This window comes from Phragmites australis, chromosome 19, assembly GCF_958298935.1.
Source record: "Phragmites australis chromosome 19, lpPhrAust1.1, whole genome shotgun sequence".
NCBI classification, from domain to species: Eukaryota; Viridiplantae; Streptophyta; class Magnoliopsida; order Poales; family Poaceae; genus Phragmites; species Phragmites australis.
Genome location: NC_084939.1, coordinates 2,366,651 through 2,648,617, shown reverse-complemented (window position 1 = coordinate 2,648,617; position 281,967 = coordinate 2,366,651). Strand labels below are relative to the sequence as shown.

At 44.6% G+C, this 281,967-nt stretch overlaps 20 protein-coding genes, 6 non-coding genes and 2 pseudogenes across 36 annotated transcripts; 17 read left to right on the top strand and 11 right to left on the bottom strand.

Moving 5' to 3' along the window:
* Positions 1-5,730: 5,730 nt before the first annotated feature.
* On the bottom strand, positions 5,731-6,921 carry LOC133900659 (probable calcium-binding protein CML46). The gene has a single exon (XM_062341862.1). The coding sequence runs from the start codon at positions 6,685-6,687 to the stop codon at positions 6,109-6,111; it is 579 nt and encodes a 192-aa protein (XP_062197846.1). The 5' UTR covers positions 6,688-6,921; the 3' UTR covers positions 5,731-6,108.
* Positions 6,922-25,618: 18,697 nt separating this feature from the next.
* On the top strand, positions 25,619-27,057 carry LOC133900677 (uncharacterized). 2 transcript variants are annotated; one of them, XM_062341886.1, is made up of 4 exons: positions 25,619-25,757; positions 26,076-26,419; positions 26,488-26,552; positions 26,757-27,057. In XM_062341886.1, exons 2-4 carry the CDS (start codon positions 26,320-26,322, stop codon positions 26,883-26,885), a joined length of 294 nt encoding a protein of 97 aa, XP_062197870.1. In that variant the 5' UTR covers positions 25,619-25,757; positions 26,076-26,319; the 3' UTR covers positions 26,886-27,057. The 2 variants fall into 2 exon arrangements, with proteins under 2 accessions (XP_062197870.1, XP_062197871.1); XM_062341887.1 differs by lacking the exon at positions 25,619-25,757 and having other exon boundaries at positions 26,099-26,419; positions 26,494-26,552.
* A 5,141-nt stretch (positions 27,058-32,198) lies between these two features.
* Positions 32,199-37,182, top strand: LOC133900586 (uncharacterized). The gene is made up of 8 exons (XM_062341774.1): positions 32,199-32,361; positions 33,031-33,345; positions 34,667-34,738; positions 35,630-35,694; positions 35,818-35,959; positions 36,262-36,345; positions 36,424-36,513; positions 36,727-37,182. The coding sequence occupies exons 2-8, from the start codon at positions 33,088-33,090 to the stop codon at positions 36,850-36,852; spliced, it is 837 nt and encodes a 278-aa protein (XP_062197758.1). The 5' UTR covers positions 32,199-32,361; positions 33,031-33,087; the 3' UTR covers positions 36,853-37,182.
* A 3,289-nt stretch (positions 37,183-40,471) lies between these two features.
* Positions 40,472-44,510, top strand: LOC133901063 (mannose-6-phosphate isomerase 1-like). Of its 2 annotated transcripts, XR_009906634.1 has the most exons (6): positions 40,472-41,083; positions 41,220-41,387; positions 42,509-42,721; positions 43,225-43,491; positions 43,849-44,269; positions 44,357-44,510. XR_009906634.1 is itself a non-coding variant. In XM_062342360.1 (5 exons), exons 1-5 carry the CDS (start codon positions 40,673-40,675, stop codon positions 44,167-44,169), a joined length of 1,380 nt encoding a protein of 459 aa, XP_062198344.1. In that variant the 5' UTR covers positions 40,472-40,672; the 3' UTR covers positions 44,170-44,510. The 2 variants fall into 2 exon arrangements, 1 of the variants encoding a protein (XP_062198344.1); XM_062342360.1 differs by having other exon boundaries at positions 43,849-44,510.
* Positions 44,511-53,881: 9,371 nt separating this feature from the next.
* Positions 53,882-54,382, top strand: LOC133901028 (putative pentatricopeptide repeat-containing protein At3g23330). The gene has a single exon (XM_062342321.1). It carries the CDS (start codon positions 53,882-53,884, stop codon positions 54,380-54,382), a length of 501 nt encoding a protein of 166 aa, XP_062198305.1.
* Positions 54,383-57,292: 2,910 nt separating this feature from the next.
* Positions 57,293-67,225, top strand: LOC133900104 (probable histone acetyltransferase HAC-like 3). Of its 2 annotated transcripts, none has more exons than XM_062341229.1 (17): positions 57,293-57,460; positions 58,125-58,294; positions 59,609-59,717; positions 60,065-60,308; positions 60,391-60,570; positions 60,682-61,706; positions 61,927-62,202; positions 62,279-62,554; positions 63,811-63,939; positions 64,038-64,238; positions 64,341-64,483; positions 64,566-64,851; positions 64,932-65,071; positions 65,352-65,430; positions 65,548-65,892; positions 66,282-66,502; positions 66,618-67,225. In XM_062341229.1, the coding sequence occupies exons 2-17, from the start codon at positions 58,140-58,142 to the stop codon at positions 66,670-66,672; spliced, it is 3,864 nt and encodes a 1,287-aa protein (XP_062197213.1). In that variant the 5' UTR covers positions 57,293-57,460; positions 58,125-58,139; the 3' UTR covers positions 66,673-67,225. The 2 variants fall into 2 exon arrangements, with proteins under 2 accessions (XP_062197213.1, XP_062197212.1); XM_062341228.1 differs by having other exon boundaries at positions 66,279-66,502.
* Positions 67,226-69,577: 2,352 nt separating this feature from the next.
* On the top strand, positions 69,578-73,956 carry LOC133901027 (cysteine-rich receptor-like protein kinase 10; annotated as a pseudogene).
* Positions 73,957-75,864: 1,908 nt separating this feature from the next.
* On the top strand, positions 75,865-78,423 carry LOC133900640 (cysteine-rich receptor-like protein kinase 10). 2 transcript variants are annotated; one of them, XM_062341836.1, is made up of 4 exons: positions 75,865-76,775; positions 77,719-77,820; positions 77,935-78,098; positions 78,303-78,423. In XM_062341836.1, the coding sequence occupies exons 1-4, from the start codon at positions 75,905-75,907 to the stop codon at positions 78,393-78,395; spliced, it is 1,230 nt and encodes a 409-aa protein (XP_062197820.1). In that variant the 5' UTR covers positions 75,865-75,904; the 3' UTR covers positions 78,396-78,423. The 2 variants fall into 2 exon arrangements, with proteins under 2 accessions (XP_062197820.1, XP_062197821.1); XM_062341837.1 differs by lacking the exon at positions 77,719-77,820.
* A 5,213-nt stretch (positions 78,424-83,636) lies between these two features.
* LOC133900480 (probable methyltransferase PMT2) lies at positions 83,637-86,662 on the top strand. Its single transcript, XM_062341640.1, has 6 exons — positions 83,637-84,296; positions 84,389-84,599; positions 84,691-84,979; positions 85,083-85,454; positions 85,950-86,027; positions 86,146-86,662. Exons 1-6 carry the CDS (start codon positions 83,643-83,645, stop codon positions 86,414-86,416), a joined length of 1,875 nt encoding a protein of 624 aa, XP_062197624.1. The 5' UTR covers positions 83,637-83,642; the 3' UTR covers positions 86,417-86,662.
* Positions 86,663-86,765: 103 nt separating this feature from the next.
* Positions 86,766-92,866, bottom strand: LOC133900481 (transcription factor BHLH062-like). The gene is made up of 5 exons (XM_062341641.1): positions 92,555-92,866; positions 90,743-90,832; positions 89,589-89,704; positions 88,064-88,191; positions 86,766-87,598 (listed from the first exon to the last, which is right to left on the bottom strand). Exons 2-5 carry the CDS (start codon positions 90,814-90,816, stop codon positions 87,092-87,094), a joined length of 825 nt encoding a protein of 274 aa, XP_062197625.1. The 5' UTR covers positions 90,817-90,832; positions 92,555-92,866; the 3' UTR covers positions 86,766-87,091.
* Positions 92,867-95,792: 2,926 nt separating this feature from the next.
* Positions 95,793-99,869, top strand: LOC133900820 (uncharacterized). The gene is made up of 6 exons (XM_062342072.1): positions 95,793-96,031; positions 97,498-97,524; positions 97,634-97,756; positions 98,305-98,548; positions 99,013-99,515; positions 99,596-99,869. Coding segments are annotated over exons 1-6 (954 nt in total). The 5' UTR covers positions 95,793-95,975; the 3' UTR covers positions 99,597-99,869.
* A 9,103-nt stretch (positions 99,870-108,972) lies between these two features.
* On the bottom strand, positions 108,973-109,077 carry LOC133901117 (U6 spliceosomal RNA). Its single transcript, XR_009906652.1, has one exon. It is a non-coding gene; the product is annotated as a U6 spliceosomal RNA (small nuclear RNA).
* Positions 109,078-109,681: 604 nt separating this feature from the next.
* LOC133901089 (peptidyl-prolyl cis-trans isomerase CYP23-like) lies at positions 109,682-113,503 on the top strand. Its single transcript, XM_062342381.1, has 9 exons — positions 109,682-109,870; positions 110,798-110,911; positions 111,034-111,182; positions 111,442-111,514; positions 111,590-111,679; positions 112,035-112,074; positions 112,757-112,839; positions 112,946-112,983; positions 113,289-113,503. The coding sequence occupies exons 1-8, from the start codon at positions 109,751-109,753 to the stop codon at positions 112,964-112,966; spliced, it is 690 nt and encodes a 229-aa protein (XP_062198365.1). The 5' UTR covers positions 109,682-109,750; the 3' UTR covers positions 112,967-112,983; positions 113,289-113,503.
* Positions 113,504-116,141: 2,638 nt separating this feature from the next.
* On the top strand, positions 116,142-116,245 carry LOC133901106 (U6 spliceosomal RNA). Its single transcript, XR_009906641.1, has one exon. It is a non-coding gene; the product is annotated as a U6 spliceosomal RNA (small nuclear RNA).
* A 556-nt stretch (positions 116,246-116,801) lies between these two features.
* Positions 116,802-117,501, bottom strand: LOC133901026 (uncharacterized; annotated as a pseudogene).
* Positions 117,502-120,039: 2,538 nt separating this feature from the next.
* Positions 120,040-124,121, top strand: LOC133900335 (ABC transporter F family member 5-like). Its single transcript, XM_062341425.1, has 9 exons — positions 120,040-121,032; positions 121,234-121,575; positions 121,709-121,849; positions 121,972-122,151; positions 122,305-122,460; positions 122,595-122,696; positions 122,812-122,940; positions 123,410-123,514; positions 123,613-124,121. Exons 1-9 carry the CDS (start codon positions 120,178-120,180, stop codon positions 123,706-123,708), a joined length of 2,106 nt encoding a protein of 701 aa, XP_062197409.1. The 5' UTR covers positions 120,040-120,177; the 3' UTR covers positions 123,709-124,121.
* Positions 124,122-124,807: 686 nt separating this feature from the next.
* Positions 124,808-126,689, bottom strand: LOC133900957 (RNA-binding protein P-like). Its single transcript, XM_062342254.1, has 2 exons — positions 125,318-126,689; positions 124,808-125,187 (listed from the first exon to the last, which is right to left on the bottom strand). Exon 1 carries the CDS (start codon positions 126,629-126,631, stop codon positions 125,339-125,341), a length of 1,293 nt encoding a protein of 430 aa, XP_062198238.1. The 5' UTR covers positions 126,632-126,689; the 3' UTR covers positions 124,808-125,187; positions 125,318-125,338.
* Positions 126,690-126,789: 100 nt separating this feature from the next.
* Positions 126,790-126,863, top strand: TRNAV-CAC (transfer RNA valine (anticodon CAC)). The gene has a single exon. It is a non-coding gene; the product is annotated as a tRNA-Val (tRNA).
* Positions 126,864-148,594: 21,731 nt separating this feature from the next.
* Positions 148,595-153,513, bottom strand: LOC133900806 (protein ALTERED PHOSPHATE STARVATION RESPONSE 1-like). Of its 5 annotated transcripts, none has more exons than XM_062342057.1 (6): positions 153,206-153,513; positions 151,184-152,197; positions 151,005-151,085; positions 150,703-150,920; positions 149,791-150,014; positions 148,595-149,441 (listed from the first exon to the last, which is right to left on the bottom strand). In XM_062342057.1, the coding sequence occupies exons 2-6, from the start codon at positions 152,148-152,150 to the stop codon at positions 148,784-148,786; spliced, it is 2,148 nt and encodes a 715-aa protein (XP_062198041.1). In that variant the 5' UTR covers positions 152,151-152,197; positions 153,206-153,513; the 3' UTR covers positions 148,595-148,783. The 5 variants fall into 5 exon arrangements, with proteins under 5 accessions (XP_062198041.1, XP_062198037.1, XP_062198039.1 ...); XM_062342053.1 differs by having other exon boundaries at positions 151,184-152,296; positions 153,206-153,511; XM_062342055.1 differs by lacking the exon at positions 153,206-153,513 and adding an exon at positions 152,880-153,163 and having other exon boundaries at positions 151,184-152,296.
* Positions 153,514-154,562: 1,049 nt separating this feature from the next.
* On the bottom strand, positions 154,563-157,523 carry LOC133901094 (thioredoxin domain-containing protein PLP3B-like). Its single transcript, XM_062342385.1, has 8 exons — positions 157,305-157,523; positions 155,937-156,011; positions 155,759-155,806; positions 155,540-155,682; positions 155,375-155,447; positions 155,229-155,290; positions 154,997-155,094; positions 154,563-154,914 (listed from the first exon to the last, which is right to left on the bottom strand). Exons 1-8 carry the CDS (start codon positions 157,386-157,388, stop codon positions 154,808-154,810), a joined length of 690 nt encoding a protein of 229 aa, XP_062198369.1. The 5' UTR covers positions 157,389-157,523; the 3' UTR covers positions 154,563-154,807.
* A 1,447-nt stretch (positions 157,524-158,970) lies between these two features.
* Positions 158,971-162,980, bottom strand: LOC133900569 (uncharacterized). Its single transcript, XM_062341748.1, has 7 exons — positions 162,716-162,980; positions 162,491-162,576; positions 160,723-160,869; positions 160,521-160,629; positions 159,994-160,117; positions 159,376-159,649; positions 158,971-159,301 (listed from the first exon to the last, which is right to left on the bottom strand). The coding sequence occupies exons 1-7, from the start codon at positions 162,825-162,827 to the stop codon at positions 159,200-159,202; spliced, it is 954 nt and encodes a 317-aa protein (XP_062197732.1). The 5' UTR covers positions 162,828-162,980; the 3' UTR covers positions 158,971-159,199.
* An 8,690-nt stretch (positions 162,981-171,670) lies between these two features.
* LOC133900654 (eukaryotic translation initiation factor 3 subunit I-like) lies at positions 171,671-176,031 on the top strand. The gene is made up of 8 exons (XM_062341850.1): positions 171,671-172,187; positions 172,284-172,411; positions 172,843-172,962; positions 173,051-173,140; positions 173,893-173,979; positions 174,101-174,180; positions 175,143-175,245; positions 175,805-176,031. The coding sequence occupies exons 1-7, from the start codon at positions 171,788-171,790 to the stop codon at positions 175,216-175,218; spliced, it is 981 nt and encodes a 326-aa protein (XP_062197834.1). The 5' UTR covers positions 171,671-171,787; the 3' UTR covers positions 175,219-175,245; positions 175,805-176,031.
* On the top strand, positions 174,297-174,379 carry LOC133901109 (small nucleolar RNA U54). The gene has a single exon (XR_009906644.1). It is a non-coding gene; the product is annotated as a small nucleolar RNA U54 (small nucleolar RNA).
* On the top strand, positions 174,717-174,797 carry LOC133901107 (small nucleolar RNA U54). Its single transcript, XR_009906642.1, has one exon. It is a non-coding gene; the product is annotated as a small nucleolar RNA U54 (small nucleolar RNA).
* On the top strand, positions 174,907-174,987 carry LOC133901108 (small nucleolar RNA U54). Its single transcript, XR_009906643.1, has one exon. It is a non-coding gene; the product is annotated as a small nucleolar RNA U54 (small nucleolar RNA).
* Positions 176,032-179,656: 3,625 nt separating the features above from the next.
* Positions 179,657-195,304, bottom strand: LOC133901032 (LRR receptor kinase SERK2-like). 3 transcript variants are annotated; one of them, XM_062342325.1, is made up of 12 exons: positions 195,138-195,304; positions 184,019-184,219; positions 183,092-183,224; positions 182,721-182,792; positions 182,440-182,583; positions 182,301-182,372; positions 182,130-182,195; positions 181,976-182,043; positions 181,726-181,863; positions 181,225-181,572; positions 180,517-180,911; positions 179,657-180,223 (listed from the first exon to the last, which is right to left on the bottom strand). In XM_062342325.1, exons 2-12 carry the CDS (start codon positions 184,086-184,088, stop codon positions 179,900-179,902), a joined length of 1,830 nt encoding a protein of 609 aa, XP_062198309.1. In that variant the 5' UTR covers positions 184,089-184,219; positions 195,138-195,304; the 3' UTR covers positions 179,657-179,899. The 3 variants fall into 3 exon arrangements, with proteins under 3 accessions (XP_062198309.1, XP_062198310.1, XP_062198311.1); XM_062342326.1 differs by having other exon boundaries at positions 184,019-184,211; XM_062342327.1 differs by lacking the exon at positions 184,019-184,219.
* Positions 195,305-220,802: 25,498 nt separating this feature from the next.
* On the bottom strand, positions 220,803-248,878 carry LOC133901023 (receptor like protein kinase S.2-like). The gene is made up of 14 exons (XM_062342317.1): positions 248,686-248,878; positions 238,069-238,269; positions 237,134-237,266; positions 236,763-236,834; positions 236,547-236,628; positions 227,016-227,205; positions 226,660-226,918; positions 226,331-226,562; positions 226,102-226,252; positions 225,802-225,999; positions 223,636-224,032; positions 221,807-221,898; positions 221,564-221,682; positions 220,803-221,441 (listed from the first exon to the last, which is right to left on the bottom strand). Exons 6-14 carry the CDS (start codon positions 227,142-227,144, stop codon positions 221,033-221,035), a joined length of 1,986 nt encoding a protein of 661 aa, XP_062198301.1. The 5' UTR covers positions 227,145-227,205; positions 236,547-236,628; positions 236,763-236,834; positions 237,134-237,266; positions 238,069-238,269; positions 248,686-248,878; the 3' UTR covers positions 220,803-221,032.
* On the bottom strand, positions 244,852-246,190 carry LOC133901033 (uncharacterized). The gene has a single exon (XM_062342328.1). The coding sequence runs from the start codon at positions 246,115-246,117 to the stop codon at positions 245,785-245,787; it is 333 nt and encodes a 110-aa protein (XP_062198312.1). The 5' UTR covers positions 246,118-246,190; the 3' UTR covers positions 244,852-245,784.
* Positions 248,879-281,967: the final 33,089 nt, after the last annotated feature.

The window sequence follows — 281,967 nt, the reverse complement described above, 5'->3', positions numbered from 1 at the left end:
ATTGAACATTGCATTTATGTGCAAATGGTGGTGAAAAATTGAAACTAATGATGACATGTGGCAATCTATTATTCATAAAAAATATCCGCAACATGCTTCAGTAGCCACTGTCAAGCACAAATATAATGACTCTCCTTGCTAGACTGACCTGCTTAATATCAGAAGCTTTTATCTTCAAGAGAGAAATTTTTTTATTGGTAATAGCAAGATTGCCAGGTTTTGAGAAGATGTGTGGATCTCTTCTAGTCCTCTTTCCTTGATGTTCCCAACTCTTTACTCTGTTTGTAATCAAAAGAATATATTTGTATATGACTGTCATCATTTGCATTGGGATCTTAACTTTAGGAGATGGTTAAATAATGATCTACAGATGCAATGGTGCTTGATCCAGAGCTGGCTTGTGAATGTTCAACTAGGAGAAACTAATGATGTAATATCTTAGTCCTTTGATAAAAAAAGATGCTTTTAGTGTAAAATCCATGTACAATTTGGCTGGTGAGAGATGCTCCCTACAAGCCATATAAGCACATCCGGAAAGCCAAATTTTCTTTGAAGGTTAAAATCTATTTTGCATCCAAAATGAGACATGTCAGCATCTCTTCTTCATCTGCCCTATTGCTAAGGTTGTCTGAGGTGTTATAGCTACATTCATTAGGGTTGATACTATTTCTAACTCTCTACAACAATATTATCAGTGGACTGATGATAATTTTGCAACTGGGAAGCCTTTTGCCACTCTTGGATTAGCTGATATCTGCTGGCCCATATGGAAAGCTCGTAACAAGTCATACTTTGACAAGAAACTTTCAAAAGATCCAACTGACATTATTTTTCATGCTTATTCCTTTTTAAAAATATGGGTAGATCTGCTAAATGAGATAAGTAAGGAAGATCTCCTGCGTGAAGCCCATAGCCTGCTAGAGACGGTGAGCCAACTCTTGGCTAGGCGTCAGGCTCATCCTCGTACAGATGGCCAGCTGCAGGTGCTCCCTAGCCTACCTCAGTAAGATGACGATCAGCAAAAAACAGAGGAAAACCGTGAAGGGTGACTGATCGTGTTGCTTGCTCAAAACTGAAGACTGCATACTTTGTTAAGTGGAGTCGACCTACTAGACTTTTGCCTGGATGTCTCAGAGACGAACTCTGTGCCCCCCCCCCACCTATTTCTCTAGTTAAACTTGGATGATGACCTGAGATCTACTAGGTTTCCTACTGCATTTCTACTATGCGTTGGTTGTATCCTACTCTTATTCTCCCCCTGTTGCTTGTTGGATATGCAGATTCTAGTTTATGGTTGTAAGCCACATTTATTCCATTATCAAAGTAATGGAAATGGGGTCTCCCCATTGTCCAAAAAAATGGTCTTGAACATGTAAGTACAGCAAGACTGCCATATGCTTACCTGCACACCACGTGGAGGTAGTCTTCTCCAGAGATATAGACAGTAATGACTTCCTGATTGTTGTCCCATCATCTAACTTCCTGATGCCTTCCAATCCCATATCCCAGCATCTATCTCTTGTTTTCTTACCAATACAAGATAGTAATGACTCGATTGATAGATCTTACTATATGCTAGCACACGAGAAGAGTGTAGACAGTTCAGGAGCAAGATCATTCTGTGACCAAGAACTCTCTTCATGTAGAGACAGTAGGTGATGTATATATCCAGATGTCCGGTGGTCGATGGCGCAGCACTGATGTCGCGCTGTGATCGCTTCTGAGTCCAACTGTATTCAGTGTTCAGTATCCGCAACTTTATAAGCCAGCCTCGGCCATTGTTCCATCATATGAATATCCAATTACTCTTTGTACCACCAGCATATGGATGAATCTTGGCCATAACTACATAAGTAATTCTTCCACTCATCATTTTGTAGTATACTAGTTGAAACCTGAAACTCTGTTGGACTGTATTATTGGTGCAGTAAATTGAATGTCCATCATTAAAGAAAAAATGCACCTAGTTAATTAACTAGTCCTTCCACTCGAAAAAAAAAGCAAGTCTTTTCTTGGTTCTTGGTCACATGGATGAGTAAATGATGGAACATAAACTGCATGACCACATGGAACCATCTAACAACTGAAGTTCGGATTTAATTTACTTTGTTCACTTTTAGTTCAAGATGGGATGATTTAGATATTGTTTGATCTAGTATATTTTCTGCACAAAGTTTGGATTTTGATTTGCTTTATGGGTGCTGTGACGGTTCAGACTTGGTGTGCATGTCCCCAACGCAAGTTGATCCATAATGTGAGCAGGAGGTTTCGCTTTCGCTTGAGTTGTTTTTTCTTGGGGAGGGACGTGCCATGCTCCATATGGATGGAACATCTTCCAGGGCATTTTTCAGCAAGAAGGGTTCTTTTTGCTTGTGATTTTGCATGTTTCTCCGCTGCTTGATTTCCACAAGTACATGTGTGGATCACCCAAAACTAAACCTGCTGCTCCTTATATTTATGTCACCCACAATTCGGTAGGCTGAAATATAGCTAGGCGGTAGGTGGAATATATATATAGCAGATATCCGTATTATTCGATATTCGTATTCCACTAAATATTAATGTGGTAAGAAAATTCCATATCTGATTGATAGATGGATACAAATACGGATATATCCGATTTTGTTTCTCAAATAAGGATATATCCGTATCCGTTTCCCTATAAATAAATATGGATAATATCCCATTACTACAGAAATAGGTTTATATGTCGGCTCATCACTGCCGGTTTCTTATGAGCCGATAATAATGTATTATCACTGTCGGTTCGTATCATAGATTGACACTAAAAGATCATTCGAAAAAAACCGGCAGTGAAAATCCACTATCACTTCCAGTTTGTGTTACGAGCCGGCAGTGATAGTGGATGATAACTTATTTTAAAAAATTCATATCAAAACTGTAGCCCTCGACGACTTTGTAGCTAAAAACTTTTTCATTTGATGTCATTTAGATATCCAAATAATCGTTTGAAGTTTCAGATAGAAAATGTCAAAAGGATTGCATATGCTAATGGTATCACTAGTACTTCTGTGATGGGATGGTAATGACATATCGCGCGAGCTAAGAGGTTCTAAGTTCGAGTGTCACGAACCGTACGCGCGTGTATTTCGCGCGAAAAATCACGACTTACGACGGGTGTAATATATATATACACACACTGTATGTATATTCTGCAGGTATGCTCACTGTAGTTCATGTCTGCGCACATCCTACAAGTTGTAACTCACAGTGTTTCAGGTTGTAACTCACAGTGTTTCGGGTTGTAATCGGGGGATGTGAGCAGTGCGAATAACAAGTTATAACTCATAATATTAGCTTCTCGTATTGCAATTATGTATTTATGGACGTGAAGTTGTAACTGATCTACCTAACAAGTTGTAACTCACAGTGTTTCGAGTTGTAACTGGGGGATATGCGCAGTGCGAATAACAAGTTGTAACTCACAATGTTAGCTTATCGTGTTGCAATTATACATTTCTGGACGTGAAGTTGTAACTGGTCTACCTAACATGTTGTAACTTATAGTGTATCGGGTTGTAACTGGAGGATATGCGCAGTGCGAATAACAAGTTGTAACTCACAATGTTAGCTTCTCGTGTTGCAATTATGCATTTTTGGACGTGAAGTCCTAACTGGTCTACCTAACAAGTTGTAACTCACAGTGTTTCGGGTTGTAATTGGGGATGTGCGCAGTGCGAATAGCAACTACGCATAGGCGCAGAATAGCCTTGCCGTATATATATATATATTTCAGCCCCAAAAAGATAGATTCGACGCCCGACTATCACTGCCGGCTAAAGTCTTCAGTCGGCAGTGATAACCCCTTCACTGCCGATCCCCGGACCAACCTTGTTGCTCACTGCCGGCTCCAAAACCGGTAATAAAACCCATTTATGGGCCGATAGTGAAGGAATTTTTTTATTAGTGTCCGTATCTGAATATGCACATACTTCTATAGAATATAAATATAAGTAACATAAAGTTTTATTTTTTATCTTGTTCCCTTACTTAATTTTTTCTACCCTACCTATTATTTTATTATTTGATAATATATTATGTATACTATAGCAATAAATCTAGTCCTTTCATCTCTCATCTAACAGTTTAAAATCATCTAAAATTATATTATTGTATTAAAAGTAGCTCTTTATCTTAACGGAGAGGATAAATCCACTAAAAATGAAGTTCCTTATGTTGAATTGATATCGTGCACATGTCAAATAAATTTATTATTTTAAAATTTATCGTTAAAGCTATAGGATATTCACAACAACTAAGCGTGTCCTATTCCTGGTTCAGCTTAATCGTTTTTAACGTTAACAGATCACTGTCGCGCTGCAATGCAAGAATCATGCGCAGCGAGGTGAATATTCAGAGGAAAAGCATGCATGGGACGTGTAGATCTGAATCAGATTAAGTACCAGCTACTTGGAGACGATAGCGAGCTCGACTTGCTTGGTGAACTCCCTTTCGCGCCGCGTTATCCCTGCATATATATAGTGGAGACCCATGCTCCACCGAGTCAGTTGCCACCTAAAAATAAAGACCAGGACAGGCTTTAAGCGCGTAACCTGTTCTTGTTCAACTAAATCAGGTGCAAATGGATACTAAACAATATAATAAATCAAGATGAGCTCCTCCTACTTGGTGATGATGGCCGTCGGGCTCGATCCTCACCCTAGGCTTTTCCCGCACGAGAAGGGTAGATGGCTCATTTTAATTCTCTTGTGTTTGTACACAACTCTTTATACAGTGAATATCACCGATTGATATATGCGGTTTTTTTCATAAATTTTTTTTACGTAAAAATCGTGTCTCGTGTTCGATCCGTCATGCAATATTTATAACAAAGTTCTTGGCCGTTAGCCAACATGACAACATATCCTGACGTCTAAATTTGGCGGTGCCTGATAGGGAAAATGGCATAGCGTCAGGTTTTCAGAGCACCATTGTTGGTTGCTCCCAGTTGAGAAAAACTGGTAGCAATATCATTTTAGAGGTATTAAATCCATAGGAAAATATGTTCATTTTACAGACGGTTACCCTTGGCCACCAAGAATGATTCAGATCCTATGCTTTGAGATCCGTTTCTTCAATAGTCGCAACAGGAGATACATGTGTACCTCCGATTGCGATTCACCATATACCGCTTTATGGACGACCTTAACAACATGCACGACAATGACGCCTCATGTCAATTGCTCTGATACGATGAGTTGGAGGTTAAGATTGTCAGCAATGCACAGCTTATGCCACTTGCCATCGAAACATCGACGATATAATATATATGAAATTATGGAAATTTCATATGGGAAGAGTTAATTTGCTTGAGTAATGTCTTACTAACCAGTCAAATTTCCCGATACCTCCTATCCCAAGGCCACTGCTAAGCGCAGATAGGTAACAGCTTCACCGTTGCCAATCCATGATATCTGATAGCCAGGGATTTTGGACACTGTCCTGTTGCAGCCTCAGACTAACAAGAAACTGAACTCTATTGGTACAAGGGAAGCAACAACTCTGGTATATGTAGTCACTTGGCCCTCTAAAATGTGCTATTCAGTTTGTTTTAGGTTCTCGATTCGGACTGTAATTTTCAATTACTAATGTAAAGATTGTGTGCTTCCTTCAATGCACCACATGGCTCTCTGAAACTCTGCTACCCGGAAATGCAGGTCCAAGTTTCACTCAAGTTTCCGAGCTACTCTTGTGTACTTTTGTCTACTCAAGTGCAAAAGAGCAACAAATTTTAGGATCAGATGTCGAATCTAAAACAAATATCTTGGCTAAACATATTTTGTTCTATTCTTCAGAGATAAGGTCATGTGCTGAAGTTTTTTTGTTGCCATTATACATGTGCCAAGTGCCCAAGCATGATGGAGCTTCACATTCATGGTGCTGAACTTATTTTTTTCTAGTCTAACGTGAATAAACATAAAAATGTGATTGCAGAAAATAAATTCTTCCCTAGAGGCAGGGGAACCACCTAATCTAGAGAAATATCATTTTTCTCTACTGTTCAAAACCAAATCAATATCATTTTTCTGCAAATCTATCCCTTTGCTGAACATGGAAAATCAAGCACATACATAAAAAAAAGTTCGTTTAGCAAATGTCAACCTCCAAAACCTTGGTGAACTCTGCCAAATCTATCCTCATGTCCTTGTTCATGTCATATTTTGCAATCATCTGCTCACACTCATACACCCCTACACCTTCTCCTAACCCTAGGCTCCGGAGCACTCGCTGCAAATCCGACGCGTCGATGTACCCGTCTTTGTTGTCATCAAACACCAAGAACGCCTGCCTCACCTCATGCAAGCTCGGTTCATCGTCGTCGAAAAGCCGAGAAATACATTCAGAGCCAATGGAGTTGCAGGCCAAGCTGTTTTCTTGATCAAAACCAAGGCCAATATTTCTCATCACGGCGTTGATATCTTCATGTGTCAGCTCCATCTCGTCGTCTTCGTTCTTATTCCGTGTCTTGATTATTCTTTTGTCGGCGACAACCGGTGTCGGCGGCGCCTTGTCGGCCGGACTACTGCAGGACTGACATGAACCGGGCAGGAGCCTCTGGATCTTTGAGATGGACCAGGTGAGGAAGGCGAGGAAGATGATGATACCACATGGTTCTTGGAGAACTGGTTCCAAATGGCTTGTTGCAGTGGCTGGTGACTTCTCCATTGTTGTCGCCTCGATGGCTTCCGAGCTTTGAAAAATCTTGTTGTTTTGGTGAGACTAAATTGTTGTCAGCAACGGAGGTTAGCAAGTTCTATGGGTGAAGGTCCATGTAGCAATGGAGGTTATATAGGAAAACTAAGCTCTTGTTGTTTGTAGTTTATTGTTTCAGCAGAATTAATCTGAAACATCTACGCAGACCACAAGATGTTTCGTCTATGAAGATCCGTGTGGAAGAGAAGCAGACAGCAAGATGGTCTTGTCCGACAGATTCAGAGTCTATGGTCTTGGTTTGGTCTAAAAAAAAATTATGGTCTTGGCACTTGTTGCTTCTTGTAAACTTCTTCACACTATAAGTAGAAGCTTCCTGGAAAGTGAGGAGTGAAGAACTTTATTCTCTCCCGCTTTCTCTATGTCTCTTTCTCACACACAAATAGTAGTCCAATGCATGACTTTTAAAAAAAAAAAAAATTGAGCTGTTAGATGTAGGGCTCCTGAAGTGTGTAGATGTTGTGGAACACACGGCAATAAATCTTCAGATCATGTGTATACTGATGAACTGGCCATTTCTTGGCCAGGCCGGACCGAAATGGTACAGAGAAAATGTGCAAATTTATCGGGTCAGCTGCAAATATGTTTTTCTGTGTCATGAAAAAACAGATCGCCATCTTTTGGGCTGGGATGGACTTTGAAAGGACAAAAAATGGATTGACCCCAGATCAGGCCAGGCAAAACCCAGCCCAAACCAGGCAAGCTGGCCTGGCAGTACAATTATTTCAGGCCCTTGATGGTGTTCTGAAAGTGTTTTGCTCTGTACTTTTCGGATAATTTGTAAACACTAGCGTCAATAAAATAGTCTTTGATATCTTTTTCAGTAGAATCCTTGTGGTGGTCAATGTGAATTATTACTTTCTGTTGTAGATTTGGCCAGACCTCGTCTATCGAAGTTCTTTCCCAGATTACCTTCTTAAAGTAAGAAGACTTTTGTAGCTCTGATTATTAAACAGATGAGGAGATTCGGGGAAAGAAAAAAATCCTTGTGGTGATTATCCAGAATTTTTTATATTTTTAAGAACCCGCGGGAGATTTGTGCCCGTTTGAATTGAGAAGAAAATAAGCACAACGAATGAGATGCAATGACGACCACCCTGGGAACTTGTCCAGAAATTTCAGGGAAGCCAGTATTTCTTCGGAAAGACCAAGCGTCAAGAGTCAAGACCTGAGAGGCTGCGATAATATATTTTGCAAAAAGACTCGAGACTTCAGAAGAAGTGTAGAGCAAGGCAAAAAAAAAAAAAAACCTGGTTATTAAATTATTCCAATTTCTTTCCGTTTTTCTTCTCATATTATTCCAAGTCCTATCTGTTTAACTTGATTCTGATTCTGAGTCCACAATGACGACCTAGACTTGTTCTTCCCTGCAGCTTAAGAATCAGGACCGTAAATATGTCATTTTTTATTTGATTATCCAAGAAATAAATTGTTTCACTTTCTTGAGCAACTTGACAAAGTAACTATAAGTACCAGCCTTCGACATGACTGAAGAAGCTATCAGTTGACAAAATAATTTTCAGAGTTGTACAGTAATACCTTTACAACATTTGATGGAGTCTGCTTCTCCCCTCCCCCCTCCGCCGATGCTCACCCCAAGCTCGGCGTCCAACCATCACCCGTTGCCGGTCTCCCCTCGCCCTATGGCCGACAACCTAGCCCTCTCCCTGGCGACCTCCTCCCCACTTTCCCCTTTCACTGCACCCTTCCGCCCTGCCACCGCCTCCACGGGTAGATTGAGAGTGCAACGTTGGCTCCATGACACCTCGCTTTTCGCTTCCTTGGCCGCGTTGTTGCCTTTGACACCACCATCATCCATCGCGTTGGTTCTTGTCGCCGCGAAGCTGACGGCCAAGCGTAATGGGAAATCCATCCTCCGGGACGCAGAACTTTGCCCCGCTCACCGCCATCCTCCTTCCTCCGCCTGCCGTGGTGGCCCATGTTGGCCGCTCTTCTCCTCGGTTGCCGCCCGCGCTGCCCCCCGCTACCCTAGACCGACGACAGTGGCTAGACCTTGGTCACCGGTCGTTGCCGTTCTTGGACGCCAAAGGGCGGCAATGGACGTCAACGCCCTGCACCTCGTAAGCGCAGTCTACGTGCAACTCTCGACGGCCGCTGCCATAACTGCCTGTCCTAGACACATCGACGGGTGGACTACCGTCTCCCCCCCCCTCCCCAGATGCTTCTGTTGCAGAGGTTTTTGGCATCACGCCAAAGATTGCAAGCGGCCGCGGAGTTCCTCCTCATGCTCGGAGGGGTCCGGCCAACGTTGCCATATCTGCCGTGTATCCTATGCTACCCCCACCCCGGTCGGTTCGGCGACTGGTAGTGCCACACCGCCTATCTCCAATAGGCCTGAGCAGCATCGCTCTCGGGACGGTTCCACCCCCTCAGGGTATGTGGCTCTGGGGCCCACCCCTCCAGGTTCTCCCCTGGCGCCTGCGGTCCTTTCCTTGCCTCAGACCTCCGCCCAGGATGTTGTTGTCCTTCACCCCGCCCTAGCACCTTAACGTTGCATTGTACCATGGTCGGATACCTTCGTCGTGGAAGAACATCGTCTTCGTTGGGCGCTCCTCGCCTATGCTGATCATGCTCGTCATGGCTTTCAGGCTTATGAGTTGTCCAACATCATCACTAGAGCTATTAGTGTCCCCACGGAGGAGTTCAACGTTGTGTCTTTCTTCCCTGACAACTTTCTGATCGTTTGTCGGTCGTACGCCACGCGTGATGTCATTCTCGCCGCCAGTGGCAGACCTACAGCAGCCGATGTCATGTGGTTCTTTCAACCTTGGACGAGGCTGGCCTATGCGGTTGGCGGTGTCTTGGCCCGCCGCATCGTCACATCCTTCCGAGGCGTTCCTCCTCACACCTGGTCAACTTCAACGGCTCAACATATTCTTGACCATCACTATTGGGTCGAGCAGCTGAAAGGATCGAATGGCCCAAGAGAGGGAGGGGGTGAATTGGGCAATTAAAAATAACTTCTTCCGATTTCTAGAATAAGAAGCAACCTTATCCTAGATGCAAGGAAATGCGACTACAGGATCAAGCTAAGGAAAGGGAACCAAAATAAACAAGCAAAAACACAAAGAGAAATACGGAAACAAAAGCTTGCACGAAAGTAAATGCTCAAAGTAAATACGGGAATGTAAAGAGATGGATAAGAGAACACCGAATTTTTTCTCGAGGTATCGAGGAGTTGGCACTCCCCCTAGTCCTCGTTGAAGCATCCACTAAGGATATCGCTCCCCCTTGAGTCACCAAGACTCAAGTGTTCCATCATGATTGCCACTTCTCCATCTCCGGATTGGCGGGCATCAAACCAAGTACAAGATCTTCTCGGGTCTCCCACAAGAACTCCAAGAGCTCACTGAGAACACCTCCAATCACAAAGATCGGCTAGGTGTTGCCAACCACCAAGAGTAACAAGCTAATAGCTTCACTTGACCAAGATCAAGCCTAGACTACAGCTATATGCACACTTGCTACTCTCCAAGCACTAATGATGTCCTTAATCTTCAATTTGTAACTTGGAAATCAACTCAAGTGCTCTCTCTTGTTTCTCGATGACACACACAGTGTATGAACTCCTCTGTGTCGCAAGAGCATAGAATGAAACCAAGTGGAGGGGTATTAATAGACTAGAGATCCACATTGTAGCCGTTGCCTAACCACCAACTTTTTCTGTTATCACCGGATGGTCCGGTGAGTATATCCTTACTCACACCGGACAATCCGATGAGTACAATTTTAATACCCAAGTGCCAGCTGTCATTAGTCGTTACTGCTAAGAATTAGTCCGGTGATAAGCATCTTGTGTTCAATACACTGACACCAGACCATCCTATCAGTTGAACCAAGCCAAATTTCACTTTGCAAGCCTCTCTGCTGAAAATACTCTGGTGCTCATACATATCTATCACCGGACAATCCGGTGAGTAGACTACTTCAAACTGCCTGAAGAAACCTCTCTGCAGAAATTAGTCCAGTGATCTCAACCTTTAATCACCGGATAATCCGGTGAGTACAAATCTCTTTGGTCATGTAGCGAAAATAGCTCTATTAGGCTATTATTGTGATTTTGGTGATTAATGACAACATAGTCATTGGGACTAACATATTTGTCAAGTATATGCTTTAGTAGGTCTCATGGATGCAACAAAAGAGAAGTCACCGAAGCCGGAACAAAAAGAGGAATGAATTAGACTTGTTCCACAAATTTTGATGTAGAGCTCTTCACAAGCTTTTCATGGAGCCCAAGATCATCAAAGTAGGAATATATTTCTGTATAATCTTGTAGAGCTCTTCAAAAGCTTTCCATAGAGCCCAAGATCATCAAAGTAGGAGTTCGGAGCGAAAAGTTATGCCCAAAATACATAACGTTGTTCTGCTGAAAATTTACCTAACTGGATAGTCCGGTGCTCACATAAAAATTAATCCGGTTCTACATAGGATAATCCGGTGAGAACAATAAAAAATAGTCTGATGTTCACAGAAAGTTTGAAGCGGAGTCTTTTGCCTCACCGTATGATCTGGTGTTCATAAAATGAACACACTGAAATATTATTTCCAGAGAGCTCCAAAATGAAGATATGCACATAGGATAGTTCGGTGCATTTGTCTGTTGTTCAGTAAGTTATCATAGGATAATCTGATGTTCACAGATGAGTCTGAGTGGGTTCCGACGGCTAGTTTCTTCTGCTACACTCACCGGATGATCCGGTGTTCACAAAATGAACACACCGGACTATTATTTCTGGAAATCACCAAAATGAACATATACACATAGGATAATTTGGTGCATTTATCCGGTGTTCAGTGAGTCGTCACAGGATAATCTGGTGTTCACAGAGGCTTCAGTGGGGTTCCAACGGCTAGTTTGTGAGAGTGTACCCACCGGATGATCCGGTGTTAGTACTACTATTCTTACCGGATCATCCGGTGTTAGCAGCTCTTTATAGCCGTTGGGTTAACGGCTAGTGCGCGAGTTTGAGGCTATAAATACCCCTCCACTCAAACCTTTGAGTGTGCTGGAGTACAGAGAACTTCATATATACCTGAGAAGACATCCAAGCCACCAAAGTGCTTAAAGTGATCATCCAAGACGATTAAGCACAAGATTAGTGAGTGATTAGTGCTTATAGGTCTAGAGAGTGAGTTGTTAGGTGATTGTTATCTAGAGAGTGGATCAAGGAGTGATCCAATAGTGTATCTCTTACTACAATGGCACCTTGGAGTCTTGATGACTCGCTGGCAAGCTTTTTGACCCTCCGACTTGGTGTGGAGCGGCGATAAGGTGATTGTGCGAGGACGCGGAGACCCTTGCCTTTGTGGCTCAAGCTCTAAAGTGATCACGACGGCGAGAAACCGGAAGAGAGGCTAGTGGTGAGACCTTGCCTTGGTGGCTTGGTGGCTCATCCGGGTGGAGGCCTTGTCTTTATGGCTCGGTAGCTCATAGGCTATGACCGGGTGCCGATCGGGAGTATATCCTTTGTACAGATCCAATGTGGACTAGGGGTGGCATTCATACCATCGACACCACGGGAAAAAAAAATCCTTGTGCCGAGTTTGCTCTCTCTACCTTATTTACTGTAGGAACGAGAATGACGACTAGAGGGGGGTGAATAGGCGCCTCAACAAATTTCTTTCAAAATATATGGTCTTTTCCTATTTCTCACCCATCGCACCTCAAAACGCTCAAGCAGAAGAAAAAGAATTAAAGAGACAAAGCAAGAAGACTACTTCCATGGCAACATGACTCCACAGATGGAATATGAAACATAGGTTCCATTCAGGACCATTCCATGTGTCTTTGTGCACAAAAACTCGCAACTTCCAAAGAAACTAGATAAGATGGACACCGGACAAGGTTATCCTCCAAGATGATAGTCTAGTGGCAAGGGGACTTAAGAACCACTCAAATACATGAGTATGTGAGTATTTAAGCCACTAGCATCAAGAAAAACAACCCTGCAAAGGTGAAATATTGCAGCTCAATGAAAAAGATCACCGGGCAAGAAACCTCTCCATGTTGATGATCTAGAGGCAAGGGTACTCAAGACCCATGAGCATACACTCGTATGTGAGTTTTTATGCCTTTAGCAACAAGAAGAATGATCTCACAAGGTGCTGAAATTTCAGCCCAAAAACCAAAACAAAAATCAAAATCAAAAATCGAAAAACTTGCAAACTTGCAAGGGAATCAATAGAGGGAAACTAGAAGGAGGGGAATTCAAGCATATGCAAAGATATAAACTTAATTACTCAAAGAGATTAGCCCTATTTTAGGTGGATTACAAAGATTTATCTCTCAAAATTCTCACCTATTACATAGGCTAAGCACTCATCCTTCTCTCCTCTAAAAACCTAGCTCTAAGGCTCTCAAATGAGTGGCACAAGAGGCTCAAGTGGCTGGTTCTGGAGTGTTGAACTGAGTTATTGGCTAAGCTTATAGCACTAATGTTGTCACACAAAAGTGGCACACTCTTGAAATCTAACCCAAAATCCCTCAAGGTAGCAACCATCCATAAAATCTGTGAGCAACAGCTAGCAGCAGCTACATATTTAGTTTCAGCAGTAGACTGCGCAACGCTAGACTGCTTGCGAGAAAACCAACACACAAGAGAAGTACCCAAGAAATGACAAGTACCAGAGGTACTATTCCTGTCAATTCTACAGCCAGCAAAATCCGCATCCAAAAAACCTCGAAGAGAAAGCGTAGTGGAAGCAGAAAACCAAAGCCCAAACTCGAGAGTGTGCTTGAGATACCTCAGAATGCGCTTCACTGCTTGGCGGTGAGACGTCCTCGGTGAAGCCTGGAAGCGAGCACACAAGCAGACGACGAAATGGATGTCGGGTCTTGTCGCCGTCAAGTACAGAAGGGAGCCGATCATGCTCCTGTACTCCCGCTGGTCCACCTCCTCATCATCTTCATCCGGATCAAGCACGATCGAGGTAGCCATCGGTGACGCCAATGGCTTTGCATCGCTCATGTCGAACTTCTTCAGCAAATCCTTGGTGTACTTCGTCTGATGGACGAATGTACCTTACTTGCATTACTTGATTTGCATTGCAGCCCAAGAAAGAAGTTGAGCTCGCCCATCATCGACATCTCGAATTCCCTGCTCATAGTTTCTGCAAACTTGGCCACAAGTGCATGAGAAGAGCCACCAAAAATGATATCATCCACGTAAATCTGAATAAGTAAGAAATCATTGCCATGCCTAAGAGTGAACAAAGTTTTATTAGCTGACCCCATCACATACCCATGCCCTAGCAAGAAAGACCTAAACCTGTCATACCAAGCCCTAGGTGCATGCTTAAGTCTATACAAAGCTTTCTGAAGCTTGTATACTCTATGTGGGTATTTGGGGTGCTCAAAGCCTGGGGTTGCTTGACATAGACATCTTCCTCTATAAAGCCATTTAGAAAAAGCACTCTTAACATCCATTTAATACAACTTAAAACCTCGGGATGCCGCAAATGCAAGAAGGATTCTAATGGCTTCTAATCTAGCTACTGGTGCAATGGTTTCTCCAAAGTCTATCCCCTCTACCTGAGTGAAACCCTGAGCCACTAGTCTAGCCTTGTTTCTTACTACAGACCCATCCTCCCCCTGTTTGTTTTTGAAAACCCATTTGGTGCCTATGGTGTGAACATTAGGGGGTGGCTCTACAAGGACCCAGACTTAGTTTCTCTCAAAGTTTTCAAGCTCTTCATGCATGGTATTGACCCAACTCGAATTAGATAAAGCATGTCCAACATCATGGGGCTCAAAAGAAGCAACGAATGCAGAATCAGTAAAATGAGCATGAGAAGCAGACTTGGACCTTGTTACCCTCTTCTCAAGATCTCCGATCATCATCTGTGGAGGGTGTCGCCGCTGAATGTGTTGAGGGGCCTCACGCCTAGAGGTGAACTCCCTCTCAACCTGTGCGGGTGCAGGCTCGAGAGCAGCCGAAGTGGAAGTAGAGGCTGCAGGACCCTCTGCTGGAGTAGAAGAAGCAGGAGCAAGCCTTAGAGTAGGTGTGGTCAAGGGAAGTAGTGGATCATACTCGTCATCACCGAAAACTGGAAGATCGTTATCTACAAAGATGCTCTCGCTCATCTCCTGATCACCTGCATACTCAAAGACAGAACTAGCATAGGGGGTTGATTCATCAAAAGTCACATCACAGGATTCCATGATGGTGTTAATATCAAGATTATAAACCCTGTAAGAATGACCATGAAGAGAATACCCCAAGAAAATACCATCGAAAGAATACGACTCGAACTTGTCAAGATTGCCACGCTTTAGGATAAAGCAACGACAACCGAAAACTCTCAAATGTGAAACCTTCGGCTTCCTCCCAAAGCGCAACTCATAAGAAGTCAAATTTAAGATCGAGCGCAAGAAAATCCGATTAGAGATGTAGCACGCTGTGCTAATGGCCTCAGTCCAAAACTTCCTAGGAGTCCTATGCTCATCGAGCATCGTCCTAGCCATCTCCACCAAAGTCCTGTTCTTTCTCTCAACCACGCCATTCTGCCGAGGAACGCCTGGGGCAGAAAATTGATGTTCAATACCATGTTCAAGGCAAAAAGCATCAAAGAGATAGTTCTTGAACTCGGTGCCATTATCACTGCGAATTACTTTCAATACACCAGAAAGTTCTGTGAACAATCTCAAAGCTAAGCTCCGAAAGTGTGAAAACATTTCATCTTTGCTCACAAGAAAGAAGACCCAAGAGTAGCGAGAGAAATCATCAACAATGATAAGAACATACCACTTCCCACCCGCCGAACGAACCCGAGAAGGACCAACAATGTCCATATGGAGAAGTTCTCCCGGTCGTTCAGTCATCACCAGATTGACTGGTGGGTGAGGAGCGGCAACTATCTTGCCATGCCGACAAGGAGCACACATAAGGTTTTTCTCAAACTTGAGCTTGGGCAATCCTCGGATCAAGCCTAGGGCACTCAAACGAGTAAGCAAATCAAAGCTCATATACCCTAGTCTCCTATGCCACATCCAAAACTCAGAAGAAGGTTGAGCAAGTAAACACCAAGAAGAACTAGAAGACTCAGAAAAATCAGCTCCAAACACTCTCTCAACTCGAGAAATCTTGCAAATCAAAGCGCCAGAAGAATCAAGAACTCGAGAAGTATTGCGTTTGAAATGCACTTCCAAGTCCTCATCTAGCAACTGAAATACAGAGAGAAGATTGTATCCCAGATGCTCCACCAAAGCCACATCTTTGAGAGTGAAACTCTCATTCACCCTTAGCATACATTTGGCTTTCACCCTTCCTTTCCGATCATCCCCGAATGTGATGTATTCGTGTCGCTTCACGGGGATGAGGCTGGAGAACCATGATGAATCTCCGGTCATGTGGCACGAACAACCGGAGTTGATGAGCCACTTGTTCTCTAGGCCTCTGCCTGCCACCTCAGAGGGATCCAGCTCAGGTTCGCTGTCGTCATTGTGGTCGTCCGCCATGAAGCAGAGGCCAGTGAAGTCCTTGGCCTTCTTCTTGTTCTTTACTTGCGGTTCATCCTCCTCTGAGCTATCCTCCTCGCTAGAAGAAGTGTCGATGTCGCTAAGAGCCACCACGAACACCCTAGAAGCCGCCTTGGCCGCCTTCTTGGCCATCTTGTTGCGGTTCTTCTTGAAGAATGGCTTCTTGTTCTTCTTCTTGTGCTTGTTGTAGTCGTGGTCGCCGTCCTCCCTCTTCTTGAGCTTGGGGCAGTCCGCCTTGAAGTGGGTAGTGTCACCACACTCAAAGCAGGCACGAGAACCACCCCTCCTTCGGTCTCGGCGGTTGTTGTAGAAGCGGGTGAACTTCTTCACAATCAGCGCAAGGTCCTCATCATCCAGCGCGTCCACCTGCTCCTCTGTAACAGAAACCAAGGAAGACAAAGCAAATCCACTCGATGAAGTGTTAGCATAAGAAAAGCCAGCTGCAGACTGATTGCCACCACCAGATCCAGAAACCAACCCCATGTTCTGAGACAGGGGGTTTTCGAGACCAATTCGAGCCGCCTTGGCTATCTCGGTGGACTTGAGCTTGCTAAAGAGCTCATTACAAGTCAACGTGTCGTAACTTGGAGACTCTTCAATGCTCGAGATCTTCACTTCCCATATGCTACGGTCAAGAGCATAGAGAAGCTTGATTGCTCTCTCGTGGTCAGAATAGGGCAAAACACCAGTTGATCGAAGATTACTAACAATCTCATCAAAGCAAGCAAACATTGCATCCAAAGACTCTCCAGTGCCTTACACAAACATTTGGTATTCTTGGTTGTATGTGCTTTGGCGTCTGGCCTTAATCTGATTAGTGCCTTCATGAAAGACACTCAGAGTAGACCAGATCTCCCGGGCTGTACGGAGGTGCTGAACCCTATCAAACTCATTCCGACTCAAGCTTGTGAACAAAATATTTCTGGCCTTATTGTTGGCCTCATACTGTTCGATTTGAACCTGAGTCGTGCAAGCAGCAGGGATCTCATAGTTGGAATCAACTATTTCCCATATTGCACTTCCTTGGCTTAGAAGATAAGCCTTCATGCGCACCTTCCAGTACGAAAAATCACGGCCATCAAACAGGAGAATCTTCCCACTTCTCTCCATGTCACCTACGGATCACAAAACCGGTTACGGTAAACAAGTGATCAAACCGGCTCTGATACCAATTGGTACATAATCATTATGCTCAAATGAAATCTCAAATCAATTCAAATCACATCAAAGCTCACGCAAAACCGAAGATCATCAAACCGAATAACTGACAATGTCAATCACTCATCACAAAAAAACCAAGGCATATTTCAACTTGGTTTCTCATTTACGTTTCCGCATTTACTTACTTGCAATTTACCTTCTTAGATAGGTTGCAAGCGCTCTGATCGGTAGAGTAGACACACTAGATAAATCTAAAGCATATTTAGATAGAAATTGATATAGGTTTATCCTGTGTTGTTTTTTTGAGCCGAAATAGTTTTAAGTGTCCTAATTCACCCCCTCTTAGGATGTCGCCGATCCCTACAGGTCACCAGAAAAGCTTCTCTGCAAGAATTAGTCCGGTGAGTACATCTTCCCATCACCGGTTAATCCGGTGAGTTCAACTTCATTTTTCCCGAAAAAATTCTCTTCTGCTAAAATTAGTCTGGTGCTTTAAACACACTAACAACAGACCATTTGGTGTAACACTTCTAAAAATTTTGTACACGTGTCAACTAAAAAAATATCCGGTGATACCCTGGCCTTGATCATCAGAGCATCCGATGAAGATAAAAGTGCTTTTCTGACTTGTGCAAATAATGCTCTGGTGAGACCAACAACACAACCACTGGATCATCCGGTGAGACAAGTTTTTCTGAGCTCCTCCAATTCAAACTTTCCTTGATCTCTAACTTGTCAACATCTCAACCACGGACTTCTATAAGCTACCTAGTACTAGAATTTCCCAAGTGTGCATCAAATCAAATCTAGACTCAACTAGCTCAAGCTACTACTCTTACCCCTCTTTATAGTACGGACAAAAGACTAAGAAAGGAAACCTACACTACTCTAAGTGTCCTTCATCTCCTTTGTGACACTTAGAACTAGAAGATTCTTAATCTTGATGCATATGTCCTTTGATCGACCAGATTATCGCTTTAGAGACCAAGAGTACCCAAAAATCATTGTATACTAAATTTTGATTCCCTTCAAAACAAATTGTTAGTCACAATGATATGATTGTCATTAATCACCGAAACACTTACCAATTACCTAGGGGCCTAGATGCTACAACGGCTCGAGAATGAGTCCGTCCTAGCGGATCGGGAAGACCTCGGCCTCACTGATCTACGCATTGTTGCTTGGTGCGATCTTCCGGAGAGCACCCTCAGCTATGTTGTCATGGAGGTGACAGAACCAACTTGTGCCATTCGCTACGATGACCTCGTCATGTAATAGCTCTTCGGCAACATCTTGCCGCTCATCATGGAGACGAGAACCTTGAGATACAACGTCTCCATCTGTCTTTCCTCACTGGCGGAGTTTTGTGTTCCTTCCTCATATAGCAGCGACGGTGCTGCTTCTTCTGGTGATGGGGGCGGCAGTCTCGATAGAATCCTAGCTAGCGGCATGGGTCTCTTTGCCCTTCCACTAGAGAGGCGACTGGCGTTCTTGCCACTGCCGGCTATAGTGGCTGTGACTGTAGCCTCGCCGATCCTCGGGCGTGCACATGGTGTCCGTTGGGCAGCCGGAGTCCTGCCTCCTTCCTTGGCTTCCATGCGCATCCCCTTCGGTTCCCTCCTTGTTACGTTACCCGAGGAGATGCCCATTCACATGTCTCCGCTGTGGACACAAGTGGTGTGCTGTCACCTTTCAGCGTGTCTCAGACATGGGCGCAGGACCCTGTCGTTGTCTTCTTCCCCACCCGTGACAATGACAATCTGAGAACCTACGACCCCATGGCCGAAGAGCTATGTCCCTGCGACAGATTAGACACCCAAGCCCCTATCAAGCCTACGGTGTCTCGATGTGTCACCTTGGTGTATTCAAGGTGCCAGCATCATACCAAAACTATTGAATACCCTTTGGGGCTTGATGCTTCTGCTCCCCCCATCAACACTCTCTCCTCCACTAGTCAAAGCTCGGATATCGTTTCTCATGACGTCTCTGGCTGCTCTCCTATTGACCCCCCCCCCCTTTCATCGACCGCTCTCCTATTGGGGCACCTTCTTTGGGCCGTGGATGCCGGTCTAATGCAGTCTCAGGTATGCGCACCTCAGCTTTGCGGATGGGCTCTCGGCTTTGTCACCGGGCCTATTGTCGTACATCCTGTAGTACCTCCGTGCGGCAGCGCCAAGATGACAACAATGATGCTGAGAATGATAGTGATGCTCCGACCACTGTAGCCGCTCTAATAGGCAACGCGCATGGTACATCGATGGGAGCATTTCTCCAAGGGCTTACCAGAGAGATCCCCACCCCTCTGGCAACACCTACCTATAGAAATACCCCATTGCCACGCTCGATTCATGCCCCCCGGAGAAGCGATCGGTTGGCTGCACAATCTAGCCTTTTTGTAGTCCGTCCTTCCAAGAGAGGGGAAACCCTGCTTATGCACCTCCTAGGCCTTCTCAAGGATGAAGAGGCTATCCTGCCACAGCTTCATCAAGCTTTCATTCAACTTTTTGAGCGACCTCTGTCTGAGCAACACCTACAGGCAATACAGGACCTCTTCGCCAGCCAAGTATTACCGGTCATGCCTTCTGCGCTAGCTGTAGAGCCCCCGACTAGCTAGGTGCCTGGCCTAGTCCATCGCTACTATTCATGGATAATTTCAACATTCTTAGTTGGAATGTCCCCAGGCTTAATTTCAAGGCCCGTCGGGACACTGTTCGTACCATGATTTCTGACCACAACACTTTGGTTGTGTGCCAGCTTGAGTCAAAGCTTGAGGTTCTCAACCCACTTTTAATTAATGAGATCTGCGAACCAGTAATTTCTAATTATTCTTTCTTGCCTACCATCGGCACTAGGGGTGACGTGATCGTGGCCTGCAGACATCCATTTACTCTAACCGCAATCCAAGTTTTGTGTTTCTCTGTCAACGTTCATGTTTCTTCACCGATGGAGGCTAACTTCCACATGTTAGTTGTGTATGATCCTAACAATGAGAGCCTAAAGGACTCCTTTCTCACCGAGCTCACTAACGTCTGAGCATTGTTACCAGGACCTTGGCTCGTTATAGGTGATTTCAACATGATCTGTTCAGCTGCTGATAAAAATTACATCAACCTCAACAGGTGATCTATAGCGAGGTTTTGGTGCTTCATCACAGAGCTGGAGCTGAAGGACCTCCACTCGGTCGACGCTACATTTGGTCCAACAAGAGAGCTTCTCCCACCCTTGTGAGATTTGATAGAGCATTTGTGTCCTCGAAATGGGATGCAGCGTTCCCCGACTGCTTCCTTCAAGCTTTGTCCTCCGATTGCTTGGATCACTACCCCCTTTTGCTCTCATCTTCGTTTTGTTCTGGAGGATGATGTCGCTTTCACTTCGAGATGTTCTGGATTAAAATGCATGGCTTTCTTGATGCATTCCAGAAAGGCTAGGTGCTATCGATTGACGAGATGTCCAAGCCACCCCTGATTAGGCTTGACATTTTACCGAGAAGGACCGCCAAAGCCCTTTAGTGTTGGAGTAGTTTACAAATCGGCAACATCAAGGAGCAGTTGCTCATTGAATGGGAGGTCATCGCTCAGTTTGACACTGCATAAGAAGGTAGGGCACTCACAACTGTTGAAGCCGAGCTAAGAAAGCATCTCAAAATCCTTTGTTTGGGTCTGGCCTCCTTTGAGCGTACTATCGTCCGATGTCGTTCCAAGTTGGCTTGGATCTGGGAGGACGATGCAAACACCAGGCTCTTTAACTCCTTCACAAACTTTTGAGTGCGAAGGAACACCATCGCATCCTCAACTACGACAGTCAGCTTGGTCTCCTCACACTCGGAAATGGAGGAGACGTTGTTTAACCATTTCTTCATTACCCTCGGTGTCGCCCCTTCCAGAAATCACTCTATTGATCTGGTTGGTCTCGACATCTCCTCTTGGCTTGCAGTCACTGGAGTCTCCTTTCAGCGAAGAGGAAATTCTCGGGTCAGTCAAGCACTTGCCGCTCAATAAGGCTCCAGGACCCGATGACTTCACGATGGAGTTTTATCGTGCTGCTTGGCCTGTCATCAAGAAATATGTGGCTATTGCCATTTACAAGTTCGGCCACGGCGACCGTAGAGGGCTCCATCGGCTCAACAACACCTTCATCACGCTGCTACCAAAGAAGGAAGAGGCTGCCTCGGTGTACGATTTTCCACCCAATAAGCATGATCCATAACATTGGCAAAATTATCACAAAAGCCATGGCTTTACGGCTCACGACTCAGCTAAGTCCTTTAATCACAAGCAGCCAAAGTGCTTTCATCGCCGGTCGCTCAATACATGATAACATCAAATTGGTTCACTCCATTATGTGGCTTCTCAAGAAGTCAAAGAGGCCTAAGATTCTGTTCAAAATGGACATCTCAAAGGCTTTCGATTCTATCAACTAGGCATTTCTCATGGAGGCCCTACGTGCTTGGGGTTTTGGCCCCCATTGGTGCAGCTGGATTGAGGCCATCCTGGGTTCTTCTTCTACTTGGATACTTCTCAATTCCATACCAGGGCCAACTCTATGCCATGCCTGTGGGTTACAACAAGGGGACTCCCTCTCCCCTTTCCTTTTTGTGATGGTAATGGACATCCTCATTTGCATCCTAACCAAGGCGGGTAAGGCAGGCATCATCGACATTATAGGTCATGGTTCTATCTTGCATGCTGCTCCTTGTACATTGATGACGCAGTAATTTTCCTATCGCCAACACTGCAAGACATTCGAGCACACTTAAACATCCTCTAATTCTTTGGGGCAGCCTCAAGGCTCAGAACGAACCTGGACAAATGCGCGGTTGTTCCCATTTGCTGTGCTGAAGATGACATCAGAGCAATCAATGATAATCTTCCATGTGGTCTGTCAGCCTTCATCATCCAATACTTGGGAGTACCTCTTACGATTAGTCGACTCCGCAGACATCATCTTCAGCATATGGTGGACAAGGTCGATGCCAAACTACAAGCATGGTAGGCCAAGCTTATCTCCAAACCTGGGCGTGCCACCCTGGTGAAAGCTTTCCTATCCTTGACTCCTTTGCATATGCTCATCTCTATTGTTGTCCTGCCATGGGTGATCAAGGAAATTGACAAGATTCAGAAGGCTTTTCTTTGGTCCGGTGACAAAGAAACATCTGGGGGGCACTGCGCTCTCACTTGACAACGGATGTACCAGTCTATGACTTATGGTGGCCTGGGGATTCAAGACCTTCAGATGGTTGGCATCGCTCTACGTCTTAGATGGCTTTGGTGGCAGCGGTGTGACCCCTTGAATGTACGTGATGTCGCTAGAGGGGGGGGGGGGATGAATAGGCATTTTCTAAAATTTAAAACTTTGCAGTGGATTAAATAGTCCAGATATTCCAGGTCAAACTGGATACTCCGGGGTCTGAAGATTCCGGGCTCAACCCGGATAGTCCAGGTAAAAACAAGAAATCAAAAGCTATGAACTCCTAAGCAATTCTAATTGATTCCAAGTGTTACCATAAGTTCCTAAGGTTGTATGTAAGCCTTTTGACACTTCACTTGTAGCTAGAAACACACAATCACGTAGATCGGGGCAAATTACACAAAATAAACTAAAATAACAACGAAAGCAAAGGAGATACGAATTTGTTTTCCAAAATTTGGATCCAATGATCCTCACCGAGCGACCACGAAGATCAAGCTTAGGGCATACTCAACTTTCCTCTTTCCTTGTGGAGGCGAGGATGACCTTTATAAACTTCTCGGGACTCTCCACAAGCTTAGATGATCTCCAGGTGACGCCTAGCTGTCTAGGAGCTCGAAGCTCCAAGATTAAAGGATATGAATTGACAGCTTGATGACGAACTCGAATGCTCAAAGATGGATTTGTGCTCACAAGCACTCGATCTCACTTTCCTAACCCAACTCTCAAATCCTTGCAAGATTTAATATATTAGAGGAATGAGATGGCTCTAAAGAGGCTTTGAATTCTTTTATCTTGAGTTGGTTCAACATCAAATGAAGGAGGAAGTATTTAAATCCATCCCCTGAAAACTAGCCATTACAATACTTTTGTATTGACTCAGAGTATCTGGATCAACCCAGCGACTCCAGGTTGGTACTAAAACGCTCAGCCGAGAGTCCTGTCTGGAACCCAACTCGGAGGGTCCAGATAGACAATAGAATCCGAAGTATCCAGGTCAAACCGGAGACTCCAGGTGAAATACTTTGACTCAAACCGAGCACCTCTGTCGGAGCATCATCCGGTGACTTCGACCACCCGGAGTATCCGGACCAACCCAGAGACTCTGGGTTCAGACAAAGACTAAAAACTATTCGGTGTTCGTGGGGTGATTTGTGACTCTCATCTTTGGTCTAACATAGTCATTTGTGCATTGAGACATCTTCAAGTCAATCTAAACACATCCCTCTTGATAGAACAACACACCTATACCCAAATTCAAAAATAAAATAAAATCAAATCTATTGAGTGACTACGTGCTGCTTCTCTTTTCTTTTTGAGGGACGCCGACGTCATTTAACTTTTTTAATGGGACTAAAACATGTTCATAACTTCAATAAACTCATTAGTACCTTAATTATTTGTCATCAATTATCCAAAACCCACATTAAGGACCTAGATGCACTTTCACCCCTCTAGGCCATGGGCCATCCTCCCTTTGCACCATGAGCGGGAAGTTATCGCTCTCTTTGATGCTTCCACCATATTCGAAGTTGAATAGGTACTCCACGTTCTTTTGGACCGACGCTTGGATTGAGGGCCGCTCTGTCTGTTTGTTGGCACCTGACCTCTTTGGCTGCATCGCCCCCTCGAGCCTGAAGAGCAGGGCGGTCAAGGAGGCCTTGCTCAATTGTAGATGGGTACGGGACATCAAGGGCCCTCTCTCCGTTTTCACGATCACCCAATACTTGTAGCTCTGGTCACAGCTTGAAACCATCAACCTGAGCGCCGAGAAAGATCGTGTGATATGGAAATGGAATCCTTCTGGCGAATACTCAGCTAGGTCAGTATATCACCTCTTGTTACAAGGGTTCGTCTGATTTGTAGGTGCTAGACTACTTTGGAAAGCGTGGGCGCCATCGGAAGTTAAGCTCTTCGGTTGGTTGGTGCTCCACGATCGTCTATGGACTGCGGCTCGGAGGAAAAGACATGGGCTACAACATGAGGATTCATGTACGCACTGCTCACAACTACCGGAGACCACCGATCACCTATCCCTGCATTGCATTTTGCCGCACGAGATCTGGTGGCGCGTCCTGGGCGTACACGCCCCGCAAGAGGAGGTCTCTTTTATTGACTGGTGGATTGACCTTCGGGGGCGTGTGGCCAGAGACCTCCTCAAAGGTCTGGACTCCCTAATCCTCCTCACCTCATGGCGTATCTGGTTATCGCGCAATAATATCATCTTTAACAGTCAACGCGTCTCTCCTGACTCCTTGGTGGCCCTAATCAGGGAGGATGTTTAACGTTGGTGTGACGCCAGGGCTAAGAAGCTGTCCGTCCTCATGCGCGGTTGCGTACCTTCGGTTTAGTTCTCTAATTAGCGACCATGTTACGACTTCTCCAATTGTATGCTTTCCTATGTAATCTCGCTCTAGCTTATCGCTAAGCCTGACCTGACAAAAGGTCGTTGTACAAGATTGTTGTCTTTTCGTCCTTAATACATATATGCGCAGCTCTCCTATGTATTCGAGAAAAAAAGTTGTACAGTCGTCTTCTCATTACTTTTTATCTTTCTCTTAAGAGTCTGTAACCTCAGGTTAAAAAAAACGTGTCTATTTGGTCAAGTCTGTCAACTCCTCCTTTTCAGAGAAATGACAAGCTCATTGTATGGACATTGTCTGAAGTCCGAACAAAGAAAAATATAATAATTCATTGGTGCCTGTGACTCACCAAAGTTGTGAAATTCAGTGGTAACCTTGTACCATTGACATATATTGCACTTATTGAGTTATTTCATTCAAGCTTTCAGATCTCCCACAAAGTTCTACCTACATGTTTCTTTTCGCTGCATACAAAATTTGATGTCAGAATGTCCTTTGCATAGCTGTCAAGCTCCAATTGAGGAGAACTAACTTGATGAGTTGTTAATTATTGTTTTTACTTGATCAGATAAGGTAAAGCAGGTCAGTGGAGGCTCACAAACTATCTGTCCAAGTGCTGAATCCACTACGTGATTAAAGGAAATGAAACAACTTTAGTTTACCTGAAGTCTGCTGCCCACACTGCCTGCATGAAAATATAGGAAAAGCAGGTGTGGATTGGTGGCCAGCTGAGCTGAGGCACAGTCCTCAAGCAGCAAAAATTCCAGCATCATCTGCACCATGTCACCATCCAATATGCAGGCAATATCATGGTACGATCTCCTCCTGATCTTTAATTTTCCCTTGAATTCCTTTCAAGATCTTCCTAACCTTACCATTTCTTGCCAATCATGTACGTCTTAAGTCCTCTTTTTCTCATCCTTTACATGATACGAACCTTCTCACATCTTCTTTTTGCGTGCCGATTGAGGAACTTGATTCTCTCGCGTTCGATCGGTGTCCCTGCCACTGCAATTGCACATACACCTTTTAAGAAACAACACATGCCAATCGATTGGTCATTACTGAAATCATTTCAATTTTCAAGAGCTTTGCAAAGCTTATGCATGAATTGGTCACCAACTTTCTAGGTATAAAAAAGCTCATCCAGTGAGCTAACGAAGCACTTCCCTCTCCGGAAAGGCACTTACACAGCAAGATGGGCTACAGCTACACACCATTGTGGATGATGCTTCAGAAGCCTCTATCTACCTATCTCCTTCCATAACAAAGTTGCTATAAAATAGCTTAGAGTCCAGAGCTCCATATGAGTCTCATGGATGTAGCAGAACAGTAGGTAGCAGTGAAACTGTTTCAAGAAAGACTGGAGGGGAGATGGAGAGGCTACCTGCCATGCACCTGGCAGTGGTTGCCCTGGCCTTGTGCTGCTGCCTCATCCATGCATCAAGTGCTGGCGATACTTCATTTACTCCTGGTAATCTTCTGAATCCCATATCCTCTGTGTCCTCAGCTCTGAAGCATTTTTGTGCGTTGTGCGCCTAGGAACAGGCTTGAGGGTGATGCAGGATGCAAGAGCCGCTCCGGCTTCCGCCGGCGCAGACGATCAGGTGATTTGATCTAGCTAAATGTTGTCTCGATTTGGATTAATTACGCTTCTTTAGGATCTGTGCAGGTAATTAGATGACTTAGGTGTTCGAGTAGTTTCATCAGAAATCTGTCAGGTTTTACTCTTTCAGTGTGCTCGAGAAGAAGTTTCAGAACTTGGTTTGCCAGGTGCAATTCTGACACGATTCTTTGATTGATCAACTCAGGTGGTCGTCGCCGGAGAAGCGGAGGCTGTCGACGTCGTCAGCGAGAGGATGGAGCTGGAACTGCAGGACTACCCGGGCTCCGGCGCCAACGACAGGCACTCGCCGTGGGGGCAGGAGCGGAGGAACTGAGCTTGCAGCGCGAGCTCCATTGCTGCTTCTTCAGAGATTCAGACTCGCCACAACTACCAGTGCCGCACAACTGTACTATCTTTACTATAATATTTGATGTTATGAACGAGAGGGCTTGCTAATTTTGAAGGAGAATAAATTAGTAAATGAGCATCGCCTGGTTAGTTGTTTCGACCGCTTCTTTCCTTATTTTGTTTATAAATAAAGATTTATGAACTCTTATTGTTAGATTAAGATGATACAAATATATAATAAGAGTTTACAATTAACTTTTACATATCTCAAATACATTTAGCCAAAAATGGAAAAAAAATTTAAAAAAAGCCAAAACATGTGGCGAAAAAGAAAGAATAGGGTAAAGCAACTGATCCAACTCGGAATCTATGATGGTGCGTCAATCTGGAGTCGAGACTGTCATCTAAATCAGGTGAAGATGACTCCAACCGCCAACTCCAAAATAGTATATACGGATACCACCATATGTTGATCCTCCCACCGCTACAACATAACCCATATACAGAGCCACCACGTATATGTAAATAACCCATCAAAGAGAATTAATTTTATCTTGTTAAAGACAATGTTATTTTTACATAACTATAATGATCAACAAAAAGTTGTTACCGATACCATTACTTTGGGTTTCAGTTGTTTATTACAATCACGAAAACAGTTGCTAAACATATTTGGAACACTACTTGATGAGTAAAAATTTGAAGTCACTTGAATGATTAACCATGAAGATACTCCAGTAAAAAAAATGCTTAATCATCTCATTTTTATGACAAACACATTACTTGTTACCGCTTCTTTCCTTATACAACCACGCACAACTCTCCTGCTTGTTGTATAGAATTATTTTTTTTTCGAAAGAACGACAAGAGTATTACCGAAATTATATTAGAAGGAGTAAAAGAGAAAAACAAAAAAGACGGTTTAGGAGGTCAAGTACAAACAACAGCGTGTTTCAACAACCGAAACTCGCGCAAAACATTTGCTAGAAGAAACTAAAGCTTATTAATCCGCCAACTAGACAAAAGGTAAACTCAGTGACCACACGCATCAGGCTTGTCTAAAGGCCATCTCCGTTGATCAACATCTTCTTTTGTCCTTACAGCAACCTGCAGAGCTTGAAGGACTTGTTTTTGAAAAATTCTTCGGTTTCTTTCTTTCCAAATGTTCCACCAAAAGTAAAATACCAAACCATCAAAAGCTCTTTGCTGTTGATTGTCAGCCTTCTTCCTTGCCTTGAGCCACCATTGCTTAATTGTGGAAAAATCTGTTAGTTCTGGGAGGTTTTGAAGGCCGAACCAAGTGGTAATTTCCCTCCACACCTCCTTTGTGAAGGTGCATTCTTTAGCTAGATGTTTTGGCATTTCATCTGTTGTCCGGCAAAGCTGGTAAGTCCGATCATGCGGCCACCCCCTTTTGACCAGGTTGTCTGATGTTAGGATCTTGTTTTGCAATAAAAGCCATGCAAAGAATCTGCACTTTGGTTTAGTTGCTGCTTTCTAGATTGGCATCAAGCTCAGTCGCCTAACACTCCCTTGAAACTGTATGATGTATGCACTCTTTGTGGTATACTCATCATCCCCTGTCCATCTCCATACAATTGTGTCAGGACTTTCCAGGTTACGTGAGACGCTTTGAATTTCCTCCCAAAGCCAACCAAACTGTACCGGTTCATCATGGGTAGTGAGCTGTCCCAAGTTTCGGATCCATCATTGGTCAGTAAGGGCTCTTTGTGCTTTGTAATTTTTCCCTCGGGACTTCTCATATAGGTCCGGCGCCAAGTTTTTTGGTGCTCATCCTCCAAGCCAACTCGAGTGCCAGAAAGATGCTGTCAATCCATTGCCTAGTGTCACAATTGTGGAGGCATGGAATACTTCTTTGTCTGTCTAATCACATGGGATTTTCATGTCCAACCATGGTCTTTCTTGTTGTTTGTAGCTGAACCACATCCACCGTAATCGAAGTGCGCTTTTAAATTTTTGCAGGTCTGATATTCCTAGCCCACCCAATTCTTTTGGTCTGCAAACTGTTGTCCAGTTTACAAGGCAATAGGGGCTTGAGGATGTTCCGTTGGGTTGCTAGCTCAATTATTTTCTAGAGGGGGGTCAATGCTAAGATAAAAAGGCATCGGTGACAGTGAGTCCTCCTGTCTTAGCCCCCGTGCATGTCTTATAGACCTCTCTGGAATACCATTAAGGAGCATCTTAGACAAAGACGTTGCGAGGATGGCCGAGATCTAGTTGCTCCACCTTTGTCCAAACCCGAGAACTTTCATAAGCTCTAGGAAATGGGCCCAAGTTACCGAGTCAAACGCCTTTGAGATGTCGAGTTTGATGAAAAGAGCCGGTTGTTTTCCTCTATACAACTCTCTAATCACATTTTGCACATAAAGAAAATTATCATGTATACATCTCTTTTTTAAAAACGCGCTTTGGCTAGTGGACACTAGGTCTCTTAATCTTGGGGCCAGCCTGTTCGCTAGTAACTTGGTGATGATCTTTGATAGGCTGTTAATAAGGCTGATGGGTCTATAGTCTCCCACTATCAGTGCTTCTGTTTTCTTTGGGAGGAGCAGGATGTTTGCATTGTTGACTAGGTCCATCTTCGCTGATTCCAGATTGTAAAAATCTTGTAAGGCTGCTATAAGGTCGTCTTTTATTATGTGCCAGGACCTCTCATAAAAAAGTCAATAAAACCATTCGGTCCCGGAGATTTTTCCGCTGGCATGGATTTGATCAATCTCATGTTGTTGTATAGAATATTGAGCGGTGGCTGCAACCACCTATGGATTCAATCGCCCATGCGTGTTGAATAGAGAGTTTCTTTCTTGTTCTGCCTGGCCTTGTTGATTGATGGGAGGAAGGAGTTTACGGCAGCCACGCCGCGTCCGTGCGTGCGTAGACCGACGGCGGAGTCCTGCTTTGATCAATTATATGCGGCGATGGATCATGGATGTGTGTCGTCTGTCATGTCGGTTCGTTGCTGTCCTTGCGTGCAAGAAGTGGTAAAGATAAGAAAAATACTCCGTCTAGAATCTGTGCCAAAGTCTTGGTTGTCATGTGCAGCTTATATTATTGGGAAAGAAAAGAAAAAAGGCCTCTTGGACACCTACAACTATCTTGTATGTATTATCTTAGTATTTGCCAACAAAACATTCTCCTCCGCTCTCAAGGTCTACAAATTACTATATTAATTAAAAAAAGAAAAATGTCATTATACATATTTATAAGTTACCTGACATTGCCAATTATTATCTATTATTACTTATTAGTAATTGGCTAATAAAACAAGCCTCCTCATTTGCTCTCAAGGTCTAGAAATTAACACGTTAATCAGAGAAAAAAGAAAGTAAGATGTCACTATATATGTTTATAAATTAAAAATAGTTGATCGAATTTCAAATAGTTTGCACATAATCATTCTTAAAGTACGCTTCCCTTATTACATTTATAATAAGTGCATTTTGAGACTTATGCTCATTTCAAATAAGTGCAAAAGAATTACCATCAAAACTAGAGAACTTTATGTTTGCGATCAAATGAGAAAGGTATGACAAAATAAAATGTAATAATCTAGCTGTGCAAATGCGCCGGCCACCTTACTAGTTTTCTTCTCACTCATGATCCCATAGTTCAGATCTGAATGAGAGTTCATGAACGAACCGGGCTGCTATTTTCTATGCAGAATAACAGGAAGCCTAACTTAACCTTTCAATGACCTTGAGCTAAAGCTTCTTCCAAGAGGTGTAAATGATACTCTAAAAGCTTATCCTAGCTCCATCGAATTGAACCTGCTTCTTAGAAACTCAAGGCCATGTGTTAGAAGAAATATGACTTGGTTGTTAAAAAAAAACCGAGTAGATTTTGTGCAGTTCAAAGACAGGCGCCATATAGAGGTGGAAAATGTACCGGGTGCACATTAGCTACTGCAAGTGATCGCCAGTTTGTTACTTTGATAGTGGAGGCGCACTGACACGGTGCGAAGCGTTAAAGTCTGACTGCAGTGAACAAAATGAAATAATCTGATCCTTCGATATTCCAGACACGCAAGAGCTCTGTCCATGAAAGCAAAATCTGAATCCCATTCAAGCCTGGGCTTGGATGGTCTGAAGTTAGTTGTATCTCTGCCCGTTAGAGGTCAAACCACATATTTGTTTCTAATGCGTTTTATCAAGAGAAAAAAAATTATTTCAATGATAGGCGGAGTACTCGTTGGCAGCGAGCACATACCGCGACTTCCTGGGATTGAAATTTCAACGAAATTTCATGAATTTTGGGAAAAAATGAAATATCTAGTTTTAAAATTTTCTTTCAATGGTATATGGTACTCACAAAGCAAAGGTCTAAAAATAACCAAAATTTCGGTCTTTTCTCCGATGAAAAAAAAATTGTAAAAAAAAATTAAAATCCCTCTGACTTTGTTAATCTCCAAACCTCGTATCTTCAGTACGCTCTGTGTGAGTGTGTGATGATATGAGTGTTTGTGCATCTATGTTGCACTAGTGTTTTAAAAAAATTATTCAAAAAAGTAAGATATGAATAAAGGCAAATTTAGATTATCCTCAACCATACTCCATTTATTTCGTTCCTTTTTAATTCCCCTTTACGTTCTCATTCTTTTTATTTTCTCTCATCTTTAATAGTTTTTTCGAAGATATTCATGAATGAAAAGGAGAGAGAATCCCGTCCTAAAGAAAATGACCTTAAGAATCTCTTCGTAACGAGAACCGTAAAGTGAAGCCGCTAGAACATTGAAGGAAAATAAAATTCCTTTATAAAAAGATTCTTGTTCGTAAAGGAAATCCCTTTTATGCCCTTAGACCATCTGTAAGGGATTTCTGTCAGGGATCAAATTCCCTTCAACGCTCTAACGGTTTCCCTTCACGGTTTCCGTTACGAAGGGATTCTTAAGTTCATTCCCTTCAGGACGGATTCTCCCTCCTTTTCTTTTACGAATCTCTTCAAAAGAAAATTGTTGGAGATAAGAGAAAATAAAAGAAATAATAATAGAAAGATGAATCATTATTAAAAAAAATAGAAAGATGAATAATAAAGGAATAAAATAAAAAGAATATGGTTGTAGATGATGTTAGGAGGAAGAGACCCGGAGGCCGAGGATTGTGTGCACGGCCGGCGAGAGAGAGCGTGCGTGTGTGCTGACGAACGCCGACGGAGCCGTCGGATCGGCATCGGACGCGCCGACCTGATCTGCCGGCCTCGACGAGGAGGAGAGAGCGCCCTTTTTGACCGTTGCGAGCGCGAGCGCCGTACATCAACCTCTGATTTTCTAACAGCAAGGAAATATTTTTTTTTAGGAAATCGCGTGGTATTTAGACCAAACGAGAAGCGAACGGAAATTCGAGGAGGAAGAGAAAAAGGAAAAAAAAGCTCGGAATTTTCAGTCTCCCAGGCGTGCGACGACCGGAAGGAGAGCGGAGAGGAAAGCGCGTGCCGCCGCCGGTGAGGTGCGTCTCCGACCCCCGTCCCCTCCCCTTCCTCCGGTCCGTCGCGAGATCCGCAGCCGTCCGCGCGCGGCTAGCTGCGGGGTTCCGGCGTGCGCCCCCCCCCCTCTCCCCCCAACCCAACCACCCTTTCGCTTGCGGTCGCGGGGGTGATCCTCCCGGCGGGGGGGCGTCGGTTTCGCGGTCGCTTCCGTCGTTCCTCTCAGGTGGTTCCTCTCGTTCTGGACGGCCGCCCGCCCGCCCGCTCGCTCGAGGTTTGGTTGCTTTCGTGCGCTCCGCCGCCGCGCCGTGCTCCTTGGGGGTGGAAATTGCGTTGCGTCTCTGGCTCGGGACGGGATGGTTCGCTGCGAGTCGGGCGGGGCGCCACGTAGGATTCGCTCGTAGAGGTCGGATTTCCCTTCCGATTGGGGCCTCCGAAGTTGGGGGCAGGTAGTACATAGGGTTTCGAGGATCGGCTCCCGACTCCAGTAGTCCAATTCAGTTATCGGGGAGGTTCTACTGGAGGGGCTCTGAGGCCTCAGCTACCGCTGTCCTCAGAATATCGCCATTTTTAGGCAATGGTCACCAGCACTGTGGTCTACAGTATCTTTGCCGATACACACAATCCGTCACATTTCGCTGATTGTGAGAGTATCTGATCGTTCTGGCAACTTCTGTGCTTATTTCTTGCAGGAGTTTGATTTGTGAGAAGGGTCGATTAGTGGGGTGACGGAAAAGGAGTGATTTGCGATGGCCAGCAACGACCATGTGGTGGTCAATGTGGATGGTTTGGCAAATGCCAAGGATGGCGGGGTTGCCGAGAGGCCGTCGGAGGCTGTGAATGGTTCAGCAGTGGTGGCTGTGTCACCATCCGCAGTTGTTGATTTGGCTGAGGAGGGCGGTGGGGAGGATGAGCCGCTCATCCAGGCAGCAGAGTGCCGCATATGCCAGGAAGAAGACAGCGTCAAGAATCTCGAGAAGCCGTGTGCTTGCAACGGCAGCCTCAAGGTCTCGATCCTCCCCTGGTCTAATTTCCAAATCTTGCGTATGATTTATTATTAGTCTGTCGGTTGTTCATGATGTATACCAACAATGAGTTTTTTACTTCCTGGTTTCCATTTTGGCTTTAACATGTCTTTCTCATTTACACTGGCATGTGGTTTGCTGGTCTGGCATAGAATTAATTCAGCATGTCAGATAAATTGATTCATCATATTAGGTTCCATGATATGTGTTGAGTGATGATGTAGCCTGTGTATATATCTTTAGAATAGTATCTTGTGATGGGCGTTAAGTTTTTTTTTTCATTCCTATGGCAACAATGATTTACCGCAAGGACAACTGTCCACTTTTGTAGGGTAGTAACTGGAAATGTGCAAAAGTTTATTATCACAATGTCCTTTAGACACATTAGAAACTGATTTTCATTTGGCATTGTGGGACTTTAACAAATAAATTGGCACTTTACAACCTTATAGGATAAGCTATGTGCTCTATGCCTGTATGATAAATGGTGAACTTAGGCTAGTCAGATCACCAATATGCTACTTTTACACTCCCTGGGCCTAAATTTCAACAGAAGCGTGCTCAGATGGGTACCATAGTCTCACCTCTTGGTTGTAATTATGCAAGCCCATATTCACGCGAATCAACACCAAGACTGAAACATATCGGTCTTAAGTCTACCTCTATTGACAATTATTTGAATTCTTAATACTACAAAGCTCCAACAAGCTTAGCTCTGATCCAAATATGACCCAACAAACGTTAATGCATTTTATCATGTAATACTCTGGTGGGAATATCCAAGGTTGGTCAAATCATCTGTCCCCAACCGTTACTACATCCTGTTTTTTGGATAGAGTATAGTAAGGGATGGCTTCTGAACCGATTATCCTACACTGGTGCTAGCTTTCAGGTTATTTGCATTTTGGTCATTCAGTTCTTGTACATTAATGGTTTATTCATGGATTTGTCATGTTGGACTTGCACAGGATATGTATTTAACTTTCAGTGTCAATATATTTTTAGTTGGGTCATTATTGTTTTCTCACCATCTTTTTAGTTGGATCTTGTGGGTTTCATCTTTAGCCTACCCCAACTTGCTTGGGACAAAGGCTTTGTTGTTGTTTCAGTGTCAATATAGATGTTAAAACTGAAGTTTTCATACTGTAGAAGTTTGTACTTTTTAAAAAAAAATTACCAGGCAAAACTTCTCTTGACATCTATTTTCCACCTTTTGTAATTATGTTCAGTGAAATAGTTTATATATTTTGTCCACCAGACTCTGATGTGATCCAGAATTTATAGCTTTTTCTTTCATGTGCAGTATGCTCATAGAGCTTGTGTGCAACGCTGGTGCAATGAGAAAGGAGACACTACATGTGAAATTTGCCATGAGGTCGGTTAAGTTTTTCCTCAAGTTCATTCTACTGATGCAAGTTTCATTTTGGTTCTAGTTTTTGTGTTGGTACAACATTGACATAGTTCATACGTTGATATATGTATCGCTTAAATCTCATTCCTCCTACTGAAGATTTATTTTGTTCAAACATTGCAACTCCAATGGTCATCACTTGGCTAACTTGTCCTCATGACAACCTCACCACTATTATGCGTTGCTGCTGTGACAGCTCAGGGCCCCAGTATCCACGCTTATTTTTCCTTGCTCTGTGCTTTCTCTTCTGCTTGCACAAAGGCCTCACTCCATGTAGCATCATGCCTTGTGCCTCACGCCCTCACCACATAGAAGCATCATGCCTTGGGCCTCACCACATAGAAGGTAGAGCCATTGAACCGCTGCTTCAGCCTGTCATGCTCCATGACCCATGACCATGTGCTCTCACATCATGTGCAGTTGCTATGCTGTCAACTTGGGGTTAACTAGAAGAGTTGCTACCATGTGTGATTATTGGTGGGATATTAAACTAGTCATTTAATTTGGATGATGTTATAACAAAATGAGTAGATAGTTAGAAAAGTTTGTGTTTCTAAACTGGTGGTTAGCTAGTTCTCCAATCTTGGTCAAATGGAGTTGTATGTGTACTATTCTTATTGAAATATAGATATCTTCTATTATCGATTCTATCCAAATACTGTCTTCAAAAGAACCTACGTTTTGCCAGTAACTACCACAAAATAATAAAATATTTCAAAGAATTACTTATTGTTATGATAGTTTCTTAATTTTCCAGATTTTTTATGTTACTTCTTGGGTCTCCCCCCTGTAGATTTATGGAGTGAGTTCATTCTAGTATACTGATTCTTTCCAGGCTTTGATGATAACCTGCAGGAATACAAGCCTGGTTACACCGCTCCACCTCGCATTCAACCAGATGAGACCACCATAGACATCAGGTAAGTTATTTATTGATATTTCTTTTGGTATAACTGTGGCAGACATTTTGGGCATTTTATTGTATATTTGCTTGTGTGTGTTGGAAGTTAGAACATGTCTAAGCCAAGAATATTACTTTGCAGTGGCGATTTAATTATGGATTTGCGTGACCCAAGAATTCTCGCTGTAGCAGCTGCCCAGCGTCGTCTTCTTGAGGCAGAGTACGATGGTTATGCTGGTACTGATGCTAGTGGTGCTGCATTCTGCCGATCTGCTGCACTTATTGTAAGTACTCTCTGCAATTCCTGGTCTTATTGCCCTTCATAAGCCGAACTGATGTATGACTAGCTATTTCAGGACAGTTTTTTTTTTTGGGTGGAAGAACAGTGCTTCTAGATATTTGAAAGTTCTTTTACAACTCTGTTTATGGATTGAAGAACAGTGCTTTTAGTTGCTTAACAAGTAGGGAAACTGTTGGTACTTTTCGTTGTCAAGTTGCCGTATCTCTTGTACCTGTCCGCCGAATGGCCCATGTCAGATTTCTAGCATTCTCAAGGTAGAATGCATAAAGATCCTTACTTTTGCAGTTAATGGCACTGTTGCTGCTGAGGCATGCATTGTCTATCTCAGACAGCGAAGGAAACGATGATGATGCTTCTACCATGTTCTCAGTGAGTCTTGCGGTTCTTTGTTTCCTTTTGATGTTAGTGGCTCAGTTAGTGCCTTGTGTTGACTTAGAACCTTTGCAGCTTTTTCTGCTGCGAGCTGCTGGGTTTCTTCTGCCGTGCTATATCATGGCATGGATGTTTAGTATTTTGCATCGCCGGCGTCAAAGACAGGTACTCTGATCCAATCTTGAAGGCATCATCTATTGGTCCTGAAGCTTTTTACCTCAAATAATCATAATTAACCATTCACAAGCAAATATTCTTCGTCAAGGAAATATCACTATAGCATCTCATGTTGAAATAAATCTAGAGCTCCTGTTTGTAAACTTTTGTCATCGATGCTGTAAACTAGCATCTAACTTTTTATGCTTCCTTTACTGGCAGGAAGAGGCTGCAATGGCAGCTGCAGAGGTTGCTTTCATCCTACAGTCAGCCCGGGGACGCGCCCTTCAATTCGCCATCGCTCCAGACTCCCCCGCCACCCCGCAGCACGAGCCATCGCAGCAATAGCAAACATAACAACCCCAGTAGTTCCTCACGACTACTGACCATACGTTACTGGCTCGTTTTGTTGTTGATGCCCACTTTGTACTGACTCGCCAAGGTTAAAGCCGGCTTGGCTTTTGCTTCCTGTGGCCAAGTAAAATCATGCAGGATGTCATGTCACAATCCAATGCAGCCGAAACTCTACCTTCTATTCGTCTGTGTGTATTCCAAGCATTGAATTTGATGTAAATTTATTGTTCACATCTTTTTGTAGCCTGACTACAACCGGTTGTTTAAGCGTGTACTGTAATGTAGTCTTTTCCATGGAACTAAATATTCGATGGACGAACGACATATCCGGTAATAGGAAATGTTTATTCTGGAGTGGTAGCCGATGGTGAAGATGTTCAATATATTTTTCTATAACAAAAACAATCAACTCCCAACGGGATGAACCGGGGCCCATCAAGCTGGCATTTGACCAAAAAAATTGATCATTCGATTGCATTTTTTTAATTTTTCACGAAATTTCATTGGATTTACATAGCATACTCTTTGTGAGGAATCAGATGTACCTAGCATATCACATGCTCTAGTACGTATATTGTCGGTGGATGAATACCGCGAGCAGAGATCCTGAGGGATCCCCTTCGAGATTCGGCCGGAGGGTTGGTTCTGGAACTACTTCATACGTGAGGTTAATGCGTATGGGACTTAGGCAGGATGGATCGTCGTCAGCTGGTAGAAATAAATGCACCAAGAATTTAGACAGGTTCAGGCCGCATGGAGGCGTAATACCCTACTCCTGTGTGTTTAGTCTATTATCAATGCTCTTCGAATGTCTTTCTTTGGATCTCTATCTTTATGTCATGTGTTACAAGGTGCTCCCTCCCCCCTTTTATCTACCGGGGGAGGCCCTTCAGAAAGTGCTCAGAACGAGGGCACAAGTTTCCGTAAATAATAAATGAAAAGTGATCATCATTGGTCTACAGTTGATGTTACAGAGGTTTGAAAAAATATCCCTTGGACGGTTCTATTGGTCTTCGCGTTCCAGCTTTAGCAGGCGCAGGGGCGCCCACCGGCCAGCCTCTGAGTACTCTCTCATGCTCGTTTGGACAGAGAAGGTCTGTTGCGGTCTGATGTGACCGTCCACACTCCCCATTAAATGCGACATCGAGTCTCCCACCGACCGACACCTCATTGTGGAGTCCCTGCGGGGTCCACCGGCATGGGGCTTGACGGGTGCTCGGGGCTCTCTGGGTGCTCGAGGACCAACTGTTCTTGACCCCGAGCGTCCTCTCCCGGACCTTGCTTTCCTCGGGTCCTCGGGGCTCTCCGAATACTCGGGGACCAACTGTTCTTAGCCCCGAGCACCCACTCCCGAACTTGGCTTCCCTCGGGTCCTCGGGGCTTTCGGGGTACTCAGGGACCAACTGTTCTTGACCCCAAGCACCCACTCCTGGACCTAGCTTCCCTCGGGTCCTCGGGGCTTTCGGGGTACTCAGAGACCAACTGTTCTCGGTCCCGAGCACCCACTCTCGGATCTGGCTTCCCTTAGGTCCTCGGGGCTTTCGGGGTACTCGGGGACCAACTGTTTTCGTCCCCGAGCACCCAGTCCCGGATCTTGCTTCCCTCGGGCCCTCGGGGAGGTAGTCCCCGAGGGAAGGCGCCACGTGGCACTGCGCTGTCCTGATCTCGGGACTTGAGAACCCCTGGATCCCATATCACCGATACATACCACTGCAAGTCATATTATACTTATCAAAAGTCTGCGCACACTAATACACGTACAACTATTTCCTTACAACTTGAATACAATTTAGGAATCGAACAGTTAAAATCGTTTAGATGGAAACTCGGGATGTTTTCGATGGCATAAATACATAGTTGTTCTCGAGATCTATTGAAATGATTGTACGCAAAGCATTTCTCCCCCATAAATCAACCAGACCTATTGAAATTGGAATGTGTTGATCCGATCGATTAAAAACTGAAGTGCCAGCTTTGGTCGGAGCTAACTTTGTTTGTTGGGTCATATGGTTTAGTCGCAATAATGTTAATTTTAAAAGAACATAACTTTTTTACTTTTATACATGTTTTATATAATGGGATGTATTAGATTTGGTTCTAGATTTTACTATAGAAGTTGGAGGAACGATAATACATAAGAGATACTTGCAGAGTGCTCAAAACTATATTGATGGAAGTCTTCGTTAAAAATAAATAGTGGTTTAGTCGTAGAATTTGTGATTAAATAATGTCTCTTTTAGATTAACTTTAAATTTTTTTATCTTTCTACCTGGTTTGTTGGATTCTACGGATCAGTGTAATAATAGATAGCGATATGCATCTTGCTATGCAACTATTGAAATACTTTTATTCCTCGTCTAAAAAAGGACGGAGGAGAAAGAATCGCCTCGCGCAGGGCGGCAGGGCTTCAAACGGTGCGTGCGCGCGTGTCGTGTCGCGCTCTCTCCGTCGTTACGTCTCGCTGGACTCAGGTCCGGCCACGTCGCTGCAGCATCCTGCGCCGCCCCGTCGCCGTCGGTGGAGCGCAGTCACGGCTGGACTCGTGGAGAGAAATTAACAAGTTCTCTGCTTGTCTGTATACGTGCGTGCACACGATCGTTGATCCCACGATTGTCTCCATCACAAGATTTAGATCTTAGGAATGGTCCGAGGCGTCCATGCGTGTCTCCTCAAAAGCCCATACGACATACTTAGCTTCTTTTCTTCCTTTGTCTATCTACTTGGCATCCCCGGTCCTGGTGTAAACACCGATGTTTAGTTTGATTACTTACTGTATTTGTTGATGGTAGTTACATGTGCCAGCATGGATATCCTACTCATCCTACCCTACAAGAGAAACAGTCATATTTTGGCGAGCACTTCTCACAACATTTCCATTGAAAATTTCCTGACGACATCTGTAATGGCTTCGTCTCCTCTAACTGACTATCTTCAATACATAAATGTGTAACTCTGCACACATCCGATGGACTACGTCCTCTCGAATTAGCATTAGACTTTTTTTTATCATCATCTGACTCACTTCCTCTCTTGATAGGCAGACTACCCCACAACACTACCATTGGTAGCCAAATAATTGGTCGAATCCCCTTCCATCAAGTAATTTTACGATAGCGGTGTGCCTATAGCGGTAGATGGAGCAGATCTATCACCACTCTAGGCTACATGAACTCAGACAATTTTGGTTCGACTCAAGGAATGATCCGTTTCAGCACTGACAACTCATGTGGTGTTATTTCGCTCAATGTCCCTCCTCTCCTCTTCCTCGCCTAACTTAGGTTTTCGATTACACACTGTGTCCACCAAAACCTTCAGCCAGAATTTAACCATTCACATAACTCATGTGTTTTGACCCCAACCCTTTGAAGTACATCGATTCCTTTGGTGTCATCATGCTCGGTGTTGTGAATTGTGATCTTATCACGAAGGTGCGTTTATACGGGCACCGCTGCATGTTCATGCAACTGACTGAATATATCAGTCTGAGTCCAAAATATATATCTTGTTACCACCTCTTGCTTCCAGAACTCCAGTGCAATTACCGAACCATGCGGGGTGTTACGTGCAAAACAGCCTGGTCCGACTCGCTCGCGCCAAAACTGACCACCCCACCCGACCCAACCGCTCCTCCGCGGTAAGCGAACCCCTCCCTCCTCCCTCCTCCCTCCTCTGCTCTACTCTCACCGCGCCTCCTCCTCCTCCTCCATCCCCGGCGGTTCCGCTTCGTTTCCCACCATAAAACCCAACCGCTCCCAACCCCCGCACAACTGCCAGCGCGCCGCGAGCCCTCCTCTCCTCGCCATTCCCCTCCGCAATGGCGTCGTCCACCACGGCCTCGTCCTCCCCTCTCGGCCTCGGGATAGGGCTCGTCGGCGCCATGGGCCGCGGCCTCCTCGCCGCCTCCGCCGAAGACCCCGCCCTGCCGAGCCCGCCGGCGATGCCGGGGCTCCTGCGCCTGTGCTGCGCCGTGCAGCACTACGAGTGGGGCCGCCGCGGGGCGGACTCCCTCGTCGCGCGCCTCTCCGGTGAAGGGGGAGGGGACGCTGGCGACGACCCAGACGCCGCCGGCCGGCCGTTCGCGGAGCTATGGATGGGCACGCACCCGTCCGCGCCGTCCTCGCTGGCGCCCGACGTGTCGCTGCGCGACTGGATCGCGCGCAACCCCGCCGCGCTCGGCCGCGCCGTCGCCGCGCGGTGGGGCGGCGACCTCCCGTTCCTCTTCAAGGTTGGTCGCTCTTCTGGCCTCTCGCCATTCGCGCCTCCCACGAACCATTTAAAAAAACTAGTTTTTTTAGAGTTTTGCTGCCTCGGCGTGTCGCCGACGCCGTTGCGTGGCTGATTGCGGTGACGCGCTCGTGCAGGTGCTCTCGGTGGCCAAGGCGCTGTCAATCCAGGCGCACCCGGACCGGGAGCTCGCCAAGGCGCTGCACGCGCTGCGCCCCGCCACGTACCGCGACGCCAACCACAAGCCCGAAATGGCCGTCGCCGTCACCGAGTTCCACGCACTCTGCGGCTTCTCCGACATCCAGGTACGCCTTGCGCCCGTGCATTCGTGCGTGCGACGTGCGAGATTGATTAACGATTGATTTCTCCAAGCTGTGATGGGGTTGGCTTGGGGGAATTCGGATGGCATCCAGCTGAGGGATGCCGCCCCGTAAGTTGGTTGTTGATTTGGCAAGTCCGATGGGTTAGTTGGGTTATTTATTCAAAGTGGCAGGCGGATTCCATGGACGATTCCGTCCTGAAAGGTTGGTAGGGGGAGTTGACTAACGACTAATGTCAAGTGGGGATCCGGCTGCTGATGGATTTGGTAACAGTTGCAATCGTTAATCGCATTCGTAACCATAAACAAAAAAGGTATTTGCTCACTAACAACCCCATGGAGATAAGTTGTTTGATAAACAATACAGTGGATTCTCTTTAGCATTCTTTTTATTGAACTGTCAGAACTCAGAAGAAGAGGTTAAAGAAAAGATGCACATGCTGGTAAATCGCACGCCTTTCGCGAGGTAATGCGGTGTTTTGCTCCACGAGGAGAAATGCTGTCCAGCAAGCTGTTCTGGATGCCCATGGCCAACGGTATCTTAGCTGATGGGCCTTAATATACCGATTCTGTCCAAATCACATCCAGAAGTGCACTTGAAAGTGCTTGCTGGTTAGGTAGGTGACAGGTATTTGCTAGATAGTGAAAGGGAGCATGTGATGGGCATATTCAGATGTTTATTATGACTGAACTCACTATTGCACAATAGATACATGAACTGCGTATGCTTATAATATTGGATGGAGGAATATGAGATTGGGATAATTAGCCGATTTCCCTGCAATGTTTAGTAAATTTAAGACTATTGTTGGCTACCATGGAGCTTGAGTCTTGAAGTATTTGTATATGTGGCCCTGCTTTCTTGATTGATGGTTAAGTTGATGCATCTGGTCACTGTTTTGGAGTAGGAAGTAAGGAACAATGAAATCTTTACCGCATACATTCTGGGAGATTGTTAACAAATTCTGTCTCTTTTTTTGAAAACTTTGAATTATGTTGTTTGAATCCATTCATTCCTTCCAAAAAGGAAAGCGAAGTGTTCTAGACACTCAATTGTCAGCAGTGCAGATTATTTATTATGTACTAATTTATTTATACTCTGGCCAGGAGCTCAAGGAAGTTTTGAGGACTGTACCCGAGGTTCGAGGGTTAGTTGGACAAGAAGAAGCTGGAAAGCTTATGACTGTCAAAGAGCAAGATGGTGGAATTGGAGTAAGGTCATATCTGCAATCAGCTTTCACCAAGTTAATGATAGCTAGTGAAGAAGCAGTTTCTGAAGCAATTTCAAAACTTAAGAATCGCCTGAATGTTGAGAGTAAGGTAAACATATTTTCAGAAGAATTCTTGATATAGACATTTATGTTGTCTGAATTACCTCTAATTTGTGTCAGCTCAGAGTTTGATGGCGGTGCCTTCCAGTCCCCTATGCTCTATTATTTCAAAAAAAAAAATGTCTGTGTTAGTGTCTTTCTAAATTATAAGTAATGATGGGGGTGAGCGGATTTTTAGGAAAAGAAAAATTGAGTGTTGCTCAGTCTTTCGTGTAGGTTAATTCTGTAATAGGTGATCCTGTAAATCATGAAGAGTTCCAAAGAGATGCATACTGTAAATCATGTGATTAGCTCTTACTAGGTTGGGTAAGTAACACAAAATATGACAGATGTCAAGACTCAACAAAAGATGAGACAATTGGTCTGACTGAAAAGAACAGTGTAGTGCGACTATCACTTCTATGTTTGAAGGAATAATTCATGAATACGTTCTGGCTAGCATAGTACACTTTAATTTAGCTGTTTGTGCTGATAATATTTTCGTGTATTCAGATTAGAACCTTAACGAAGAAGGAGCAACTGGTTTTATCACTGGAGAAACAGTACTCAGGAGATGTTGGTGTTCTGGCAGCGTTTTTCTTTAACTATGTTAAGCTCAGTCCTGGTGAAGCACTTTATGTTGGTGCCAATGAACCTCATGCATATCTCTCAGGGGAGTGTGTTGAATGTATGGCCACTTCAGACAATGTTGTTCGTGCTGGCCTGACTCCTAAATACAGAGATGTGCAAACTCTTTGCTCAATGCTGACGTATAAGCAGGTTGGTTTTACTCATACAGTGTGTTTTACTCATTTGCCATGTTTGCACTACCTGTTATAATCTCGCATTCTTGTGGTATGCAACCTGTCGTCATCATTTTTTGACTAGTTTTTCTGCTATTTTTTATCCCGATAGGTTAATCTTCATTGGTTATTTTGCCTAGTTTTGCTTTCTCACTTGATAGTTTAACAATGGCAAGTGATTGCTCAAAGTATGTTGAACTTGATTGATTACATTGATAAAACTTAGTTAAGATAAACTTGAAGAACCATTGTGCTTTAACAAGTAGCTTAAATATACTCTAGAATATCACGCTACGTGCAATTGAGTAATAAGCCTTTGATCTTATACATGCAGATCTTCCCTGAAATTCTGCGAGGAGTTACTGTGCATCCGTTCGTGACTCGTTACACACCTCCAACCGATGAGTTCGAAGTCGACCGCTACCTGCTGCCCCCTGGAGAATCAGTCGCCATGTCTCCGGTACCCGGCCCATCCATCTTCCTCGTCATGACAGGTGAAGGTGAGGTGAAGGCAGGCTCCATGCCTGACGAAGCAAAGGCCAAGGAAGGCGACATTTTCTTCGTGCCGGCATACACCGAGGTCAAGCTCTGCACTTCCGGCCCCGGGTGCATGCAGCTGTACAGGGCTGGGGTGAACAGAAGATTCCTCGGTTGATGGGTAACTTGTTTCTGGGGCTGTAATAAGAGTAATCTACTCTTGCTGTAGGATAGGTACAAACTACACATGAATTCGCAAGCGCCATACTTGTTTTAAGGTTAGTTAGGTGAATTATCATAGTGTATAGGAAAGGTGGAGAATAAGTTCATATCTTTGTATCTTAATCTTGTTTATTTTTTTAAAGCTATGTAGATGTTGGAGGAAGCTGAGGAGTCATTGGAGTGTACTTTTGTTAAGATATTGAATTGGAGTTTTGTATGAACTGTTGACTTCCATTATGTTGGAGGTTTATACTTGTTGTCTGCTAATAATATCAGGAGCGAAAACTATGTTTCTCATTTCTTTTTGGCACCGGCTATTTCTTATTTCACATCTGTCTGCATCGTTGTGATTTTTTTTTTCCAATCCACTTTACATATATAATCAACTTTAGTGTGCAGTGTACGAACTGCATTAAATCACAGTCGTTTAGCTGCACCAAGTGCCAAACTCCCAACGAAATTAAATCACAACCGTTTGATTCACTTGTTGAATTCTGTGTTCTTAACTCTTTCTTTTTGTTTGTCTTCCTTTCTTCCGAAGTTGATGAAAACTTTGTATTTGAAAAACATGGCATTTACGTGCAGAGCCTTGGTTTAAGTCGATTATTTTTAATTAAATTAAGAAAAAGATGAATTTAATATTCAGTACCTAAATACGTAAAAGGTGTGAAAGGAACCATTTATTTGCTGAAATTAGTGTTTTTTACACTCCAATGTAAGTGTAATGCATAAACCGACCCTCTTTACAAAATAGTTAAGCACAAAGTCGAGACGAGAAACTAACCCTTTTCTTGGATGGTTAGTGGAAGTATTTGTACATCTGCCCATCAGCGATCAAATCTCATGTATGTTTCACTAAGGTGAAATTTTCTTTTGGTCGACATACCTGTTGACAGCGAGGCACCTACGGTGATTTTGTTAATCTACAAGCTCTACATCTCCAGTTTTTATTAGATATTATGTGAGTATGTGTACGTGTCTATTAGTTGTATTGTGTTTCTAAAAAATGTTAGTTTAAACTTAGTATCTCTAAAAATTATTATTCTCCATAATGTTAGTTTGAACTTATTATCTCTAAAAATTGTGAAGTGCAAAAAAGGACTGCAAATGTGAGCGTGTAGTAATGCAAACATACATTAATTTGATGAGATTTTGATTAATCGGATGGTCGGGTCAGGTTAAAGCTGGGAGCGAAGTCTCGACAGGCCTGCGTGGAGGTCATGGTCTCACATGGAGCAGCAGTTGGGAGTCGGGTCTGTTCATGGACGCAGCACGGGCCCAACATTGTGTCGGCAACATGGTCCGTCTCCATAGCTTCGGAATTCTGAAAAACTGTGCTGCAACAGTGCGATTGCACACTACAGTGCGACGTGAGTGACGTGATTTCAGATGATCAAGGGCTGGGAGAACTTTGCATGATAGAAAAACAACCGAACAAACCGATGCATAATCACATTTTCTCCTCACGAGTAACAGCTGACAAGGAACTAACGACGAGAAGTCACAGATTCCAACTCCTTGTAAAAAAACTCGTTTTCCCTTGCAGAAATAGTGCTGGTCATCTGTGCGGTAATGGGATCCTCTAATGTTAATGGAGCAAATTTAGAGAGTTACAGTGTCTCTGATTTTGCTCTATCTTAGTCGTGCGATTGAAAAGCGATGGATCAAATTTAGAGCTATATTAGATGAATGAATAATATTTTTGACAATATTTTGTGAACAGTAACTACGCATAGCATTCTTATAAACAGTAACGTCAGAAATACTATTGTAGTAGACTTATCTACTGTTTGACTCTGACGTTGAGACACAAAGTCAGACAATCCCATTCTATAAATGAGCGTTGGCAGCTAGCCATGTATCCAGCCAGAAATCTGCCACCAAAATCGCATGGAAAGCAGCACAATTTTTGGTAGAATAAGATGGTGGTGGAAACTGAAGAGCGCTGGTCGTTTTATGTGCTTCATGCCAACAATGCGACGAGCTTGCAAATGTTCCTGGTTTCTGCATCCTCGACCCCAGAAGGGTGTTGAAGCGACCACTCCTAATGGTTGATGCAGTCATTCAAGCCGCGTTGGCTAGCGATCGAACGGGAAGCGCGACGATCCCTATGTGGTGAATAATGCATGGCAGAATGGTAGCGAACTTGCACATCTATTTGTGAGCTGGAAGATGATCTCCTGTCGGCTTTCAAAGAAGATGATCTCCTGTGCACTGTGGATTTGGAATTGATGAGCTCCCTTAGGTAGATGTAACAGCCCAAAATCTTAAAACCAAGAAGATAAAAAAATTTAAAAGAAATTAAAAAGAGTTTTGCAAAATTAAATAAATCCCTAAGTGTGTATGTGTGATTTATACATATATGCATATATGTGTTATGTGTATAAACACATGTATACATTGAGGGTTATTTTCCTATAAAAAGTATTTATAGACATATATATGTGTGTATATATTTAATTGATTGCTTATCTATGTGAGCTAATATAGTATATAGGTGGTATAAATGTTGTATAAGTATAAAAATACATGTGTATGCACATGAGAGAAAAAGAATGGTAATAGAAAAGCTTTTAGATTGGAAAAGGCCGAAGCCCACCTTTTCTCTTCCCTCTCTTCTCTCTGCTCTAGCCCGACCCAACCAAACTCAGCCCAACCGAGCCCATCGTATCAACTCTCCCTCTCTTCTCTCTTCTCCATCTCAACCCGCAGCAGCGGCGGCTCAGCTAGTCGCCCGCCGCCCGTGCCGTCATCGCCGTGTTCGAGTCGGAGAGTGATCGCCCAACCGCCCAATCAGATCGCCCAAGCATCTAGAAGCTAGAGCCCGTGCCAATTTTGCTAGAGCCCGAGCCAATCACAAGATGTGCATGTGAGTTCATCCGCCGATCGTATGGAAACTCAATCAAATTCGTGAGTATGCGTTAGAGATAAGCTGTGGTTCAAAGGAGAAAAGAATCTAGGAGGTATACATGAGCTTTTGCTCAAGAGATAGAGTCCCGAGCGCGTTCGAGTCGCTAGAATCGAGTTCGGATAGCTGTTGCCGTCCCTTTTCAAATCCGACTCGAATTGGAGATGAGAGAGTCATCTGCCTATATATATGTACCACTTGACCTCCCCTCACGAGTTTTTTCCCTAGCTTTTCGCCGAGAAATCAACCCCCAGAGCCCCTTGCTGACGAGAGCCAAAGCTCTAAGACGCTGCTCGCCGTCGTTAGCTTCAACTGCGTGCCGCCACCGACTATACATAGCCTAGTAGAGTTTGCAAAGTGCCAGAGTCCGAGTTCCACCGTTCGCCGGAGTAGCAGGAGACCAATGACGTGATTTCGGCCATTTTTCGACGAGTCGCCGCCGCCACCGTGATCTTCGCTCGGGAGAAGAAGAAGCAAGGTGAGTCGTCCGAGCTTTAGTCGATGGTCGAGATTAGAAGGCCCCGTACCCCTTCGCCAGCCAATCCGAGTGCGCCATGTGGCATCCATAATCATAGTCATCCATGCTTGCCACATCACCTAGCCACGTCAATGCTTTTGCTTGTGTGTCATGCCATCTTAGCAAATGATGCCTAATCAGCGTTTTGTTTTAATTGTGTGCTGACATCACAAAGCTTAAATATTACACAATAAATAGTTTTCCAGTGAAAAAATAATACTAAAATTAATAGTTATTATGTAATTAATTTCTAAAAATGTTTAATAATGTTATATAGTTTTATCTAATTCTATTTAATAGTTTTAAATATTTTTATAATTCAAATAAGTACTAGAAAATTCCAGAAGAATTCCAGAAAATCATAGATGATTTTGGAAAAATCCTAGAAAATTCCTAACAACATAATTTTGTCTGTAGATAATCTTTTTAGTCCTGTTCTAATCTTTAGAAAATCATAACTTGTAAACCGTAGCTTCGTTCTGATCCGTTCTTTCGCTGAATTGTCTAGAATAATGTAATCTTGTGATAATAATATTTGTTGTGTGATGTTTGGTTCTTTTTGATCTTGGTGTTTATGTTTTATTGTTCTTACGCGTATATTGTGAGTAGACGCCAATGTTCAGGAGGAGCTAGAAGGTCTGCAGGATTAGGATTTTGAAGACCCAACTGAGTTCAGTGAAGGCAAGTTGTGTTCTTGATCATTTTTATCTTAGTTTTACAAATGTTTTGTTTTATAAATATGCATGCTAATAAATTATTGCAAATACCAAGTGTTAGGTTTTACCCTAATTTTTCCCTTATCATCCTTGTCGTCATAGCATGATTTTGGGTTATAAATGGGTAGATGATGCTTAGCTTTGCTTTGGATGGTAATCATGATCATTGTTCAACGAACTGGATAATGGTCCTATACAACAATGATAAAATATGATGAAATAATTTTTGTAGCAACATGGTATAGAGATTTGAACATGTGGTATGATGAGATGTATGGTCGGAAAAGTGGTAGCCTTGCTCAAATCTAAGTACCGGTTCGTAGGGTGATCTTTCTGTATTTATAGTACAAACACAAGCCTAGAATGAGATAGGCATAGCTAATTACTTTGCTTACTCCCAGCATAGTATAGATCAGGCAGAAGAGCAGTGAATGGACGATGTCTTGGGATCCGAAAGGCGCAAGAAGGGGCTTCTGTTGTTGAGGTGGAATCATGCGATAGTGAAATCTTAGCGGGTACACATGTGCTGAGAGGGGGCTTTGTAGTGGATTCCTAGCGCACACCACGATAGTGTATAAGAGTTATTTGTCAGCCAATTGATGCTTGGAAAAATGGGATGAAATGTCTTGTGGATAAAGTACAACCTTTGCAGAGTTAAAACTAAATATTTAGCCATACTCACGGTCATGAGCAGGACTGAAAATCTACCATGATTATAACTTGATGTTTTGATTAGTCAGGTCAGCTGTGATTGTGGAAATCATGGTTGAGGATGGTCAACCATAGTGGTAGGAACTATAATTAAGGGTTCAACCCTAGTGAAAATGGAACTTCGGTTTAGGTGTTGGTTAGTTGATTAAGTCAAGATGGATAGAATCTTGAGGTAATTTGTTATTCACTTAATTATTATTATTTTTCAAATATTTTTACTTATGCTAATTTATGCAAGAGAGCCATATTATCCTTATTCTTGTCAAGCCTTGATATGCATACTATTTCCTTCATAACTTGCTGAGTACGACAAGTGATCACTCTTGCTATCACCAAACACTAAGTTGGAGAGGATATCGAGGAGTACACTGAATGTTGATCATTCTAAGATTCTTTCTACATCGATGATGCAGGTGGAAAAGTCGTAAAAGATTAGAGTTTTCATAGTTCGTTTAGCTCCGCTACAGTTTATTTGGTTCTTCAACCTTTAAAGATCACTTTTTGTAAGATGGTTAATTCAATTAAGTATAGATATTGTAATGATTATCATCATTGAAGTCACTATGTGTTGGAATTTATTCCTAGGCTCAGCACATAGATGAGATTGGTTTGTTTCTTGAACCGGTCTCGACGGTATAGATGAAACTAGAACTTAAATGATGATGATACCAAATACAAAATTTAAAAATAAATATTGGTCCTAGAACTCAATTTATCCTGATGCACATATGGTCAAAATAAGACTATTACTATAATATTTCTAGAATTTATCCTGATGCACATATGGTAAAATAAGACAATTATTTTGATGCACAATATAACAAACCTAGGTTTTATTTTTACAGATAGTTCATATGATAAACTGCCTGAATAGTAGGCTACGGGCCTGTGTTGTTATGGACCACCTATGAAAATTATTTTTCACAGGTGGTTCCTTATGTGAACTGTATGTGGAAATAGTTCTATTTCTATATGTGGTTTACACAAGGAACCGCTTACGGAAATGTCGCATTTCTACAGGTGGATTCTTATGTTAACCTCCTGTGATAATGGATATAAGGAACCACCAGGCGGTCCACAACCTCACAAGGTCGCAACCTACTACTCTGCCTTTGGAAATTTGTTTCCACATACAGTTCCTTATGTGAACTGTCTATGATAATATCTCCATAAACAGTAGCTGTTCACGGGGGAAGCTTCATTCAGACAGAGCTCGTTGTCCGAACAGAGCAGTTCGGAGGCAGCAATGAGATTTGAAAACAGAGGGGGAGAAGGTCTTGTTTTTGAATTTTTTAGATGAGGCATCTAAGGTAATGATATCTCATCCCTAGCTAGCATCTTTTTAAAGTCTAGATTTAGATTTAAGGTTTAATTAGGGTTTGGATGTGATCTAGAGATGCTCATGATTCTAGCCACTTAGATCCTCAAATTAGCTAAAATTTGTGGCCAATGTTGATTAAATTGTGTAGATTCACATGATTATAGCATTATATTACAAAAATGTAGCTTCAATTGATGTTTTATATCCTCTAGGAGGTTTTACCATGAATGGAGATTTTTGGATAGATGTAGACCTAGATCTAGATGTAGATGGAGAGAGAGAGTAATGAATTTATATTGTTTTGAGCCAATTTTTCTCATTGTAGATTCAATTACGTAGACACATTACAATCATAACAAGCACAATTTTTCCCATTTTTTTAAAAAATCTTTTTTATTATGATTTTCTTATTAATTAATTTATGTATATAATTTTGTGGTTGATGTTAAAGATGGAAAGAGTATGGATGTACGATGCGCCAAGACATTGAGAAATATATATCAATGGACTCTTTGCTTTTATTGAAGCCGCCGAGAAGGTCGCTTTGACTAAGAAGACAAAGAAAATATATTGTCCATGTTTTGACTACAAGAACAAAAAATTATAAGACAAATCAAACATAATCAAATCACACTTTATCTTAAGAGGTTTTTATCGAGGATTACACATGTTGTTCCAAACACGACGAACAACGTAATGCGAACCAAACGATGATATCGCTGTTGATCAAGTGGATGGTGATGATGAGGGTGTCAAAGGTGACATTATGTTATGATGGATGATGATGCTGATTTCGATCTGGAGGAAATGTTGTGCCACGCAGAACCGCATGTTTTAAGGGATAGGAGGGGTTTACATAATTTTGAGGCGTTACAGAAGGCATTGAATGGATTTTTGTATGAGGAATCGAAGGGCTGTGATAAGGAGTTCACGGTGTTGCATTCGGTACTTGAACTTCTAAGGTTGAAGCCTAGCAATGGATGGTCCGACAAGAGTTTTTCGGATCTGTTGAGTCTCTTGGCAAACATGCTTTCAAAGTCTAACTCCTTGCCCACCACCACTTATCAGGTGAAGAAGCTTATCTGCCTATTGTCATTGGATGTGCAAAAAATACACGCATATCTGAACCATTGTATCATCTACTGTAAAGAGTACGAAGTCTTGGATGATTGTGAGGATAAAGATGCTTCCGCCAACACGAAGAAGAAGAGTAATGTTGGTCATAATGAAGAAGACACTTCTTCCAACGGTCCATACACACTTTCCGGCAATAACACATTTCTAATGCTTGTATCTCACTATTTACGACGAAGAGTCTTATTGAACTAACGAATACGTTGTGTTTTTATTTGAAGTGCCACAAGCAAGGTTTAGATACCGTTCTTTGTGGATACTATGTTTGCCAGTTTCTTAGGGTAAACCTAAGGTACACAACGAACCTGAGGATGTAAGTCATCATTGCGCTTACATATTATTATTTGGTTCCGTTTTCGTTATTAGTAGTGAAAACTTTTTTAGTTGTGTTTTTATTTCAGGCATAGATGATTGAATGTACTCACACCTCTCTTAAAGATGAAGATATCTAAAACGTCCAACATGATATGTGCCGATTTATCATGCACGAAGTCATCCACAAAAGTGACATATTCTTCGATCTCGGAGGTGAATTGTCTAGCCATCCAAGGCTTTGTGAGTGCGAGAGGAAATGCTCTTAGTAATGTTGGCTTGTGATGTAAATTATGATAATATGTATACTTGTGAATATTATTGTACTTGTGTTGAATCAAATACTGTTAAAATTTATCTTGAAAATATGTTAAAATCTGGAAAGAATAAAATATATGCTTATTATTTTTTGAATAAAATAGTTTTTCAAAGACGATTTTTTAAGTGAACCACTTGTGAAAATCTATCTATCTATAGGCGGACGCTAAAGTGAACCGTCTGTAAAAATCTATTTTCATAGTCGGTTCTTGTAAGGAACTGTCTGTGAAAAACTATTTTCACAGATGATCTATTTCATGTATGTGAAAATTATTCATTTTCACAGGCATTCGATCAGAAATAGTTACATTAAATATCTATAAAAATTAGTTACGAACCGTCTCTGTAAATAGTTTCCATATAGTTGCATGGGCTTCACTGTATCAGCAATGCAGACCAGCCCGCCTCAATAGTTTCAGAACCCAGAAAATTTCTGCTGCAGCTGCAGACTGCAGAACGTGAGTGGTATGATGGATTGGTTTGGATAAATCCTACTGATTATGACAAAGGGTTCGGAGCCAACTTCGCATGATATAAAAGGAACCGATGCGTGATTTTCTCGTCATGATCATGACAAGGAGTGAGGCAGGTCAAGTATGAGAAGTCACAGGTTCCTGCTCCTGAAGTTCGAACTCAAGTCAATTTCGCATTTCTTTTCTTGTAACGAACTCCTTTTCGTTCGCAGAAATAGCGCTGACCATCTGGCTATAAAAGAGCGTTGGAAGCTGTGTATCCATCCTGAAATCTGCCAGCAAAATCGCTTGAAAAATACCAAATTTGTTGGTTCAATTAGGCTAGCCAACAGAGACAATTAAGATGGTGGTGGAAACAGAAGAGCGCATCCTATTCTATTAGGAAAACTTAATAAGGTCACTGGAAAGTTCCTAGATCCCTGCAAAGCCGACACTCCCTCGGTTGCGAACCTTATTTGAACATCTTGGAATCAGGGACGGTGAAAGCAAAAGAAGAGTTATAATATATATATATATATATATATATATATATATATATACTACTTAAAAAATACGTAATGGTTCTCCCATCAGGAGGCAGAACATCTTGCCACCTCTCCCCGAGCTCTGAAAGTGGGCCCTCTTTCCCGTCCGCGACTCCGCATTCTGCCTCCTCCGCGTACCTATGCTCTCGTCTCGGCACGTCCTGCCCTCCCCAAAACACGCTCCTCCGCACAATCAACGTCCGGATCGGTCTCCTTCACCATGCTTCTCGTCCAGATCAAGCGGATCCACCCCTAGCCACGCACCACACGCTTCTCCTCGGCCACTCGGTTCATCTACCGCTCGGTGGCCATCTGCATCTAGTGGATCCACATCGATCGTCGCCGTCGCCGTTCGCGCCTATCGGATCTGCCTCGGCCACCATCACTGACCGCTTCTCCCGTGGCCGCCATCGCTGCTCCGCTGCTCGCCTCTCCGTTCGCTATCTCATCTGCCCGCCCCTCGGTCGACGATGGCTTCTTCGGCTAAATATGCGCTGCTCTTCCGCGCCGCCGTTGCAACATACTACAATCACCATAGCATGTAATCAAAACAACTGACGTCCCAGCCTCCTTCCCCACAGCGCTCAAGTCTTGCACTGTCGTCGGCACATTCGCCGATCGCTTCACCGCCAACGCCCGGATTCGTATCATCGGCCCTCGGGACAGGCTCGCATTCCAACGGTGGAGGCGTCAGATCAACCTCATTGGTGAGCGTGCGGAAGGTGTTCAACAAAATGCCCAAGAGGGACGTGGTGTCCTGGAACACTTTGGTGCTAGGGTGCGTGGAGGACGGGAGGCACCAGGAAGTTGTGGGCTTGGTCAGGAAGATGTGGAGGGATGGGTTTAGGCCTGACTCGTTTACCTTATCGAGTGTGCTACCAAGCTTTGTGGAGTTTGTTGATGTCAGGAGAGGCATGGAAGCGCATGGAATTGCTATCAGGAATGGGTTTGATAGTGATGTTTTTATTGGCAATAGCCTAGTTGATATGTATGCTAGGACAAATTACTCGGTCAATGGTATGAAGAAGGAGCCAGCTTGCAATTGGGTTGAAGTGAAGAACGAATTGCATGTGTTTATAGCTCATGATAGGTCGCATCCTTGGTATGACAGGATTATTGGTGCACTGAATGTTTTCTCAGAGCAGATGGCACTCCATGGATATGTACCCAATATAGAGGATGTTTTTCAGGATAGTGAAGAAGAGCAAAAGAGATGTGGTATGTGGTCACAATGAGAAACTTGCGATAGTGTTTGGTATTATAAGGACACCTGCTGGAACAACAATTCATGTGATGAAGAATCTCCGAATTTGTGTTGACTGCCACACAATAACTTAATTTATTTCAAAGATGGCTTAAAGGGAGATTGTTGTGCATGATGCAAATCGTTTCCACCATTTTAAGGATGTAAATTGTCCCTGTGAGGACTTTTGGTGATTGAATAGCAATTTGAGATTATCTTATGTTCATGAAATGAGTTCCTACTGTATGTGCTCTGTATTGGGTGTGAGCAATTGATGAAAAGGAGCCTTGAAAATTTTGTGATCTTCAGAAGTTTTTGCTCTCTCTTTTACATGTATTAAGATCTTAGCTAATGTATTGGGACTCCAAGATGACTAGATGGGATTATTCACATTCCTTTTCACAAGTGCTAAATGATATTATGCTTGCTGATTCACCATAAAAATTGTTCACTTCTCTGGGTTGCAGAGTTGGCTTACCATTTTGAGTCACTGCCTTTTGGCATTCTCGACAGCTGGTTGCATTTGGTGATTAAAAATATTAGTTCTGCTTCTGTACGGTGTTCTTTATGATGTGACATGTAAGATTTTATGGAGGCATGTTACTGTCATCTGTTGTTAAGTTAATATTTTAGATTTAGAAGAAATATTATTGAGAGTTATTGCATGGTTCTACAAAATATTTGTGCATCAATTTGTTTGATGGCATTGCATAGTCATGTTTGAATAGTACACCTTCGTAGTTTAATATAAAGCTTATGTTACAAAAATCATAAATTTTTATTGTGCTACTTACGTAAATTGTTTTTGCTTTCTAGGTCATGTTTTATCCAGTCAATAATATTATCTTATGTAAATTTTAGTCTCCCAATCTACTTGGTTGTTGCGCCTTATTTTTACGAAGGTTATTTGTTCGCTGCAGGTATGAATTCCAAATGCAGTATGGTTCAATTGCATGGTTAGTGGATGCATTGCTCGGCTACGCTCAGAGGGTGAAAGACAAGCGTGCGATTGCCTCTATTGATATAAGCAATAACTTTTGCATATTCTTGATATCGTTGTATGCAATTTTTGTTTCCATTGCAATACACGGACACTCAACAATATATATATATACACACACAGATGCATCTTATCACTGTGATTAAGTAGCATAGATTGCCATCAACTCCGAAAGAACAATAAGAAAAGAGAAAACAAATCTATGTCTATGTAAGGTTTTATTTCTCGAACCCGCAGGAGGGCTACACGTTATTGTATTAAAAAGAAAATGACTCAATTTATAAGAGAAACCGATCTAAAAATCTTAATAAGCACTGCATTACAACTCACGGAGCCCAACTCACATGAAAGACAAAGAAAGAAAGAAGGAAACCCCATGCCCCCTAAACAATTGGATGACAAAGGTTCAGTGAAGCAGCATACAATCTGACAAACATACAACAAATAGAAGACCGACATAGAGACACCATCGGCACACCTGATCAACCAAACGACACTCACACCAAGCAACGCTACCTCGCAAGCAACTATGCCCAGTTAGCACCTCGACCAGAACAACCCGACAACTCAACAGGCGGAGCCCTGCTCCCACGCTTGACTACCCAACTCGGTCGGTGGCTCCCACGCCAAACCACAAGCTCAACAGACGGGTTCTTGGGACGTCAGAACATAGCCTCTGACGCGAAGCGTCGAAAAGTGATGGGAAGTTCAACCGAACAGGAGAACGAATAGATCAGACAAAAGGGCAAACAACAACGGAGGATGGTGCACACTGTAAGGAGTGCCATCAGTTGTAACAACAAAAAACAGAGGGATTCTCTGAAACGACGCCTTCGGAAAGGAAACAGCAATGAAACCATCGTTGCTCGTTTGGGAAGCGGAACATGGTTTTCACCCAAAGAGATCATAGGGCGAAGCTTCGTCACGGCAGGAAGGTAATGATGCTCGCAAGCATCAACGTTGTCGGCAATGGCATGGAGCTTGCCGGGGCTTTCGTCCATAATTTTCCTACCACGGCACCTGCAAGAGAACAACCAATAGCACACATCACCAAACCACGAGGCCCAAGCGACACATCCACCATCAAGAAACGACTGGGCATGATCGCTAGGGTTGCACCAACACCATCGTCAACAATGGTCGGCCACCGCATGGCGCATTAGGGGCCACTAACGGCCTGTCCGGGGACGTTAGGCAGCAACATCTGGGACCGCCAGGCAGCAACAACCCGACCGCAGGCAGAGCTAGCTAAGATGGCGACCAACCGGACAGTAGACCCCACACCCGTAACCCATCGGCAGCAACCAAAGAGCCGTGCATGAACCCACATGCCTCCATCCCTCTGTCGGAGCTGAAGAGCAAACATGCCTCAAGAGGCGAGCATTCGCGCAGATCCAACTAGGGAATGATAGATCCGACAATCTATAGTGCGGATCCGACTGGAGCAAGCAACCACGTAGGCGGATCCGGTTGGAGCAAGCACAACGCACGACAGGGTCGGAGGAGGGAAGGGAAAGGGAGGGGGTAAGAGGAGGAAACAGAGGGAGGTGGGGGTGGGGTGGCTGCCACCACCATCGCCGGCGGGCCATGGTAGCAGCGGCCTTACCGGATCCGGGTAGGGGGACTAGAGGCGGCGATGGGATCCCCTGAGTCGCCTCATGAGCGAGACGACTCGGGGTCAGGTCTCCTATCTAATCATCAACGTTTGAGAAATTTTTGAATCAAATGTTCGAAATTGTTGAGTGCATATGAAATGGTGAATTAATGAGGGATATTTGGATAAAAAAGGAAAAAAGAAAAAGAAAAAAAAAGGAACAAAACTGTTTGTGGGCCGACCGACTCGGCTTCTCCCCGCACCGGAAGCCTCTAGACTAGATTGGAGCCAGGAGCAGCGTCGGATCGAGCCAACGGTGGATTGCAAGCCGACTGCGCGCACGTGACGTAGTTGTAGGCGATCCGCGGCCGCCCCCTTCTCCTCCAGCCGCCGTCGTCCTCCCCTGCCCCTCCGCCGTCCCTCTAGGAGACTAGGGCAACGCCCCCCGCGGCCGTACTGCCGCCGGGGATACCTAGGTAACACCCTCCCTCCCCACGCTCGACCCGATCCGATCTGATATCTCCGGCCGGAGGAGTCGTAGCGCGGTAAAGCTCGTTTAGGGTTAGGGTTTTCTTGCGTTCGTTCTTGTGCGAATATTTCTCTTTTACAGGTCGAGGGTTAGTGATGGATGCTTCGTGCCTCGGGGCGCGTTCTCGTTTAACCATGTAGTGCGGTTTTATCTAGTTTTATTTTTTAAAATATTTGTTTGATCAGAAATAAAATAAAACATAATGTCTGTTGTTGTAGAACTGGCTTGTGTTGGTGCATGCTGAATTGTTATGTTGTTGCCGTTATGCTTGAGGCTTCCTGATTGGCCAATTGGTAACAATGTGTAGTAGGTTTGGCGTAGGAGGGTCAATGTGGGGTCAGTAAATGCTGTCCTTCATGTTTGATGCCAATATTTGTGATATCGCAGGATGAGTATATGCTCAGAGCATGTTTTTTATGCGCTTATATATACTAGTTCTTCGTCTTTTACCCGTCTTAAGCAATGCACTCTGGAAGCAATGACTGCACAATATGTTTGTAGTATGACTTCTAGCGTGCCGTGTTGCATTAGTGATATGTCGTTTTTCATTGTTATGTGGGTGGTTGCAGCTTTTCTATTCCTGGATGTAATAATAAATTCCTGCGTTTCAGGTGAGAACTACAAGCATGATGGTTCAGACCCTGCAAGGGGAAGTTTTACGCTATGCACCCAGCAGCTTTTCCATTCAGCAACAGTATTCACAGACAGAACTTGATATGCTTCAGCTAAACAATATTGATCAGCCTACCTCTCTAGTTCGCCGTCTTATCACTCAAAGAATGTAAGTTTGGAAACCACCGTTTTGACTTGCAAATCGCTAGATGCTGTTAACATGGATACTTGTTGTGTACTAACACATAATGTCACCATGGGTATGTTCGAGTCATTTTTACAGCTATTTTGCCACTTCTAGTGTTCAAAAGATTTGATTTTTCATGTTAGTTAATCTATTGCTGTTCATATATGTCTATGTCAGCATGCATTGTTCCGTGGTTCTATGAACGTCAATACAATGAGTTCATTTCTTCACATCTAAAGTAGGTTGGCCATACGCATGAATATGAAATTTGGTACTCCACATCAAAATCATCCAGATGGGCTGGTCATTTTTTTAATGCAGGCAGAACTGCTAATTTGGGCATTATGAGCTATCAATTGCCAGCGTAATTTTGCATACAAATATCTGATAGTAACAACAAAGACTACATTTGCATGTATTGTTCAGTGTTCCCCTAGGTGGCCGCTTAGCCCGCCTAGGCGCAGCTTACGTGCTAGGAGACACCATCTTGCCTAGCTGGTCTGCTAGTTTATCCCGCATAGGCGGCCAGCTAGCCCCACCTAGGCCTGCTTTAGGCTGATTAGGTGCTATGTGGTGGTCTGCGACCCCACTATAATCTATTCGCCTAGGGGAACACTGCTATTGTTAGTTTCGTACAATATACTCGTCCACCGCTCTTTTTATATTCAATAATTACAAGGCTGGATTCTACTTTTTGTTCATATTTTGCTGATATCGCGTAGGTAATCTAATACCTCACTACTTGAGTATATTACGATTAACACTGTGTTCATGATGTGAGAAGTACGTGTTTGTATCTAACCTACACTAGAAGCATATCATGATGCGACATCTTGATATTCTTCATTGCATGATTGTTGTGGTAAAAGCTTCACATCATCTCAGCTTTCCATTGAAGTGATACTATAGATGTCCGGCTGAACCTTCATGAATTCCACACTTACTTTTGACTATAACCTGTTTCAGAATATGTGCACTGGTTGGGTTTGACACAATCCTTGTTCTTGTGCAATTGCAATTGTACTTGATTCCCAACACAGTTCAATATTTTTTTAGTTTAAGATTCCCGTTAGGACTACCAGACGGTGGTTGAAAAACGAGATGCTTGGTTCATTTTTTTTATCTATGTAAGTGTTTATCTCTCTTTTCCCACATAATTCAATAGTTTAAAATGTTCTTCAGGAATACAAGAGAATGGTTAATAAAGAGATAGTTGGTTCCTTTTTTTTGTTTTTTTTTTGTCTATATCTCTTTTCTCACACAGTATATTCTGATGTTTTTTTTTCTTCTATCCAGTGAAGTGTACCTGAAGGAGAGGGAGGAATTCTGTAACTTCAATCCAGATTATCTCCTGAAAATTTCAAGAAACATTGATGAAAAACTCTACAGAGATGCTCAAACAACGGTTTGTGTTCTTTCATGCTTCAATGCAACTAAAATATATGATAAACCACTTTATTTTTTATTTAAGTCTAGTTTTTTACTTTCCTATCGCATACTCTTAAGAACTCAGCTACACGTTCAACTGAAGTTAATTCATAATAAAAATTTGTTATTCTTGTACTCTGTTTTGCTTCTGTTGCTTCTTGCATGTTACTGTTGCTGCTGAATAATTCGATATGCTTATGGAAATTATTGTTCGAATTAAATTACTAAATGTCTTATCAGGCCAAAGTTACACTTCCATTATCTAAAAAAGAGATCTTATTAATTTTTTAATATCTTCCTAACATGTAGTCCTTTTTCTATCAGCTCCATTACATGGATCTCAACACTGTAGAAGTTAGAGTGAATGCTATGCTCAGTTCTATATCATTTGACAGCCACAGAGATTCTTGGTTACCTTCAGCAACTTCATCCACACAAAACTTAGAGCAGCTGACTAGGATACAGGTGCCAGATTCCACTATCTATCATGGTACAGTTGGTCCTGGTTTTACTAATGCACCCTCATGTGCAAGAGATGTATCTACACATACTGTGTTCACTTCTCAGAGTATGTTGGGCGATCTGTTCTCTACTTTTATATCACAATACACCTTCAAAATTATAATTCTTTATTGGTTTGATTTTGGCAGGATATGCACCAAATGATCACAATATGACTGCTGCTAATTTTGCTCTAGCTGGAAGGCCTAAAACCTGTACAAACACCTTAGTTGCTCCATGTGTCCCGGCATTTCCAAAATGTAATTCTGGCCTTGGTGGGATTGTCAGTTCTGGATTGCACAATGTCCACATAAAGGACCATTTTCCAGGTAATTATTTTCCTTTCCTGGCCTTACAAATTTGATTTGATCATAAAGGACCATTTGCGCATCCTATTGATTTGGTCATTGCATCATAAATTTATGAGTGAATATTGCCAGGTGATGCTCATCAAATTGATAGTCCACAACCGTCGATGTCTGGGAGTTCCAGTCCTTTCTCAGCAGCGTTTGATCCAGCCACAAGTTCCAGTACAGTGATCAGATCTTCGATGGACTCTATCTCTAAAACAAATGGACAAAAACTTTCTACAGGCTGCAATGTAAATTCTGGTGGTCAAGAACTATCATTTGAACTATACAGAGAATATGAGAAAGATATAGATTGTGCATGGAATCAGCCAGTTGAGCAATCGAATCAATCAATTGTCACAACTGAAAGCCATGAAATGTTGTACTTCAGTGACAACACTAAAAAGTGTCTATATCCGAAAGGAGAATGTGGAGTTGACAGATATATGGACATGAAAGAAAAACATTGTCACATTTCGGACTGCAAAGGTTTGTGCAGGGAGAAATACTCGAATTTAAACACACCCTTTTCCCACTACCAGTACTGCTTCATAACTGATTGTGGTATTTGTGACCCTGTGAGCGAGAGAGTGGAGAGATCTGAACAGACATCAAATAGCACAGTGTCAAAGCCAACCTCACCTATTTCAGATGAGTCTTCTGGCAAGCATCGTCCGGCAAAACGCCTTAAGGCTGATATTCCCAATCTTGTCCATGTCAATCAAGTAGAGAGTCCAAAGGAGCAAAAGCCCGTTGTCAATGAGACTCGTGTATCTGGAGAAACAGTACAATCAGAAAACACAGAATTACCTACAAAGTCATCATGTTGCAGTTCCTTGGGGGACAATAATGTTGACACCAATAAAATGCTTGAACCTGGCAGTGAAGATGTGCATAACATGGATACTGTTAGATCACCTGCACAAACAGGAGAAGAATTGCACTGTGCAAATGGTGATATTGAGATGAAATACTCTGAAACTGCTGCATTGGATCAGACACCAAGAGGGGTCAGTTTAAATTCAAGGAAAAAACGAGGGGCTTCCATACTTTACGCATTAACTGCTGAGGAGCTTAGAGATCACATGAGAAGTCTAAACCAGCATACTTGTCCGGTGAGTGAATACACTTGATTTCTTGTTTGATCCTGTAGCATCAGCATACTATGTCACCGAGATATTACATAGTTATATAATCATGTTCCACATGATCTTATCCATGCTTAAGAACATAGGTTTTATTTCATTCAGATTGGATTGTGTTGTTTATGATTGTATCTAATTATTTAGAGCCATAGTTTGTATCCCTGATCATGATTCGCTTTACATTTTTCAGAGCAAGGTGGCATCTGAAGAATTTCAATTAATTGAAGGCTTGCCTGATCAGAATACATGCAGTTTATGTGGGAAGGAGAGGCTTCTTTTTGAACCCCCTCCACGATTTTGCGGTCTCTGTTTCAAAATAATAAATTCCACAGGCTGCTATTACGTTGCAGTTGAAAATGGGACTGATAAAACTTCTATATGTAGCAAATGCCACCATCTTCGTAGTTCAAAAGCTAAATACGATAAGAGATTCAATTACGCAGAAACAGATGCTGAGGCTGAATGGGTAATGGTGCCTTCCATCTCTAGTTATTCTTATGTATATATTAATTACTCATCTTTTGTTTGCTTGTGTCATTCAGTGGGTACAGTGCGACAAGTGCAAAGCTTGGCAACATCAGATCTGTGCTCTTTTTAACAAAAAAATTGTAGACGAAGAGGCAGAATATACTTGCGCAAAATGTTTCTTGAAGGAAAAGGATTGTGGGGATACTTATTCGCTGGAGTCATCCACTGTTCTTGGAGCATGGGAGTTGCCAAGAACTAAACTAAGTGATCATGTTGAGCGAAGGCTTTCTGAGAGGCTTGAGCAGGACCGACAGCAGAGAGCAAGTGCCTCAGGAAAAGGTGTTGAAGAGGTATGTCGCACATTTCGGAAAAAAATAAGACTCATGCTTATCCGCTACTGTTGAGTGTACACCTAGTGTTTGACTTTTAGTCCTATTAACCCCTGTTTAAATGTTATTTCTGTTTTCCATAAACTTCTCTGTGCTGCCGGGTCTTTCTTATCCTTGTTGATCTGATACAGTGTTAGTCCTTTTACTGTAATCTTCATTGTTGAATTCAGTAATTCCGTACCAAAAATGTATATGCAACAATAACAACAACAGCCTTTGTCCCAAGCCAGTTGGGTAGGCTAGAGATGAAACCCACAAGATCCGACTAAAAAGTTGATGAGAAAACAATAATGATAATAAATGTACTAGTAATAGTAAAAAAATAAAAGTAATAACGGTACAAGGAGACTGATATATAAGTTATGGTTCTGTCACGTGGATTGCTAACTTCCACGCGCTTCTATCCGTGGATACTGGATAGTTCTTTGAGGATATTCCATTTCCTTCAAGTCTCCTTCCATGTTAGGTTTGGTCGACTCCTACCTCTTTTCACATTACCAGCGTGTCTCAGTATCCCGCCATGCACAGGTGACTCTGGAGGCCTCCGTTGGATATGTCCAAATCATCTCAACCGATGTTGGACAAGTTTTTCTTCAATTGGCGCTACCCCTACCCTATCACATATACCATTATTTCGGATCCGATTCTTTCTTCTATGGCAACAAATCTATCGCAACATACGCATCTCTGCTACACTTTAATTGTTGAACCAAAAATGTATCTGCACTTGAAATGAATTTTGGTTCTTGTTTCCTTATAGTCATACTCTGTTCTGTTTGGTTGGAAATCCTTGTCTTGGTGTGGCATTTGCAATGCACATTTAATTGGCTTTCATGATGCATCAATACTGTGTTACATAATTTTTAATAGGCTACTGTTCATTGCTTTTCATAATCTTTTCTTTTTGACTTTTGGTGAGTTGTTGTGTTTGCATTTCATTGGACACCAATATAGGATGGTCTGCATGCATAGTGTTCCCAGCATCAGTGAGTCTTTGCCCAACCAAATTGATGTGGCTATCCTGGTCATATTTCAATCCTATCCAAAACTTGGGAAGATTAAGATTTTGGAAAAGGTTGTGATTGCTGATACTTACTCACATCAGACTACCTATGCTGGTCTATGTTATTTGCTTTTGCCTCCAGGAGTTGTATTTTAAACTGATGTTCACTCTGGGGTAAGCTTATTTACTTTTGTCCTTTGTGTTCCAATTTTAGGTACCAGGAGTTGAAGGTCTTACAGTTAGAGTGGTTTCTTCAGCTGACAGAGTATTCCAAGCCCAAGCGCGTTTTCAAGAATTCTTTAAACAAGAAAAGTACCCTTGTGAATTTCCTTACAGATCAAAGGTTGTTGGATGATCGATTACTTTTGACCATGATCGATAACTATTGCTATCTAGTTGGTAATTATAGTTATCTTGTACTGATTTCTGTCTTATATGCAGGCTATTCTGTTATTTCAAAAGATTGATGGTGTAGATGTTTGTCTGTTTGCCATGTATGTACAAGAGTACGGTTCAGATTGCCCATCACCAAATCAAAGGCATGTTTATCTTGCATATATCGATTCTGTCAAGTACTTCAGACCTGAAATCAAATCTGCAAGTGGGGAAGCTCTCCGTACCTTTGTGTATCACGAAATTTTGGTATGAGAAGTGCGAATAATCATCAAACACTTATTGGTCTTCGCTTGCATAATGAACTTATGTTTCTAGAGTCTGATATTTCTTCCAATGCTTTTTTTTTAGATTGGTTATCTGGATTACTGCAAGAAACGAGGATTTGTAAGCTGTTCCATATGGGCTTGCCCATCTACCAAGCGTGATGATTATGTTTTATATTGTCACCCAACAGCACAAAAGATGCCCAAGTCTGACAAGCTTCGGAGCTGGTTTGTCTTCCTAACATGATATTATGCTTAAACCTAATTAATTATTTATGGGCTTTCATTTGTCTCTTATTAATAATTTTAGGTACCAGAACTTGATAAAGAAGGCTGTTAAGGAGGGTGTAGTTGTGGAGCGCAATACACTCTATGACTTTTTCCTTCAGCCTACCAATGAATGCAAGGCCAATATCTCAGCAGCATGCTTGCCATACTGTGAGAACGATTTCTGGCCTGGGGAAGCAGAGAAACTCCTTGAGAAGAAAGATGATAACACCTCACAGAAGAAAGAGACGCAAGTAGGAAGGCTCTTACGTGTTGCCAAACGTGATGACAGAAAAGGAAACCTTGAGGATATTTTGCTTGTGCACAGGGTTGGTTTATTTGTTTTGTGATTTTCTCCCCCTTACAGCATTTTATAGGCACCTAACATCTGATTTTTCATTGTTGCCAGCTTGGAGAAAGGATGCGCACCATGAAAGATGACTTTATTATGCTTTGTCTGCAGCAGTTTTGCAAGCACTGTCACCAACCTATTATATCTGGTAAAAGTTGGGTTTGCACCAGCTGTAAAAACTTCCATCTTTGTGACAAGTAAGCATTTTTTCTGATCACAATTATCATGTTTGACACTACTCAGATCATCTACAATGAGATCATGATTGTTTATGACCGAGCTGCAGAGTAAATTCCTGTTATTGTGAAAAAAATGTCTGACTTCACGCATGTATTCTCCACTTATGCCTTAGGCCCATGCACCCATCAACTTCCAACTTTTTTAAGCTCGTTGTTTGTCAATCAATGGCAAATGTGAATGTACTTGCTCCCTATTTTTGGTGCTTACTCAAATTGATAACATTGTTGATTCCCGTAGTTGTCATGCCGAGGAGCAAAATACCGCACAGAAGGACAGGCATCCAGCTACAACGAAACAGAAGCATGCATTTCAAAGGGTATGTATGCAAGCATTTTTCGGGCTCAAATTCATCAATGAAACAAGACAACCAGTTCTTTTTAATATATGCATGATATAATTTATATACTAACGGCAGTAGCTAACTGTCCAACAGATAGAGGTAGGACCTCTTCCGGAGACTGATGATGGAGACCCAACAATGGAAAGCAAGTATTTTGACAGCAGAATAGATTTCTTGAAGCACTGTCAAGACAATCAGTACCAGTTTGATACCCTCCGGCGAGCAAAACACTCTACAATGATGATTCTTTATCTTCTACATGATTCAATTTGTTCTGCTTGCCACCATGCCATGGATCAATGCTTGGCGTGGCGTTGCCTAGTGTGCCTAGGCTGCAAGTTTTGTGATCCATGCTATAAACAAAGTGGTCAAAGTTTGCATATTCATGAATTGAGACAGACTGACAATCACAAAACAGTGCAGAAGAACACTCTAGAGGTATCCCTCTTAAAATAGCAACCGAAGCTTCTGCATATCTTATGTTGTGTTCCCTGGTAAATAAAGTTCTCTTTTTGACTTGGATTTTGTTACGAGATTATTTTGGGCATAGGTAGCAGGTTTTGGCGGATGTTTCTTACTACAACTTTTCTCGATTGATTTTTTTCTTTCAAAAGATATTTTATGGGAAATTTGCTGTTACATATGTAAGTGCTGAAGGTGTTATCTTCATCCATTAGTGCCATTGATTCCTTCTGTTGACATTAATCATCTCGAATATCATAATCAGTGTTGAAAATAGTTCTGGGCTTTGAGATTCTTAAGTAGTGATTTCATCTTGAATAAACTTCTTCTGTCTCTTGTGAATGTTGTGCATGTTTTCAAAGCAGGACTACTTTGAAGGCTTGGTGCATGCATCGAGATGCTTCGATCCTCGTAATTGCTCTTCGCAGATTTGTGTAACGTTGAAGAAATTGTTCTTCCATGGTGTACGATGTGATATCCGAGCTCACAGTTGGGGAGGTTGCAAGAAGTGCGTGTTCATGTGGAAACTTCTGCTCAGCCACTCAAGAGATTGCAATCACGTGGACTGTTTGGTTCCCAGATGCAGGTAAAACCATGCTTCATCTGCCTTATTCTGCTCTTCTCTCGAAGCACATCTGCATTGTTTGATAAACTCCCTTTCACGAATTTTGCTCACCCACAAATGTTTGTAACCCTTGCAGGGATATAAAATTATACATGACTGAAAAAAAGAAGCTTGCTGAGCCTATGTTGTAGAAGGCCAGCGGATCAGAATTCAGCTTCTTGTATAGACAAGTGAGCTATTACTGGATTTTTTTTCCTTAACCAGTAAATTTTGTTGGTGAAAATGCAATAAATTGTGGTCGTGGTGACGAACTTCGAGGTAAATAAATGGTGACGTGGTGCTGCTGCCGGTGGTGGTGGTGGTGGTGGTGGGGAGGTGGCTGTGGCCGAGTTATTTGTTTTGCTGGTTTTCCTGTCATTGGCAGATGAAAGGCAGGCCTGTCAAGTGGCTGCCCTGAACTGGTGTTTCTCTAATTTACCCAATTCATTGAGGGAATTACCAACGGAAGCTTACATACATAGGCAATCTGACGTTTGTTTTAGTGTCCGTACATATCATGTACATATAGTTCCCTTTCAGTTCATAGATGGATCAACAGAATAGATGGTTTCATTTCTTCTATATCTTTCTTTTCTGTTCCAGATTGTACTGAACAAGTCCACATTTTTGTTCAGTGTTGCTGTGCAGTGGCGATATCCAAATAAAATCAAATGAATAATGAATGTGTATATTTGCCCACCTTTTCCCCGGCTTGTCCCGAGTTTCTTCATATTATTTCATAGTCGTGGAACCGCGTCTATTGAAGTAAATTAGATGAATAATCATCACTGGAGTCTTGGTTCGTTGGATTTGGACTCGTGGTTGCGATTTGCAAAGGATTGCAGCTCCTTCGCCTCTACGTGCAAAGCTGTGTGATGAATCTGCGTCCGGAAGCGGAGGAAGTTCATCGAGAAGCGAAGCTGTTCCAAAGGGTTGGCATGGGCTGGTTGCGACTTGCGAGGAGGGCTGGCCCTCGTGATCTTATAACTTCTACCACTTTAAGGTTTGTAACCGTATCATGTATTTATATCCTTCACTACATTTTTCCAAAACTCACCCTACCGCTCCCTTTTTCTTATAGCATTTGGTGCCTATATTGTGTCTCATGCAAGATAAAAGTATCACCTCTTGCTTCATTCTCTATTACACCAGCAGAAAATGTCGCATTTTTTAAATATAGGTAAGGTACAAAGGGATAGCAATGGGTTATTCCCCAACACGGATCCTAAACACCCCGCCCTCGCTCCATATGAAAATACCCTCATTCCCCGCCTCGGGGACCATTTTTCCTCATCCCCGCCCTCTTATGGGGTATGGGTAAACGTTAAGTCTCCATCTCTACTATAGAGTGAACCTGGATAGCGATTAAAATTCCAACATCACAATACAATCTGGTGTGGCTTAATCACACATCATAAGACCATCTTCAAGAGAGTCCCTTCGCGGATGAGAATTCTTTCGCGAAGGAATTTTTCAACGGTTTTTCTTCACGGTTTCCGTCATGAAAAGATTCTTAAAGACATTCACTCCAGGATGAGATTCTCTCTCTTTTCTCTTCACGAATTTTTTCAAAGGGAAGCTGTTGGAGATGAGAGAAAATAAAAGGAACAGGAATGGGGAGGAGAATCAGAAAAAAACGAAATAAAAAAATTATGGTTAAGGATGATCTAACAATACAAGAATATAAGATAGTGGACGAATGGACCAACGGGCTTTAGGGTTCCTTCATCCTTTTATATGACATACATGTTAACTTCGCCCCCGCTGTACTCGTTTGGTGAGGGCAAAGGGAGCCCTATACTGGTCCCCTAATGGTTGAACTCCCTGCCGAGGAACAGGGACGATGCCACATTGACATCCCTAAGTCCAGCCACCTCACTAAGAAGGTGTTGCTTGATCGAATCATCTCTTGGGCCCTGTCATGTGCATTTGCAATCTGTTTAGCTCTAGTGCACCTTGCTGGCCGCCCTACATGGATTTTGAGGGCGAATGATTTCGGACCTAAGAGGTAATCTTGTGTGAATGACAAGGCTGAAGAATGATTTTTCTTAGTCGAACTGTCGGTCCAATCCAAGCTTGATCACACCGATTAATATTATTGACGATATGCATTCTAAATTCCTAATTGTATACATTCTTTTAGATAAAGGAATAAAACATATCCCGGCCTCATTGCGTACATTTGAAGTTGAAAATTGACTTGGGCCTGTACTTGTCTTGTGCACCTGATTTTTTCTTTTGATCTGTAGACGACTGTAGTGCACCTTATTGGCCCACATGGGTTTTGTCAGCCCCAAGCATATTATAGAAGTTTTTATATTTATTTTTCAATATTTATAAAAATATATTATCATTTCAAAATATTGCATATCTAGACTATTGTTGTCTGTTGGATGGCCGATAATAACGTGATGTTCACATCGGACGACACTATTACTGTTATCCATTAGAAAAATGGCACCATCCATTAGAAAAGGTGTTACCAGTTCAACGGATGACACCTTTTTATGCAGTCACCATACGCTTTTAGACTTTTAAGCCCATATGACTTTTAGACTTTTGAGCTCGCTGTGCATGCAGCTTTTGGACTTTTAAGCTTACTTGCATGCATGTAACACGCATGTGAAAAGGTGTCCCCTGTTGGGCGACACCTTTTCCAGTGGGTCCAGCAAAATTGTCACCCGTGGGCGATAATAAAGGTGTCACCTGTTAGTCGGACGTCCACGTTCACGCCGACTATTTTTTACCATTGTGCCATGAATGTGTTGCTCGTTGGATGAACAACAACAAGGTGCCACCTATATAACAGGCGACGATAGTCTAGATATGTAATATTTTGAAATAGTCATGTATTTTTGCAAATATTTAAAAATAAAAAAATTCCATATTATAACTCTATTGGGTATACGTATGAATGGTTGGACAGGACGGAGTTCATAGTTTACTAGACCTTGAAGCTGGAGAGAACGTAACCTTTCACTCTACACAGTATGCTAGCTGCTTCAGGCAGGGGTACCCACTGGTTCTTGTCAGTGCCGAGCCATTGGTTAGCCAGTCATGATCGCCGTCGTCCTGCTCCCTTTCAGCTTCACGCCGATCGTCGCCGCCGAACCCTGGGAGATCTGCGGCAACACGGCCCGGCAACATGCAGCAGGTACCATGCCAATCTTGAGCTCCGATCCTATCCACCACGCTCGCTAACAACGCCTCCACCAATCCGTACCTCTTCGCCACGGGCTCCGTCGGGGCTGCCCCGGTCACTCTCTGCGGCCTCGCGCTCTGCCGGGGGGACGCCAACGGCACCGCCTGCCGCGCCTGCGTCGCCGCCGCGTTCCGGGCCGCGCAGCGGCGATGCGCCAAGGACAAGGAGGATGCGACCATCTTCTTCTGTCCCACGAGGCCACGTACGCACGGCTCCACTTTTCCGACGAGGACTTCCTTCACCCCGACGGTTATTCCCAGATCGTTGACGGTGTACGTGATCAACACCATGAACACGACGGACACCACCAAAGACGCGGAGCCCATATTGCCCGGTTGGTATCCCGGCAACACCGCTAGCGTCGCCAACATCTATCACAGAGATAATCAGGAAGCTGCTGCACGAGACGGCCATGGAGGCGGCGTACAACTCGGGGGCCTGGACGTTTGCCACACAGGCCCCATGGATGTCGGCAGAAGCTTTACAACGCTATACTCCATGGCGCAGTGTGTGCCGGCTTTGACACACAGGGACTGCTCGTCCTGTCTCCAGGTTCTCAGCTTCATGGCGACGGACCACTTCGCCGGCAAACAAGGAGGACGGGCTCTTGCTCTACAGCGAAGGCTCTTGTGCCGGCAGCGCCACTTGTCATGTCTAGCCCGAAAAACCGAAAGTAAGATAACATATCCTTCTCAAGAACATTTATGAAAGAGAAAAAATTATCCTTATACTCTATTCGGTCATAAATACTTAAGTCAAAATTTTGAATTTTAATTATGAATAAATTTCTAATATTTTGATCACAAATGTGAAAATCATATGGGTACCATTCTCTCGGTAAGTATATTCATAATATTATGATTTTATTAGGTTTTCTAATTGAACATATTACAATTGAAATTTAACCATGTGACAAACAATTATATTTAACTAATGCACTTTGTCCAATTACAACATGTCCTCTAAACCTCATTTTACATACATGTTGTTAAAATGAGAACAATTTAATTTGCTCCCTCCAATCACAAAAGCATGATGGTTTGGACATGGTTTCGGTCAAATTTCTGAAACTTCGAACATCACTATCCTTGAAAAATATTATATTGATAACGTGAAAATTTTATTTGTAGATTTATCTTGAAAATAGTTTCATAATATCAGACCTTCATTGTATTTTATAAACAAAAATAGAAAAGGCAAATTCTTTAGCATGTAGAGAAAAATTGCTGGCTTACATGTTCTCTCGTATATGTGCCATTAGCAGATAGGCATCAAATCTCTTGATGAACGAATACACATTCCAAATACATTCTTCCTTTCATGTTAAATTTCCAAAACAATCCTAGGTGTGGCTAATTGGAGGGCGTGAAGTGTGTACGGTTTTTATCTCTTTCCAACTCTAGACCTAGAACCCGATTCTTCAACTAGATATAGATAAAACTTTATTCTTGATCTGAGGCTTCCAATATTAGCAAATCTTTTTTTGACGAAGAACATTGGCAACTCTCAAGTTTCAGTTGTTGAGATATTTCACGTGTAAAAAATACAAAATTAAAGTTTGACCTTAGTTTTGGGAATTCCATTCTTAATTGCAAATATTTCAAATTGGGGTTCAATCAGAGAACTTTCAAATTTATAGATTGAACTTTGAATTGCCGGAACTTCAAAATAGGATAGTAAACTTCAAAGCTTTGGGTCTCCCTTGCCTGCACTGGCGGCATGGTTTGGATGACAGTTGATGGTATAATTGTACACGAAATTTATGATCTAAGATTGTTCTGACACCTGACCTCGCAATTCCATTGTATTAGGATATCAATGATTTATTCATAGTACTCTCATTTTTGTTTTGTTACTCTCTTTTTACTCCTAATCTAATAAAACGGTAGACCTCCTGCCGCCTTTCTAATAAATAGTACTCTCATTTTCAATAACCTTGCATGTGACCATGGAATGCCACACCTTACATTGCTTAACTGTAGTCTTCGTTGAAATTGAGACATCCAAAGTTTTGTGAAATTCAACTGTCCATTAGTCTTTTTGAAAATTGATTGTCTTGTTTCATGTCAGGGCCCATGAGCAAAGTTTTGGTCATTGCCTTCGTTGTTCCACTACTTGCGTCATTTTTTTGCTTATCATTTCCTCTAGATTCATCAGAACCTACAAAATAGGTCATAAGTAGCGTCTCATCAGTGTCGGTTGTGCAAAACCCACTACTAAAAATATATTACTGCCGGTTCTTAGCCAAGTCATGCCCGAACAGTGATCGAGCGTTAATAACTGACACTGATACTCAGTATCAGTATCGATTCATGTTAAAAACCAGTACTAATATATCAGTACTGGTTCGAATTATCAACTGGTATTGATATCAACGTACCGGAAATTCTAATTCGTATGCACCGGCTCTGTCCTTATCTCTTCAGCTGGGTCGAGCGAGCGCCAAGTGCAGCACCTCCAACTCTCTCTCATCTGTCCCGAGCACCTCCAACTCTCTCTCATCTCTCTCTCAGTTATATCGATTGATTTGGAGTGGTTTCTTGCCTATTAATTGATTCAGGAGGAGGAAGCAACTGACGGGCTCTGATTGGATGGCGCAGCAGATTGGGGCAGTCGAGCTTGAGAGATTTTGAGTCCCTCGGGAAGGGATCAAATGTGGTGGTTGAGGCGGTCCAGCGGCAACATCGTGCTTGTGCCTGCTGATTTTGCTTTGATTTTTGAGGTTTTGTTTTGATTTTTGGGCTGCAATGTTGCTTGTGGATGTGGAGGGGAGCTCAACGGTGGCGGTAGTGGCGTCGGGGGAGCAACGGTGGCAGTGGTGGCGGCGGAGCAGTGGTGGGGGAACGGCATTCCAAGCCAGCTCAGATGCCGCTCCCATCGCCACCTTCTTTTTTTATTGTTTGAAAATACCAATAATGTCGAGTGGCAACAGGCACTGATTGTGAAGAGTGTCGGTTTTCAACTGGCACTGTTAGGTCTTTTTTAGTAGTCTATTCTACATAGAAAGCCTCTCTAAATTTGAGATTTCATTTGTCTCCATGGCTATGTGCATCAGTTTTAATCGAAAGGATCACATCAAACTCTAAATTTAGGTAAAGTGCCGCAGGATAAGTCTAAGTTGAATGTGAAGGAAGATGAATCACTAGTTTGGGAACTAGAAGGAACGAGTTCAATATTTATGATTTATGACTTCTCGCAAGTATTAGAGGCAACCACCAGTAACTTATCAGAAAAAAAAAAAACTTGGGCAAGAAAGCTTTGGTCCTGTATACAAGGTAAGAGGGGAAAGATACAAGCATGAGCGTACATAAAGAGACAGAAAATAAACCATGTTGCGAAATATTCTTTCCTACAAGTAACTGTGGTTTTAGTCAAGTGTCACCCAAAACATTTGAAATCCGAGAGAAAATCACTGATCAATTTTCTTTTCCACTTCTCTTTAGGGCCGGTTTCCTGATGGGTCAGAGATTGCAGTTAACGAGACTTGCTTCGCATTCAGGGCAAGGTTTCATAGAATTAAAAAATGAAGTGCAACTCATAGCCAAGCTCCAGCACAATAATCTGGTTAGGCTATTGGGATGCTGCCCTCAGGGAGAAGAGAAGTTACTAATCTACGAATATTTGCCAAATAAGAGCTTTGACTTCTTTATATTTGGTACTATTTCTTGCAACATCATGGTATCAATTCTGGGTTCTAAAGGTGTTTTCTCTAATATATCTATTCTTAACTGATTTGCAAATGAAACGAGAAGAGCTTTACTAGATTGGAATAAATGGCTAACAATAATAGAAGGGATAGCTCAATGTCTTTCGTATTTGCATAAGCACTCTAGGTTACGTGTCGTCCATAGAGATCTGAAAGCAAGCAACATTCTCTTGGACCATGAAATGAACTCAAAAAAATTAGATTTTGGGCTCGCAAAAATATTTAGCACAAATGATACTGAAGGAACACACAAAGGATCGTTGGGACATAGTAAGATTTTCTTACAAATTAATGAATCGTAATTATATTAAAAATCTACCAAATACATAACTTGACATCAAAGTTTGTTGTACACATCATGTCAGTGGTTATATGGCTCCTAAGTACGCATTAGAGGGTCTCTTCTCAATCAAATCCACTACAAGTGAAACACTCTTTTGCAACGGCTCAAATTGTTGCCATAGGACTGAAATCATTGCAAAAAGCAACTTTTGCAACAAAACAAATCGTGGTGAAAGTCCGGTCTGATTATTGCAATAAATGGCATGGTAATAAGTTATTACAACAATTTAGAAACCGTGGTAATACGACACAATATTGTAACATTTTTATGATGCTTCTTAAACATCTAATTCAGTCTCCACGATATATCTCTATTGTATTATGATACTATTACTACGGCTAAAATTCGGGGGACAACATACTAACGTCACAATTGGTGATTCATGTTGATAGAATCTTAATGCAATGATTATATATTTGTGATAATAGAATCTTAATGCAACTATTGTAGATCTGTAGCAATAGAATACTAACACAACGATTGATTATTTGTGGCGATAGAATACTAAAGCAACGGTTATTTAGGGCATGTTTGGCAGAGATCCAACTCTAAGAATTCTTGAAACTGGTCGTTGTTAGCTCTAGAAATTCTTGAAGCTAAAGTTGTGGGTAGTTTGATGATCTTTTGTTAAAATATTTTGTTCTTATTTTAGACTAAAAACATATATTTAATCTACTTTATTTTTTCCTACAAACTCCAAATCTTGCATAGATATCAGAGCTGGAGCTTTGCCAAATAAAATCTTATTCGTGACGATAGAGTACTAACGCAACGGTTGCACATCTGTGACGATAGAGGAGTAACGCAACGGTCACCTATCCGTGGCGATACAGCACTAACACAACAGTCGTCCATCGTACATTCGTTGCGATAGAGCACTAAAGCAACAACCACCCATTGTAGCGATAGAGTACTAACGCACAATGGTCGCCTATCCGTTGCGATAGAGCACTAACGCGACGGTCGTCCATCCATAGCGATAGAACACTAACGCAACGGTCGCCTATCTATAACGATGAAGCAACAACATAAGGTCATCTATCCGTGGCAATAGAGCACTAATGCAACGGTTGCCCATTTGTGACGATAACTATTGCCGCAACCACACCATTGTCACAATATTCTTTTGCAACAAAATATAACTATTTGTATTAAAATTGTATATTTGAATGTATACAGTTTTGGATTTACAATAACAAACACAAATAAATAAAACCTCACATAAGCAGCAAGCTCTATATTCCAAATGAGACAAATATTCATAATAAGTGCTACAAGATGCACATGTATAATGAGAAAGAATTAAGTCTTGATAAACATAACCGGAGAATAAAATGAAAACAAATATGAAACAAGAGAGCCCGCCGCTCGCTAGTCGTCGTCGATTGACCACGAAGAGTGTAAGAAAGACTAGCTAGGGGAAGGAAATTATGTAAAACCCTTCACAGAAAGATCAAAAAAAGACTCTTTCTCATACCGTTTCTTCCTAATCCATGTAACATAGATAAGAGCAAAGGAGGATATGTATTATATATAAGAGATGATTTTTCTATAAAATCGAATCTCGTAGAATTTCTTTCCCTACCTAAAGGCCATAACTAGCGTGGAATGGTTGGTGTCGTACGTTTACAGTGCACCTTTCCAAGGACGTGAAGACCGGGGAGGGGCAAGGACCCGGCATTTTCCTGGACACCTTTCGAACTGCAGCGTCCAACCGTGTGGCCACAGAGCTGCTCAGTGTTCATAGTCAGTGCTTGCATTCCGGACATGGTTGGTGTCGTACGTTTACAGTGCACCTTTCCAAGGACGTGAAGACCGGGGAGGGGCAAGGACCCGGCATTTTCCTGGACACCTTTCGAACTGCAGCGTCCAACCGTGTGGCCATAGAGCTGTTCAGTGTTCATAGTCAGTGCTTGCATTCCGGACATGGAGAGGCAATTTTGACCTTTTTTCCCCCGATGATTAGAACTAGATATCCACATGGGCCCACGCACTTACGTTCAGTCTGACCGACCGTGCCCAATGCAATGCTCCATGTCGACGCTGATAGCATTGACTTGTCCACACGGGCCGCTGCTGAAGGTGTCCAGTGCCCGTCCTTACTGTCGGTAGTGAGCCTTACGCTAGGCAGCCATGATCCTCATCGTCCTGCTTACCCTTGGCTTCGCGCCGATGGTCGCCGGCCAACCCTGGCAGATCTACGGCACCACCGGCAATTACACGGCCAACAGCACATACCAATCCAACATCGAGTCCCTACAGGACATCCTCGATCCTGGCGGCTCCATCAGCCTATTCGACAAAGGATCCCGGGGCGACGTCCCGGACGAAGTCTACACCCTCGTGTTCTGCCGCAGCGACGTGAACGACTCCGCCTGCCGCGCCTGCGTCGCCGACGCGTTCAAGGGCGCGCGGCAGCTGTGCGGGCTCAGCAGGGACGCGACCGTCTTCTACGACATGTGCCTCCTCAGCTACTCCAACGAGGACATCCTTGGCACGGACCTCAATAACCGTTTCAATGCTTCGGAAAATGCTTCGGCAGTAGTTGCTGGTCCGCTCATCCTGATGAACATCACCACGGAGCCCATGTTTCCCGGTTGGGACACCCACGATCGAGTCCAGGCGGCAATCATCGACGAAGTCAAGCAGCTGCTGAACGAAACAATACAGCAAATGTTCACCTCCACGAGGCAGTACTATGCCGCAACCCGCAAGGTCACAGATCATGGAAACGTCACCTTTCCGGCGCTCTACTCCATGGCGCAGTGCACGCCGGACTTGGTAGAGGATCTCTGCTATGCCTGCCTCAAGAATTTCATCGGCTTGGCGACGGCGAATTTCGCCGGGCGGCAAGGAGGACGGATTCTTGGCCTGCGGTGTAATTTGAGGTACGATACATATCAGTTCTACGGCGGTGAGCCCACGTCGACGACCTCTGGGTCGTTGAATTCTGTTGTTCCAAGTCCAGCACCGCCGATTGTTGTGCCCACGCAGAAATACAAGAGTAAGCAGAACATCCCCTTTCTTTCCATAGCATTCTCATTATCACCAAATCACCTTTTATGTTTTTTTTTTTTTGCTTTGCTTGTTAGACCGTGTGCATCCTACCTATGCAAAAACCGGAAGTATGCTCTTTTTATTTGTATCTTCTTAATAAAACTTGGAGACTCAATAAAGTTTCTTTTATCGAAAAAATTATCATCAAATCAACCATTGGTCTACCACTCTACCTCCTCCTTCGCCACCACCCGTATTCAGATCAATTAGCCGGCGTGAGGTGGGACGCGCCGGCGCCATCAAAGCGGCTAGCCTCGCCGCCTGGTGCAAAGCGTTCTTTCTTCTGCTTGTTGCCAAATTTTCAACTTCTTCACATTCAGAAAGATTTCAACTGTAGTAGCTCTGCTGTTTTCTCTCAAATATATAGTAGATGCGCGTTATTGTATTAAGAAGAGAAATAACCTAGTTTATAAGGAAGATTGGGCATCTTATAGTAGCTCTGCTGTTGATAATAAAATTTATATAGAAAAAAATTAGGGAATAAATGGTTGAATTAAAATATATCCAAAATTACTGGATTCAACTTTCAACTGCAAATTAAACTTTCACGTTTGTGGACTGAACTTTGAATTGCCAAAACTTTCAAAATAAGGGACCAAACTTTTATATTTTGGGTCACCCGACCCTGCGTGCGCCACGATGATGAGCGTCGGTGGCATAGTTGTACAGAAAATGTATGATCTAAGATTCTGCTAGGATAACATCAATTTTATCCAAAGTCTCATTCTTACAACCTTGAATATGTTGCCACCACTTATATTGCTTATTTGGAGTTTTTATAATCTGAAATAACAAAAGTTTTGAGAAATTATGTTGCTCATATGCGTCAAACATTGAAACAAATTAACCATTTGTATTTATGCGACATGATTGGCTTGTTATCATGATAGAGCCCATGAACAAAGTTTTGGTCATTGCCTTGGTTGCCCCACTACTTGCATTGTTTATCTGCGTCATCGTTTCCTTCAGATTCATGAGAAGGCACATAAAAGGTCAGCTATCTACATAGAAATGCTATTGAGCTTCTTTTTTTTTTTGTTCAAATGCTATGTGTATGAGTGTAAAAGCTTAATTAACTGAAAAGATCAAATCAACTCTGAATTTAGGTAAGGCTAAGATGAATGTGCATGAAGGTGAAGAACTAATTTGGGGACTAGAAGGAAGGAGTTCAGAATTCATGATTTATGACTTTTCACAAGTATTAGAGGCTACAGGTAATTTCTCGGAAGAAAACAAACTTGGGCAAGGAGGCTTTGGTCCTGTATACAAGGTAAGAGGGGGAAAGAAAACATAAGCACAAGCGTACATAAACAAACAAAATCCAACCATGTTGAGAAACAATTTTACATATTATTCAATTATCTACATATTATGCAATTACGATGTTGCGAAACCAGCAGATCAGTCAAGTGTCAAAAGACAATTGAAGTGCAAAATAGTATCACTGATCGATTTCTTTTGAACCTGTCTCTAGGGCCGATTTCCTGATGGTTTGGAGATAGCAGTTAAGAGACTTGCCTCACATTCAGGGCAAGGCTTCACAGAGTTTAATGACTTGCATTCCTGACTACAAGATTTAAGAACGGAGGGGTTTGATCGATTTCACCGTTCATCGTAATGAGCCAGCAGCTATTATTCATTATCTATCATCAATCGTGAACGAAGCCTCTACTTTCTCGCGCAGTAAGATTTGACAGTGTTGTCGAGGCGACGAAGTATACTTAGGGCAGGTGGTTCTTGGCCACCACGAACCATCACATTGACGTGCGCGGCCTCGCCGTGCTTGAACCGCGCCGCCTCGCTGGGCATGGCACGGAAGCCCCCGTCTGCGGCCCGACGGACGTGAACGAGATTGCGCAGAGCGACACCGACGTTTGCTGCTCCAGCATCACTACCCCACCAGCAAGTGGAACGAGCTCCTGCTCGGCTGCTCCAGCCTGTTCTTGAGTCCTTGACGATGGCGCGGCCGAGGAGTCCTGAGAACGCGAGCGATGATGCCGTGGACGCCGCGTACAAGAGGGTTGTCGGCGGTGCCGAAGAAGCTGAGGAGAACGCACCAGAAGCACACGGCCTCAGAGCCAACCCCTGCGCCCGCCTTCAACGCGTCGTCCGGAGGGGAACGTACGACAGTCGATCGAGAAAGAAGAAAAGGGGGGCAGCCCTCCGTTTACCGACCACCCCTGGAGGCGGTATCTCACCGAGCGCCGTCACGTTTCCGGCTTCTTCTTGCTTGCTGCCCCTCTCATTGCCGCTACTGGAGCTCCGCCTGCGTTCGTCGAACCGATGGCTTCCGAGCCGCTGCATGTTGTGCTTCGAGCCCATTGCAGGCGCCGGCGATGACCGCTCGCCGTACGTGGTGCGCATGTTCTTCCTTGTTCATGCCAAGCACTGCTCCTTGCTTTGACTGCGTCGCCTTCAACGGCTGCACGGAGGAGCTCACCACGATGTGGACTGAGTGCCGTGTCTCACATATATATACTTCCTCGCGGAGAGGAGATCGGCGTGATGCATGTTCTCGTCGCTGCAAGTGCGGAAGCCGACGAAGCTCGCATGGCTGCATCTACCAAAAAAAAAAAAAAAAAACCCACCAAACTACGTCCTCCAAACCTGTTTCTCTCTCTGCTACCACCCAATCCCTAATTCACCTGTGTCTACTTCGTCACGTCTTCTTCTTCTTCACAAAAAGCATCTCAACCATGGCCGACTCCTCCACATGCAATGCTTGCTGTCCACTTTTCCGACGACTTGATCTGACGCATGGTGTACTTAAAAAAAATGTGTCACTATCGGTTCAAAAATATCGTTATTACGGGTTTTTAAAACAACAGTCATAATCCTAAACCCCCAAATTTAACTATTGTCGACAACAACATATTCCAAAAATAACACATATACATACATAATTCATCACAGGTCTTTTAGCTCGACACATTTTATTCACAAATCACACACATATATATATGCACACAAAATTAACATATCATTCATAAATATTTCTTGATTGGTTGAGACATAGTTTAAACTCTCTAACTCACCATTTGTTTAAAAAATCTCAAGGTTCACTTGAAATATTCATGTAAGGTAAACAAATAAACAGTTCAACCTCTATTACTACTCGAAGTTGTCGAGCTCAGCAAGTCTCGAGTGCCCATTAAAGGATTCGCTTTATATGCTAACTCATAAAACTTGCCTTTTGGACGTATCACTTCATCATCGATGAACTCGATAAGTTGTTCTTGAATAACGTTGAGGTGATGTAACAGAAGTTTACTTGTGTTCAACTTGATTAGCTGTCATTAAAAGAATAAAAAAAAACCAATCCTACATAACACATGATATCGCAAGCCGTAGGAAGCCGCATTCTCCTGTTGTCCAGTTCTTCAGGATGTAGGTTCCTTCCTAAGTTTTATATCTTTCAGGTCCATCTGTGCTTTGAGTGTATCTTTTGTCTTACCTGATATATCTAGTAAGGTACCAATCAAGTTGTCAAATAAGTTCTTCTCGATGTGCATGACATCGAGTGCGTGTCGAACCTCCAGGTCCTTCCAATAAGATAGGTTTCAAAATATTGATCTCTTTTTTCCACATAGGAGTTGCTTTTACACTCAGGAATTTTGTATCGTTTTGCCCCTATCTAATGACAACTCTAATATTCTTTACCATCTCAAATATATATTTTCCTGTGCAACTCTTCGGAGTTTAATCAATCTCCTTTGTCCTGTCAAAAGCTCTTGCCTTGATACGGTACAGGTGATCCAGATGAAGGTATCTATAGCGACGCATGTAAATCATTTTCCGCAAGTTCTTTAGCCATCAACCCATTGTATTTTCTAAGCACAGGACACATCCATTGTATTCTTTAACCAACTATCCCGATAGGTTACCAACAATGGGCCAATCTTGTATTGTTACGAACAACATTGCCTATATGGTGAAGTTTTTGTGTTTGTACCTCATCCCATATCCGTACACCATTGTTTCATATTACAAGAAGATTTTCAACCAATGGTTTCAGTATACATTGATATCGTTTTCAGGTTGACTCAACCTTTCAATTAGCAACGACATTATAAGGTACTTTCGCTACATACACATATAAGGTGGAACGTTCTAGATATATATAGTCACAGGACAAATGCTATAACTACTGCTTATGTTACCGAAAGAATTCATTACATCTGTACTTAATTCGAAACTTATATTTCTTACATCATGTGAGAATGTCTTCTTGTATTTTCTATCGATGTTCCTCCATTGCAGCCATCAATGAGGTGTCAGAACATTCCGTCTCTCTTGCGCTCTTCGACGTGCCATTTCATCAGCTGGGTATGTCTTTTGTTCGTAAATATTTGCTTCAAACGGAGAATTATAGGGAAATACCACACCATATTAGTTGGAGGCCTTTTCTTCTTACAGTTCACCCCCACGTCATCATCATTGTTACGTCGCTTGTACAATGATGCTTCGCATACCGGACATGCATCCAATTCTACAAAAAAATTTGTGATACAATATGCAGTCAATTAGACATGCATGTATTTTCTCTACTTTCAAACATAACGGGCATACAACCTGCTTGACCTAGTACGTGATTTCAGGCAATATGTTTCCCTTTGGTAGCAAGTCACCCAAGAAGCGTAACAACTCGTTGAAGCTCTTATCCAACTAACCATTGCTAGCCTTCAATTATAGCACTGTCAGCACCATATGCAACTTTGTGTGCTCATCTTTACAGTTCAGAAACAAAATGGGGTCTTAGAGTCATGTATCATATGTTGAAACTTTTGATATTATCTCTCACTGGTGAAGTCCCCCTCCCTATCGCACAACATATGATATGTGCCATCTTCATCTTTGTGGACCAAAATATCTTCGAATATCGGCATATCGTTGTCTTCATCAGCCATTATATCGTTGCATCTGTCTTCTTCGATAGTGGTTTGTCCTTCATATTCAAACTCCTCATATTCACCGTGTTTGGTCCAATGTATATAGTCAAGCTTGAAACCCTTTCGAAGGAAGTATGCATAGATCTATTCTATATTTGAAAACTACTTCTCATTATTTCAATTATTGCAATTTTATCAATTATTATAAATCCATTGCATTAATATGAAACAACAATCAATTTAATTAATTATTATAAATAAAATAGAATATAATGCTAAATAATGATAAATAAATTCATACCTAGAATATGAAAACCTAAAATTGATTATCTTATATTCACTAAGTCGATTGAAACTCTAGCTTCTTCAAAATTCATCATCATAGAACAAGCATTTATTTTTAAAATCTAAAGCAATCTAACAAGTTAATCTACATACAAATAGAATATAGATGAACCTACTAATATATATCTAAAATCGATAGGCTTAAATTCACTAAGTTAATTGGAGCTCTAGCTCCTTCAAAATTTATCATTATATAACAAGCACCGATTTTCAAATGAAATGTAGATGAATTTACTAACCTTGGAGCACCTAGGTTATGTGGATTCTACCAAATTTTGAAACCTCACCGTGCAAGTTCACCACAAAGAGCCGCCGCACGCTAACTAGAGCCGGTTTTAGGAAAATGACTATATACTATGACACATCACTGCTGATTTTAAGAATCAAACGGTAGTGATACTTCTTTATCACTGATGGTCCATAATACCAATCGGTAGTGATTCATCACTGCCAGGTCTTATAACCAACTGGCAATAATAACACAAGTATCATTGTCTGTCTATTACACGAACTGGTAGTGTTGTATCACTGTCAATTTGTAATAAAAAAAACTATCAGTGATAGTATGTATCACTGCTAGTCTTTAACGACTCAATAATTAATTGGTCGTCGAATCTTATAAATTGATAATAATATTTTATCATCGTTGTTTATTTTTGAACCGATAATGAAAAGGGGACACGAATGACTCTTTCTACGTTAGTTGCTTCCACCCACCAGCCCGCTATGATTGCTTGCCTGCTTCTTTTGATCCATCCCTGCCATGGCCTCTGTCATCCTCGTTTGGCGACACTCTTCTCATCCCGTTCTCGCTACCATGGAAACTATTTCTTCATATATACTATTTATTTCCTAACCTGTTGCCTGTATACCATCTAACATCAACGTGGCGTCGCTCTTGTGCGTGTGCGTGAGGGCCTCGTCCCCGCTCGGCGACGCGCTCACGCTTGTTTCCATTTCGCATGACACATCGGCCCTCGGTTTGGCAGGATCCTCGTATAGGTGCATGTATCAACGGTTGTAGATAGTGAATCATAATACATGTCACCTTAATTAAGGGCCGGTTGTTTTACTTCATTGTGAGAATTTCTGGAGTATTTTTTTTCTAGCCACTGTGGTGGGAGAGTCGTGAGAAGATTATTTCCTTCGATTATTAATTAAGTAAAATAGATAGATGTCATATATCCTGGCCAATTTTGCCCAAAAAAAGTTTGTTTTTCATTTCTTTTATTTTTTAACTCACATTTTTCATGTTCCTGTTGTCTCACCAATCGAACCCTGCGTCCAAGATCCGTTTTTCTCTCCTTTACTGTGTATCTCGAAAACCGCATCTCATATAACCTTCCTCTTCTCCACATCTCCCTATCAGATGCCAGACCGGTGTTCAGATTTACATACCGTTAATTGATCCGATTCAAGCTGCAAACACGCAATCAAGGTTTGTATTACGTGCCATTCCGATTAATCGCGCATTAATCACATCTTCTAGATTAAAAAAAGTGTGATTTTTTTTTTCTTGTTCCATTGATTGTTCATGACAGTAGATAGGTTGATCGCATCGACAAGGAGGCGAGGGGGCCATGGCGATGAAGGGCGGCTCGGGGGCGCGGAGCCCGCTGAGCCTGGTGGTCGCCATGGCGCTGTGCTGCTTCTTCTACGTGCTCGGCGCGTGGCAGCGCAGCGGCTACGGCAAGGGCGACACCATCGCGGCGGCGGTCAACCGGGAGACGGCCTGCGGCTCCGACGGCGTCGCCGCAGGGCTCAGCTTCGAGACGCACCACGGCGACAGCGGAGGCAACGCGTCGGCGTCGTTCGGCGGGGACGATGCGCCGCCGGTGTTCGCGCCGTGCGCGGCGGCGCTGGCGGACCACACGCCGTGCCACGACCAGGAGCGCGCCATGACTTTCCCGCGCAAGAACATGGTGTACCGTGAGCGGCACTGCCCGCCGGACGGCGAGCGGCTGCGGTGCCTGGTCCCGGCCCCGCCGGGGTACGTGACGCCGTTCCCGTGGCCCAAGAGCCGCGACTACGTGCCCTTCGCCAACGCGCCGTACAAGAGCCTCACCGTCGAGAAGGCCGTCCAGAACTGGGTCCAGTACGAGGGCGCCGTCTTCCGCTTCCCCGGCGGCGGCACGCAGTTCCCCCAAGGCGCTGACAAGTACATCGACCAGCTCGCCTCCGTCGTCCCCTTCGCCGGCGGCCACGTCCGCACCGTCCTCGACACTGGCTGCGGCGTAGGCACCGGACCTCGTCGATCGACGGTTTCAAAGTTACAATCCATGAAATCTTGTCTTGCCCCTGACAACCTCGACGGCCGTGCATGCAGGTGGCGAGCCTGGGCGCGTACCTGGACTCCCGCGGCGTGATCGCCATGTCTTTCGCGCCGCGCGACTCGCACGAGGCGCAGGTGCAGTTCGCGCTGGAGCGCGGCGTGCCGGCCTTCATCGGCGTCCTCGGCTCCGTCAAGCTCCCCTTCCCGCCGCGCTCCTTCGACATGGCACACTGCTCCCGCTGCCTCATCCCCTGGGGCGGCAACGGTGAGAGTCTCCTCGTCGGCGGCGGCCACACCCACACGTGCGACTTCCGATGCACAAGAATTCTGACGCGTTGCTGCATGTGTGAATGCAGGCGGGATGTACATGATGGAGATCGACCGCGTTCTCCGGCCTGGCGGCTACTGGGTGCTCTCCGGCCCGCCGATCAACTGGAAGGTGAACCACAAGGCGTGGGAACGCACGGAGGCGGACCTCGCCGCCGAGCAGCAGCGGATCGAGGAGTATGCCGCCATGCTCTGCTGGGAGAAGATCACCGAGATCCACGAGATCGGCATCTGGCGGAAGCGGCTGGACCCCGCCGCGGCGTGTCCGTCCAGGCCGCCGGTCCGGACGTGCGACGCGGCTAACCCCGACGACGTCTGGTAAGATGTCACTATACCCCTCCTTACAGCCGTCTGAAAGAAAAATCAACGGCCATGATCGTCTGGAGATGAACCTTGACCACCGAGATTGCTCACTATTCAGGTACAAGAACATGGAGACGTGCATCACGCCGCACGACGGTGCCGGCGCGGGTGAGCTTCAACCGTTCCCGGCGCGGCTAACGGCCGTGCCTCCGCGGATATCCTCCGGCGCTGTGTCAGGTTTCACAGCAGAGTCCTACGCTGAGGAGAACCGGCGTTGGGAGAGGCACGTGAAGGCGTACAAGAAGGTGAACTACAAGCTCGATAGCGAGCGGTACCGGAACATCATGGACATGAACGCCGGCGTGGGCGGCTTCGCCGCGGCCATCTTCTCCCCCAAGTCGTGGGTCATGAACGTCGTGCCAACGGCCGCTGAGCTCTCCACCCTCGGCGTCATCTACGAGAGGGGCCTCATCGGCATGTACCATGACTGGTAAGCGACAGCAGCTACTGCTACAGCTCCATTAGGCTTGGTCATGGGCAGTCCAGCCCGGAAAATCCGACCCGACCCAGCCCGAAATAGCCTAAACCGACCAGTCCACGGGCTGAGCTCGGGCTTGACTATTCCAGTCTGCAGTGGGGTTCGGGCTGGGCTCGGGCTTCAAAAACAGACCTGAACCCAAAAAATCCAAGAAAACCCAAAAAACCGGAACCCGACCTGGCCCGTAGTGGGTTCTAGCCGGGCTCGAGCTTGCGGGTTTCCTGTCGGGCTTTTTAAAGCCTGGCCCGGCAGTTGAACAGATCTAAGCTCCATCTCTTGCCATCCGTGACCTGAATCATGGAGCAAACGTATCAGATCTTTGTTTCTTCATTTCTTTATTTATGAAACTCCATAGAATCCCATATGCACCATAATTTCTTTCCTTCAATGATCTGATGTTTGATGCAAAATTTTGTAATCTCTGTTTATTGATTTCTTCTTCTTCAGGTGTGAAGCATTCTCCACTTACCCAAGAACCTATGACCTCATCCATGCCAATGGCATCTTCACCCTCTACAGGGACAAGTGAGTTCATCATTGGCTCTCTCTTGCTCAGATCTCAGATCTCACCTAGCACTACTCTGCTAAATAGTGCACACTGTGGTGCCTCTGACTGACAAGTTGGTCTCTGAATTTGGAGCAGGTGCAAGATGGAGGACATCCTGCTGGAGATGGACCGGATTCTGCGCCCCGAGGGCACGGTGATCATCCGGGACGACGTCGAAATCCTGCTGAAGGTGCAGAGGACGGTGAAGGGAATGCGGTGGAAGACGTTGATGGCGAATCACGAGGACAGCCCGCACATCCCTGAGAAGGTGCTCTTCGCCGTAAAGCGGTACTGGACCGCCGGCGACAAGGGTTCGGAGGAGAAGAAAAAGGGCAGTTCTTCAGAAGGCAAGGGTTCAGAAGGGTGAGTGGGATGAGGCAACAAGGTTCGGGTTGGGGTGGACATGTGATATTTTCAGTTCTTGTGAGCTTTTCAGAAAGTAGCAGGAGATCAAGTGTTCTGTTGCTTTGATTTTTTTTTTCTCCCCTGTTGCCTAGGATTAAGAATTTTATATTTGATAGAGGAATTCAGCATGTCTGTTTGGAGTGTACAAGAAACAAGACTGAAGGATTCTGAAGCTCAGAGTCTGCATTTTGCAGTATAATGCCATTCATCAACTGTGGTAATTGCTCTTTGCATTGTAGAAAAAGGCGTAGACTGTGAAAACGATACAGATTTCTCAAGGGGGCAAGAAGATAACAGGACTCAATGCATCATAACCATCCAATTGCATTTCTTTTTATTTTCTCTTCCAACTAAGGAACACATTATTTGCAATATTAGATACTCTGGTGATCCATTACAGCTTACAACCTCAAGGAAAACATATCGCAAGGACCGGTGAATTCTAACTTACAAGTTTGTTTAACCTGCAGCAGAAATATCGCCAACATGACTGGAAGTGTTTAGTACAAGCGCTACAGAGTCACAGTTCAATACAGAGCAACTATAAGATCAGGTTTGATTCAGTAAAGGGAGTGGATTCGGCGTATTTACAGGACAACCGCTATCACCGAATACTGATTCAAGCGCTGTCAATTAGCTAACCGTTTTTCCGTTCTTTTCTTCTGCGTGATACACCGCTGCTGCTTTCTTCTTGAGATGATTGTGGAAGGCTTAAACGAAGGTGCCCTGGCAAAGAATCCGTCAGGCTTGAAGAAGTTGCCGGGGCCCTTCTAAGTCGGGAACATTCACGCTCTGGTGACGATGATGTCCCGGGAAAAAGCTGCAACTCCTGAGGCCGTGGTGCGTAAATTTGAGCAGCATCAGCAGAGTGATGCTGCTGATTGTGCAACGGTGATAGTGTTCTTGTTGAGTGTGTCATGGCCACGGTGCTTAAATTAGGAACGCTGCTCCATATCTGATGAGACATGGATTGAGTCGCTAAATCAGGACTAGTAGTAGCATTCGCCATAGGATGTGACATCACAACACTGCTTAGATTGACGGTGTTGTTTCCCATCCTTGCACGAAGCTCATTTTGTAGTTCTGATATTCGAGCTTCGAGTGTAGTGTTTTCATCTTGCAGCTCATTCTTCTCTGAGCTGACCTGTCATGTAATTTAGGCTTAACAGAAGCAATAAGGAAAGCAATCTGAAACAAATACCGAAGTGCTAAATCAAGAAAGCAATGCAATTAGTGTAGCAACCTCCAATGGGGAAGACGAAATGTTAACGATAGTCAATTGAATATATCAGTCAGTTTCACATATCCAGTTAGTATCAAATTTCAATGAAAGCACTGACTGCATGGACAACAAATTATGTCCGATTTTTAGAAGAACAACTCATGGTAGATGTTTATCCTTATACTGAACTAGGAAACTAATATTTTTTAGGGCTAGGAAAGTAACAATCGTAGAAGACTTTTGGTTTCTCACAAGCCTGCACTAAACCCCTTTGGCCTTTGGTCTATAATTGGTTCCCATAGTTTGAGAAACGCAAAAGTTCATGCAGCATATAAATGTTTAAAATTTTGATCAAGAATATACAAGCATTCGAATTTGGAAACTCACATATTGATGTTCATATAGAAGAGCAGACTGTTCCTTTCTAAGAGATTCCACTTGAGTAACCAGATCTCGCAGCACTCGCGCAGCATCACCTAATACTGAAGCTTTTCCGGTATTTTGTCGATCTAGATCTGTAATAGCAGAAATATGTTGATCAGAGGCTTAGATATATTTTTTGACGAGAAAGGCTTAGATATGTATTACAAAACAAATAACCATAACCGATAAATACACATTCAGCAGATGGCTTTGCCTACTTATTCATCAGTATGCACAGCTGCATGGTACATCAGCAAGATCTATCCAGTGGTGTTCGATTCAAAATGCAACATAATTGATACGTTTAACATATATTTACTTTGGAGCAGAAAAAAATATAGCAAATTAAAACTAGTACTTTGACAGCCAAATTACCAGTTCATTGCATGGCACCAACCACTAGCCATAGCTCAGTCAGTACTCAGTAGCAGATGGTGCTAGCATAGAATGGTTTATTCACTATAAACAGTAATATGATGGCCACAAAATGTTCGCACAGATGTTACTGTTCACGCAGATGAACAGTCCCGGCGGTGCTGTAGCAGGAGTTCAGTAGATATTATGGCAGGAGATTAATGTTTGCCTTTAATTAGAAGATAAGTTTGGTAGAAGTTGAATTTGATTTGGATTAGGAGACAGAGTTTGATTAGTTTCCAATTTAGCTAGAGATAAATTAGATAAGTTAGGATTTGGATTGTAATCTCCTCTATCTATATAAAAGGGCGACCACGTATCATTGTAATCAAGCAAAGAGGAATTAATCTAGTCTCCTCCAATATGTTATCTCCCCAATATGATCTAATCCCTTCCCTAGTAGCCGACGTCATCCGGCTATCCTCCCGGCAGATGAATATCCTAACGCAAAAAGAAAATGAAAATAACCGAAATAACAATTTCAGATAACAAATAATTAAAAATACTTTTTTGGTGGCTAAGCATGAAAGCCAGCAATTCATATGGGAATACAAAAAGCAATTTCAACAGAAGATGACCCTTTAGGCCTTTTACAGCTTGTTTGTATTTAGGGATAGGGGAGTGGGCTAATCCTATTCGTTCATCATTTCTTAATCCCTATATCTAAATCCAGGTACCAACATATGCTCACATAGGTGCCAAATCAATACTCCTAATGGTGCAGAACTGCAGACATACCGTATATTTGATTCATTGTGTTGTTTTTTTCGACAATAGGGCAGGAGCTTTGCCATTCATTAAAGAAGAATAGAGTGTTACGACAAAAGATACCGCCCCACCAAACCGGCAGCGAATGGCCACTAAATTACCACTGGATTCACTATGAACTGAAGATAACCTAATTTTAGTTATACCTTCACATAGGGAGTGTGCTTTGTGCTGGTTATCATTAACAGACAAATTCAAGTGGAGAACAGAATGATAGAATCTAAGTGCAGATACTGATATTTTTTCCTCAAAAGAGCAAATTAATTCTATTACAGACAGTAAATGATTGATGACACACTGTACTAACCTAGCATACTGCTGAGCTCAAGAAAAAGGTCATTCAAGTGGTCACGCTTAAGCTTCTCTCGTTCAGCTTTATGAGTTTTCTTTGGAGCCTTTTCCTGAGATCTTTGGTCAAGAGACCTGAATCCAAAAAACCATCAGAAAACAGAAGTGAAATGCAGCGGCAATAAAAATGGGTATACTGAGTGAGGAGGTGCACTACTAGAGGAAATAAACTTGAGAAAATAATGGACAACAAGAGGATTCAGAGTAATATGAAGGTGCAAATGTACAAATAGCTCAACTTAGAGTCACTGAAAAAGCCTAAGACTAGGAAACTCTGACAGATATCTGAATATCAAAATAGAACAGAACATATTCTGAGTGTCAATAGCATGTAAATTACTACATGACACTTATGTTTTTGAGTTGGTCAACTCAATTGAATTGAAGTCTAAAACAGTAGCAACATTAGCAACCTAGGGGTTATAGACATGATTTTTATGTGGCAACCATTAAACTTCATACAAAAGGTGCCTAACTGCAAACCTCTATGATGACTCTGGTCCTAAAGGTCATACCACAGGTCACAGGATAATGGAGTAGGGACCCATCTGCCCAACTCTTGCCCTAATTCCTAAATATTCTTTACTTTTGCCCTAAAGTTCTAGAAGGTTCTTCTAGTCTATTTCTAAATATAAATGTGAATTATGCTTTATTTATAACGGATATTTCTCTTTCAAATTTTTTGCAACATCTATTCACAGATGACAGTCTACTTTCTCTTCAGCATGAATGAACGATGCTCATTTTGATTGTGTGTTATTGCTGGTGGTGGATCAAATGAAGAGGATATTTGGATCATCTGGTAGACAGTAGAATTGTTATGGAGTTTTTTTTCTACAACAATCACCAAAGATAGGTAGTGACTAATGCCATATGTAGTAGTAAATGCATTCCAGTTCATCTGCATGGTTGTCCATGATCATTATTTTTGCCTTTATAGTTGGATAGTTAAGATATATGGACCTAAAATAGGGAGAAGATCTAAAATGGCAACAAATTTGATCGTGCACATTGTAGGCTAATTAGCCGTAGTGGAAAAAGGTCAAAAACTACTGCTTATGAAATTAAGTTGTATAAAACTGGATATAAGAAGATAAATAGTTAGAGACTAACCCATTAACGGGCTTCTCGGCAGCAGCATTTGAACTGCCAGGCAGTGAATCTGAGCTCTCCGACTCAGCCACCATGCCCAGATTACTGTTGCTGCATCACAAAAATTGTCTGTATTAAAACACCAAGAGAGTAAAAAGCCAAAACTCATAACTCAGGATCAACTTCATCAGTTTGTGATCCTGTGGGAGAGCCTTCTCAACATCACTCTTGATCACGAGGTCCAGGACGAGATAGTTTGGAGGTGGACAAACGATGGAGAATACAGCACACAAAGTGCCTACGCAATCCAGTTTGAAGGAAGTCGTAGGAAACCTGCTCTAATGCATATTTGGAAGGCACAAACGGAACCCAAATGCAAGTTTTTCGCTTGGCTCCTGCTACATCAGAAAATCCTAACGGCAAACAATCTTGCGAAAAGGGGCTGGCCCAATGATCCAATTTGCAAATTATGCCAAGCTGAAAACGAAACACCACATCACTTAGGCAAAGACTGCTCATTTACAAAAGAGGTGTGGATGGTGATCACCAGTTGGTTCAACCTTCAGAACCTATCAGACATGCGAGAACAGCAAAATTTTAAAAGATGGTGGTTGCTAACGCGTAGGAAGGTGGCTCGCAACCAACGACGATCTTTTGACGGCTTCGTCATTTTCTTTTGGTGGAATATCTGGAAAGAAAGAAACCGGAGAACTTTCGAAAATAAAATCCTCCCGGTCTCTGAAGTGGCGTTGCGGATAAAAGAGGATATCGACCAATACCGCCTAGCTACTGTGTTTTCCTCTTGATCTTCCGGTTGTCGACCCCTGCCTCTTTTCCTGGGTCCCCGGTCGGAGTCTGTATTTCAGGCGTGCACCCCTTCCTGTTGTTGGGGCGCCATCTTTTTGTGTTTGTAACCCTTTCCTTTTCCTTCTAATATAATTGCGGCATCCCTCTTGCCGTCCTTTTCGAAAAAAAAAAAAAAAAAGCCAAAACCTAGTTAACAACAAGGCCAACTAATATAGGACACAAGCTATCGGAACACCATCCAAAGCTTTATGGCAAGCGATACCATGGAAGTACCAATTGCTCGTCATACCACAAAGAACTACACTTTTACCCTCACATGACATATGAACAAAGAAGCACATATGTAGTAAATGGATCGAAATTTTCCTTTTCAAGAAGTAATAGTATAAGCTGCAACCGCACATAATCGCATCAAGAAACCTACTTTCCGTTTTGAGGAAGATCAAACGCAAAGGACAAAACTCTATCTGAATCCGCATCAAGAACTCAATAAGGCTAGCTTGTACAAAATGATACTGTCAATTGCTCCATAGGCACACCGAAAAAGGCCAACTTTACCACTGCAATAGCACAGAGAATACATAATCCAAATCAAGATCTCTCTCTTTCTTTCCATCTTACAACAAAAAGAAAACCCCTCTGAACTGCTCATGCAGTCCACCATGAATTTGAAGCCAATTCACTCCTATTAAATCTATCTGAATTCACACCAAGAATCCAATACACGTACTTCAAGGCACGATTAAGTACGGGCTACACTCCAACAATTAAGACAAAGAAAGCAGTGAACAATCCCGTGAATCCTCAAAAAAAAAACATTTTTTTTCTCGCTCTCCCACGGCCACTAAACCATGAACTGCTGCTTCTACCCAACTTTCCCACTGAGTTCATTATTCATCTAAACCCGCATCAAGGAGCCACCTTTGCCACCCAAGCACCTCAAGAAATTAACCATCCACCATCCCACGCAAAACCATCTGAATTCACATCAAGAAACGAACTTTTGCCTCCGTGCGAGTAGTTTACCTCACCCTCGACGGATCTTGGTTCTGATCGACCTCCGGTCAGGTGATCCGCTGGGCACCGGGTGGGGGCTGACGGGGGAGGGCGAGCTGGCGCAGGCAGTTCGCGGGAGAGAGATGGCCGCGGCTAGTGTGGGAGGAGGGAGGCGAGCACACGCAGCGAGCGTGTGGCGGCCACCCACCCACACACTTGGGTGACCCAGGCGGCAGCGCGGTGACACATGGCGTCGCCGTCGGCCCCATGGCCACGGGAATTCCCTGATCGACCGATTGAGATATGGATGAGGAAAACAGCTTTGTAGGAAGGATGAATGGGGACTTGATGATGAATCAGCTCCCGGTGGATTGGGATGCGAATTGTTCTCCCGACCCGCGCAGTCGCCTTCATGAGGATAGTTTGGGACAACTGTACTATATCACGATGTGTACTCTAGTGTGTAGTAATTTTTACTACTTCTGTTAAGGTTTCGTTTTAAATATATGTTTCCAGTCGCTTTCGTAAGTATCATGAATGAAGTTACAGTGGAATGGACTCAGAATTGTTCTTCATTATAGCATCATCTCGGCTCTCTAAATCTCACTCCTTATATCTTAAAAAATTATTTTTCTATTTCTCTGCTCTAATCAACTTGATAGATCTTACTCCTTCAATTTCAGTTTAAATGATGAGCTCCGATAAAAGTAACGAGCGATGAGAGAAAATGACGAGGACTAGTGGAAAGCCGACTGAAACTGGTTTTTAGGCTCAATCACTATCTCTGATGATTGGGAGCCAAATAGCAACTCAACAGGAGTTACTCTTATTGACCAACTAGATCGTCTTCATAATAATTGACTTGCGATATTTTACTAGTTCTATAAAGATTTCACTACTATAAATTTAAAATATACTTTTCAGTAATGTCAGAGAGAGAAGAGAGAGAGAGATCTGATAACCCACAAACCAAAAATCCAGCTAAGAGAAAATCTGGATTATCAGCATCCGAATAAACCGGTGGAGTATCCACCGGCGGCTGAGCTGTGTCCCTCCTCTGCATGGAGCCCATCAGCGGCGGCTGTGGACAAAGGAAACGCAAGACCAGTAGCCCAGCCGTGCAATCATCCGTTACTTCCCTTGTATATACCCTTTTCACTTCTCCCCACCTACTATCATGGAATTGGATTTTAGTGCTCCTTCCTCCTTCGGCAACATTTTTAAACTACTCCTGCAACATTTTTAAACTCCTCCCTCCCTTTCAGAATACTGGTTACTTTTGACTTTACCGTTTAAACTTTGATTAATAATATTTTTTTAAAATATCTAGTTAAGTAAAGTGCAAATAACATTATTAGATTTGTCACATAAAGTATTTTAAGCATGTTATACACTTATAATTGTTTTTCACATACATTTGCTAAGAATTAATGGTAAAATTTACAGTAGGAAAGTTAAGAGTGACGAGTATTTTAAAACATATGTAGTAAATGAGGAGGCTCTGTGTAAAATTAGAAAGTATTGCTCAAATAGATTTGGATTTTGATTAAACATCTCCTTGATGGAGTTTTTTTTTGGTTGATGGAGTTTTGGCAAGTAAACCCTATTCACGAGTAGCGATACACAACAAATTAGGTATCTACTCCTTTTATGTTTAGAGATCATAATAGTTATTACCATGCTGGTTGCCAGGCCCTAGTTTGCTAAATCCGTTTCTGAATAATTGGCATTTCGATCATAGTAAGCACACAAAGAAATCGAGAGCTAGATAGATAAAGCTCGACCAACATTTTCTCTAATAACACCACATGCAAATGAAAGTGAGTTGGATGGTAGAGTTATAGGTAGTTAAAGTACACACGAAGAACCGGAAAAAAAATGTGAACAAATGACGAATCACAGGTCACATTGTAGTAGCACGCGTAGAAATACTAGGAAAAGAAATGGTGCCTCTCATGTGTGCTCGTGCTCTGTTTGGCTCTATAGGATTAATTCAATGGACTAATAAAATAAAGGTCTGTATGTTTCGGTTGGAGATTATGAAAAGTAGTTTATAAATTGTGTATTGTAAGAAGCTGAATTGTAAAAGCTAGATTATGTATTGTTACAATCTGATGAAAGATAGATTGTTGAATTGTTACAATCTGGGGTGCTGTATTGTAACTATAAAATTAATTCAATGGACTAATAAAATAAGGGCATATTTGTTTCAGCTAGAGATTGTGAAAAGTAGCTTATAGATTGTGTATTGTAAGAAGCTGAATTGTAAAAGCTAGATTATGGATTGTTACAATCTGGTGTAAGACAGATTGCTGGATTGTTACGATCAGGGGTGCTGCATTGTAACAATCCAGCTTTTACAATCAGTTGTTTGTTTCTGCTTTTGGATTATGATAATAATTCAACTTTTACAATCTAGCTGTTTATTTTAGCTTTTAAATTTTGATCACAATCCAGTTTTTACGGTCCGAAACAAATGGGTCCTAAGTTGCAGGGGTTACATGGATAAACCCCTCCTCTGTTGTATGTGCGCTCTTGCTCTGTTAGTCACTAGCAGGTTCAAAAATTCATCAAAAATTGGTTGATAATTGTGAAAACTGATCGATATCCCAAAAAATTGGTCAATTCGGTCCTCATCAAATTCTGAATTCGATCAGTTTTTAAACTTGAATTCAAAAAATCTAAAAAATCACAAGAAAAAATCTAAAAAAATACTAGAGACAATTATAAGACCTTCTATGATTTTGTTTTTCAAAAATAATGTCCTTTGCATCATATTTCATGGAGAGGAAGTTTGGGGGAAAAAAAAGCATGCAGCTCATTTAGTAGGGTTCACGTTAAGAAAAATATTAACATGCAAACACATATATTTTTATATTTATGGTGTATCTTAATATGATCTATAAAATTAGTTTCACTTCATTTAGAGTTTTATTACTTTTTTCATAATTTTTACAAAGTTCACAAGAATAAATTGAACATGTTAAGAAACAACACTATAATTAACTTTTTATGTCTACCATTATTTTTTCTACATAAATCATAGTATAAGTAAACTAATAAAAATGGTTTCACTAATTTTGGAGGTGTGATGAGTTAGTTATGAATTAATCTTGTGCGTTTTACAGAGAATAGGTTAAAAAAAAGTAAATTACCACTAATAAATCCCATGGCACAGTAGATCAATAAAAATAAATTGCAGGGGTTACTTGCATAAACCCCTCCTCTGTATGCGTGCAGGTGCTCTGTTTGGTCTCGTAATTTCCAAGCCGGTCTCTTGTCGTCTCGTCTGCTCCCCTCCACACTTTCGTACCCCGTTTTTCCTCCCCTCGAGACCCCAAAAGCAGCGAAAGGGGAGCGAACAAAAGCAAGAACACCGAAAGCCTCCGGATTCTATCCCCATATCCTACGGATACAGCTCCGGCTCCACCGGATTCGAAGGCGGGGAGCGATGAGCTCCGGATCTTTGCTCAAGGTCGTTGCCAAGAACTTCGATGTTCTTGCAGGGTCGGTGCTTCCTGAGTCCCTGACCATTATCTCCGTTTCTTTCGTTTTTTTTCCCTTTGCTTTTGAGTTTATTCATTCGTCGCTGAAATGTTGCCTGAAGACAATGCCTTGCTGGTAGTCTTGTGATGCTGGAGTGGTTTACATGCTCTACTGTTCGGCATTGTTGAGTAGTTTTCGTTGTGCGTGAGATGTGTACCAGGGGTTTTGCATCGGTTGAGACTTGAAATCGGGCGCCGTTGGTAGGTGAAGAGCACAATGTTTTGGTTTTTGGACTTTGGTCGGTACCAGGTCTGCTGAAATTGTGTGTTTCAGAAGAAACCCCTCTTGGTATGGTTCTGTTTTCACCTGTAAAATCTTTCTTGTAAAATCATGTGCCCATGAATTGCCTGTGTATGCATTTCTCTGTTGGAGAAAAAAAAAGATTTTTCCTATTCAAATTCGTTTGGTAAAGGAAAAAAAAATCTTGCTTTGGGTGTTTATTGATGTCGCCAGTTTGACTTTGGATTTTATTTCCGAGTGTCATTTCTATGGGTCTGCATTTTTTGCCTATCTATTTAACTCCTGGAAAAAGCTCATTTCTTCTTTTCTTCTGATTCACAACTTTTCTGAATGCTAACCCTTGCCGGACCAAAAGTTGGCTGTGATGCACGAGTTGACCTCGATGTAGATCACCAAGTCTGGATTCTGAATGCGTAGATCAGCTGTTCAGTCCTGTCATTTACTACTTTTTTCTCACCACTTTCTATAAGTGGTTGCTTTTAGATTTGTAGTTTTGCTAGTGCGTGTAATTGTAGGTTTGTGAGTCAATTCCACTTTCCAGATTAGTTTTTTGTATTCCCTTGTCTCGTCTGATCTTTTTGGTTGTTTCACATCCCTTTCCATGCAGCAAGTTAGGCCATATGCTGAAGAATGGCTCAGCACAACATGGTGCTGTTTCTTATAATTTAGTAGATCGTGGTTTATGTCGCTTAGCCATCGTGATGCATTATTATAAAAAGGGTGTTCTTTTTTAGACCAGAATTTCTTTAATCTTGGTGTGGACTGACGTGTGTTGTAGTAGGGCACACTGACTTCCATTGATTCACAAAGCTAGTGTCACATTCAGAATTTATACTGTGATTCATGTTGCTATGTTGGAGTACTATAAAACTTAAACATTTCTTGGTGCTACTGTGCTGTAATCTGTAAAACCAGTTGAATGTAATAATTCTTCTCATTTGTTGGAAAGCGAACATGTGCAATCTAGGACGTGAATAGGTTTCTTGCAAGTGATTCGTTTGTTCCCCTGTTGGAGTGTACTGATGGTTTCCTATTACTTCATTAGATGTATTGCAGGCTAGTTCCTCTTGTTCATATATTAATTTACCATTCCTGTTTTCTTAATTTCTTGCTTCTGGCTCGTATGCTATTATTACTGAATCGATTATGTATGCTTTAACTTCAGTTTATCTCTTTTTTCTCTGCAGGCCTTTGATCACACTGGCTTATCCTTTGTAAGTTGCTCATAATTTGTACTCTATTGCTACAAGCTCAGCGTCCATGATAATTATTTGTTAATCGTAAAACACAAACGGAAAACTCAACTTTCGTTACAATGTACAGGTATGCCTCAGTTAAGGCAATAGAAACCAAATCTCCTGTGGATGATCAACAATGGCTCACATATTGGGTGTTGTACTCATTAATAACACTGTTTGAGCTCACGTTTGCATCAATTATTCAGTGGTAAGTACATTCTATATTGTGTTTAATGTCAATTCACTGTTCAGTGTGTAAGTCGTATATCCTTCTTTTAGTTAAGGCTTATTAGTTGTAGATATATCTCAGAACTTTGAACAAGTGGGACATATATATCAGCATTAAACCATTTACATATTACCCTGCTAATCCGTGAAGCTAGATTTTGGTGCTTTGTTTCTAAGATAAAAGTACAGACTACAGGCTGTTCCATTTCTGGGCTGATAGATTGTGAACGCTATAAATTAGGCTTCACATACTTATTTGTAATTGATTAAAAAGCTAAATTGTCGCAGTGAAGATTATAACTCAGAACCAAATTACAAAGAATTGGCTAGTGATATATCTTGTGATGGAAGGTTTACCACCCTTGGCTTAAGTTTCAGGATTTGATGATTTAGTGATAATATCTGTAGTTGCATGAATTTTTTCATCTGACCGCAGAACTTTTTTGTTTTAGCTTGTACAAATGTACTGCAGGTCTTAATGGTACATTACTCACTAAATTCCATGGTTTTTATGCTTGATTTTGACAGGCTTCCTTTCTGGCCCTCTATGAAATTGATATTTATTTGCTGGCTTGTCTTGCCATACTTTAATGGTGCAGCCTATGTATACCAAAATTACGTGAGACCTGCCTTTGTTAAGAACCAGATGGTCAACATTTGGTATGTCCCTCAGAAAAAGGGCCTTTTTGGCAAATCTGATGACTTCCTCACAGCACTTGATAAGTTCATTGAAGAAAATGGGACTGATGCTCTCAAGAAACTGGCGAACAAGGTACATGCACCTTAAATATATCCCCACTTCGTGTGATAAACAAATTTGCAAAATGCTTACTTTGAATTTGACACAGCTGTGTGCTAGTTTTTTTTCATCCAATTGGCTGTGATCATCAGGTGATGATTATATATGCTAATGATGACATCGCTTTGATATTTGATACTTACCTTTTTGTAAGTCTAAACCTTGATGGTTATATTACGTACTATCAGCTAACTCATTGATAACTGTGGTACTAATTCAGCTTGCTGTAAGTCTAAACCTTGATGGTTGTATTACGTACTCTCAGCTAACTCATTGATAACTGTGGTACTAATTCAGCTTTACCTGTAGTACTAGTTAAGCTATGTTTTTTTTCCTGAAATTTGAGTAGTTCCTTTGGACCATGCATTAATTAACAGAGAATCCTCCGAAGGACAAACTTGTTTTTGCCGTTCGAATTCACTTGTTCTGTATTGCAGGCTGGCAAGTCATTTAAACAGTCGGGGAAATCATCAAAAGAAACAAAATCGTCGAAGGAGTCGAAAGAATCAAAATCGTCGAAGGAGTCGAAAGAATCAAAATCATTAAAGGAGTTGAAAGAATCAAAGCCATCAAAAGATGCAAAACATCCCAAGTCACCGAAAGATTCAAAAGAGCCGAAGCCGTCAAAGGATTCAAAGTCACCTAAGGATTCCAAAGAACCGAAGAGGCTACTGAAAGATTCGAAAGGACTGAAGAAAGCACTGAAAGATTCGAAAGAACAGGAATCACAGAAAGATCAAAATGAGCCTAAACCAAAGAAGATCAACAAGCGCGTGACGTTTGCCGAGGTGGAGCCTGAAAAGGAACTCAAGGCCTCCAACAGTGACTGGCATACATCCTCTGATTATCACAGCACGTATCCTGAGCAAAATTCATGGACTAGCAGCTTCATGTTCTTCGAGGACGAAAATAGTTACTGGAACCGGGGCCCTCTAGACTGGTTAACCCTGAACTCATCTAAACCATTCTCAATTCTTACAATGTCAATGTTCTGATCATCGCATTTCTTGTGAGATACAGATCAGATGCATCCAGGAGGATATTTTTTGGTTCCTTAGGGGTGGCAAGGGTCCGGTTCATCTTCAGCCAAGGAAATGGAGCTCACCTGCATCAATTTCCATCTGCCATCCGCGGAGATTTGTGGTCATGTAACATATTTGTCCGACATATTCACATATACCAGTAGATGAGCAGTGTAGGAATCTGCAGTGTGGGTGGTGAACTGTGGTGCTGTTTGGCGGTGGTGAACCTTATTAGCTGGGAGAATTTAGATGGTAGCAGTGCATTCTGATCCTATCTGGTAGCTTGATGTGTCGCCTGCGTTGCTATTTGCTGCTGCATTCCCAGTATCTTGAGTATCCCATCGGCTATCGGTCTTGCCCTGCATCAAAGATCCCTAAATCGTGTGATCTGGCAGCAAGCAGTGCCATATTTGAACCACATCTGGTTGATAATCCAGCAGCAGAGATGAGGTTTGCGCTGATAGCGCTGCTACTTTCGGGCCATAAACCGTTTGGAACCTAGGAATTTTACGAAAATTTCATTGGAGACAGTTCGGTTCTTGTATGATTCGAGAAAATTCCTTGCATTCTGAACGAGGCCTATAGGAAAACCTCACAATTCAAACAATACCTCAAATAGGGCCAGAACATCATGGACAAAATGTTCGGATGATTTTCCTTTCACATAATTTTATCCTCCAAAGTAGTGTATTATATAGAACATGAGTTGGTTTTCACGTACATTTCACTTGCTCTTCTCGCATCTAATAATTTTTTAAAAATTTAAATAATTTATTTATTTTTATTATCAACCCTGGTCCTCTAGTGTTTTCATCTATTTAACGGTTACAGATATGAGACTCGTTTTACTAATAAAAATAAAAAAATAGGAGAAAAATTAGCGGATAATCTTTTTTTTTCAAATACCATCTAAAATCAAGTGACAATATCACTTTCGATGTATTCGTTCAGTGATGTTCTCGTAGCAAATCTATATCTCTTTACAATAGTTTTGTGCTTAGTGTTATTGCGTCTAATATTTGTGTTTTTGTTACAATACATGAGCACTTAGCTAGTACAAATAATTAGCATAATGGTGCGTTTCGTTGTGCCCATCTCGAACAAATGTAATGCTGGAAGACATGACGTGATCCATCAGCAGCTGTAGCTAATCCATTAGTTTGTTAAGTCTAGTTTAGGGTTGTTAGTCGATAATACGTGTTAATTTGGTTGTTGCTTTGATTTGTTAGGTGCCTTGTCTATAAATGGCAGACATGAGTCCTAGGGAGAGTAGGCAAAAAGAAGAAGGTTGGGGTCTCTTTTTATGCCGTGGGCCGAAGCTCATGGCGCTGAAAAATGCAAATGATAAAGAAAGAAAGGATCAAAAATTGCCTTAGCCTACACAGATAGCCACACCAGTTCACCCACCTTCCTCATCCATGATCTCATCTTACATCTCCGTTGCAAAGACCAAACCTAAAACAAACACAAAATAAGAAACAAAGCAATATAGTAATGCAATAAAATGTAGAAAAATTAGAGCTATATATGGGATTAGGTTGCCATATTCGATTAGACAATGACATTGCCAACTTTCTACGTAACGAAAGGTGGGATACATGATACGGTCAAGCCGGATGCGATGACGGTCCGTACACACTTTTCGGTAATAACGCACTTCTAATTGAAAGTGCATCTAGACTCTCTAAGTAGATTTTGGCTTATTGATGACAAAATAATTAAGGAACTAACATGCTTATCTAAGTTATGAACAGGTTAAGTATTAGTTGAAAAGATAAGTGATGTTTGAAGCCCGTTGAAACAAATGGAGAATCAATAAAGAGTACTCAATAGGATTTAAATTCTTTTATTTTTGAAATTGAGTCTAGGATAGCCGCTCTATTAAGAGGGTTGCATTTGATTGCTTGGTTAGTATCTCAATGCTCAAGATATCCCTTAGAACCAACTAGTTGAGAGACACAATCACCCACGGACACCGAGTTTATTCTGCAAAAATTCACTGAGTCCGGATACTCCGGTGTTCACCGGATACTCCGGTACTCAGTATTTAGCCCGGAGTCTCCGAGGTAGACTCCGGCAGAGAGTCTCGGTTACAGTTTATTTTTATTGGAAAAAGACCGGAGTCTCCGGTGTTCACCGGATACTCCGGTAATATATGGGTTATCAGACCGGAGTCTCCGAGGGAGACTCCGCCAGAGAGTCTCGGTTAGGTGTTTATTTTAATTAAAAAGGGGGACCGGAGTCTCCAGTGTTCACCGGATACTCTGGTAAGTGATTTAGTGTTAACCGCAGAGACTCTCGGTTAGATTTTAATCTTTTTGATAAAAAGAAAAGGACCGGAGTCTCCGGTGTGCACCGGATACTCCGGTACTTGGAGAGGCCGGAGGGTCCGGCTAGTCTCCGGACTTAATGTTTTTGGAAGCTCTGTCAGGACCGGAGACTCCGGTGTTCACCGGAGACTCCGGTAATTTAACAGAACTGTAACGGCTAGTTCTGACACGTTCTGTGACCGTTCTGACGCCGTTTTTGGATTTAGGGCCGGATACTCTGGTGTTCACCGGATACTCCGGTCAGCTCTGACAAAACAGTAACGGCTAGTTTTTTAGAGAGAGCTATAAATGCTCCCACACCCCATGGCATTTATAGCTTGCTGTTGCTGGTAAACTTAAGACCTCTTGAGCACTTTAAGAGCATTCAAATACCCTCCAACCACCTCTAGTGCAAAGTTTGCAAAAATTTAGAGAGTTTGTGTTTGGAGAGGGTTTAAGCCACTTGAGCATTGAGTTCTTCATCGAGCATTCACTGCGATCATTTCTCTTGAAGCTTTGTGCTTCTAGACGGCAAGGCGTCGCCCGTAGAGCACCCAAACTTGTGGAGTACCACGAGAAGTTTGTAAACATCTTCGAATTGAGTAAGAATTTCTAGCTTGATCTTGGTGGTCGCTAGAAGATGATAGGGTTGGAAAAGACCCGGCTCTTTGTGAGCTCCTCAATGGAGATGTAGGCACTTCTTTGTGAGGTGGCCGAACTCCGGGATAATCTCTCGTGTTCGTATTTGTGCAATTTGCTTTATTGTGCGAACTTTGTGATTTGTCATACAAATTGCTCTAGTGATCATCTTGCTAGTGTGAAGTGTTATTCTAACTCTGTGATATCCAGTAGACCTAGCTTCAATCTTAGATTCTAGCTATTAGCTTTAATTCGTAGTTGTTCTAAAATTCCTGTATAGACCGGAGACTTCGGACTAGACCGGATACTCCGGACCATACCGGAGTATCCGACTTTCACCGGAGTATCCGGCAGATTTAATCCGCTGTTTTAGTTTTAATTTTCAGAAAAGCCTATTCACCCCCCCTCTAGGCACTTTCACTAATGCTTATATCTCATTATTTATGACGAAGAGTCTTATTGAACTAACGAATACGTTGCGTTTTTATTTGAAGTGCCACAAGCAAGGTTTCGATAGCATCTGTCGGAGGGTTAACTCCTGTCGCAGGGATCCTGAGGGACCCCTTTTTAGAGATTCGGCCGGGAGGATGATTCTGAATATGTTTGCCGGAGAAATAAATGAGTATGAATGCGATGGCCGGTGGGGTGGAATGATCTAGTGCGGAATGAAGTAAATGCACTGGGGTTTAGACAGGTTCGGGCCGCACGGGGGCGTAACACCCTACTCCTGTATGAATGCTATAAATGCCCTGAGAATGTCCCTCAAGAATGTCGCTGGTTACAAGAATGTTTGTCTATCTTAGAGCCTGGGGCTCCTTGTTCTTCTCTTCTCTTCGCTACCTCGAAAGCTTCTCAGAGATTGCAATGCTTCACCAAAAGAACTTCGAAAAGAAGACTTCTTTCTGCCCGCGCTGCCAGCGGCTTTAAATACCCGCCGGCAGTAGTGTGCCTCGAATGGGAGGGGGGGCACGAGTTCCAAGATACCATAAATGGAAAGGGCGTCATCATCACCTCTGGGCGAAGTGACCGCGGGTGAAAAATGCGTCCTACGCCCTGTCATTCGTCACCATAAATGCACTGGCAACGGGCGCCATGGAGAGGGTCCATCGGGCAGCCGCAGAGCGGCCCGGTGTGTCCGCCCTGTCTTGTTCTCCTGCCGCAGCAGCGTGGCAGACGGAACGCCTCGGCCCTTACGACGTTATCCCGAGACGGGCCGGATGGCACGGGATGGGACCCGTGCATTTAATGACCCCACGCCCTTCTGCCAGAATGTGGCAAGAACTGACACCGAGCGTGGCGGAAGCAGTTGGAGGTGACAGGCCACGCGCGCTCTTCAAATGCGGCCTTGGGCCTTTGACTGGCTGACACCTCATCAGTGGGCCCCTCGGGGGCCACTGTCAGGGGGCTCTCTGAGTCGTCAGGGAACCGAGTGCCCGGGGGTCACTGTTCACCTCTCCGAACACTCTCTCCCGAGAATGCCCTTCCTTGGTCCTCAGGGAACCGAGTGCTCGGGGGCTACTGTTCGCCTCCCCGAGCACTCTCTCCCGGGCATACTTGTACGGATCCTCGGGGAAACCGAGTGCTCGGGGGCCGCTGCACGCAGCCCCGAGCACTCTCTCCCGGTACTTCCTTCAGTAGGCCCTCGGGGTACTCGGGTGCCCGGGGGGCTACTGACTGCAGCCCCGGGCACCCCCTTCCCGGTACTTGGTTTTTCTGGTCGTCGGGGGACTTGGGTGCTCGGGGGTCAATGCATATCTCCCCGAGCACTTTCTTCTCGGCACTTAGACTTCGCAGATCATCGGGGAACTTGGGTACTCAAGGGCCATTGACTGTGGCCCCGAGCGCCCTCTCCCGGGACTTAATCTCTTTTGCCTAGCGGAGGAGACTCCACAGGATGGCGTCACGTGGCGGATTGCTGGTCTGGCCTTGGGATTCGGGGACCCCCGGTTCCTGATTCACCGACAACGTCCTTTGTGGATACTATATTTGCCAATTTCTTAGGATAACGGGAGGTACACAATGAACCCTGAGGACGTAAGTTATCATTGTGCCTGCATATTCTTATTTGGTTATATTTTTGTTGTCAGTAGTGTTTTAACTCTTTTAGTTGTGTTTTCATTGTGCCGGTTTATTATGCACGAAGTCATCCACAGGAGTGGGAAATTCTTTTATCTCGAAGGCGAATTAGCTAGCCATCCGAGGCTTTGTGAGTGGGAGAAGAAAGACTCTTAGCAATATAGGCTTATGATGTAAAAATACTCGTGAATATTATTGTACTTGTGTTAAATATTGAAATGTGTGATGCTATTGAAATCTGTGATGTTGAAATCTGTATTGAAACCGTGTGAAATTTGGAGAGAATAAAATATATGCTCATTTTTTTAAAGAAATATATACCACAGGCGGATCCTTATGTCACCCGTCTGTGAAAATATTTATATCTATAGACGGAAGCTAAAGTGGGCCGCCTGTGGAAAAGGTTTTCACAGGTGGTTCCGTAAGAGGACTGCCTGTGAAAAACCATTTCCACATGCGGTTATCTTAAGAAACCGCCTGTGGATTGCAGTTCCTTAAGATAACCGCCTGTGGAATTACGGTTCCTTAAGATAACCGTCTGTGAAAATAGTTTTCCACAGACGGTCTATTTTACGTCTGTGAAAATCGTTCATTTCCACAGGCCTTCGATCACAACGGATTGGCTAAACACCTATGAAAATAGGTTACGATCCACCTCTAAAAATTGCTTTCGTAATAGTGATTTTCTCGATCAGTACTTTTTTTCCAATAACTATAAAGCCACCCCTATCCAAACAGCACCTATAAAGTAGCTCCAAACGTGTATACACATAATCTTTATGTGATACAATCATATGCAGACGTATACGACTATATATGTACAGATTTATCATCTGTCTCTCCACAAAATATAATGGAGTTATAAGTAAAGACGACCGGTCCCAAAATAAAAGACAAAAAAGTAGCCAAAACGTAGCTAGCTAGCATCAGTAGGATCAAACACCAATTTATTTCCAAAACTAGATAACTTGGCACGCCATGGGTCCTGATGCAACTAAATAGGTCGCCACGCTAGGGCCTCTGGCATGACAAACCATGCAATGGATCTTGGTGTGACAGCACATTTAGGCACACCCCATAGGCCGTGAAAACACGTTTAGCCACACCAAGGCTGATTGCGTTTCTCAAAATGTATATTTGAAAAAAAAAGAGTTTAGGAGCATGGTATTATAATTTGCACCGAAGAAATTACAATGCACTCCCTATTTTGTAGAATTTTTTTTTACGTAACTCAATCATATTTAGTACACATAGATACACGGAGATCCTTGCATGCGTTATACATGACGCATATAGTGTTGATCAGTGTGCACAGTGCATTTGAAGATTGATCAATGCTGTATAGCTTGCCATATATGGATCTGCATGTATTGTGTTTGTAGCCTAACCTAGTGTGCACAGTGCACTTGAAGTACATGCATGCATCACGTGTTATACATAGCGAATCCGTGTCAATCCAAGGCGATCCAGCCTAATGATACCAACAAACTTAGGAATATAATTAACTCCTCAATGTGAAGGGATAGGGCGGTGAGAGGGGATCAGCTCAATCCCCAATTGGTTTGTTTTTCCTGTGGGTAATTTTTCCCGCTAGCCAAACCAACCCTAAAGTCAGCCTGATCAATCACATCTTAATCAGCTGTCACTATTTTATAAATGATTTTTTCAGGACGTGGCTTACAGTCAATTTTTTTTAAACCAACTATAGTAGTATTATTGTAGTCGGTTCTATAGTTCCGGCCGACTGAATTGGATATCTAGCCAAGAACCAACTATAATAGTGTATTATTATAGTCAATTTTAATCACAAACTAGGTTGGTGACTAGAACCCATTGTAGTAAAGGTATTATTATGGTAGGATGCAAAAGAAAACTGACTCAAAAAGCATATCTCAACTATGTGCCACGCCATCAATCCGCACCTCTAGCTCTCGACTAACCACCGCCAAGGACACAAATGTGTGTTTTCTCCTTCTGCCACCCAACCTTATCCTTACACGAAGTAACAATGATTTTTACAGTCAGTTTTTTTTTAACCAACTGTAATAGCTATCTATTTTTACAGTAGATTCGGAAAGTGACTGTGAAAATGGTTACGAACCCATAGGAAAAGGCAGCAAATAAACGGCATACAAAAATGGTTTGCATCAATACCTTGACTAATTTTCTACGTTCAAAATAAGATTCTGCCTAAATTGTTCATTGCACTTGTGACAGCAAAACAAGTAAACATTAACGGAGCAGAGAAAAAATGGTGTGCATTAATACCTCGCCTAATTTGTTACATTGCTCCACCTCCCTACAAAGCATGGCCAAAGAGGCGACGCAACAACACATCGAAACATAAGAATAAGCGAATAACAGTCAGAAACAAAAGAAAATTAAGGACTAGCTCTTCCTCATGGCGCTTCTCAACAAGGATACTATGGCTCGATCTGTGTGCTTGGGAACCCTTGTTGTCATGGCTATGATGTTCTCATCCTGTCATGCACAAGGTGGTAATTTCTACAGCCACGCATACACACAGTATTTACTTGTTTCCTCATATTTACACATTTACATTTTACGTCGATTTGTGTACATGTGTATGTACCGATTCTATCACTCTTTATGAATTGCACTACAAGGTGTCCAGTGACTGCCACCAACTCCTGCATGTTATGTACCATCACCGAATATTATTATCCTCGTCCATCAGACCATCTCTTAACATTAAATACTACAAGACGGGACACTGCAACACCACTTCGCCCCACGACCTTGCTTCGCCGAAAGAGAGTGTATATAGAAGGAAAATATTCGAGTGTATAACATTAAATGAAATTTGACTAGTTAGATGAGTATCTTTCCTGCGACTAGCAAAGATTGATTGTAGGATTTTACCCTTCAACTAAGGGGTTGGTCACACGAGCCTCGTCATGTTCGCACGATAAGACCACATTCTTAAAAATACCTACTAACAACTGACATTTGACGATATATGACTCGTCTCAGGGAGTACCCCTTATCTATTACACCGATAATATATCAAGTCGTCTGTTAGCAAAGCGTCTTGAAGTAGCTTTACCTGTAAAAATAATGCTTGCCATTCAGCATACATGATTACTCTTTTGAATTTTGAGAAATTGAAAACTGTTTTGCAGTCGCCTTGCGCAGGATCGCGCGTCGCACAAAAGTTGAGACTTAAACCGAGATCAGCACAGGTAGAAATTTAAAAGGAGAAAATTATATAGCTGATGGACACGCACTCCGTTGCTGCCACTGTAAACTCCTCGCCGTCGGTTATTTACCTACTGCCACAACGTAGTAAGGTGCTACGGCTTTATTATGGCCACCTCATGGTTGATTGCTGGCACCATTAGTTCAGAGAAGAAAACTGAAACATGGATGGATGGGTCGACGATGAATCGCAAGCTGAAGGTGAAGAGGGCGTTAAAACAGCTAAGCATGATTAGAGGGGAGTAGTAGAAGAAACAAAGAAAAAAGGGGGAAAGCGAAGGATCTGACTGTGAAGAACAAGAAAATATGGGGAAAAAAAGACAGGGATCCAAGGGCTTAACTGGGAGGAGTAAGGATCAGGAAGGGACGTACAAGGAAAGAACACAAGATTTAAGCACCAAGGAACGATAACAAGTAGAACCAACAAATGGAGCATTTGAATCCATTGCTCAACGGAAGCTAAGGATAACAAGTCGAACCAGCCCCTGTTAAGCTGACCAGCTGGCTTGGCTGCGCGGTTCGCGCCACAGAGGAGGACGACGACTGGACGAGCGGTGTCGCCTCGAGACGCCGATGGGCGGACGGCTCAGTTTTGCTGACTCCGGGATGGCACGAGCGGCCGGCACCCTGGCATGGACTGCTGCCGATGAGCTCTGTTTCTTTGTTCTTTCGTCTCGGCTTTTTGGAGGGCCGCAGCCGCGTGTGTCTGGAGGAATAGGGGCCGCCATGGAGGTCGCCAGAAGAGGGGGGGGGGGGGGGGGCGGCGGGAGAAAGCGAGCAACGGCCGGAACGAGGCGGCGCTCCGACGAGCCGAGGCACGTGCCCTGGTCGCTGTTTCAAATACCGACCACCCTTGGTAGCTAGCACTCGGTCGATCAGATCCGTGCGGCTCCGATTGGATGGCTCGCATGCGGGCTTCGTCTTCGTTAGACTCGGCAGCGAGAGGGCGGAGGGCCAGAAGCACATGCATGGTGCCGCAGCAGAGCTTGGTGGTGAGCTGAGCTCGCATCGCTCGCACGGTTCTTCCAAGAACAGCTCGCTTCTGGTACGCGTCAGTGAGGACGGGGAGATGTCCGGGCGGTTTCAAGAGGGGCATGGATGAAAGGAACAGGACCAGCGGATAAAATATCAAAAAAGATTAGAACAATTCTCGATTTATGCGTGTCATCCTTGCGCAAGAGACCATGGTAATCTTCTATGTATAATTCCAATTTTCACGATTATTCACGATGTTATCCACGGTCCATCCATCCAAATTAATTCTCGTGTCCTCTAAAAACGAAAAGTTTTCTTAATTTTCTTAAGTGAGAATTGTTCAAGTTGAGAACTGTAAGTATACACGATGATGTATTGGGTTGGGTGGGCACATAAGTGTAGAGCTATCAAAAATAATTTTTAAAGTAATGTCGAAAAAAAGGTAATATTTTTTTCTTGAAAAAATAAGTAAGATAAGTCTTGAGGGAGAGATAGTTTTACCTGGACGAGAATAGAGCTCGGGTAAATAAGCTGTTCGATGGCAACTAATTCTCTAAGGCTCAAGCTTAGTTGAGCTTCAAGTTAAGTTGTCATAGGTGATGGTGTATGTTAAAATATGTGAGATCCATATTTATTTGTGTTGTGTCTTAAATTTTTTATAAGATGAGATAATTTTTACTAGACTTGTACAACTTTCTAAAAAATATGGTGAAGTTTCTACATTTGAAGACAGAATGATCCAAACTTTATTTTCAGCAAATGTTATCCATGAATCATTTCTTTCGTGTTTGCAAAAATCTTGCCGAAGGTAGTTTAGTTTAGTTGGGAAGAGACGTTGCGCCAGCAAGTCTACCACTGCTAATGCAGGACGACTACTAAACTAAACCACAAGACAAAAAGGTAAAAGAAAAAACAGGAGGAAAAAAACGGCAGTGATGCTCCGCTACGCCGTCGCCGCCGCGGCCCTCCTCGTCGTCGCGGCCGTCTCTGCCGACGGCGCCTCCACGTTCTACTCCTCGGATCCGAACCTCGGATCCGCCCGCGTCGTCTTCCAGGTCTCACAAGATCCGCCTTACCTAGCCCCTGTTCTTGTTCCTATCACTGCAAGATTCGCCTGGGATGTCTGGCCTAGAATTCGCGCTAAAGGAGCAATTTTTGCTAGAATTTGGGGAGTAAACACGCTCAAGAATCCCTTTGTTTTTCTTGAACGGTTAAATTCGCTGGCCTTGTTGAGGGATCGGGAGATGCGGGAGGATCTAGGCGAGAATTACGCGGGGCATTGTTCTTGTTCTTGCGAGATTCCGTCGAGATTTGGTTTAGCGCGTACAGTGTGGCTAGCGTTGTGTTTTGGCAGTGCTCGACTGGCTGTTCTTCCTATGACCTATGCGTGTTGAAAAAATTGTATGCTAGGAATCTAGGATTAGTTGATGGTTAGTGCTGAAACTGGCTAATTTGGTAGGAACTTGCAGGTAGATTGATCTCATGTTGCATATTTGTTCTTCAAGCATCTGATTTTCTTAGTTAACCACATTAGACCATGACTTATATTCCAAGTTCCAATCAAAGTTCGCCTGTACGTGTCATGAAGGGTCCCGAGTAGTTTACTTAAGCTGCAAGCATAGTTTAAATTTCTTTACATTACTTTTATTAGCTCCTTTTACATCACTCCTCCAAGTACACCAGTAAAACTTATCGTGATAAAACTATAGCTTTGCTACTACAGATGCTTATTAGCAGTGTGCAACTGATTCAGTCATTTTAAGGGGGGAGAATGTGGACAATTCGATTACTCAGAATTCAGAATGCTTGAATTTTTGTAAACTTATGATTTATCGTTCCATTTCGGTATCTAAATCCTAGATGCTTAAATGAAAAATCAGGCCCTTCATTACTAAATTTGTTAACACTTGTCTTGCGTTTAACTCTTGGTAGTGTTTGCTCCCATTCTGATCCTCATACTTCTGTTGCAATTGCACCTGCAGACAAATCATGGTGATATTGAGTTTGGCTTATTTCCTCATGTTGCACCTAAGACTGTCGAACACATTTTCAAACTTGTTCGGCTTGGATGCTACAACACAAACCACTTCTTCCGGGTAACTCATCAGTTTTAAGCTGCTTTCTTCTGTACTTTTCCATCAACGCAAATTTTTTTTTTTTTGTTTTATGATGGACTACTATATCAGCTAACAGTACACTGTATTCTTGCCTTTTTCAGGTTGACAAGGGTTTTGTTGCACAAGTTGCTGCTGTTGTAGGAGGTAGAACCGCTCCTATGAATGAGGAGCAGCAAAAAGAAGCAGAGAAATCGATTGTCGGTGAATTTAGTAGTGTCAAGCATGTGAGGGGAATTCTCTCCATGGGAAGGTAATAATGCAATATTTATCTTCTGTCAGCACTTTGAAAGTCCATTGATACTTATCAGTTTATTTAGTAGGAACAAGATAAAGGCTGCTTCATGTAATTTTTCATAGTTACTGTATCTATTTATAATTTTGTACAAATCAAGAATAATGCAATATTTTCTAAATAAAAAACCCTGGAAATATCACAAAATAATTCCTTTTGCATGAACACTAATAATGATCTCATCAGTTATCAATTCTTTTTCATTTCCTTCTGCAAGGTACTCTGATCCAGACAGCGCCTCCTCTTCCTTTTCTATCCTTCTTGGCGACGCTCCACACCTTGATGGCCAGGTGTTTAACACTATTTCAAAGATTTCTGATCGATATCAACTAAACTGATTCGAGATTATACATAATGAATTTCAGTATGCTATATTTGGGAGGGTTACTAAAGGTGATGATACACTGAGAAAACTAGAGAGGCTTCCAACTCGTAGAGAAGGCATTTTCGTAATGGTATGTGTCCATCTACAATGTGCACAGTTCTCTTTTATGTAGGCGCCCTTTATTCTTCCTTTAACTCACTTATCGTTTATTTATCCCTTTTGAAATTATTATTTAAATTCTCTGCGAATATCTGTGAAAAGTTTGTCGTAAAATAATGTGACGGTATCCAGTTGTATGCTCGAATATAGCTTTCTTTTTTTCCTTGATAGCAAGTGTTGTTCAATACAGTATACAGGTTCTCACTGACAATGCATAGCATAAGAAATATTTTAATTCTATCCTTATCACTGTTATTATATTGTTGAACTTCTGTCAAAGTGTGCCTGATAAATGAAGTTCTGACATTTCATTTTGTTTTTGTCAGCCTATTGAGCGCATCGAGATTCTGTCAACATACTATTATGGTAAAGAACTGAAAAGAACAGAAAGTTTCTTGTTACTTCCTCTATTTTTCTTTTTTGGCATGTTGAAGATCTTATAACTCAAATTTAAGTTACCAAACACAATGTTAGATATGCACTCCCATCAAATTTAAGGTGTTTTTAAAAAATTATTAGTTAATTCTTTTGATCTTTAAGTATTGAGATGCCTTTATTTGTATAATCAAAATGTTGTGTTTTCCTTCAATAGTGGAATATAGGTGGCAATTCAAAGCTTGTAGAGGAAAACTTGCCGAAAGACACATGCTTCCTGGGCCGCTCTTGGTCACTGTTTGAGTTCCATTAATCGATAATAAACCATTGAATAGACCCAAGTCCATCAGCACATATCATGCTGCAAGTGATTGCTGATAAAGCAACACTGACCTGCGAGCAGAATGTTAGGCATTGGAAGTTACTGCCAAAGTGTCTTCATGTTGGTCATTCTGTTGAGCTATTAATAACTTCTACTGTGGCATGTGCATATATTTCATGTATTCATAAGCAAAGACCTAAGTACATTTTAACCTCCTTTCTTCAGACGAGTTCTAGGTTTATTCATCATGTAAAAATAGGTCATCTGATATCTTTTTGGTAACTGCTTAAATCAGTTAAATTAGTTAGATCATGTCCATCTATCCTAATAAGACTTTTTTGGTAACTGCAGATATTGACGTAGAGAGCTGTGAAGCAGAAAAATCCATTCTTAGGAGGAGACTTTCTGAATCAGCATCAGAAGTTGAGCGATGGGTTAGAATCTTACTTAATAATGTCGAAGACAGTTCATTTTAACAAGCCTGAATTAAGAGAAATATTCTGAGTGGTCAACTGATGTAACTTAAATCGGTTTTTGCAGAGAAGAAAATGCTTCGCCTGATGCTCAAGTTACCTTTGGTGAGCTACTTGGTTATTGATTTCAGTATCAGAATAACATTTGCAATCTAGCAGTTTGCTATATGTGTCAAACAAAGTTGGAATGAAAATACTACACACAATATTAAATTTGTTAAAAGATTAGCAGACTGACCTTCTAAGTGGTTATGTACTTCTAAGTGCAGTGCAATAGCTCGAATTTGAAGCATAAAGCGTTTATTCTGAAATTTAAACAGAAATTATTCCCCATTAACTAAGTTTGAGCAATATCGATCATTGCACATTAACTGGTTGCCCATGTAAATTCTATCCTCTCTGTTATGCAGGGCCTGATGGCCTAGGCAGAGTATGGACGGTACGGAAAGGGAACCCTTGAATGTGTATGTTGTGCGCCGTTATACTAGCAAAGTGTTACATGAGTTGATGCTATAGCTGTAATGCTGAGGCAGTTCAATAGAAATGTGAGTAGATACTCTGGATCTTGTTTAGTACACTATGGATTATTCTTTACCGGTTGCAATAGAGTTTCAATTCATGTTTTCTTGCTTGGTTTTGTTAAACAATGTACGCTACATGTTACTAAGTGTAACTTTTTTTAAAAAGAAATCATTCATGTTTCTCCTGAACTATTATGTAAATATGCCCCATAACCATGCAAATATGCAGTTTAAAAGGAAAATATTTTTGTTCTAGTGATGCAGTGAAGTCTGAACTTCTGTAGCATTCTACTTGCATGATCCATGGAATCTAGTTGGTTCTGAAATTAGTTAATGAACAAAAAAAAAACATCAGAAGTACTGGTTTTCTTCCCAAAGCTTGCTAGTTGCTAGCTGCTGCAGAACTATCCTACCTGAGTCTAGTCCGCATTGCTAAGATTATCATCTCATCTCTGCTTGCCTGTTCACCTGTCTGAACTGCATTGATAACTGTAGCTGCCATCTCCTGCTCATCATCCATGTGACTATGCGATCGAGTGCATGAGCTGGGGATTGGCGAGCCTGACAGAGCTGAAAACCAAGCCCAACTTGGCGCATGCGCCCCATATCAGGCAGCAGCGACCATGGAATATCTATATCATCTGATTTTGACCATCTCTGATTCGTGAAACCAAGGAAACTTGAGATCCTATGTGCCCACAGTTGAAAGGAAATTTGTTTGTTGTGGCTAGTTATGTGTGTGAACAGTAACGTGTGAACAGTAGCGCGAGAGCAGTTTGTTAGTCCAGTTGGTTTGCCTGGCTCTTATGGTATCTTATCTCCTAAACCGAATTAATTTGAATTAAATTGGACTCTTATCTCTAAATCGGACTGATTTTATCTCCTAAACTGACTCTGGACTCTTCTGGCTGTTACGGTTCATATGTGTGAACAGTAATACTGTGTTTGTTAGGATAAACACCAATAGCCACGTGATCTCCTAATTATTGAACGATTGGTTTGGCATATGAGAGTGCCACGTTTTTTTTTCAGAAAAATCTGGAGCTTTGCCATTCACTGAGTAAAGTAGGTGGCCAGTGGACACCAAGCCGGTCCTAGGACTTGAACCCGGGTGCCACGTGGGAACGATACGTACTCATACGCTGGATATGCGTGTATCATGTACATTATTCACTCCGAAGTTTCATAAATATATATGAACTGTGTTGGGTTGTTACCTGTTTTAAGTCTGAGTTACCTGACAAATGGCTGAAAACTAAGTGAGGAAAGCAACTGTGGCATATTTGTTAAAGGGTACATATTATCATATGATCACGCATTGCTCAGTGTCTAAAATAGTATCAGAAAATACCAGACAGTTGATTTACTAGCTAGAACATGTATGTAGTTTCTTTTTGGGAAGTAGATCGAAGATGGTATGGTCATGCCCACAGTCTTTTCGAACAGTCCCGTCAATCCATCAACTCTGCCAATAGTTTTCTTCATCCCAATTGAAGGCTTCCAAGGAAGCGACGATCACTGTTCTGTTCATATGCTACGCTGTCCAATAATGCATGCTGCATGCATGCTATTTCCTATCTGCATGCATGGAACCTGGCGGCGTAAAAGATAATATTTGAAAAATAATCGTAAGCCAATTCCATCAGTTTAACTGACTTGTATATGCATGCTTATACCTGCATGTTTTGGAGATATTTTGCAATGAGTTAATAAGATGAGTTATATGATCAGCAAAATCAAGGGGTTTTGCTATAGACTACCGGCCAGCAAAGCCTGACATATGTAGACGTATATCTAGTCCTATTATCATAGTAATTACCTGGACAGAAAGTTCTCAATTTTGCGATCATGGTACGCATGCAAGCATTGATCATGCATGCCTGCACATGCATTAGATATGATCAACGTATCATCAAAATGCACAAGCAGCTCGCTCGATCTGCCACGTTTCCAACACGTTTTTTTTTGGGTTCAGTATCCTAGTCGATCTCCGAGTTTGGCGCGAAAACAAAAAATATTGAAGCTAGCCTTTTCTTGTTCTCGGTTAGCTAATTAAAGTAATTGATCATCAGTTAATTTTTCATTGAAATGAGAGGCACACATGTCACGTGCATGCATTGTACAAGGCAGTGTCCTACGCACAACCCTTGTGTATAAAGCGTGACATGTGTAGTGTAGAGACACAAGCACTAGACAAAAGCCGAGACTACTATCAAGTACTCTTCATCTACACTGTGCACGAGTAGCCAAGGAGCTACGTACGTACACTGTGCAAGATCGATCATGTCGAGCAGGCGGAGGAGGAGGTCACCGTCGACGTCCCGTTCTTCGCCCGCCGCCGTCGACGAGCAGGTAGTAGCGGCCGACGTCGTGTCGAGGCTGCGGGCGCTGCTCCCTCCCGAGGCGGCGTCGGTGGGCGCCGCCGACGGCAAGCAGGCGCCGAGGGCTGAGGAGGTGCTGCAGGAGACGTGCAGCCACGTCAGGAGGCTCCACCGGGAGCTAGACGGCCTCGCCGATCGGCTTGCTGAGCTGCTGCCGCCGCCGCTGCTTCCGGAGCCGTCCGACCGCCGCGGCTTCGACGGCGGCGCCGATGGGGCTCAGCTAAACTGATGGGCCGTGGGTTACGCCGTGGTGTAGTTGGGCCGAAAGCAGAAGGCCGGCCCATGGGATGATGAGTGCTAAGATTAGTACCATACCGCGTGGCTAACGCAATTAAGCTAATTTATAAGCCGATACTGTGAAGCTACTCTTGGGAGACATCCGATAAAATTGGAACGATACAGAGAAGATTAGCAAGGCCCTGTGCATGGATGACACGCACAAATCGAGAAATAGACGTATTTTTCATTGACGTCCTCTCTGATCTTTCACCATCACAGTTAGGCCCTAGGAGCCTTTTTTTTTGCCCTAGTGTTATTGTACTCTTCACAGTGAGATCCTTTCTTGTGTTTCTCGTCTATGCTCTCCCTACTATGTGTATGTGATTTTACTGCTCAAGGCCGTTGTCTCTAAAGTACAAACATAAAATTACCACGTAGATACATTCATGATCCTTCAGATTAGTCTCGAGTCTCTACACTCCATTGGGGAAAAAAAATGCAAGATGAACAGCGAATTCGTGATTCTGAAAAATTGACAAAAAAAAAAAAAATGCATCGGCGTAAGATTAATTCGGTGTACATAGAGCACACACAAATGGCTCTCAGATAGTTCAGCAGGAACCATTTGAACATGAACCGAATTGAACAGGAACTTCTACACATGGCACATATGGCAGCACACACCCCAAAAAGATCGATGGCAATATATTACAGTAGCACAACGTGTAATTAAAATCTTTTAGAGCTGCAAATGTGTTCTCAACTTGACGTGTCTCTTAGACTCTTAGTGCTGCACCACCTCTCACCACCGACCCATGCAACCGAACAAGTAGCCCTTGAATTTGTTCCTTCCCTGATGCTGATGCCAAATCAAACAAAATTTTGATTTCTGTAAAAGAAAACCAAACGAAATCAGCAGTAATCTGTGTTGGTTTCTACTCTTTCTTTAAAAAAAAGAGAGAGAATTAATTATGTGTTCTACTCTGGTCAACAAAATTCAGTAAAGAGTACAGTGAATGCGGAGCAAGCCCAACATTTCTGATCCATTTTGTGATGTCCGAATTTCCGAGCTGCGAAAAGGTGATGCATGTACGTACGCTGACCTTGGGAGCTGCAGCTGCGCGGTCCGGCCGGAGCGGCCGTCGGTCGCCAGTGGCGTCGCTGTTCTGGCGGCGGTGCCGTCGTCGTTCACGGTCCTCGCCGTCGCCGTGGCCGGCCACCGGGGAGCGCCGCTGCTCTTCCCCGCCGGCGACGAAGCTGGACCAGGAGAGCGCGCGCCTTCCTGCGCTGCATCCTGACCGCGCGTATCTTGGAGAAGTCGAGCGAGTAGTCCGGCAGCGCGCCGCCTTGCCACCCGCCGAACGCCGGCACCGACGCCCGCTGCCGCTGCTCCCCGGCCTGCACGGATCACACACACATATCTACATGTTACACCCGCGATCCTCGGAGATGAGCGCAGGAACGGAAGTTGCACCGGCTCTCACCTCCATTCTGTTCTCCATCGGTGATGAGCTCAAGGCCAGAAGAGACGAGAGGAGAAGAAAGCTGCTCGTTGCAGGTTGGAGATCACAACAAGTCTGCAAATTTATATCTGGCAGATTAGCAAGGAGCTGATTGAAAGCAAGGAGACTTGTTGAAGGCCACGTCTTGTTGGGCACAGCACAGCGTGTGATGTGTGCTTGGCGCAGGGCGAGCTGTCTCGGCGTTGGGCACGGTCTGTGCTAATCAAGCAGAGGCTGGATGCCATTTACTTATTGGGTCACGATGATTACAGGGGATTTCCTACCTGAATAATTTTTTTGTTTAGGATCACCACGGGAACATATATACCCAGCGTATAATGCTTGTTTGCGCATCAAATCACAGTTGTTTCTTAAATAGTATTTTTCTTGGTTTCTATTTTCTGCGATGAACAACCAACGAGCAGTGCTGACAGGACAGTGGCCACCGGAGAGAGACCGAAACTGCATACATGTGAGACTCACTGAGAATTATCTCACATGTCAATAACAATATCACTCCGTGCAATTATGTCAGACGAACCCCTTCATATCCTGCAACTCTTAGCAGCTGTACAGCCAATAAATAAGAGTTTCCTGCAATTCTTAGCAGCAAAGCACAACCATGAACCATCTCCCATACATATCCCTCGAGTTATCAGGGCATTCTTCAGACCGAAGGTGCTGCACACAACCTGCCAAACAAAACTCACAGCTGCCTGCAGGACCCTTTCCATCTTCGTTTCTTTCAATTTGTCTTGGTGAGCATAAAACCTCTACCCATGAGCCAAGGAAACAAACAAATTTTACTTGAAAAATGTTCAGAGTTTCCACGAAAACCGGGAGGGAGATCTGATATAGTTAGCATTCAGATTTCTGTGAAGAGAGCTAACTGAAAAAACAACTGATCTAGTCAAGTTCCAAACAGCTCGGTCCCTGGTTTCAGTCAGTGAAAACATTAGCACATTTATGCAGCAGTCCCAACCAATGGCTAAGCTTATCGCCAGTAAGAACGTCTTCTACAATTGAAAGCAGACAAACCCCTTTGAAAAGCTTCTGGTACTGAAATATTTGTCATAAGCCACATTATAGATTTTATCATGAGTAACTTTTATAGGAAGTACTACCTCTTTTATATTTGTCATAAGCCACGTTATAGATTTGTCATAAGCCACATTATATATTTTATCATGAGTTACTTTTCGGCAAGCTAATCGATGTCATGCAAGGAACCGGGTGTCCCTAGAGGCATCTACTTCTCATTTGGCATAGCTTTCAGCTCCACATCAGATTTTGAGATTATAGATTATAATAAAATAGTTTAAATTACTATTTTTAGTTTAAAATAGAAACAAGATAGCTCATTCAAATACCATTAGAGTATTATAACTTTATGAATTTTTAGAGTTAGAAATACTGCGCTCCAATAACAGGAATCGGAGCTTACCAAACGGGCCCTTTATCTCCTGATGCACTTGCAGGTGACACGTGGCTAGGTGACCGAGCTTACCACACGCTCGGTCCAGGGTTGGTATGGCGATGATGGTCCATGATCCCTCACCTCATCGTTTTCTTCCCCCAAACCCATGAACAAACCTAGGCCACAAGAGTAAATGGAAATGGAAAGGAAAGAAAAAGGACACTTTGCATCAGCTATGCCTTACAATTATATCATGTTTTGTTTTTCACCGACACAAGTTATAGCATGGTTAATTTGCTCTGTCATAGTTGTTTTTTTAAACTTTTCATGGTGTCCTCTACAAAGCTTTGATCATCATTCATGATGAAAATACACTAGGCAAAAGAATCCTGAATTCGGTCGTATTTCAAAAGTTTGGTAAACCAGGCCGTTCTAGTGAAAAATGTGAAATGCCATCCTAAGATTAATGTACAATGCAAGAGAATCTTGCAACTACTTGTAGTTTGTAAATGAAGGCATCAATTTCAAAAAAAGATAAATTCACCTCCTTATCTCTCAAAAATGTTTTAGACCACAAGAAGAACAAAAAAGAGAGAAAGATCCTCTCAAGAAAACCATTCCTACCCTTACCAACTTCAAGAAGAAAATTGGACCTACATAACGAAGAAGAATATCACTCCTAAATCCTAATCTCCTATAGGAATAATTTTTTAAAAAATAAACTAAAGAAAAATTTAAACACATCCTCACCTCAAAAAGTTGCCCAAAAGAAACGATCTTAGAATTAAAGTACAATGTAGACAAATCAGATGGTCGACATCTGCATGCCAACTATTTCTAGTTTGTAAGTGAAAGCATCAACATCACGAGAAGAAAATCTCCACATGCTACTCCCAAAATGTTCAGACCACATGAAAACACTAAAAAAAAGAAAAACCTCAAAATGAATACGCTCCCTTCTTTTTTTTCTGGAAGCAAGATAACTAAACTTTTGACGCAATCACCCAATAAAAACAAAAGAGACTAAAATACTAGGAGTAAAAGCAATTGTGAAGGACAGAAGAAATTGAAAATTAAAAACCTAAAAATCACCCAAGAAATTTACTCTTTCTTCTTCTACACCCCTTCCTTCCTCACCCATACACTCTCCATGGTTGGGTTTGTGTTGTGTGGCGCCTCTCCTTCCACCCAACCCAACCAAGAAACGGAGTAGAGAGAGAGGCCCGGTTCCGTCTCCAAGCTCCAGCTCAAAGAACTCCATGGCCGCCATGGACCTCCTCTCCTGCAAGCTCCTCCGCTCCCTCCGCCTCCACTCCCCGCTGCTGCCGTCCCCTCCCTCCCGCTCCCTCCCCACGCGCCGCCGGCGCCGGCGCCCTGCTCCCCTCCACTGCCGCCTCACCACCTCATCCTCGCCCTCCACCTCAACCACCACGACAACCTCCGAGGAGGAGGGGGAGGCGAAAAGCCAGGACCTTTCCTCCCTCCTCTCCTCGTCCGACGCCTCCGCCTCTTCCGCCGCCGCCGGAACCGGCAAGAAGAAGCGGTCGAGCAGCGGCGCTTCGAGCATCCCGTCCGGGGTGCGGCTCGAGGGAATCTCCAAGTCCTACAAGGGCGTGACAGTGCTCAAGGACGTGTCCTGGGAGGTGCAGCGCGGCGAGAAGGTGGGCCTCGTCGGCGTCAATGGCGCCGGCAAGACGACGCAGCTCCGCATCATCGCGGGGCTCGAGGAGCCCGACAGCGGCACCGTCATCAAGGCCAAGGACAATATGAAGATCGCCTTCCTCAGTCAGGAGTTCGAGGTCTCCGCCTCCCGCACCGTCAGGGAGGAGTTTTTCAGCGCCTTCGAGGAGGAGATGGAGGTCAAGCGCCGTCTCGACCAGGTGCAGGCCGCGCTCGAGGGCGCCACCGAGGATATGGACCTCATGGGGCGGCTGCTCGACGAGCTAGACCTCCTGCAGCGCCGCTCCCAGGATGTGGACCTCGACATGGTGGAGGTCAAGGTGCAGAGGCTCATGCCGGAGCTCGGGTTCGCACCTGAGGACGCCGACCGCCTAGTCGCCTCCTTCAGTGGCGGGTGGCAGATGAGGATGTCGCTCGGCAAGATACTTCTTCAGGTATAAAAAAATTGATCTTTACATCATGCAGGAAGTATTATGGTTACAAACTTACAATGTGAGGAATTGGAATTGCGATGTGTGGAGCCGAAATTGCATTCTCGCAAATCAGCGATGAATTCAGATAGGGCTGTTGTCCTCTTGTGGATGGCAATTGCCCATATTCGTGTATATTAACATTGTAAATTCGATTATGTGCAGGATCCTGATTTGCTGCTGCTTGATGAACCTACAAACCATGTTGATTTGGATACCATTGAGTGGCTGGAGAGCTATCTGAAGACACAGGATGTGCCGATGGTCATCATATCTCACGACAGGGCTTTTCTTGATCAGTTGTGTACGAAGATTGTAGAGACTGAATTTGGTGTCTCCAAAACGTACAAGGGTAACTATTCACAATACATTCTAGCAAAGGAGATATGGGTGCAGACTCAGTATGCTGCGTGGGAGAAGCAGCAGAAGGAGATTGAGCAGACAAAGGAACTGATAAACAGACTTGGAGCTGGAGTTAATGCAGGGCGTGCTTCGAGTGAGCAGAAGGTAACTACTTTGATTGCAGCTTGCATCAATCAGCCTGATCGATCGTCGTGTTTTCAGCCACTATTGTGTTTTATCTTCTCTTTTTGCTTACTTTTCCTGTGATTACTAACTTTTATCTTATTTTGAATGCTAGAAATTGGAAAAGCTTGAAAAAGAAGGGTTGATTGAGAAACCTTTCCAAAGGAAGCAATTAAAGATCAGATTCCCTGAGCGTGGAAGAAGTGGTAGAACTGTGTTAGCGATAAAGAATCTTCAATTCGGATTCGAGGATAAGGTCAGCATTGTTTTGTGAATGCCCAAAATGGCTTTCAAGATTTTATTTCTTTTAATCAAGAAAGTGTAACATTCCGTACACAACTGTTTCCTCATATCCTCATTGCTTTGGCATGTGTCCAGACATTGTTCAACAATGCTAATCTAATAGTCGAGAGAGGTGAAAAGATAGCTATTATTGGCCCCAATGGATGTGGTAAGAGCACACTGCTTAAACTTATTTTGGGGATGGAGAAGCCACAAGGTGGCGAAGTGATTCTTGGGGATCACAATGTGCTGCCAAACTATTTCGAGCAGAATCAGGTACATCAAATTATTATAATTGTTGTCTTCTCTTATTGTTGTTTCAGATAAGATCCAGCTATTATGGCACTTGGTTGTTGGTCATACTCCAGAATAACTGCAGTAAAAATTGTCATCTTCTAATTAGATTGATGGGTTCTGATGTCTTACCAGGCCGAAGCTCTTGACTTGGATAAAACTGTGCTAGATACTGTAGCAGAAGCTGCAGAAGATTGGAAACTTGACGAGATCAAAGGTCTCCTTGGTCGTTGTAATTTCAGGGATGACATGCTTGATAGAAAAGTTCAATTTTTAAGTGGGGGAGAGAAGGTAATGCGCTTTCAGTGTAGTTATTACTTATGAGTTAACTTTATAAGCTCTGACTGAATGCTTTCCATTTGTAGCTGGCAATGATTTCTATACAGTAGTATATAATTACTCATTCTTTATATGTTATTCCTTAGGCGAGGCTTGCCTTTTGCAAGTTCATGGTGACTCCATCTACTTTACTCATCTTGGATGAACCAACAAACCACCTTGATATCCCATCAAAAGAAATGCTTGAGGTTGGATGCAGTTCTCATTCTTTCCAAAATCAATTTTTGTAATCGATAATTTCTCATTTTTGGGTTTGAAGATAACTTTGAGCCAGTCCTAATAATTTCTTTGCATGCATGACAGGAGGCAATATCGGAATATGCAGGTACTGTGATAACAGTTTCTCATGACCGTTACTTCGTAAAACAAATTGTTAACAGAGTCATTGAAGTGAAAGATCAGACTATCCAGGACTATCAAGGAGATTATAATGTTAGTATCCTATCATCTTTAAAGTTATCTCACATCTTATAGTTCCTCCAGATTTCTGATTGTATTGGGAGTTAAATGACCTCTTTTTTGCCTATAGGCTATAGTAGTACAACCAGATACTTAATGCTTCTATCTAGCAGAGTTCAGTATTTTGTGTTTTTGACAAAATTATTAGATAGTCGTAGAGAAAAGTAGTACACTGGTAACTTTAGCAATAATAATGGCATAAGTCAAGGTATAGAGCATATCACAGTCATCAAGAAACACGAGCATGCAGTGAAAGACGAAGTCTTTCTAGTTTCATAAAAAGTTCCCACTTTGAATCTGACACGAGCATTTGGGCAACAAAACCATACCACCCATGTGGCCATTCAGTGATAAAATTAGCATTTTTCTATGAATTTTTATCAGCACATATGAAGACCACAAAAACTAGTAAATATGAAATTTTCTTCATCAATGTTTGCAGTATTACCTTGAAAGGAACCTTGAGGCCAGAGAAAGGGAACTCGCCCGTGAGGAAGAGCTTGAAGAGAAAGCCCCCAAAGTAAAGGCCAAATCAAAAATGTCGAAGGTGAATATTGCTACTATCATCCATGATGCAAATATGGGTGCGAACTGGGTTTGCTAAGCTTGTCAATCTTACATCTTTCTTTCTGAACTCCATTGCAGGCAGAAAAAATTGCCAGAAAGAAGCAGAAGATGCAGGCCTTCCAACAAAGCAAGCAAAAATCGAAGTCGCTTAAAAACGCAAAGAGGTGGCAGTGAGGTTTCGTGGTTCCTCATAGAGGCATTCGCAGTGCCGTATACTATTCACGACACCGGTACAAGGCAGACACCAGTAATTGCTTCTCTGCCTGTTCTGCTGCATGCTACAATCGGTAAATTAACAGAAGCACAGGGATGCATCAGCAAGGAAGTAGTCCTGCTAGCGCCATAGAAGACCGGAAGTACTGTAACTAAGCAGGAAACATTGTATGACCTTGTACATAATACAGGCAGTTTCTGAAGGAGGCATGTATTATTTTGCAATCAATAGAAATGCCAGTATGTTCTTTGTCACTCCTACAGTAGAACCACACATTGTACAGTGCCATTGATCACGGCCAATTCTTTTCTCATGTACAAGCTGTACTAATTGGTATGCCTTAAATATAAAGGATGCAAATCAGGTTAGTTCAGGCTTGTTTGTGCTGCAGGTTTAGATAACATTTGGTTTGTTGCGTGGTTTGTTACATGCGTAAAATGCAGGCAACTGAAATAGCTTCTGCTGTTTGAAATGCATTCTGATGAAAGAATGAAATGCGTCGACTCTTCCATAACGATTCTGAGCTAAGAAAGGAATGTGTAGCTAATTATTCTGAGGTTTTTTTTTTAAGAACGAATTCTTACACATCCCCTTAACAAAACTGATCAGTTGATCAAGTTCGCAGCCAATTGATAATTGGGAATCGCATAAAAATATAATGTAATTATTGAGTAAACACTGCAAGAATATCGAGTAAACGTAACATAAATTCTGCCAGGAATCATTAAGAGTTTAAAAAAATGTTACCCCTTGGGCAGCAGCTATACCATGGAGTAACGAATATTACAATTCTGCCAGAGACGCAACTCCAGGAGATAGCATAAATATACAATCCCATGATGCTCCCAGCACAAATCCAATGTTTCCACTGTCTCCCCAGTCCCCAGTCAGTGCACCATGAAAAAGGTTCAAAGGATATATTGAAACAATGCAAGCAGATCAATATTCGCTGACCCTTGGAAGGCTGAGCTTCGAGCATGAGCAGCATCTTTCACGGCATCTGTATCATACAATGATCGGTTTTTTGACCTAGTCCGGAACTATTTCTTAGTACAATGTTCAGAAAGAATGGAGATGGTCAAACAAAGCTGGTTCAGGATGGTGAATTCAAATAAGAAATGGCAAGGGAGAAAAGGTAGTAAGCAGTTAGCAATTCAGGTGCGTAGAAGCGAGTATGTTAAAATGGATGGTACAAGTAAGACTTGAACTCATGAAGGTACTAAAAGCTAAGAAACAAGAAAGCAGAATTTCCTTACTAATAATTGACCAGGATGATATGAAACAGTGAAACACAACTTCCATGAAATGGAGAGAGGACCACAACAACTAGATTTGCACCCATGTCCCAGGGTTACAAAAAACAGAAGCCATTGAGAACCATTCTAGAGGCCCCTCCAGTCTGAGCGCGACCAAGATTCGCTGCGTCCATAGGCCCATCTCTGCAAATCAATATCCAGATACCGAATTAAATCAATATCTCAGTCAATAAAAATGGCATTAACCAATCGAAACTGCAGCAAGTCAAATAACCAACGAGAACAACCATTCATGGCAGCAAGAGACGGCTACCATGAGTATCCTGGAAATCCATCAGGTGCCCAGCATTGTCCCCTTCCTCCCTGATGAGGATGACACCACTGGCGAGGACGGCGGCTTGTATGGCCCAAGCAACCCTGCGCCGGAACTTGGTCTAACACCAACCTTCACCGGCGATGGTACCATTGCTGCTGCGGTTGCCGTTGCCGGTCTTGGTGAGGGCACAGTTACTGGCGTCGGTGCAGGCGCAGCTGCCGAACGGGGGGCAATGCCAGACGCTACTGAACTCCGTGCAGCTGCCGCAGCAGACGCTAATGCAGAGGTCAATGTTGCGGCTGCAAGGATCGGATTCTGCCCGAGCAATGCCGCAGCCTGTGCCGGGTTCCGCGCGTACATTGTAAGGTCTCGCACGCCACCGGCCACGATGGCATCAAGCACCGGCTGCAGCGCGGGTGCCTCCACTGCCGGCACCGGCGGAGGCGGCGTCACAGCAGCTGAAGCCGTGGCCGCCGGCGCGGGCGCCTTGCTCTTCCGCGCGGGGTCGTTGGCGAGCTGGCATTGCAGCGTGCGGCCCTCGAACACGCGGTACGGCTCCTCAACCGCCTTCGCGGCACCGCCCGCCTCGCGGTACACAAACAGCGCGTACCCGCGGGACCTCCCGGTCTCGGCGTCGAACCCGAACGGCCCGCCCTCGAGCTCCCCGAACCGCGCAAAGAACGCGCGCAGCCGCTCCGCGCTGGCGTCCGGCGCGACGTTGGTCACGTACACCCGCCTCCCCGTGGCGCCGCCCCCGAAGCCGGATGGGTCGGGGCCGGCGGAGGCGAACTGCGCGGAGACAGGGCGGCCGAAGACGCTGACTCGCGGGGTGCAACGGAGCGCGCGGAGGGCGGCGGCGCGGGAGGCGAAGGACACGAAGCCGTAGCCTTTGCAGCGCCCGGTGGCGCGGTCCGCGACGGCGTGGCAGTCGACGAGCGGGCCGAAGCGGGAGAACGCCTCCGCAAGCGCGGCTCCGTCAGCGTGCGGGGGAAGGCCGTGGACGAAGAGCCTGCGGTGGGAGGGCGACGCGTCGGCGGCGGCGAGGAGGCGCGCGCGCAGCGCGGGGTCCGAGGAGGCCGCCTCCGCGAGGATAGCGAGGAGGCGGGGCTTCGAGTAGGGCTCGATCAGGCGTCGCACGGAGTCCGGCGTGGACGGCGGCGACGAGTCGGAGTCGGAGCCGGAGCCAGCGTCCAGGGCGGGGTCTCGCGGTTTCCGGCGTTTGCGTTCGGGGGTGGAGGTGGATGGATGGGAATGTGGGGGGAGGTCGTCATTATCGCGGGGCTCCATGGCCTCCTTCTTCCTCTTCGCCATGGCCGGTTGGGTCGCCGCCGCCGGCGTCGAGGGGTGACGGCGGAATGGAAGCAGTGCGGGACCCAACCCCAGGGCCACTGGCTGCCGCCAACTCCAAGGAGCTGCAACGAAATACACAACATTTTATAAATCATATATATTAAGATGAGCAACAAAACGTCTGGGTGGTGTAGTTGGTTATCACGTTAGTCTCACACACTAAAGGTCCCCAGTTCGAACCTGGGCTCAGACACAATATTTTTTCTATTTTCCCCTTTTCAACTCTAATTTCGTACATCGCAGAATTTCTGGTAGGCTTTCATTCTTTCAACTTCACAAGCAAGTATGCATTTACACCCCCTTTACAATAAGAAACTTCTTTCACCTCTCCAGTCCCCACTGACTTCTCATGTCATTCTATGCCTTAATCCCCGTGTCGTCCCTGTGGTGACTCCAACTTTGCCACTAGAACCCTAGCCTGGTGGCCCTGTGTGGTCGTCGTTGTCGTTGTCGTTGCCGCCGCCAGCGCCGAATGGCGGAGCTGGTGGTTGCGCCAAGCGGCGTAGTTCGCCCCCTTTCTTCTTTCTTTTTGTTTTTTTCCTTCTTTGCTGATCTCCTTCCCCGTCATCTGGGGGGCCGTCTGCGTCGTCCGACCGCGGATCTACGGTGGGCCTAGCTAGATCCGGTGTTCATCCCTCCGTGTGTGGTGGTGCTGGCAGTGATCTGGTGCAGGTGGTGCTGACCGACTCCTTTTGTAGGGCTAGTGTTACGACTGGATCCCGTGGTGGTGGTGGGGCTGGCCGGTGTTGCCCATGGGTGTAAGAAGGGCATGCTAGCCCTGCTGCATTTCAGCCAATTCTGTCAGCGGCTCGCCGAATCCGCTTGTCCCGGTCGGATTCGTGGGCTCTGTGCCCGTATCTGGTGGGTGTTCTGGCGTGACTGCCCGCACCGCCCTCACCTTGGCGGTGGTCTGGCGTGGTCAACCACCCGGTGGCCGCTCCCAGTTCGTGTCATCCGCGCTGGCCTCCCCCCGCTCTCCGTACGGCTGCGTGCTCTCGGGTTTGCATGCACTGGTACCTCGGGTGCGCTAGATGTCGAGCTGCGTCACCTCGGCGGACGCGTTCCGTCGGGCCACCCATCGGTCGACCTTGCCTCGTGGTAGTCTGGCGTCGTCGGCAGCCACGCCCCCTCTCCTCGGTGGTTGCTCGGTTGGCAGGCGGCCACACATCACTCTCGGTGCTACTCTCTATCTTGGGCTCGCCACGGGTCCTCCCCTATTCCTGGTGGCCGATTCTGGCCGGGTTGGGTTCTCTGGGGAGCCTTCAGCCGGTGTTGGGTAGAGGTCGTGCCCTGTGGTCCGGCGTCACAAAGCGGAGGTGTCGCGCTGCCGTGTGCTGTACTCACTTGCCGTGCTTGTCGTGTGCCATGCCGTTGTGTGCTGCCATGCTGGCGGCGGTGCTCATCGTGTTCCATGCTATCGTGGTGCCTCTGCTACTGCTCGTGCGCTCCCTCGACATTTCTTTCATGCTGATCTCGGCCTTGCCGTTCTGTGTTGCTCCTCCCCTTGCCCAGCCTCCTCCTCTTCTACAGGTTCAGGCCGTGGGGAGCTTCGTGACGCTGGGTTGGCCGTGGGACGACGCGACTCCAGGGGGTTTCGTTGCTGCTACTTTGGTCATGGCCCTTGAGTGGGCGGTTGTTCCTCCTTTTGTGTAGGTTTCCGGGGCGAGGAGCTGCGAGCGAAAGCTTTGCTCGGCTTACTGGTGCCAATGTCGTTGACGCCCTCAAGCATCATTCCCTCCCTGGAGGCGACATTTTCACGTCTCCTTCGCCCTAGATGCTTCTCTGGGTGAAAGCCCTGTCCGGGTGTCCGGATGGACAACGGTGGCATTGATGTCATTACCTTCCTGAAGGCGTCGCTTTGAGAAGCCCTTGCGCTTTTCTGTAGGTTTAACCCTTTGTCCTCATCTCGCATCGACTCTTCATTCTGGATTGGCGTTTCACAACAGCGATGTGGTGCAATGCGTGCTCCTCCGAAGTGATGCGCTGCCGATTTGTGTGTCTGAGAGTTGCGGCGTGGGAGAAGGGTTCCGCCGATCGAGTTGTGTGGGAGGCAGTTGTTTGGTTGGTTAGCATGCGAGTTGAGTTAGGTTGGACTTGTCTATTGTCTGGTTGTGCTTTTTAATGTGGACATGTTCTGTTCGGGTTGAGGTCGTATTGTCGTCTCGGGGTTACTAGTTGTTAAAGTTTTTAGGTCCAGTTTTCCTAATAAACGGGACCAACTCTCTTCTTCTATAATAACATCGGTATATCTGGTGCCGTCCTTTTGAAAAAAAAAATCACTGCCCTAAAACTGCAGATGATTTCCTTTTCTTTTTAAGTAAGAGTAGGAGCACTGCTAATTCATTTTAAGAAGAAAGCAAGCAGTTTTTACAATGTCGGTATTACATAGGAAATTGGTTGACTCATAGACTCCTATCATGGCTTAAATTAATGTATGCTCGGGTTGCCCGATTTTTTTTTTTTGAAAATCAAAAAATTATAGAATAGGCGTCCGTTTGAAAATATTGCAAAACTAGGCTATTGTCGTCCTTACAACGAGTGACAATAGTCTAGTTCAGCAATGTTTTCAAAATAGACGCATATCTTTACAAGTTTTTTATTTTCAAAATATAAAAATAAAAAAGGCCCGGGTTGCCGCATGCCTGATGTCTCGAGGCAATCTCTTCCTTGATGTTGCCGAAGACTTGCAATGGTTATTCAAGGCTCTTCCTTCAAAGATTCTTCTATTACGTTTCTTCCAAATGTTCCCTGTGTTGTTTGTCCATTGCCTCATCTTCTCCTACACTTCTTTCGTGAAGCTGCAGCGTAAGCACAGGTGCGCCGTCGTCTCTTGCTCCTGATCGCACAATGAGCACACTTGATTCCCCAACCAGTTTCGATCTGCAGATGATTTCTAGGGAGAATTCTTCCACCATCAGGTGCCATGTTACTTTAAAGCATACCACTGCTGAGGTGATTATACACAAACAGTACATTCTGGGACCATGCGACTAATAACATTTCATACTCTCTGGGACCATGCGACTAATAACATCCATCAGTATAAGCATCCTTGCCGTAGGATGATTGCCATCAAAGTTGGCCTTAGTACAATTCCACTCCTTCGTCACCAAAAAGCAAGTTTAGTCCTGCAAAATCATCGTAGCTTCTGTTAGTTACTAAACTTTCACTCTTTCAGCTCTGGACTGATTCCTTTCTCTCAGACTCGATCTCACCTTCGCATGCAAGTTCTAGTTTCAGTCCGCAAATGATTTTAGCTTATGTGTATCAGTGCACTTCCATTCTTCCACATCATTTTGAAAGACCAGCACGACAGGCGAAAGCAAAGCAACGGTCCAAGAAATGCATACGATGTCTGGTTGAGGCAGTGGGATCTGGTTTATGCACACATCCAAACTATTGCAATCTCATAAGCACAGGGAGTCAGGGAGAATTGGAATTGCTATAAATCATCGTAGAATTGGAAACCAAAGATTTACCAAATAATTAAAAATCTGCTAATAATCACAAATGAAAACAACGCAAGTAATCTACATCAAAAGCTAATTAAAAAACAAGAACCAGATTAAAACAAAACACAACATCGGCCACTATGGTGTGCCTGCCGCCGCCGCCACGCCTCAGGCCCTGTCTCCGGAGCAACCCTCGACTCCCTACACCACCTCACCTCCCTCCCATCCCCCTCTAACTCCCCCGCAGCAACCGCCTCACCTCACCGTCACCACCATCCTTGACCGCATCCACACCTGACCCCGCCACCGCCACGCGGTCCTCTTCTCCCAACCTAACAATTGCGCGCTCCGCACGGTCGTCGAGGATAGGGGTTGGAAGCTGGAGGTCACCGACATGCAGAGGCGATGCAGGGATGTAAGTGGACGCAAGACGGTGAAACGGGCGGAGGCGGCTCAAGTAAAGGTGAGGTGAGTGAGAAGTGAGCAAGGCTTGGGTAACTGGATGTGATACACCTCATGATGGAGCGGTATGGGCTCGTAACTAGAGCGGGAAACAATTACGGGCACATGAACCAAACACCTAACAACGTAATAGCCTCACGATGTTATCTGATTACACCCTAAATGGGCTGAACCAAACAGCTTCTAAATAAGTAGGAATATGCCGCAAGTCCATCGCCCACACAATCCGGTGCATTTATGATCTATATCTCTACCATATAAAGCAGGAGTTGATTCGTGCGTCACCCCTCCCACCTCCCTTCCCACTCTCACCTAATAAAAAACTATATAAAAACCATTGTCTAATAGAAAACTAAACTGTCCCAACAACTCAAAAAGAATCACACCCCCACTCACTCGAAAACCGCAGCGGCGGCTTGTCGATCTGATGGTATCTGACCAGCATGAGAAGGCGGCAGGGAGCCACCACGCACAACGCCCCCACCGCTGCCAGCACCAGCATCGCCCCTTCGCCATCGCCAGCACCGTCGGCTTGGCCCCGGCGACAGGAACCACGGCGGCTCCAACGGCTTGCCTCCGTGAGCCAATCCCCGCCCTCGACAGAGGCGGAGGCCCACAGGGGAGGCGTGCACCTGCGCTGGCGGCAGCCCGTCCGCATGACCTCGGAGTTCGACAGCGAGCGATGGCTCTTTTAGCACCGTCTCTCTTGCCGCGTCCTCAACGGACTCGCTAAGCTCCGCCTCTGCATTAGCCATGGCGGCCTCAAGGGAGGAGTGGGAGGGGTTGCATGGGGCCTGCCCGATGTCACGCTCCTGGCATGCAACTTCTCTGTCATTGTCGACACCACCTCCCGCGGTGCCGTGCTGCACAGCGCCGCCATCCTCGCCAGCTCTTTGCGCTTGCGCGCTGCGCACAACACCAAGGTGCAGCATGCGGTTGATTACACGCTTCGTTTCCCCCTTTGAATTTTGTTGCTCTCTCTGGTATTAGTGGCGTCGTGATGACAATTTCATATGCGATTTGATTAAGTTAACATTATGCATTTTGAAGCAATTGGGGAACAACTAGGATTAGTAATTTTGCGAATAGAAAAGGAAATGCAAACATTTGTGAAAATAAAAGGTAATAGAAATATGCACATTGAACACAGGGATGAAATTGTTCAGAGTTTACTTTGTCAAGAATTACTAAAATGGGATACAAGAGTCAGGTTAGAGTTGTGCTTGTAGCTGTAGAAAGTGCTAGAGGACTAAACATTCTTTCTTCGTTTGGGGAGGAAGAATGAAAGGATATCTCAGTCTATTTTCTGAGGACGCTGTTGTGGATTGAATTAGATATTGAAAGATAAGGTAACATGTTAGAAAATTAGTTATCAGCGGAAGTAGCGGGTTGATCTAACGAGACAATGTGCATGATCACAGATGACACCAGAGGCACGATGTTTGTTAATGAGGTTCGGCCGAAGCCTACATCCTCGGGGCATGACTACGGGCGCTCCTCCCCAACAAGCAACACCGGCCGCTTCCCGGGGTTCCCGGCAGACTCGCTGCCCCCCTGCGAACCTATCGCTATGTCTTCATGGTTACAAACAGCGACCCTCCTCTCATATTTATGAGGAAGCCTGATTACAAAAATCATACTAGGATTTCACCTAGAGTCCTACTAGGATTCCACCATATACTGCTAACACAACTCCAAGTTCTATATGTAACTAACTCCGTACAATTATTCGACACATATCCAACAAACTTCACCTTGATAAATAATTTGTCACCTTGAAGTCATCACGTGTGAACCTCCATATACACCAGACTTGAGTTGTTGCCTTTGCCGCTCAACGAGAGCTGTCCGATGAGTTTCACTCAAACCCACCGCTTTCCAGAGACACTACTATCCCTACAACTTCAGACTCCATGACTCCACCTGCAACTGAGCACCTCTCTCTTCTATCAACACAATATCTTTGAGCGAAATCATATTCCTCTTTAGCCTTCACACATGCCTGACTCCCTGAAGGACATAACTCCATTATTGATTTTGATTTTGATAGTACCTTACTCCAACAGCACGATAACTCACGTCGTCACATAAGTAGATACAACCAGAATCACCAGACTTCATGAAGAAAAACCGCTTCCTGTTGGGCGTCACATGAAAAAACCAACTGAATCCGATATCCACGCTCCTGATTGACTACATCTTTACACTGAGAAATTCACCATTGCTTTCTGAGTCATACATATAGAAATTACCACACTAGCATTGCTCTTTCACCTGACTATTTAGGTTACGATTCTCTGATGTCTTACACCGTAGCCTCCTGCAGTCCCAGACCAACTAGATTACTCCAGTTGCAAGTAAAGAACATCTCTACTTCCTTCCAATTCAGCCTTTGATGCATCTTCACACCCATCGATCCACACTTCAGAAACCCGTGCGCACAACTCGAATCGATCCGTGCCCTTGCTGATTTAGAAGCACGTAAGCCCTCTCCAATGCAAACCTGCATCCTGAGCTCATGCCACGTGGTACCACGCCACAGAGAATAACCACCACCGGCTCTCATACTCCTATGTCATTGTTTCCAGTCTCTTCATCTCTACTACCCACGGTATAACTGGCCTGTTAACACCAATCTGTCCGTCCTGCACCACGGTATGTTCACCCTCCAAGTGAACTGTCTATCAGCCTTCCCTGAACTGTCTGTCATGTGCCCGCAAACTGTCCGACCACCACTGTCAAACTCGTATTAGTTGCCATATGCACCACAACCAAACATCATCGACAGCCCATGCTCATCACCGAGCACTGCTGTCGGTGTATTTAGAACCAGGGGTCCCTAAGTCCCGAGGCCAGACCGGCCGTCCACCACATATCACCACCCTGCAAGATAGGTGGAAGCAGAGTCCCGGGAGAGAGTGCTCGGGGTTGCACGTGGCAGCCCCCGAGGACTCGGTGCCCCGAAGGTCCCACCAAGGAGCTCGGGAGAGGGTGCTCGGGGCTGCACGTGGCAGCCCCCGAGGACTCGGTGCCCCGAAGGTCCCTCCAAGGTGCTCGGGAGAGAGTGCTCGGGGTTGCACGTGGCAGCCCCCGAGGACTCGGTACCCCGAAGGTCCCGCCAAGGTGCTCGGGAGAGAGTGCTCGGGGTTGCACGTGGCAGCCCCCGAGGACTCGGTACCCCGAAGGTCCCGCTGAAGTACTCGGGAGAGAGTACTCGGGGCTGCACGTGGCAGCCCCCGAGGACTCGGTGCCCCGAAGGTCCCACCGAAGTACTCGGGAGAGAGTACTCGGGGCTGCACGTGGCAGCCCCCGAGGACTCGGTGCCCCGAAGGTCCCACCGAGGAGCTCGGGAGAGGGTGCTCGGGGCTGCACGTGGCAGCCCCCGAGGACTCGGTGCCCCGAAGGTCCCACCGAGGAGCTCGGGAGAGGGTGCTCGGGGCTGCACGTGGCAGCCCCCGAGGACTCGGTGCCCCGAAGGTCCTTCCAAGGTGCTCGGGAGAGAATGCTCGGGGCTGCACGTGGCAGCCCCCGAGGACTCGGTCCCCAGAAGGTTCGCGCAAGATCATTCAAAGACTCAAAGGGCCCCGTCGTCAGGGTGTCATCCAGTCAAAGGCCCGATGCCGCATTTAATAGGCGCGCGTGGCCTGACATTCTGACATCCTGACATTCTCGGCTGCCCACGCTCCAGTGTCAGACCCTGCCATGCACTGGCAGGGGGGCGTGGGTCCATTAAATGCACGGGTCCCGTCCCGTTTTCGCCTGCGCGCCTCGGGATAACGTCGCCAGAGTCGAAGCGCTCGGCCTGCCACCCTGCCCTGGCAGGAGAACAAGACAGGGTGGGCGCACCGGGCACCTCTGAGGCTGTCCGGTGGGCCCTTTTCAGAGCACCCCGAAGCTTCCGCAGCGGCTGGTGGTCGAATGCACGCCGCCTTCCTCCACCGCCCCTGTCACTTCGCCAAAATGAAATGATTACGCCTTTCTCCGTGGCACCCGGGCATTCGCGTCCCCTCTTTCCCATTCAGGATATGTCGAGGTCGGCGCATCTATAAAAGGAAAGGATGGAGGACACCAAAAGGAGGAGGAGAGTCAGTCGAAGAACAAGAAAACAACAGCCCCCGATCGCAAGACGATCAAGAGACCAGCTAGCTAGAACATAAGAGCCTCCAGCTCTTTGTAAACAGCTCTCCTTTGAGAACCAGATATATCCTTGAAGGATCCCCTTCAAGGATAGATATAACACTCATACAGGAGTAGGGTGTTACGCCCCCGCGCGGCCCGAACCTGTCCAAAAACCCGGTGTACCCGCAAGCCATCGCATTTACTTCCGTTCCCGCTCGTTTCCCGTACAAGCTTTTCTAGGATCATCCCCCCGGCCGAATCTCTAAAGAGGGGTCTCTCGGGATCCCTGCGACAGGAGTTCACTCTCCGACAGCTGGCGCGCCAGGTAGGGGGGAATATCCCTAGATTGTTTGTTTCCCTTTTTTCTCCACAGGAAAAGATGGCCGGTGGGCACCGTCTCCAGCGTTCCGGCTCCACTTCCAGTAACGGAACGCCGCCCCACGACCAAGAGGTTTTTCCCGCCCAAGGGGATCAGGGCGCTGGGCCCATCAGCGCCGCCGCTGCCGGCGTCCTCTCCGACCCCCAGCAGATGGTCGGGGCCCCGGCCGCTAGGTCCGCCTCTGGATCACGTCGAGCGCCGCCCCGGCGCAGGCTAGCTTTTAGTGAGGCCAGCCCAGGGAGCGCCTTGCTTGCAGCGCAAGCCCTCCTCAGGCACCCTCCCATTCGGGCCACGCCAAACACTCCGGAAGGCCGGTGGATGCAAGATATCGCCGCTTTGGTCGGCACCGCTCGTCGCCAGGTGCAGGTCGAGAGCCCTCGCGCCACTTTTCAGCGCGGTGCCGCCAGAGTCGGCTCCTCAGCGGGCAACACCCGCACGGGCAGAGGGGCCTCCAGGCGGAGCGCCATCCCCCAGGACGTATCCGAGGCCCGGGACCTCCGTTTGCGTCTCGACGAGCGAAGGGGCCACGAGGATGCCCGGGTCACTCTCGACGCTTCTACCCGTAGACGGTCAAGCTCGCGGTTCAGGTTGATAAGGCCGGGGGCTTCTCCCCGCCCGAGCAGTCTGGAGGCTTCGCCCCGTGTGGTAAATCGCTGTCACCCAACCTTGTAAATATCGTACATTCAGTATTTTAATAAGCAATCACTATGTCAAATTATATCTCTGGATTCCCTATGTTTAATCTGTCTGGTGAGGTGCTCGGTTGTGCGAGAAAAAGTTCGCTCTCTCATTTTTTTCCCGTTGACAAAAGAATCCCAATCGGTATACATGCGAGCAGTCGCCGCTGACTTACGTCCGACATGGTAGGCTGTGGTGTTCGGTGTCGTGACGGGCTCCCGGGCACTAACCGAGTTTCGGGGCGCTCTGAGTAATCCCATCACTCGAGCTGCTCGAGTAGGCCGGAGCTCAGGCCCTCGGAGCGGGCTGTCGGTGCTCGGTCTGGCCTGTCATTCCCGGGCGCCACCGAACCATAGGACCTCTAGGTTATGCCTCTGTCCGCCTTTGCCTGCCGGTTCGGGTATTCGAGAGGTCTCGGGTCGAAAAAACGAGAGCAGTCTATGGCAAGTACCGCACTAACAGAGCGCACCAGACAAAGAAATTCTATATTCTCTCTCTTAAGTCACAGGTCGGCAATCACAAGCAGTTCGGCCGCGAGGGCTTCTATGCCCCGGCCTCTGGTCGGCCCCAAGGGTCTTCGGGTGGTCCTACCGCCTAGGCTTGGGTGGTCGAGATCACCCGACCCTAGGAGCCTCGTATGACTCTGGGCGCTCGGGCGCCCCGTTGAAAGGATCAAGTCCCCGGGCCCCCGAGCTCGGAATCAACCCCTTCTGGGTCGGCTGGCCGGAAGGCCGACGGCTGTCCGGTGAGTGGTTATGTTCAGACAAGTCTGCTTTAAGTAAATTTATGTTCCCGAGTCATTCTCGGGGGCTCTTGCGCTTTAATCTGCTCGGCGAGGTGGTCTCTTGGCACGCAAAAACCCTGCCACGTGTCGGCTTTTTCCAGAACGACAGAGCGGTTCGTAGAAAGGAGTACCGTGCGTACGGTAACGTCTGACCGAAGCCCTTCGTGGTGGTCGTGGTGTTCGGTCCGCTTTTAAGGACCCCGAGCACTACCGAGTCCTCAGGTGCCCTGGGTAATCCTATCACTCGAGCTGCTCGAGTAGTCCGGAGCTCAGGCCTTGAGGGCGGGCTGTCAGTGCTCGGTCCGGCCCATTTTGAGCCCGGGCACCACCGGACCGCGAGGACTTTTGGTCACATTCTCGCCCGCACGCGTCTCCCTTCTACCAGCTGAGTGGTCGCAAAGTGAAAAGGTGTTCGCTGGGCACGGCGTGTTCCGGGCAGGGCCGTTCCATCTCCCGAGCAAGGGAGTCTGTGTCTTTGTTTCTTAAACTAGGCAGTGCGGACTCGCGAGAGCTTGAAGGCTGGCTGCGCCAACGCCAGCAACCAGAACAACTTCATTTCTCGGGGATGGGAAGGTCGGGAGCGGCCCGACTGAGTACTCCTCGGGACTTCCAGGCGGAGCGCCAGAGGAAACATCAAGCATACAGAGAAATTGGAGTTGCGAGCCCACGGAAAAGCTGCCATTATATTCACAAGACATAGACAAAGCCTTTTTTCCAAGGGTCCACTCCTAATATTCACTCCTGCATCTACAACAAAAGAAAAAAGGGCGCCGAAGGCCTAGTCAGCGGCAGAAGCGTCGGCTGAGTCCTCTGAGTCGTCCCCGGGGGCTGGCGGTGGCGGCACCTCTCGCCTGAAGCCGGCCGCCACCACAGAGGCGGTACTCCTAACCGCTGCTCGGGCGACATCCTCCTCAGCCTCGACCACTCCCTCCCGCGCCGGCTCCAATGGGAAGTCCGGGTCCCTGCTTCGGTAGCAGGCCAGGACATGCTCGGCCACGGCTTGGGCCAAGCCACGTCCCTCCCGGGCGGCAAGTTCCTGAACTGCCCAGGGCAGGGTCTCGAGGCGCTCGCAGACCTGCTGCAGCTCCAACACTTGTCGTGCGGGGCCGTCGCCCTTCGTGTCGCCGACAAGCCGCCCAAGACCACCTTTCTCCATGGCCCGTCGCATCCGCCGGAGTATATCCTCCAGCATCTGCACGAGGTTGACCCGCGAAACAAAGGCTGCCTCGAGCTTCTCCCTGGCGGCCCGCAGCTGTGCCTCGAGTCCCTGGTCCTCGGCCGGACCGGAAGAACCGCCAGCTGCGGCGAGGACGGCATCCTGCTTCGCCTTAGCCACCCTCTCGGACAGGGCTTGTTCACGGGCGGTCAGTTCCGCCTCGTGTTTCGCATTTTCTTCCGCCCTGGTAGCCGCGGTGGCCGCCGCGGCAGCGGCTTCGCCCTCCCGGCGACTCAGCTCGCCCTCTCGGCGATTCAGTTCGCCTTCCCGGCGACTCAGCTCATTCTCCCGCCGGGCCAGCACCTCCTCCTGCTGGACCACCGAATCCTCCCGGGCTCCGAGATCAGACGCTAATAGCCCGTTATCCACTTCCCGGATGGAGACGTCCTCTTCCCAGCGCTTGACTTCTCCTCTGATCTTCTGGAGGTCGTCTTCCCAGCGCTGGAGGTCGGCGCGCGTCTTCTCGACCGCGCCCTCTCGGCGGGCCAGCTCGGCCTGCCGCTCCTCTGCAAGTCGTTCCCGGGCCGTGACTGCCGCCTCCCTCACCTGCGCCTGCCCCATCCTGGCAAGGGCCTCGGCAGCCTGCTGCCTCGACGCCTCAACCAGGCGGGTGGCGTCTTCTCGTTCCCGCGCGGCCTCTGCCCGCGCGGTCCTCAGCCCTTCTCGTTCTCGCGCGGCTTCCGCACGGATGTCCTCCAGGAGCTTCTGCTCCCACGCGGCTGCCGCACGGGCCTCCTCTCGGGCGCCCGCCAGCTGCGCCTTCTCCAGTACCAGGCGGGCGTGCTCGGCCTCGAGCTCCCCCTCCTTGGCCTCCACCGCCGCGCCCAACTGCCCGACTGCGGCTCGGACGCCTTCAATGGCGGCCAAGAGGGGATCGGCAGGCCGGCCAGGCACTGCGAGCGCCGGTGGGTCCCAGGCTTCTCCGCCGGATGCCTCCAGGGGGGCCGAGCTCTCCACAGGGCCCTGTGCCGCCATCCGCCCCGGGCTCTGCCTGCCCGGGATAGGCTCCTCCGGAGCCAAGGCCTCGGACGGCAGCTGCGTTCCCGCATCAGCCGCCTTGCCCACCGGCCTCGGCGAGGCATCCGCCTCCACCGTTCTCCGCCCCGGGCTCTCCGCGCCCGGGGTAGGCTCCGCCGGCGCCCTTCCGGTAGTCGCCGCCACCGCCTCTCTCCCTATGGCCGCCACGTCGATTGGCGCCTCCACGTCGATTGGCGCCTCCGCCGTTCCTACACTGGCCTCCGCTGGCGCAGCGGGCAGGTTCGGCTCTGGCCTTGGCGCCTGCTCCCTCTCTGTCGCCACAACGCCTGCGGCCGGCCTACGGGAGACAAGTAAAAGTTGTCAAAACTTAGTTCGGGCCGAGAGGACCCATGGAAAAGCAAGAAAAATGACTCACCGATACCGCCATTTAGCCGCTGGGAGCCTGATGTCCGGGTCCGGTGCCGTCGGTCCGGACCCCTCCCGCCGCCTCTTCCGCTGGGGGCTCGGCTGGGCCACTGCACGGGCCTCGGGTGCCGCCGTACGAGTCTCGGTCTCCGCCGCGCAGGTCGCAGGCGTCGGCGCGGGCCCCATCCGCACCAGGCGCGGCTCCAGCACCGGAAACGCCGCCGCCGCCGTCGGCGACGGCGGAGACTCCGGCAACAGGATCAAGGCCCGGGGTCGTTTTCCCCGGTCTCCCGGCGTCAACTCTTCAGCAGCTTCAGGGGCGCCCTCTTCTCTGGCGCGGCGGCTACTGCTTGTGGCGGCCCCGTCGCCAGCCTGCGCCGAGCTGCCAGCAACCTCCTCGTCCAGGAGTTCTTCCAGCCCGGGGAGCTCAGAGGCCTCAGGACTCCGGCTTCTTGGCCGGTCCACGGGCCCTTGGGCATCAAACTCCGGCAGCCGCCTCATGATAGCCACCCGGTCGGGATGGCGCAGCGCCATCTCCGGCCACGGGAGCTCCGCCCGGCTCATGTCCTCCGACCCGGTGATCACTCGGGTCATCCCTCGCAGCTCCGCGAGCCCCAGATCCCAACTCACGCCGATCTGGGTCCTAGTGATGTCCTCCGGCCCGGTGTAGAACCAGCTTGGTCGGGCCCGCTCCCGCAAGGGCGCCAGTCGTCGACGCAGGAAGTCCACGACCACCATGACCGAGGTCAGCCCGGACTCGCGCAGCTCCAAGATGCGCTCCAGCACCGGCTTTAGCCTCGCATCTTCTGGCGGCGGCGCCTCCCACGTTGATCGCCGAGGTTCCGCCGCCTTCTCTAGCAGTTCGAGCCGCTCGTGGGGGTCGATGTCGACGAAGAACCAGTCCCGTCGCCATTCCTCCCACTTGCTGCGCACCACCTGGGGAATATAATGGTCCCCCAGGCCTTCCCGGAGCCGAAGGTTGCAGCACCCCGCGACGTCCGCCGTGGAGTGCCCCCTCTTCTTCCCCACCGGCCGAAGGACGAAGAAGTGGCGAAGCAGCGTCGCCGACGGCATCACCCCCACGAACATTTCGCAGAGATGTGCGAAGACCGCCAACGCCACGACGGAATTGGGGCTTAGGTGCGCCATTTGGATGCCGTACGTCTCCAGCACTTGCAGGAAGAAGGCGGAGAACGGCGGCACCAGCCCCGCCGCCACGAAGGAGGTGAAGAGGACGGTTCGTCCAGGAACGGTCGTCGTCGGCGTCAGAGTCGCCGGCCTCACCACCACAGCGCCTTCCTGACCCTCCGGCACCAGCAGCTTCTTGATTTTATCCGCCGCCTCCTCATTCCTCAGGCGGGATTCCGGCAAGATGCTGACCGGAGTCCTGTCCCGGCGTCCCCCTCCAACCCTCGTCATCTCGGCGGAGTGGAAGGTGATTTTCGGTGGTGGAGAGAGGGAGAAGGAGGAACGCTCCGTTTGCCTGGGATTTTCCTAGGGCTTCGAAGCACGAAGGAAGCAGGAGCGCGAGTGCGAGGGAGCGTGAAAAAGGGGAACGGACCGATCCGTTCCCCCTTTTATATCTCAAAATTCAAAAACTGCCGCCCCGACGGTTCGCTCGGCGAAGCGTCGCCTCGGTCGACACAACTGTCAGGCGAATCTCCCGCCGATCGCACGATGTCAGCGTTTGCCAGGCGTATTTTCCTCAATCTGCGCGACAACCGCGCGGGTCGCCCGTATGATTATCACGCCCCTCGGAAGTTGTATGGACACGCGTCCACTCATTTTCCCGTTGGGGCCTGCTTGATGTCTAAAAACCACAGGGGCCACCTCTCGAAGGTTTGCCACATGGCATCCGGCCCGCCTTGGCCGCCTTGGCCTCGGTCGCGACGAAGGGCCCATTCGCAGTCTCTGTCCCATCAGCTGCCAAACGGGCCCGGGGGCTACTGTCGGTGTATTTAGAACCAGGGGTCCCTAAGTCCCGAGGCCAGACCGGCCGTCCACCACATATCACCACCCTGCAAGATAGGTGGAAGCAGAGTCCCGGGAGAGAGTGCTCGGGGTTGCACGTGGCAGCCCCCGAGGACTCGGTGCCCCGAAGGTCCCACCAAGGAGCTCGGGAGAGGGTGCTCGGGGCTGCACGTGGCAGCCCCCGAGGACTCGGTGCCCCGAAGGTCCCTCCAAGGTGCTCGGGAGAGAGTGCTCGGGGTTGCACGTGGCAGCCCCCGAGGACTCGGTACCCCGAAGGTCCCGCCAAGGTGCTCGGGAGAGAGTGCTCGGGGTTGCACGTGGCAGCCCCCGAGGACTCGGTACCCCGAAGGTCCCGCTGAAGTACTCGGGAGAGAGTACTCGGGGCTGCACGTGGCAGCCCCCGAGGACTCGGTGCCCCGAAGGTCCCACCGAAGTACTCGGGAGAGAGTACTCGGGGCTGCACGTGGCAGCCCCCGAGGACTCGGTGCCCCGAAGGTCCCACCGAGGAGCTCGGGAGAGGGTGCTCGGGGCTGCACGTGGCAGCCCCCGAGGACTCGGTGCCCCGAAGGTCCCACCGAGGAGCTCGGGAGAGGGTGCTCGGGGCTGCACGTGGCAGCCCCCGAGGACTCGGTGCCCCGAAGGTCCTTCCAAGGTGCTCGGGAGAGAATGCTCGGGGCTGCACGTGGCAGCCCCCGAGGACTCGGTCCCCAGAAGGTTCGCGCAAGATCATTCAAAGACTCAAAGGGCCCCGTCGTCAGGGTGTCATCCAGTCAAAGGCCCGATGCCGCATTTAATAGGCGCGCGTGGCCTGACATTCTGACATCCTGACATTCTCGGCTGCCCACGCTCCAGTGTCAGACCCTGCCATGCACTGGCAGGGGGGCGTGGGTCCATTAAATGCACGGGTCCCGTCCCGTTTTCGCCTGCGCGCCTCGGGATAACGTCGCCAGAGTCGAAGCGCTCGGCCTGCCACCCTGCCCTGGCAGGAGAACAAGACAGGGTGGGCGCACCGGGCACCTCTGAGGCTGTCCGGTGGGCCCTTTTCAGAGCACCCCGAAGCTTCCGCAGCGGCTGGTGGTCGAATGCACGCCGCCTTCCTCCACCGCCCCTGTCACTTCGCCAAAATGAAATGATTACGCCTTTCTCCGTGGCACCCGGGCATTCGCGTCCCCTCTTTCCCATTCAGGATATGTCGAGGTCGGCGCATCTATAAAAGGAAAGGATGGAGGACACCAAAAGGAGGAGGAGAGTCAGTCGAAGAACAAGAAAACAACAGCCCCCGATCGCAAGACGATCAAGAGACCAGCTAGCTAGAACATAAGAGCCTCCAGCTCTTTGTAAACAGCTCTCCTTTGAGAACCAGATATATCCTTGAAGGATCCCCTTCAAGGATAGATATAACACTCATACAGGAGTAGGGTGTTACGCCCCCGCGCGGCCCGAACCTGTCCAAAAACCCGGTGTACCCGCAAGCCATCGCATTTACTTCCGTTCCCGCTCGTTTCCCGTACAAGCTTTTCTAGGATCATCCCCCCGGCCGAATCTCTAAAGAGGGGTCTCTCGGGATCCCTGCGACAGGAGTTCACTCTCCGACAACTGCAACACCATTCTGAGGTCTATTTAACCGATCGACTGCCTCCCCTCCTTCGCTTATTGCAAAAACATCAGCATCTGTGACCTCCTACCGTGTTCCGGCACATGCACACCTCGTGTTTGCGACCTCCTATTGCACTCCAACACCCGCACACCTCATACACTTCCGCACGACACATCTTATCACATGTATGGCAATCCATCCGATAACTAATTAAAACTTCAGTCTCACATCACCAAATCACCAGACTATTAGCTCTCGCCGTGAATTATCTGCCCGGGTCTTTTACTGAACCCGCATGTCATGATCTACTGCCCTGCGCGAATCCATTAGCACAACATCTCTGCCAGATCTCAGTCTCCTCACGGTCAATCCTTACCACGCGTCATGCCAAGCCACACGTTGCCGCTGGACACCACCCCCGAGCTCCCCAGAGCCTCCACGACAACCACATGGGCCTGCTGCATGCGCCCCAAAGCCACCTAGGCCAGCACCCCCCCCCCCCGGGCAGGCCCAAACTTGAGCCTTACCCTAGTGATCAGGCCCACTCCACCGTGCTCCATGGCCTGGTCCACTTGAGCCTCACCCACCCGGCCTGCCTGCCGAGCGCCCGTCCTGGGCCACGCCTGCCCCGCCGGTGCACACCAACTGCGCGCGTCCAGCCCACTGCTGCTCCGCGCCCTCCTGGGCCGACTGCCCACACGGTCCTCATCAACAATCGCTACTGGGCTGCACACCTTGGCTATTCCTCCTGCTGGACCTCCTTAGGTTAGCAAAGAACACTTTATTTTGTTAGATGAGACTTCTTTTCGTGGCTGTCACTTTGCCAGTAAAATCTGAAATGAAAGTAATTTAATCTTTTAAGAACCCCTCTAGAAATTAGGAAGAAGAACATCATATATATCGACAAGCTATTAAGGACTGAGTTGAGGAGGACAAGTCTACCTCTTAATGATAAATGCATGCCCATCCAACTACTCAGCCTCTTTTCAAACATTTCCTCTACTCCTTTCCAGTCCGAGTTTTAAAGTTTATGATAGTGTATTAGAATACCCAGATAGCGCATAGGAAGCTCTCCTTTCGTGGATCCAAATACATTTTCGTACTGGTTACTGCTATCTTTTGCATCACCAAAGCAGAACAACTCGCTCTTATGGAAGTTGATCTTTAAGCCAGATAACTACTCGAATGAGCAAAGCAAGAGCTTCAAATCTCTAGCCTTCTCCATATCATATTCCATAAAGATGATTGTATTGTCGGCATATTGGAGAATAGATAGACCTTTTTGAACAAGGTGAGGCATTATTTCCTTAATCTGACCATCGCTTTTTTTCTCTCGCGATCAGTGTTGATAACATGCCCGCAACAATGTTAAACAAGATCGGTGATAAAGGATCACCCTGACGTAATCCTTTTTTCATTTGGAAGAATCGTCTGGTCGAGTCATTTACTGTGATAACTACACTACCTCTAAATATGAATTGTTCCACCCAAGAACACCATTTTGGTGGGAAACCTTTCATCCAGAGACACTATAAGAGAAAAGGCCATTGACTTTGTCATAAGGTTTCTCAAAATCTATTTTTAGAAGAACACCATTTAACTTCTTTCGATGGAGTTCGTTAGATAGTTTCATGAAGAATAACTAGCCCTTCTAGAATATTATGACCACACATAAAAGTTGTTTGTGTTGGTCGGATTATACGATCTGCTATGCTATTTATGTGATTGGTTGCCACTTTTGTGAAAATTTTAAAACTAAAATTCAATAGGCAAATTGGCCTATATTGTTGAATACAAGTTGCTTCCTTAGTTTTTGGTAAGAGAATAATTTCTCCGAAGTTTAGGTTGTATAGCGGAAGATCTCCAGAATGCAGCTCATGGAACAATGTCATCAAGTCATCCTTGATAACGTCCCAGAACGTCTGATAAAACTCCGCGGGAAAATCATCAGGGTTGGTGGCTTTGTTATGTTCCATTTGGAACACAAGATCCTGAACCTCCTTTTCAATGAAAGGGATGTAAGGATATCATTTTCGGTATCTATTACATGTGATATATCATCTGTCCAGGATTCGCTTATAGCGAACTGGTTCATCTCAGGTGGACCAAATAGATCTTTGTAGTATTTTGTTATGTAATTCATTAGATGGGTTTCTCCCATTATCTTTCCTTCTTCCCACTTCAAGCAGAAGATTATTTGCTTTCTATGCTTGCCATTAGCTATCATTTGGAAGTAACGAGTGTTATTGTCTCCATGAAGGATTTGATTGACTTTTGCTCGTTGGTACCATTTTATCTCTTCTTCTCATAGGAGCTTGAGCAACTTTTCGTTAGCCTGGTTTTTTAGAAGGAGCTTGGATTCAGATAAGTCTCTTGACTCTGAATCTTTGTCAAGAGCATCTATGGTCTCCAGAAGCTCTTTCTTTTGCTGCTTATAAGTTCCACTGGTGTGGGCAACCCATCCTCTAAGGTACCATCTCGGTGCACTAAGTTTGTTTGTCCATTTTTGAATTGGTGTACGTCCTTTATTCGTTCGGTTCCACACATCCTTTACTCGATCCGCACACCCTTCACGAGCTAGTCCTCCTAGTTCTAGCTTAAAGGGTCTATGACCACCTTGAGGGTTTGAGTCCGGTGCTAAGGAGTCCGCAAACCCTTCACGAGCTTGGACAGTTACCTTTGGGTATTTTAGTTCTCATTCAGTGGACATTAGCACCCAATCCAGTTTCTCGAAGGTGGGTTTTTGACGGTTATTTGACCAAGTGTATTAGTGGCCAGTCATATCTATTTCCCTTAGATCCAAGCTGTCGATTACAGCATTGAACAAGGATGGCCATCGATTTGAGAATATGTTGTTATTTTTTTCCGCCTAAACCTTAACATGTTAAAGCCCCCCCCCCCCCCATTAGTAAGGGGTGAGGGTTATTACAACAAATGTTGACAAGTTCAAGAGACTTTGGTTTTGGTGTTTTGAGCGGGTCTGTACACTGCAATAAGGGTCTACTTGAATGAGTTCATCTTGTTTCGGAGATGAAATTTTATTGAAAAGTCCCCATCCGAAATATGGATAATCTCATAAGTGGTCAAATTCACCCCAACTATGATACCACTAGACCTACCATATGGCAAGAAAAGTCCATTCTGCTGGAAAGACGATTGAGCAAACCATTGTCTGCCTCGCTTTTCCTCATCTCCAATAGAGCAATAAAATCCAGTCTATTGTCATGGACACAGTCGTTTATGTAACAGAGTTTAGCCAAGTCACTAAAACATCTGCTATTCCAGAAAACTCCTTACATTTGACATTATTGGTTTTATTTTTTGACTTTACTTTCTTGATTTTCTGGCTTCCTTGTTTTTTTAACTTTGTGGTACGGGATTCTAACTTTCGAGGTGTATCCTGCAGGTCGCATGACATGCTACCAAGATCAACCTTATCCCTATCCACCGTTAGATCTTTGATTAAGTGGGATAAGAGTGGATCAAAAGCATCTGATTCCGACTCATCCGCACTATATTCAGTCGTTTCTAAGTTTTCATTGTTACTCTTATTTGTTTAGTTTTTCTGGACGCCTATCCTGATTTGGCAATTTCCATGTTCTTAAGCACCTTAATGGATTATAATATATCTTCTTCATTACTACCCATTGTTAATCCAAGATTAGAAATGTTGGTCATGATGCGATCATTAGAGGACGAACACAAATAAAGAGAAGCATCCGCCGACATACCTATTGGCGATGCAATGTCGATGACGCATATCTGCCAGTGACCGTATCAGGGCCCTCCTGTACCTTGCTGCTGGTTCCTATGGGATTGCACAGAACTAGCCCATCAAGCTTCCTTGCTGCAGTGAGATGCATTGCGCGACCCAGCGAGTCCTCGTCCGAAGCCGCCACTCCGCCAGCGCTGGGAGCTGTTGCCGTTCGCTCACTGTGACAGAGCTCAGCCGTTAAAGCCAGCGGCTTAACCTTCGTGTTCCTCTGCTGCCGCGATCGACTAACAGGATGCACCAATGGCGGCACAGAAACACCATCTCCCCCAGTATCCACAGTTGCCTCCTCCATATATATTAGTCTCACCTTGCAAAGTAACAGCCGGCGTATTTGAACCACCGCACACCAAATGCCGCATCTGCTCATCCCTGGATGAGTTCGTCGAGTATCCAACAGATCCTCCCGGAGATGAGTTTGCTCTGGCCAGCGGCGTGCCAACCATCGCCGGACCAGCGGAGCTGACGTGCCGCCTCTCTTCTCCAGACAACGTATGAAGAAGCTCATCCGCCCTGTATTTAGGGAGCGTGTGACTCGGCATCTTGCATTGGTCTGACTCGGTGGGCATAGCCACTGGAACAAGCGGAGAAGAAGCCAAGGGAAAGAGCCCCCCGGGCCTTCACCGTAGACGACGGGCCATCTCTCAATGCCTTGTCCTCTATGGAATTGATGGTGCCATTTTCCATTGCCACGGCCTGGGCCTCACCCTTTTCAGGAACGCTAGCAGAGCTTGGCGGCATGCATGCGCTGTTCTTGACTTCTTGCCATGAACCCTGAGCCCGCTGCTCGGAGCCAGCAGATGCCATGAACCCTGAGCACGGCGCCCCGAAGGAGAAGGAGCTGTTGTGCAGCCCCCCAGGGCCAGATCGAGCACCAAAGCCTCTGCGGGAGTGTCGGCATCACTGAAAGAGGAGAAGCAAGGCGGCCTTGATCCACCCTCCTCTGCATTGTCAACGTGACTGCCTGTGAGAGCCGCCGCAGTAGCGGCATGGCTGGAACCTCCAAGACCAGCGCCCGGCGCCTTGCCGAACTTGAACTCGTTCGGGCCAAAACGAGCAGCCATGAGGACCTGGGCATATGATTTTCGTTGGCTAGTTTTGGAGTTGGAGTGCAGAGAGGAAAGCCTGTCGACACCCTGTGGAATTTTCCAAAACCTTTCGCAGATATCTCCCAGGTCCTTCCCCCTCAGCTTGATTCTAACTGCCGATTGTAAATCTGACGAATTTGGTATGTGCTTTGGGTTCAGAAGTCAGCCGGCGATTCCTCCTAGCAAAGCACCCATCAGCTAACCAGGTGGCCGAAGATGCGACGACGACGAGCCGGCGACATCAGACGAGCCCCCACCACCTGCGATCTACCTCGCGCGAACCACCAATCGACCTACTGCACCCGATCCATCACGCTAACATGTCGACGATCCAGGAAGGAAGGCACCGAACGCCGACGACGAGGCCTGCCAGCCAGCGGCGAATGGCACCGATGGCTCCCAAAAAAATCGCCTCCGCAAAATCCGGGCGTTTCAACAGTCAAAATCCTGCTAGTCAGCTTTTAGATGCTATACATACCACCAAGATATCTTGCATACTAAGTTGCAATGAAGTGTATAGATGAGCAAATAAGTTTATCCATGCTAGTATACGTAAAGCACGGTCTCCTTGTCAATATTTTTTTTTTCAAAAGAACGGCAAGAGAGTTGCCGAGATATGCTATGTTCAGCGTTACAGTGTAAATAAAAACAACAAAAAAGATGGTACTTTGTTTGCCAAAAATGGCTTAGCTGGGGATGAAAAAAATCACCCCAAGTCTAAAAGAAACAGATAAAGGACTGAATTTTGGTACAACTTTTTTATATGATGTTGAATAGTATTATTACTACTCAAACATGAAAATCAGTGAGCTAAACACACTCCCTCTAATCACAAATAAGTATGATTTTAGATATCGATACGGTTTCTAAAACACATATTTAACTAGTATTTTTTATATAATATATTTATAGAATATAGCAAAGTTATATTATTATGAAACTACTTTTCAAGACAAATCTACCCGTATTATTTGCAAAACCATACCAGTATATATGACATTACTGCAAGGCGAGTAGAAGACTAGATGCACGCTGAATTTTCTGATAAATTACTTGTCCTGTCATTGTGAAAAAGGTCACAACACTGAGGCATAGATAACTGATGGCACTAATATTAGGCCAAAGATTCTACCATAATCTGATCGTTCATAAAATATATACAGAAAGACTAGAAACTTTTATCCAGAAAAATACAGCACAATCAACGTACGGCTAAACAAGTTGAGCATTTGGTCCGACTCTCCTGTAATCATCGCAAGCCATCTCATAGTTCTGCTTGAGCTCCTCGTAGCACTTCAGCGAAGCCTCTGAGAACTTTGTCAGGCGATCAAGAACCGTCGTCAGCCTTGACTGCAACCCTTCGGCTGCCGCTACGCTTCCACTAACCTCCTCCCGCACGTTGTTCTCCAGCATCCCGCACTCCTGCAACTCGCTTTTGGGTTTGTTCTGGTCATCCTGGTGCTCAAACGAGCTACGGATGAGCTGCATTACGTCTTTGATGGACATGCATAACTCGTCGGTGGGGAGCGATTCCATCATGGCAAGCCAGTCTCGGCAGAGGACAAATATTGGAGGGGAGACGGCCTGGCGGGGAGGAAAGGAGACCTTGCGCTTCCGCCTGCGTTGGGGTGGCTGCAGGACGCACTTCTGGAGCCATGCATTGAGGGCCTCGACGTACAACTTGTGAGCGGTGATCCAGTTTTTGAAGCTGGAGGAAAAGCAGTCCATGTCGTTCCACATATGCATCGCCGCTTGGCGGTGGTGCTCGCCTTGTTGCACCGTGGTTGAGCCTTTCACATGGTATGCCAGTGAGATTGTGATGAATTGTTTGTGGTGGCATTCCAGCATTGATTTCCACATTCTGATTAGGCTGCATGTTCAAGGTTAATAGACAAGAAATGTGAGCATGGTGTTGTAAAATCAGTATATCCAAAACAGATTCTGATCAGCACAGATTGAAGGTAGAAATGTGAGACATCAGAATGTTCAGCAAAACAAGGGTACTTCTGAGAATAGGTTGTGAATTGTAATATTCTGGTTCTCGGTATTGTGCTGACAATTAATTTGGAGTGATATTGACAGTTGAAACTTTTTACTAACATACACTAGAAAAGGAAATATTAAGCAGGAAGGTGCATGCACAGTTGTGGTAAAAGAAATGACAAGATTAAGTCTATCTAAGAAAAATGTTTGCTATGTATATGCTATCAGGTATATACCCTTGAATAAGCTCAACAAGCTGTGGCTGCAGTTCTTCATCCCTTATCTTCTCGATTCTTTTGGAGATTGCATCAACAGCCTGGATCGCAACAGATACCCTGGAATGCAGATCCTTTACAACAGCTCTAGTCTTATCAATCAGCTGTGCATTTAGACCTCGTGCGAATTGGCGCCGGAGGAGGTTACATTTCTCATCATAAGCCTTTCTGACATTTTCACTAGCCTACATACACCAAATAATGCAGTAAGCCAGTGATAGTGATTCAGTATGCCAACAAGAGTCCAACTGATGAAGGAGAGGTTTCATAATAGCTATTGACATTTCCCAACCTGCACCCTATGCTTTGCTAGCTAGCATACAAGTTATCTGCAAACTACACTTGAGTTATAAAGCACATATAAATGCAAGATTAATACTCCCTCTGATTGTAAATATAGGTCGTTTTAGCATCCTCAACTATTCTCTAAATATAAGTCATTCTCGAACTTCTATGCACTTTTTTCTCTTTTGTTCCCTTTTTACCCTTATTTAATAAATGCTACTACTCTCATAAATAAATGAGTTATCTTTTCCAATGCAGAATAAATAAAGGGCAACAAGGTCATTTGATCTACTTTCTTAATCCTAGTGTACAAGTCTAAAACGACCTACATTTGCAATCGGAGGGAGTACAGATCAAGTACTAAGTGTTTTCCATTTATCAACATTGTGACAAGAGATATCACTAGTCTCAGAAACAGTGTTAAGAACCGCCGGATAAAATACACCAGTTTTTTACTTGATATCAACAAAACAACAAGCATTTCATGTAGAGAAGGGACACTAATAACTAATTCATGATCCCTAGCAAACAGTTTGAGATTGACACATCATAGTGGACGGGTTTAGTGCACATGTACTTAAAATGTACCTTGATTTCATCGTATAGTTTTCTCTCCCATGCGTGTAGCCTGTCCAGCGTAGAAGAGTGGCTTCCAGATACCATGGCAAATTCCTCAACAAAATCACTATTACTGTCGTCCACGTCATCTTTAATCATCGATGGCATAAGTGCACTCTTAGAGGATGATGATAAAGATGAGACAGAACGCTTCCACGTGACAACCTTTGAAACATGCTGTGCAGTTTCTACAGAAACATTCAAAACTAGTACTTCAAGCAAACATTATGATAACAATAATGAGAAGTGACCAATGAGAACAGGTCGCTTACCCTGGTTGAGAATAATGTCACGATTGCAGCAGACTCGAAGTGCTGACACAAACTGGGCAGTAGGTGGCTTGCTTGGAGAACCTAGTATTTGAGAAATAAAACAAATTAAACCTTCATAAAAAAATGCTAACATAATCCTGAAAAAAATACAAGATACCTGCACCCCTCATGATTATCACCTGGTATTTTAGCACATATGTCAAGTCTTATCTTCTTTGTCTCAAGCATTCTGGAAACCTCATTCCCTGCTTCGGCTGCACGTATAAACCGGGTTTCAATGTCCTTCATGCTCGACACAAAATCTTTCGCACGATGAGTAATGAACTCTGAAGGATCTTCTGTCTCTGCGCACAATTCTTTTTCCATCTCGCTTTCCTCCACCTTTGCAGCAACCTGCTCAGAAGAAGTAGCTTTGGTTGAAGCATCAACCATTTGACTTGGTTTACTCATCCCACTTTGCTTTGGCTCGCTTTCCTGCTTAGAAGATGTATTGCCACAAGGAAGTTTTGTATGCCTTCTATCGGACATGATTGCTTCTTCTTTGTTGTCTTCTTTCAATGGCACTACTTCGGCTTCCCTTGAATCTCTCAAACCCTTCAATCTACTAAAGTTCAAGGTTAGCCCGTTCTCATTGTTGGAAGAAGCACTACCAGCAGCAGCAATGGGATCAAAGAAGTCCCACGAGGTACATAATTCTGGGGGCAATGGTGGTGGCGGGGGCACAAAAGTAGAGACCGGAGATTCTTGCCCCACAAATTCAGCAGCAGATGGATCGATTGTGATTGTTATTGGAGTGGCTCCTGCCGCTTTCATGTAATGAATTCTTGTTGAGGGAGGAGTCATTTGACTTGCTTGATGCACCGGAGAGCTAACATTCTCTACTGCACGAGAAGGTGATGGGGATGCCATAGAGGAATGTGATGGCGACTTATCCACTTCTGAAATGAAGAGCGATGACTCTGGTGAGATCTCAGACTCAGCATACCGCCGCAGTGCGGTCCCCACACTGCGGAGGGATTGAGTATATGATAAGTGCGCTGCTGACAGTGCATCTCTTGAATCAATGGATCGCCTGATATGGCGCATTCGATCCTTGCACAGAACTAGGGCATCCTCTCTGGTGGCTTTGGAGGGAGATGAACCCATTGCGATTTCACAATATACAAGAGACCAGTTGATTCATCAAAGTCCAACTACAGATAAAAGCTTCCACCAATTAGAAATCCTGCTCGGAACCAGCAGTGGTCTTTGCTCCTCAGATATTAGCAACACAGAAAAAGGGATTGCAATACCTGTCAGTTCACAGAATATACAAAATGCAGAAATCAATCTCAGAGAATAGTCATATAAACAAACTTAAATTAGACCAGTAACGGGATGCTGCACATAGGAGCACTTGAGCTAAAGCGGCGCAGTACAAAACCTCACAAGTCACAACAATCACTGCAGGCAAACAAACAGTCTACTGCATAAAAGAGAAAAAAAAAAACAGAGCAGAGAAACAGCCATTGCTTCAAGAGCTCCAACTAAAGCATGCTGCAGGTCTAAGAATAAACCGCTCATACATCTATGAAAAATGGCGAAGTAACATTTTTATCAACCTCAAAGTGCTCAATAGTGCATCATAATCCAACGGCCAAAGTGTATTCCTTGAAGACCTGAACCAAGCCCACCTAAAGGGCAGCATTCAACCATTTCTATGATTAAAGGAAGCAAGGACTGAGCCAGCAGCTAAGCTGGACCAAAAGAGTGAGAAAAGAAACCAGCAAAGTGAGACCTTTCCCCAATTCCAACCTCTGAACAAGCAAATGTATCACAAGGAAAAACGCCTCAAAAGCAGCACTTAAACACCATGATAATCTCTCCAATGCAGACCTCAAATCCCTAGGAGATGGCCAGGGCACTAACGAAATCCTGTCTTGGAAACAGACCTAGCAGCCCCAGCCCTACCAGCAGGACGAAAGGGGCAAAAGGTGAAAAGGCAACGGGGGCAAAGATATCCCCCATCTCCTCCCCTCATCTAATCCAAGTTAATGTGGTCCTCATGAACCACCAGTTACCCTAGCAATCACCACTGGAACCCCCTGGGAGTTCAAATCGATCAAATGCAGGCATGCAGCACACAAAGATCAGAGCAAGCCAAGAACCCACCCTAAACCACCCGAGATTTTACATCAAAGAACACTACTTTCTTTCCCTACCTGATCCCCCAGTCCAAGAACCCAGCACTCAAGAATCACAGGCCAAGGACTAATCAAAGCGACGACGAGAGAACTCAACGAAACCCTGGTGGCGGCGGCGGCCGGAGCCGAGAGCGCATTGTAGACCGCGAGGACGCGGCAATGCGCTGCTGCGGCCGCCGGTCGGTCACTCGCTTCACGTGCGCACAGTGACACTGGGTTTTGTTGGGTTCTTGGTGAGTAAGGAGAGAACTGACAGTTGGTGGTGGTGGTGAAGGCAGTGGTGGATGGAGACAAGTGAATGAGAGCAAAGGGGTGGGGGCAGGAATCTGCTGGTGGGGAGCAGTGTGAATGAGTGACAGAGTAGCTCTCCCCTAGCTCATAGTGTGGATTTAGTGGGAGTTTGTGTATTTAGCTTTTCAAATTATTCTATGAGAGAATTTTTTTAAAAGAAATTAGATGATAGAAGATGAAAAAATTAAAATTTATTTCCTTATAAAATCACTTTCTCCATAAATTTACTTTAAAGAATAACTTTTAACCATAGAATCAATTTCACTATAAAATCATTTTCCCAAATCAGGAGAAGTTACCAAACAGGCTCATAGAGTATCAGGAGTGATAGGCGAAGATCTTTTTTTTTACACTCTGCATTGGTGTGTGTGTGCAGGCTAAAGGTAGGGGTAAAAAGTAAAAGGAAGAGCATTTGGGCAGCAAAAAGATTACTTGCATGCAATTCACTCTGGATGATATATTCATTCTTTTCAAGTTCTGAAATGTTTTGTTTTCTGTGAGTTGTTGTAAAACTTCAGAGAGATCTCATAGGAGGAAAAAAAAACTAAATAATCTCAGAAGAGACGTGCAACTGACTGCTGCTGGAAATTATCTCAAAAGTTAAAAGAAAATAACAATATATGAATCCCACAGAATTTTGCATGAAGCAGTTCACAGCTTCACATCTTGTCTAATTCCTCCAACCTTTTCTTTTTCGCAAACACCTCCAAGAATAATTATATGTTAGAAGAATTCCAACATTTGGTTGCACGTTCCAGCAGGGCTGGAAAGAGGAGTCAGTAGGAACACATGGATAAACGGTTGGTCAAAACACAAGTTCAGCAACCACAAGACACGACCATCATATATTTTACTACTAGTAAGACAGTTTACAGCCTACGAATGATCCGAGTTAGTCACGTAGAGTACGAGAGTGAGTGAACTGATCAGTCATTTTTGCTCAAACCCTGATACGGAGACTCTCTAGTACGCATAGATAAGACGTGTGGGGCCCACAAACCTAGCCAGGTGCCTTAACCATTTGAGTGATCATTTGTTCTTGTTCTTTTTCACACTAGCCCACTCTAAAGAAAACAAGCTGATGTGCACATAGGCAACAATATATCATTATGAGGAGAAGGCATAAACCCTAGCTTGCACAAAATTGGATTGTGAGCTTGTAAAAAAAAAAAACACTTCCACATCCAGCCACAGCATTTCCAACTCTTGTTCTGATAACCGGTATTGATACCACACGGGACGCATAAATCACAGAGATTTTGAGAGTTACAGAACAAACAAACGTAAGCTAACGTTACAAAAGGGTGCATCCTCGTTTAATCTTCGGTCTCAGTCTGAGTCAGAATCTTGAGTGGTTGAAGATCTAACCCTCCTGTTCTTAGACTCACTTTCGTCATCTTCTTCATCGTCATCTTTCTTCATTTCATCAATTATACCTACAAAAAAATTTGGAGGTTAACATATTTGTCATTCCAAATTGTGAAGAACTGCTGTATAAAAGAACCTAGTGGTGGCTACCTTTCATCTTGAGAATGTTTTCCAATGCTCTTGTCGAAAAGTCGTCTTTACTCCCAAGGTCTTGAAACCCGACTAACCGGTCAACAGCAATACCCTTCCTGGAGTAAAAATATATCAACTGGACCGCCATCTCAGACTGGTGCTTGCATCGTGAAACAGGGATAGCAAGGAGCACCAAACAGTAACACATATTATCCCATGGGCAGGAGTCATGAACAGTTTATGCACTTACTTGAACAGTATAACACAGGGCAGTGTTTTAATTGCCAGCTTGGCCACAAAGAACGGAGCATTCTGCAGTTAGTCACTGATAAGATTAGCGTTCATCATTGATAGAAAATGGAAGTAGGTTAAAGCTAACAGTGATAGCATACAAACCTCAGCATCAAGCTTGATGAATTTTGTTCCAACATAGAGCGGCGTTAGGGCCTTCAAATGCTTGTCCATGATCCTGGGAGAGATTCGCAGAGAATAATTTCCATAAGAACCAGAAGCAAAACGATATTCGTAAAGAAAAAGGAAGAAAGAGAAGTTATGGCATACTTGCAACGGTAAAATTCACGGTGGTAGAAATGGCATATGACCTTTTCACTGCCGGTAACCTCCCCTAGGAAGTCCCCTTCAGTTATCTCCCTGTATTCACCGTGACCTTGCCTTTTTAGCACTTCACGTTTCTCAGCCTCTTTCTGTTGCGTAGAGAGGTTTGAGGAAAAAAACTGAACATGGCACTTTGCTTCAAAATTGAAAGATGCAGATCAGTACCTTTAGAGCAGCAATTCTATCCGCATGCAACTTCTCAAGTTCTGGGTCCTGGTGAGCAGTTCAATGATGCAATGATAATGTGACAACGGACAATGTAACAAAATACTATGTGCTCTACAGTCTACACAGAAGGCACATACAAGAGAATATTTAAACAAACGTTTATACTTCTACTTACATCCAACAACTCATCAAGATCAACTTCATCATGACTTGCAGCTGTTGCTTGAGCCTTCTCTTTAGACAAAATTTCCTAAATGATGTACAACTATGTCAGTATCACAAAATGAAATCCATAGTGGAACACGGAGAAAAAGTTGCTGTGCTTACAATGTGAACAGAGGAATTCAAAGAAAGCACAGAAAAAAAGGTAGTCTCTATCCCATGACGCAAAGAATCCAAAAGTGCAAATGACAGAAACAAGAAGAGGAGATTGCCAACCACAGGGCAAAGAGTAAGACACACACACAGAGTTAAAAGAAGCAAAGTAATGTGGGCTAACAAAACTGCAACTTTTTTTTTTTTTTTTTGCAAAATAAGAAAAATTGATAGGAATAAAACAGTTTGCCGAGATGTCCACAACAACAGTTTACCATGATAACCATGCAATGTTGTACATTGCTGTCAATCTATGGAGAATCCATCTTTTGATATATATTTAAAGGGTACAAAATCAGGAGGCATAAAAGGTATCAATTTTCACCACTACATGGTCTTCATGTGGCTAAAAACTTTGACAATTCTAAACTTCCCCAATTTTAAGCCATTACAGCCATGTTTATAGTTGAAATAAGCCCTTTTGCTGAACCTACTGCCACATGAGACATCACAAGTCACATATACATAATGAAACGCACTATCCCTTAGATCCAACACTGTAAACTTGGGAAGTTCGCATTATAAGTGAACTGCAACAAACGCGTCACCTATCAAATATGAGATCTTTCTGTGAGGATCTCAAAGGAGAACCAATGGTACCTATAGCAGCTCGTCTGAAAACCCATGAGGTGGGTTTATTCATAGGAACTACATGCGCATCAAGAATACCACTCGATTGAACTGCTGAAACCCAAGCGATCCCGGAACGTTTCCATTCCATTCCCCGCATGGATCACGCTCCAAATCCCCAACCTAACACTAGATTACATTCGAAGCAAAAAACAGAAACCGATTCAGAGCAAAGACGCAAACTTCCCCCCTCCCATCCCCACGGCGCACTCTTTTTTTTTTTTTTTTTTTTTGACGAAAGAGCAGGAAGCTGCTCATTCATTACCATTAGAAGAAACAAAGAACAAAGAGCCGGGAAGAGCCGGCAGGAAGCGAAAATCCCCACGGCGCACTCGAGAGCTCCGCGGCCGAATCCAGCAGCCCGTTGCAATCAAGAAACCAGGCTGGATCACCAACGCGTCCGAGCGCGCCTGTTCCGAGAGATCCAGGCCGCGGGCGCCGCTAGCTAACCTCTCAGCCAGCTCCTCGATCAACCGGCGGGATCATAGAGGCGGCGCTGGGATCTTGGGGGGAGTGGGCGGGCGAGTCAGTCACTGACCTTCTGGTAGTCGCGGGCGGCGGCGGCGATGACGTTGCCGAAGGCCAGGTTGGAGAGCGTCGACTTCACCGCGTCCGGATCCATCCTTACTTCCTCCTGCACCTTCTCGCGCCTGCGTCTCCCACCTCCGCCGCCGCGGCCGCTCGCCGGGATTGCTTCGGTTTCGTGGGGGAAGGAGAGCGAAGCGAAGCGAAGTGTCGTTGCTGCCGGGCTCAGCAGAAGCTCTTCATTGTCGATTTTGATGTTGGGCCTAATGGGTCAACATAATTAGGCCCAATAGGAATGCTTTTGAAGTTGGGCCGGAGGAGTTTCGGATTATTTGGGCCTGTCAAATTCCTCATTTTTTGGGCTGAAATTGCATCTGGTATCTCAGATCTCTACTCTATAACACACTATGGTTCCCGCACCACATCTTTCCTTATTTTTCTCGTATATAATAAAAATCTCTAAAATTTGAATGATTTACTTACTTTTTTATCCACTCTTATCCTCCAGTCTCCATGTCTTGTTACCGGTTACAGATATATAACCGGTTTTACTAATGAAAAAAATTATCGACTTCATATTCATTCGGCAGCACTCTCATAGCGCATTCATGTCTTATCGGGAGTTAATTCCAAACAATAATTACGAGATGAACCGGAGGACGGGCATATGATCTGCATCTTGGAACTGTGTGTAGATATATAGGTGTGTGTAATGTGTGATCTCAAGAATACGAGAGTTATTCAGTTTCATACCTCTCGTGAGATAATAGATATATGCCATATGTATTTTACTATATGTCTAAAAGAACGGGTTACAGATGAGTTCTATATTATAGCCCTTGTTCTCTTCTATCCTCCTACTACAAATCAGGTCCTTCTCTCTTTTTATGTACTAGAGAGAAAGAGCTCCTTACTAGTAGGCCCCAACTTAGCTACCACCACCTATCTGCAACCCTTCGTAGTGAAAGGCGTGCAAGCCCCACTTGCTCTGGCAGCGCTACAGGGCCTGTTCTATCACTCCCACGCCTGCATCATCTCGATCACCTGGACTGCCCTGTCTTATCCCCACGCTTCATCTACGCACCTGTAAAACCGCATGCCATGCTTATCAGGCAATCCCGTAGCATTAATGCTACGGGGCAGGACACGATAACACTGCGCCAGCCACGCCTCTGTCCACCCAGAAGGAGGATCTATAGAAGAAAAATACTTAAGTGGAAAATATTTAATGAGAATAGATTGGTTTGGTGGATACATGCCCTGCGAATAGCAAGAGATGGTCGCAGAATTTCCTTCTGTGGAAAAAAGAACTTGGTCACGTGGTAAGACGCTGGTCTGAAAAAATCTTCTGCTAGTTGGAATTAGCTCATGCGGACCTTCTAATCTTTACATCGACACGTCTACATACCTTAAATTTATACTTGATATTACCGTATCTAATATTTATATTTTCATTACAACGCACGAGCTCTTAGCTAGTATGTGTTGGTGTAAATACTTGGTAGACGACTAATCCCCCATAACGTTTAAAAAAAATACTTAGTAATCCCCCGATAACGTTTAAAAAAATACTGAGGATCATACAATGGATCGCCAGTTCTGAATTTCTGTCTAAACAGTCTATGAGACCAGCAAATGCATGCTTGCATGGAAGTTATTTCAACAAGGTGGCGCAGTGATTTCAGTGAAGTAAGCCATTCACTTGGTATAAAAATTTACGGTGTTTTCAAATTTCCAGACAGAACTTTCCCGTTACAATGTACAAAAAATAAAAGACAAATGATATCGCCACGTTCCGCTGCACCAGCCCCTCCCTGCTTTGTATCGCCTCCTGTACAGCTGGGTAGTGCCGCGCGGGTCCTAACTTAAGGTCATCGTCATCCTCTGCCATCGACATGATGGCATGGGCTACAGAAGTCCCAGAGACCTCAGCTGGTTGATGTGCTCCGCGGGGAGCGGCGGCGGACACCAGTCTGTGCGCTCCCCATCGACATCCTCTACAACGTATTCCTGGGAAAATACGAAACCGAACGTGAGTAATAATATGGTAAATGAACTGACTGATGAGCTACGGTGGTACTCACCTTGGTTAGCATTCGTTTGGCTAGAATGTGGTAGTGCCGCTGCCAGATCCGCTGGCCAACCATTGTGGCAACCAGAACGCTGTAGAATATGCCAATAACCGTGAAAAGCCCAAGCACAATCACTCCCATGATGAGGAGCAACGGTAGCCCTGCTTCCCCAGCGCCTCCTAAGCAACCACCACATTCGCCAGCTGTAGTTGCGCAACCTTCAAAGCATGTAGTGCAATCGGTCCACATGCAAAGCGTCCCAGGAAGATGGCAATCTGCACACATCCTGAAATAGAACAAGTGTGGGTTCAGTATAAAGAGCTAGCACTAATACCGTGCACAGTGAAAACAAAAGCATGAAGAACGTCATTTAAAGACACACACACAATAAAACATGCTTTTTGGATCCAGTGAAATAGTGCAAGTGCTGCAACAGTCCATTTATATCTTTTATGGCGTTTAGTATCCATTCCATTATTTAGATAACAAACAGCTAACAAACTCTCAATGTTATTTTTGGACCCATTGTGTACCACATTAACTATGTTGATCAATGCTTTTCAGGTTAAGGCACTGGTTTAGCTTAAGACAGTATTTCATAGTGTAAAGTCTGAGCTCATTGAATTATACCCTGGCTGACAGCAACAAAGACATAATTCTCGACAAGGCTGAGCCAAGTCATTCCGTACTCGTCGGTCGTAACAAGTTATGAAGCATCCTGATAACCCCAACAAAGCAAAAAACAATAACGCCCCTGTAACGAAAAGAGAAGTGCTCAGTCAGTTCAGAAGTAAAACTTTACGCGAGAGATGCTCGCAACAAAAAACTTAACAACATAGTGTTTCAGTTAAACCGTAGCAGTTTGGCTCATATTACTGAATCCATATATGTAAGCAAACAACTTAAACCCAATATCTTATCAAATAGAGGCACTCATCTAAGAAAGGCTGCAAAGACCAGCAGCGTTACATTAGTCATAGAAAACAAAAGCTAGTGAGCTCAGTTTGTTCACATGCCTGTGCTCTTTTTACAAGCTGAGTTATAAGGAGCACAGTGAACAACCATGGATAGAATTCTCAAAACCAGGCCATGATTTATCAAACAGACATGCAAAAAACAGGCCAAAGTAGTAACAAAGGAATGATTAAGTAGTTTACCACATATATAATAAAAACTAACTTCATTATCAAAACCCCAGGCCATCCTCAACCAATATTGCTGGTACCCATCAATAAAATGTACCAAATATGCCAATGCAGAGATAACCTGAATGAAGGAACAAGAAAATACTATGTATCACTCAATAGAATGTAGATAACGGATAGGGAATTTTGAGAAAATAAAAAATCGAAGACTTACAAGCTGGACTAGTGCAAAGATGAATAGAATATCTCTAGTAACAAAGAAACGGAACTTTAGTGTTCGCCATTTCCTATCAGTGTGGACATGAACCCTCAAGTAATATGGAGCCTTGCAGGTGGTACAATGAGAAAATGCAAATCCCTCCTGTAAGTGAAGAAGAATGAACGCATGGTAAGTTACTAATCTTGCAAGAAATATCAACAATTCGATTACAAAATCAGCTCCAAATAAGTCAGGCAACAAAATGCACATAGGAAAAGTACCAAATGCTTTTATTGTTTTACAATTACAACAGGAAAAATTACACTATTTACTTTTTATTGCAAAGAGATTTCACATTATTGAAGAGTTGACAAAAAAAAGTGTATCCTTTCTACTGTAAACAGCAAACAACAATGCTCCATTAGTCCAGCAAACAACAATGCAACACATTTTTGTGACATAATCTGAACAATCCAAGTACAACCTCCAACCCCATTCGATCCTCCATCTGCCATTACCTACCAAAACAACTTCCAACTGGATGTAGACATTCCAACACCCTAACAGAAAGAAGACTTTGCAATACTAACTACCAGATTTGGATCTGGGAACAGCTGTCTAAAAAACTGTGACACGCACCTTCTAAAATTTTCAAATGAAGGGTAAATTGTAAGCCAAAGAAACAAGGAAAATGGCCTGTCTGGTATCACTCAATCAAATAAATGCCCTTTTAGGTCAACTCTGGAAATTTCATGTCAACTTTCTGTTTCTATCCAATTGAACCAGATCTTCATACTTTTCATCAGATGAAGTTATTCATCAATTTATATTGATGCAACCAAGCCACACCTCAAAAATAGATACAAGTGATAAAAATAACAGATAAACAAACGTTTCCACAAGAATTTCTTGGAAATAGTAGCCTGGTTAACAAAATACTATTATACATAATAGTTATGTTAGAGATATATCAAACTGGCTCGTGCAAGCTCAAATTTCAGTTGTCTTTCTCAGGGGTAGTAATGGTAAAGCTATGCAAATATGTACTGCACTTTGGGAAAACAAAATGCACGCCTAGTGACTTTAATGAGAACGGAACTAGCACAACTTCATAAACACACGGGACAGCTCTACTTGCCCATTAGACAGATTAGACTCAACATGGCATTAACCAAACATAGGAGCATATGCACAAATTGGCTCTTAACAGAAAGTCAATGGCTATTTCAACGGATCCAATAAATCTAAATGATGAGATGAAAAATTCTGCATATCTCATGTTCTAGTACTAGCTAGGTAATTGCAGCTAATGACTCACAACTACACAGAAACAAAATATTCCAATAATTACATCTAAATACAGAACACCTTCAGAAGGTAAAGCTTCCACGAATTCACGGATTTAAACCATGAATTTCACATATGCGACATTTAATGCATCCATTGCATATTGCCATCACGGCAAAAAAAACGAGCAACAACATTTCACCCAAATTCCCACGCACTTAAGGGCGCCAATCACACAGAAATCAACTACATTTAAACGCACATCCAGAAGATAAGGCTTCCACGCATTTCACAGAATCAAACAAAGCAAGTCACAGCTGCAATCTTCGATTGATTCGTCACACAGTTCCATCACTTATTGCACTCAGATACCACTGAAATACCCGAGCGCAAATGATGCAGATAAAACCACGGCCTCCCCAACACACGGCGACACCTTTGCGCCCAAATGTGTAGGCGAAGCCTATCCGCAATGAGCGAGAGGGGGAGAACTCGCCTTGATGGCCCTCCAGTGGTCGAGGCAGTCGCGGTGCACGTACTTGGACGTCCCCTTGCACTTACACGGCGCGATGAAGTCCCTCCCTGCACACCCACACAGCCAGTCAGGTACTCAGATCCCCTCCGCCATGCGAGAAATCCCCGCAACAAAAAAAAAAATCAGGCGAAAGAGTAAGCAGCAGCGGCTCGTGCGAATCCGGCCGGGCCGCGGAGCCGCACCCACCGTCGGTCTCGAGGCAGATCCGGCACTGGAGCTGGTCCCCCGCGCCGCCCGCCTCCAGGTCGATCTCCGACGGCGGCGGGATCAGCGGCGACGACGACGACTTCTCCTCCATCTCCGCCCGCCGCTCCCCCCCCCCCCCCCCCACAAAAAAAAAACAACGCAAGCGCCTCTAGAGCCTCCTCGACGCGCCCATCCGATGCCCTAGCCTCCCCCGCCCGCTTCGACCGAATCGAACCGAGGCGAGGCGAGAGAGGTTGGAGGAGAAGTTGCGGTAGGTGTGCGTGCGGGCGGGTGGTGGTGGAGGTGGACTCGCGGCGAAGCGAGGTATAAGCTTCTGCGACGCGACGGAGCGCTACGTGCTGGAGGATGAGGCGTGGGGCCCAGCGGGTGGGGGCCGGAGTGGCAGTGGTGGTGTAGTGGATGCGGGTGGGGTGGGCGTGCGCGCGGAGGAAGGGTTGAGTTGACCGGGGAGCCGGAAGCTTCCGGGCGGGGTCGGCGGACGGCTGCTGTTGCCGGTGGTTAGATTGGGTTGGGCTGGGCCGTGCTAGTTTTGTTATTGGGCTTGGCTTATTTGGGCCGAGGCGTCCCTCTGTTTCGAGGGCCGCGTGCTCCGCCGTCGACCGTGTCCGCTTCTCCGGCAAAGCAGTCACGTGTGGGTCAAAATGAGATATTATATTTGTACCGATCAGATCAAATTATAATAGTAGATGTAGATAAATAAATAGATTTTTTAAAATTATACGCATCCACTAAACATAGAAACCAAACACCATTAAGTGCATTGGTGTTTCTTTGATGTAGTACGTGCGGTGGCCTACTGGAGTCTGTGATGCTGACTTTACTATTTCTCAATCTGGTGATGAACCTTGTGTTAGAAATGAAATATTTTTTGCCTTTTCCAGTGTCTTCAGAGTAAAAGTTGGAATGTGCTGTACTGTTTCAACTTTCAATACTGTATAAATCAATTCCAAAATAAAAAAGAAAACAAGGAAAAGAGAAACAGTGCTAGATCAGTTCCCCCACCATTTGGCTCTCTCTTTCCCAAAATGTTCCACCCACCGCTTGTGCTCGGCAGCGACCTACCCACGTCCACCTTCGGCCACAACAGGAGCAGGAGCACGATTCCACCACTACGGTGGTTGATTTCCAGTAATCAACATCCCCTTCCAGCCCATGCATTAACCGCTCCTCTCTCCCTTGGTAGCTCAGCCGCCCTTCCTCCCACCCGCAAGGTGTTCAACGTATTGCTTCCGTGCCTACGCACGCACACCTCTCGTCTTTGCTGTGTCACTTACGATTTTCTTTGTGCACAGTGTTGCCTCGCTAATGCGTGTCCTTTGTCTTGTCTTGATCATCTTTGCAAGGTCATTCCAAGTCAACCGATGGCGGAGACAACGACACGCTGGCTGCCATCATGGTCGGGCATCCCACCGAAGCTCGCCGGCCTAATCCTCCGCCGCTTGCCTACCCATGTGGACCGCATCCGCTTCGCCGTCGTGTGCCCCCGTGGTGCGCTACAATATGATAGGCCCCTCTGTCCCCTGCCCCCGCCGCTGCTCGCCCTCCTAGATGGCACCGTGTAGAGCCTCCCACGCACTGAGCCATTCTGTGTGTGCTGAACATGCCTCCGCAAGCTCATCCCTGTGTCACGCCTACGCATCACCACGCACACGTCGAACCGCATGTACACCACCTCACGCACCGTATGTGCATGATCCACTGCTCTCATGCCCTGTCGACAACCACGCTGCTTGCACATGACGAAGCTGACCCACTCATTCCCCGTCCGTTGTTTGTCGCCAACCGTCATAAGCAACGGTTCACGAACAGTCCAATTGTAATTTTCCGCAATCTTGTGGATTCCCTATTGGTTCCTTCATGTTCTGATCTGTTGCTCGTGTTCTGTTGCCTGCCATACTGCCCCGCATCGCTTCGTTTTTAGTACCTAGTCGAGACCCTTGGACTGACTCCAAATCAAACTCCACACCTCAGCCGACTCATTCCTAAGCAATACCGACAGCAACTCCAAACCTCGGGTCTCCTTATTGTCATGTCAGCTCGGGCCCACCAGCCTCGCGCAGCTGCCTGCTCCCGCGCGTCAGTCTCCCGCTCACGCGCCTAGGCTTGCGAGCGCTCCAGTGCGCCTAGCTTCCCTTGTGGTTGTGCAACGTGTGGCATCCTAACACTCAACTGGGTGAGGCTGTTGCGCACCCTAACAAAAATATGAAGAAATTATGGGGTCAACACAATCTTTGCACAAGTCCATAGTGGAATATCATAAGTGCGTTGCCCAGGAAACTAGAGTATGACAGTAACATTAATAGCACCACTACTAAATACTGATCTGAGAACACAATTAATCTATTACTGTACATGTATTAGCATGCCATTAACATATTTGTTCCCAAGGTAGTAAATTGTAAACTTGCTAATGGGATCAAACCCACCCCACACCCAACCCAACCCAACCTCACCCGAAAAATTGATTACTCAACCCCAACCAACCCACTCCACAACTATACTTGTACCCAAACCAACCCACCAATGGGTTCAACCTATGGGGTTGCCATGGGCTCAACCCGTGAGGTGCTGGTGGGTGGGATGCTTAGTCTGTTGGCCTGCTGCGATGGAATACATGCAAATGCATATCCATACAAACACGGAATTTTGTTCTCTGCTTGCATGCCTACATGCTAGGTTGTCATAGAATATTGTTCTCTACTTACATAAATAATACATATAGTTATGCATAATACATTTTATTCTTCTGCTTTACCAAAAAAAAATTATCTTCATGAGTTCGTGACATCATCAAGTTGCACCTGACTATAATTCAGAAGCACACTAGAGTACACTGAAGTAAATTTATCTTCCAGTGAGTTAACTACACCTTCAATCATCTACTGCAGCATTTCACCCTAACAAGTAGTGCTAGAGGCATCTTTTGATCAGTATTTAAGCAAACATCACAAATAACATAATTAGAAATGCAAGTGTCAGTTTGTCATTGTGTACTTGCGCATTGTGTACCAAGACATGAACATGCAAAAAACACATTGATATACAAAAGTACACAGTGCTGCTATGCAACATGGTAGAGCTAATAAAATGGCAGACTGCAGTCAATCATCTAAAACACTATATGAAATAATGATCAATAGCGCCAATCAAAGCAAACAACACAAACAACTGAATTTTAGGAACCAAAGATTGACACAGGTTGACTGGAAGTTGCGAAACTGAATAGTAAAGACTTAGCACTCAAAAAATGAGGAATAAGGCGAACAACAACGCTCATCCCTTGGTTACTATTCCAGGATAATGCACTCTTGAGACAAATCTATCTACATTTCAAGATTATGCACTGAGTTAGAGATGCAACAATGGAGGTGGGCATCTCATTCAAGTTTGTACATGTAAGTAATTCAGATTAAACCGAAAACATGCATAAATGATTTAGTACAAAGCCATGATTCATCTTTGTATGCGTGTTCCCAAACATGTTCTGTCATCTTCAAACTATCACATTACTAATTGTATTCATGAAAACTATGGCATGGACTAATTTTGTCACTATGAGATTAACATTCTTGTCATATGAAAATAGAAATGCTAGCCAAAAGAAAACTATTAACCGATGCAAGTGGAGCTTATGCCCTATCCAATATGTCATGGAAAAAGACATTGTAATAGGCTTCCAGAACTAACCCTTCAACAGAAGCTAAACTTCTGAAGACTCAATGTCATGTCACTTTGTTTTCATATCAGAACTTTGAATCTGAATGGATTGCACCCGCTATCCTATTTGTATACATGTTATATTTCACAAGAATACATCATATACTAATGCTACTTGCATGAACAACCGCTGAATGCAAAGGTTCTAGAACAATACCTCTAACAGATGAGTGGTGAGCTACTAATGAACATGCATAACATGTACTCTGGTGCTAATGAACATGCTACTGAACAGAGCCTACAGCACTGGTGCTAACATTTCAGAAGTCATTCCATTTCAGAATTAATATTTCAGAGATGAAAATCTGAATTATTAATGCCATCCTTTCCATTTTAACATCAGAAGTCACACCACAAGTCTTTTATCCAAAACAGCTAAGCTGTGAGTTGATTTGTGCATACATTTAAACTTCACTAGTCCGACCACGCTCCTGTTGACCTATAACATTGAAGTCATAAATTAGATAATGAGACCATGAAATGGATAGAGAAAAACAAAAGTAAAGCTATCATGCAATAGCCTACGAAATATTTACCTTTATTTTCTGGATATCCATATAGCCAATCTTTGCCACAAACAAGAGCTTCAAGTGTTTCTGACGTCATTGAGCTTCGATTGTCACCAAGAATCCAACCGCCACACGAACACGCTCGTAGTGCAATGGTTCGCTCGCAGTGGTGAGTGACCGGGTCAGGAGTTTGACTCCTGGCTTTCGCATTGGGGCTTGCTCCCAATTAATTCCTTCCAATCAGTCTTAAGCGTCTATAGACCACAAGGGGAGTGCGACGTGCCTATCACCTGCGAAGCCGGAGGCTCTGTTGATCTCTTCAGTAGGCGTGTGTGTGTATAGATTGTAGGTCTAGGGTGTGTAGGTGTGCGTGTGTGGTGTGAGTTCAGATTCTACAACTTGGACACTAGTGTTGAGCCTAAAAAAAAAGAATCCAACTGTCGCAGCTAAATGTAGACTCTGAAGAAATAGTGCTCAAAGATATTGCCAAGAAATCACGTGCCATAGCTGATAGCACAGGGTATTTGTTTTCCACCAGCTCAAAATTTCAAACCTCTCATGGATTCTCACGAATGATCGTCAGAGTATCGTTGGTACCCGAGCCTCCTAAGCATGAAAAGATATGTCTATTTCAGAAAAAAAAATGGTTTAGTTTATTAGAACCAACATAATGTAAAGGTAGTTCAATTCTAGATACTCATGTGGGTATTAAAAAACTGATTGCAGCATTAAACAAACTCCCATGATGCAAAGAATGTGGCAATTCAATTTTTTTTAGAATGAAAACATAAGAAACTTATTATGGTGGTGCATCTATAATGAAATGTTTCCAACAATAGTGTAGCTGGGTTTGGTGTCATTATACACAGAGTTTGCACTTTGCAGTATGCCCACTATCATAGCTGACAAAGCATGAGCACATTATCACAGCATTCCATTGGATACGAAACAAAATGCAAGATACTTACTTAGAAGTTAGAAAGAAAAAGATAAGAACAACCAATACATTATAGATGATATAAAATAATAAATTTTATAGACAATGCAACCAATACATTCTCTCAAACTATACATTATGAATGATGCTAAAAAGTAAAAGCACAAACAGGCATACTGTCTAGCAAAAAATGCTATAGGAAAATTCTCTGAAACCTCCAGAACAAATGCTGGTCAGTTAGCCATTGCAACTCGTCACAGCTGAGAACGCAGGAGTCGACACTACTCACACAACACATTCAAAACTCCAATGCTCAATCAACAAGCAAACGGGGTAACTATACAATTTTGTGGCTTAATTAAGGCACAAAATCAAGAATGCTCCCACAAACATTCTTGTCAGTCTAGTAATAGTGCTACAACGGCAAACCTGAAGCTTTGAAACACAGCAACGAACCGTCAATCCCCAAAATTTAGCTCCAAGATTTTAGAATAGAGGCATCAGACCCAGTTTTTATAGAAAGCAACAAATCATAAGAGTTTTTTGCTTTCTAACAAAACAGGACATACGCCTATAGTATTTTTTTACCCCTAATCCTGCAGTCCTATTATCCTGGCCATATTATGCTGGTTAGCAGCTTGAATCAACCATGTAACAGCTAGTACTCTTCCACAGTTTCAGATCCAACTACTACTCCTAATTAAGCCAAAAATCATATACTTGATACTATCATGCGCAAACAATTGACACTTTGTCAAGGGGTAACCAATCAATTGGAATAAGAACAACTAATATATGTCTCATACAACATATAATTCAGGAGAGGCCACTTTGTGCTGCCGTCTCTTGTGAAGGACTGAAGAAATAATGAAAGAGGAGCACTCATTGTCAGTCGTCGGCTGTGGGACTTGTGGCGACCGGAGATGAGACTTCGCCGCCCGCTCCTGACCGGATCCACTCGGTAACAGCATAGGAAAGTGGCTGCGGCGGCCCAGATCTGCTCGGCCTCGTCATGTTGCACGTCGCTGCCGCCTTGTGCGACTGGGAGCTGTCGGGCGCCGGCTGCCCCGATATGCTCGCCGGCCTCAGCCACACAGCCAGTTAGCCCTCAAGCCAGAAGCCACTCAGGATGGGTTGGCCGATTGGGCGACAAACCGTGGGTTGAACCCATTGGAACCCGAAACAAGGCGACCCATTCGAACCCCATCCAACACATTTCATTACAAACTCAATCTAACCAGGTAAATCCATCTCCACCCATCCAAGACAAACCCGATTGACAACCCAACCTATTAAACCCATTTCAGCCCAACTCATTAGCAGGCCTAGCAAAATTGTACAAAAAAGATTGATAACAACTAACAAGAAGGGAGCAAAAAAGGCTGTTGAATCACTCAACGAGTCAGGGTGGTCAGGAATGAATCAGACATTCCACAAAGAATTAGACAATTACATATACATGCCATATAACTTGAATTGAAAAACCAAGATTTAATCAACACTAACATATGAGCTGAACAGAACATCTACAAGGGTGCATACTTAATGAGAACAGGTGAACAACATCTGAATGAGACCGAGCAAAAAGCATTGACGACAACCTCAATTACTGAACCATTAGCATACAGTTCAAAAGGCACGAATAAGCTGCAATAATTGAATTTGAATTGGCAGAGGCATGCTCAAGCCAAATGTATCACTGTGTGCAGACTGAATAGAAATAAACAAAAGTGTGACGAACAAATAGGGAAACATCTCAGTACTGAGAATAGCTCTGGTGGGGCATGCTTATGGAAGAACGAAAAATCCATGAAAATTTTCAACCACTTGGCACTTGCAATGTCATGCCATCGTTGCCATGTAGCCTAGCCTGTTCTAGTCGAAATCTCACAACAAGCAAGGCACTAATTTTTGCAATATAAGGTCATCTTCAGTAGATACTTTAAAAATTTATCTCCTATAATACTATTATAATATCCTCTAACACTATTACATTACTCCCTATTTTTTTATCTCCAGCAATTACTCTATCTCCTACCTTCCATCATTTTTATCTTTTTTTCAAACCCACAATCATCCTCTATGAACTGTGATATGGACAGGAGAGAGGATCTCTAAATTTAGAGTACATATTTCTCTCTCCACATCATTGTAGCGCTTGATACGATACCTGGTGGAGAGTTTTGCTGATCTCCCCGATTGGGAAATGTTGGCGGCATAGTGTTTTGTAGATACTATAGCACTGGAAAATGATCATGCTGGAGATACCCTAAGAGAACCATATTGTAATAGCAGACAAGAATTCTAACTTAGTAAATTAGTATAGTACATGACATAGTCGACGCTTAACTCAGTTTAAGGGTCCTACATCAGAATTAACAAAACCCAATTTACTTGAAGCATATATAAATAGATAAGATAGATAGGTAACATAGGTGTGCAACCGGTCAAATATAATCCTCATCTCAGAGTGAAACACGCAATATATCAATTTTTGCTACTCAACTAGAACAACTTTACCGAAACGCCACCAAATCCGTATAAGATTGAGTTTTTCCACCATGTATGAAATAAAAGAATCTGCATCCCCAGTGCCAAAAACAAATCTTATGAATTTAGTGGCACTTCGATAGCGCATCAATTGAGTGTGTTTTTGCACTCAATTAGAATGTCTCTATACCCGGTGGCAAAACTGAGTTGCATACGAATTTGGAGGCAATTTGGTAGAGGCGCTTCAATTGAGTGGCAAAAACTAAAATATCCTAGATTCGACAGAGCCATCTTCCCTACTCCTCTTTCTTATCATAAAAGTACTCAATGTCGTCGTTGTCTTCCTCCTCAGTCTTCAAAAGAAGGAGTGATTCAACTTTTTTTCATGCCTCATCGATCACCGTCTGTGCCTTGGCTTTCTCCTTGACCCAGTCATTGTCGAGCTCAACATAGCTCTTAGTCTCTAGCTCCTCGCGCACCCACTCCTGTAGCTTAGGGAACATCTCTTCCGAACACGTTAGCCATGAAGTAGAGTATTTCCTTGGATTCATCCATCTCCTCGCCTGGCTACGGCGTCAGGTCTAGGTTGCTCTACTTCAGGGCTTCATAGTCGCTCGGGGCGACCATCGGCTTTTGGGCCACGATTAATCGAATATCCCTTTTCGACATCCGGTTTTTCGGGCCTCGAGCCTTCTCGCCTGCGCTGCCCACTGCATTCTCTGCCTCTACCACAACGGTCGAGCCAGCCACCTCCGTCGCCTTCCTCTTGGCGGCGCACTCCATCGGAGCAAGCAGCTGGTCACCACACATCGTCTCCTCCGTCACCTTCCTCTTGGTAATATATTTGTAGTAGTTTCTTAGACTAACCTATGATATTGGAGTTAAACACCTAACAAGATCAATCATTAGTGGCGATCCTAATGTTCTCGTCATGAAACTAGGACATGGTAGCTTGGAAAACTATTTTTATGACGAATCGCAACCCATATATATCTTGAATCAGACATCTTCATGCTAATTTTTTATGATTGCTAGTATCTTCACAAACTTGTCTAGAATGAATTAAAAAAAATACATGTCGCCCGTTGGAACTCACATGTGACAATAAAATATTTTTACAATTTTTTCGATGGACGCCTATTTTTACAATTATTTGTTTTTTAAATAAAAAATAAAAAAATCAGAGTTTCAATGGGCTCCGACACGTGTCAACTCTAAGGCAGGACCAATAACTCCACCGGGCCAGGCCCAACAACCACCCTCTAATACCCACCGACCCACCCGCACAAACCCCTTGTCCGCACACGAGCTAGGGTTTCCGCCGCCGCCACCCTCCCCATCCAGATCCTTCTCCTCCACCTCCGGCGCCGCCGCCGCCTCCCCTCCTCGCTTTCGACCATGAGGCCGATCCTGATGAAGGGCCACGAGCGCCCGCTCACGTTCCTCCGCTACAACCGCGACGGCGACCTCCTCTTCTCCTGCGCCAAGGACCACACCCCGACCGTCTGGTACGCCGACAACGGCGACCGCCTCGGCACCTACCGCGGACACAACGGCGCCGTCTGGTCATGCGACGTCTCCCGCGACTCCGGCCTCCTCATCACGGGCTCCGCCGACCAGACCGCCAAGCTCTGGGAGGTGCGGACCGGTCGGGAGCTCTTCAGCTTCCGGTTTGACGCGCCCGCGAGGTCTGTCGAGTTCGCCATCGGGGACGCGCTCGCCGTTGTCACCACCGACAGCTTCATGGACCACGTGCCCACCGTGCAGATCAAGCGCATCGCCGAGGACATCGAGGACCGTGAGTCTGCTAGTTTCCCCCTCCCACTCCTTCCGTATGAATGAAAGTTTGTATGCGAGTGGATGCTTTAGGTGAGGCGTGTGTTGGTGGATGCAGAGACGGAGGAGTCGGCGCTCGTCATCACCGGCATCAAGGGGAGGATCAACAGGGCCGTTTGGGGGCCTCTGAACAGTACCATCATCACCGCCGGCGAGGACGCCACCATTCGCATCTGGGATTCGGAGGTTAGCATGCTGTTACATGCCTACACATAGTTCAACTGGCCACTAGAAATAGGTATCTGGTCCAAGGAATGCGGTAATTGCTTGTTGGAATGGGCATCTGGTGGTGTTCTAGTATTTTTAGTATCGTAATGTTATTTTTTGTTCAGTCACTATCACCTAAGCGTTATCAAATGTGAATGTGTTACATGATATGATCATGTGCTGAGTGTGATTTTTAAAAACTTAGAAGTTGTTATGCCAAATTTCACTTCTTACTGCCATCATCTTAGTGGACTAAGACAACAACCAACTAATATGGTAGTAATATCTGCATATAACCTGCTATGTTGTTATATATGCATGCTGGTCTTTCACTGCCGTTTTTACTCTGAGAAACTTGGAGTAGTTTTTCACATCACTAATCATGGGTTGCTCTTTGAATGAATATGTAGACCGGAAAACTGCTGAAAGAGTCAGATAAGGAATCTGGACATCAGAAGACAATTTCATCACTGTCAAAATCCTCAGATTGGTCTCATTTCATTACAGGCTCCTTGGATAAATCTGCCAAGGTGATAGTTTTTAAGTGACTATCATAAACATGTTCATATTTTGTACCGCTTTTATGGATTTCCCTGACATTCAATATTACCTGCCTAGCTATGGGATTCAAGAACGCTTACCCTGATCAAGACATATGTCACGGAGCGACCTGTTAATGCTGTTGACATCTCTCCTGCTCATGACACTGTATGTTCCTAATCACAGACATTCGTGTTTATGCACATATTTTTTTTTTCTCTCAACATGGGTTGTCGTAAGTAACTTGCTCTTGTTGTATGTGAAAAGCACGGAATATTTGTGTAATATTGAGCTGGAATTAAGTATGGCTTCGTATCATGGTGTATTTTGTGATGAGCTTCACAGACTCTTATTTATACACATTTTTTTGTTTATTTCTTCAAATACATTCTCATGTTGCATGCTAAAAGCACAAAGTGCCTAGTGCAATTTCTGAGCTGGAATTAAGTATTGCTTCATATCATGGTGTATTTTGTGATGAGATTTCTGGTGAATCTATAATTCTTGAAATTGCATTGGGTCTGTGTCTATATGTTCTGCTTCCCTGTGTTGCATTTTACGCTGCCGGTCTAAATACATTTGGCAAACAGATTTTATATAGAAAGGCAGATGGTAATGCAGCTGTAGTGCAAAATAGCTCTGTGCCCGATTTAATGCATTTTGTATGCATCCAGGAATTAAGGTTGAAGGCTATGATTCTGAATAATTTATGTAGTGTTCTCAGCTGTTGCAAATCCTTTAGTCTTATCTACACTAGCAGAAAGCATTTATTATGTTTGAATTTTTTTCGCTCAGGTTATGCATTGCGGTTAAGGCCTATGCATTTATGATGCTGAGCTAAGCGGGACAATTGACGCCGTTGCTTTTCATCATTTGTATTCCATTTTTTTAGTTACATAAAAGCTCGTTTGTGTTTTTAGGTGGTTCTAGGAGGTGGTCAGGATGCGATGAATGTGACTATGACGGACCGCCGTGCTGGTAAATTTGAGGCTAAATTCTATCACAAGGTGAGTTCTTTTTTTGTTAAAATTGGGAGATATCACTTCTTTTGTGTATACTCTTGCTAATTTTTGTATGCAGATTATATCTGAACTATTCCACCTAATAGGACTTTGCTGGTTGTTTTAGATTTTGCAAGGGGAAATTGGTGGCGTTAAAGGACACTTTGGACCAATTAATGCATTGGCATTTAATCCCGATGGGCGGAGGTAATATTTTTGTTCCAACCGGGTTTGTTTTTTGTAGTCAGTGCTCTTAATGTCTACATTTGGCCAGTGTCCCTTTTTAAGGTTATTCTCGTGTTTCATATTTCTTTGTAATTGGATGCTCAGTGATGAAGCCATGTTAAGTCATGGTAATATACGCTATTCTGAATCACATTAGGATGCCATAAGCTTTATGAGAGCATATTTTGTATTGATTTGCATACTTTCCATTAGTTTTTCATAATGATTATCCTTTGCACATTAAGTTTCTCTGGAAGATTCTATTCTTTTGTTGAAATTTGTTTTTTACATCTATCTCACCTGTCCGGTAATGTAACAACTAATCCCATTTGCCATTTTAGCCTACTTTTTCTCTAGCCTATGTCTTTATACCTGTGTATGGACTTTTTCTTTGTAGAACATTTTTTTTCTTTTCTTCTGCCTATAACATATTTGGTCACCACTGAGTTCTGAAGCTATTTATTTCTACCTTATATATTATTGAAGCAATTCTCTTGCAACTACTTACTTTTATATGTGGCTCAGTGATTGCAGCCAAATACATTGGCAGTATACGCTATGCTGATCTCAGTTTGATGAAAATTTAAACTATGAGAGCTACATACTATTTTGAATTTATATTAACAGTATCTTTACCGGTTAATCATGCCTTATACATTTTGTTTAGCATACCTATTTTAAGTATTGTGTACATCGGATGATTCTGATGGCTCAATGATTACGACCAGTCACTCTGGTTATATACGCTATTCGGACTGCAGCTGTTGAAAAATGTTAATTATGAGAGCCATCTTTCAACCCTATTGTCATCCATTGTAGACAAATTTTCTTTTCTTTCAGAAGTCACCTTTTCTTTTAGAAACGGGGTTTTCGCTTTGTACTTCTGTTCTGCTTGTCACTGCTGAAATCTAACTCTGCCAATGTTGTTTCTGTTATGTTATTAGCTTTTCGAGTGGTGGCGAAGATGGATATGTAAGGCTGCACCATTTTGATTCCGACTACTTCAACATCAAGATTTAGATAAAGGACATTACAAACTAATCCGAGGTAATACTTTATCTGCCAGCAAAGATTGGAGATTTTTGAGCTGGTTGGTTCAAGAATTTGTTATCAGTTCTCAGCTCTTTTGATGTGTCATTACTTGTATGTTATTGTTTAGATAACAGAAAGTAGCGCGGCACTCTGCCCTCATGTTTGATAAACTCAGATGGTGGAAGCAAAAACCAATTTTGTGAATAGTACGAATGCCTATTTGTCGCTTTGTTATAACATATTGTTTTGCTTGCAAACCCATGATGTTCTATGGATAAATAATGGGTTGGTGCTCGTTTGAATATTGAATTGAAGTGCTGGCTCATTAAGGTATCAGCTGCATCTCTAATCTGTGTTGACTAATTATAATAAAATGTATAGAATATTGAATGGGTTGGTGCTCGTCTGAATATAGAATGAACGAATCCCTGCTGAACTCCTCGCTCTGCAAATAGAATTCAGTGTCTTGCATTTAGATTTAGGCCGGATGGATCGTGTTTGCATCCTGCGATTCTTGTTGCACTGGTTTTCAGATTGCGTTTGTGCTAATCTTCATCCTGCAACTTGTTTTCAGGGTCGCATTTGAGAGACCCAACAGCCATAAGAGGTTTTTTTGGGTTCAGTTGTTGCTGGTTGGTCGTGACGCTTGCTTGGAGAGTTGGCTCAGATCTTTAGCTGCTGCTGGTGTTTTGCTTGTTAGACGTTTTTGTTGCACTGAACAACCAGCTCTTCCTAGATGCTTGAGATATTTGTACACTTGGCAATGAAAAGATCCTTGGATTGCAATCTTAGTTTTTCTCATTGTTCTTGTTCTATCTGGCACTCCATTTTGATGCGATCTATATCATCGGGTTCTTCTCCAATTATCTTAGTATTTTGTATATTCTTTGCAAAACTGTTCCCATGTATATCCATTTTTGTTTGTTCTGAACAGTCTGTACTGTATTCATAAGTCGATCGGTTTTTTATCAAACCCAAATTCAAAAATAAAAAATTTGATGAAATTTGTTTGGTTTTTATTAAATTCCATTTTTATTTTCGGTGGGTAGTTTTCGGTGGTCAAACGTATTTGTGAACCTTGACCGGAATGTGGCCTCAATCTGAACAAAATAGTATGAGTTTTTTATTTTTATATTTCAAAATAATTTTTTATAAAAATATGTGTCTTTTTGAAAAAATTGCAAAATATTCTACTGTTTCTTGTTAGAAAATACTGTGTTTCATTGTTCTTAAAATTCAAAACAATATTAATATAGTTGTGAATAATTTTGAAAAAAATTGATGGGGTAGAGGATAGTATGATCTAGTTCCAAAATTTTTGGATAAAAATATGATTTGTATTGTGTATAATAAAAATGTTATAGGACGAATGTAAATTTATATTTTTTGTTTCTTATAGTAAAATTGTTTAGGCTGAATTTTTTTAAAGAGTTAGATTATAGTATCTTCTGTATCAATTTATTTTTAAAAAATTTTATGACTATTTTGATAGTGTTTGAACTTTAATATCATTGAAATGTTGTATTTTTATTTTTTTAATCTATCGTTTGTTGAGGACGATATGTTTATTTTTAATCTATTTTTGCAATTTTTAACTTTGCATTTTTTTGATTTTCGAAATATAAAAATTAAAAAATTAAAATAGTAACAGCAAAAGAGTCTAAGGGATGGCGGATTGGGCCTTTCTAGTCTGACCAGCCCATCACCGTTGCTACTTGGGTGGTCCATGCAGTTGCCAAGCCGCGCCCCATCTAGCTGCTATGTAGGGAGCTTTTTTTTATTTTATATTTTTTCAATTAAAAATTTAAATAAATAGATTCCTCATAAAAAAAATTACAAAACCGCATTTATACCGCCCTTTCAGAACAGTAAACGCGGTGAACAGTACTCTGAAGTTCAATTTCCGCTCCTATCTTCTCTATTTAAAATAGTGATGTTTTGTTATTCCAAAAATCCTAAATTTTTTTTTACGTGTTACATAATCCATGTGCAACCCATTTTAATTAAATTCATCTAAAAATCCTATGTAGAATTTAAACTAAAATTCTTCAAAAAAGACTACTTTTATAACTTCTAGCAATTGTTAGTGCTTCAAATAAATTTCTAAAAAATTGGTAAAATTCACTAATATTCTTCTTATGTGATGTGATAGTTTCTAAAATTATTTTAGCCCTATATTATATGGTAAAAAAGTAGATTCATTTGTAATACACCATTTATATGTATTTTTATAATTTCATGTGATATTCTTTTTTTAACTTAATTTGAATTCAAACATATATAAACCTACTGCTAAAATAATTTTAGAAATTATCAAATCACATAAGAAGAATATTAGTGAATTTTACCAGTTTTTTAGAAATTTATTTGAGGCACTAACAATTGCTAGAAGTTATAAAAGTAGTCTTTTTTGGAGAATTTTAGTTTAAATTTTACACAGGATTTTTGGATGAATTCAATTAAAATAGGTTGTACATGTATTATGTAACACGTACAAAACTTTTCAGGATTTTTAGAGAAACAGATGTTTTGAATAGATAAGGCAGGAGGGAAATTGAACGTCAGAGTACTGTTCACCCGGTTACTGTTCATATACTGAGTACTGCACTTACCGCCCCTTTAGAGGTGTGTAAGTCTAACCGTCCCATGAAAGAGCGGTAAGAGTCTGTGGGATTGCTTACCGTACTCTCAGGGGTGGTAAGGGTTTAAACGCCCTTATGAGGTGGTAGGCGTCTAGTTTTACAATTTTTTTCACGAGGAATCTATTTATTTAAATTTTTAATTGAAAAAATATAAAAATAAAAAAACTCCTATGTAGTTAACGCCTAGAAGAATCGGCACTAACTGTTCCAGAGGCGACTCGAGCGACTCTGGAGAGCCAGTCGATGTCAGAGGTCGAGGGTGGCCCAGCCCCTGTGGTTAGTAGGTTGTGTAGTTTCTAGTCTAGTTATTAGATTAGTTTTTAGTTTTTTCCTGTGGATTTAGTTAGAGATTCATCGGTGCTTTTGTTACTTCTAGATTCCTCAACTGAGGAGGAATCCAGAGGTGTTTTTATTCTCCGATCTGCTAGTTTGCCATGTTGGTCATTGTTTCTATTTTTTTAAAAGGGGAAGATTTTTTCTACCCGTCTGATGGGGTTGCCCGTTCGTTCATCGTTCTAATAACGCTTTGCGTTGCACATGGTAGTTTAAAAAAAGTTAATGGCCTTCTATGGCCCTATTTCGTTGGTGGGAGAAGTAGTGACATCGGCTTCTTCGATCCAGCGTGACAACGGCGTTCAGAGAAGCTTATGGGTGTTAGAGTTTGGGACCTGCGGTTGTATTGCTTTTATTTTCATATTTCTGATTATACTATGTTTATGGTTAATAGAATAAAATCACCCCTTTCTCAAAAAAATAAAATAAAAATCTAGCTGCTATGTCATCAATCTTCTTCCTGGAAGCCTGGCGGCCCTTGTTCCTTCTCAACTTTTGAACCGGTTACCGTAATCAACGGGCAACGCAGAACCGCCCGGGACGGCCGGAATCAGAGATTCATGGGGCTTGGCAGAGATCCGTTTTCGACCAGTTCAAACATTCTGGTCATCTTGCAGTTGGGAATAGCATTTTGGTATGACATGCCCAATTTCATATATTCTGAGATACTGACACAAAATAACCGGAACATTTGCATTACATTGACAAGTCCTATACATTCAAATCCAAAGACCCAGTCATGTGACAACACAAACACGACATGAGTCTTGAGGTCCTGTGTGGGGTGTGGTCTTCTGGCGATCGATCATGTTAGCAAGGTCCGTGACAACTATCTCACCGGTAAGCAACCATGTGTTGCTTTTCCGCTGGAAGCCAACTATCACGCCGAGGGTCTACTAAACTTCGTGCACGGTGATATGTATGGGCCCATCACTCTTGTGACACAGGACGAGTAGTGCTACTTCTTGTTGCTGGTGGATGACCATAGCCATTACATATGGCTACGTCTACTGATCAGCAAGGATGAGGCGGCCATGGCGATCAACGAGTTCCAGGCGCGTGTCAAGATGGAGACCGAGCGGCAACTGTGTGTGTTGTGGACCGATCTCGGTGGTGAGTTCACTTCGGTTGAGTTTGGACGGCACTGTGCCGAGTAGTGAGTCGATTGACACCATACACATCATCTCTCTTTTTTTTTAACATCTTTAGTTTTGTTGGTTGGTTTCATCTTTATTGATGGTCAGCTTCACTGCTCCTGCCGCTCAACTTAACCCCATTTTTTCTTGTAATGGGATGGAAAATGTAAATGATAGAGAAAACACACCAGTTGCAGAGGCTCTCTTTTGACCATTTTTCTTAAGTTTGTGGCCTTTTTTTTTCAAGGTTTGATGTTCGACCATACCTAATAAACACACATCAGAGCGTTCCATTTGCAATGTTTGTGCACAGAGTTACCAATTAATACAGTATGCTCCTCGAATCAAATGTAAATAGTTTATAGTTCATAATTGTAGTACCGGCAGCAGTTGTGTTCATAGCATATGGATGCAGTTACTGATGCAAACTACCATATTAGACCCTATAGACTATTCCTAATAGTCAAAAGGTGCCGTGTGTACTTCTGAAGTTTCCTTTGCACCCTTTATACTGAAGGAACAAGTGAGATTCATGTCATTTTATGATGATCTTGCAGCTCATCTGCCAGCAGACAGTTCAATGGCTTCCTGGATGTTGAGAGACTCCTCACTGAAGCTGAAGAGCTTGCATTGCTGCCTCATCTCATACTGCTGTCTCCGGGTGAGCTCAGACACCTGCCACTCCTGCCACCGCTCAGCCGGGACAAAGTCTCCTTCCAGCATCTGCACAACCTCTGACATTTCAGGGCGTTGATCAGGATCCATGTGGGTGCAGAGGAGCGCTATCTGGGTAATCTTCTCCACCTCTTCAAGGTCGTATACACCACCTAGGTTGCCGTCTGCAATGTCGTGCAGCCGCCCTTCTTCCATCCATCGTTTGACCTTCAAATTAGCCAATCATTCAAGTCAACTTTACAGAACTTATTCCTTTTTTGAAACGGGGTCAACTATGTGAACATGTGAAGCCATAGTATACCAGAAAATGCAAGGTAACTACATGGTTATACTTAATTGTCACTGATACTAATTAATAAGGTGTGAAATAATGTTTCCTGAGAGCTCGAAATGCTTCTGTTCATTTTCCTTGCTCTATCAGACTATCAGTAACATCATGCAACCTAATATTTACCCGTGTACTAACAAAATGTCAATCGGATCATGCAATGTCATCTTACCTGGTCGATGAGCATGACCTCGCCTGCTCCTTCCATAATGTCAGGGAAGAGTGCTCGCTCTCCTGTCACAATCTCTAACAGCAGGACACCATATCCAAAGATATCTGTCTTCACTGATGGCCTACCTCTCTTCATGTATTCAGGAGCTATGTGGCCCATTGTACCACGAACCTCGGTCGTGACTGTATTCCTCCCTATGTCCATCATCTTCGCCAACCCGAAGTCTCCTACCACTGCTTCAAAGTTCTCATCAAGCAGGACGTTGGCAGCTTTGACATCACGGTGGATGATCTTGGGATTGCAGTGCTCATGAAGGTATTCCAAACCACGGGCAGCACCACGAGCGATTTGCATTCTTGTTGGCCAATCCAACACTGGTTCGTTTAACTTTATATCTGCATTTTTTTATAGGTTTTATCAGCAGCAATGTTGAGAAAATGAATGATGTATGTTTGTATTGCCTTAGACTTTTCTGAAATTAGTAGTGCCCAGGATAAAATTAGAGAAAGTTCAATTATGTATACTTTTATATTACAGATTCAGCATAGAGTATTTTGCACATTTTGCTCCTAGTTTACAACAATATATTTCTTCATAGATTACAACTGCATGCTTCAACTGACACTATAAACCAAGACCAATCAAAGAAGACAAACCTATAGTCTGGTATAAATAAATGATAAAGATATTATCTTAGCATAGTTCTACCTCTTAAACGGGAAGCAACACTCAGATTCTCCATGAAAGGGTAGACCAATAGCCTCTCGTTTTGAGTCGTGCAGAATCCTATCAACCTTAATATATTCTTGTGCGCAGCAACACTTATCAATTCAACCTCTCTGAGGAAAGCCATTTCCCCTTCAGCTCTTTCCACTTCAAACAGTCGTTTCACTGCAACCTTTCTATTGTCTGGACCTGGAAGAACTCCTTTGTACACCTTACCGAAACCACCCTTGCCAAGAACATTTTGTTCACTGAAATTGTTGGTTGCAATCTGGAGCTCTCTCCATGAGAACCGCTTTATCTGCCCAAACTCTAGTTTGTGATCATTCTGACCTGAAATTGTTGAACATGTTCGTCTTGTATCAGTTAAAAAAGTTTGGTATTTCTTTTAATTGAGTCATTTCAATCCATGGAATATTTTTTCCTTGTTTGAAAAGCACCACTATGTTAATCATTGAACAAACGTAGTGCTGGTTCTGGGCAAACCTGAAACATCAATGTATATTTCTGGTCGATGATGCATTCTTTGCCACAATAGCAGAAATAAAACTACAGCGACAAGGAGAGTGACTGCTCCACCAACAGATCCAAGAACCACCTTGACCTTGGAGTTTCTTGATCCTCCTAATTGTATCAGCAAGCATTTAGTGTGCCAAACAAAGAAGAAGAAGAAAAGCTCATGGCTACTTTCCAAATTTAGTGTTCGGTATGGATTGCCAGTTTCGTAATAAAGTACCTGTCCTTGTGCTGCCTCCTTCACATGAAAATAAATGTTGGCCACAATTCAAATGGTTGCCTGTATAGCTGGAAAGACAAATTGCACTTACTAAATAAACTGTAAAGTAGCACACATGAAATTGTTTCTGTAATCTGCTACAAATATGGCATACTTGTATTCAGCCACCTGAAGTAGCTGTTCTGGTATTTCACCGCTAAGATTGTTATATGCAAGATTACTGCAAAATAAAGTGAGTTATGATATTTGATAATGGAACAGTTACTGACTTTCTTGAACAAATAAAATGGTACAAGTAGGAATAACAATGAAAAAGACAACTTACATATCATTCAGTGATGGAAGATTTGAGAAAGAGCTTGGGATATTTCCGCTTAAGAGATTTTGGCTTAGATCTCTGTCCAAGTCATCACACTGTTAGAGTTCTTGATTAATCTTGATAACATGAGTCATGGCTGACTTACAGATTTTGGAGTTTTGAAAGACGGCCAAGAGAGTCAGGTATCGAGCCATTTAAATTATTTCTTCCTAGTTTGAGAGTTGTCAAACTTGATAGGTTGCCAAACTCCTGAGGAATCCCTCCAGTTATGCTGTTGCCGTCCAATAACCTGAAACCATAGTATGTGGCAATCAGCAACAGCAAATTTATCCATTTTGTATGGGAAAGTAATTTTATATATGATTGGACCCTTTTTTATGAGGACGAAATGTTGGAACACACACAAGAATAGATCGTTGAACTTACAGCTGTTGTAAAGTTGTTAGCTTTGCAATGCTGGGCGACAAGACTCCTGTTAACCCAGATGAGCTCAAGGTTCTGCAAACTCAGAACCGAGAAACTAAGCAAATAGTCGTGTGAACACAAGTACATGTCATCACAAACTTATATAATAAAGTAGGATAGAATGGAGCTTGCAAATGTTCCATCCAAACGAAAACTCTCCTCCTGTTATGAACAGTTGGGCTCAATCACTTCAAACATAGTTAGCTAATAATAGAATGTTTCCTCATGTTTAAAGGCCAGAATGTGGATTATGTTAAACCTAGCTGCGTTGGACGGGAATGGATTTCAAAGTTCAGACAGCTCAGAATCTAAGATGAAGAGGCTGAACTTACATCTCAATAACTTTGTTGTCTTGATTACAAGTAACACTACCCAAATAGCAGGGGCTCATTTGATTATCCTTCCAGTCTTTTAGGATACCACGATTGTCGTTGAGTTGCATCCTCATTTCGTACAGTACTTCGACTGTGGACAAAACAAATAGTCTTACCTTGATGTAGACTCAAGAGAACAAAAAAGTGGTGAAATTCGTCTTATTGACATCTATTCGGTGACTCATACAATTTGGATTCTTGATCAGTTAACTATATAGAGCATGCCGAAGTACTATATTTTGCCAATCTGGAGATGTCCATTTTGTTAGCAATAGCAATTTGTATTCTCTGAAGGCCTTGAGCCACTATATATACAGGTGATAATATGCAAAAAATCCCTTATAGATTGGAGATACTACACAGAGAGATATCTCTAACACATTTCAAGTAAAGAAAATGAACAGTACTATTTTGCAAAGGTAGGAAACTTAGCCTAGCTCAGTTGGTTGAGAATGTGGATGCATGCTTAGACCATCCAGGTTTGAGTCCTCTTCGACACGAATTTGAATGTTTATTTTTTCTTATTTATAATGCCACCTCGTACCTCCTAAGTCGGTCAAGCTTTTTCTATTTTTCAAAGGTAGTATGCTGAAAGGGGTCAAGCAGTTGATCTGCAGCACATCACTAGTATGCTTTAGGATCTATTATGTAGTTTTCTTCTAGAGTTTCTAGTTCAAACATTTAACTGGTGACATGGATAGGGTGCCAAATCTCTAACAAACACTTATGTGGTCAGTACTTAGTAGAGATAGTCTAGTCAATACCACAATAATTTCCATGTCTCCTATGTCGATTCAGTCAAATTCTCAATTTAAATATGCAATTGTCTAATCTAATGCCAGCCAAAGAAGAATATCTGATTTCGCAAAAATGTTGAGGCCTTACCTTGGAAGTCAGAAGCTACAAAAGATTGTAGGCATCCCAATAAAATGATCAGAAATGCTAATAGCTCCATGCTTTCTGAAAGTATCCTCAGTTTGTTATGCTTTCAGGAACTGAAGCGCTGCTGAATATACTCTGAATCTGTTAGCCTGATTCAAAATTGAGACCCTCTTGAAGCGAGATCGATGCTCGACAGCTGCATCACTGATGTGAAACGTATAAGAGGAGAGCAATCTGAGAAGAATTGGTGAACAGAAACACTCAAGAGAAGAAATCTGACACGGTCCTCAACTGGAAGCAAGATGGAATGGTATACCTGAACATGCCAGGATTCTACTTCAGCATAAAATTTAGGTTGTTGAAATTATGCGTACAGTGATGAGAATTGGGTTATGTTGCAAAGGTCCCATTTTGACTGCTTGTATGAAAAAAAAACATTGGTACGGGTGAAATGAGTCTCAGTGTGGTCACTGGACTTCAGTAGTTCAATTGTATTCTGCACTTCTCAGAAATTTCCTCTGATACATTTCTCAGAAAGAAAAGTTCCTCCAATAAGATATATGATGTACGTACAAGTCCAGAAATCAATCCCAGTGAAATTTTCTGTATAAAGATGAGTCCTTATGACCCTACTGGCCTATACCTATCACTGACCAGTGACCACTCTGTTCCAAGAACTTCTGATTATGACATGCAAGTGAACTTTCTCCCACACTTTCCTCTCCATTTCGTCTCTGCAGGGTGCAGGTGGTGTTTGCCTGTTTGGCAGTGTTTTGTTCTGCCAAAGCAAAGCTCCACCTATTTTCCCTAAGTAAAGCCACTGTCTTCCCAAGTTCCCCTAAGAGGATTATTGTAATCTTCTAATCTAGAGTACATTCAGAGTTAGAGAAGAATATGAAGATGATCAATGCTAAGGTTGATCATCCTATCTCTATTGAAGATTTGGTCAACACAATTGATCATATCAAGAAGGAGAAAAAAAACAAGATCGAGAAGAGGGAGATAAGAGGAAGAGCCAAAACACTTGCTAGCATAGGGAGATGGGTGAGGGATGATGAAGAGTCAATCTCAAGTGATGAAAGTTTCACCATCATCCCCTTCAAGAAAAGTTATTCCTCAAAGTCGTCATCACACAAGTCGTCATCGCGCAAGTCATCTCACAAGTGACTTATGACTAAAGGTATGGATAGTGATGATGAATCCGATGAAGATTCTCTTTCCTATGATGAACTCCTTTATTTAATCAATGAGCAACAAAGTTCTCTTAAAAAACAATCTAAAGAGTATAAGGATGCATTCACTTACTATGTTGATGCGGAAAACAAGTATGAGTGGGAACCTTCACAAGATAAATGAAAATTGTATGAAAAAAATCCAACCAATATTAGGAACAATGGCTGGTGCAACCACTGCATTTTTAGGATCAACCTACCCCACCGCCAATATTTTCTATCCTTATATAGTGAATGTTAAGATTGCATTGAAAGTGGCACTTCAATATGGAGATGCACATTTGATGAGTATGGCTGCTACCATGTTGGACAAATTCGATAAGTATTGGGAGAAGAGGAACAATGTTATGGTTATTGCTACAATCCTTGACACCAGATTCAAAATGAGGTTTATCAATTGGGGCTTTGCACAGATGTATGACTCCTCAAAGTTTGAAAGCGAGATTGATGACATCAATAAAGAGTTGGAAGGACTCTACAACATGTATGAGATGGATTATCGCCACAAAATGATTGCCAATAGCATAGGAAGGGCTCAATCATCATCATCTTCAAAGGATACAAGTAGCTGGTTGGCCTCAGTTGTCTATTTTAGTCTTTTTTGCAAGCTAGTGCTACAAAAGGCTCAAAATTAGAGTTACTCATTTATTTAGATGAAGCAAATGTGACCCTAGATGATAAAGATTTTGACTTACTTAATTATTGGAAGGTGAATGCCCATAGGTTTCCTGTTGTGTCCAAAATGGCGAAGAAATTCTAATTGTTCTAGCTAGCAGTGTATCATCAGAGTCAACTTTTTCTACCGAAGGTAGAATTCTTGATGACTATAGGAGTTCTTTGAGCCCAACCATGGTCCAGGGTTTAGTGTGTGCATTGAGCTAGATACGAGGTTCTAAAAATGACATGAATCCTCATATGTTTGTGGTATGCTAATAGGCTGTTTGTAAAACCTGCCTTGTTTTCAAATATCTTTTTGGTAAGATTGTTTATGTAATGCTCATTTTACATTGTCTTTTTAGGAAGAAGATGATGCCGATGATGTTGAGTCCATGCAATTTCTGGTATCTGTGGTGGCAAGTAACTAGTAATGAATGATAGTGATGGAGGGTGAAGCAAATTGTGCTACTGCTGCTCAACTGCTGCTACCTGCTATCTGCTGCTACTGCTAAATTGTGCTTATATGTATGTATCAATGAACTACTTGGTGCTTATATGTATGTATGAATGAACTACCTGTTGATGTTGTTGCTACCTGCTACTGCCTGGTGATGCCGCTGCTACCTGGTGAAGTGGTGATGCTGCTGCTACCTGTTGCTGCTAAATTTTGCTTATATGTATGTATGAATGAACTACCTAGTACTTATATGAATTGTGCTTGGATGTATGTATGAATGAACTACCTGGTGATGCTGCTGCTAAATTTGTGCTGCTACTAAATTGTTTTTTTTTTGTTGATATTGAGCTTGTATGTATGAATAAACTAGCGTGTACACGAGCTCTGACATATTGATTTGGTCTAGCTCGCGAGCTAAACAAGCTAGCTCAAGCTACTAACGAGTCAAGCCGAGCAGGACATTTAGCTCGTTTTCTTAACAAGCCGAATCGAACCAACTCATTATGTTGAGCTGAAGCTGGCTCGATATCCAACATTAGCCGCAACTTGTCCTCATCTGACATGTTGCCGGCTTTTTGTTCGTTGGCTCTCTCTCTTCTCATGGGCACTCTGCCTCCGCCTCCGCCTCCGCCTCCGCCTCCGCCTCCACCTCCACCTCCTCCACAGCCGTGGCCGCCACGTCCCTCGTCTGGGACCACGCCGCCGGCGTCGCCTTGCCTGCGGGGTTGCCCCATCTTAACTCCCCGCACTGGATCGCCGTGGTCGCCAGGTCTGCCTGGTCGGATCCACCAGGGGCCACCGTTGCTCCCCGTCCGACCAACTTGTCCGCCCATCGCGGATACCTCTCCGCGCACGTGATGCTGCTCTGCTCCGGTTGCCGGGATCCGTGGGATTCTCGCCGCCGCCGCAGCCCTCCCATGGCCGCTTGCTTCCTCCATTGCGTCGTCGCATTCAGTCCGAACCGCCAGCTCGACCCATTGCCGCCACTGGTTTTGATCTGCCCACCGTTGAATCTCACTTGCACGCGCCCGAGCTCTGTCGTCTTCACCGCCGACGCCTGTCGCCGGAGACAATGAAGACACACTCTCTCACTCACTCAACACACGCGATGTGTACACGGTAGTTTTTGTGCCTCAAGATTGCAGCGTTTTCTAACTCTATCGTTGCTTAAAAATAGAGGAATACCAAGACTTGGTCGAGCTCACATTATTGTAACAAAAAATAGAGAATACTAGGAACGTGAACATGCTAGGATTATGCAACAATCTCCCCCTAAGACTTGGACCCGGACGCGCCCGAGCGACTTCGTCAGGACATCAACAAGTTGTTCTTGAGAGCTTGTGAAGTCCACTTGAATCCTCCCGCCATCCAAGCACTCACGAATGAAATGAAACTTGGTGTTGATGTGCTTGCTTCTATCATGGAGGACGGGATTCCTGCTCAATGCAATAGTGGACATGTTGTCCATCTTCAACCTTGGCAGCTGTGGCTCTGCCCCGATCACATCGCCCAACATCCGCACAAGCCACACCGTCTGGCACGCCACCGCCGCACCAGCAATGTACTCCACCTCACAGGATGAGAGCGCCACTACTTTCTGCTTCTGAGATTGCCAAGAGATTGGCATGTTGTTGAGGAAGAAGATGACGCTGGTGGTGCTCTTCCTGTCATCAATGTCCCCCCCCCCCCAAGTCGCTGTCGCTGAAACCCAGCAGCCGGAGCTCCCTTTTGCCGCGCTTGGGGAAGACAATGCCGTAGTCGATCGTGCCGGAGATGTACCGGAGAAGATGCTTCACGGCCGCCAAGTGATCCTCCCTCGTGTTCTCCATGTACTGGCTCACGTAGCCGATGGCGAACGCGATGTCGGGCCACGTGTGCACAAGGTACCGCAAGCTGCCGACCAAGCTGCGGTACATTGTGGCATCGACCTCCGGTGTGGTGCTCTCCTTCTTCAACTTTAGGCGCACCTCCATCGGCATCTGGCAGGGGTTGTAGTCCTCCAGACGCACCTTCTCCAATAGCTTCCTTGCGTACGCTGCCTGGCTTAGCGTCACGGCCTCCTGCGTCTACTTCACCTCGATCCCCAGGTAGTAGGAGAGTGGGCCTAAATTGCTCATGCGAAACAGCCACTGCATCTCTTCCTTGAACGCCTCGACCTCCTCCTTGCTTGAGCCCGTGATGATGAGGTCATCCACATAGACACCCACCACCACACACGTCGTCGCATCGCCCCGTGTGTACAGGCCGTGCTCGCTGGCACACCTGGTGAAGCCGAGCTCACGCAGGTTCCCATCCAGCTTCACGTTCCATGCGCACGGCACCTGCCGGAGCCCGTACAAAGCCTTCTTGAGCTTGAGCACCTTCCCCTCATGCCTTGCAGCGATGAAGCTGGGCGGCTGCCAAACGTACACCTCCTCGCCAAGCTCGCCATTGAGAAAGGCTGACTTGACATCCATGTGATGCACAAGCCAGTTCTCGCACGCCGCCACAGCCAGGACCATGCGCACGGACTCCATCCTCGCCACCGGCGTGAAAACTTCGTCAAAGTCAATCCCCGGTTGCTGGACATAGCCTTTCACCACTAACCGGGCTTTGTGCTTGATGAAGACGCCCTGCTCGTTGCGCTTCAACTTGAAAACCCACTTCAAGCCGATCGCACGGTGCCCGGGTGGAAGGTCCATGAGTGCCCGGGTCCCGTTCTCCTCGATCGAGGCCATCTCCTTCATCATGGCCTTGCACCAGCACTCCTCGCCATGCGCCTCCTCGAACGTGGCCGGCTTGTTCCCCACCGCGAGCAGCAGCTCCTCCGGAGCATCATCCTCCGCCAGGCCTGGTGGCGATGACGGCCCCAGGATATTGTTGACCGTTCAAAAACGGAGTGGTGCATTGTCGTCGTGCTCCGTGTCGAGGTCCAGCTCCGCGCTTGGTGGCGACGCGAACTCCACCGCCTCTGATGACACGCTGCGCGCCGTTTGCGTGTGCAACTTCGACCTGCACGTGGGTGTCGACGCGCGCGACCTCGTGGAAACAGAAGGCGTCGCGGCCCCGTGGACCAGGTTCGCCACCACCCGCTCTGGTGGCGTGCCGGGTGCAGTGTACACCGTCATGAACTCAACGTGGAAGGGCTCTGAGTCGGGCATGCCGACGTTCCCCTCCACCTTGCTCCAATCCCATTTGCGTGTCTCGTCAAACACCGCATCACGCGACACGTGCACGTGCTCAGTGTTCGGATTGTAGAACTTGTATGCCTTGGAGCCCGGCTCATACCCGATGAACACCATCGGTGTACTGCGGTCGTCCAGCTTGTGCTGGTGTCCTCCGGTGACCTTCATGTGTGCAACACAACCAAATGCGCGAAAGAAGTCCACAAGTGGCTTGTAGCCATACCAGGCCTCGAATGGCGTCGCCCCATCCACGCTCCTCATCGGCACCCGGTTCAGGATGAAGACAGCTGTGGTGACTGCCTCCCCCCAAAGCCAGCCAGGTACCCGCATCCCCTTCATCTTGCTCCTGGCCATGCCCAGCATCGTCTGGTTGCGCCGTTCCACCACGCCGTTCTGTTGAGGCATGTACTGCGCGGTGAGATGACGCTGCACCCCCAGCTCGGCGCAGTAGTCCATGAACACTTGCGCTGTGAACTCACCGCCGCGATCGGTACGCAGCGTGCCGAGTTTGCGCTCTGCTTCCTTCTCCACCCGCGCCTGAAGACGGGTGATGTCTGATGCTGCTTCATCCTTGAAGGCAAGCAGCACGAGCCACATAAAGCGGCTCTTGTCGTCGATGGTGAGCAGGAAGAGGCGCTTTCCCCTTGGTGTCTACGGCATGATCGGCCCGCAGAGGTCAGCGTGGACCAGCTCGAGACAGTGCGTGGTGTGGAACGAACTCGCAGTTGGGAACGAGTGGCACCGCTGCTTCCCGACCAAGCAGCTATCATAGACTTGATCGACGTGATCAATCCGCGGTGGTCCACGTACCAGCTCCCCTTGCGCTAGCTTCTTCAGCCCCTGAAAGCCAAGATGGCCGTACCTGGCATGCCTAGGGATGGCAATGGGTCTGCCCTCGCCGGGTTTACTAGAACGGATCCGAACCCGAAACCTGACTCACCAAACCCGACCCGAACCCGAAATCAATATCGGGCGCAAAACCACCCCCACCCCTGGCCCCGACGGGGACCCGAAACTCGACGGGGCAACCCGAAACCCGAAAGTGTGATAGCGGCGGGTCGGGGCGGGGTGGGCGAGCGGGGCGGGTGCGGCGGGGCGGGCGAGCGGGGTGTGGCGGGGTAGGGCGAGGCGGGCGCGGGCGTTGGGTGGGCGCGGTTTCGGGTTTCGGGTGACACCCATGGGTGAAAAAACAGACCTAAACCCGAACCCGACCCGAGTTAAGGCCTGGACCCGACCCGACCCGATAGCTTCACAGAGTTTTTTTTTCACCCGAACCCGCCCCCGTCGGGTCTGAAACCCGCGGGGACCCGACCCGACGGGGGAAATTGCCACCCTTAGGCATGCCATTGCCATGCCACCTAGGTGCCCTGCGCGGACAGGCACACCGGCTTATCGATGTTGAGGTCGAGGACATAGAGCCGACTCAGTGATCGCTGGACCTTCGCCATCAACCACCGCCGCTGATCCCAGACCCTGAGGACCCCATCCTCGATGTGGATCTTGTACCTTTCTTCATTGAGCTGGCCCAAACTAATGATGTTTGCGGTCAGCCGAGGAATATGGTACACGCCGGTGAGCTCTTGGTGCTCGCCATTCTTGCACTTGAAGAGGACGGTGCCACGCCCCTCGATGCCGACCACCGAGCTGTTGCCGAATCAAACGGTGCCACAGATCCCTGTGTCGAGCTCGACGAAGGTAGCCCGCACGCCCGTCATGTGATTGGTCACTCCCGTGTCGAGGATCCAACACGCGGACCAGCCCTCGCCCTTCTCTCCAGGCTGAACGAACATCTTCTTCTCGTCGAGGTGGATCGGGGACCCGCCCGCCGGCAACGCAGAGCTCAGTAGTGGCGGGGCAGAGTGGGAGGTAGCATTGACCGACACCGCCGCCACCAGCAAAGTGGGCTCCTTCTCCTCCTCCGCCTGGGCCGCATGGGCTTGCTCGTCCCTCTTCTTCTTGCGGCACTCGCGGGTCCAATGGCCCGTCTTGCCACAGTACCAGCACTCATCGTTGGCGACAGTGTTCCCGCCATTTGTGTCACGCTTGGGTGGCTTGAAGCTACCACGGCCGCTGCCGTCCTTGCCGCACCCGCGTCCCTGGCCTATGCGCGGTCCAAAGCCCGAGCGCTTCCCATGGTCGCTGGAGCCTTCCCTGGACAGCTGCAGCCGCGTAGCCACGCGTGTGATCAGCTTATCCTCGGTCAGGTTGAGTCTAGCCGCATACTATGCGAGGCCGTGGCGCTCCTCCGCCGCCTTGAGCCGCTCGATCAGCTCCTCCACTAACACCATGCTGAGATCAAGCAAGGTTTCGATCAACATGGCGATCTGCTCGTACCCGGGTGGAAGGGCTTGAAGAAACTTGCGAACAACCTCCTCCTCATCGTAGCCGTTGCCGAGGACCGCGAGCTGGTTTGCGATACCGGTGATGCGGACGCCGAATTCGTCCACCGTCTCTCCGTCGCGGAACGTGAGGGTGTCAAAATTGCGACAAAGAGTGCTCGCCTTCGCCTTGCGAACGCGCTCAACACCGACATGCATCGTCTTGATCGCCTCCATGCGACCTGTGCGTTGGCCTTCCTTGCGATGTTGCGCATCATCTCCACCGGGACGGCCTTGGCGATGGCCTCCAGCGCCATCCTGTCCTCGACGTAGTCGTCAGTGCCGATGCTCACCGCTGTCCACAGGCCCCGTGCCTGCAGCATGACGCGCATGAGCGTCGACCAGTCGGGATAGTTGGTCTTCATCAGTGTCGGGTAGGAGCCGCTGCCGCCGATCTCCTTCACAACGCGCTGCACCACGACCTCGTCACGGTGACGCGGTCGGCGCGGAGGTGGCGACGGTGACTGACATCGACCATGGGGGTTCGGTGTTCGGGATTGGCCACCGAGTGGTGCCGACATCGTACCCAGGGACTTGAACCCTGGCTCTGGTACCACGTGTTGTCTTCACCGCCGGCGCCCGTCGCTGGAGACAATGAAGACACGCTCTCTCGCTCACTCAACACACGCGATGTGTACACGATAGTTTTTGTGCCGCAAGATTGCAGCGTTTTCTAACTCTATCATTGCTTAAAAATAGAGGAATACAAAGACTTGGCCGTGGCCACGAACGCCCCGACGTACGCACGCCATGCTCCCCGCACCAGCCGCGCCATCCCACGACTAGGCAGCATGCCGTGCGACCCGAACAGTAAGAATAGAAATGCTAGCAACCTTTGCATGAACGTGCATGCATCAGGTCCTACAGACGTGCTCAACCAAGACTTGGTCGAGCTCACATTATTGTAACAAAAAACAGAGAATACTAGGAACGTGAACTTCTAGGATTATGCAACAAGCTCTGCGTCGCCGGGTCCGCCCGGTCTCGCCCACGCTCTACGCCACTGGGTTCGCCCGAGAACACCGTCCTCTACGTCGCCGGATCCGCCGCGCACAGGATGGTGTCGCACCCCTGCTTCTTCGTCGCGTCGGCCGTGAGTGGCATGAAGAGCTTTCCGGTGTCCGGAGGCCGCAGCGTCTCCCTCTTCTCCGATGAATCCAACAACCGGAACTCCTGGACTTGATGCAGTTGGGGAAGCTGGAACCGATGAATCCAACAGCCGGAACTCCTGGACTAGATGCAGCCGGGGAAGCTGGAACCGGAGGCTGGTTTTCTCAACGCCTCACTGGTGGCGGACGTGTTCCTTGTCCTTGCTGCGTCTCACAAGGCGGTGCTGTCAAAGGCGAGGGAGTCGCTGACCACACCTCTACACTCCGAGCTTGTCTACAACTACTCCGGGTCAAAGCATATAACGGAATCCCTGAAGCATTGCGGGACCTCTCATTGTTGCTCCCGTTTGGATCCATTAAAGATTTTACTCTACGATAATTTTGAAGAGATAAATTCTACATATATTAGTTTTAATTTATCTAAATTTATTATTTAATGTCATATTTTTTCAAATGCAACGTTATTGGAGCTGACTTGTATTTAAGAGGATGTTAAAGGTATAATATTTAAGGTTATTATGATAATTTTTTTTCTAAAATTTCTTTCATTTACTCTATATATTGTCTTAAATAGGCTACAATTGAATGCAAGCTGCTATTTCTAACACCCCACAACCATTCCACATAAGGCAAATAAGAGGCTGAAACCCTCCTCCAAAGTCAAAACCAGAAACCACTCTAATGGTATGGGCGGAGCTATAGAGTAGTCTAAGTAAACCCAGAACTACCTTGCAATTTCAAGCTTTTTTTGTTACTACCTTGCATTTGCCAATGCCTCATCCCAATAGGCAGCAAAAAAAAAGGCATGCTCGCTTGACGCCCGCTGGGCAAAAGCTCCCCTCGGTCCAATAGTTCTAGTCCCCATCCGACCATCCACATCCTGGAGCCGAGGCACCGCCCGCTGAGCCGCCGCACACTTGCCATGAACGGTGCTTGGTTGCGCTTGTGACTTGATCGACCTTGCCGGCCATCTCATCACCTCGTCGGTAGCACCACGGGTAGCCTAGGACTCAGGTGATCTCGCCAGCTCCAAGCTCTGCCCGCCCGTCTTGTCTATGTCATGCGGTCTTAAATCCGTTTGATTCATTTGGTTCTTACGCGATGCACACAATGTATTTAGTCTTAATGAGTTTTATCCTAAAGACATATCAAATATGAATTTAATAAGGTTTAAAATTTAACTTGATAACTTTATTGATGATACGAGAAAAGATGAACTTGCTTCTTAAATTGATATTGATTCTGCCAGTGGTGATGACAAGTGTTAAAAATAGCACACGACTTTTCGTTTGTGTTCAGTAAAATGGGCGTAAATTTTGTATAGAAACTCCGATTTTGGCGTACTTTTTTTTCACGAAAAGATAATTTCGAGACCGACGAGAAAAAAAATCAACTAGACTTTGTCCTATTGCCCATTTTGACCCTAAAATCTAGAGCCAGAGTACATTTTTTTTTTGGCGTTTTTTTGAGTCTCCGAGGCCCTGGAAGGCCCAGGCAATCAGGTGTTGTGTGTTCCGTCTTAACTTGTCCTCGTACTTACGTGTTCTGTGTATCTACCTTCTAGGCTTTCGGCTGCATCAAGTATTTTTAGCATTGAGTCTAGTGAAGAATAAGTTGAGAAATAGTATGAGCAACAAGTTATTAAATGAACGTTTAGTTATATTTATTGAGCGTAATATTTTTTACAAGGTAAATGAGGATGATATCACTCGAGACCTTCATGACCATAAGAAAGCATAAAGTAGAGTTCTAAGTAAGTATTGTAATCTTATATGTATCACTCTATGTAAGTCTTTATTTTATATTTGGTCTATTTATATTATAATTTTGTAAATTTTAAACTTATTTGTTGAATTTACGATATTGAGAATATTTAATATTATTATATTATACTTTCAGTAAAATTTATATTTGTATATTGGATTCAAAAATTTTCAGCAGACACACATATAGATCAAATCCTAACTCTACCACTATCTAATGGAGAGCAAGCAATCCAGTCAAGTAGACGGATACTCGAAGAAGAATTAAGATAAAGATGAAGATGATGAAGGAGGAGAAATCAAACAGGTAGTACTTGCATGTTCACATGCCATGCAAGGAAGAGTGGCTTCTTATAACTTACCAAGAAAAGAGGGAGAATCTTCAAGCCTGTGATGCTCCTAGCTTCTTAGAACTTTCTCTTCTTCCAGGTGTATCCTCGGATGAACACCTAGCCGGGGGGAATGGGAAAGGAGAGGATAGAGCAGTCTCAACACTGAGGTCAGAGGCAAGAATGGGTCAAATTTATCTGAGAGCTCTCCCTGAAGCAGTTATTCCCGGCTATTGATTGGATCACGCAACGAATGGCTCATATCTATTTTTGCAAATATTCTCCGATCAATCAACCCGAGCAGTCCACCTGTAATCCAACGGTGCAAATACCTTCTTACTCTCGGAGCTCCGAAAGTCTGTTTGAACTTTATCTTACTTAAATAACCGGCTAATAGATCTTATAAATCTTATAACATGGTCCTTCTATATTTTTGACATATGATTTTGTTAGAAAGACAAGTTGAATATTAGAAAAAGGAATGTATTAGGTGTGTGTGTGTGTGAGAACATAGGGCGTTGAACTAAAATGATGGGGATTTGAGCCTCAAAGTTGTTTAAGGAGACTATGCTTCCTCCCCCATTGACTAGCTAATAAGCAGGGAAATTACCGAAACCACTGTTCACGCAATAATTATGAGATTGCACTTTCAAGCATATCGATGAAGTGGATGCTACCATGCCAAAAAAGTTTTTTTGTTTAATACAACAACTGGAGCAAGTGAACAGTGGTGCCTAGTATGTATATTTCTTAAAGAAAATAAGTGATACTGTCAGCTTCACTGTTCCTGCGACGTTGCTCTTGCTGAGCCAAGTATTCCCTGATCTTGAATCGACAATAGATGATAGACAAATTATAGGTCCGCACTCCTCCGCTCTTCATGTTTAATCTGCCAAAATGTACCTTTCATGATGACCAGGGTCCAGGGACTAAAAATCGTTGGGATTATCTATTTGTCTATTACTGTCACTTGATTACTAATATTAATTGCATGTTGTTATCAGAATAGTTAGCAAAGTAAATTGAACTAATTCTAGAATCATTGTTGTGCTTAGTTTGCTTGCATCCAACACTAACTACCTATATTCTGCTACAGAAAATGGCCTATGGCTGCAAGGTTCCATACTGTATAATATAAAAAGGAGGTGTTTTTGAGCACTTCTGTACAGGCTCCTGTCGAAATCAGTTTTCACAAAATTTTCAACATATCAAGCATACTACTGTGTTGCTCAGTTTTCCGGATGATTGTGAGTTGTCCAACTGGGGTTTCAAGAATGCTGAAGGTAAGCATCAAAGGTGCATTTTCCCCACTGCAATATTGAAAAAGTTTCATCGATTTTCGGCACAAGTTAATCGTTCCGCGGCACTTTTGTTTCTTAATGCTTGTTCCTCAGCATTACTAGGAAAAAAGTTTATTCTTCCACTTCAGGAAAAAAGAAAGAAAAGAATCTGCTTTTTCTAGATCATTTGGAGGACGAGACTTCTAAATTTCTACGAAAAGAGGAGCATGTAGCAACAGTGACGGATCCAATGGAGTTGCTGGGGGCTCCAGTTCCCATACTAGCTGTAGCTCCACTGAAATAAAGGGAAGGTGGGGAAGAAGAAGAGGAGAGGCAAGGGAGGAGAAAAAAGAAGTCAACCTCTCTTAGGATTTGGTTCTAGCTCCGCCACTCTATAGCAACACACAAAATTTCAAAAGACATAGATTGGCATGATCCATTTTTTACTTTTGAGTCCAAGTAAACTTACGAAATTACTCTCCCTGCTCATACTTATATGTAGTTTTAGCTTTATGAACATGTGTGTCTCTAACACCACTGCCAATAAGCAATAGACACGAACATTTTGGTAGCAAGATGCTTGGTTAGAAAACCAAAGAGTATGATAAGTTGTTTGCAAGATAGGAATATCTTGCTTAAATGCATTATATTTTGGACTAGAAGTCTTATTAAAAAATGTCTCCAATTCCGAGGAATCCAAGATGTAGATTCTAAGGAATCATAATTTAAATATCAGATAGTCTTAGCAAAAGAAAAGGAGAAAACAAATGCCTATGACATATGTTTGGTTTAGGTAAAACTACCTACAAGTGTAGCATAAAAATGATTAAAAAAACTCGACTATGAGGGAGAGACGCCCCCCAATTGTTGTTCTAAGGTGGGAAGTACCGAATCCTCGCTAGCCTGGGAACTCATTGAAACAAGTTCTCAGGGAAGTACCCATACGACGCGAGAGCACCCGGATTCAAGACCGAGTGAGTGACTGTAACATCCTGAGTTTTAGCATATAGAATATAGTAAATTTCACTCAATTTTAGTTTTTTTAACCAACATAAAATTAAGGAATTATATATTTGAATATATATATATATATATATATATATATTCAAATATATAATTTTGGCTAAGCATTCCAAAGTGCACCAAATTAAATTCTAAATTAATCCTTGCAATAAATGGAATCATATGCATTTTGGTTTATTTGTTTTTATGTTTCTTTGAGTGGAGATTTGAATTGAATGTCTCTCAAATTCAAATCTATTCTTAAATTCTTTTTTAGCTCAAATCCAAATTGAATTCAAATCCTCTCCCAAAGTTAGAGCTCAAATCCAAATCACAATTAAAATACTCTTATTTGAATTTAGGCCAAATACAAATTCAAATTTAAATTCAAATAAATTCATTTGAATTTACCCCAATCAAAAACCAAATCATTTTAATTCTCTCGGGCCGTCGTCTCTCTTTTCTCTCGGTGCAGCCTATCGGCTTGGTCCAGTCAACCCAGCGCTCCCCTCCCCTCTCACGCGCGCAGGCTGCAACCTCCCCGCAGCAAAGCTCTCGTACGCTCGCCAGCCCATGAGTGCACTCGCTCTCCCTCGCTGAAGCGCGGGCCTCGCTGAGCTGAGTCTTCTCCCTCCTCCAGCACAATGTCGTCGCGCTGTCCACGCCATGCCGCCGTGGCCGACACATTCAATGTGCTAGCAACTTTCTTGCCGCCCACACCTCTCTCTGCTCTCTTCCTCCCTCCCTCAACTATCTCATGCGCAGCTCGAGGCCCCGTGAAACACGACGACTTCTTCGCCCGCCGCACATGCTGGTTGGTGTAGAGTAGCCAGCTACGAATTCTGGTAGGCGTCATCACCAGGAAGCCACGCCGCACCTTCTCACCGTCGCTGCCTTCCAGTTGCTCTCCCTCTCTCTATAAATAGGGCAACCCTGACCTCGCTTTCCTATTTCCCCCAAATCCGCTGTCGTCGCCATTTCTTCACCACCATTGCCATGCTGCCGCCTCCTTCCTAAAAGTAGCCGAGATGCACCGGGAGGCCACCGTCTGCCCTATGCCGCCCTTCCTCGTCCATGAGCCAGAAGGGAGCACGCCCGAGCCGAGGCCGAGAAGACGCCACCACCGCCAAAGCATCGCATCACCCGTCGCCCTGCCCTTCACTATTTCCGAGCTCGGTGAGCTTCCCCTTCCTCTTCTGCTCCCCCTAGCTAGTGTGTTGTCACTCTTGTACCCCCTTCACGCAACAGCCCAAACCTAGGTATAGTATAGTGGGCCCCATTAGTGTACTGTTCAGTGGGCCCCACAGTATTGCTCAGTGGGTCTCACCTATAGACCCCACTCATGAATAGTGAAATTTCATATTTTATTGATTTAATTTTAGATTAAATCTTCCGAGAGTCATAACTTCTCCGTTCTAACTTCGATTCTAGCTATTCACCTAAATTCATCTAAATTCTAGATATATCCTTCTATCCCAGTGTGATATCTATTATGGCTCATTTGGTTTTCTATTTGGTGTTAGTGATTCTTCTTCCGATGTTGATTGTAAAATGCGTATGTAGAACCGGAAGACTTCACGGAGATCCCGGTGGATCATGACTTCCACCAAGTCTTAGAAGAAGATTTTAGAGAAGGCAAATCCTATCTCCTTGATCATTTTGCACCTATGTTTTGTAATAATCTAATTGATCAACTTAAAACTTAAAACTTATTATCGCATGTGCTATGCATTAAGCTATTTCAAATTGCTTGCAATAGTTAAAACCTATCAAACAATTGTCATGTCTTACTATCTTATCCAGAATACATATCACCCTAGGATTTACCTATCGTTATCTATATTAACGTTAGATGATGCCATGATATCTAACATGCTTAGGATGGAATACATTCTCTTCGGAGATATCGCTAGTGTAATACGTCTCTTCGAAGATGTCGCTTCACTATTTAATCAATCCAACTCATATGCCATGAATCCTTGTTGATTGTGGAATCTTTGATGTCGTGTGAGATATGGCAGATGAGGTGTAAAATGGATGAAAATTGTTTTGACGATGGCAAGTGGAGTAGTCCTCCGATCGAGGATGCTCTTGGGGGCTTAAGCTACCTTTGTGGTATTCATTGCCAACTGGAGATGCCTACCACGACAGTATAAGTATCGAATCATTGCGCTATCATGCTAAGACACCCCAGTGCAACCATGCATCCTGTATGGGCAGGACTTGACTTTTCTTCCTCCCGACCGAGATGGACATTCCACTAGGAGGGCGGTGTGCAACGAGGACGCAAGTTACTATCTAGCCCTCTGCTTAGGTGTTGTGAGGACTAGCAAAAGCCTGGGATCTAGCATCGAGTATGAGGCCTCTGGTACTTGATGTATCTCGAAGTAGTTGTCTGGTGAGGGAAGGTGATTGAAGTGTCTTGATATGATTTGCTCCTCTGCTTGCAATGGATGGAGGCTGAACATATCGCGTGGGTACAATGTACAACTTCTACAGAGTATAACTCTATTCGAATAGTCATTTCCACGGTCATGTACATGCAAGGAAATGGCCATGCTTTGATTAGACTCAGGGGCGTGTGTGTCTTTGACGAGTGAGTGTGTGGACTAGATGTTCGTGTGATGAGTTGCTAGTTCAATCCGTTAGGAGCTGCATAGCACTACGCTAAAGACACAATGATAGGAACTACGGAGTGAGGTATAACCCCTCTCAGAACTGAAAACCCCCCCAGATGTATCTTGTTACCTTGTTGAGTTATTTCAAAGTCAATAGTAGAGAATACAACTGAATCACTGCATAAAACTGCTTTACACTTAAAACTAAACCGTAAAGCCTTGTTGTTAAGATATTCTTTATTCATCTATCAACACCTTGAAGTAGTATATGACTTGCTGAGTACCTTCCATACTCATTCTTGCTATTATTCAGATCAGGAAGCAAATGGTGACGTCGTTGGAGATGAAGGCGCAGATGTAGAGCAGATTTAGTAGTCACGTTCATACCCTAGATGCCTATGGCTTTGGATAGTCATTCCGATGTGCTTTTGATGGCCGTTATGCTAGGTTTGTAATATATAGTATGGTTTGAAGACTTTTTGTATTATGTAACCATAATACTTCTATGTATGTTGCATGACCGTGATGTCACAATTGTTATACTATACGTACCAGCTACTTGATCTAGAGACTGATATAGGAGGCATAGGAGAACCCAGGAAAGGGTTCTTACATCGGTTGTAACACCCTGTCTCCAGAATTCGCTTACGCTACATGGGCTGAAACTAGAAACACTAATAGGACAGGGTATTACATTCTCCCTCCTTTAGAGTTGATGTCCTCGGTAGCTTACCGCATACACAACATACAAATATTGTATTTCCGTTCGGTGCTACGCACATACCATGTCCCCTCCACGAGCTGACACGTATGCACTCATACAATGAGAGTCGGCTCTGAATACCATCTGTGGCACCCCATCTCCAAAATTCGCTTACAGACCATCCCACTCATAGGGAGGACCTGCATATACATAGAACATCTCTTACACTTTCATCCTTACTTCGTATAAAAGGGTTAACCTGAAGGTGCTATGTTTGGAGCGTGAAGACTTATAAGCTAGTCTCAAACTATTTAAACTACCAAGATGGTACTAAATCCATCACACTAGAACACTTAGGCTACACGGATCCAAACTAGAAACACTAATAAGCTGGGTATTACAGTAGCTCCTCTACTGGAGGCTCTAACAACCGAGCTATCATAAAAACCATTCATAGTGCAGAAAACAGTCAATACATCGTTATTCTCAACAAAGCTCAAATATGCGTCCTACAACACAAACATTCAGGCTTAGCCACAATATAACCACCAGATGTTTATCTACTGCAAATGGCCAATGGTTGCTTATGTGCCTATAGGTTAATTCCATACAGTATATTATAAAAAGGAGGTGCTTTTGCCCATTGACTTTACTAAAGTCTCCTGTCCATATTTGTTTATTTACATGTCAACTAGTTATTTCATAGCTTCATCTGGTTTCGCATTCAATATATAAATCATACTTTATTGCCATATGAGATATAAGCTTGTGTTGCTCAATTTTCCGGATAATGTTGAGTTATCCGATTGGGGTTCAGGACTGCTAAAAGCTAATCATCCAAGGTGCATCTTCCCCACTGCAATAATGGAAAAGTTTGTTCCTCAGCACTTTCTTTCCTCAAAACTTATTCCTGAGCATTAGAAATAAAAAGTTTGTTCGTCCACTTCAGGAAAAAAAAGAAAAAGGATCTGCTTTGTCATCCCATTTCTGAGACGAACCTTTTCTTTTCTATGTAAAGAGGATTATTGATAAAAAAGTTTAGTTCTTTTTCACTGCTGGAGGTCTACACGCTCATTGGCAACCAGTTGTTTGTCTTGTCAATTCTTCCGGACGGCTGCATGTATTAAGCACAGAAATTTCAATCAAGTGGATCGCATGATTCAAAGGTTACGTTTTTGTCCAGATGAAATTTCTCCTTGTTGTCCAGATGAAATTGAGAAACTACCTTCCCTGTTCAGTAAGCAATTAACATGAACATTTTCGTAAAGCTGGAAGATGCTGCGTCTGAAAACCAAAGTATACGCAAGTATTTTTTCAAGACAAAATCACCTTGCTAAAATACAATCCATTTTGACTAGGGTACTATAAAAAAGTCCCCTAATACTAGGAATCCAAGAAACAGTCTTTAAGGAATGCTTCATAATTCATATGTGTGCGACGGTTTTAGCAAAAGAAAAAGAAAGATGCGAAATGCCTAGAAATTGTGTTTAGTATAGCTAAACTACCTACAAAAATAGGTGTCCTACAACTCAAAGATTCAAGCTTAGCCTCTAACTTGTGTTTAGTATAGTTAAAACTACCTACAAGTCTAGAATAAGAATGGTTCACAGTGCAGAAACAGATAAAGAACACATTAGAAAAAAGAGTTCTTTGTAATGATGCTCAAATCGGTGTCCTACAGCTCAAAGATTCAGTGTTAGCCACAAGGTCGCCACCTCAACATAAACAATGACCAACAGAATCATTTTGCATAATTGAAAGGTCTACAAAATCTAGTGAGTGTTTGGGGGCATCTATGCTGTTCCCACTTTGGTTTTCTTCTGCCTCAGATTTCTCCAAACCCATCCTCATGCAGCTCCTCTCTCCAGGAAGCAGTCATCCAAGATCCATGGCTTTGGTCACTTCAGCTCCGAGTTGTTCTGTCCAGAGAACACACTGGATTCCATGGCTTTTGGTTTCTTCCCGGCTTTGTGCAGGGCAAACAGAAAGTGAGCCCCAATGTCCTGATGCACGGACAAGGTCACAAGACCAAGGGAACTGAACTGAAGGGCAGTAGCATCAAGCTGGGATTCTGCAATCATGCATCGTCCTTGAGCAGCTAAGCCCATGTCTCACGTTCAGCGTGTCAAACCGGTCACCGAGTCGTGGACTGTGCGTGGGTCTGGTGTAGAGTGTCGCCTTTTTGGAGTTTTGTTTCAGCCCTTTGGAAAGTTGAGACCCTAATACAGAGAGCCTGCTTGCATAAGGGGGGATTAGATATAAATCACTAGTATTTGATTTACATTGGGTCCAAACCCCTATGATTTAGTTCAAAATTGAAGCAGTCCCTCTTCCAAACACTCCAAGTGTACAACTGGGAGTATTCTCCCGCATGCTTTCATTCACTCACATAGGCAGCAAAAGATAGAGAGGAAATTAAAATGCTTTTTTTTCCCTTTAGAAGAATGGAATGGTTGTTGAAAGGGAACCTGTTTCAACTCACAAAGAACAGATGGGCTGATTTTCTAAACACAGGAATAATGGCATGTGTGAAAGGCACCTCCAACTAGTTGCCCTCCTTCACAAGGTAATGCTTAGGATGTCCTTTTCTGATGTGCAATGCTACACCCATTGATTTCAATCTAATAGTGCTCTGGTTCAAGATTCTCCATTTTTTCCAGCATAAAAAATATCTTTTTTTTTCCGAGAGTGTTTTTAAACACTTGGATAAGCCTAAATAGGTTGCAATTTTTCCAACAACGGGTAGACCCGAATTCCATTAAATGAATAACGGATTTCAATGTTAGTTCATTTACTTATTTGGAGGGTTCCAAAACAAAATAATAAAATAGCAGTGGAACCAAACATGTTTTGTCTCACTTCCAATCAACATTGCTCAAGCTCAACGTGTCAAACAAGTCACCGAGTCCTGTGTGACTCTGTGTGAAAATTGGGCAAGAATCACTAGTATTTGGTTTACACTGGGTCCAAATCACTACGATTTAGTTCAAATTTGAATTCTTAGAGCAACCCAGCGTAACTAGAAATATTTGTCTGGATGCTTTCCTCATTCACATGTGTAGCGAAAGATAGAGAGCAAATTAAAATGGTTCTTTCTTTAGAGGAAGTGAAAATGGTTAAGTTGTTGAAAGGGGCCCTTTTTGTTACTAGTTCTCCACTGTGTTACCCGGACACCTGTGTCCAAATTTTTTTACCGAGTCGGACACTCGTGCACCCGTGTCAGATTCCGACACCCGTGTCGGATTCCAACTGGTATTTGGCGTATCCCAAATTTTTTTGCCGAATCGGACGCCCCGACACGAGTTGGACTCCGACACTCGCACCCGTGTCCATATAACACAGGTTCTCCAGCACACAAAAACAGTTTTTCTAAACACTGGAAAAATGATATGATTGAACGGCAACCGATTAGTTGCCTTCCTTCCTAGGGTTAAAGACTTAGGATGTCTCTTTCTGATGGTGCAATGCTATATCCACTGCTATCATGCTAGATATTTGCGATGAAGAAAAAGGTAAATAAAAAAACATCAATGAACTTTATTACTTTTGTGAAATCATCCTTGTGGTTTGTAAATACAACTAGCTGTGTTTTGCATCACTTTCAAATAACATGCTCGAATCAAGAAAAGATAACAGAAAATTACGATACTAAACCACGAAGTTGTATTTGAATGTTCAGAGGTGCAAGGCTTTCTTCTGCAAATTAAATTTACTCGCAATAAACAGTGCAGTGGCCATTATTTGAAGTAAGAGAGGAATATCCAATCCTATCCATGTGTTTGGTCACTTCAGCTGTGAGCTGTTCTGTCCTAAAAACACACTGGATTCCATGGCTTTTGATTTCTTCCCCAGCTCTGTGTATGACAACAAACGGTGAGTAATGCAAGGACAAGATCACGAGTGCAAAAGGAACCGATGGAAATTAACATGGACTGTGGTCAATGAGCAGCCCATTGCTCACGCTCAACGTGTGCAAATCGAAGAAACAGTGACAGTAAATCGCAACGCTGAGCCAGCGAGATGTTTCTGAAAGAAATTTCAGAAAGAAAGATGGCTTTGAAAGAAAGTTCAGAAGCAACTGTGCAAAGTATTGTTATGCAATGCGAGATGTTTCTGAAAGAAATTTCAGAAAGAAAGATGGCTTTGAAAGAAAGTTCAGAAGCAACTGTGCAAAGTATTGTTATGCAATGGCCAAATGGCAAAATTCCAAGTAAAATAGGGGCCTTTGGTCAACAGGTAAATGTTCTAGTGCTAGCCCAGATGAGACAACAAACAATATGAGGTCGTTGTCCGCTAGTTGTTTCATCTCGTGAGAATAATTCTCATGGGTCCAAGTTGATATCTGAAAACAAGGAAGAAAGCTGGAAAATTTTCAGAAGCTACCAAATCTGTTGGACTTGATCTTTGAGATGGGAGTGAAGACGAGTGACATGGATCGCAACCTAACGGTGACTTTCCGTTCTTCTGATGTCCACATATTCATATTTATCATGTCCAAATAATCTGTTGGACCTGCAATCTTATCTGAATACTGCTGGGTTCTGTCAGTTTCACATGATAACCCTTCTGAATTGTTTTCCTCTGATTGGGTACTGCAAAACATCATCCATAGATCATCGTGCAACATCACCCAGTTTGGAAGTTTATATGGACATCTAGGAAATAATGACGCAAGCACTATTTTGGTATCCATAAACTTCGTGAGACATGACTGGAAGCAATCGTCATTTACAATCCTCGACGTGATAGAGATGTAACAGTGGCTGAAACTCTGTATTAACCAGAAGCTCAAACAAGCGCATTTTCAGGCTTGAATCAGGGTAAGGTTGGAACGACGACAAGTTGGAAAGCAGCAATATAAATCAAGTGGGAGCACACGACTGAACCATCATCCACACCTGGTCCCCGTATCAACACTGAATTGTGTTCATTGATAAGAGACAGGATTCGTCATCATTTAAAAGAGACGTATATTGTCAGAACCGCACAACGATTCCCAGGATCGCTGCGAGATTGATCGCTTGAAGCTACTGGCGAAACTGAATGTTTTCAGCTGGTTTCGGACTGTGAACATTACCCTGAACTTCTTCAGAGTCTCTGCATTTTCAGAGCTAACCGAGAAGCGATTTGTGCTGCTCAACTTCTGCAGATTTTCGTTGGTTTTCTCCTCTATTTACTGAATGAAATAACATACGTGCTGATCCACTATCGAGCGTTTCTCGCGCCATCCCACGAGAGCTGGTCGTGCACTTCTCCTGAACTTCAGCTGGTGCTCTGAAGACCCACTAACCTGATGCCTAGACTCAACACTAACCTGATTACATGACTCAAACTGACTAACAAACTAGCAGTGACTTGAATTAGACTACATTACTCCCCCCTAATCTACTTAGGCCCTGTTTGTTTCAGCTGTAGATTGTGAAAAGCAATTTATAGATTGTGGATTGTAAGAAGCTGGATTGTAAAATCTGGATTGTAAAAAGCTGGATTGTGGATTGTGGATTGTTAGAATCTGGTGGAAAACAGATTGCTGGATTGTTACAATCTGTGTGTTGGATTGTAACAATCCAGCTTTTCCAACCAGCTGTTTGTTTCAGCTTTTGGATTGTAATCAGAATCCAGCTTTTACAATCCAGCTATTTGTTTCAGCTTTTGAATTTTGATCACAATCCAGCTTTTATAATATGAAACAAACAGGACCTTACTGCTAGTGTCGAGCACACCGATTCTTGCTCTCAAATCCTGAAGCCTCACATGACTGAGAGGTTTTGTTAGCAAATCTGCCAGTTGACCATCAGTTCTGATTTCCTTGATGTTGATCTTCCCATTCTCCACGCATTCACGGATGAAATGATATCGAGTATGTGACAGCCCTAATTTTTCCAAAATAAAATTTGTCAAGAAAATGTTATAATGTCTCTTTTGATTAATAATACAGAATAAAGAACGGAAATGATTGAGTTTGTAAGATAGAAAAAAAAGAGAAAACCCCCGGGCCTCCCCGCTTTCCCTCTTTTTCTCTCCTGGAAACCATCCTCGGCCTGCTTTTCCCCCAGCCCGCCTTAGCTCCACCCCTTCTCTTTCTCTCATGGCCTCCCGCGCGCCCCAACCCAATCCACCCCTGCCTGAGCCGCCCGGCCTACCCCACTCATGTGCGCGCCCTGCCTCCTCCAGCCTCCCTTCGGCCCAGCCTCGCGCCCCGGCCCACGCGCCGCGCTCGCACTACGCTGGCCTGCGCGTCCGCTCTCTTTGTCCCAACAGGCCCGCATGTCAGCTTCGTCCCTAACCTCCGCCCCTTTCCTTCCTTTTCTTCCACCGGCGGCCGAACCTGATATTTCGTCGAATTCGCACCCAAAGGAGGGAAGCCAACACTTTTTGGGAGAAACTTTGTAAAGGCCTTGCAATGAGAATCCTAGCCATACACCTCTAAAGTGTGTAAGTGTTTAGCTAACACGGGCATAACAAATATTTACGTCTTGTGAGTAAAGTGTACAACTTTTACAGAGTGTAAAACTGATATATCAGCCATACTCACGGTCATGAGCGGCGATGAATGCCACACATGATTAGAATACACTGTTTTGGATAACTTTGGGTTGGTGGTTCATTCATGGTTGGGGAATCATGTTTGAGGTGGTCAACTTTGGTTGAGGTCAAGAGGGTCAACTCTTGAGGTTATTTACTTTTGCTTTTTTAAAATGTTTTTATTAAATTCTACCTTTATGCGAATAAACCCCTGTAAGCTTTATTATTGTGAATGCCTTCATATCATTACTTTACGACAACTTGCGGAGTACGAGACGTGCTCACACTTGCTATAACCATACTGCTCAGTCAGGGAAAGTTTCTGAAGATGACTCTGAGGATGGAGAAATCTAAGGTGGTGCTCTACATCTATTGTATGTGGGAAATGTAGACGAGAAGACTGCGCAAGCCGTGGTGTTTATTTGCTTCTTGACCCTCGAAGGTCCTCTATGTAAGAATGACTTTTCACGTTAATTTAATGACATTGTGTTTTGTTATCATATGTGAAGTATTTGTATATTGAGATTGATTCCTGACTCAATATATATCAAGGGTATTGGTCTGTCCTTAGACCAGTCCCGACAAAGTCGCGATATGTTTACTTCGGTCATGAAACACTGGGTTCTTTCTCAATTGAACAGCTAACCGGTTGTCCATATGAATGGTGGTTTGTCCAGCTTCTCTTTCTATCAGCTCTTGGAGTAGACGTCCAAGCCACACCCCCTGACAAGCTGTGGTAGAAGCGGCAATATACTCGGCTTCACAGGATGAGAGTGCCACAACTCGCTGCTTCTGTGATTACCAAGTTATTGGAATTTGGCCAAACAAATATAGCGCCCCAAAGGTGCTTTTCCTGTCATCGACATCTCCTACCATACCTGAGTCACTGTATCCCAATAGACTGACATGAGATTCACTCTTGTGATGAACACATCCAAAATGGAATGTGCTTGCTATGTATCGAAGGATATGTTTCACAACAGACATATGTTCAGTAGTGAGTGCTTCCATGAATCTACTGATATATCCCACTGCATAAGCAATGTTAGGCCAAGTGTGGACCAAATACCTTAGACTTCCCATGATGCTTCGGTAGATCTTGGAATCGACTGGTGGGCTGGAACTCCTTTTGCTCAACTTCAATGTTGCCTCCATGGGAGTGAGAAGAGGATTGCAATTTCCCTTTCCAACCTTGTCCAGTAGCTTCTTTGCATAGCTAGCCTGACAGATGGATATCATTCTGGGCATTTGCTTCTCCTCAATTCCCAGGTAGTAGCAGAGAGGACCCAAGTCACTCATCTTGAACTTGTTCTTCATCTCATCCTTGAATTTGGCTAGCTCTTGCTTCTGGGCTCCTATCACAATCAAGTCATCCACATAGATGCCCAGAAGTACCTTTGTTTCTCCATCGCCACACGTGTATACACCGTGCTCCAACGTGCTACTCTGGAAACCAAGTTTTGACAGCGTGCTATCTAACTTGGCATTCCAGGCCTTGGGCGCTTGACATAGACCGTACAAAGCTTTTTGAAGCCACAAGACTTTATGTTCTTGCCCAGGACTGATGAATCCAGGTGGCTATTGCACGAAAAATTCCTCCAGAAGATCATCGTTGAGGAAGGCCAATTTAACATCCAAATTTTGTACTTCCCAACTATTCTGTGCTGCGATGGTGAGTAGAAGTCGCACTAAGTCGAGTCACACCACAAGCATGAACACATCATCGACGTCGATCCCTGAGTGTTAGACATGCCCTTTTGCATCCAGGCGCACTTTGTGCTTCACCACTGTCCCAGATGCGTCCGTCTTCACCTTGAACATCCACTTCAATCCAATTGGACGGTGGCCGTTAGGGAGATCACCGAGGACCCATGTATTGTTTTCTTCGATTGCCTACATCTCCTCATGCATGCACGGCGCCAACATTCATGTTCATCTCCTCAAATGATGTAGGCTCATCAGACTCGGTGCCGAATAATTCGGTGTTAAGGACCCGAGGCACGAACCCCCACAGTTCAGCAGGACCATGATGTTGTCCATTATGTGAACCTTAAGAGGCACGTCGTCATCGTGATTGACGTTGAGCTCCATCTTCCGATCTTGAGCCAAATCAAACGCCTCCAGTAGAGCTTTAGCTTGGGGGAAGAGGATCATTCAGCTATTGATGAACTGATGTTGTTGTCACTTGACGTGGTGCGGAACTGACTTCTGTAGTTGGGTGTGCCATATACTCCACAGTGAATTTTTCACTAGAGTAATCGGCTGGGTCTTGCTTGCCAACTTGGCCTCCCCACTGCTAGCTTGCCATTTCGTCGAAGACTACATCCCGCGTTATTGTGATCCGATGCACCACCAGATCATAGCCACAGTATGCCTTCAATCCTTCCACATAGCTAATGAAGATGCCCAGGACGCTTCGATCTTCTAGCTTCTTCAGGCCTGGCTTGGTCACCTTGGCATAGACGATGGAGCCGAAGACGCAAAGAAAGGGTACACTTGACTTGCGCCCATGCCAAGCCTCATAGGGTGTGATGCCATCAAGACTCTTCATCGGGGAAGGATTGAGGATGAACACAACAGTGGTCACTGCCTCCCCCCAAAAGTCACTTGGAAGGTTCTTCGTCTTTAGCAGGTATCTTGCCATGTTGAGGATGATCGCATACCATCTCTCCACCACACCATTTTGTTGCGGCATGTATGAGGCAATGAGATGTCTCGTGATCCCACGATCGGCGCAATATTCCCCAAATTCCACGGAGGTGAATCCCCCACCCCACGACACACTAGAGGAAGCAAGTGTCGCAGTTGAGGCGTGCGAACATGCATTCTATGGTCTGAAGGGATAGCACATACAGCCGATTTGGAGTGTGTCTCACCTTGGCTAGCAAACTCCGCTCGCGATCCCTGATTTGCATAATCCCATCTTCGATCACCACCTAACAACTAGCTTTGTCAAGCTGATCAAGACTGATCAGGTTGCTGCAGAGTTGTGGAATATAGTAGGCCGCCTTGAGGATTCATTATCGGTCGCTGTGCCCAGTGAGTTTCATCGAGCCCCGGCCGCGAATGTCCATGGTGGAGCCATCACCGAATTTGACTGAGCCCATAACGTAGATGTCGAGGTTGGTGAAGGCCTCCTTGTTCCCAGTCATGTGGTTTGATGTCTTGGTATCAAGGTACCAATGTGAATCCGTCGCCCCCCTTGTTTGCAGATCCTCAGGTCTGCGCGTTCTTCATTCAGCAATACATGGGCACCAACACTTTCTGTGTCAGTGATCACTGCCATCAGCAATGCAGTTTCTTCCTCCTCCGCTTGCATGAGATTGGCCTTATCTCGCTTCTTCTTGCGACACTCCCTTGCCCAGTGACCGAGCTTGCCACAGTATCGGCGTTTGTCTCAGTTTGCCTCAAGCAAGCCATTCTGCACGTCCTTCCCATCACGATTGCCAACCGTCATGGGATCTAGTGTACCATCCATGGCCACGATCGCGGCGACGAGATGTGCTAAAGTCAGTGTTTTGATCCTTCTTGCTGTTGCACTCCTGCCACTTAGCATCTATTAGCAGGAGTTGTCCGCCTAAGTGATCATCGGTGTTGATGTTGAGACGATCCTCCGTGGCTTTCAGACGACCCGTTACCTCTTCCAGGGAAAATTGATCAATATCAAGAAACGTTTCAATTGAAAGTGCCACCTGGGAATACTTCAATGGAATGGTGTGCAAGAACTTCTGCAGTGCCTGTTATTCACAGATGGTGTCACCGAGAATGGAGAGCATGTTTATCATGCTGCTTAGACGAATCGAGAAATCTTCAATGTTCTTACCGTCCTTGAATCGGGCAGCTTCAAATTCCCTTCTGAGCACATGCACCTTGGCTTTGAGCACCCATTCCACGCCCATCTTCATCATCTTGATTGCCTCCCATGCGTCCATCACCGAACACTTAGTTGCTAGCACTGCGAGCATATCAATGAGAACGGTGCGAAGAATTTCTTCAAACACAAGCTTGTCGTCGCGGTACTCGGCTTCATCAGCCATATCAACACTATCTTCCACCACCGCCCATAAACCCCGAGCCTGCAACATCCCCTTCATCAGGAGTGATCAATCGCCATAGTTGGCATGCGTCAGCTTCAGATAGTTCGCTGCGCCACCCACTTCCTTGATCACACACTGCACCTGTTGGTGCTGGTGTCTGCCGGTGGCGCGGTGACCTGGGCTGGCATGGTGGGGGTGATGGTGAACGCATGCTCTTGAGACCTGAGAGACGGCTGGGGGGGGGGGGGGCTCATGGACCTGGTCGGTGCTCGAGTTTGTGATGTTGAAATGCCGGAGTCGAAGACGATGCTGATGTGGCTCTGATGCCAATTGTTATAATCGCGCAACGATTCCTAGGATCGCCACGAGATCGATCGCCCAAAGCTACGAACGAAACTGAATGTTTTCAGCTGGTTTCCACCTATGAACAGTACCCTGAACTTCTTCATAGTCTATGCGTTTTCAAAGCTAACCGAGAAGTGATTTGTGCTGCTCAACTTCCGCAAATTTTAGTTGGTTTCCTCCTCTATTTATTGAACGAAATAACAGACGTGCGGATCCACAATCAAGCGTTCTCGCACCATCCCACGAGAGTCGGTCATGCACCAGGATCGACGCGCACTTCGCCTGAACTTCACCCGGTGCTCTGAAGACCCGCTAACTTGACGCCTAGACTCAACACTAACCTGATTACATGACTCAAACTGACTAACAAACTAGCAGGACTTGAATTAGACTACATATATAAGATGCCTCAGAAGCATAAGGAAATAACTTAAACATCAGAGATGGGTTCTCACTTATCAAAAATATCAAAACAGCGCCTATGATGTATGGTCACTAATCCGAACTCTCACGCAAAAATATCACTTTGGATGGTTCCCATGCTTAAGGTCATAACTTCACAAGCATTATTGATCTGTTATTTTGCTTACTTTCCATGCATTCTAAGGTCCTTGCAGGCATCTAAATTATCCCTGTCAAAGCATTAAGAAAATGTACCACCACACTTATGCTGCTTATGCTGTAAAAAAATGTACCTATGAACTGCTTATGCTGGAGGTGCAACAACCCAATTTACTCCTTGTTATTTTCAGAATACATGCTGTATGATTGATCCTTTCCAACTTGGCCTATACTTTATACTTTGTTGTTCCAACCTTGCCCTGATTACAAGTATTAGAGGAAGCAATCCAATCCAAGACTATTGTCAGTTCAGTTGTGAGTTGTTCTGTCCTGAAAATACACTGGATTCCATGGCTTTTTGTTTTTCCCGGCTTGTGCAGGCACAGTGTAGATCACTAGTGCAAGGAACTATGGTCCATGAGCAGCCCATCGATCACACTAAATGTTAGCAAATCAAAGTAAAGGTAAAAAAATTTTCAAAACACCGTGCCAAAAAGATGGCTTTGAAAGAAAGCCCAGGGGTATATAAAAGCACTGTTATTGCAATGTCCTCTCGTAACAAACATGGCAAAATTTCAAGTAAAAGAGGGTCATTTGGTCAATACTACTATTAGCCAACCGTCCAGCACCCAGACAATGCGTATAAGGTCTTTGTCCCTGCTAGCTTTTTCATAACATGCAAAAAATTCTCATGGGTCCATGTTGATATCTGAAAACAAGGACAAAAGCTGGAAAATTTTCAGATGCTTCCAAATATATATGTTGGTAGTGATCTTTGACATGAATTTGTAGACATGACATGGGTTGCAATCTGATGGTGGCGTGCTGTTCTCCTGATGTACACATATATATTCATATTTTCCACGTCATTTGGCATATGTAGTGTCAAGTAGTGAACAATTGCAAGTTGTTCTGAGCACTGACTGGTGGATTCTCATTATCGAGTCAAAACCCTCTTTAAAAACCAGCAGATGATCAGCAGCCAGTTCTCATTATTGAGTCAAACCAAGTGACAAGGATATATATACAACAAGAAAAGGTGAACATAGAATATAAACATACAACTTATTTTTTGTGAAGAATCTCAAAACATATACAGAACAATCAACAGTAATCATGTTTGACTGTCATAAGATCAGTCTAAAACTGAGAATCTTCAGGCTTATGCTCCACTTGAGAAGGTGCGGTTCTGGTTTGTTGTCTTGTCCATGTGATGGGCCGTGCCTCCGGTTCCGCTCCATGGCATGACTAGGCAAATAAAAAGAAAGAAAGGACATGGCATGAACTATTAGTTGCTCGGATGCGGATTTCCTGTACCTGGCGTAGATACAAACTGGCATCTAAGTTTGATTACGTGCTCTTATGTACTTTAAAAAAAAATCAGAATTCGTACATGCATATCACGTTAAAATATGTACACCCTATAGGAAGTTGCTCAAAGGTACCTTTAAAAAAGTATATATATATGTTCATATATACAAGAGACATTAGGAATTCAAGTATTTCACTCCAAGTATTACTGTACCAAGATCCATACCAAATACATTTAATCAAAATCTCGATTTAGAAACTTAGGAAAATAATGACTCCCTTACAATTCAAGGGTACCTCCCTTACAAGAAATATATTGAAGTATGTCATCCAGCATATACAAACTGTAATCACGACGTACTAGAGTATCTTAGTTTGTCCATTAAATTTAATTACAGTTACAATGTAAATAGTATAATATTGTTATAATAAAATTGTTAGCACTGTAAATCAGGACAAGGTATATGTCTAGCCGGCGCGAGTGCACTAATATGCAGTGCGAGTCCCTTACAATTGATAGACTGGTATACATCAATTACGCTAGCTTTTCATACTTATATGCAGTGCGCTTCAATTGAGGGGTTCACAGTGGTACTAGTAGGATTACAGTGGTACCTCTAATATTTCGATGTATCTGAGGGTTCACAGTGATAACAGCTGGGTCAGTCTTCGGCCCACTCGACTCTATTAGAGCACGTTCTAAGGGTATCCACATTTTCGCATGAGGATCTTTCGTCATGGTACATGCAGGGTCGAGTTAGCGGAGCGAGATACACGTTCGGTGGGGGTCTCACAAGACAGGACGATGCAGGGTTAACAAATTCGTCGGTTACTACTCAAAATTCGCGGTAACCGACCTTACCGCTCCGCTCCGATAATATAAACCAACCAGTTACCAAATTTAAAATAAAAAATAAAAAAATAATGTTGTTTGCATCATAAAAAATAAGAACTTATGTGAAATTTGCTTTCAAAAATAATATCATTTGCATCATATTCTATAGGGAGGAAGCTTGAAAAAACAAAGAAAAAACTTGAAGCGTGCAGCTCATTTATTAACTCATGTTAAGAAAAATTTTAAAATGTAAACACATATTTTTCTTGTATAGGGAGTATCTTAAGAGGATCTTTAAAATTGGTTTCACTTCATTTAGAGTTTTATTAATTTCTCCATAATTTTTACAAAGTTCAGAAGCATAAAGTGAATATGTTAAGGAACGTCACTGTAATTAACTTTTTCTTGTCTAACATTATTTTTCCTATATAAAGCATAGTATAAATAAACTAATAAAAGTGAATTCACTAATTTTGGAGCTGTGACGCATTAGTTATGAATTAATCTAGTTGCAACATATTTACATTATCCAGTATGTTAAAATAACTATTTCATGAGTTCATGTATTTTTAAAAGACATAGGATCATGTAAGAAGACTAAAAAAAATTGGTTTCATGATTTTTGGATTAGCAAAGAGTAAATTATGCATTTGACTTGGTTTAGAAAATACATTTTCTCACAGATAATATTCAACTTTTTATGAGTATAAATACTTTTATCATGTAGATCATGTTACAAGGAAACCAACAAAATTTGTTTCACTTGATTTGAAGCTAGGATGAATTAGTTATTGATTTTACAAGGTTAAACCATTTTTTTTGTTTTTTTAACTTCACTGAAATTCGAGAAAACCGCTCGATAAATCGCTAAATATGGTCGGTAACCGGTGCAAACCGACCAGTTACCGACAATGCGAAAAATTCAGTCAATAAATCGCTAAATGCAGTCGGTAACCGATGCAAACCGATCGGTTACCGGTCAATTCGGTTCGAATTCTCACTGAATTTTAAATTTGATTGAGTGAATTTTGAGTGAATTCTCACTGAATTTTGCCCGGTTATCATGGTTATCGCGATTTTCCGGTAACCGCCGGCAGCCGGTTTTCGTTGGCAAAACAAATTTGTAAACCCTGGGACGATGATGATGAGGAGCAAGGGCACACGAGGCAGGGGCCAGCGCAGGTTGCTAGGATGAGGGCTACACACCCGCTAAACACTTACACTCCTGTAGATTGCGTGTGGCGTCGTCGTCGTCGATGAGTAGCCAGTGCAATTTGTTTGGTGCACTTGTATTTGTTAATGTAATTAATTTTCATTTATTTAATGTAATTACTTTTCATTTGTTGTTAATGTAATATCTTTTCATTTATGCAATTACTTTTCATTTATGTAGTTTTTTTTGCGTCGTCTTATTCACTGTATTGTTAATTTAATTACTTTTAATTTTTTAATGTTTATGAAATAATTGTGACACATAACTTTGTTTTTAAGTTATTTATTAAGCATTGTTACATATTAATTATGATATTTACTACTAGTTTATTATTTCATAAATATTCAGAGAGTCGTGCTTTGTTGTAGAGCCATAATGTTGTAGTCAGAGATCAATAAATCTATGATGAGATCTCCGAGTATAGGCTTTTCATGGACACCTACGACGATCGTTATACCACTTAATGAATCCTTGCAGGCTGTGCATGAACGGAATGATGATCCCTTTAAGGAGAACAACCTAATGGAAATCGTGACCAAATCGCATGCAAGACTCTTTTGTTTTGCGTTAACCGCTCCGCTCCAATATGTAACCACTGATAACCTTAGGACCTTGTTGCATGAGCAGCGTTAAATGTATCTTAGGGTGTGCGAACTGGCCGACCATTCTTTCGTGCTTGGTTTCTCTAGGAGGCAAAGAACGATAGTGATATTACCTGACCAGTATGCATCCCACATTCATATTCGTCATTTTCTATTTGGTCACCCTACTTATCTTTTTTCCATTGATTCAAATGCTATTCTTTTGTGTTAGACGTTCCCGAAAGACGCACAGTTGATCAACAGAGAGATCACAAACTTCTTGGTGATGTATATGCTCTTTGGTGAGGGTGTGGTGTCTGGTTCGCGTAGAAGGCGATAACGGTCAGCAAACCTAAGGGGTGAGGGGCACCCTCTACTACTCATCCAAAAAATGACAAGGATGATGAGGATGATGATTTCATGCCCCTAATGCTTCATTGTTCCAGCAGTCATACAGTAGAAGATTCAAGGACCACTATAAGAGGATATTTACGCACCACATTGAGACGGCATACAACCGACAAGAAAATAGGATGTGGTACTACTGTGATAGCTCAAGATGACGACGGCGATTTCATGCCACAACGACTCCTCACTCCGTTGCCTCCATCTCCGAAGAACATTGATGATCTGAAAATGATAGTGGGTTTGCTGGTACCTATACTTACAACTTTTCATCACCACCACAGAGACAATAACCATCTTACCCTAATAGCATTAACTGGTACAGCTGGCAATCTTCCGCTTTCCTCCGCCATCTTGAGATGATGTAGGTATTCAACATCTATGCACTATGAACTATGCAAATACCAGGTAGGACTATTTATTTTATTTACCCTTCTATTTTATTAATTCAGTTCGATGGATGCATGGTTAGTATCTTATATTAACTTACTATGTTATGAATTATTTTTAAACTTTATGTCTAATCAATGTGATGGTAAGTTTATTATATTAACGTACTATCTAAGCACAGTTCTTTTCAACATATAAAAAGAATTACTTAGAAATATACTTAATTATTGTTCCACCAGACCTACTCACGTACTCACGAATACACTTCAGTGCATACAGACGACTACTTCATCTCCACTACAAGCTCGTTGTAGGTCAATTATAGTCGTTCAGTCTCAATTACAAACACATACTGCTGCAACCACAACACCTATGTCGTGAGTCATATTTTAGACATGAAGTGACCACACGACTCAGCTTTAAACATAAAATGATAACACCTGGCTGTCTCCACTGGACTCGCATGCACCCAAAGCACGGACAACACGTGACTCGGCCAGCGTGATTTTGGCAGCTTAGGTGCCGAATACGACACTGTATGCCATATTCAACACCTTAGTTGCCGAATACAAAGAGCTTTCGGTATATGAGGTGCCAAATATGGTGTACAGTGCTGTATTCAACACTTGAGTTGCTGAAATCAGTGGGCCCGGGCCACTTTCGGATTTTGAGGGACCGAAATCGGATTTTCAGATTTTGAGGTGCCGAATACAGGTGCTAGATTTATAAATACACCAATATATTATCTATTTTCGTAAATACGCCAGAATATGTTACTTATTTTTTCATTTTTCCCTCCCGCCGAGGTGGCACATATGTGAGATGGTGATACGAGAATTATCGCAACAGTGGAAGCAACTCTTGATGCAGTAGTAGGGTTACGGGAGTACAATTTCATCCATCAAAGTTTAAATCCTGCGGACTCTCTTGATTTGGTACATTGTACAGGCGAAATGATATATGACATTGTACAGGCCCAATGGTGTGTGTTCTCTATGTAATCAGGGAAAAAAAGATGCGCAAGACATGCTCTACGTACGGATTCTCAAGTACGTACCAAGGCTCTTCGAATACAATACCCAAGCGACAGGGCGTTGTCAGGGATATAGATATATCACCTAATGAGCCAGCCGCCGGTTTCTTTTTTTTTTGTTGGTTGGTATTTGATTTTGGAGCTAACATATAGGCCGATATTTATGGCTTGGGCCACTCAGTTGGTAAAGGCCCATGAAGACCTTCGTGGCCCGTGAGGTCCTAGAAGTGAGCAATGAATTCGGCCCGGCCCTCCCCTCCCCTCCCCTCCCAGCAGCATCCGCCAGTCACGCACTTCACGGTGGGGCATCGCCGGCGGATTCTTTTCCCGCCGTCGCGTATCCCCAAGAGCAGGGTCGTCCCTTGCCTTCTCCCCGGTCGCTGTACTGCTCAGCCATGGATTCCCAAGCTTTGTCCCTGCCGCCCTCGACTGCCCGTAAATCCTTCGACGCGGCCACATCTGGACACCAGTGGCATGGGGATCTCTCGTCGGCGGCATCGGCGACTTCGTCCACTATGGTCAGTGGCGTCAGCGGTCTCTGCGAAAGTGCCTTACTGAACAAGTGAACTGTTGTTTCTTATTCTGTGTAGGTCTTTTTGTTGCAATGTCACAGGCCCTCACTGTGATTTCTTATGCCCCGTTTGGACTTTGGAATCGGGAACTGCATGTGGGAATTGAATTGTTTCCGTGAAATTTCTGCTAAATTCGTATGAAGTTTGTAGGTTCCAAAGATACCCTTATTCTTAGTAGGTACGCATGAGTGGTTGCAGCATGCGAAACACTACTATCTACCCGGTGGGCTAGACGTACTCACGTCATTTCAGACTCTTAATACTAGAAATCCAGAGTTACTAGGAGATGTGTGTTTGCTTCACCTTGAAAAATGTAGACACTATTGTGTATAAAACAAAAAATATTCTCTCTAAAAAGTTGTATGTAAAAAGGACGGTGGTAGTAGCATTACTCCTTAAATCCCAAATTTCTCGAAACAAATAACATTTGACATACACAGTTCTGTAGGTTTTTTTTTTTTGGAGGGACACAGTTCTGTAGTTGAATCAAGATTCTAAGAGCTAGCACAAGCAATATCAAACACAACATCGCAACCACATCTGACATGGTGGGCCTGTCAGCCGCATCCTCTGGTACACACAGCAAGGCAATGTTCCTGCATCTCATCATCTCTACTGTATGATGAAACTCGGCAACTACTGGCTGCATCCACAAGTTGAAGCCATCTTCCCTCTCTCCACAGTTGCCACGCCTACAATGTGTGTCAAAAGGAATAGATATTATATTTCCTTGTATTTATTTCCTTTTTACCATGGCGAGATCAAATAGGACATAAGTATCAATGTTGTCTGGCTTGGGCCAAAGGTGCATAACTTTATTCTTTTGGAGATTTATTTTTCAAGGAAATTTGATTATATGTCTCAAAGTTGATCGACCTTTGATAATATGTCCAAAATTGATCATCCTTTTATCATATGTCATATATAGACTAATTTGTAACAAAATTTCATGTTGGCTAAGAGATGTGAATGATAAACTTTGTTACAAACTAGTTTCTATAGGATATATGATCAACTCCGGACATATTATCAAAGATTGATCAATTTTGATACATATAATCAAATTTGCAATAGTTTGCTTTAATCTTTAGATGCCTAGAGAAAATATTTCTAGAGTTTGATTAATCGTGGTATACAAGCAACCAATTGGAGCTGGCGGGACACAAAGAATCGCATAGAACTAAAAATAAGTCGGTTCCTTTGAAGTCTTATCACCGGATTCACCATAATCAGCTTTAAGGTCCGAATTAACCCCCTAGATCAAAGGTCGATAATAAACACTGACATAAGTTTCACTCAGTAACCCATGTTTAGCTCAAAAAACAATTTTACATTTGTGGTTAGACAAACTCGATAAAAACCTAAAAATCTAATTGCATACAAAGAAAGATTTGTGAGAGAAAAAGATAGAGAAATCACAAAAAAAAAATCAGCTACCTAATTGTTTGAATGATCACGAAGCAAATATGGTGATATCAAAATTTCTCTCTACTTGCTGCAGGCTAGTTAATTAGGCCGAGTTTGAGTCGTAGCATGTACGATTTTTTCCACTTCGTTTGCTTTTTCTACCTTTGATGGAGTGTCTACTACTTGCAATTTTAATAGGAATTCTACCTTGCTCACTGATCAATTATTTTCATACAAAATTGAATGGTTATACGGTGGTGGCTCAATTTGCATACGCGCCCATGGAGAAGTTACGTATTATATAGTCCAAAAACTTATATTTGATTAAGAGTTAAGTTCAAAGTTAGTTATCATCAGGGATTTGAGGTTAGAACTATCCTTGAGAGCCCAAATATATGAATATAATTGGCATGCAACCTAAAAAATATTAATTTAGAAAGATCATATAAATAATAAATCCCAAGAAATTATCTTGGTAGTTGAGCGAAAAGATAGAAAAGATACACTTCTAATTGCTGTGGGACGATGAGAGAAAAAGAGAAGGCAAATTTGCGTGGTTTATTATAGTGGGTCAGATTGTAGCTTTACGTTTAGATTGTTTTTCCTCAGATTGATACAATTGTATAACAATACAACTATATATTTTTTTTGCCTAAACATTAGTAGTGCATTGCAATCATTATTGTATTTTTAGAAGTATGCATTACATATGTGTAGAGAATGCAAATTCTTTCTCAATACTACCCTGGCCGCAATCGGGGCCGGTTATCATGCTAGTTATATTATAATGCTAAAAGGGGGTAAACTTTTTGTACGATATATATTCTTTTGCCCAGCTGACTGATTCCACTATTTGATTGTTTTCACATTGAGATCATATCTTGTATTTAGTCTCACATCTGTTTGACATAAGAGGAGCATCTCTTTTATTTACGTTTTCTTAGATAATGGGGAATAAAATGATATCCCGGCCTCTGCATCCGAAGATACACAGCCATCACTTATTACATTGTTACAACACTTTATATGCTGATAACCACGAAGCATATAAAACAGTTGGCACACCAACGAGGTCTTGAACCTGCTTGTCGTACTTATATGCATTGTGCTTCAATAGCTGGGCCTGAACTCCATGCCCTCGATGATGATCCCACTCTTCTTGATGTGGTCGTTCTCCTCGCAGAAATCCACTATCACCGCCTTCTCGTTGAGCATCTGCTCATCGGCGACGAACTCAGCCAGCTTTACCTCCATCCAGCCGTCGCTCCTGGTGACAGGGAAGGCCACGCCAGCCGCTTGAACTGCTGCAGGATCTACGTTGACCCTGCTGGTGGCGACGATCCTCTCGCCATGGAGCCTGATCGACGACTTCTGCCCACCTTTCAGTCCGGCGGCACCGCTCGCCAGCTTGTACACGAGGTAAACAGCGTAGCTTGTGCCCGCGGACAGGTCCTCCGTTGGGATCTCCCCAATGACCGCCAGAAAGTACACATTTAGGAGCTCCGCGCATTCAGAAAATCTTGTGAAAAAGAGACAGAACAAATTAATCCGTGTCTAGTCGAACAATGGGTCCATGGCTTAGAAAGAAAAAAAAAGGATTTTCGATGTCAGGGTTTGGAAGCTGACTACAGGTATGCAAACCTGGAATCGGGGAGGGAGATCCATTTCCAGTGCCCAGGGGTTTCTCCCCACGTGATCCTTAAATATCTCGATGATAGCATGTAGCACTTGGCGCCGATTGTACTGTCCAACCAAAAACTCTGCGTTCATCAACCAAATTCAAGTTTCGATCATTAGGTGCCAAACAAAATCCACGACATATTCCGTAAATGGCTGTGACACTCGTTAACTCTCTTGGTAACAAATACAAGTTTCATTTTGTACCTTATCAGGTTTTGTGTCTCGTGGTCCCTTACGCAATAATGCCGGCAAGGATGGTGCCGGTAACAATGCTTGAGACCCCTCACCTCGCGTTTATGACTGTTGGGACAAAGCCATCGCCCGCATGTCAGCCATCAACTTGGAGAGATATCTTATCTGCAACAAAAAGAAAATAAAAGCTGAAAATGATCACAAACCGTTCAAGTATAAGTAAATGGCAAAATTCCTTCCATGCATGTCACCAAAAGTTATCACAAATTTTGATTTGCCGCTGGGAAAAAGTTAGATTTTGCTGCTTTTCGGGATCCTGCTATGACCTAGAGTTCTGTTAAGCGGGCTGTGAAAAGATGTTTTTGCCCAACTTATTCACCGTATCCGCCAACAGGCAACCAAGTTTTGCTAATATTTTGGGAATTTCAAAGGTGAATAAAATTTTAGTCAAATTTGACAAAAAATGTAAATTTCCGACATGAAGTTTGAATGAAATTTCTAAAATTTTGGTAGTTCTAGTAATTCCAAATGTGAACAAATTTTTTGCACACCAAAATAAAAATTCTTACCGTTAAAGGTGTAGGATAGTTGCTTACAATCCGATCGAGTAGATATTCGAATGCGGATTCGGATTCAAACTATCCGATTTGTATTCGCATTCAAGGATATTCAGATTTGTATTCATATTCATATTAAAATATGGATAGCAATGTGGAAAATGAACTATTCAATCCGTATCTGATCCGTTTCCATCCCTACGCGCCATCGTATCCCTAGCTCCCAGCAGCTCTCGCTAGCCTCCTGCCCTCCTCCCGCCAGGACCACCGCATCCCCACCACTCACCTACCTGCTCCACTAGTCTGGTGTACGCTCCTGTGTGGCTGTGCCTCACCACCTGGCAGACTCCTTGTCACTACCACATAATCAGTGAAAGCAGATGGAGTGTCACAGACGATTTCTTAGGACTGTCACTGACAAAATACCCACAGACGATTGCTAAGATAGACATGTTTGTAACATGACCATTGTTTGCGTGTGCCAGAACTTATTTTCTTTGATCTAATTCAATGTGTTGTGTTGAAGTATAAGTGAATTATCCATCATTCCTATCAGCTTAGGCTTTTGGAGTTAACTGCTCTGTGCATGATAGCGGAATATGATATCAGAACCAGAAGTCTCAAGTTCGAGTTCTGACGAGCGCAATTAAATAAAAAAATTACAGTTAACTCTTGTTTCCATGTTTAAGGCATGAGAGAGCCTTCACGTGATGAGGAGTGTTCAAGTATTAGTGAATTACCTGTATTTCCCTATCTGCTTAGGCTTTTGGGGTCAATTAGCTGGTGCATGCAGGTGTCCAGCGTGGTGTGTGTGAGTTGGGTGAAGATCATTTATGTATCTATATCTATATTAATATTGAAGTATCAATGTATATAGAGGTACAAAACAGTTTAAGCCCTCCGATTGTTGACACCCCATATACCAGATTCGTGTTGGTGTGTCCTCTGCCAATAATATTTACGCAAAATTAAATATATTTTTTCTTGAACATACAAAAGAACTATGTATCATTATATTAAAGAAGGCACGGTCCGAACAAAACGTCTCATCCATAAGGAGGAGAGCAAACACAAACGCATAAATCATTATTACTTTCCAAATGAACATGAAAACCAAGAGATAGTTTGGAATAGGTATCACCAAGTACATAAAGTGTTAAAAAAATGCCACAGACACATTTAATTACTCATCATTAACAGTTTGCAAGCATATATAAAGTATACGCAAATTGATGTGGTTGCAGAGATGATGCGTGTTTTTTACCCTTATTTAAGGTCATGGGCGTGGAGGTTGAGGCAATGCGACATAAACAATTGGCAACGTCACTTCATGCACCAACTTTCCCACCATTTTCTCGAATAACTGTTCAGTAATGTCGCTGGGTGTGACCCCCTCGCTGACACTAGTGCTCTGCACGACGAATATGTCGTTGCACTGCATGTCGATTGGCGAGCGCTCCTGTGCTCGCATCGTCGTGACAACGTAGTGCTTGGACCATGGCGGCATGATGCCCTTGTCTGGCCGTGTGTAATACTTGGACTTGTTTGTCTTTGCACTGAATGCGATGAAGTCATCTGACTTGTTCATCAGCTGAAGCACGCATGATATCTCCTTGTTCAGCTCGAACGGGAAGCGCAGCTCCACGGGGTTAATCTCAACACGCTCTTTAGGGTCGGAGCTCTGAAAGGAAGAGGGGTACATAATACTGGTGCTTTCAGCTAGAGCTTTAATTGGGTAACAACAACTGTTTATTTATATGTATGGTCAACCCAATCTTACTTATAAGTTGTATCTTAGATTTGAGAGATATGCACATGGTCTGAGACTCAATAAATTAGACTTATATTGCAAAAACGGGAAAATACCTAAGATTTTGCGTGGACTGAATGTATAGTGGAGGTTTTCGGTCTTATTCCCTCCAAACGAGGGAGTACGAACTGAGTGATACCATGAGAAAACAGAAAAGTAGACCTGGATGATGTACATTGGTTCGATCCAATAGAAAATTTTGCATGAGAATGGAGACCGAAGTAGGACGGTAGTTGATATTGGGATGCGTTGAACTCTCAGACAAACTATGCATTAGTGCAGGAATATCCAAGAAGGGCTATCTACACTAATAATTTGAGGGCAAATTGCAAGAACTATACCATTAGATTCAAGTAGTATTGAAGTTACTTTGTGGTGAACATTCACTATATGACAAGCTAGTAATTAGTACTCATGTGTAGCTACTCCCACGTGTGTACCTCATAATGTGGGTTTTATATATCTAGCCCAACGGAGGTTATATACATAGAATATGTGAGTATACTAGATCATCTTTAGTGGTATATATATTGAGTACGTGAGGATACATGGTATACTCCTTTTTATATGTTACTACGAATGTATTATAACAATATGCTAAAAACTATGGGTTCCTTTGCAATTTTTTCATGTACTTTGCCTTACAGTATCTTAGAATGCGTATATATAAATATTACTTAAAGCGATAAATGGGTATGTGAACATACTCAAGGTGGTGTATCAGGTGGGAGTAGCTACATGAGAGTAGAAAGTATTTTCCATATGTATGTATGTATGTATGTATGTATGTATGTATGTATGTATGTAAACTGTGTAGCTATTATGCAGGCATGCTCAGCAGTAGTTCACCTGTGCGCACACTCCTAGTTACGATCCCAAAACTACTTGAGTTACGATCCGCCAAATAGGGAGTTACAACTAGTTAGTCTAAGAATATATATACACACACACACGTTGATTGTAACTTTCTACCTTCTCATATCGCAATTATGTACTTCTGGACGTGTGATTGTAATTGTTCTACTTGTCGGATTGCAACTAACTATTTTTTGGATTGTAACTGAGTGTGTGTACAGTGGTGAATGGTAACTATGCATATGCTCATTTTAGACATGCCGTGTGTGTATATATATATGCACATATATATACATGTGCTATTTTACACCCAAGGTGTAGCGTAATAGCCTATACCACCGGCCCAACCCAACCAACCGACCGAACCCATCAGACCAAGCCCAGCCGACCAAACCCACTTCGTCCAGCCTCTAGCATCCTTACATTTGTATATATATTTGTATATCTAATCTTTATAAGTTTGTATATTTTAGTTGTAACTACAGTCCTTACATTTGGTTGGAAGCTTTTACAACATGCATTATATTGTTACAACTGCTTAGGGTCTAATAGGCAATATGGATTCATGAAGAACCAAATAAATATGAAAATTCCAAAAAAATGATTTTACAATTACTTATCAATTTACCAATCCATCATTATTAAGTTTAAATTCAGTTTACTGGTTCCACATAAATCCACATATAGTATATAGGAAGAAAGGCAGAACTTGAGCAAGAAAAAAGGGCATGTTGCAGGTGAAAAAAAAGAGAAATCATTGGTGCTGTGGTCGAGTGTGATCATACCTGGCTTACAAGTGACAGTTTCAAAGTTTCTATCTCATTCAGCTTATCGACAACCTCCAATATAGTGGGTCTTCTCATTGGATCGGGCTCAACACATCTTAACGCCATTTCGATGCACGTCTTCACTTCTAGGCTATCTGCTTCCTGTGATGTATGCCTTGACGTTGCTTGCAACCTGTTCTTCCAGTTGTCATGTACCTTACAAATGGACCCATGCATGAAGCAGAAAGTTATCATGACAAAGTAAAAAAATTGACTATACTTGCTCACAGGGTAAAGGCAAATTAAAAATCTTCTTACAAGCTCAATAAACTGTTGGGAAGACATTTCGGCACTATTAGAGTATCCCAAAGGACCTGTCATTATCTTTATTATTATGACACCCAAACTGAATACATCATACTTCTTTGAGATCTGGCGTTTGTTAATGTATTCTGGTGGAACATACCCACTGCAATATCGAACACAATTATATGTTTTTTACAAATAATTATGAAAATAGCTGGATTTCTAATGAGGTACAACTTACAGTGTTCCTGCAAAGTTTTTCGTGATATGGGTTTGTGTTGTACCAAACAGTCTTGACAAACCAAAATCCGCAATTTTGGGCACCATGTTCTCATCCAGCAATATATTAGCAGGTTTTAAGTCCAGATGGTACATATGATTATCTTTGGAGCCATTATGAAGGTAATTCAAACCTTCGCAAATCCCCTTTATTATTTTGTAGCGAATGTGCCAATCAAGTCCACATGTTTCATCTGTAGAGGTAAACAAAAAGAATGTTACTGAGACCTTTTAGGCATCATTTTATTACATGCATAACTTAGTCTAAGTGGATTTAGCAACACATCATACCGGAAAGATGCTTGTCAAGGCTTCCATGCTTCAAATACTCAAAGCAGAGGGCTCTTTCTTCTATTTGAGCAAAATGGTATTTTCCTTTGACCTCAATAGGTGTGTGTCGTATTTCGTAGCAGTATCCAACTAACCGTATAATGTTATGATGCTGGACCCTCATAAGGTTATTAAATTCTTTCTCAAACCCTGCATCGTCAAGTCCTTGTGTCGGATATAGCTTCTTCACAGCAATCTCTTCTCCGTTATGCAGTACACCCTGTTGAAGTGTCTTTGTTAACAAATATGGTACGACAAGGTTCTTGTAGTTAGTTGTGGTATCACTCGAATAATAAAAATCCAAGCATTAATCATACCTTGTAAACTTCTCCGTACCCACCACTACCAACTTTCTGCTCCTCACAGAATTTATTTGTAATATCTTCTAAGAGCTTGAATGTAAGATCCCTTGGCGTCACACTTGCATGCTGTGACTCGTTCTCCATGTCAGTGGTCTAAGTCCCCTATTGGGCCAAGCTTCGGGGTCCCTTTATAAGGACACAAATCCTTTCATCAACAGAAGATAACGGCATGTGTATAAGCATATAACTTTACAGCAACAATCTTGTGGCTAGCTATAGCTTGAAAATGAACTAATTGATCAGTTCACAAACTGAAAATATAAATGTTCCCGCTCTAGTTTTATTTAGCGTGGATTCCCACTAGAGCTGGGGCTTAGGGCATGTCTGGAAAGCAGGAAGCAGTTCAGTTCCAGCAGAGCACATGCATGGTACCAAAATTATAACTAGTAGTATCTATTGACTATTGGTATCCCCAAGGATGGTAAAAAATCTCATTCCAGTAGCCATACAAAAACTTTATCACACTCCAATGTTTTGTACAGGGTCCTCTCCCAGCTCCATAATGGAATATGAGCATCTGGTGTAGCTTCCCCCCCCCCCCCCCCCCCAATCTAGGAAATGGATTGAAACCTTCACTGATTGGATAACTTTTCTGGAACCCGGACCAAATATATTCGACCACAATCAGCTCAACACATTCCCTTCCGTGTTTGGTACACTTAATTGAAGGAAAGGGGTACAAACGAGAGACCCTAGCTAATTGTAATTAAGACACCAAACAAAAAAATCAACAGATGTTACTGGATTGGGCTGCAGAGTATGGTTTGTTATGCGAATTTAAATTTCACTAATTTTAGTAGGATTTGTCTTGGCTCCTAAAGATACTTCTAACTAACTGCCTAAAATTGAACTCAATGATGAACACAAATTGAAACAAAGATAATTAAGCAAAACTAAGTGGAAGCAAAAATCTTATGAAGGAGGGGAATTCTTAGCAAATGTATTTATCACATGCATTACTAAGCAAGAACTGTCATTATGATCGACTAACCCGGAGAAGGCCGGCCAGCAAGCTAAGGCAGGAAAAAAAGAGACGATTTTGCGCAGCCAAAGCGAGGTCTTCTATATCCTTTTGGCAGCGGGCTGAACTGGGTGTTTGGGACTGAAGCATAAAGCATGAGAGAGAGATCTAGAGAGTGAGACGTTTCATATATAGTGATGATACGAGACCCCATCCAGCTAGCAGCAGTTAAGTCGACAGAGAGGTGATGAACAATTGGATGAAAAATATATATTTTAAAATCTATAAATAAAGTAGGTTTGTAGTTCATGGCATTATTCGGATCGACATATATATGTTACAGACTAAATCCATTTCCACTCCTGCATCTTGCAGCGGTATGATAATTTGCAGACGTACATATGTATATAAATCAATTGTGTCAACGATGGCAGTTTACATATTCAATAGGGGCGTCATGTATATGAATAATGTAATGCAACATTATTGCTATAGCGGGTCGTAAATGGTATATATTGTTTTGAGTTGACATAGCAGCTATCATTAGAGATGAGAATAGCTAACTCACGGCATGTACAAAAGTTCTTAACTAAAGAGGTGTTTAATTAGTGTATGACACATCATCCGAGAATGCCTCTCAGAGCTTATTCTTCCAATTAGAGCTAGCAAATATTCTTAGAAGTTCTTATGCATTTTGCAAAATTAAGATCACTCTCATTAGAAATTTATAAGGTCAATTGTAGTAGCCAATCGGTCGGTGGCTTGTTAGCTAGCTTAACTGTAGGACTGAGAACGGCGACTACAGTGGGGTGAATAAACGTCGTACAAAATTCTTTCGGACCAGATGACCTTCTCCTATTTAATCTCCCAACTCATCTCAAAACACAAGCAGAAGCAAAACGGAGAGAAACCTTAATTTCAAGGGAAAATTCCGGGACATGGCTCTCATGGGAGTTGATGAACTCTAGGTTCCATTGATACTGATCCCATGAGTCATTATCACAAACGATTGCAATTAACAGATGACAATTCAAAGAACAAAAGAAGGTCACCAAGAGAAAAAACCCTCCAAGTTGATGGATTAGAGTTACGGGAATTCAAGACCCACTTGTATGCATTTGCATATGAATTTAATGCCTCCAGCAACAAGGAGAATGACTTCACAGGATGCTGAAAATTCAGCCCAACAATCAAAACGAAAATCGCATTCAAAAAGAAAAAACTTGCAACAAAGCATGGAGCCAATAGAAGGAGATAAACATGATCACATGAAGAAAAACAAACTTTATTACTAGCAGACATCAGTCCTATTTTAGTGGATTACAAAGATTTTTCACTCTCAAAGCTCTCACTTATACAAAGGCTAAGCACTCCTCTCTCCCTCTCCAAAAACTCAACTACACAACTCTCTAATAGCTGGCTCAACCTCCCCACATAGCCCTACCCCTCTATTTATAGGTCTAGACAAAAAGTAAAATTCGCCAAAGATAACTCTTACTGTTGGACAAAGGCCCCTGTGTCACTGCTAGGATGACTCGGGCGGCCTCCCTGACCCCTAGCGCCACCACCCCTCTTCCTCCTCCAATCCGCCTCGCTGCCACCGGTGCTGATCGCTGGAAGTCCGCGTGGCTGCAAGGATGGCTGCAGCAGGGCTACATCCCTCTCGAGCCGGAGTTGGGGCAGCGTCGCCCCCTCCCAAGCAGCGCATGGTGGCACTGCATTCATATGCAATACGCGCTAGATCATTTCAACTCAAAAGAAAAAGTTGAAGTACACGTCGGATAGTCTGGCGATGGGCACAAAGAACGCTAGAGCATTTCTTGCAGAGAGGTTGCAAGTTGGCTCTGGTGGACTTACATGTGCTGGATGGTTCGGCGATGGGCATATGTACACGTCGGAGTATTTCATTCCAGAGGCAAAGGTTGAAGTGTACACCGGATTGTCCGATGATAGAGTGAAATGAACGCCGGAGCTTTTCTTGCAAAGAGGTTGCAAAGTGGCTCTAGTGAACTTATACTCGCCAGATGGTTCGACGTTCAAAGGAATGAACGTTGGATGCTTCGTCGGAGCATTTCTTGCAGAGAGGTTGCAAGATGGGTGGTCCAGAGAAGAAGTACATACCGGATAGTTCGGCGCTCAGGAGGTGTGGATGCCGGATCATCTAGCGTTCATGATTTTTCTGGGATATGTCTTAAGCTGAGGATTTCGACTTGGAACTAACTAGAGATGGTTTAGAGATATGTGTTTGCTTGTCTTGTGTTGTGCAGGTGATAGATGCAACTTGGCGACCGACGACGGGATGATAGGGGCTAAGTGGGGTGCTTGGTGCCGGACAATCGAGGAGGCCAAGTGGGGTCAAGGGTGATCCTAGCTTTGCATATGGAGGTTAAGCAAAGCATGGAATGAAGGATGAAGACAGTGTGTTGACAAAGTTAAGCAAAAAGGATGCCAATGCAAGTGACAAGATGACCCGGAGGGATTGGAAGCGGGAGAGACTTGCCGGTAGTCAAGATCGCAAGACGGAGTACATACGTCGATATCGGGATGCTTGCTTGGGATCAAACCAAACGACAGTGAGTCACGCTTCAAGAAGCATGTAAGGAGGTTTCGCGGTTTGGCCTCAAAAACTGTGGAAGGATGGGGTACACGTGGCATCAACGTGAAACTAGCGTAGAGGCAAAGCTAAGTCATGATGGCGCCATGGCCATCCGATGGACGAAGAAAAATTCGGACGAAACTTTTGTGAGAGAGGGAGAGTTTTGAGAGCCTTCCACTTGTGTTAAGTGGAGAGGGAGAGAGGAGTGCTTAGCCTATGTTTAGATGATAACTTTTGTGAGAAAAACACTTTGCAATCTGCCAAAACAAGGCATTCCACTGAGCTTAATGAAGAAAGTGTTTTTGCATATGCTTCAGTTCATCTCCTTCTAGTCTCCTGCTTTTGGCTCCTGTGTTTTGGTGCAAGTTTCGTATTTTCTTGTTGATTTGTGTTTTCCTTGAGGACTGCTCCTTTTGGGTCTTGTAAGAGGTGTTCTTCCTATTGCTAGAGGGTTAATCTTCTTATATGAGTTGGTCCTGAATCATTCCAACCCTCTGGATCTATCAACTTGAAGAAACTCTTTTTTCGGTGGCTAGTTCTCTTGTGTTTAGAAGTTTTTCTTTTTGTTGATTGCTTTCTTGCGCTATGAATCTTGATATGGACTTACATGGAACCTAGAGTCCCCATCCATCAAAGAGGAGTGTTGGTTTTGTAAGTCTTGTAATCTGTTCTTGTCTCTCTTGCTTCCACATGTGGTTTTGAGGTGTGTTGGGTTCAAGAATAGGAGAAGGTATCAATTTCGTAAGAAGTTTTAGGCACCTATTCACCCCCCCTCTAGTCGCTGTTCTTAGTCCTACATGGCATATCCACCTCCACTGGCCTCAATTGCGAGGGCGTATGCGTGAATGAACTCAGTCGAGTCCGAATCGCCTTTAGATTTAGACAGTTTTGGGGTCTGGAACCCCTCCGGGAAGGGCACAACCTATAGGTCCGCCTGAAGCAGAGAGCCGAGGTCTACAAGCGTCGCGCCAATGGGCCCGAGGCTCAACTGCCTGTAGATTGACCGTTGGCAATGCCTGGGGACAATGAGCTGCGATGCCAAAGCCCTCGCTGGCACCCGGAGCCTGTGCTAGCATCCCGCAGGGCCACCTACAGTTCCTCCAGCTAAGCCTAAAGGGCCGCCACGCATGCCAGTTAGTCGGCTATGGTGGCATGTACAACTGTGGCCTCAGCCACGACCTCTTGGGGGACAACGAGGTCCTCACTGCACTACTGCTGAACAGCCTCTAAAACAGCGGGCCCCCTAGCATCGGTCACTACCAGGGTCGCGGTCAGATCAGCGGTGGCCATGGGGTCCTCATTTCTCCCTGTTGAGGGGCTGGTGTCAGTGTAGCTTGTGCTTGGTGTGGTTGCCGTGTGGACCTCCGCACAAGTGTGGCAGCGGTGCCAGCCGCTTGTGCTGACGCCCTAGTTGTCTTCTTCTTTGCTGGCATCTTGCCTCTCCTAGTGCTTCTACACGTATTCTCTCCCCACGGATGATGCCAGCTATTGGTGAAAGAAAATATGTTTCCCACGAACAAGGTGCGGCGAGAGCCAACTCACAGGAGTGGCTCAAGCTTGGAGGAGAAGTAGAGAGAAAAAGAATACCAAGATGTGTTTTTAATGAACTAAACTCCCCTATCCATCGTGTGCCCATAGTCTATATTTATAGTGCCTTACAGAGGGAAAGGGTTCATGCATACCCCTACAAGGGGGTAGAGATACAAGCTGTTACTAGACAACCAGAACCTAGGGCTAACCACGTAATACATGGCTCAGGCCCAGGTAAATCTGAATCTACCCTGATGACATCATCTGACCGTGGTACTACAGTGGCATCAAGTGACCATAGTAGAGTGGCCGTAGCTGGTCGTTTGTTGCGACGTCGCTCTGTATAGGGTGTCAGGTCGATCGCCGAATAGATCAGTATTAAATGCAGGTCCTCTCATGGCAGGCAGAGGGTAGCCGGCGGCTCCCCCTCTGGTTGATCTTTCTGAAGGAACGATGCCCCCCAGGCTCCGGAGGTCAGGGCCTCCGGGGATCCCCGGGTCTCCGGAGCTGAGGCTCCGAGGCGACTCCAGATCCTATCGACTCCGGAGAGGTCCTAAGCCTAGGGGCCCACAGACACAGGTTGGCGGGACCAGAGGCGTCAAGGGTCCTTGATGACGACCCCCCCAACAATATATGCTCATGAACTAGCTCGCTGTAGTTTGAATTGGGACTCAGATCATTGCAATGTATGGCTTGATCCCCTCCTGGACTTTGTAAGCAATTTGGTGGTTCACGATTGTGCTGAACCAAGGTTTGAATAAAGTGAGCAAGTGTTGAAGTAAAAAAAAAAGCACCAATGCTATGCAATAAGCACCTTAATTATCTACTACTCTGCGCTCAAATAGATCTCTTTTACGATTGTATGCTAGCTGTCAAACTATTTTTTACCACTAATATACTCTAAAGTGTCAATCACTCTCTGATTTCCCTCTATCCAACTCTCTCATTTGTGTCTCTTACAAAAGCACACGACACAAGACATGAAGGAAGATGATAACACACGCACTCAAAAAGCTTTACGCAGCCAGGAACTACATATTGTCTTGCTTTCTCCTATTCATCCAGCTCATAATGAATTATGGGCTAGGGCATGTACAATGCACAACTCTTAAAGAGAGAGTAAATGCTACGTCACCAAGCATTGTGTAGAAGCCTCAACCTAGAATGGGAGAGCTCTCGGGATTGGCTAGGCTTTAACGAATCAAGTCCATCATCACCGTTAGTTGTTACGTCCAGCCTTGAAACGGTAATCATGCTGGTTCATGACTAAAGTCGGCAGTGAAATTTTAATTATCACTATCAGCTCTAGCTACCAACTGGCAGTGATGCTTGACGACTATCACTGCCGGTTCTAGCCACAACCGGCAGTGATAGTCAAGGTTTCACTACCGGCTCTAGCCACGAGCCGGCAGTGATAGTATTATTATCGGTTCGTGGCTAGAGTCAGCAGTGATAATTAAGTTTTACTGTCGGTTTTTTCGAATAGCTTTTTAGTGTTGGTCTTTGATACAAACCGGCAGTGATATTCCATCACTACCGCTCGTAAGGAACCGGCAGTGATGGACCGCGGTGCCTTATATTTGACTTTCTATATTTTTATATAGGGATTCTTCCTATTCAGACTGACCTTTTATTTCTCTGTGCGCTCTAACCGGCCTTCTAAATTTAACCCCCTATATTTCACTCACTCATATTTTGCCACTATCATATAACTACCAAATTGATTCTAACGGCTATATTTCTAACGATTTTTTCCCAATAGCTACTTTTTTCAATAACTATATGTGCGGTCCGAAGTTGTTGCCCCAGTATAACCATAGCTACAATCCTGTCACAGGCATGGTAACCGAAGTTACAATCCTGCTACAAAAGCAGTTAAATTTAAGGAATTTTCATTTGAAACATGTAAGATATTTTTAGTTGAAACCGGTTAAAATGAGTTGTTTGTTATTTATTTTATTAGTAAAAATTGGCGTGATTTTAGAAGCTCTATAAAGTTATCTTTTGAATTTATGAAATAGGAGAAAAGAAATAGAGTTTTGAAGCAAAAAGCAAGCTTATTTTGTTGGAACGAGGAGCGGGTGTGATCCGAACGTTGCAGGGAGGGGTCGTTGAGGGATAGGGAGCCGACAGTCGCACCCTACATTTGAGAACAAAGCGATGCAAAGTAGGGTCCTCAAAAATAGGGAGCCAGACAAGGACCGGTTGGAGAAGTAATTTCAGTGTTTTTTGCTAAAAATAATGTAGGAAATGAAAGAGAGTTCGGTTGAAGATGCCCTTATGATAACTGCTCCAAACGTCGACCGCCAGGCAGAGCGGCGACTCCGTCTGCGATCGATCGGGCTGACCTCTACCTTGCAGGATCGGATAGTAACGGCACATAGCGCCAGTCGTAATAAACTCTGAACTCTCGCCATTAACCACACAACGCGGCCAACATGCACACCACGTCCCATGCATGACGCGCACAGGCACACATCCACTAGACCACAACTAACAACTATTCTTTTGCCTTGAGTTGCATGCAGTAACCAACTAATTAAGTCTATCCGGAGTATCTCGCATGCACCACTACTGGCATTGTTGCACACAACACGGCTGCATGCTAATCACCTATCATCTCTAACCACACTGTCATGCACATACATACTCGTGACCACTCCTACAGAAGTAGTCATAAGTGCCGGTTGGTAGCAAACCAATCATCCATTCGTTCATTCGGGCAAAAACCAGCACTAATACTAGTTATCAGACCCGAAATTTATATTGAATCGATTTAATTCTCGCAACATCGCGTCCGTGGCTCGATTTTTCTGTCAGCTCAACTCTGGGCGATCTTATCCTCTTGTCCAGTCTCTCTCCTCTCCTCTCTCAAGTCCGGTCTCTCTCATCTCCTCTCTCTCGGTCTCCATCGACCTCCCCCTCCGGCCTCCACTCCGGTGTCTCTCCTCTCCTCTCTCTCGGTCTCCACCAGCCTCCTCTCCGGCCTCCTCCACTAGCCTCACCCACTAGCCTCCCCTCCGGATCCAGCCTCCTCCACCAGCCTACCCCACTGGCCTCCTCTCTGGCCTCCCCTCCGACCTCCCCCACCGGTCTCCCCTCCAGATCCGGCCGTATCTACCCTGGGACGGCGCAGATCTGACAGTTGAGGCGGTCCGGTGTGGCGGTTGAGGCCCTGGACGCCGCAGATCTAGCGGTTTTGTTTTGATTTTTGGGCTGCAATGTCGTGCTTGTGTATGGGCTGCAATGTCATGCTTGTTTTTGATTTTTGGTGTGTTGGGTTTGAGAATGGCGGTGGAAGGTGGCGCGGTGGAGGGCGGTAAGGAAGAAGTGTGGTGAAGGGCGAGGGAGGCGCGGTGGAGGGCGATGGAGGGCGGGGGAGGCGCGGTGGAGGGCAGGGGGAGCGCGGTGGTGGAGGGCGGCGGGGGTGCTGTGGCGGCAGTGGCGGCGGCGGGATGCTGCTCCCGCCGCCACTAATTTTTCTTTTTTTATTCTCTAAAAATGGCAATTGCGTCAGGTGTACAATCGGCACTGATATCGGTCGAGTATCAGTACCGAGTAAAGAGTGCCAGTTGAAAAACCAGCAGTGAAGATGTTTTTCAACCGGAAGTGATGTGCCCTTTTGCAGTAGTGGACACGGGCACACGCATGACCATGTCAAGATTAAATTCGAACAAAAAGTATTAAGGCCTGTCACATACAAATTATATTAGTAGATTTGTTAATCATATAGATTTAATTATTTTACTAACATATGCTTACACGCTCCCCACCCCCCACCCCCCCACCCCTCTCTCCCAAAAAAAGAAAAAAAACATGCCTCTTGCATCTCATGATGCACACAAGTCAAATGGACAAAAGCAGAAGAATCGGTAACAAAACAAAATATATGTTGGACCTTATGGCTTTGTCGTCCATCCATATATAATGATCTAGTGGAACTCTTTAATTCGAAGTTTTTTTAATCCAGGTTCAACTTCCGGTTTCTTAGTACACAATATGGTGAAAGCTAGCTGTGTCACGAAACCGCCGTTTGTGCAACAAGAGATTTGGTCAACTGGATACTGCGGCCATTTCTACGTTAATTGGGACCTAAAGTGAGTTCCTATAAATACTAGCTCTCTTTGTATTAAGAGAAAGAAAAAGGCGTTAACGTTTAAGCTGAAGTAGACTCAAGCCTAAGTGGTGCGGTGTGCACGTAGCCGTACCTCCCACAGAACTGTCAGTTGCTTATAGTAATACTTAGATTCAGGGGATCAACAATGTTTGGTGTTTATAGCTAGCTGCTTAAGGAGAGGTGTTTATGGCTAGATGCTTAAGGATAGAGAATGTTGAACACCTACATAAAAATTATATTTTTTAATGTAAATAAAGAATACATGTGTTGCCGTCCAATAACCTGTATATGGCTAGATGCTTAAGGATAGAGAATGTTGAACTCCTGAGGAATCCCTCCAGTTATGCTGTTGCCGTCCAATAACCTGAAACCATAGTATGTGGCAATCAGAACAGCAAATTTATCCATTTTGTACGGGAAAGTAATTTTATATATGATTGGACCCTTTTTTATGAGGACGAAATGTTGGAACACACAAGAATAGATCGTTGAACTTACAGCTGTTGTAAAGTTGTTAACTTTGCAATGCTGGGCGACAAGACTCCTGTTAACCCAGATGAGCTCAAGGTTCTGCAAACTCAGAACTGAGAAACTAAGCAAATAGTCGTGTGAACACAAGTACATGTCATTACAAACTTATATAATAAAGTAGGATAGAATGGAGCTTGCAAATGTTCCATCCAAACGAAAACTCTCCTCCTGTTATGAACAGTTGGGCTCAATCACTTCAAACATAGTTAGCTAAGAACAGAATGTTTCCTCATGTTTAAAGGCCAGAATGTGGATTATGTTAAACCTAGCTGCGTTGGACGGGAATGGATTTCAAAGTTCAGATAGCTCAGAATCTAAGATGAAGAGGCTGAACTTACATCTCAATAACTTTGTTGTCTTGACTACAAGTAACACTACCCAAATAGCAGGGGCTCATTTGATTATCCTTCCAGTCTTTTAGGATACCACGATTGTCGTTGAGTTGCATCCTCATTTCGTACAGTACTTCGACTGTGGACAAAACAAATAGTCTTACCTTGATGTAGACTCAAGAGAACAAAAAAGTGGTGAAATTCGTCTTATTGACATCTATTCAGTGACTCGTACAATTTGGATTCTTGATCAGTTAACTATATAGAGCATGCCAAAGTACAATATTTTGCCAATCTGGAGATGTCCATTTTGTTAGCAATAGCAATTTGTATTCTCTGGAGGCCTTGAGCCACTATATATACATATATACAGGTGATAATATGCAAAAAATCCCTTATAGATTGGAGATATTACACAGAGAGATATCTCTAACACATTTCAAGTAAAGAAAATGAATAGTACTATTTTGCAAAGATAGGAAACTTAGCCTAGCTCAGTTGGTTGAGAATGTGGATGCATGCTTAGACCATCCAGGTTTGAGTCCTTTTCGACACGAATTTGAATGTTTATTTTTTCTTATTTATAATGCCACCTCATACCTCCTAAGTCGGTCGAGCTTTTTCTATTTTTCAAAGGTAGTATGCTGAAAGGGGTCAAGCAGTTGATCTGCAGCACATCACTAGTATGCTTTAGGATCTATTATGCAGTTTTCTTCTAGAGTTTCTAGTTCAAACATTTAACTGGTGACATGGACAGGGTGCCAAATCTCTAACAAACACTTATGTGGTCAGTACTTAGTAGAGATAGTCTAGTCAATACCACAATAATTTCCATGTCTCCTATGTCGATTCAGTCAAATTCTCAATTTAAATATGCAATTGTCTAATCTAATGCCAGCCAAAGAAGAATATCTGATTTCGCAAAAATGTTGAGGCCTTACCTTGGAAGTCAGAAGCTACAAAAGATTGTAGGCATCCCAATAAAATGATCAGAAATGCTAATAGCTCCATGCTTTCTGAAAGTATCCTCAGTTTGTTATGCTTTCAGGAACTGAAGCGCTGCTGAATGTACTCTGAATCTGTTAGCCTGATTCAAAATTGAGACCCTCTTGAAGCGAGATCGATGCTCGACAGCTGCATCACTGATGTGAAACGTATAAGAGGAGAGCAATCTGAGAAGAATTGGTGAACAGAAACACTCAAGAGAAGAAATCTGACACGGTCCTCAACTGGAAGCAAGATGGAATGGTATACCTGAACATGCCAAGATTCTACTTCAGCATAAAATTTAGGTTGTTGAAATTATGTGCACAGTGATGAGAATTGGGTTATGTTGCAAAGGTCCCGTTTTGACTGCTTGTATGAAAAAAAAACATTGGTACGGGTGAAATGAGTCTCAGTGTGGTCACTGGACTTCAGTAGTTCAATTGTATTCTGCACTTCTCAGAAATTTCCTCTGATACATTTCTCAGAAAGAAAAGTTCCTCCAATAAGATATATGATGTACGTACAAGTCCAGAAATCAATCCCAGTGAAATTTTCTGTATAAAGATGAGTCCTTATGACCCTACTGGCCTATACCTATCACTGACCAGTGACCACTCTGTTCCAAGAACTTCTGATTATGACATGCAAGTGAACTTTCTCTCACACTTTCCTCTCCATTTCGTCTCTGCAGGGTGCAGGTGGTGTTTGCCTGTTTGGCAGTGTTTTGTTCTGCCAAAGCAAAGCTCCACCTATTTTCCCTAAGTAAAGCCACTGTCTTCCCAAGTTCCCCTAATAGGATTATTGTAATCTTCTAATCTAGAGTACATTCAGAGTTAGAGAAGAATATGAAGAGGATCAATGCTAAGGTTGATCATTCTATCTCTATTGAAGACTTAGTCAACATAATTGATCACATCAAGAAGGAGAAAAAGACCAAGATCGAGAAGAGGAGACAAGAGGAAGAGCCAAAACACTTGCTAGCATAGGGAAATGGGTGAACGATGATGAAGAGTCAAGCTCAAGTGATGAAAGCTTCATCATCCTCCCCTCCCAGAAAAGTTGTTCCTCAAGGTCGTCATCACACAAGTCGTCATCGCGCAAGTCATCTCATAGGTGACTTATGACTAAAGGTATGGATAGCGATGTAAGTGATGATGAATCCGATGAAGATTCTCTTTCCTATGATGAACTCCTTTATTTAATCAATGAGCAATAAAGTTCTCTTAAAAAACAATCTAAAGAGTATAAGGATGCATTCACTTACTATGTTGCTACGGAAAACAAGTATGAGTGGGAACCTTCACAAGATAAATGAAAATTGTATGAAAAAAATCCAACCAATATTAGGAACAATGGCTGGTGCAACCACTGCATTTTTAGGATCAACCTACCCCACCGCCAATATTTTCTATCCTTATATAGTGAATGTTAAGATTGCATTGAAAGTGGCACTTCAATATGGAGATGCACATTTGATGAGTATGACTGCTACCATGTTGGAAAAATTCGATAAGTATTGGGAGAAGAGGAACAATGTTATGGTTATTGCTACAATCCTTGACACCAGATTCAAAATGAGGTATATCAATTGGGGCTTTGCACAGATGTATGACTCCTCAAAGTTTGAAAGCGAGATTGATGACATCAATAAAGAGTTGGAAGGACTCTACAACATGTATGAGATGGATTATCGCCACAAAACGATTGCCAATAGCATAGGAAGGGCTCAATCATCCTCATCTTCAAAGGATACAAGTAGCTGGTTGGCCTCAGTTGTCTATTTTAGTCTTTTTTGCAAGCTAGTGCTACAAAAGGCTCAAAATTAGAGTTACTCATCTATTTAGATGAAGCAAATGTGACCCTAGATGATAAGGATTTTGACTTACTTAATTATTGGAAGGTGAATGCCCATAGGTTTCCTCTTGTGTCCAAAATGGCGAAGAAATTCTAACTGTTCTAGCTAGCAGTGTATCATCAGAGTCAACTTTTTCTACCGAAGGTAGAATTCTTAATGACTATAGGAGTTCTTTGAGCCCAACCATGGTCCAGGGTTTAGTGTGTGCATTGAGCTAGATACGAGGTTCTAAAAATGACATGAATCCTCATATGTTTGTGGTATGCATTCCTATACTAATAGGCTATTTGTAAAACCTGCCTTGTTTTCAAATATCTTTTTGGTAAGATTGTTTATGTAATGCTCATTTTACATTGTCTTTTTAGGAAGAAGATGATGCCGATGATGTTGAGTCCGTGCAATTTCTGGTATCTGTGGTGGCAAGTAACTAGTAATGAATGATAGTGATGGAGGGTGAAGCAAATTGTGCTACTGCTGCTCAACTGTTGCTACCTGCTATCTGCTGCTACTGCTAAATTTTGCTTGTATGTATGTATCAATGAACTACTTGATGCTTGTATGAATTGTGCTTGTATGTATGTATGAATGAACTACCTGTTGATGTTGTTGCTACCTGCTACCGCCTGGTGATGCCGTTGCTACCTGGTGAAGTGGTGATGCTGCTGCTACCTGTTGCTGCTAAATTTTGCTTATATGTATGTATGAATGAACTACCTAGTACTTATATGAATTGTGCTTGGATGTATGTATGAATGAACTACCTGGTGATGCTACTGCTAAATTTGTGCTGCTACTAAATTGTTTTTTTTTTTGCTGATATTGAGCTTGTATGTATGAATAAACTAGCGTGTACACGAGCTCTGACATATTGATTTGGTCTAGCTCGTGAGCTAAACAAGCTAGCTCGAGCTACTAACGAGTCAAGCCGAGCAGGACATTTAGCTCGTTTTCTTAACAAGCCGAATCGAACCAACTCATTATGTTAATGAGCTGAAGCTGGCTCGATATCCAGCATTAGCCGCAACTTGTCCTCATCTAACATGTTGCTGGCTTTTTGTTCATTGGATCTCTCTCTTCTCCTGGGCACTCTGCCTCCGCCTCCGCCTCCACCTCCACCTCCTCCACAGCGGTGGCCACCACGTCCCTCGTCTGGGACCACGCCGCCGGTGTCGCCTTGCCTGCGGGGTTGCCCCATCTTAACTCCCCGCACTGGATCGCCGTGGTCACCAGGTCTGCCTGGCCGGATCCACCAGGGGCCACCGTTGCTCCCCGTCCGGCCAACTTGTCCACCCATCGCGGATTCCTCTCCGCACACGCGATGCTGCTCTGCTCCGGTTGCCGGGATCCGTGGGATTCTCGTCGCCGTTCCGCCGCCGCCGCAGTCCTCCCATGGCCGCTTGCTTTCTCCATTGCATCGTCGCATTCAGTCCGAGCCGCCAGCTCGACCCATTGCCGCCACTGGTTTTGATCTGCCCGCCGTCGAATCTCACTTGCACGCGCCCGAGCTCTGTCGTCTTCACCGCCGGCGTCTGTCGTCGGAGACAATGAAGACACACTCTCTCGCTCACTCAACACACGCGATGTGTACACGGTAGTTTTTGTGCCGCAAGATTGCAGCATTTTCTAACTCTATCATTGCTTAAAAATAGAGGAATACCAAGACTTGGTCGAGCTCACATTATTGTAACCAAAAATAGAGAATACTAGGAACGTGAACGTGCTAGGATTATGCAACAATCTCCCCCTAAGACATGGACCCGGACGCGCCTGAGCGACTTCGTCAGGACGTCAACAAGTTGTTCTTGAGAGCTTGTGAAGTCCACTTGAATCCTCCCGCCATCCAAGCACTCACGAATGAAATGAAACTTGGTGTCGATGTGCTTGCTTCTATCATGGAGGACGGGATTCCTGCTCAATGTAATAGCGGACATGTTGTCCATCTTCAACCTTGGCGGCTGTGGCTCTGCCCCGATCACATCGCCCAACATCCGCACAAGCCATATCGCCTGGCACGTCGCCGCCGCACCAGCAATGTACTCCACCTCACAGGATGAGAGTGCCACTACTTTTTGCTTCTGAGATTGCCAAGAGATTGGCATGTTGTCGAGGAAGAAGATGATGCCGGTGGTGCTCTTCCTGTCATCAATGTCCCGCCCCCCCCATGTCGCTGTCGCTGAAACCCAGCAGCCGGAGCTCCCTTTTGCCGCACTTGGGGAAGACAATGCCATAGTCTATCGTGCCAGAGATGTACCGGAGAAGATGCTTCACGGTCGCCAAGTGATCCTCCCTCGTATTCTCCATGTACCGGCTCACGTAGCCGACGACGAACGTGATGTCGGGCCATGTGTGCACAAGGTATCGCAAGCTACCAACCAAGCTGCGGTACATTGTGGCATCGACCTCCATTGTGGTGCTCTCCTTCTTCAGCTTTAGGCGCACCTCCATCAGCGTCTGGCAGGGGTTGTAGTCCTCCAGACGCGCCTTCTCCAACAGCTTCCTTGTGTACGCCGCCTGGCTTAGCATCACGGCCTCCTGCGTCTACTTTACCTCGATCCTCAGGCAGTAGGAGAGGAGGCCTAAATTGCTCATGCAAAACAGCCACTGCATCTCTTCCTTGAACGCCTCGACCTCCTCCTTGCTTGAGCCTGTGATGATGAGGTAATCCACATAGACACCCACCACCACACACGACGTTGCGTCGCCCCGTGTGTACAGGCTGTGCTCGCTGGCACACCTGGTGAAGCCGAGCTCGCGCAGGCTCCCATCCAGCTTCACGTTCCATGCGCGCGGCGCCTGCCGGAGCCCGTACAAAGCCTTCTTGAGCTTGAGCACCTTCCCCTCATGCCTTGCAGCGACGAAGCCGGGCGGCTGCCAAACGTACACCTCCTCGCCAAGCTCGCCGTTGAGAAAGGCTGATTTGACATCCATGTGATGCACAAGCCAGTTCTCACACACCGCCATGGCTAGGACAATGCGCACGGACTCCATCCTCGCCACCGGTGCAAAAACTTCGTCAAAGTCAATCCCCAGTTGCTGGACGTAGCCTTTTGCCACTAACTGGGCTTTGTGCTTGACGACGACGCCCTTCTCGTTGCGCTTCAACTTGAAAACCCACTTCAAGCCGATCGCACGGTGTCCGGGTGGAAGGTCCACGAGAGCTCAGGTCCCGTTCTCCTCGATCGAGGCCATCTCCTTCATCATGGCCTTGCGCCAGCACTCCTCGCCACGCGCCTCCTTGAACATGGCCGGCTTGTTCCCCACTGCGAGCAGCAGCTCCTCTGGAGCATCGCACTCCGCTAGGCCTGGTGGCGACGACGGCCCCAGGATATTGTCGACCATTCAAAAACGGAGTGGTGCATCGTCGTCATGCTCTGTGTCGAGATCCAGCTCCGTGCTTGGTGGCGACGCGAACTCCACCGCCTCTGATGACGCGTTGCGCGCCGTTTGCGTGTGCGACTCCGACCCGCACGTGGGTGTCGACGCGCGCGACCTCGTGGACACAGAAGGCGTCGCGGCCCCGTGGACCGGGTTCACCACCACCCGCTCTGGTGGCGTGCCGGGTGCAGTGTACACCTTCATGAACTCGATGTGGAAGGGCTCTGAGTCGGGCATGCCGGCATTCCCCTCCACCTTGCTCCAATCCCATGCTCGTGTCTCGTCAAACACCACATCACGCGACACGTGCACGTGCTCAGTGTTCGGATTGTAGAGCCAGTACGCCTTGGAGCCCGGCTCGTACCCGATGAACACCATCGGTGTACTGCGGTCGTCCAGCTTGCACTGGTGTCCGCTGGTGACCTTCACGTGTGCAACACAACCAAATGCGCGAAATAAATCCACAAGTGGCTTGTAGCCATACCAGGCCTCGAATGGCGTCACCCCGTCCACGCTCTTCGTCGGCACCCGGTTCAGGATGAAGACAGCTGTGGTGACTGCCTCCCCCCAAAGCCAGCCAGGTACCCGCATCCCCTTCATCATGCTCCTGGCCATGCCCAGCACCATCTGGTTGCGCCGTTCCACCACGCCGTTCTGCTGAGGCGTGTACTGCGCAGTGAGATGACGCTGCATCCCCAGCTCGGCGCAGTAGTCCGTGAATTCGCCGCCACGATCGGTACGCAGCGTGCCGAGTTTGCGCCCTGCTTCCTTCTCCGCCTGCGCTTGAAGACGGGTGATGTCCGATGCTGCTTCATCCTTGAAGGCAAGTAGCACGAGCCCCATAAAGCGGCTCTTGTCGTCGACGGTGAGCAGGAAGAGGCGCTTTCCCCTCGGTGTCTGCGGCGTGATCAGCCCGCAGAGGTCAGCGTGGACCAGCTCGAGGAAGTGCGCGGCGTGGAACGAACTCGTCGCTGGGAATGAGTGGCACCGCTACTTCCCGGCCAAGTAGCTATCGTAGACTTGATCGATGTGATCAATCCGCGGTAGTCCACGTACCAGCTCCCCTTGCGCCAGCTTCTTCAGCCCCTGAAAGCCAAGATGGCCGTACCTGGCATGCCTAGGGATGGCAACGGGTCTGCCCCCGCCGAGTTTTACTGGAACAGACCCAAACCCAAAACCCGACTCGCCAAACCCGACCTGAACCCGAAATCAATATCGGGCACAAAACCACCCCCGCCCCCAGCCCCGACGGGGACTCGAAACCCGACGGGGCAACCCGAAACCCGGAAGTGTGACAGCGACGGGTCGGGGCGGGGTGGGCAAGCGGGGAGGGCGCGGCGGGGCGGGCGAGCGGGGCGGGCGCGGGTGTTGGGTGGGCGGGGTTTCGGGTGACACCCATGGGTGAAAAAACAGACCCAAACCCGAACCTGACCCGAGTTAAGGCCCCGACCCGACACGACCCGATAGCTTTGCGGGGTTTTTTTCACCCGAACCTGCCCCCGTCGGGTCTGAAACCCGCGGGGACCCAACTCGATGGGGGAAATTGCCACCCTTAGGCATGCCATTGCCATGCCACCTAGGTGCCTTGCGCGGACAGGCACACCGGCTTGTCGATGTTGAGGTCGAGGACATAGAGCCGACTCGGTGATCGCTGGACCTTCGCCATTAACCGCCGCCGCTGATCCCAGACCCTGAGGACCCCATCCTCGATGTGGATCTTGTACCTTTCTTCATCGAGCTGGCCCAAACTAATGATGTTTGCAGTCAGCCGAGGAATGTGGTACACGCCGGTGAGCTCTTGGTGCTCGCCATTCTTGCACTTGAAGAGGACGATGCCACGCCCCTCGATGCCGATCACTGAGCTGTTGCCGAATCAGACGGTGCCGCAGATCCCTGTGTCGAGCTCGGCGAAGGCAACCCGCACGCCCGTCATGTGATTGGTCGCTCCCGTGTCGAGGATCCAACACGCGGACCAGCCCTCGCCCTTCTCTCCGAGCTGAACAAACATCTTCTTCTCGTCGAGGTGGATCGGGGACCCACCCGCCGGCAGCGTAGAGCTCAGTAGTGGCGGGGCAGAGTGGGAGGTAGCATTGACCGACACCACCACCACCAGCAAAGTGGGCTCCTTCTCCTCCTCCGCCTGGGCCACATGGGCTTGCTCGTCCCTTTTCTTCTTGCGACACTCGAGGGGCCAATGGCCCATCTTGCCACAGTACCAGCACTCATCGTCGGCGACAGTGTTCCTGCCATTTGCGCCACGCTTGGGTGGCTTGAAGCTACCACGACCGCTGTCGTCCTTGCCGCGCCCGCGTCCTTGGCCTATGCGCGGTCCAGAGCCCGAGCGCTTCCCATGGTCGCTGGAGCCTTCCCCGGACAGCTGCAGCCGCGTAGCCACGCACGTGATCAGCTCATCCTCGGTCAGGTTGAGTCTAGCCGTAGACTAAGCGAGGCCGTGGCGCTCCTCCGCCGCCTTGAGCCGCCCGATCAGCTCCTCCACTGACACCATGCTGAGATCAAGCAAGGTTTCGATCGACATGGCGATCTGCTCGTACCCGGGTGGAAGGGCTTGAAGAAACTTGCGAACGACCTCCTCCTCATCGTAGCTGTTGCCGAGGACCGCGAGCTGGTTTGTGATACCGGTGATGCGGACGCCGAATTCTTCCACCGTCTCTCCGTTGTGGAACTTGAGGGTGTCGAAATTGCGACGAAGAGTGCTCGCCTTCGCCTTGCGGATGCGCTCAACGCCGACATGCATCGTCTTGATCGCCTCCATGCGACCTGTGCGCTGGCCTTCCTGGCGATGTTGCCCATCATCTCCACCGGGACGGCCTTGGCGATGGCCTCCAGCGCCATACTGTCCTTGATGTAGTCGTCGGTGCCGACGCTCACCGCCGTCCACAGGCCCCGTGCCTACAGCATGACGTGCATGAGCGTTGACCAGTCGGGATAGTTGGTCTTCGTCAGCATCGGGTAGGAGCCGCTGCCGCCGATCTCCTTCACAACACGCTGCACCACGACCTCGTCACGGCGACGCGGTTGGCGCAGAGGTGGTGACGGCGACTGACATCGACCATGGGGGTTCGGCGTCCGGGAATGGCCGCTCAGTCTCGCCCACGCTCTGCGCCGCCGGGTCCGCCCGAGAACACCGTCCTCTGCGTCGCCGGATCCGCCGCGCATAGGATGGTGTCGCACCCTTGCTTCTTCGTCGCGTCGGCCGTGAGTGGCATGAAGAGCTTTCCGGTGTCCGAAGGCCGCAACGTCTCCCTCTTCTCCGATGAATCCAACAACCGGAACTCTTGGACTTGATGCAGTTGGGGAAGCTGGAACCGATGAATCCAACAGCCGGAACTCCTAGACTTGATGCAGTCGGGGAAGCTGGAACCGAAGGCTGCTTTTCTCAATGCCTCACTGGTGGCGGACGTGTTCCTTGTCCTTGCTGCGTCTCACAAGGCGGTGCTGTCAAAGGCGAGGGAGTCGCTGACCACACCTCTACACTCCGAGCTCGTCTACAACTAAGAATAGGTCAAAGCATATAACGGAATCCCTGAAGCATTGCGGGACCTCTCATTGTTGCTCCCGTTTGGATCCATTAAAGATTTTACTCTACGATAATTTTGAAGAGATAGATTCTACATATATTAGTTTTAGTTTATCTAAATTTATTACTTAATGTCATATTTTTCAAATGCAACGTTATTGGAGCTGACTTGTATTTAAGAGGATGTTAAAGGTATAATATTTAAGGTTATTATGATAATTTTTTAGTCTAAAATTTCTTTCATTTACTCTATATATTGCCTTAAATAGACTACAATTGAATGCAAGCTGCTATTTCTAACACCCCACAACCATTCCACATAAGGCAAATAAGAGGCTGAAACCCTCCTCCAAAGTCAAAACCAGAAACCACTCTAATGGTAGTCTAAGTAAACCCAGAACTACCTTGCAATTTCAAGCTTTTTTGTTACTACCTTGCATTTCCCAAAGCCTCATCCCAATAGGCAGCAAAAAAAAAAAAAAAAAAAAAAAGGCATGCTCGCTTGACGCCCGCTGGGCAAAAGCTCCCATCGGTCCAATAGTTCTAATCGCCATCCGACCATCCACATCCTGGAGCCGAGGCACCGCCCGCTGAGCCGCCGCACGCTTGCCATGAACGGTGCTTGGTTGCGCTTGTGACTTGATCGACCTTGCCGGCCATCTCATCGCCTCGTCGGTAGCACCACGGGTAGCCTAGGACTCAGGTGATCTCGCCAGCTCCAAGCTCTGCCTGCCCGTCTTGTGTATGTGATGCGGTCTTAAATCCCTTTGATTCATTTGGTTCTTACGATGCACACAATGTATTTAGTCTTAATGACTTTTATCTAAAGACATATCAAACATGGATTTAATAAGACTTAAAATTTAACTTGATAACTTTATTGATGATATGAGAAAAGATGAGCTTGTTTTTTAAATTGGTATTGCTTCTGCCAATGGTGATGACAAGTGTTAAATATAGCACACGACTTTTCGGCTGTGTTTAGTAAAATAGGTGTAACTTTTGTATAGAAACTCCGATTTTGACGTACTTTTTTTCACAAAAAATAATTTCGAGACCGACGAGAAAAAAATCAACTAGACTTTGTCCTATTACCCATTTTAACCCTAAAATCTAGAGCCAGAGCATATTTTTTGGCATTTTTTGAGTCTCCGAGGCCCTGGAAGGCTCGGGCAATCAGGTGTTTTGTGTTCTGTCTTAACTTGTCCTCGTACTTACGTGTTATGTGTATCTACCTTCTAGGATTTTGACTGCATCGAGTATTTTTAGCATTGAGTCTAGTGAAGAATAAGTTGAGAAATAGTATGAGCAACAAGTTATTAAATGAATGTTTAGTTATATTTATTGAGCCTGATATTTTTTGCAAGGTAAATGAGGATGATATCACTTGAGACCTTCATGACTATGAGAAAGCATAAAGTAGAGTTCTAAGTAAGTATTGCAATCTTATATGTATCAATCTATGTAAGTCTTTATTTCATATTTAGACTATTTATATTATACTTTCGTAAATTTCAAACTTATTTGTTGAATTTACGATATTGAGAATATTTAATATTATTATATTATACTTTCAGTAAAATTTATATTTATATATTGGATTCAAAAATTTTCAGCAGACACACACATCGATCAAATCCTAGCTCTACCACTATCTAATGGAGAGCAAGCAATCCAGTCAAGTAGACGGATACTCGAAGAAGAACTAAGATAAAGATGAAGACGACGAAGGAGGAGAAATCAAACAGGTAGTACTTGCATGTTCACATGCCATGCAAGGAAGAGTGGCTTCTTATAACTTACCAAGAAAAGAGGGAGAATCTTCAAGCCTGTGATGCTCCTAGCTTCTTAGAACTTTCTCTTCTTCCAGGTGTATCCTCGGATGAACACCTAGCTGGGGGGAATGGGAAAGGAGAGGATAGAGCAGTCTCAACACTGAGGTCTGAGGCAAGAATGGGTCAAATTTATCTGAGAGCTCTCCCTGAAGCAGTTATTCCCGGCTATTGATTGGATCACGCAACGAATGGCTCATATCTATTTTTGCAAATATTCTCCGATCAATCAATCCGAGCCGTCCACCTGTAATCCAACGGTGCAAATACCTTCGTACTCTCGGAGCTCCGAAAGTCTGTTGAGCTTTATCTTACTTAAATAACCGGCTAATAGATCTTATAAATCTTATAGCATGGTCCTTCTATATTTTTGGCATACGATTTTGTTAGAAAGGCAAGTTGAATATTAGAAAAAGGAATGGATTAGGTGTGTGTGTGTGAGAACATAGGGCGTTGAACTAAAATGATGGGGATTTGAGCCTCAAAGTTGTTTAAGGAGACTATGCTTCCTCCCCCATTGACTAGCTAATAAGCAGGGAAATTACCGAAACCACTGTTCACGCAATAATTATGAGATTGCACTTTCAAGCATATCGATGAAGTGGATGCTACCATGCCAAAAAAGTTTTTTGTTTAATACAACAACTGGAGCAAGTGAACAGTGGTGCCTAGTATGTATATTTCTTAGAGAAAATAAGTGATACTGTCAGCTTCACTGTTCCTGCGACGTTGCTCTTGCTGAGCCAAGTATTCCCTGATCTTGAATCGACAATAGATGATAGACAAATTATAGGTCCACACTCCTCCGCTCTTCATGTTTAATCTGCCAAAATGTACCTTTCATGATGACCAGGGTCCAGGGACTAAAAATCGTTGGGATTATCTATTTGTCTATTACTGTCACTTGATTACTAATATTAATTGCATGTTGTTATCAGAATAGTTAGCAAAGTAAATTGAAGTAATTCTAGAATCATTGTTGTGCTTAGTTTGCTTGCATCCAACACTAACTACCTATATTCTGCTACAGAAAATGGCCTATGGCTGCAAGGTTCCATACTGTATAATATAAAAAGGAGGTGTTTTTGAGCACTTCTGTACAGGCTCCTGTCGAAATCAGTTTTCACAAAATTTTCAACATATCAAGCATACTACTGTGTTGCTCAGTTTTCCGGATGATTGTGAGTTGTCCAACTGGGGTTTCAAGAATGCTGAAGGTAAGCATCAAAGGTGCATTTTCCCCACTGCAATATTGAAAAAGTTTCATCGATTTTCGGCACAAGTTAATCGTTCCGCGGCACTTTTGTTTCTTAATGCTTGTTCCTCAGCATTACTAGGAAAAAAGTTTATTCTTCCACTTCAGGAAAAAAGAAAGAAAAGAATCTGCTTTTTCTAGATCATTTGGAGGACGAGACTTCTAAATTTCTACGAAAAGAGGAGCATGTAGCAACAGTGACGGATCCAATGGAGTTGCTGGGGGCTCCAGTTCCCATACTAGCTGTAGCTCCACTGAAATAGAGGGGTGGATGAGGGAGGAAGGGAAGGTGGGGAAGAAGAAGAGGGAGAGGTGAGGGAGGAGAAAAAAGAAGTCAACCTCTCTAGGATTTGGTTCTAGCTCCGCCACTCTACAGCAACACACAAAATTTCAAAAGACATAGATTGGCATGATCCATTTTTTACTTTTTAGTCCATGTAAACTTACGAAATTACTCTCCCTGCTCATACTTATATGTAGTTTTAGCTTTATGAACTTGTGTGTCTCTAACACTGTAGAACGATATTTTGGCATCAAATATATACAACAGCATATATAAAAAAAAAAAGAAAGAAAAAAAAAACAGAGAGAGGAAGAGAGTGGCCTGGCCGGCCTCTCTCCTTTTGGGCCGGCCCGGCTCTCTTCTTTTCTCCCGGACCAAACCGGCCCGGCCCACTCCGGGCCACCTTATCCCCTCTCGCCCTAGGAGCCCCCGGCCGCTGCTGTTCCTCTTCCTTCTCCCTCTCTCGCGCCGCCTCTCTCCCTGGCAGGCGCGCTGCCTTTCTCGCGCTCGCCGGTTCGGCTGCGCCCGCACCTGGCCAAGTCGGCCCGCCTCCTGTTCCTCTTCCTCTTCCCTCTCTCGCGCCGCTCTCGTCGCCCGGCTGCCACGGCAGCAGCCTCAAAGCCGAGTTGCCTCCCTCCCCTCCATCTCTATCCCGTGCGTTTTGAGTGGATCTGGGTGGATGGAAATCGGTCTCCGGATTTTTCCCCAAATCCTAACCGCCTGGACTCTATCTCTTCCCCAAATCCTAGCGGTTTCGAGCTGATCTCCTCCCGTGGGAACCCCGGGCCACCTCTATAAAAGGCAGGGAGGGGGTGCCCGGGAAGGGGGATCAATCTTTTGGAGTTCGGCGGAAGCCCTGCTGCGCCAAGGTTTGCCGTCGTTGGTGTTCGCTGAACCACCGTGCGAACTCATCGCCAGGGCTCGCTGTCGCCGGATTCGTGTCGCCGTCGCACGGGCCCATCGCCGCCACCATCGAGTTCGGCATCATCGGCCTTCATCCTGCTCTCCATCAACCATGCCGATTGGCCGGAGGCCCGTGGCCGACGCCTCCCTCTCTGGTGAGCTTTAACCTCAATCCTCTCTCCGGTCCGCTTGCTTGTGATGCTGGCCGGCCATCGTGCCATGTATGCTCATCGTTATGTTGCGCTTATGCTTCTCCCCAGCCTTCGTGCTGTGGTACTCTTTGCGGTCATGCTTATGTTCTAGATGATTGCTGTTGTAACATAGAAGCTAGCCGGTGCCACACCATGCTCAGTTGACCCCTGGCCATGGCCAAGTCGGCTAGCCTCTGACAGTGTTGGCGTCGTGCCGTGGATCTCTTGCTGTTCAGGCCGACTGCCGGTAAATTGATGTCGCGCAGCCCCTTTTCTCTGTATTGTTCTTGATGGAGATCGATTGCTCGACATTGAGTCGGTTCGAGCATGGTTTAGTTGCTGGTTTGTTTTACTGAGAAGTGGTCTAATCTTTTGATGGTTGTGGGCATTGGCATGTGATGCCCCCCTTCCTTTTTTTTCAGTATTGTCCCGGTGTTGTTTGGGCGCTGGCCTGGTGTTTTTTTTTAGTGCCGAGTAGTGGTCAATCGGCTGTGATCTTCATGGTCACTCCATCTATTGGTTGACTGTAGTTGCTTGACACATGCTGGTGATAGCTCAATCATATTGGTGCCCTACGATTACTTGTTCATGATTGATTCATGATTTCTGTTAGTTTCATCATTGTCCCTGGTGAATAGAAAGTTGATGTTGTTAGTTTGGTGTTGATGGTACTGGATATGCTGATAGTGCCTCAATCTTGCTTATGCTGCTGATCTTCCCCTGCCTTGGTTATTGTCGGTTGATGCTATGGCTACATTACTCTCCCTGAAATTTACAAGCAACAGCATAAAAGAAAGGTGATTGCCCTTTTGCCTTTGTGGCTTATCGTCGCCTTTGTGGCTAACCAGATTATCGCCTTTGTGGCTGGAGCCTGCGTGGCCCAAACAGTGATCACCCTCGCCTTTGTGGTGTTCGCCTTTGTGGTGTGTTGCCTTGGGTCGGCCGATGAGGACAAGTCCGAGGCCCAAAGAGGAGTTAGTGAGTCAAGCACGGCGTCGGAGCTCCCGGTTGTGGCCATGCTGCTACTTTCGGTCGAAGCTACGTGTCGTGCCACGCTCCTAACCCATCTCTTCATAAAAAACACAATTCTGAGGCCTATGTGGTCGATGATGACCCGGGATACATAAACAGTCCAAAAAGTTCATGCTAGACTGTGATCCCATTCTCTACTGCTTTTATTTCTAACGCTCACTTTGCTTGGTCTTTGTTGCGTGTGACTACAGCCTTGCAGACTCGGAGACGACCTCGGTATGACGACCGCCAGCGCACTTAATCGGAGGTAGCCCGAAGACGGGCGTAATTAACCGGAGAGCCCCACGAGGCCACGGGAACCAAGACAAAGCAATCGCCAAATCATGAAGATAGTCAGATAGCGTGTGCGTTTGAGGAGTAAAACAAGTGTAATCGAAAGATGTACTTTATGAATTCAATATGAATGAATAAAGTTACAATTCCATTACATTGTATCCTGTCTCTTGTATACTCTGTATACTGGCACGCCCGCAATATTACATACATAATTTCAAATACAAATTCAAACGCTAGACGTTTCGAATCCGCGAAACAAAATGGCACGCCCGGTGGGACATGGTTCTCCTCCCATCTTTGCTGCGCTGCGCTGGTCGTCAAGATGGTCTCCCGAGTCTACAAGTGCTACTTGCAAAGAAATCGTCGGGAAAATACTAACTAAGAGACGCTGTGGCTGCAGGTGGATTCATCCCTGCCCGCGACTCAGTTCCAACGATCCTGCAGTTTGGGACACTTCCACCCATGGTCATCCCGCAGCATGAAGGTTCAATTTACTCCAGGATGATGAAGGAGCCAACTTCGGCTCCCACGACAAACAGGGCTCAGAAGAGAGCCTTCTCACATCTCAAGGAGGAGTGCCACGACATTATTGCCGAGGCCAAATCCATGTTGAAGGGTTTTCCCCTCACGAGTAAAACAAAAGCTGAGTTGGTCGTAGCACTAGACGCAGTTTGTGAGAACTTGCGTCAAAGTGTGACCCTTACTCGTTTAGAAGGAAGACTCCACGCACGCCGGAATTGCCGGCGAAAAATTGCTAAAGCTCAGAGGCTCCGACAACAGATCGCCTCCCGTTTTACTTCAAATTGCATCACAGATGAAGAAGCGACTGCGAATGTGCTCATGCCTCGCGCATGGACTCATCATGCGACACGAGCCAGACTCCCCGCTCGAGAGGCCATCGTAGAGGAGTTTTTGTCTCATCGCCTTGGGAGGAGGCGCAGGCTCTACAACCCCAGTCTCGTTGGCTGCCAGCACTGGGTGCCTTGTTTTCACATCGGTGTGACGACTGACCCTTCTTCGTCTAAAGACACAAATCAATTTGCCGTGCTTCCAAGTGAAGTACCGGCGCCTCGACCTGATGAGCTACAACGACAACTACAACAACTTAGAGACCAAATGAACGGTCTCGAAAGACAGCTTCGCAGCACAACTGCGTTAGAAGTTCCAAGGACTGGGGGCAATCCTCTATTGGGAGCGGCCTCTGTGCCGGGGAGCCCTCTATTGCGAGCATCCTCTGTACAGGGGTGCCCTCTATTGCGAGTGGGCTTGGGCTCCAATCCGACCTTCTGCTTGCTTCTGGTTTCTTAGGGGTAACTGTCCTCTTATGCCTCATGGTACTTTCTCGACCACTGGATTATTGTTACCTAGAAAGATACCATTGTGAAGCAAGATGCAATAATATTATATTAGAGGAAAGAAAAGGAATCAATATATGTGTTTTAAACAAATTGTTGATAAATTTTGATGACATTTTGACAGATCCTAAAAGATTCGATACGCCGTTGTCACCGATGGGGTTTGTTTTGTCGTAGCACTACTTTATCACTTTCTATAGAAGCTCCATCAACCAGAATTTGAGCACAGAAAGGTAAAAAGAAGGCCTGAATGTGACCAAATTCTAGAGTTCGAGGACATTGCTAGAGTAGGCGAAAGCCGAGGACAAAAGACTGAATCTTGCAAAAGCCAAATGGTGTGCTTCCACGAGGATGGCACCAATCTAGGTATGCAGGAATGAAATGGTAGTGGAGATAGTTGTTCTTGAATTGATCTTTTGGGGTTAAAGATCTGTAAGAAAACCGACTTCCTTTTGGAGTCTGTGTCAATGTACAGATTATTAGCCAAGCTGCTCCTTTTTGTAGGATTAGAACTCCATGGAATTTGTTCACTAAAGAATCAATTAAATGCCAGAATGACCCTTTTGCCCTGGTAAGCATAACTGTTAATTCAGGAAACGAAGTGCCAGTTGGACGTTCTTTTTTTATATTTTCCATGATCTAACAGATTTAAAATTGTGGGATTCAAGACTTCAAATCTCTCACAAAACATTTTTATAACAATTATTGTACATTATGGCTGTCAATTGGGCTTTGTCTAGGAAAATGACTTGGTTTGAGACACATGCTATGGTAGTCCTGTGTAGCTTCCTAAAATCCTAGTATTATTCCCGAATAAGGGGATTATACAACCCTTGATCCGAGCAAAGCACAGAGAGCAAAAATGAAACAAGATCACAAACTGGCGACTACGGCCTAGCTCAAGAGCACAAATGAAACAATAAACGAACTTAGCCTGCTATCATCACAGAGCTGAGGCACCTACCAGCAAGGCCAAAGGAAACAGAGAGCTCAAGGCGCCAAAGGGCACCAGCACTGACCAGACCAAGCACCAGGGCGCCCACCGAACAGAGCATAGAGAGCAAAAATGAAACAAGATCGCAAATTGGCGACTACGGCCTAGCTCAAGAGTACAAATGAAACACTAAACGAATTTAGCCTGCTCTCATCATAGAGCTGAGGCACCTACTAGCAAGGTCAAATGAAACAGAGAGCTCAAGGGGCCAAAGGGCACCAGCACTGACCAGACCAAGCACTAGGGCGCCCACCGAACAGAGCACAGAGAGCACACAGAGCTGAGAACATATATTCACATATCACGGCGGCACGATGGCCGGGCATCACAGAGCACAGTGGCACGATGGTCGGACATCATAGAGCACAAGAAAGGACCATGGCTTGGCCGGAGCACCGGCTACAACTGCTTGGCCTGGCATCACAGAGCACAAGAAAGGACCACGGCTCGGGTGGGTAGAAAGGGGGGATGGCTACTCACCGAGCAGTTATGGTTAGGGGGCATGCGCGGGATCGGGGTACCTAGGGCGGCAACAGCTCCTCCTCGGTACCTCGGGCGGCGGTGGCTCCTCCTCGGTGGCTCGGGCAGCGACGGCTCCTCCTCGGCACGGCGGGTGGAGTGGGAGGATGGAGAGGGCGTAGCTCTTCGTCGGGGGGCGGTGGACCGAGAGGGGTGGCCCTCCTCGTTGGGGGAGAGCGCGCGACGGATGGAGGAAGAGGGTGTGGCGGACAGAGGAAGAGGGCATGGCGGACGGAGGCGGTAGAAAGCTCGAGAGGCGTGGTTAATTTGGGAAGCCTCACGGCTTGGGCAAACAAAGTAAAATCCTAGGGTTTTCGGGGCCTTGCGCTATTTTATATATAGTAGTCATTTCCACATGCGATTCCTTAGGTCAACCTCCTGTGGAAATGTATCTTTTTCCCTAGAACCAGCAATGATTATTTTTTTGGAAATATTCTTCTATTACATATTAAGCTTCTTAAATTAAAGTATATAATTTGAATATTTGGATACAATATTCTATTAGCTTTCTAACGATGTTTGAGGCGGTCCTTGACTGTGGATACATTTCAAGTAAAATAACGCAAAACATCATCTTGTTTGGTCACAATGACATTTTCAGAAACAGTACAATATTCAGCAACGTACTCTGACAGTTAAAGCATACAACTTGAATATTTGGATACAATGTTCTATTAACTATTTGCCTTGAACTGTTTTCCCTACACCATCAAGGCGCATGTAGGGCATCACAGATCTATCTAGGGTTGCTTCTACAAGTTTGATCTTTTCTGGATCTTCGAAAGGCAGCACGTCGTCGAACTGATTCTATGCTTCCTCATCCTCCACATTCTCAACTCCGACAATTCTTTGTTTTCCAGCAACAACTACGTGCTTCTTTTCATTCGCGGGGTCGATTATATAGAAAACCTGTGCGACGTGATTAGCGAGTACCCACGGGTCATCTTTGTGGCCTACAATGCTGAGGTCGACAATTGTGAAGCCGTAGTTGTCCACCGCCACGCCATTTGGGTGTTTGACCCATTTGCACCGAAAGACGGGGATGTACATATTCACTCCATAGTCGAGTTCCCAGATTTCATCTATGAACCTATAGTAGGTGACCTTTTCCTCTGTTGTGTCATAGGCTTCTATCCGGACGCCGTTGTTTTGGGTCGTACTCTTCTTGTCCTTTGCTTTGGTATAAAACGTGTACCCATTAATATCATACACTTGCCATGATGTAACTAAACTTGATGGACGACAAGCCAACATTTTCACATTTTTGTTATCTACAGATTCACCATCCGGAAGGTTTTGGTTCTTGAACCATGTAGTGAAGCGACGCTTGTGCTTTTCAAGATCCAATCATAGGAGCGGCCTTGATTTTTTGTGTGAAGCTCATTCAGGTGTTGCTCGACGTACGGTGCCACTATCTGGAGTTGCTGCAAGATGGTGAAATGTGCTTCTTCCACTGCTTTGTAATCATGATCGATGAATCTTTTCTTTCCTTTGGTCCCTCTCCCAGACAACCTCCCTTCATGTCGAGATACAGGTACACCAATTGGTTTCGAATCTATTATGTAATCAATGCAACACTCAACGACTTCCTCAGTACTGTATCCCTCGATCATGGAACCCTCTGGGTTAGCACGATTCCTTACATAGCCCTTGAGAATGCCCATGTACTGCTCAAACGTATACATCTGATGTAAGAATACAGGGCCCAGTGCAATTATCTCATTCACGATGTGAACCAAGAGGTGTACCATGATATTGAAAAAGGATGGAGGGAAGCACATCTCAAGTTGGCACAAAGTCTCTACCAAGTAACTATGTAGAGCACCATGTTTTGCAGCATCGGTCACCTTTTGAGCAATTGCGTTGAAGAAGTGACACAACCGTGTGATGACCACCTTTATGTATCTTGGCTTGATACCCCTGATTGCAATAGGGAGCATCAGCGTCATCATCACATGACAATCGTGAGACTTCATGCCGATTAGCTTCAAATCTTTCATCGAGACTAGGTTCTTAATGTTGTTTGAGTAACCAGTCGAGACTCTAACCCCACGTAAGCACTTGCACAGTGCCTTTTTCTCCTCAGGTGTCAGAGAGTAGCTAGCCGGGGGAAGATAATGTTTCCCATTTGGTCTATCTTCAGGGTGTAGCTCTGGCCTGATTTCAAAATGCACCAAGTCCTTACGTGACTTGATTCCATCCTTTGTCTTGCCCGGTATGTCCAGTAAGAGGCCAAGGATGCTATCACACACATTCTTCTCAACGTGCATGACATCAATGCTATGATGGATGTCCAAGTCCTTCCAGTAGGGCAAATACTTAAAAAAATTGACATCTTCTTCCACAGCATGCTGGTCAGCGTCTCACTTTTCTTCCTCTTTTTACCCTTCGGCGGCTTCCCAAAAACAACCTTGATGCTATTGACCATTTGAAACACTAGTGCACCGCTGCGAGGTTTTGGGCCAGTACCTTCCTCAACCATGTTGTCAAAATGTTTCTTCATCTTGTGGTATCTGTGAGTTCTGAGTAAGAACCATCGGTGTCGCGTGTACACTACCTTCTATGAGTACGGAAGGTACACAGACACGGTTTCATCCAAGCACACTACACATCCTTATTTCCCTTTAACCTGTCCCGAAAGGGAAAAAAGGGCAGGATAATCATTGATGGTAACGAAAATCATGGTTTCCAGCTTGAAGTACTGTCTTCGGAACTCATCCCACACCCGGACCCCCTCGTTCCACAGTTTCGCCATATCTTCCATCAATGGTTCCAGAAACACATCTATATCGTTGCCAGGTTGTTTCGGTCCTTGGATAAGAATGGACAACATAAGATACTTTCGCTTCATGCATAGCCATGGAGGAAGGTTGTAGATGGCCAGGACCACTGGCCAAGTGCTATGTGAGGTGCTCATGTCACCGAAAGGATTCATTCCATCGGTACTCAATGTGAACCTTACATTCTTTGGTTCTTCAGCGAATTCAGGATACATGGCATTGAACTTTCTCCATTGGCTAGCATCAACGGGGTGTTGAAGCTTAGTTCCATCCTTTTTGCGCTTATCGAAATGCCAACGCATCAGTACAGAGTCCCTAGGGTTCGAGTACAAATGTTGCAAGCAGGAGATCACTGGTAGGTACCACATCACCATTGCAGGACTTCTTCTCTTCTTCTCTGCGTTGGAAGAAGTGTCTTCTTCGTCATGACCAGCATTACTCTTCTTCTTCTTCGCGTTGGCGGAAACATCTTCGTCCTCACAATCATCATTTCTCTTGTACCGACTCACATTGCACACTGGACATCTATCCAAGGTTTCGACTCATATTACTGTGCTACAGTAGTTCACAGTAAACAGTGATTAATTAATGCCGAGTACTGCAGCAACAGACTCATATTACTGTGCAAACAGTAATCCTCTGCATTAATCATCATTAATGCATAGGATCCATATCCCATACGTGTGGTTCTTGGGCCTCTGGCTCCGCAGAGAAGCCTAATTTATCCTTCAATCCGTTTACTATTCTCAACCCAAGAAGTTTGGAGTTTTTTATTTTTATTTTTTTCTATTAAATATTTAAATAAATAGACTCCTGATAGCAAGATTTGTAGAAATAGGCGCCTACCGCCCTTTGAAAGGGCTACAGCTATTTCAGAGGGCGGTAAGGATGCCACGGTGGCACTAAAACCCCTTACCACCCTCTCAGAGGGCGGGTGGGGGCCACCCTAGTGCCCTTCGCCCTAACCGCCCTCTCAGAGGGCGGGTAGGGACCTTCCCCGCGCCCGCCACCCTTACCGGCCTCTGAGAGGGCGGTTAGCCCCCTTACCGCCCTCTCAGGGGGCGGTTAGGGGCCACCCCCACCCGCCCGCCCTCCTCTCCTCTCCACCCCTATATAAAGGCTAAAATTCAGGGAAAATACTTATTTTAATTTGGAAAAAAAGAAAGGAAGATGAGAGGATATGAGAGGAGAGGAGGAAGAGAAGAGAAGAGGAGAGGAGAGGAGAGGAGAGGAAAGGGAGGCAGCGCGGTAAAGCCCTACTGTTTTTGATATGCGGATTTTGGATCTCGCTTTCCGGTAAATTTTTTATACCTATGTTTTTATTAGTAATTAAAGTACCACTAGATTTAGGGTTTAGCGGTATAACAATAGTTATATTAGATATGACCTAAGGTTTAGAAATGTAGGATATGCTGTATTTTGTAGTATATTGTAAATATTAATTACGACATGGTAGGATAGTCATCAGATGCATAGTAGTATTTAGAGTATGGTAGTTTCGAATATCTAGATTTTACAGAATAATGATGTAAATAATAATTATAGCTAATTAGAAACTTTATTAAATGGACAGAGGGTTAATTACTTTAATTCGGTTAGTTTTCTTAGGGGCAATATTGAATAAACCTATTGTTAGGTGATCATCGGTGTCGGTAATTTTGTTAGAGTTTCGATAATCAGAAATATAGTTTTTTGGTATTAAGATTGGATATATTTTCGGATGTTTCTAGGGATGTCAGATAAATTATATTTTTAGATATATTATGGTGAAGGTCAAATTAGTTATGGTCCTAGCAGTGTAGATCTCTCTGGGTTTCAACATGTCGTTAAGGGACTTAGTAGAGCCAATGAGAGGACCATAGTGGGCATGTGCAAGTGGCTGATGTGCCATTTTCAATTGGATCCCCAGCAACATGAGTTAAGCTGAGAGCTGTGTTAAGCCGTGCTAATCAGGGGTACTTTGGGGAGCTCATCCCGATCAATGCGACATCTACTTGGAGGCAGTATGTAGATATATCATGTGACCATGGTCTCCCTCTTGTGCTATTAGTTGAGGCATACCAGAAGGATCCAACAGAGATAAACTCTGCGGAAGCAGTAGCAGGAACAAGTCAGATAGTGGTAGATGAAGTAGTCCCAACAAATGTCAGGGACAAGCAAGATGTTGGGGATGTGCATGAGATGCAACCGAGGGGTGTATCCGATGAAGGAGAGCACATCCCTAGCATAATTGAAGAGATGGAGATAGAGAATCAAGAGCTGGAGGAAGCCATTGCTGATGAGGATTCATCCGACGAGGAGGGAAATGCTCCTGTTCCTGCAGAGTGGAGGAATCAGGAATTTTTGAAGCTAGTGGTTAGTGAGGCTCATCGGACACTGTGGGAATATCATGAGAACGAGGTGTCATAGGGTGCTATGTACCCTAGTAAGGAAGCTATTATTGATGGAGTTAAATTCTGGTCACTGTCTCTTTGGAGGCGGTTTAAGGTTGTGAAGTCGAGTAAAAGGGAGTATGACATCATGTGTTTGGTGCCTGATTGTCCTTGGTGGGTGCACACATTCAAGGGTAAGTGGGTTGACTACTGGGAGTGCTCAATAGTCAGGGAGCATAATTTCCACATTGAGAAAATAGAGTTCTCCCACCAGAACCTGTCATCTGCTTTTGTTGCCAATGTTATGTATGGGGAGATTATGGACAACCTGAAGTATGAGCCACAATCAATAATCCGTGTTATTGAGGAAAGGTTCCAGTACACAATAAACTATGCCAAGGCATGGAGGGCAAAACTGAAGGCTATTGAGATAAGGTTTGGGACATACGAAGATTCATATGACAATCTACCGTGTCAATTAGCCACAATATGTGTAAGAAACCCTGGAAGTTACTATGACATCAAGCATTACCCCTCGACTGATGTGAAGTATAGAGGGAAGAGAGTATTGCAACGTGCTTTCTTTGCATTTAGGCATTGTCGACCCATCATTTTCTTGGACGGGACGTTCCTCATTGGAAAGTATAAAGGACATATATTGTCTGCAATTAGGGTCGACGGGAACAACCAAGTCCTGCCACTGGGGTTTGCCTTCGTGGAGAGTGAGAATGGGGACAGCTGGTATTTGTTCCTTGAGCAAGTGAAGCATGCTATTATTCTGGACCAGCCAGATGTTTGTTTGATTCATGAGACATGAAGGGCTGTTGCAGGCTTTGCTGGATATGCAATATGGCAGTGTTCGATAGTGTGTTATAGCAAAGTGACCCGACTTGAAGAGCAGGTGGTGCATGAGGCATATGGGTGCAAACTTTTTACAGATAATTCAAAAACAAGGACTTGATGAATCTTTTCAAGAAATTGTGCACCCAGAGACCGACTTGTACTCGGTCTCGAGGCACTTGGAGGCCTACCTGCTTTGGTTGGTCATCTGGGTTATGTTCACCAGCAGCTAAGGTCACCTGGTGTCGAGGACCCTTGTTCCGTACGTGAGGTGGATCGCCGATGCGGAGCTCGATGATGTCCCCCAATTGAGCTGGGCCTCTGCTTGTGCGACGTATCGGGCCTTGTGCGATGAGTGCACGAAGAAGGAGCCACTAGCCACATTTGCTGGGTGCCCACTACTACTGCAGTTGTGGTCTTACGAACGGTTCGCGAAAGGCCAGCCCATAGTGGACCAGTCCCCATACCCTGAGGAATGGTACAAAGAGCCCGAGGAGGATGGGCCCACCATGGGCTCGCTGTGGTGTCGACGCCGAGTATGTATGAAATATATTAATGCTTCACTTGTCACATGTTTAAGTTCTGGTTTCTTACACTGGGCGCCTGAGCAGGCTCATAGCGTGTACGAGTTTTTTAGCTCGTAGTTCGACCGTCTTCGTCCAAACGACGTGGTCTGGACCCCCTACAGCCACTTGTTCATCCAAGCCCATGCGCCTGTCGGTTTATCTCTGTCGTGTAGCTGCGATGAGGAGTATTGGCTTACGAAGAAGCCGCTCATCTTCGACATCTACGTCGAGGAGTACTCACCCCACTATGTCATGAGGTAGTTCGGACACTTCCAGGCTTTCCCCCTCGTCAACGTTCGCACGGTTCTAGGCCACGTCCACAGGTAACTAAAATCAAATAAATAATCCATAGCATTCGTCTCAGTGATAGTCTATTTAACGTGGTTGACTTGTAGGTATACACGAAAGGGACAGCCAGGTGGTAACCTTTGGGCAGATCGCTTGGCGCCATACGTCTTAGCATGGTCCCATGCCCTTGAGAATGTCATCGAGGAGGCTCGTCCTTTCGCCGAGCCGAGCTTCGAGGAGCACCTGGAATGGTACGTCCCGCGTACATGTACACGGGTTACCTACACCCTAGAGACTGTACGACACCACATCGCGTCGACGAAGGAGGCCTACCCAGGCCATTGGGATGAGGACGCTCCATTAGTGGTACGTGTAATTAACATCTCATTTATTTATCATATAATCCCATAAGAACAACTATAAATTGAAATTCTAATTTCTTGTTTGTTTCAACAGGCCGATATCATTTATGATATCTATAGGGACGCGACTGGAACTATGGACCGTCTCAGGCAAGGGGTGCAACTTAGTGCGGCGGATGTAGTGGGGTTTGTCAAGCGGGTTTTTGACAAGACCGCGTGGGCCCTGAAGCTTACCTCTTGCCAATCCATCACAAATGTCGCTGGTGCTTCTGCTAGGTCGAGTGGAGTCCACGTAGAGTCATCCAAGAGGTCTGATGTGCAACGCCGTCCATCGGGACCAGCACCCACACGGCCACCTAGACCACGCCCTACATTCCCGGACACAATAGGTACACATATTTCATACGCACGACGGTCAGAGATATTCTTTTGTTACTGATGCATTAATTTCAAACAAATATTAGGTGCACCTACATACGTCTTGACGCTGCCACCCAGACCATGCCCAGTGCCGACACCCTCACCCCTTGCAGGACTCTTTGGTAATGGGCGACACTAAATTGCTATTCAATTTATTCAATAGTATGTCTAATATATTTCGCAGGTTACTACGTTGATGAAGCTGGGCCATCGTCATCTGCACCTCGACCCGTCGCACATCCACCGTTCGGAGCTCCACTGTTCGCACCCTACTACGGCACTCACACCTGGCCATCTACTGCTGCACCTGCATACCATATAAGTACAATATTGCATTTTATACAAATACTTTCATTTGCACATTTTTCGTATCTAATAAATTCATCTGTTCGTAGGCTCCTCAAGTAAGTACACATGGACGATGGTGGAACCTTCACAGTCGTCATACCAGAGTCAGGAGGATGAGCCTGGGCCAGACCCCCCGTTCGACCTCGTGAGGGCCTTCTTCAGGGCCACACCGGACTACGACGTTGTCGCATAGTCCCAGCTGCCCAGTGCTCCACTTCGAACATAACACACCCAGGAGGAGGCCTCGACACCTTTGATCCCTACTAGGCCTACCAGGCAAGTTGGTCCACTCGACGCCTTGAGCTACTCTAGGGGCCACGTGAGGGCAAACCAGCAGCAGCGGCTCTGGGACCATGATAGTGGGAACGACCGATGGCAGCGGGGGAGACAACAGTAGGATTGTACCTTTGCTTTTGTAACTTATATGTATGTTTCATGATGCATCTTTGTAGCATCTAGGCCCCTAGCTAAGTGGTAAGTGTTTCGATGATTAATGACAACCATATCATTGTGTCTAATGCGTATGTTTTGAAGGAATTCAAATTCTTTAATTCACAATGATTGAATAATTTGTTGGTCCCTCATGGAATTCTTTTGATCGATCAAAGGATTTTTATGTCAAGATTAAGGATCTTCGAGTTCTAAGTGTCACAAGGTGATGAAGGACACTTGGAGTAGTGATAGGTCATCTTTTGTCTGTTGATCGTACTATAATGGGGGGCTAAGTGTTGTAGCTTGACCTAGTTGAGTCTAGACATAGTTAGATGCACACTTGCGAAAATCTAGCACTAGGTAGCTCAAATAAATCCATGGGTGAGAAGTTGAGAAGTTAGACCTCAAAGTTGATTGAATTAAACGAGTTCCAGGAAGATTGTTCTCACCAGATTGTCCGGTGTCAGAAGGGTGTTTACTCACCAGACTATCTATCGTTTCTGAGAAAACGTCAAATTGAACTCACAAGATTGTCCATTGATGGAAGGAACTACATCGGAGCATTTAACAGAAGAATTATTTTTCAGAGAAAAATGAAGTTATATGTGCCGGATTGTCCGGTGATCTGAAGAGTTCATACACCATACTATTTAACAGAAGTTCGGTGTTTTTGAAGAAAATTAGAGTTGAACTGACTGCATTGTCCGATGACTTAAAGGAATCATCACCGGACCATTTAATAGAAGCTTCGTATTTTCGATGAAATATAATATAACTCACCGGACTATCCACTGATGCTATATGGAAGAACACCGGAGCATTTTGTAACAGCTACTGACAACTGTCAAATCAGCAGACTGAAAAAGTTAACTCACTGGATTGTCCAGTGTTAACAGAGACGTGTACACCGGACTATCCGGTGTTCACAGAAAAAGTGAGTGGTTGGCAACGGCTAGATTTGGACCTCTAGCCTATATATACCTCCTTACTTGGTTTCATTCGTCTCTCTTGCAACCCAGAAGCATTCATACACATTGTGTGTCATCTAGAGGCAAGGGAGAGCACTTGAAGTGATTTGCAAGTTCTTAATTGAAGATTAAGGACTCCATTAGTGGTCCAAGAGTAGTGAGTGTGCATCTAGCTGTTGTTTTTGGCTTGGTTGGGATCAAGTGAACCAATTAGCTTGTTACTCTTGGTGGTTGGCAACACCTAGCCGGTCGTGGAGATTGGAGGTGTTCTCGGTGAGCTCTTAGAGGTCTTGTGGGAGCCCTGGGAAACTCGTGTACTTGGTTTGATGCCCGCCAATCTGGAGATGGAGAAGTGACAGTCACTAGTGAGCACTTGAGTCTCGGTGACTCAAGAGGGAGCGACATCCTTGTGTGGATGCTCCAACGAGGATTAGTGGAGAGTGCCAACTCTTCGATACCTCAGGAAAAATTCGGTATCCTCTTTCCCTACTGTTATTACATTCCACATTTAGTATCTAGCATTTCCTTCATGCAAGTTTTAATTCGGCACTTTACTTATGTTTTATATGGTTGCATGTGTGTTCTTATCTTTCTAGCTTGCTATATCGCCTAGTTGCTTTCTAGGCTAAGGTTGCTTCTTATTCTAGAAATCGGTAGTTGGTTTAGTTTTAAATTAGTGCCCTATTCACCCCCTCTAGGGCTATTAGATCCTTTCAATTGGTATCAGAGCCTCGTGCTCTTGTTTGGCTTTAAATCCTAAAGCAATGGCTCCGGGGAATGGAAGTAGCATGTCAAGGTTCGATGGAAAGAACTTCACCTATTGGAAAGTTTGCATGGCGAGCTATCTTGAGATTATTTCCCCCGAAGTTTGGCTAGCCGCTTTTATTGGGTTTGATCACCCTTTTACCGATCAACAAGTTAGATGAAATGCTAAGGCTAAGAATGCTATTTTTGAGGGAATTAGTGAAGAGGTTTTCTCTAGAATCCGTAGCAAGGAATATGCCAATGAGATATGGACCGCTCTTTGTGAAATTCATGAGGGGTATAGAAAAATTCGTGAGGAAAGATATCATGTGCTCATGAATGCTCTTAATCAATTCAAGATGCTTCCAAATGAGTTATGCAATGATATGTATTCTCTCATGAACATGCTTGTAGAAGAAATTAACTCTCTTGAACTAACTCAATTGTCTCAAGGAGATGTTATTCGCAGGATCTTAATGGTGCTTCCAAAGCCGCAATACAACATTGTCATCTCTCTTCTTCATTAAAGAGACATCAATGACATGACCATCACCGATGCCGTTGGAAAAATATGTGCTCATGAGATGTTTTTATGTGGAGATTATGAGTCTTAATCCAAGAAAAATCTTGCACTCAAGGCAAAGATGGTTGACAAGAAGAAGAAGAAGATAAAGCTCCCATCATCAAGCAAAAGTGATGAAGAAGATAGTGATGATGATGACTCCGACACCGAGCTTGCTCTTCTTATGAGAAGAACTACAAGGATGATATCAAATTTCCAAAAGAAGGGCTACAACTATGATCCCAAAAGGAACAAATTTCGCCCGAAGAAACTTGATAAGTTCAGTGAAGAAGACAAGAAGAGGTGCTACAATTGTGGTGAACTTGGCCACATGTCATATGATTGCCCTCAACCAAACAAGAAGAACATGAACAAGGGCAAGAAGATTGAAGCAAATGAAGATGACGACAAGCACAAGAAGAAGAGCCAAGATAAGTATTCGAGGAACAAGTTCTTCAACAAGAAGGGTGGAGGACACAAGGCCTATATTGTTGGTGAATGGGTCTCCGGCGAAAACATTGCAGGCCTTGCTATCAACAATGAGGATGATGCACCCCTACCTCCACCACCTATGTGCCTCATGGTAAAAGGTAACGACAAGGTGAGTAGTGATGAAGATGATAGTAGTGATGATGATGATGGTCTTTCTCCTAGTGATTTATCTAAGCTCATGAATGATTATGCTACTATCATCAAGAAACAAAAAGCTAAAATTAAGTCTCTTGAAAATGCTAATGCCATGCTTAGTTCTAGTCACAATGAGTTGCTTGCTAAATACAATGACGTGTTTAAGAAAAATGATGAAGTGGTTGCATCTAGCAAATCTCTTGAGGCTAGTAACAAAAAGCTAAAGCTTGATCATGTTGACTTGAAATGCAAATACCAAGACCTTGAACTTGCTTATGATGCCATTGATTCTTCTCTAAATAAATTGTCTACTACTAAAGTAGTTAAGATCAATGCATCTACATCCTGTGATGATCTTCTTGAAATACCTTGCTCATCTTGATGTGATGATGTATCATCTTTAAATACTAACCATGCAAGAGAAAAGGAGCTTAGGGATGAGATTGCAAGCTTGAATTCATGTGTGGCCCAGTTGACTAAAGGGGAGTACAAGCATAAAGAAATTCTCATGAAGAATGCTATGTACTACAACAAGAGAGGCATTGGTTGCTTCCCAAACCCGGTGGAAAAGGTCATCAAGTCACCGGAGATAAACAAGTGCTTCATCAAAGAAGTTAGCTCCTATTGTCAACATTGTGAAGTCACCGGTCACCACACAAGGGAGTGTCCCATTCCTTCTAAACCCCTTCCCATTTTACCATCTAAATACAAGTCTACATTTAATGGTCATCATTTTCTATTGCATAAGCTTAAGAATGGGAAAGTCATGACTAAGTTCATTGGAACTCAAGCAAAGGGCAAGCCTCCAAGGAAAATTTGGGTGCCCAAGAATCTTGTGTCTCACATGAAAGGTACCAAACTTGGTTGGGTGCCTAAACAAAAGTCTTGATCCCATGTGTGTAGGTGAATTACAAAGCCGACGAAAAACATTGGGTGCTTGATAGTGGTTGTACACAACACATGACCGGCAATGTAAAGATGTTCACCTCTCTAAAAGATGATGCGGGCGAACATGATAAAGTCACATTTGGTGATAACTCAAAAGCAAATGTGGTAGGTTTGGGTAAGGTAGTAATATCCCATGATTTCTCTATCTCCAATGTTCTTTTAGTTGAGTCGCTTAGTTTCAATTTACTTTCCGTAGCTTAACTATGTGATTTAGGCTTCACATGCTTATTTAGTGATGTTGATGTTGTCATTACTAGCAAAAAGCATAATGATCTAATCTTTAAAGGCTTTAGACATTGACATATATATCTTGTGGATTTTTCATCTAATGAAACTAGCTTGACAATGTGCCTCTTCACCAAGACATCTTTGGGTTGGCTTTTGCATCGGCGACTTGCTCATATTGGAATGAGCCAACTCAAGAAGGTTTTCAAGAACGGAATGGTGGTCCGTTTGAAGGATGTAATCTTCGAGAAGAACAAATTATGTAGTGCTTGCCAAGCGGGAAAGCAAGTTGCAAGCTCACATCCTTACAAGCCTATGATGTCCACATCAAGACCCTTGGAGCTACTACACATGGATCTCTTCGGACCAACCACCTAGAAAAGTCTTGGTGGTAATCTCTATTGCTTTGTCATTGTCGATGATTATACAAGATACACTTGGACTTTCTTTCTAGATGACAAGAGCAAGACCGTTGGGATCTTCAAAAAATTTGCAAAGAGGGCTCAAAATGAGTTTGATGCAACATTAGTGAAGATTCAAAGCGATAACGGGACAGAGTTCAAGAATACTAAAGTTGAAGATTTTTGTCAAGAAAGAGGCATCAAGCATGAGTTTTCATCAACCTACACTCCTCAACAAAATAGTGTGGTGGAGAGAAAGAACAAGACATTGATTACACTTGCAAGAGCTATGTTGGATGAGTATGGTACGCCGGAGAAATTTTGGACGGAAGCAATCAATATGGCATGCCATGCATCAAATAGAGTGTATATCCACCGACTATTGAAGAAGACGCCATACGAGCTTTTTGAGAGGAAGCCCAATATCTCCTACTTCTGGGTGTTTGGTTGTAAGTGCTTCATCTTTAAAAAGAGAGAATGGCTAGGGAAGTTTGAGCATCATTGTGATATTGGATTTCTTATTGGTTATGCATCTAATTCCAAAGCATATAGATATTCAACAATGCCACCAATTTTGTTGAACGTGTGATGTGGAGTTTGATGAATCTAATGGCTCCCAAGGAGAAGGTATTGCTTGTGATGATGTAGGTGATGAACCTTTGAGAGAAGTGATGAATAAGATGGCCATTGGGGATGTCAAGCCTAAGGAGGATGACGAAGGCATGCCTACTACTTCCACTCCACATACCTCCTTAGCACCCCAAGTGGATCAAGATGAAGAAAAGGATGAACAACATCTTCCAATAAATGATACACACATCTCTCAAGAGGAAGCTCAAGCTCAAAACAGATGTAGAGAAAATTTCATTGATCCAAATTGCTCCCAATTTTTAACAACAAACACTAGATTAAAATATAAATTACAGGGATTGATCCTGACTTGCTGTGACTCGGACATTCACATTTGTCTTGACATTTGAGTGGTTCAAACTCGATGCCGTAATCTTTGGCACATTGATCCATGAATTGACTTACCTCATCGCTTGAATCATCGCTAGAAAGTTTATCACCGAAATCCACCCGATTGATCATTGGTTCGTCAGGAAGAGAGGTAAAGTTGTCATAGAACCCATAATCCGAAAAACCAGTTTTCAGTGGAAGCTTTGGGCAATGTCAATGACATTTCATGTGTAAGGGTAGGTCGGGAGAGGAACCCTGATGCCACATACCACTTGCATTGATTAAGCACCGACCGTTTTTTGTTGTTGGCTTAAGCACTTTCCGTACTTCCATATATTCAATAAATGTTCGAATGAGCCGATTATCATATGTTGTGCTAACACTTGACTTGTGGCCCTATGACGTGTAAGAGAAAAATGATGAGGAGAAGCAAGATGGCGGGGAGCCAGAGGTGTCTGTGACATGCTCGCGGTAACCCCAGTGTCATAAGGGCAAGTGCAAGTGGGTAGTTCCAGGTATAAGAAAGATTGTCTCAGGGGCTAAGAGGAAGGATCCGAGTTGTGTGGGCAAAGATGTACCCCTGTAGGGTGCAAGATTAATTCGAATTGACATGCTCTCGGTTATGAACATGCTTATTTCCATCTGTATCAATCGTAGAGTCCCGATGTTGGGTTGTATATGCTAAGTTGGAAAGTGACTAGTGTTGGTTGATGTCGAGAAGTGTCGAGGGTTAATTCCTGGCAATGATTCCGGGGTGTATCGGATGACGGGTGCGCTATCTGCGTTCTTGGTGTTCCTAGAGAATGTGCGTGTGTGCGTATGTTGCTCAAGACACCAGAGATATCCAGGTTCAGGCCCCCTGTGGGGTAATAGCCCTACAACCTGTGTCTTCTTCTCTAGGAGTTCCTCCCTTTTTACAAAAGATATCCCCCTTTATATTCCAGAGGGGTAGGAGTCTTTACAAGTGGGCCCAACAAAAAGACCCATTGTATGCCTAGATGATCAAGATAGGCTATCAGTACAGGATACGCATGTGTTATGCCTGCCCTAGAGCACTGAGAAGCCCGTCCCATCCATTGGTCGCATCCCCGCTTGTCATGTCCGGGTCGTCCAGCCTGCCCTGTCCCAACGACAGTTTCCCACGCGTTCCTGTCATGCCCTCTATTGCGTCTACGAGCCCGTCCCGTAACAATTAATGTTGCTGGACGGGACACGGTAACTCTGTGCCGGCCATGCCGCCTCAGCTGGAGTGAAACGCCTAGGGAAGAGAAACGGCATGAGTAGCGGCATTAAATGAGGTTTGACGGGCTAGACGAGTACCTGCCCTGTGACCAGCAAGGGCTGGTCACGGGAAATCCCCCGAAGGTCAGGGTTGTGGTTGGGCTGGCGCTGACTGGTTGCGCGGTGGGTTTGGGCCAGAGGAAGAAAGCTGATATTGCCAAAACTGGTCGTTGCGGGCCATCCCTGTGGGGGGCCCCTATATTCTTTACATCGACAGTAGCCCCTAAGCTCCATCGCGGATATGGTGATCTGAGTTGTTCTTCATAAGGACGTAGTTAGACCTAGTCGTAACACTTGGGCCCCAGGTGAACAAGAGTTTTGCCCAGGGAGTGGTCTGCAACACGGTCCACCAGTGTAGCTGGCTCAGGAAACCGCATCACGAGGGGAGGTTAAACGTCAATAGAGAGAGATCGTGGGAGAGAGAAAAAAGGAGGGCGTGCGCGAGGGAGAGAATCGTGGGAGAGAGAAACCTTGATGGGTGCTAGACTTCAAGGGAATTTTGGTAAACAGCCCTCGGAATTCAAGGCGGCAGGGCCGAGTCGATCCTATAAATTGAAGGGTAGAAGCCCCCGGAAACCCCTTCGCACTCCAAGCCCTTGCACCAAAGCCCATTTCCTCTTATCTCCTCCCGTCTCTCTTGCCAAAGCCACCACTGTACTCCCATGGCGCCGCGCACCGGAAAAGACCCTGACTTCCCCAAGTCCAAGTGCACCGCCGCCTGTCTTCAGGATATCGCCCTGGGGGAGAGGTCCCTGCTCCCCGCCAGGGAGAGATCGTGATCTTCGCCTCGTTCTTCCTGGCGAGTCTCGTCCCCTCCATCTCCGAGTTCTTCACCACCGTCACCTCATTCTACGATATCTGCCACCTCCATCTCAACCCTAACTCCATCATCATGTTGAGCGTCTTTGCTCACATGTGCAAACACTTCATTGGGATCGTGCCATGCCTTGATCTCTTCCTGTTTTTCTACACGGCCAGGTTGTAGCCCGAGCCGGGCACTGGGAGCTACAGCTTTCATCTCTATGATGATGTCGTGAGATCCTATCTGGAGAGGAATCTCAAATTGTCGAGCTCAGGTTGGAGGGACGAGTGGTTCTACCTCACGACTGATGACTCCTTGGACAACCTCCATGTGCCGAATGCGCCGGCGCGCCTTGCGGAGAGCTGGGGAAACTCTCCCATGCTGACCACCGAACTGATGTCCCTTATCGGCCAGGTTAAGATGCTCGCGGAGGGTGGCTTGTCGGGGTTGGACATCGTCTGCTACTTCATCAAGCGTCGGCTGTGTCCCCTAAGGCAGAGATCACACCCGGCATACTGATACATCGGGAGTGATGATGACACTCGGGAGAGCTCTGCATGTAACGTCACACTCATCCCCTTGTCACTAGGTGTTGGTCGAGAAATGTCTTATTCCTTTTAATCAGATCTTCCTGATGAGGTCATCGACTTCTGACTCAGGTCACTGATGGCGGCGGCCTCTAGGAAGGGAGGCCCCCTATGTGTCCCCTTGTGTGAGCTCCTCCCATCGGAGAGGGCTTGGGTTAGAATGGTATGTTTAGCATCTTTCCAGAGTTTCTTACTCTAAGCCTTTTCCTTGGTCAGGGCCTTATGGTTCGAGTTATTTTTAGCATCTTCCAGAGGTAGATGTCCTGCAACCGATAGTTGATGAGATCGAGGAGGTCTTCCAGGAGATGAGTGTGGGCATCGCCAGCCCTCCCCGCTGCCTAGTGCTGCCGCGAACACCCACTGACCTAGACTTGACACCAACCTGTCAGGAGGCAGCTAGTCTACTCATGGTCAGGAGACGATCGCAAGCAACGGCTCTGCGAGCGGTGCCAGCCAGCAGGAGGCTGACCCATCGTGCCTCGACTCACCAAGACCCGACGCCCTGCGACCGACCCGACCAGGCCAGGCGTGCCCCGACCAGGTCAAGTCCGACCAGAGGCCTCACGACCAGGCCAGCACCGACCTGATGCGTTCCGACCAAACCATCATGGACCAAGCATGTACGCAGTGTGGGAAGAGGCCTACGGAGGACTCGTCTACGGCGGAGGCATCCAAACGCACTCGCGGGACCCTGAGTACAGTCAGCCCCATAACGGGGTTATCTTCCCCGACCAGTTGATCCGGCGGCTTCGTGAGGACCAGGCTTGTGCTTAGCTCCCCGTCGTCACGGTAAGTTTCTCTGGGTAGGCATAGATACCTTGAATTTCCTTTCCATCTGGATATAGTAACTCTATTGTTTGCCGCAGGCTCGTGGTAGCCCCTGCGGCTCCCGTCATGACTCCTCAAACGGCGTCGCCGTAGGACATCCCAGTCCCTCCGCCAGCTTTGGCTTTGTCCTCTGGGGTGTTGGCGGCGGCTCTGGACCCCGTGGCGCTGGTCGAGGAGTTCGTGTTGGCCCATGACTCACTTGCTCTAGTCAGCAGTATCCCCACTTCTATTCACAGACTAGTCAAGGAGAAGGAAGCGGTGGCTAGTAGGTGTGCAGAGCTAGAGAAACAACTGGCCCAAGAAAGGGAGGCCGGGCGCTTGCTATAGCAAAGGTGTGGCGAGCTCCAGTGGGAGAAGGTTGTGCTTTCCACCGAGCACTCCGCGCTTTCCGCTGAGCACTCCCAGCTTAAGGAGGATGAATGCACTACCCTCAACATTTTCCAAGACGCCTTCAAGGCGCTGGCGGATCCCATAGGGAGCCTCGGGCTGGGAGCCGCCGAGCCGAAGGACAACCGCATGGCTCGAGCCTAGGCCTACGCCATCAAGGTTCTGGCAGAAATTTTTTCTGAGCTCCTAGCTACCCTAGCGCTGAGGGGTGCAGAGGATGTGACGCAGGTGGTGAGGTCAACTGCGGAGTACATTTTCTGATGCTACAGCAGTCGTGACCCCAACTTCAACCTGGACCTTGTCCGGAAGGGAGCCATGGTCGTCGGACCCGAAGCTAAGGAGAGACTGCAGCGGGAGTGTCAAGGAGCAGTGGACTGCATGACTTATGTCTTCTGGGTGGAGGCCAACGAGGAGTAAAAAATCTGCTTGTAACTTTTGTTCTGTAATATATTTAAATGAAGCCTCCTGCTTTTTGTTCTCTGATGAGTTTGTGTCATTGTGGTCGCAGAGTTTCAAGAGTGTCTGAACCATCCACCCGTACTGAGCCCCCACCTACGCCGACCAGCCCCCAAGCTCTCGCCAAAACCCCAATCCCGTCGACCGGTGTATTTTGGAGGTGGCAGCCGAATGTGAGCTGGGGCTTGCGGTCGAGCGAGCGAGTACGCCGAGCGACCTTCAAGGTGTGTTATTCCAACCACCTGAGCTATGCGCCGGTCCCAGGTTACCCATGCAAGACTCAACTAGCTGACTCCTATGTGGCTTATGACCTGTTTCTCGACCAGCCTGCCGGGAGGAGCTACTTGCAATGCAGAGGGATCTAGAGTGGGTGATCGTGGAAAGCATCCTGCAGAGAGAGGAATTCTACGACCGCATTTGCCATTGTCAGGAGGATCTATTCGTGGCACGGAAAGACCTTGAGCAGATGACCAAGGAAAGCGATGAGTGGCGAGTGACATTCTACGACCATCTCAGTCGGGCCTTTACCCCGTTCAACTCATTGCTTCAGTCCATCGGTGTTCAGGTTTGCCCGACACCTGGGAACACCATGACCGGTCATATTAAGTGATTTCTAGCAACCTTCGAGGAGGCAGGTGGCCTCAAGCAGAGGATTCGTGAGACCATCGGTGACCACCTTTTTGAGGTCAAAGTCAACGGTGCTTGCCTTGCCCTTGCTGCGTCCACGACCACTTTCTCGACCTGGACCTCTAGCCAGTAGTCGGTGCTGGTTTTGAAGGTTCTCGGATGACCATGGAGGAGCTCAGTGCCTGTGCTGACTCATTTTGTATGCCATTTGTTCCTACCTTTGGACCGTCCAGTTCGACCCACTTAGGGGTATCTTTGGGTCCTAGGAGCATTATCTCGAGGTCGTCTAGAACCAGCCCCTGGGTCTTATTCGAGTGGTCGCTTTGTAATGAGGAATGCTTGTCTTTATGTGGATTTTTCTGTGCTTGGGCGGTGAGTAGCCTCAGAGTTCTCATAATGACTAGGGAGGATCGCATCGACCCGCTCGCCAGCTACGTTCCCGGCACTAAGGATGACCTTTAGCCCGAAAGCCTTTCGGTGGCAACCAGCGCTCGACCCGAGCTAGGGCCTGTGGCATCATGGTTATTAATCCTCATGTGCCTTCCCCCTGGCAGCGTGCGAGTGGTCACTTTTGGATCTCATCCCTTCAGTATGAGCGAGTGCGCTAAACATACATGTCTACAAGAAAACAAATCACATATAGTAATAGTTCTAGCCCCCAACTGTCTGGTCGGCGGAAGAAACTGCCGACCAGGAGGTCAAGTTCTTAAAATGGAAATGCTTACAATTTGGTGGGAGATTGCGTTCGTCCGTGAAGTCCTGCAACATAGAAAGCTTGGTTTCTTGGATTTGAAATACTTACACATCATGTCCACGCTCGTTCGGAAGGTCCTGCAAAATAGAATAACAGGCTCATCGCCGACCACCTTAGCTAACCTCACCCCGTCAAGCCGGGGAACTGTAGGTCACTTTGGAGTACCCCCTCCCTCCCCGGAAGGAACCTATTACAACCTGCCCAACCTTGGACTGAACCTAGGTCGAGGTAACCCATGACCAGTGCCCCTCCCACACCTAGTGGTCGCAGCGGCGCCTGAGGCCTTGTCGGGACCGGGCTGCTCGAGCCTTAGAGCACGTTCACAGAACTCTTCGCTTGAGTTTTTATCATCGTCCTCACCCAGCCACTTGGTCAGGCCCGGATGGCTGGCCATTCAAGGCGACTAGTGTGCGATTCCCATCTGGTGAATAGAGTTTTGTTGGCCATATTTATGCGACTTGGACTGCCAAGCCGCACTACCAGCGCTCGTATGGACCTTAATTGCTGCAGTGGTAGTGATCTCCCTAACGGGATTGGTTTCGATTCACTTCGTGAACCTGTCGATCACCACGCGTAGAAAATTAAAACCGCATGGGGCTTTAGAGAATGGTCCCATGATGTCGAGCCCCTAGACAGTGAAAGGCCAAGAGAGTGGTCTGGTTTGCAGGGCCTAGGCTGGTAGGTTGGTAATTCGGCCGAACTGGCACGACTCGCACCATTTCACCTGCTCGTAAGCATCCTGGAGGGCGGTCTGAGGTTCAGCCTCCATGTATGCCTCTGAGGATGTTAGGGAACACTGTGCTCCCCCCATCCTGAGCGATGTATTTCCGTAAAGAGTCGTTGCTCAATTGGTGGTAAAGGTGTCCCTCTACCAAAGAGGATTCTCGCGGTCTGCCTGCGTGACCCTTTCTACTGACACATCACCGTTAGGGGCTACTTGATTCTGAAAGTAGTCCAAGATCTGATCCATCCAGGCAGTACCCCAATCGAGTAGGGCGATCACATGATGGCCACCCGAGGTCGACGGCAAAGAGGGAGGCGTTGCCTCCAAAGGTGCTTCCTCTGGTGTTTCATTTCCCAGCGGAGCATCCCTTCCACGTTGGCCTAAGACCGCGGTGGGTGGTCGTGTGAATCTTTTTTCAAAGACTCCGACTGGAGTGGGTTCACAAGAAGAGGTTAGATGGACCAGCCCATCAGCCAAGGAAGTAGTCCTTGAGAGGGACATGCGTGACTTCCTAGTCGATGGTGCATCGCTCTAGCTTTCTCACTTTAGAGTGGTATGTCGCCATCGTCTTGTCCGAGCACTGGAAAACCCTTTGGCACTAGGGTCACACGCAGTAGCGAGTCCCTCATCGCTAGTAGGCGTTTCTCCCTCCGAGCAGGTATTGCTTGCGTTCCAGATAAGAAGCCCTCATACTCCGCAATACTATTATTAATTGGAAAAATATAATTGAACCATGTACCTGACAATGATTCTGGGCTGTATCGAACAATGGGTGCGTGATCTGCGTTCGTGGTCGGGGGAAGCGTGCCTCGCTTAGCGACCAGTGCCGCGCCTGTGACCCCTTGAAATCCTTTCTGAGATCCTGGTAGGCTACCTCCCTTACTGGTATTCAACGGGAAATGGTCGTTACTCATGTCAGAGGTGCAAAGTATAGACCCTTCTATTCGTCCTCGGGTTGAACCTGCTCGAAGAAACAACACACCCGATTAGTTTTTGGGTACTCTTTTACCCAATCGGATCATACCTGGCCGATGGTTTCGGTTTGCGCCACAGGGATGGGTGTTGGCTGTCCCGACGCGGTGAGCGCTCTTCCGGGTGGGGCTGCCATTGATGAGGATGGTTCCACCAGGGCTTGCGGTTCGTGAGCTCCCCTTGGCGTCGGGAACATGGATGCCTCTACTGCTCTTCATCGAATCCCGAAGCCTTCAGATCCTGATCCAATGTCCTAAATCTGGAACATATCGAGTTCGTCTAGGTCATATCCAATGAAGAACATCTCACAGCGATTCGGATCCTCGGAGCGGGACTCGTCGGTCGTCGGTGATTCGAACATGGGTAGCCCAAAATAAGTTAACAGCACTTACCAGAACTTGAAAACATGCCCCCCTACCTAGCACACCAAATGTCGAGGGTTAATCCCTGACAACGGTTCCGGGACATACCGGACGACGGGTGCATGATCTGTGTTCTTTGTGTGCCTGCGGAATGTGCGTGTGTGTGTATGTTGCTCAAGGCACCAGAGATATCTAGGTTCAGGCCCCTCGTGGGGTAATAACCCTACATCATGTGCCTTCTTCTCTAGGAGTTCCTCTCTTTATACAAATGATATCCCCCCTTTATATTACAAAGGGGTAGGAGTCTTTATAAGTGGGCCCAATAAAAAGACTCATGCTTGCTTAGATGATAAAGATAGGCTATCAGTACAGGATACGCATGCGTTGTGCCTGCCCTGGAGCACTGAGAAGCTTGTCCCATCCATTGGCCACATCCCCGCTTGTCACGTCAGGGTTGTCCGGCCTGCCCTATCCCATCGATGGTTTCCCACGCACACCTTCCATGCCCTCTATTGCGTCTCTGATCCTGTCCCGTAACAATTAATGTTGCGGGATAGGACACGGTAACTCTGCGCCGGCCATGCCACCTCAGCTGGACTGAAACGCCTCGTGAAGGGAAACGGCATGAGTAGTAGCATTAAATGAGGTTTGACGGGTTAGACGAGTACCTGCCCCACGACCAACAAGGGCTGGTCACAGAAAATCCCCCAAAGGTCAAGGTCATGGTCGGGCTGGCGCCGACTGGTCGCGCGATGGGCCTGGGCCAGAGGAAGAAAGTTGATACTACCAAAACTGGCCGTTCCGGGCCATCCTGATGGGGGACCCCTATATTCTTTACATCGACAAGAAGAGTATGTTCACATGGAAATGATGGTTATATTTATGATCTCATGATAGAAGGGTACAGTTGTTAAGTTTCCTCGATGCTCACACTCTTGAGTCGAAAATGACTTTTGCGTATAAATTCATTTAATCTTGTGGTTGACTCCTTGCTACTAATTCCCAAATTGCATAATCCTTGGAGTCAAGTTATTATATGTACCCACTATTTACTAAGTCTTACGAGTACCTTCATACTCACCTTACTTTTGTTGAGTTTTGCAGGTGAGGATGAAATAGTATACGGTTACTTCATACCCGCCGATGTCAGTGACGGGCAAGAGTAATGGTGGGCTACTTGTGGTGACAGGATGGTGCCTTAGGGCTACGATAGCATCTATTTTTGTTGTTTATATGTTGTTTTCCACTGTGCGGTAATTTCAATAAGCTAGGATATAAACTTGATGTATTTTGTTCCTCCTAGCATTCATTGATGTTACATTACTCGCTCTTTATTATGTCTTGATGTATGATCGAATATGCGTAAAATACCCAATCAGAGGAAAGGGTGAATGATTGCGGAAACCAAATTCAAAGATTAACTTACCCAAATCAAAAATCAATTTAAATTCGGTATTCCACTCGAAACAGATCGTACATGCTCCAGTAAAACCGATGTAGAGAAAAATCCATTGGTCCGATTGCTCTCAATTTTTTACCAAAAAAACTAGTTCAAATACAAAACTATTAAAATAAGAATCGACTCAATCAGATATATGGATTAAGAATTATACCTAGTCGAAGCAGACTGTACCACACAGAATTGAGTATATCAAAACCTAGTCGAGTTGACCAAAAAGATACTCGAGATCAAACCAAAAACACTCAAAATTTTCTCAGATCAAAAACTAGATATTCTAGCAAGGTTTTGGATGGATTAAACCAAGATGAAACTCGATAAAAACTCAAAATTAATCAAAAACCAAAACCAAGTACGCAAAATATTGAATAGAGAGAAAATTACAAATTAGCAACTCATCCACATTTGAAACTTGATTTTCATTGCATCGATGAGTTTACATGATGCCTCTCCAAAGAATCCAACAAGGATTTTCACGAAATCCCAAAACAGCTCTCTCTAGAGTTTTTCTATCTTTCTCTCTACTGCGTTATGCTACCTTGTCTACCTAATACAACAGACCTCTATATTTATTGGAAAGCCACATGCACAAACATGACCGAATCGAACTACAACTCCAAGTCATGTTCAACCTAGTCTCTATCATCCTCTAATCACAAGAGGACAAACAACTTCCACTAATTAAACTAATTAGCCAACAACTCTCACGTAATCATGCATGCAACATCCCTCATGCATACATGCATGTACGTAACCAACTCAGAGTCTGTCTCTGACACTAACACTTGTCTCAAGTCCAGCCACCACATGACTCCCTCATGCCTGCTCTGACTTGAGCAAGAATTTGTCTTCACGTCCTCTCACGATCATATCGTCTCCAGCGTCCATCGTGAAAACTTGTCTCCATATGCATTGTTCTCTCAGCTCGAACATCCCATATGACATCCTCGATCACCACGATCTCATTTCCTCTTGAACCTAGTCGCCAAACCTCAGTTCCTCCCTAAACTTAGTTCGCTAATCCGTCATCGACCACGTTCGCCTTCGAGCAACACTTGCACATGAATCAAACAACAATCGAGTATGAGCACAAGTCATTCCTGACTTGACTAAAGATCAGTTCACGCAACACCACAGAAACTCCAAGCAAAACGAACATGCTAACATAAGCATATCCAAGTAATATCTTAGCAAATCAGGAACATTATCCTAATGTCATTATGCTAAATCACTTTGTTGTGTCAATATCATCATTCAAACCAATTTTTCATCACATGATCTCACAATCTCACTCTTGATGAAAACATTGGCAACCCTCATGTGAACATTGGCAACCTCTTAACGAACATGATTTGATTTTAAAATCAAACGTAAAGTGAAATCAAAAGATCAACAAAAAAATCCTTTGAAAAAAATCTCTCCCCATTGAGAAAAAACGAGAAACAATTTTTCCAAAATGAGCAACTCTCTCCCCCTTTGGCAATGATTTCATCAAGAATCAAATATTTTTATTGTTTTTATCATAATGAGTAACATAGATCAGCCACATATCTAACAGATATTCGACCAAACCGCACTATCAAGAATATCTGCACCAACCCATTTACACATGTAAAAACATAGTGTAAGCACAACTTATCAAGTATAATTAATTATTTATTTGCAAGGCATGATCTCCCAAACTCAACTACTTCAATCTCAAAAAAAAAAAATTGAACCTTTAACACTTGATTGCCTTGAAAAACTGATTGATTGTGTAAAAGCATATAAGATCAAATTCATTTGCATGAAATTATATGCACCATCAGCCTTATTCTATCCAACCATGCCAAGCCTATGTCAAAGATAATCAGAAGCTTAAGACAATGATTATGGTCATACACAAATTCTTCCAAGTTCATATCACAGTGCAATGATAAGCAGTCTTGAAAAGAAGAGGTGTGACAATGCATATTTCCTTTATCTTACATATGTAGATATGAAGGTGCAAAAAATCTCCCATGTAGCATAAGCATTGGCTTTAAAAGTCACATATGTATCAAATATGATGCTCATCATATTTCATTGATTTCTCATTTTTAAACTCCGACAAGTTATAAGATATAAGAACTCCCCCTCAAAACAATCCCATAGGATGAATAACACCAAGTTCTCCCCGAAGAAAAGCAAAATGAGAAGAATACAAAGGTTTTGTGAAAATATCTGTCACTTAGTGTTCAGTATTCACACGGAGAAGTTCAATGTTCCATTTTTCCACATTATCTCTAAAGAAATAAAATCTGATGTCAATGTGTTTAGTCTGAGAATGTTGCATAGGATTTTTAGCAATACTTATAACACTAGTATTATCACAAAAAAGTGGAACACTCTCTAAATTAACCCCATAATCTTTAAGTATAGAACCTATCCAAAGAGTTTGTGAACAACAACTAGCAGCAGCTACATATTCAGATTCAGCAGTAGATTGTGCAACAGAGGACTATTTCCTAGATTACCATGCAACAAGAGAATTACTCAAGAAATGACATGTACCAGATATACGTTTTCTATCAATTCTACAACCTCCAAAATCTGCATCAGAAAAAACTCTTAAGCTAATACAAGAAGAAGCAGAAAGCCATATGCCAATGTCTTGAGTGCCATGAAGATACATGAGAATCCGTTTGACAGCTTGTCGATGTGAAGCACGTGGGGAAGCTTGAAATCATACACAGAAGCATACAGCAAATTGTATGTCTGGCCTTGAAACGGTGAGATACAAAAGTGATCCAATCATGCTTTTATATTCTTTTTGATCAACTGGCTCACCATCTTTATCAGGATCAAGTGTTGTTATTGCTCCAATAGGTGTCATGATTGACTTGCTGTTTTTCATCTCAAAACATCGTAGCAGGTCTCGTGTATACTTATCTTGATAAAAAAAGTACCTTCTTTGGTTTGTTTGACTTGAAGACCTAAAAAGTACGTTAGTTCACCCATCATACTCATCTCAAATTCCTTGCTCATTGTCGGAGGATTAACTCCTGTCGCAGGGATCCCGAGAGACCCCTTTTTAGAGATTCGGCCGGGGGGATGATCCTGAATAAGTTCATCGGAGAAATAAATGGAAGTGGAAGTAAATGCAACGGCCGGTGGTGGGGGATGATCGACCTAGTGCAAAGGGAAGTAAATGCACCGGAGTTTAGACAGGTTTGGGCCGCACGGGGGCGTAATACCCTACTCCTGTATGGATGCGATAACTTATCCTGAGGGGGATCCCTCAGGGATGCATCTGGTTACAAGAATATAGTGTCTAACTAAGAGCTTGAGGCTCCTTGTTCTTCGGCAGGAGCTCTGCTCAGGCTTGCTTGCAATGTTTTCGTC

What these genes read in the sequence shown, in the direction of transcription:
- LOC133900659 (XM_062341862.1), bottom strand. Translation starts at nt 6,687, where the DNA reads ATGGAGAAGTCACCAGCCACTGCAACAAGCCATTTGGAACCAGTTCTC.
- LOC133900104 (XM_062341228.1), top strand. Translation starts at nt 58,140, where the DNA reads ATGATGGTTCAGACCCTGCAAGGGGAAGTTTTACGCTATGCACCCAGC. An exon ending in CATAAAGGACCATTTTCCAG is followed by an intron (nt 60,571 to 60,681) that starts GTAATTATTTTC and finishes GAATATTGCCAG; the next exon opens with GTGATGCTCATCAAATTGAT. An exon ending in TAAACCAGCATACTTGTCCG is followed by an intron (nt 61,707 to 61,926) that starts GTGAGTGAATAC and finishes TACATTTTTCAG; the next exon opens with AGCAAGGTGGCATCTGAAGA.
- LOC133901032 (XM_062342325.1), bottom strand. Translation starts at nt 184,088, where the DNA reads ATGGAGCTATTAGCATTTCTGATCATTTTATTGGGATGCCTACAATCT. An exon ending in CTTCAGGTGGCTGAATACAA is followed by an intron (nt 182,044 to 182,129) that starts GTATGCCATATT and finishes TTGTCTTTCCAG; the next exon opens with CTATACAGGCAACCATTTGA. An exon ending in AATATACATTGATGTTTCAG is followed by an intron (nt 181,573 to 181,725) that starts GTTTGCCCAGAA and finishes CAACAATTTCAG; the next exon opens with GTCAGAATGATCACAAACTA.
- LOC133901094 (XM_062342385.1), bottom strand. Translation starts at nt 157,388, where the DNA reads ATGGATCCGGACGCGGTGAAGTCGACGCTCTCCAACCTGGCCTTCGGC. An exon ending in ATAGAATTGCTGCTCTAAAG is followed by an intron (nt 155,683 to 155,758) that starts GTACTGATCTGC and finishes TCTACGCAACAG; the next exon opens with AAAGAGGCTGAGAAACGTGA. An exon ending in CGTGAATTTTACCGTTGCAA is followed by an intron (nt 155,448 to 155,539) that starts GTATGCCATAAC and finishes AATCTCTCCCAG; the next exon opens with GATCATGGACAAGCATTTGA.
- LOC133901028 (XM_062342321.1), top strand. Translation starts at nt 53,882, where the DNA reads ATGCCCAAGAGGGACGTGGTGTCCTGGAACACTTTGGTGCTAGGGTGC.
- LOC133900654 (XM_062341850.1), top strand. Translation starts at nt 171,788, where the DNA reads ATGAGGCCGATCCTGATGAAGGGCCACGAGCGCCCGCTCACGTTCCTC. An exon ending in TTCGCATCTGGGATTCGGAG is followed by an intron (nt 172,412 to 172,842) that starts GTTAGCATGCTG and finishes ATGAATATGTAG; the next exon opens with ACCGGAAAACTGCTGAAAGA. An exon ending in TCTCTCCTGCTCATGACACT is followed by an intron (nt 173,141 to 173,892) that starts GTATGTTCCTAA and finishes TTGTGTTTTTAG; the next exon opens with GTGGTTCTAGGAGGTGGTCA.
- LOC133901063 (XM_062342360.1), top strand. Translation starts at nt 40,673, where the DNA reads ATGGCGTCGTCCACCACGGCCTCGTCCTCCCCTCTCGGCCTCGGGATA. An exon ending in GCCTGAATGTTGAGAGTAAG is followed by an intron (nt 42,722 to 43,224) that starts GTAAACATATTT and finishes TCGTGTATTCAG; the next exon opens with ATTAGAACCTTAACGAAGAA. An exon ending in CAATGCTGACGTATAAGCAG is followed by an intron (nt 43,492 to 43,848) that starts GTTGGTTTTACT and finishes TTATACATGCAG; the next exon opens with ATCTTCCCTGAAATTCTGCG.
- LOC133900569 (XM_062341748.1), bottom strand. Translation starts at nt 162,827, where the DNA reads ATGGAGGAGAAGTCGTCGTCGTCGCCGCTGATCCCGCCGCCGTCGGAG. An exon ending in GATCTGCCTCGAGACCGACG is followed by an intron (nt 162,577 to 162,715) that starts GTGGGTGCGGCT and finishes GTGGGTGTGCAG; the next exon opens with GGAGGGACTTCATCGCGCCG. An exon ending in TAGTTTTTATTATATATGTG is followed by an intron (nt 160,118 to 160,520) that starts GTAAACTACTTA and finishes TTTTCGTTACAG; the next exon opens with GGGCGTTATTGTTTTTTGCT.
- LOC133900586 (XM_062341774.1), top strand. Translation starts at nt 33,088, where the DNA reads ATGGCCAGCAACGACCATGTGGTGGTCAATGTGGATGGTTTGGCAAAT. An exon ending in CATGTGAAATTTGCCATGAG is followed by an intron (nt 34,739 to 35,629) that starts GTCGGTTAAGTT and finishes GATAACCTGCAG; the next exon opens with GAATACAAGCCTGGTTACAC. An exon ending in ATGCTTCTACCATGTTCTCA is followed by an intron (nt 36,346 to 36,423) that starts GTGAGTCTTGCG and finishes GAACCTTTGCAG; the next exon opens with CTTTTTCTGCTGCGAGCTGC.
- LOC133901089 (XM_062342381.1), top strand. Translation starts at nt 109,751, where the DNA reads ATGCTCCGCTACGCCGTCGCCGCCGCGGCCCTCCTCGTCGTCGCGGCC. An exon ending in CTCCACACCTTGATGGCCAG is followed by an intron (nt 111,515 to 111,589) that starts GTGTTTAACACT and finishes AATGAATTTCAG; the next exon opens with TATGCTATATTTGGGAGGGT. An exon ending in TCTGTCAACATACTATTATG is followed by an intron (nt 112,075 to 112,756) that starts GTAAAGAACTGA and finishes TGGTAACTGCAG; the next exon opens with ATATTGACGTAGAGAGCTGT.
- LOC133900957 (XM_062342254.1), bottom strand. Translation starts at nt 126,631, where the DNA reads ATGGCGAAGAGGAAGAAGGAGGCCATGGAGCCCCGCGATAATGACGAC.
- LOC133901023 (XM_062342317.1), bottom strand. Translation starts at nt 227,144, where the DNA reads ATGGAGAACGAGTCACAGCATGCAAGTGTGACGCCAAGGGATCTTACA. An exon ending in GAGACACAAAACCTGATAAG is followed by an intron (nt 221,683 to 221,806) that starts GTACAAAATGAA and finishes TGATGAACGCAG; the next exon opens with AGTTTTTGGTTGGACAGTAC. An exon ending in ATCTCCCTCCCCGATTCCAG is followed by an intron (nt 221,442 to 221,563) that starts GTTTGCATACCT and finishes CTTTTTCACAAG; the next exon opens with ATTTTCTGAATGCGCGGAGC.
- LOC133901033 (XM_062342328.1), bottom strand. Translation starts at nt 246,117, where the DNA reads ATGGAGGCGATCAAGACGATGCATGTCGGCGTTGAGCGCATCCGCAAG.
- LOC133900820 (XM_062342072.1), top strand. Translation starts at nt 95,976, where the DNA reads ATGAGCTCCGGATCTTTGCTCAAGGTCGTTGCCAAGAACTTCGATGTT. An exon ending in AACTTCGATGTTCTTGCAGG is followed by an intron (nt 96,032 to 97,497) that starts GTCGGTGCTTCC and finishes TTTTCTCTGCAG; the next exon opens with GCCTTTGATCACACTGGCTT. An exon ending in ATCACACTGGCTTATCCTTT is followed by an intron (nt 97,525 to 97,633) that starts GTAAGTTGCTCA and finishes TACAATGTACAG; the next exon opens with GTATGCCTCAGTTAAGGCAA.
- LOC133900640 (XM_062341836.1), top strand. Translation starts at nt 75,905, where the DNA reads ATGATCCTCATCGTCCTGCTTACCCTTGGCTTCGCGCCGATGGTCGCC. An exon ending in GCCCACGCAGAAATACAAGA is followed by an intron (nt 76,776 to 77,718) that starts GTAAGCAGAACA and finishes TTATCATGATAG; the next exon opens with AGCCCATGAACAAAGTTTTG. An exon ending in CATGAGAAGGCACATAAAAG is followed by an intron (nt 77,821 to 77,934) that starts GTCAGCTATCTA and finishes CTCTGAATTTAG; the next exon opens with GTAAGGCTAAGATGAATGTG.
- LOC133900335 (XM_062341425.1), top strand. Translation starts at nt 120,178, where the DNA reads ATGGCCGCCATGGACCTCCTCTCCTGCAAGCTCCTCCGCTCCCTCCGC. An exon ending in ACTATTTCGAGCAGAATCAG is followed by an intron (nt 122,152 to 122,304) that starts GTACATCAAATT and finishes ATGTCTTACCAG; the next exon opens with GCCGAAGCTCTTGACTTGGA. An exon ending in TTTTAAGTGGGGGAGAGAAG is followed by an intron (nt 122,461 to 122,594) that starts GTAATGCGCTTT and finishes GTTATTCCTTAG; the next exon opens with GCGAGGCTTGCCTTTTGCAA.
- LOC133900806 (XM_062342057.1), bottom strand. Translation starts at nt 152,150, where the DNA reads ATGGGTTCATCTCCCTCCAAAGCCACCAGAGAGGATGCCCTAGTTCTG. An exon ending in CATATGTGCTAAAATACCAG is followed by an intron (nt 151,086 to 151,183) that starts GTGATAATCATG and finishes CTCAAATACTAG; the next exon opens with GTTCTCCAAGCAAGCCACCT. An exon ending in CTTGTTGAGCTTATTCAAGG is followed by an intron (nt 149,442 to 149,790) that starts GTATATACCTGA and finishes TTGAACATGCAG; the next exon opens with CCTAATCAGAATGTGGAAAT.
- LOC133900481 (XM_062341641.1), bottom strand. Translation starts at nt 90,816, where the DNA reads ATGGTGGCTGAGTCGGAGAGCTCAGATTCACTGCCTGGCAGTTCAAAT. An exon ending in GCCGAGAAGCCCGTTAATGG is followed by an intron (nt 89,705 to 90,742) that starts GTTAGTCTCTAA and finishes TTTTGGATTCAG; the next exon opens with GTCTCTTGACCAAAGATCTC. An exon ending in TGAGCTCAGCAGTATGCTAG is followed by an intron (nt 88,192 to 89,588) that starts GTTAGTACAGTG and finishes CTGCTATTACAG; the next exon opens with ATCTAGATCGACAAAATACC.
- LOC133900480 (XM_062341640.1), top strand. Translation starts at nt 83,643, where the DNA reads ATGGCGATGAAGGGCGGCTCGGGGGCGCGGAGCCCGCTGAGCCTGGTG. An exon ending in GCTAACCCCGACGACGTCTG is followed by an intron (nt 84,980 to 85,082) that starts GTAAGATGTCAC and finishes CTCACTATTCAG; the next exon opens with GTACAAGAACATGGAGACGT. An exon ending in TTCACCCTCTACAGGGACAA is followed by an intron (nt 86,028 to 86,145) that starts GTGAGTTCATCA and finishes AATTTGGAGCAG; the next exon opens with GTGCAAGATGGAGGACATCC.
- LOC133900677 (XM_062341886.1), top strand. Translation starts at nt 26,320, where the DNA reads ATGGAGAGGCTACCTGCCATGCACCTGGCAGTGGTTGCCCTGGCCTTG. An exon ending in CGATACTTCATTTACTCCTG is followed by an intron (nt 26,420 to 26,487) that starts GTAATCTTCTGA and finishes TTGTGCGCCTAG; the next exon opens with GAACAGGCTTGAGGGTGATG. An exon ending in CCGCCGGCGCAGACGATCAG is followed by an intron (nt 26,553 to 26,756) that starts GTGATTTGATCT and finishes TGATCAACTCAG; the next exon opens with GTGGTCGTCGCCGGAGAAGC.